The sequence below is a fragment of the Aedes albopictus genome, chromosome 1 (genome assembly GCF_035046485.1).
Source record: "Aedes albopictus strain Foshan chromosome 1, AalbF5, whole genome shotgun sequence".
Classification (NCBI taxonomy): Eukaryota; Metazoa; Arthropoda; class Insecta; order Diptera; family Culicidae; genus Aedes; species Aedes albopictus.
The window spans coordinates 109,841,003-110,090,636 of record NC_085136.1 but is presented as its reverse complement, the minus strand read 5'-3'; the positions used below and the strand labels follow the sequence as shown (position 1 = coordinate 110,090,636).

General features: G+C 40.4%; 4 protein-coding genes, 2 long non-coding RNA genes and 1 pseudogene across 12 annotated transcripts; 3 read left to right on the top strand and 4 right to left on the bottom strand.

The window, feature by feature from the left end:
- Positions 1 to 34,796: 34,796 nt before the first annotated feature.
- On the bottom strand, positions 34,797 to 176,392 carry LOC109433005 (MAL-like protein). 6 transcript variants are annotated; one of them, XR_009996155.1, is made up of 6 exons: positions 176,203 to 176,392; positions 153,087 to 153,261; positions 128,692 to 128,859; positions 125,027 to 125,140; positions 110,681 to 111,455; positions 109,429 to 110,534 (listed from the first exon to the last, which is right to left on the bottom strand). XR_009996155.1 is itself a non-coding variant. In XM_029858468.2 (5 exons), exons 2-5 carry the CDS (start codon positions 153,204 to 153,206, stop codon positions 111,375 to 111,377), a joined length of 483 nt encoding a protein of 160 aa, XP_029714328.1. In that variant the 5' UTR covers positions 153,207 to 153,261; positions 176,203 to 176,392; the 3' UTR covers positions 109,429 to 111,374. The 6 variants fall into 6 exon arrangements, 5 of the variants coding, with proteins under 5 accessions (XP_062701171.1, XP_062701170.1, XP_029714328.1 ...); XM_029858468.2 differs by having other exon boundaries at positions 109,429 to 111,455; XM_062845188.1 differs by lacking the exons at positions 109,429 to 110,534; positions 110,681 to 111,455 and adding an exon at positions 111,462 to 116,292.
- Positions 79,486 to 80,816, bottom strand: LOC134285119 (uncharacterized). Its single transcript, XR_009996156.1, has 3 exons — positions 80,249 to 80,816; positions 80,097 to 80,173; positions 79,486 to 80,028 (listed from the first exon to the last, which is right to left on the bottom strand). It is a non-coding gene; the product is annotated as an uncharacterized LOC134285119 (long non-coding RNA).
- On the top strand, positions 133,837 to 134,754 carry LOC115259716 (uncharacterized; annotated as a pseudogene).
- A 28,127-nt stretch (positions 176,393 to 204,519) lies between the features above and the next one.
- Positions 204,520 to 206,063, top strand: LOC109432950 (uncharacterized). The gene is made up of 2 exons (XM_019709304.3): positions 204,520 to 204,984; positions 205,062 to 206,063. The coding sequence occupies exons 1-2, from the start codon at positions 204,823 to 204,825 to the stop codon at positions 205,485 to 205,487; spliced, it is 588 nt and encodes a 195-aa protein (XP_019564849.2). The 5' UTR covers positions 204,520 to 204,822; the 3' UTR covers positions 205,488 to 206,063.
- Positions 206,064 to 210,833: 4,770 nt separating this feature from the next.
- On the bottom strand, positions 210,834 to 212,487 carry LOC134285501 (uncharacterized). Its single transcript, XR_009996426.1, has 2 exons — positions 212,169 to 212,487; positions 210,834 to 212,104 (listed from the first exon to the last, which is right to left on the bottom strand). It is a non-coding gene; the product is annotated as an uncharacterized LOC134285501 (long non-coding RNA).
- Positions 212,488 to 240,003: 27,516 nt separating this feature from the next.
- On the bottom strand, positions 240,004 to 241,146 carry LOC115258378 (uncharacterized). Its single transcript, XM_029858466.2, has 2 exons — positions 240,652 to 241,146; positions 240,004 to 240,584 (listed from the first exon to the last, which is right to left on the bottom strand). The coding sequence occupies exons 1-2, from the start codon at positions 240,838 to 240,840 to the stop codon at positions 240,147 to 240,149; spliced, it is 627 nt and encodes a 208-aa protein (XP_029714326.1). The 5' UTR covers positions 240,841 to 241,146; the 3' UTR covers positions 240,004 to 240,146.
- A 4,587-nt stretch (positions 241,147 to 245,733) lies between these two features.
- Positions 245,734 to 249,539, top strand: LOC134285115 (uncharacterized). 2 transcript variants are annotated; one of them, XM_062845176.1, is made up of 2 exons: positions 245,734 to 248,679; positions 248,758 to 249,539. In XM_062845176.1, the coding sequence occupies exon 1, from the start codon at positions 247,529 to 247,531 to the stop codon at positions 248,471 to 248,473; it is 945 nt and encodes a 314-aa protein (XP_062701160.1). In that variant the 5' UTR covers positions 245,734 to 247,528; the 3' UTR covers positions 248,474 to 248,679; positions 248,758 to 249,539. The 2 variants fall into 2 exon arrangements, with proteins under 2 accessions (XP_062701160.1, XP_062701159.1); XM_062845175.1 differs by having other exon boundaries at positions 248,746 to 249,539.
- Positions 249,540 to 249,634: the final 95 nt, after the last annotated feature.

Here is a 249,634-nt window from a genome sequence, read left to right as displayed (position 1 = left end):
TAAATTGCCTATGAGTAATAATTACTTGTAATTATTCTTGCTAATATCAGGCCACCATTAACATAAAGTCTGGAAATTCAATGTTTTAATGCTTATTCGCTAGAATATGATATGATTAAACCCACTTCGGTTGGGCTTAATTGATGGACCTTTTACTTGTTAAAAGGCTGGCGCAATCACGCAATACTACGAATATTTATACAATGGAACCTTTTGTTTATGCACATCTGGGACTGCATAAATTTAAAATGCACATAAATTAAAAAAGGCATAAAAAGAGGGAAATTTATGCATAAATTAAGTTTGGGCTTTAATTAGAGAATCTAGTTCGCGAGAACAGGTCTTGCTCCTGTGGAATTGAGGTGGGGCTAAGGGGGTTTCCAGAAAGTTCTCAGAGAGCCCAAAAAGGGGATTCCAAGGGCCTTCAAGGGCGTTTTAAGGGGTTGTTTCGAGGGATTTGAGGAGCCTTTGAAGGGTGTTCCGACAAGTTTTTTGGTGTTTTCATGGGATTTCGGGGAATTTGTGGGGCATTTCAATAGTATAAAGTGGGATTCAGGGGCAATTCAAGGGATCTCAGGAGCCTTTAAAAGGTGTTGCAAGAGGTTTAAGGGACGTTTTAAGGTATTTCAGAGTCTGCTCTGAAACTTCCTGAAATGCCTCAAAAATCCCCCTAAAATCCCCCGGGGACCCCATGTAACGCATCTAAGAGACTTCGAAACTACTGAGAACTCCTACGTAACGCTTCCGTAACGCCTCTGCCCGAAAATGCTCTGGAACGTCTGGAAATGCCTCCAAAATCCCCCTTAAACGCCCTCGAACCCCATGTAACGCACCTGAGAGGCTCCAAACCCCCCGAAAACTCCTCCGTAACGCTTTTGTAACGCCTTTTAGTTCCGCAGAAAATGCTCTGAAACGTCCTGAAATGCCTTCAAAATTCCCCTTAAAAGACACGGACACGTTCAATGCTTCCAGTGAGCTTTTCGCTCTTTAAAGGAAGCACGACACTGGACAACGGATTAGCATGCAACGCCCAGTGGCACAGCCGAAAATTTTTCCTGACAGCTATGGCTGGAATCGAACCCGCGCTCCTCAGCACGATGCGACTTAGAGCTTGGTGACCCTAGCCACACGACCACGGAGCCCCCTCGGAAACCATGTAACGCACCTGAGGAGCTCCGAACCCCACGAAAGCTCCTCGTAACGCTTAAGCAACGCCTCTGTATCCCGCCGGAAAACCTCTGAAACGTCTTGAAATGCCTCCAATATTCCCCTTATACCCCCTCGGACCCCGTGTAACGCACCTGAGAAGCTCCGAACACCCTGAAAACTCCTCCGTAACGCTTCCGTAACGCCTCAGAATCACGCCGAAAATGGTCTGAAAGGTCCTGAAATGCCTTCAAAATCCCCCTTAAACCCCCTTCATTTTCTCATTAAAGTCATCAAAAAACCAATTTTAGAGCTTTCAAAAACGCACATTTTCGTGCGCGGGGAATATTGCTACGTCATTCCGTTAAAAAAATATTGATGATCTTCTAAAAAAAAAAAAACAGATTAATCTACCTAGTGGTGATAGTGCCTTTCTCGTCGAACATGTACTCATGATCTTTCCTTGGTTGGGATACGATTGGGATGATTTTGCTTCAGAATGTTAGCTTCAGCCTTTTGGGGGGAATCAGAAACACTAGCTTATGATTTTTTCCGACGTTTCGGTCTGTATGGGGCCTTTTCAAGGGTTCAATCGGTCAAGGTTTCCTAGTCAAGATGGCCTTGCTTAACTTAAAAATGTCATACGGAAGTTTTGGTATTTATTGAGTGCGGTCGGTTTGAAACCGTCGTGATGCGGACAATCTCCTACCTATCGGGCGGTCTAGAATTCGGTCCCTGTTTTTGGAATCTTCGACTATTGCTTTGTTTAGCTAGTTTCTGTGCATGGGTCATTATTCCGAAGCATGATATTTCCGTCGACGTAATACGAACTGTTCCTGAATCCTGAGAATACCTTATTTAGAAAAGCAATAAACTTATTAATTGAACATATTCCGACGTTACGTTAAACGTATAGACAGAGCTGAAAAATATCAGAGTTTTCAGTAGACTGCTTGAGCGCCCTCACTATCACTGAAGACCGATCAACATCAAGACGATAATTACAAGCTAGGATATAACGTCTTTCACAATAACAGATGACTTTACGGTCTTCGACATTGTTTTTTCTTCACACTTTAGGCTATATTTTATAATCATAGGTTTCAAAACTCATGTAAAATTTGACAAAAAATGCAAGCAAGTGAAATTGCCCATTAAAATCCCATAAAAAAATCCCAGTAGTTTTAGACGCAAAAGAGGATTGAAAAAACTTTGTCCGGGGTTGATGCGATAATTTTCATTTTCTCATATAACGTTGACCTATCCTACACCTCAGTGATTTGATGAGATTGCTTTAGTACAGACAAACAGGCATATCATTTGTAACATATTGCTATTATATTCATCGTTACGAAAAAATAATCTCCAAATGCTAATCAGGTTGCGTTTCACAAGCCGCTGCTGGCTTGATGTTGGTAGTGAGTAGACGTCAAACGAGCAAAAACGATTAATATTTGATTCAACCGTTGAAAACAAGGACGATGGAGAGTGAGTAGAGTAAGACGTCTGTATGTATGTGGCCTTAGTTAGGTCAAGATTTTGTTCTCTTACACATATTAATCGCTTGCATTGACTTTGTTCATTTTTGTAGTTCCTGCGAAGCACCCTAGGAAGCACCCAATGCTGGTTTTGCATCACTATCGGTAGCCTCTAATGTGGTCTGAGCCTATTTTCTTGCTAATCGTTCCTCATGGTTTAAAAAAGACCGCAGTTTGATGTGTCGCATGTTTGGGTTTGGTTCTTTTTGGCATTTGGCCACTTCCGGCTGGACACCCTAGATTAGTCCCGGAACACTATCGGTAGCCTTTATAAAGATCTTCGTTGTGGTCTGAGCCTGTTTTCTGGCTAATCGTTCATCACGTAATTTAAAAAGCCGCTGCTTAATGTGCTGCACGCATGGGTTTTGATCTCTACTATATTTGACCACTTCCAGCGGGACACCCGGAACCTGTTCCGGAACTCTATCGGTTGTTCCAAGTATGATCTGAAACTATTTTCTTTTATTAACCGTTTATCAGGTTACCTGAAGAGCTTGAGATTTGATGCGTCGCATGTAAGGTTTTGGTTAACTTTTGTACTTGGCTACTTCCGGCGGGTCACCCGGAACCGGTCCCGGAACACTACCGGTTCAGATATGGTCCGAGACTATTTTCCTGTTTACCGTTCATCATGTTTTCGAAAGTGCCGCGGTTTGATGTGTCGCATGAATGGGTTTGTAGCGTTTTCATATCTGGCCCCTTCCTGGGGTACCGATCCGGAACACCTAAATGGCCATAACTCCGGAACGGCTGGACCGATTCGAACCATTTTCAATAGGAAACAATGGGACCAGATTCCGCGTCGAATGAACCGTTGGTCATTAAAATCGGTTGAGGTTTACTGCCAAAAAGTGATGTGAGTTTTTTTGTACACACACATACTCACACACACACATACACACACACACAGACATCACCTCAATTCGTCGAGCTGAGTTGATTGGTATATGTGACTCGACCTTCCGGGCCTTCTATCAAAAAGTCATTTTTGGAGTGAACATATAGCCTTTCCAGTACACTTAGTGTACGAGAAAGGCAAAAATAGGCACTTTTCTACTATTTTTTTCTTGAGTTACAAAAATACTTACTTGATACTTGATGGGCTACAACTCGTAGCGGTGAGTCTACGCCGAATGAAGTATCCGCCTCCACTGGCCTTTGTCCAGGGCCAATCACTTCCAGTCACCCTGAACGTTTAGAGTCCTTAGGTTCTCCTCAACTGCAAAAAGCCAACGTGTGCGCGGCCTTCCACGAAGCCGACGACCCCTTCCTGGTTCTCTGCTGAATATAATTTTAGCTTGTCGTTCCTCCGGCATACGAGCTACGTGTCCAGCCCACCGCAGCCTGCCGTGTTGTATTCGCTTCACTATATGCATCTCTTTATATACCTGGTACAATTCGTAGTTCATGCGACGCCGCCAGATGCCGTCCTCCAGTTAACCGCCGAGTATTGTTCGTAGCACTTAACGTTCGAAGACTGCAAAGGCTCTCCGATCAACTTCTTTCAACGTTCACGTTTCATGACCGTATAAAGCGACCGGGAGAATCAGAGACTTGTACAACGCGAGTTTTGTCTTCGTTTGCAGCCTGCGGGACCTCAGCTGGTTTCGAAGTTGAATACAAGCAATCATGTACTTAGTCTTTGTGGTGTTAATCGTAAGTCCAATCCTCGCAGTCTCCCTCTTAAAAGGTACGAACGCCTCTTCCACGGCCCGACGGTCGATTCCGATGATGTCGATATCGTCCGCGAAGCCCAGGAGCATATGCGACTTCGTGACAATGCACAGTGTACAAATTCGAGCGAAAAAACGGACGCAATTCAGTTCCGGCCGCTAAGCAAACGACAAGTACCCATTCTCAAGTAAAAAACTCCGAGGAATCGAATGGTGGCAACCCTTTTCCTGAAAAACATCGGCAAGTGTCTCATTTTGGCCATTTTCCCCTAAATATGTCAAAAATACTTAAACATATCAACCAAAATCCTAAAAAAGTAAGGGGAAACCCTGAAAATTTAAAAAAGTTCATGTAACAATGTCAGACAACTTAGTTTGGTAAATGTTTTCCACTTTTGATCACAATAAGTGTCTCATTTTGTCCAAAATCCCCTATAAAATGAGAATTTTTGAGAATTTCGGATGAATTTGAACAAAAAACTTTGCACAGTCGTTCAAAAGTCGTGCTACTGGATGGAGAAACCTCAAATTGATCATTTCTTGTCCAACACATTCAGAAATGATGTCTCATTTTGTCCAATATCCCCTATAAATTAAGAATATTTGAGAATCTCAGATGTTTTTCAACAAAAAACCATGCAAAGCCGTTCAAAAGTCGTGATACTGAATGGAGAAACCCCAAAAAGATCATCTCTCGTCCAACACATTCAGAGATGATGTCTCATTTTGTCCAACATCCCCTATAAATGAAAATATCTGAGAATTTCAGACGTATTTCAACAAAAACCCAGATTAATCCACCTAGTGGTGATAGCGCCTTTCTCGTCGAATATGTACTCTAAGATATTTCCGTCGCCATAAGACGAAGTGTTCCTGAATCCTGAAAATACTCTAGAACGGAACAAATATCATTTTCTTCTTTTGTCACAGTGCTCGTTCGTCAATGAGGGGGTGGAGTTGATAAATAATAAATGTACTTGATGAAAAAAATACTCAAACAATTAAGCAAAACCGATTAACTCATCGGGTTTGGTAAGAAATTTTCTGGAGGACTCTTCACCTTAAAATTTAAAAATTTATTGGTTTCTTCATTTGTGCCCTTCCTCAAAATGTTGAATTCCGATCCAAAATTTCGAAGGGGGACCCCTCTTGACTTAAGAGAAAATCGAAATTTGTGTCAGCCTTGTTCAGAAAAGCAAGAACCTTATTAAAGCCATAATCGAATTTGGAAACTTATTGATGGCTCATATTCCTATGTTATGTATTATGTTAAACGTATAAGCAGAGCTGAAATAGTAGTTTACGCAACAAGGTGCAGAATGAGGATTTTTACAGCACGAGTCGTACATTTATCCAACGAGGCTTGCCGAGTTGGATAATTACGATGAGTGCTGTAAAAATCGAGTTCTGCACCGAGTTTCGTACAACGTTATTTGCAATTTCATAAATTACCACATAAGTGACCCGATTTTGTCAGTCTCTTTTCGGAACACATTTTTTACTCTCTTTAAAGACTTAAACAGTTTTTCATACTTTTATCCCTCTATGTTCTGCATCTCAGCAGTAGTTTGATGATAAAAATAAATAAATTGCATAAAATGTGACCGTATGGTAAAGGGAGCAAAAAGTTGTTTGCAAAATGGGGCTGACAAAATCAGGTCCTTACTGTACTTGAGGCAAGATTTGAGGATAATTTTAAACAAAACTTTTTCATCAAACTCCACACTGATGTTCATAGCCATGTTTAAGAAAGTGTGATCATAGCAGGTTATGATGTGTAGTTGTCAGAAATGTTTAAACCTGTGTCCAGAAGCATCAAGAAGTTGATCAAAACTGAAAACAGTTCTGTAATGGTTTATTACGCAACGCAAATCAGTGCTGTAATGAACCATTACCGCACTGCTAATTTGGTGTGGGAAAGTAAGCCTTTTCCTGTCAGATTTGCGTGAGGGAAAACAGCCTATTACGATGAGAAACTGCAAAATAGTAGTTTACGCAACAAGGTGCAGAATGAAGATTTTTACAGCACGAGTCGTACACTTATCCAACGAGGCTTGCCGAATTGGATAATTACGACGAGTGCTGTATAAATCGAGTTCTGCACCGAGTTGCGTACATCGTTTTTTGCAATTTCATAAATTTCCACTTGAGCAGTTTTCAACAAAACTTTTTCATCAAACTGCACACTGATGTTCATAACCATGTTTAAGAAAGTCTAATCATAGCAGGTTATATTGTGCAGTTCTCACAATTTTTCAAACCTGCGTCCAGAAAGCATCATGAAATTGATCAAAACTGAAAACAGTGCTGTAATGGTTCATTACGCAACGCAAATCAGTGCTGTAATGAACCATTACAGCACTGTTAATTTGGTGTGGGAACGTAGGCCTTTTCCTGTCAGATTTGCGTGAGGTAAAACAGCCTATTACGATGAGAAATTGCAAAAAATATTAAACCTCTCAGTTGACTGCTTGACCAACTTCACTAGCACTGGATGCCGAACATTATCAAGACATTTCAGCAATTTTTTTTCTGCACAGTTTAGCCTTCACTTTATTATCATTGGTTATACCGTTATACTGCCGTTCTACGCATGATTATCCCATGTTATATGGGATTCCCATATAACATGGGACATTTGGGCGTGGAACTGCAGTATAAGATTCATGTAAAATTTGACAAAAAAGTGCAAGCAAGTAAAATTTCCCATAATAAAACCCATTCAAATTTTAACCGTGTTACAGAGCGCGATTGCTCAACCAGTTGCATCAAAATTGTGCGCAGTAATTTAAGTGCTATAAAATTAAAATTTTCCCATACAACGTTGATTCATCCTACTGTATAATTACGCCTCAGGAAAATGGTGTGATTTGCAAGATCGCTTGAATTTTTATCAAAATTTTGGTCTTTTGCGCATATGTATCGCTTGCATCGATTTTGTTTTGTTGTAATTTCAGCGATGCATCTAATCCTGATTCTGAAACACTGCCGGTAATCTTAGGTGTGGTCAGAGCTTGATCAAAGACTATTTTCCTGCTGCCCGTTTATCTGGTTATCGAACATTTTTGATGATTTGATATTTCGCATGCATAGGTTTGGTTCACTTTTTAAACTGGCCACTTCCGGCTAGACATCTGGAAACGGTTCCGGAACACAACCGGTTTAGATATGTTATTTAGAGGATTGATTGGTGATTATCGGTGATATACAGCTTGTTTAGCGTTAAGCGTTTCGACCTACTATTCTTCGGTCATCATCAGAAGCATTCAGCAGGATTCACCCCTTCAACTTCGTCAGTTTACTATATTAGCGATTCAGATATGGTCTGAAACTATTTTCCTGCTTACCGTTAATCTGATTATCGATAAAGCCGGTATTTGGTGTGTCGCATGTCAGGGTTCGGTTCACTTTTTTAATTGGCCACTTCCAGCGGGACACCTGGAACCGGTTCCGGAACACAACCGGTTCAGATATAGTCTTGCGTACCGTTCATCTGGTTATCAAAAAAGTCGCTCTTTGATGCGTCGAATGCATGGGTTTGGTACACTTTTATAGTTGGCCACTTCCAGCGGGACACTTGGAACCAGTTCCGGAACACAACCGGTTCAGATATGGACTGAAACTATCTTACTGCTTACCGTTCATCTGGTTATCGAAAAAGCAGCTCTTTGATGTGTCGCATGCCTGGGTTTGGTTCACTTTCTTAATTGGCCACTTCCAGCGGGAAACCTGGAACCGGTTCTGGAACACAACCGGTTCAGATATGGGCTGGAACTATTTTACTGCTTACCGTTCATTTGGTTATCGAAAAAGCCGCTCTTAGATGTGTCGCATGCATGGGTTTGGTTCACTTTCTTAATTGGCCACTTCCAGCGGGACACCTGGAACCGATTCCGGAACACAACCGGTTCAGATATGGTCTGAAACTATTCTCCTGTTTACCGTTCATCAGGTTATCGAAAAAGCCGCTGTTTGATGTGTCGCATGCATGGGTTTGGTTCACTTTTATATTTGGCCACTTCCGGCGGGACACCCGGAACCGGTTCCGAAACACTACCGGTTCAGATATAGTCTGAGACCATTTTCCTACTTCCCATTCATCAGATAATCGAAAATGCAGTGGTTTGATGGGTCGCATGCATGGGTTTGTTGCATTTTCATATCTGGGCCCTTCCTGGGGTACCGGTCCGGAACACCTAAATGGCCATAACTCCGGAACGGCTGGACCGATCTGAACCATTTTCAATAGGAAACAATGGGGCAATATACCGCGTCGAATGAACCATCGGTCGTTGAAATCGGTTCATATTTACTATCTAAAAATGAGGTGACCTTTTTGTACACATACACACACACACATACATACACACACACACACACACACATACATACACACAGACATCATCTCAACTCGTCGAGCTGAGTCGATTGGTATATAACACTTGACCCCTCCGAGGGCTCTATCAAATTTTCGTTTTTGGAGTGAACATATAGCCTTTCGGTACACCTTGGTGTACGAGAAAGGCAAAAACATGCAAAGCCGTTCAAAACTTGTGCTACTACACGGAGAAACTCCAAACGGATCGTGTCTTGTCCATCACATTCATAGATGATGTCTTATTTTGTCCAATATCCCCTATGAATTAAGAATTGAGAATTTTGGATGAATTTCAACAAAAGACCATGCAAAGACGTTCAAAAGTCGTGCTATCTTATGGTAAAACCCCAAACGGACCATCTCTTGTTTATCATATTTCGATATCATGTCTCATTTTGCCCAATGTTCTCTATGAATTGAGAATATTTGAGAATTTCGGATGAAATTGAACAAAAAACTATGCGAAATGTGGAGCGGACCTGGTCAGATGGTCAAAGCACGTGACTATCACGCCGAGAACCTGGGATCGAATCCCACTCCCGACCATCTCGCAAAATGTGATTTCTTCCTTCGGAAGGGAAGTAAAGCGCGGGTCCCGAGATGAACTAGCCCAAGGCTAAAAATCTCGTTAATACAGATAAAAAAAAAGTATGCGAAGTTGTTCAAAAGTCATGCTATCTAATGGAGAAACCCCAAACGGATCATTAATTGTTTATTTTATTTAGTGATGATGTCTCATTTTGTCATTTCCCCTAGGAAATAAAAATATATAAAAATATTTATTAACAAATATTATCTGTTGGAAAATTGTTCAAATGTATCGTAATTTTATGTAGGGATGTTGGAATGATCTCATGGTGCCATTCCCTGTTAGTTCCAATTTTATTGAATTATATAGTGTCTCATTTAAGTCATTGTCCCCAATGCAATACATCAATAGTAAATTTACATAATAACTTTTTTCCTAGATTTTTTAGCTAAGCTCGGCAAAAAGTAGTTGAAAGCTAATAGAAAATAGGTTAAATTACCGCTCTCATCTTTAAATTCGACCCAATTTCCAGCGACACTGCCGTTAGTTTAAGTTTATTTTTTAGAACATTTGCCAACTTTGGGTTAAATTTACATATAAATATTTTTGAAAAGTTTCACCTAAACCATGTTTAAAGTATCTTTGACTTATAATCATTTGAATGAAAATTAGGTTCTTGAAATCGGACGTAAATTGGCGGAAATATGGGTCTAAAAATGACACGGTTTTGATGGGGTGACTCCAATTTTTTGATCGGGAGTGTATTTATATAAAAACAAGCATTTGTAATGTATAGGGAGCAATGGATAAAATTAGACACTCAATATCTCAATAAAATTGGAACTTATAGGGAATGGCACCAAGAGATTATTGCGATATCCCAACATAAAATTACGGTACATACATTTGAACAGTTTTCCAACTGATATTTTTTGTTTTGAATATTTTCATGTATTTTTAATTTCTAGGGGACATTGGACAAAATAAGACATCATCTCTGAATATGTTGAAGAAGTGATGATCCGCTTAGGGTTTTGCCATTATACAGCAGGACTTTTGGACGACTTTGCATGTTTTTTGTTCAAATTCATTCGAAATTCTCAGATGTTCTCATTTTATAGGGGATGTTGGACAAAATGAGACATCATATTTGAATGTGATTTGCGAAAGATCATCTGTTTGGGGTTTCTCCATTCAGTATCACGAATTTTGAACGACTTGTGCACGGTTTCTTGTTGACATACATTCGAAATTTTCGAATATTCTTAATTTATAGGGGATATTGGACAAAATGAGACATCATATCTGAATGTGATAGGCAACACATGATCCGTTTGGGGTTTCTCCATGCAGTAGCACGACTTTTTAACGACTGTGCATGGTTTTTTGTTCAAATTCATCCGAAATTCTCAAATATTCTCATTTTATAGGGGATTTTGGACAAAATGAGACACTTGTTGTGATCGAAAGTGAAAAACATTTACTAAACTGAGTTGTCTGACATTGCTACATGAACTTTTTTAAATTTTCAGGGTTTCCCCTTACCATTTTTAAATTTTGGTTTGATATGTTTAAGTATTTTTGACATATTTAAGGGAAAATGGCAAAAATGAGGCACTTGCCGATGTTTTTCAGCAAAGGGGTTGGCACCATTCGATTCCTCGGAGTTTTTTGCTTAAGAATGGGTACTTGTCGTTTGCTTAGCGGCCGGAACTGAATTGCGTCCGTTTTTTCGCTCGAATTTGTACACTGTGAATGGTTCCGCTCCTGTGCACACCAGCTCTACTTATAGCTCCTTTCAGTGCTATGTTAAACAGTAAGTTCGAAAGAGCATCGCCCTGATTCAGTCCGTCAAAGGTTACAAACGATGACGAAATTTCATCCGCAGCCCGTACACTTGATTTCGATCCGTCAAGCGTCGCACGAATCAGTCTAATCAGCTTCGCCGCAAATCCATGTTCGATCATAATCTGTCATAACTCGTTTCTCTTCACTGAATCGTACGCCGCCTTGAAATCAATAAACAAATGATGGGTCTGCAAGTTGTACTCCCGAAATTTATCGAGAATCTGCCGCAGGGTGAACATCTGGTCCGTCGTTGATCGGCCCTCACGAAATCCTGCCTGTTATTCGCTAACGAAGGACTCCTCAATCGGCCTCAGCCTGTGGAACAAAACTCCGGACAAAATTTTGAACGCTGAATTGAGGAGTGTTATTCCTCTGTAATTCGCGCACTCCAGTAGATGCCCTTTCTTGAAAAAAAGGCAAATGAGACCATCTTACCAACTACAAAAATAACACCTCTCTATTTTTTTTGATATGTTTTATAACAATGCTTCTTCTTTTGAATGCTGGAAAAAGATATTTTTAATATTTGCCCCAATCCGTAATATCACCTTTTGATTAAACTATGATTTTTGAAGAAAAACGCTCATAGCTTTTGAACCCAAAGAGATAACGATCGTCTTAGCACACGAAACAACGCGTTTTCAAATGCTCTACAAGTGTTTCTTGGGCGACTTTGATGAGAAATTGAAACTGAAAAAGTTAAAGCCAGAAAATCGGTTTTTTTTCGAATCACCCTAAGCTAATTCAGAAATATATCTCTAGACCGGTTAGTTTTAAAGCTACAAAAAAACTGTCTTCAGCAAACTTGCTCAAAATTGGTAGATCTACAACTTTTCGAAAGAATGTGTATAGCTATTCTTAGAAATAAAAAAGTTTGGTTTCTAATTTCTTTGAAAATATAGACCATCCTAATTTTTATGTACATTGAAAAGAGGACCTTATTTTTAGCAACATCTTTGTAGAAGTCCATATCTGTCTAAGAAATCAATTGAAGGCGCTACACGCATCTTTCCTCGTAAATCTGGTTCGTGGTCCATTGTGCACTGGAAGAATCCCTGGATGAAGTCCTGGAGGAATCTCTAGAACAATTATAGGACGGAACCCTGGAGAAACTTCTAAAGAAATTTCTTGAGGAATTCCAAGAGGTATTCCTGGACAAATTTCTGGAAGAATCCTTGGAGGAATTCCTGAAGGAATACCTGGAGGATTTCTTAGAGAAATCCCTGGAGGAATTTTAGGAGGAGTCCTTGAAGCAATTCCTGAAGGTATTCCTAGACAAACTTGTGAAGGAATACCTGGAGGAACTCTTGGAGAATTACTGGAGGAATCTCATGGGGGTATCCCGGAGAAAGGGCTGAAAGAACTTCTGGACATATTCCTGGCGGATACCCCGGACGGATCCCTGAAAAATTCATGGAGAAATCCCTAGAGCAATTCTTGAAGGAATCCCTGGAAGAATTTCTGAAGGAATCTCTATAGGAATTCTGAAAGGAATCTCTGGAAGAAATTCACAGTGCAATCACTAGTTGCCCGACTAGAAATTTATATCAAGTTTATATCATATTGTGTTATAACGTTATAATATTCAGAAAATTGCGTTAATTATGTTATTCATAAGTGGATAATCTAATTGCCACAAGTTTTTGAACTATCTTCAAATCCATTAGTCTGCACAGTGGGCCTGGCCGTTTTGATATTTGTATTATATCATCGCTGATATACTGCAAATATCAATATTGACAAGAAAATGTCAGAAGAAGTTCTGATGTTTCCAGGATGCTTTTCAATACTGGCTGTGCAAGCACTAGAATAGAATAGAATAGAATAGTGTGTTATAATGTTATAATATTTATATACCTAAAACTTATTATATTATAATCTAGATGCAGGATGATGATAAAATAACTAAAATTGAAACATAAAGTATATTGGCGTAATCAATATTATAATCATTTTTGTTGTAATCATATCAAAATTAGAATAAAATGTGATATCCATTTAGCTTAAGGATTACTAGTTTTTATCAAAATTAGAAACAATTTGTGACATTATTTTCCAAATGTCGAAACTTCAAAACTAAATTATAATACAATGAGATGTCAAACAACATTCATAACATAATGTGATAAAATTCAGTTATAGTATTTTGAATACACCAAGGATGTTGAGCATGATTATATCACAACGAGTTAGAAATATCATGGTTTGTTAGGATTATATTATATTTTTGTTACAATTTTCTAGTCAGGTGAATTCATGGACAAATATCTGGAGGAATTCTGGATCGATTCCGTGGAGGAATTCCTGCAAAAGGGACATGGCGAAACCCTGGAGGAATTCCAGGAGGAATTTTCAAAAGTTTTCCTGAAGAAATTCCTGGATGCAATCCTGGAAAAACCCCGGAAGGAAACCTGAAGGAATCCCTGGATGAACTCTGTGAGAAATTTCTAAAGAAGTTGCTAATGAGTTCCTGGAGGAATCCTTGAAAGAATTTCTGCAGCAATTATATGACAAATACCAGTAGGAATATCTGGAGAAATATTTGAACCAGTGTCAGGAATAATCCCAAGAAGAAAACCTGGAATAATGCCTGCAGGAACATCTGAAAAAAAATCCTGGCGGAATCCCTGGAGGTGACGTTTGGTCGAACGCCATTTGACGGAATACCATCTGACCGAAAGGGCTGATTATCCTAATGTCGTTTGGCTGAATTATGATTAAAAGAATTTAGAGGCGTGGACAAACTCTGGACAACTTTCTAGCTGCAAATATGAAAATCAGAAATGTCAGAGATTTTTCCTTCATTGAATCATAGGCTGTTTTTTAGTTATACTGATATTATAGTAAACAGTGGTTCATCATCCTTTTTTCGGTCAAATGGCCTGGAACCTATTATTGCTATTGTTGATGTGTCTCCTGTTATGTTTCCTCCTATGGCTTGAAGTCTTCTTGTTACCTACTTTGCATCATACTGGGACCAGTCATAGGTGAGTATTCCATTCAATTCTTATTTTGTGTTGCTGCTGCTGTTGATGTGGCTGCCCATGTAGGGCGAAATTCTGAATTTCGTGATCCAGATAACTCCTCATTTAATGTCGTCTCGTGAATGTGATTCAATTTCTTCCATTATGTCGCGGAAGTATGACTCAATGCTATGGTGAAAGAGGTTCCCCTGCTTGTATGAGTCCATAACGCTGTGTTACATATGTTGCAGCCTAATATTTTTTTTTTTGTGACATCCCAGAATTTACACTGATGTCATGCAATGATTGATAGAAGAATTTGTCGTACGCCTCACACTGGGGCAGAACGCTGTTATGGACAGACAAAACTTCTAGTGCTCTGGATATCCATCCTAGAGGTTTGGTGTCTTCATAGAAATGTCTTGTAAGAGTTTTTAACATATTTGCTTCATTACAATAATTCTCCAGGCATGCAGCATTAAAAAATCATCAGAAAATTGTTTTAAACTATGTTAGGTGTTCAAAAAATTGGCCACAATTACTAATTTTCATTCGTTTTCGTGATGATTTCATACTAGTGTATAACAAAAACCTCGAGTTACCCCACTTTTCTTTCCCTACTACATCGATGCTAGTGGTATCGACATGTTTTGGGCAAAAACTTAGTTACCTGCACCTGCTGCTTCATGAGTTATCAAATAAATTGTAGATCACCTCTTTTTTGCTATTTTAATAAGAAAAACCTTTGATTTCCGTGGTTATGTAAGTTTTTGTTATGTAATAATCTTTTTCTTATATATTTTTGCTAACCTAATGTTCGAAATTTTTTTTCTAATTTTTTTTTACTTTAAAATATTGATCAAAATCGATTTTTTCAACTTTTCTAGTAAAGTGACCCACTGTGCGTTTCGTGTGCATTATAGAGTATAGGTGTCTTCAGAAGAAATTCAGAACAAAAACAGCAGGATGAACAACTTTACAGAAGAAAGTTTTCTTCTAGGATGCTTCTATAAAAAGCTAAAACTGATCTAGATCAGTTGCAACTTGTCTAGATCAAATATTCAGTGACCAGATTTTAGTAAAAACTCTTACAAGACACTTCTCCGAAGACACCAAACCTCTAGGATGGATATCCAGAGCACTAGAGGTTTTGTCTGTCCATAACAGCGTTCTGCCCCAGTGTGCGCCTCTATGAGCTTTCTCTATAGGGGTAATTCTCACTGAAACTAGGCCGCTTCTTACATAAAACAAGGGAATTCAAATTTGTCTTGCTTATTCACCACAAAAAAGATGAAAACAACTTTGGTTGGGTTAAATTGGTGGACCTCTCGTTTGCCAAGGGGCGTACAAGGTGAAAAAATATTACGAATTTTCATCAAATTACACCTAATTTATCGCGTAATATTTCAAAAAATGTATGCTGAGTCTCCTTTCTTCCATGATGCGTCGATTAATTCAGAATTGGGGTTTTAAATTAAGAAAAATGTATCCATTTTTTAATTTTATACGAAAAAGCACCTGAGCCACTATGATTTTTTTCAGATTTTTAGAAATTTTTATTTTGATACCAAAAATCAATTTCAAAGAGATTTTTTGAAATCACCTTTTGACAGCTAGGTAACTGTTTGACAGCTCCACCCAGTACAAAATGCGACGAGGGGTGATTCGATAAATCGCTCCCATACAAATTTCAAATTGATTTTTAAATAGGTTCCCGGTCACCAAAATTCATGAAAATTTGGATTTCGGCTCAGTTTCGCATGCAGATTCAGAATATGGAATTATCTCAACACCGCTAAAGAAGCCAATTCCATTTTCCGAAATAAAAAGACATAACGAACTGTGAATTTCTTGAGCGCATCTTCCAGCTTTTATCTCCTGCTCACATCTAAAAATATCGGCGTCAAGTTAAGAACGCACCAAATCTAGCACAACCGGTGCTCGCTGTGCCTCGACTCTCGAGCCCATGTCTATCCATCCGATGGCAAGGAACTCTGAATCACATCGTACCAACGGATGCGGCAGCATTCCGTGTGAAGACAATGTCGAGGGACAGACGTGCAGTGCAGTGTGAAGAAGGTGCTAGATACTAGCAGGGGACACGTGACACGAACGAGGGAAGTCATAAAAATAAGATGCACGCGGTTCATCTTCCTTCCCTCACAAATGCACACAGTAAATCTCATCTATCGTTCTTGTTGGTAGATCGCATTCCATGATCGTGAAACGACGAACCGACTGTGGCGCTATTTAGTCTACGGGGTCAATGAGAGTCTAATGGAGGTGTGGAAGAGATACTTTGTGTGCGTGAGATCCGTGTTTGGTGCAAAACATGTCACTACTACAAGCAAAGCGAGCTCCCATAAGAACGCGTGTCAAATAGTGACGTCACTATTTGTGTTTACATTTTTCTTTGCTTACTAATACATAGCCAACTCTTCTTCTTCCCCACCTGTAATATACTCTCATTGCTACGGGGTGTCTACCATGTGTGTACAAATGCTGCCAGGCGTTTGCACGCAAAAACGGCTACGCTCAAAAATGTGTTCGGCCTGCACATTTTTAGTAAACATCCATGCCGCACATGACTGTGTTCGAAACACACATTTTTTTTTAAATTGCTCGTACGCTCATATGAGCTTGTATTTTGCAATAATTTCGACATGGCAACCTCACTGGGTTTATAAACCACCTTCAAATACCGAAAAATATTGATATTTTGCAAAAATGTGAGCGTGCGAGCAATTTAAAAAAATGTGTGTTTCCAACACAGTCCCTGTGCGGCATGGGCGCTACTCAAAAATGAGAGCTTTTATTTTAGAGAGTGTCGACGACGCACATGCTAGTTCTCTTGGAGGTCACGGATGCGTTTCTTCACGTGCGTTGTCTTGCTCGAGTTTTGTAAGTTTTGTTTTGGTTTAGACTTTCCCGATTTCCCCTTTCCCGGTGTGGTTTGTTTCCTATTCGTTTTCCTGAAGTGTTCAACAGAGTTATGCTGGTACGGAGGAGGGTAGATCGTGGTCGATCTGTTTACTTCCGATGCAAGCAATTGAAGGGACGTTAACTCTGTGAAAATGTGCTATATGGTAGATAACATTGTAGCACATTTTATGATTAAGTATTCGAAAGAAAGAAGCGTCAATTTATGTGAACCAGGAACGAATTGACTGTGCTCAGTTTGGTAAATCCTGTACATTGATAGGGTATGTGTACCATTCCTTGGCCTAATATGCCAGCCGCCTTGACAATTTTGACCATAACTCGTGAATTAGGGTAACGGTCGAATTTTGGACCCCTAGAGGACATTAGTTTGAATTTAAGTCAAAAGCATACATATTCAGAGGGTGTTACACATTATGATGATGCTCGTATGATCGTTAAAGCCTCCACTGTCCGTTAAAAATACCCACAAGGTCATTTCTGGCTGAAAATTTGACGAAAATTACTTATTTTTGAAGCACCAGTTTTCACTGTTTTGGACACCCCAATATATTTTGGACCCTCTTAAGTATGTATTTTGGACACCCGGTGTTTAAACCCGTTAGAAACTATTTTCTGCCAATCTGCCACTTCAATATGCTGGATCACATCCTAATTACTTGATTGACAAAGGCTGATTTGAAGAAACTTTGCGAATTAATTGCGCTAGAATGATAAACGTTTTTGTTTACATCTGCAAGTTTCCTCAGCACCGCAATCTCTTTTTGTAAACATGGTACGACACTGACACGGATGACGAGATTGACAAAAATGTATTTCAAGGCAAATAATGCTATTTACAGTGCGGAAATGATTGCTGACCGTGCAGAGGAATCTAATTTAGCGAATGATTCTTGAAATTTTCGCAATCTCTTCATTAAATCTGTGAAATTTGTGATAATACGACTCAGGGGGTCCAAAATATATGGGGGTCCCAATTATATTGGTTACCCTAATAGCACTAGAAATGATGTGTTGACCCTATCACGCCTTCTAGGCAGAGCATGTTTCCCCAATTGGAAGTAAACTAGCGTAAATATTCAAGAACTTACTTAATTACGTTGAAAAGATACGATGCGATGGTATGCAACGTTGGTCTACGGTACAAAAATTGGCCTATTGGTGGATACAACGTTGGCCTATTGCTTTCCAAGCGCTAAAACCACTTTTTCTCTCATTTTTTGATATTTCTACTGAAGTATTATCACTGTTTGTTCACCAATCTTTCATCCAAATTACATTTTCGGAGCCAAATTTTTACATAACTATAAATAAATCATTAAAAATAAAGTTCTTCCTTAATTTAGTAACGAAAACAACGCAAGGAGACCGGCCCACTATTTACACCTTGTCTTCAAAAATGTTTAAGGTGGCGATTTTCTGAAAGTCCTCGCTAAAAAAGTAAGGAAAATGCATTTGGTTACTCAAATTGATGGATCCCCCGTTAGTTAGAGCCACAACAATGGAAAGATAGAGCTACTATTTACAGTAATAAAAAGTTGGGTCGGCCATATTGATTTTGGCCGCCATCTTGGATTTTTATACCAAAACATTTTTTTCACCGTGATGACAACCAGAAATTTTCAAAATGTTTGCATCAATTGAAAGCTGAGACACTTATACATAACATATCAAAAAATTTGAGATGTCTTTTTCTTCTTTTAAAACTTATTTGCCGTTTTGTAAACCATGCCACTATTGCGCACTGGGCCCGGTGCCGGCCGTTTACATAAATGCAGCGTTATTTCGCAGTGTTTACGAACACGAATTTTAAATTTGAACCCACTAATGGAAAGCTGAAGGTTTAAGTTTTTCAAAACACTAAACAAGTTATAAAAGCAATGCCCGAATCCTTGAGAAACAGTCAAAAACGGAAACGAACCTCCGATTTGCCCAAATTTTGCGGCAGGTGCCTTTGTGTATACATGCAGGCGTAAACTCGGATGCTGTTGCATGTCGTTGCCGGTGCGCATGGAAATGTATGGAGAAAACGTGGCTTAATTTACAAAACTGCAGATAACTTTTGAAAGGAAAAAAAGACAACTATAATTTTTTGATATGTTTATACATAACATGTCGCAGCTTTCAAATGATGCAAAAATTTTGAAAATCAGTGGTTGCCATCATGATGAAAAAATTGTTTTGGTATAAAAATCCGAAATGGCGGCCAAAATCAATATGGCCGACCCAAGTTTTTATTATTGTAAATAGTACAGTAAAACCTCCATGAGTCGATATTGAAGGGACCATCGACTCAAAGAAATATCGAGTAGAGGAATAGAAATCCTTTTGGAGGCATTTTGAAGGGACCATCATAGTAACCAAGAAATATTTTTTCAGTATGGAACAATTTACCTCCATGAGTCGATATCGAGTCAAGGAACATCGACTCATGGAGGTACGACTGTAGTTCTTTTTTTTTCTCTTTTCAAAAACAATTTGTTTTGAAGTGGTTTTTGGAGAAACTTTCAAGTTATAACGGTTTAAATCAGCCATTATTTGACCAAAATCGAGGGGTCTGCAAAAACTGTTGTGGCTCTAACTAACGGGGGGTCCATCAATTTGAGTAACTAAATCCATTTCCCTTACTTTTTTGGCGAGAACTTTCAGAAAATTACCCCCCTAAGCATTTTTAAAGACAAGGTGTAAATAGTGGGCCGGTCTCAGCGAGAATAACTCATGCATCTTTGAAATTTCCTGGAAAACATCTGAAGAAATTCCCAGAAGATATTCTGGAGAAATAACAAAGAAGAACTCCTGCAGAAAGTTCTGATAAAATGCCAAAAGGATTTCCTCCATATTTAAAAAAAAAAACATAAATACATGTACAAACTTATGTAGCAATAATCCTTGGAAGAATTTCCTATAAATCCCTAAAGGAATTCCAGGAGGGAAAAAAACGTGTACCGTCTACCCCCGTTGGTTTGTACGACACCTCATGCAAACCAGCGGGGTTCATTTTTTAATTTGAACTTCTAGTAACCCTGTGGGCATCGAAAAACACACTGTTGGTTACCCTTTTTGCTGTTTTGTTTTGATTCTGCGTTCCGTTTCATCCCGTTCCATGCGCAGAATGACGTTTGAACAAGTTTTAGTTTGAACGATGTGCAGATTAGAGGGGGTCAAATTAAAAAGTGTTCAGATTAGATGCGGTCAAACCAACGAGGGTAGACGGTACTAGCTTAAACATAAACGTTTTGAGAAATGTCTTCAAGGACAAGGTATTTGGAGTAAATAGCTCAAAATTTCTAGAGCACCGTTTTTTAGAACCGTTGAACGGATTTGGATGAAAATGCATCACGTTAATTGTTCAGTGGTTGTCAACAGCGTGATGCATTTTAATCCAAACCCGTTCAACGGTTCTAAAAAACGGTGCTCTAGAAATTTTTGGCAATGTACTCCAAATACCTTGTCCTTAAACAACTCATGAAAAAGATCCTACGGAGATTCCTGGAAGAATTACTTAAAGAACTCTGGAGAAATCTCTGGAGAAATTTTCAAAGAAATACATGGACAGCAATGCATTCTAAAGAATAACTTTGAAGGAATCCTAGCTGAAATCATTCTAGAAATTCCTGCAAAAATCTCAAAAACTCCGGAAATTTTTTGAAAAAATAAACTGGAAGAATCTCCAAAGGAAGTATTGGCGGTGCCTACCTCCAGAGGCGTGGATAAAATTCCAAAGAAGTACATAGGAAAATCAGTCTCAAAGAATTCTCAGCGAAATGTTTAGAAAAACCCTTGGTGAACTCATAAAAGAAAGTCTTCAAAAATGCCCCCATCGCGTTAATTACAGAAAAAAATCGTCAAAAAAACAATTCTTTGAGGGGTTACCCCGGAATAATTCTTGGTTAAGCGCAATACACTCAATCTTGTTTTCACGCGACTTTTTTTCTCAATTTTTTTTTTCGTCATTTTTTCGAAGCTACGCGACTTGTTCTTCGTGATTTTGGTCATTTGCGGAGTTCAAATTGCGTAAAAAAATCCTTTAGATTGGACCCCTTTTCGCAGTTAGTATAAGTGCGGGATCGTGAATAAAACTGCGATTTTGCATCGAATCGTGCCGGTGTCTTCTGCGCACTTATGCACTACAAGGTGCAGAATAAGTGAGCATAAGACACCAAATCGATTCGATGCAATATCGCAGTTTTATTCACGATTCCACACACTAACTACGAAAGGGGTCCAGTGGGGTGGGAAATGCGTAATATGCTGCGGCCACCGTTGAAACGAACGAACTACAGCATGTTTGGGAGTGTAAATGGGTTACAGCGTAATTTTAATAGAGTTTGCTCATTGTTCGACTTTAAAGTTTCTCGTCAAATACTTCGCCGAAGATTTAGTTTATTTTTTTATACTTCAGATTTTATAAACATCATTGGGGTTTATATGCAGTTTGTTGATTAGACAAATAAAATAAATGATAAAATCCACATTTATTTTAGTTTTGGGCCAAACTGACTTGAATGATTTCTTCTGTCGTATTTTTTTCGCCAAATGCCGGAACAAATCTCCTTTTTTTCTTTTTTCACAGTGCTCCTTAGCTCGTCAAGAGGGGGGAGGGGAGGGGGGTTGAATATCTTATTTATGCCCCCCTCAAAATGTTGGATTGTGGGGCGGACCTGGTGTGATTGTTAGAACACTTGACTATCTCGCTGAGGAACTGGGTTCGAATCCAACTCCCGACAAACTCGCAAAATGTGAGTTCTTCCTTCGGAAGGGAAGTACAACGTGGGCCCCGAGATGAACTAGCCCAGGGCTAAAAATCTCGTTAATACATATAAAAAAAAGGTTGGAATCCAACCTAAATTTTAAATTTTCCGACGGGGGAAGAAAATCTAAATTTGTGTCAGCCTAACTTGACCAAAACAAATCAAAACATTGCACTTATTGTAGTCATCCTATAGAGAGAGCAATAGTGAGGGTGTCTGAGAGGATTTTTCATTAGTTTCCGGTTGATTTTCAGAGGGTTTTAATGTGTCTTAGGGATTCAGGGTCGTTTCAAGCAGGGTTCCTGAATTCCACTTTTCATCTTCTTCCACATTCGAATACAGTCAGCAGCGAACGGTTGTCACTTTAGTTTGTGTGTTTGCTTGTCAGCGACGACAGCAATTTCCGGCGAACGGTGGGAAGCCACACTTGGAATTTAAACATTCGTCCACATTCGCATCGCAAGCGATCGAGCGGTGATGCGATTCGTGAGTGATATTGCGCATTCGAATTTTTGAAGTTTCTAAAAGTGTTTATTATTTTCTTTGCTAATCTAGCATTTCAACAACAATACACTAGAAATGTATGCATTACATGCAGAAATTCTCTTCTAGTTATAATAATAGCCGCTGCGATCGCTCACCAGCATTCGCTACCATTCACCATTCATTCATTCGATTGCAATCCAAACTGCGACGATCGGCAACGAATATCCATGTCAAACAGCTTGCGCTTCACTTCTCACTGATGATGGGGTTGCGTGTTTGATCACGACAATCCGTTTGCTGCATCTTTTTCGATTCACTTCAGCAAAGAGGAGTGAATATGAATGGAGTGAGGCGAATATACCGATCCTTGGTTTCAAGGGTGTGAAGGAATTCCAGGGTGTTTTTTGGGATCTAAGAGGGGGTTTTAGGAAGGTTTCACGGACATTTCAAGGAATCTTACTGCCGTGAATCGCAAGTCAGTCCCATATGCAAAAAGTAGGCATTGAGAAAATGGACTCTGAAGTTTTCAAATTTGATTTCTATGTGGAACTTCAAAAAATCGCCATGAATTAAAAACTTCTGCGATCGTCATGGAACTTTCACACATTGCTTAAAACATGAAAACGTAACAGTGAAAAATATAAAACTGGATAAAACAGTGCTAGGTTTTGTACTGGAGGGTACACTAGATCGTAATGGGACTGACTTGCGATTACATTTCATTATGGGACAATCTGACTTGGTGTTGTTTTTCAATTTTACTGAACAAACTATATATTTTTATTCACGCAGTTGAAAGGTCATCCGATGAAAGACCGAAAACGGCTATTAACTCATTTTTGCCCAAAATGCAGATGGGACTGACTTGCGATTCACGGCAGCTTAGGGGATCCAAGGATCTTCCAGGGGGTATCAGGTATTCAGGAGCAGACCTGGTGTGATGGTTAAAGCGCGTGACATTCACGCCGAGGATCTGGGAGTGAACCCCACTCCCAACATACTCACAAAATGAGATCTTTCTTCGGAAGGGGAAACAATGCGTGGGTCCCGAGATGAACTATCCCCGGGTTATAAATCTCGTTAATAAATATAAAACAAATAAAGATCTCGGGTGACTTCAAAGGGTACCATAGGATTAGAGGAGGTTTAAGGGGCGTTACAGGAGGTATCAGTGGTTTTAGGGTACACCAGAGGGTCTAAGAGGCGTATCATGAGGGTGTTCCATAGGTCTCGGGGCATTCCTGAGGATCTCAGGGGATTTCATGGGGATTCTTCAGAGGATCTTTCAAGGTTCCAAGAGCATTCCAGTGGGTCTTAGGGACAGAGGGTACCAAGAAGTTTCGGAGGCGTTCGAAGCATTTCAGGAGCATTTCAGGGGATCTCACGGGATTTAAAGAATGTTCACGGGGGTTTCAGGGGTGTTATATAAGGCCTTTTAGGCGTTTTAGGATGTCTCAAGAGATTTCAAAGGTCTTCCAGGGAGTCTCGTGGACGTTTCAGAGGGATTTTAGAAGGATTCTTAAGGGGGTCTTTGGAGGTTCCAACGACTTTTCAGGAGATACCAGAGGGGTTCCAATGGCATTTCATGGAGTGTAGGCAGTGTTTGGAAACTGATTTGATAATTGAGCATAATACTGACTGAATAAAGACCGCTCAGTTCATAGCAGATCTATGCAGCGTTTCAGGGATTCATATCTAAGCAACCAAACGTTCGAGTTTCACTTGAAGAACGATCTTAGAAGTTCGAATTTGGTTCAATTTAGGTATCGTTGAACTTGATTCTCCAAAAAGTCACACACGCATTGATTATAAACTTAGCAATACTAGCTTTTGTCTTCACTTTTAATCACACTCATATTGAACTCTCACGTGTTTTTAAAGTGCAAATACACTACAGTTGAATACCTATAACACAACAACATGGAATTCTCTGGTCTGAACTAGTTTCGAACTTTTTACTCAAAGTTCGGACAAATATTAGCCGTATCAAAACCGTACTTCAGAGAAAGCGGAGCTCGTGGGAAGATCTCATTCAAAATAACCACTCGGAAATCGAGTTCAGCAGCGACAGCTTGCGTGAATTTCACAAGTACACTTTGATTCACTGTTTCAACATGAGCTTCAGGGGGATTCCAAAGTGTTTGTAGGGCGTACTAGGAGCAGGCCTAGGAGCAGGCTCGATATTCCTCCTCGAAATCAAAAGAGTTTTGCAATATGCTCTAGAGCGGTGTTTTGCTTCTGCCACGTCGCGTGGGAGCGAACGAACCCAAAACAGAGAGGTAATAATATGTGATAGGCCACATTTGACGTGAGCTTTGCTTTTTTCCTGCACTATTTATGTAGCGATTTTGAAGATGGTAATCTTCGCACTGAAGATGCTGAAAAACAATCAGCATATGCACTACAAGTGAGCATACACAATGATAGGATTTTGTAGCAAAATATAAAGAGCGATTCCAAGCAACAGCATCAAAATTAAGGAAATTTTTTAATTCATGATTTTCTATTGAACTGAAACTTTGCACAGTTTTTAAGTTCCATCTAAATCGTCATTTTCCGATATCAAATTTTTATTTTGAATCACGACTAACTTTTCAAAAGGGTGTATGTGAAAATGGTTCAAAAATATTCAAAAATCTGCACAGCCAAAATGGTTCGTTCGATTGCAATAAATTTTTCAGCAAAGTTAGATAACTAAATGGTGATTCCTAAGAAAATATACACTGTGAAAAAACATCTTTTTTAACATTAAAAAATATCATTTTTGTCACAAAAACTCAAATATCTCAAAACCCTATCTTTTTACCAACGTAATTTTTTTAGGGAAGACGGTCCATTGTATTAGCAATCTACCATAAAAATTTGGTGATGGTAAACTAATAAACAAAAAAGTTATAACATTTCAAACATTTCACAATTTTCACATTTGGTAAATAATTTTTTCTGTGTAAATTATTTCGATCAGAAATCGCAGTTAGATGCAGATTTTATTGTTCAGCAAAGTTAGATAACTAAATGGTGATTCCTAAGAAAATGTACACTGTGAAAAAAAAATCTTTTTTTAACATTAAAAAATATCATTTTTGTCACAAAAACTCAAATATCTCAAAACCCTATCTTTTTACCAATGTAATTTTTTAGGGAAAACGGTCCATTGTATTAGCAATCTACCATAAAAAATTGGTGATGATAAACTAATAAACAAAAAAGTTATGACAATTCAAACATTCCACAATTTTCACATTTAGTAATAATTTTTTTTAGTGTAAATTATTTCGGCCGGAAAGCGCAGTTTGATGCTGATTTTATTGTTAATGGCCTTGCGTAAGTAAAACAATCTGTTTTTATTATGTATTATGTATATTATATGTACAGTACTGTTCCGATTTTATCACGCCCTCCGCGCATTAGTCGTTTATTGATTAATTTGCTGTTACATTTGAGGACAAGTGTTTTCCCTCTTCTTCAAGATGAATGTTGAAAGCGTGTTTTGCAACGTTAAAAATATTGAAATGGGTATAAATGTTGAAGTATATTTCAAAGCATTTTTGAAAAGAGGCGTGATTAAATTGTTTAAACAGATGTCGCTGATGGTACGGTGGCATGACTCTCTGCACTTAGCACTTCTGGCAATTTCTCAGTTGTTGTCGTTTTCGAACTTCCTGCGCCCTGCTTTACCGATGATATACAGATGGCTCGTTTGTCAAAGTCTAGACGGCAGGACGTGCAAATGCGTAAATTTGTATTCAATTTGGGCATAACCAGTCTCTTTCAGTTTATCTATGAGATTTCGTAACTCTTTTGAACATTTTTTTTTTTCACAAGCGGTCTACAAGAGAGCGTTGAGTTGAAGACCTTTGAGAAAGCGACTGCTCATGTTGTTCGTTAGATTATAATAAACAAAATCACTTATTAGTTTTAACTGACTAGTTTGGTGTTGTTTGCTTGGACGAAGAAAAAATTTACTATAAAATTTTTAATATCCATAGCGGTAGTATTTTTTGCTTTTTCGTGAGCATTTTCATGGTATGTATACACTATACAGACAAACAAACGTAACACTGACGAAATTTTCATTGACCACGCCTTTAACGATCATTTTGAATCTTGGTTGTGGCTTTCATAACCAGAAGAGTGCCCATCGTTTTTCTTTGCGTTTGACGTTTCACACTAGCGCCTTCTGATGACGATATTGCACAACGCAGTGTTTCGTGAAACATTTCCACCAGGTGGTGGTAGTGTGAACTGGGCGATGGATTTTCACGAAAATTGTTCTTGGCGTTTTGTCTGTTTGTCTGTGGTATGTACCTCTCATGCATTTGTTGTTGTTGAAGTTACTCGCATTTTTCCGATCATAAAGTCTGTTCTCTAAGGGCCGATTTCTTCACCTCGGCTTAACCCGTAAGCCAGGCTTACCCATATAGTTAAACCAGGCTTAACGCCTAAGCCAGGGTGAAGAAATCGACCCTAAGAGGTATTTTTTTGCAGATCAACTAGACGTATACGCGTATATATAAAACTTTTATTATGCAGCTTTCGTCTTCAAAATAAGTTTAATTCCATTTTTCTTATGATCAACAGCTTTTCAACACTATCAAGGGATTTTTTCACCAGTCACGTACAATAAAAAGTATGACAATCTCAATATTTTTGATCACAACACTGGATCGCGTGTAAGGTTCAAATAGATACTATAGTAATTATAAATAATCAAACAAAAATATCATGAAAACAACTTGTTTAATTCATGCGGTAGCCTTTACAATAAAATCAGCATCAAAATATAGTTCTCGAGATAATTTACACAGAAAAAAATTTTTTTTTGTTACTAAATGTAAAAATTGTGAAATGTTTGAAATGTCATAACTTTTTTGTTTATCAGTTTACCATCACCAAAATTTTATGGTAGATAGCTGATATAATGGGCCATTTTCCCTAAAAAATTGACGTTGGTAAAAAGATAGGGTTCTGAGATATTTGAGTTTTTGTGACAAAGATCATATTTTTTTATAGTAAAAAAAGAAATTTTTTACAGTGTATATTTTCTAAGGAATCATCATTTAGTTATCTAACTTTGCTGAAAAATTCATAACAATCGAACAATCCGTTTTTGCTGTACAGCTTTTAGAATATTTTTGAACTATTTTCGCATACACCCTTTTGAAAAGTTAGTCGTGAGTGAATATGAAGGTTTGATATCGAAAAATGGCGATTTAGATGAAATTGAAAAACTGTGCAAAGTTTCAGATATTTTTGAAATGGTCGCTCAGGATCGACTGACATGACTCCGTGGAATTCCTCTAAAGCAGAATCTGAGATGACCATCTTAGTAGCATTAAAGCAATGGCGGATATTTCCTCAACCATCCCGTTCGCCCTTAAAGCATACATGCATTAATCTCTCGGCAGTACAGAGTAGCGCATCATAACGAGATGTGTGATGTGTGTTGAAATGTACGTTTCTTGCTTTCCTGCGTCCGTCATAGATCCGTGAGATATGGGGCGATGAATGATGAATGGATGAACTAATGAATATTTGTTTGTAGTGCACCCCCTGATAAAAATTCATAGTTTCGCCCATGATGACGGACGCAGGAAAGCAAGAAACGTACATTTCAACACACATCACACATCTCGTTATGATGCGCTACTCTGTACTGCCGAGAGATTGGATCTATGACATTTCGTCGAAAGACATTTGGTCGAATGACGTTTGGTCGAATGACATTTGGTCGAAAGTACATTTGGTCGAATGGACGTTTGGTCGAATGGACATTTGGTCGAAACCCATATTATGGAGGGATCTATGACATTTCGTCGAAAGACAATTGGTCGAATTGACATCTGATCGAAAGGCACTAACGGATGAAAATACACTAGGCCAGTCGATGACAAAAACCGCTAGATAAGAGTTATGTGCTTAGCAGGTAGTGCAGTCCGCGCACTGTTGTATTTCCAACTTCAGCTTGATACGTTCCGAATACATACTCAATAGGGAGGAGCGTACCCAAGATGGTAGCCCCTTGAGCGCCATGTAGGCAGAGCAGCCCCGGTAAGGAAGCCTGCTTTAAACCGTCACCTATCAGAAAAAGCAAAACTAGAGAAAACGGATTGATTTAACAGCAACAGACCAGGCAACGATTCAAGGATAACGATTGGAAAATCAAATCTTGGAACGTGAGAACTTTAATTCAACCCACACGTCTTGCGCACCCGGCTCGTGAACTGCAGAATACCGACGTTAATGAGGCTACGTAGACGTTCGCAAATCAGCGGAAAAAACTTTCGTTGAACCTGGCATTGGAAAACTTTCATTTCGTTGCCAATAATATTGCTCTGCGGCTTGTAGCATTCGCTGCTAGAGCAATGCAAATCAGCAGTACCTATTTACTTCGTAGATGAGAATGTCCGAAAACACACCTAGTGATTACCAGAGTGATGATACTTGCTTGCTGATTGATACTACAATAACAGGATAACATAAAAAAGTGACGCGTTCAAATTTAAACTCGGCACGCTGCGATCAGAAATATTTGAAAATTCTTCAGTTGGAAGTTGAAACGCGAGCGATACCCTGGTATTCTCAAAACTGAAATGGTTATATATCCGCCATTTTTTCAAAGATTTGAATAATCTTGGGATTCGAGTCAGAAACTTATCTTTTATTGGGAGCATATCCGAGTGAACCGGTTTGATTACCATGGTTTTCGGAAAATCCAGATTTTCAGGAACATATTCGGCATGTCAGCTACAATAGCCATCAAAGATCATAAACCAATAGTCTTGTCCAATCAGTCTTGTCATCAGTCCATTGGTGGGCTATTCCAGAAAAAAATCCCAAAAAGTCATGGCCATCAATCACACTTTCTTACACCTCAACCCTTCTCAACCCCACAATGTATATTTATAGTTACGGATTTTCTGAAACTCCGGGTGACCGGACCAGTTTATTCGCATAACATACCGATAGAGTAAGCACATATGAGTTCGGAGCTGAATCGGTATCTGAACGGACGTTCTTGAGCAGTAAGCTCTGACACGCAAGTTAAATTACTACTGCGTTTCAATCAAAACATTGAAAGCATTTATATTATTTTCGACTCCTGTTCAGTTCAAGTGCAACACTACATGAAAGAACAGCCTTAGTTTATAAGAAGGAAAAAATATCAGATGAAAAATCTTCAGCTGCAAAATATGAACATAGTAAAATCAGAAAACTTGAACAAAACCCCAGAAGGTAATACCACTGATGAAAAAAAATCAGCAGTTGGTACATGACGCAATGAAATTAGCTTGGAAATTAGTAAACTTGAAAGAGCAGCCTATGTTTAAAAGAAGGAAAAATATCTAAAAAAATGGCATCAGCTAATGAAGAACAGCTTGTGTTCAAAAGGAAAAATTTCTTCTGAAACATTCAGCAGTTGGTACAGCGTACAGGAAAACGTTGTTGGGGTAAATATTACCCAAACAGGCACGCTGAACGTGCATTACGCCATCGTGGGGCGAATAATCTAACATCCTAGGAGGGTTTATAAACGTATAAGAAAAGCCTATGATTTAAAGAAGGAAAAACACATGAGAAAAAGACAGCAGCTATAACATTCAAACATAGTAGAAATATGAAACTTGAAAGAATAGCCTATGTTCAAAAGAAGGAAAAATCATCGATAAAAAAAAATCACAACCATGACGTCCACTGTCAGCAAAAATAACAAACTTGAAAGAACAGTATATGTTGAAAAGAAGGAGAAACCTTTGATGGATAAGCCAGTATGTGCTACACAAAAAAGCAATGAAATGATTAAACTTGAAAGAAGAGCCAATATTAAAGATAAGGAGAAATCTTCGATGGAAAATCAACTACTTCACCAATGCCAAACTACATTGCAAAGCAAGTTACCATAATAATAAAAACCCTTGAATGAAATATTTGCTGTTTAATGTTTGATATTATCAACATGATTAAATTGCTATACGACTTTACGTCCATTCGACCAAACATACTTTCAACCAAATAAGTTCAGCAACAAATAAATTCAGATACCGAAATCTATAAAAAATCCAATTAAATCTCTTTTTATCGGTTAGTCGTTAGTGCCTTTCGACCAGATGTCCATTCGACGAATTGTCCATTCGACTAAATGTCATATGCTTCTTCTTCCAAAAAATGGGTTTCGACCAAATGTCCATTCGTCCAAATGTCCTTTCGACCAAACGTACTTTCGACCAAATGTCATTCGACCAAACGTCATTCGACCAAATGTCATTCGACCAAATGTCCTAAAGCCATATCTCACAGCAACGCATTCAAATTCTAGGGGTTGCCTGGCACCCCCGGCACCCCCAGTAGTTTCGCCTATGTCCGTCATGCGCTATGCGACAACGATGCCAAGTGCGTGGACTGGAACTATGCAGAAGATAATTCTTGACACGCACACTTACTTTTCCTGATGGCTGCGTCTAATGTGTTTTTTTTTTCTCTTCTCATTTTGTTTTCTGATGTGCATGCCATCTCTGGTTCCCATTAGGGCCCATATAGCCGAGGCGGTAAACGCTCGGGTATTCAGCATGGCCATGCTGAGGGTGACGGGTTCGATTCCCGGTCGGTCCAAGATCTTTTCGTAAAGGAAATTTCCTTGACTTCCTTGGGCATAGAGTATCTTCGTGCCTGCCACACGATATACACATGCAAAATGGTCATTGGCAGAGGAAGCTCTCAGTTAATAACTGTGGAAGTGCTCATAGAACACTAAGCTGAGAAGCAGGCTTTGTCCCAGGAGGACGTTACGCTAAGAAGAGAGAGAGAGAGATTTTTTTATCAGCAATCTCTGAACACGCTCTACCAATAAATTGTCTAAAATAAATTGTTTCGGACAAAAAGAATACCCTATTTGAAAGTTTCCAAACGTACTAGAAAAACTTGTAATTTGAAGGCACAGAATGTTGCTAATTGACAAATTGAGATATGAATATGTGAGAAAATCGCGTTCTGGTCGGATTCGAACCCACGACTCCGTACTCGCTAGACCTAAACCACAAAACAGGTAATGATTTTGCGGAATTGAAAGCCAAACTGACTCCGAAACTACACCGTGAACACTCCTTTTTTCACAAACTATCTCGTTTTGTAAATCATGCCACTTTTGCGCACTGCGCCAGGTGCCGGTCGTGTGTGTATACATGCAGGCGTAAACTCTAATGCTTTTGCATGTTGTTGCCGGTGAAAATTTCAGGGAATTTTAGGAGAAACTTTTGAGTTATAGCAGTTCAAATGAACCAACATCAGGGTCCATCAATTTGAGTACCAAATGCATTTTCCTTACTTTTTTGGCAATAACTTTCAGAAAATCGCCACCTTAAGCATTTTATTTATTTATTTATTGAAGAAAAAGAAAATAAATATAAATTTGTGAAGCGTTCGCTGCCGATTCATCGTTGGTTACCTTCGCCAGGTGTAACACAAGCAGATTATATACCGCTCAGTTAATTCGCGATAAATTCCACACACTGACGGGGAGATTTTTAAGGAGATGTCAGGGAGTCCAGGAGATCTAAGCAACGTTTCAGGAGAATGTCAGAGTGTTTAGGACATACTAGGGTTCTTCCAGGGGATTCCAGGAGGTCTTAGAATCGCTTCAGAGCATCCCAGGTGATCTCAATGGCGTTTCAGGAGCTTTCATTAGGTTCCAGCGAGTTCCAAGAGGTCTCAGGAGGTATCATTAGCGTCCCCGAGAGATTTTGTAGGTTCCAGGGGATCTAAGAGGTGTTTCAAAACGTTCTTAAGGGATTTCAGAGCGTACAATTGGATCAGAAGCTTTGCAGGGGCAGGGTGTTTGGGAATCTCAGGGATCTCCAGGTCTGACGGCCGTTTCAGGGTGTTTTAGGGGGCTTCAGGATGGTTCCAGGTGGTCTCAGAGGTGTTTCAAGATAGTTCATAGGTGTTTCAGGAGTGTTTTAGGGGTCTCATAGGCAATTCAGGAGGCCTCAGAAGGTTTCAGGGGGCATTCAGAGGCACCTCAGGGGCTTTTCAGATTTCCAATAAAATGTGAGCTGCTATGTTTTGCTACAAATGTGACCAGCCGCAAACACACACCACTCAGACATAAATATGCGTGAGAATAAAAGCATATAAAAGGCCACATCAGCTACGCGAATCGTCCTAGGTTGTGGCCTCTCGGCAGTACAAAGCATATTATGTTCTGTGCGCTGCGTGTTGAATAGAACTTTCCCTTGCTTTCTTGCGTTCGTCGTGCGAGATGCGACAACGATGTCGAGTGCTTGCAATTGATCTGGCTTTTCAGGGGGTTCCAGGAGGAGATACCAGGAGGACTCAGGTCCAAGCAGCACATATGTTACAAAAGAGTCACGCAGTGCAGTTTTTGGATACACACGAGTCAAAGTCTAAAGTCAAGTAATTTCAACATGGAGATAGGATAACATAACTATAGTATATAACTATAGTATATATTGCTATATATATAAGTTAAAGACCACTCCTCGAGGCCGGATGCATCATCAAGGGACTTGGCCCATCGCTTAAGCCAAGTACAACAACAACAACAACAAGTAGCAGTCACGTTGGATTCAATTAGTCGCCACCAGTCCAATCCATCTGCTTCCCTAGCATAATCCGACACCGCACAACACGTTGCACTTAGATACTGTCCCGCGCATGCAGCAACGACGATGATGACGACGACGACGACGACGATAGCACCCATGGCATGTTGGCAGAATTCCTGGTAAGGAGCTAGGTCAGCAGTTAGGGCTTTGATGATAGGTTTGGAGTAATTTTAAATTGAATAAACGCGCACTTCATTTTAAGGCGCAGTCGAGTTAACAAGTGTCTTGTTTTTTAAAAACTAACTACCGAACCTCCAGTTCATAAGGTTTATATTGCTCATTTGTAATTAAGAAACTGTGCTGCTTGACTCTTCTGTGACATGTTTGCTGGCGGTTTGGAGAGGAGTTTCAGGGGGTATCAGAAGATATCAGGGGTATTCCACGGGGCCTCAGAAGTTTCTCAGGGTTCTCAGGGGATCTTAGAGGGTAGTAGAGGCGATTGCGTTTCATGGATTCTTAAGGAGTTTTAGGGTGTACCAAAGGGGCATTTCATAGGGTCTTATTAGCCTCCAGGGAGGATTCAGGTTGTTTCGGGGGCGCTCAGGGGGTCCATGGGGATTTTATGGGCTCTATTGGTCTCACGGCCGTTTCAGGGAATCTCAAAGGCGTCTCAGGGTGTTCCAGAAGGTATCAAATGGTATGAGAGCTCTGAAGTTTCTCCAGCTTCTTTAAATCCCTTTATCTTTAGTGTTCCTCATCATACTATGAATGATGAAGCGTGGATTATCCTGGGTCTCACTACTGTCGAAAAGATTCAATGGATCATTGTTGTCATTGATCCCGGCTGCTTGTCAGAAGTTTTTTTTACTTATCCATAGAGCATTTGGTGGCCGCTTGCTCTACATGAATGTTATAGTTTAGTTTGCAGTCAAGATATACCCCAAGAAGAATACCTTTAACACTGACGCAGTTTTGCACCTAGCACCGTGACAGATGTATAAAATCTCCACATATTGTTCCGATTCATATAGAAGTGCAGAACAATCATACTCTTTTTAAGATTCTTTCTCTTGCGGCGTTGGATTTGTTCTACCTTGAGCCGAGAGCCAAGACCAATTATGCTTAACCCTCTAATACCCAAATTTTTGATTTTGATCTAAATATCATTTTTCGTCATCTAAAATCGATTTAAACATGTTTTGGAAGATGATTCTTTTTAATTCTCGATTTCGTGAATTTCAGTTTTTGATTTTTCTAATTTTTATTTTTGAACATCCCCACACTTTTATAATTTTCCTGGAAGCCTATTTGGGGTACAGATTTTTAGAGATGAAAACATTTTGAGATTTTATGATTATTGTTGAAATATTTTTATTTTTGTTTTTTTTCAAAGAAAATTTTATTTTCCGTGTAGTTTTAGGGAAAATAATTTTAGAGTGTATTCGATTCCCTTAAACTACTAAACTAGGGTAGAATGATTTGGGAAAAATTTAAAATATTATAATTGTAGCGATTCAATACAAAATAAACAATGACTTCTAAAAGGTGACTCAAACATCAATATTTCAATGATTTTTAAAAAATGTAAATACACTTTAATATACACCAAAAGTCATTTTGAGATATACAAAACAGTCCTAAATATCAGCCAAAAATATAAAAAAAAAGATTTTCCACGAAACAAAAATTACAAAAATACTCAAACTATACCCCGTCTAAAGGCGGGATTGGGTATTAGAGGGTTAATCGCTAGAAGTTTTAATCCTACAAGAAACAAGTGAGTATTGAAGGGTTTTTGAACATTTATTTCTCTCTTTATATAAATACAGTACGAAGTAATCTCCTCAAAGGCTTAATTTAACTGCCGTTCTACGCATAATTGTCTCACGCTGTAAGCCGATAACGAGAGAATTATGCATAAAACAGCAATGAATGTGTTGTCCATTTATTTGAGACATTCTGAGAATAAAACGAAACCCCTATTCAATGACAAAGATAGGTAACTGTCCTTGGCAGTACATGTATCCATTTATTAACATAAATCATAACTCGCGTAAAATTTATAGAAAAATCAAAAATTCTGTATAAAGAAAAACATCTCGTATAAAAAGCATGTAAAACTTCTAGGCACACGTTTTTGTTCGAAAAGTTTTGTTTTTTTTTTTCTTCGGTGGCATCTAAAGACACTTAAGCGATGTATGCAAATGCTTGTAAAATTTGCACGGTATTAGTTTTCTTACGGTTGTATACATTAATATAGTTTATGAGTTTCGCTGCCTTTGGAAGCAATAAATTAAGTTCACCCTGTAGTAGGGTGATGACTTTTTAAGCACTTAGATTCCTCGGTAAGATCTCTGGGCCAGAATGGTGCTGAAGAGGTAGAGCGCAGCGTTGATTATTCCCAGGATCTAAAAGTAGAAGAAAAATGTAACGTAAGAAAAAGTTGATTTTCATAGGTGAGGTAAGCAAAAAGCTACTCACGGAAGCAATCATGTAGGCATCCTTGAGCGACGAGTAGTATCGTCCACTGGTTACGTCGGACAGCAGAATGATGGACGAAGTGAGTATCAGGATGAAGGCAATCGCGTGGTAGACCAGTTCATAGATCGTTTTGGAAATGATTCCGCCGGTACTGAGCGATACCAGGCACGACACCAGCAGACAGAACGTGCCAATGAGGAAGGCCACCGCCATCAGCAGGAAGAACAGCTCCGGATTGCCGCTGGCATAGACGGAGTGGTTGCGGCGCATATACCAAGCGACTATTCCCACATTGACGGCACCGATGATCTGGAAAAGGATGCGTTGAAATAGTTTAAAAAGTACGTGAACGGTCCACTAATATTTAAGTTCAACCCAATGATTGTAGATTCCAACCACGCCGAATTGAACAAGCATATCAAATGAAGACAACTGCCAACAGCAGTCAAATTAAACCAAATATTTTGTTAGTATCTATTTCAACCTAAATTGAAGTTTAAATCAAACTAAATTTGGATTATTTCTATGACAAGTAATTTTTGTTTTTTTTTTTCGTAAAACGTAATAAAAGATCACCATTGTATACTCACCAGTTGCGCCAATTTCAACAGTCCGGCTGTCGTTTTCAGATAGCCTGTGTTGAGTACAAGATGCGAGGTACTAGTTGTGGTGGTTGTTGTCCGTGTAATGACGACCGCGTGCGACATCTTGGTGTTTCAACTAGGAACTACGGGCGCCGGTGTAGTAAATGTGGTGAATTTCCTGCAACGAAAGAAACGATGCCAAGTGGTAAGTATTGTTAAACTCTCTTCTCTCATTCTTTCTGTGATGGTGGTGAACTCCAAAACGCACGACAAAGACGGAGTTGGCGCGCTCCGCTGTTTGGCATCTGTAACAATCAGATCTGATGCGTGAAGCTGGTGTGACCTGCTGTGAGAAAAGTTCAACATAAATATAGAATGGATGTAATGCAATTTTGGGATTCTGCCACGCGACGGAGAGATGTTGAACGGACAAGTGCTTCTCCCGGAGCAGTCTTGCCCATCCGTCGATGTGTGCGTTTCACGGTGATGACATGAGGGGAAAGAATTTAGGTCAAATCGATGTGAATGGGTGTTCCGACCGTTCCGACTGATGGCAGCTGTTGTTGGAATGGGAAAATATTCTCCAAATCTTTCTGGCAATGCCGTGAACAATAAAAAAGTATATTTGGATCAGCAGAGAAATTGATATACATTAGGGTGCCAATGAAAATCGAATTTTCGAATTTCAAAAACGGGTAGTGCTCAAAAGTTTCGTCTCCTCAAAAAAAGTCTCCATGCAAAATTTCAGCTCAATCGGACTTCGCTAAGGGGTGGCCCAAAGCGGTCAAAGTTTGGCTGTTTTGAAACACGAAAAATATCCCAAGGTAGGGATACATGAAAATTACGAAATCGAAATTTTTTTTTTGATGCCAAATGCCTTAAAAGTGCATGAAACGTCGAGATCTGGTGTTATCTCAAAAAAATTTTTTTGGAAAAAAATTGACTTTTTGGACTTAGAAAATTTTTGAGTTGGGGGAGTGAAATTAATTTGAAATGGAGGAATTGAATTTAGTGGCTGAAATATTCATAGCAATAGTACTGGAACATGTCTTATATCATCGTTGGCAACTGCTAACATATTATATATCATATATCGTTAGGGTGGTTCACTTATTTTGCATTAGGGTGACCCTTTTTGTAGAAAAATTTAAAAAATAAGATAATAGTATTAAAAAATCTCTTAGAAAACTGAAAGTCATTTTCAATGTTGAATATATGTAATATTTCATTAGAGTGGCTCATTTATTTTTAATTAGGGTGGTTCTGTTGAGATGAAAATTAAGAACAAAAAAATATTTCCAGAAAATATACCACTCATATTTTTGTATAGTTTAAAATCATGATCCTTTATTGGCATGTAACACTTTGTTAAGATATTCCTAGACCAACATGTGAAAAGGGCGTAACTACCATTGCAAATTTCTGCTTCTCATGTCCCTGGATTCTTTTACCAGTAACAGATAGAGCTGACTCTCCTCTATATGTTAATGGGAAAAGTTTGCATAAAATATTGAGATACGCCCAGGATGGACGAGAAAAGTAAGCGTTTGCAATGGTTGTTCCGCAACACAAATGTTGGTCCAGATTGTTATTATGGTTTAAAATAAGGAATAATAAACTGATTTTAAACGTATCCAAATTATGACAGCTTGATAGGCGATGATGATGTGCAACAAAAGTTTCCTGTTTATCTTTTCTAAAAAGATTCTTGGTCTTGGGCAGCTTCATTTCCGAAAATACAGTTACGTTGCTGGAGAAAGAACAACAGTAGGTTGCTTTCTATCTATCTAAACAAAATATACCTTAGCTACAAGATTACCATATAGCATACCGAAGTGGTGAGTGAACCTAAACTCTAACGTGATACAAAAACATACAAAAACATTCGTTGGAATTAAACACACGATGACAAAAGAAAGGAAGATCACTGCTTTCCATAATACGAGATAGATGGGAAAAAATATTTATTCACTAAAAATGTTCCTTTACCGACACACTTTTGCGTTACCTGAGCCAGCTTAACAAAAGTTAGCACGATTTATCGTATTCATTGTAAAAATATATTGAAAAACTGGTTTCTGTCTTCGTGTGCTGCAATTTCTGTAAAAAATGACCTCAATTTGATAAAATCAACTCGAATGTTGATTTTTTTTATATATCTTTATTATCGAGATTTTCAGCCTATGGCCTGTTCATCTCCTCGAATTTTGATGTTTTTCGGATAACCAACCGAAATGGTATGTTCGACATACGTAATGTCTGAAGTTCATAGGCACAAACATGTTTGATAGGATCGCTCAAAATCTACAAGGCTGTTAACGAAGAAGTTGCCAAAGCAGTACATAAAAGGTTCTTGAAACATCTGCAGTTTTTGGATAGTAATCGCAACATCTTTTCAGCCATATTTTGATATCATATAATCAAAAAGTGTGTCTGGTAAATCCATAATCGAATCAAACGACATTTCTACACTTGAACTGCACTCATTTGTACAAGGCAGTCAGCACACAAAAGAATTATTGCACAGCGAAACATTTTTTTTTTTCTTAGAAGCGAACTTATTAAAAAAAAAATAAATTTTGGTCTGTCTCAAAAGCAAACTTATGTGTCTCTGACAGTTTTTGGGTCGCTGAATCCGAATCCGGGCTCAGATTTGCTCTGGCACGTCAGGATTTTGAGCTATACCTCAATTTATACGGCAAAATATGTGATTTTGGGCTTTTTTTACTGCAATCCATTAAGTATGAAAATTATGTTTTAAAGCAAGTGTAAATTCGTCGAATAACATCTAAACTAACGATTTATGCCATATATTTCGTTTAACCTAAGTTTGCGTTTGAGACAGACCAAAATTTAATTTTTGTTTCGCTGTGTTATGTGCTCTCTCTCTTCCGGAATGCTTGTTGGAAACTAATACTACGCAGAGGAATAGCAAAAAAGAAAATGGAAATAAAAGTTCAAAAAAATCAGATGTAATTTAAGAACATATATTCGATGTAATGTACCAAAAACCTATCAGCATGAATTTAGTAAATATTACAAAACCGTTCCCACTCGTTCGTAACGTCCCTTTTACTACGACCAGGCTTGTTCGCACTGAGCGTATGAAAATTATGCTCTATTGATTTGCACTACCGAAATCATCGTATTTATTAAATATTCCTATCTTAACTGATAGATGGATGTTGAAATAATTTAAATGTCTTTTCGAACTGTCAAAAAACCGCACCGCAGTACCACACTGAGCACACGGAGAGAATTTCACTCGGGTGAATTTTAACGCTCCTTGCGGAACTGCGAGCATAAATTTCATCCGCTCAGTACGAACATGCTTGGTCATGACCATTGCAAAAGTAAATTATATCTGCAAATACCGCATTAATGAAAAAACAAAAAACAGTTTACTTTTCAAACCAAACTCTTTTTCCTCATAGAAACAGCTGAATAAATGTTTAGTCGAATTTTTGAATTTAGTCTCACAAAACTTTTCAAAATCTTACAATGAGATGAACCTCTCTAGTAAATTAATCTCTTTAGTAGTCCGTACCACAATATTTAATTCTGTAGATAGAAATAGGTTTTAATCACTTTGTGATTAATGAAATAGAACGAGGGGAGAGATAATAATTAGAGAATATCTCATTATAGATAAGTCACCGAAAGATTTGTAGGAAATCATGGCTTGAAACTATACGAAAAATATTACCTGGTTGAATTTTCTGGAAGTATTTTTTGATCTTAATTTCCAAGAAAAATAAACAACCCTAACGGAAAATACAATTCAAATACAAATACTATTATCGTTTTTTTTTTTTATTTATTTTTCTACAAAAAGGAGCACCCTTATGCAAAATAAGTGAAGCACCAAAAAAATAAACAGATTCAAAATTTAAAAAAGAAAATAAAATATTTCATGAACAATTGGGGATACGCCCGGGAGGGACAGGAGAAGCAGAAATTTGCAATGGTTGTTGCGTCCTTTCAACATGTTGCTCTAGGAATATCTTAACAAAGTGTTACATGCCAATAAAGGATCATGATATTAAACTATACAAAAATATGAGTGGTAAATTTTCGGGAAATATTTTTTTGTTCTTAATTTCCATCTCAAAGAACCACCCTAATTAAAAATAAATGAGCCACCCTAATGAAATATTATATATATTCAACATTGAAAATGACTTACAGTTTTATAAGAGATTTTTTAATACTATTATCTTAATTTTTAAATTTTTCTACAAAAAGGGTCACCCTAATGCAAAATAAGTGAACCACCCTAACGATATATGATATATAATATGCTAGCAGTTGCCATCGATGATATAAGACATGTTCCAGTACTATTGCTATGAATATTTCAGCAACTAAATTCAATTCCTCCATTTCAAATTAATTTCACTCCCCCAACTCAAAAATTTTCTAAGTCCAAAAAGTCAATTTTTTTCCAAAAAAAAAATTTTTGAGATAACACCAGATCTCAACGTTTCATGCACTTTTAAGGCATTTGGCATCAAAAAAAAATTTTTCGATTTCGTAATTTTCATGTATCCCTAACTTGGGATATTTTTCGTGTTTCAAAACAGCCAAACTTTGACCGCTTTGGGCCACCCCTTAGCGAAGTCCGATTGAGCTGAAATTTTGCATAGGGACTTTTTTTGAGGAGACGAAACTTTTGAGCACTACCCGTTTTTGAAATTCGATGGTCAAATTTTTCCCATACGTTCCATTGGCACCCTAATATACATGCGTGAGATTTCCCACATGTTCGCAAGTGTGAGTGTCAGTTACATTTTGAACTATTTTGGATAATGCGTAGAAGCTCTCATGGAAAGCTTATTCCTGTTGAAAGAGGAAGAAAAAAAAATGAAATGGCCATGCTTGTGATTAATGTGAAGGAAACAGTCGAGCCAAAAACATAGAAATGCAACTGTCTAAGTGATATGTCTATTTATCTGTGCGGAAGGATTGATTTGTTCAAATTTCTGGCCAGAAATCATCTCAGGAGCATTGAAAGTAAAACTTCCTCCGATTAGAAGACCGAAACAGTAGCTGAGAATGACACGACCATATTAGCACAAATAAGCAGACGTAACACTTAAGTGCCCCACACAATGCATACGTTTGCGTGTGCGTGACAGTAGTTTGACACATTTCGCATGGGAAAACTGTCAGAAAAACGCAAACCTCGACGGACCGGACGCTATGTGTTCCAGGCTTTAGAACCAGTTTAATTCACTTTCACAATCATCGTCATGAAAACACTTTTCGCTAAACGTCCACTAGGTGGCGGTGATCAGCAAACGTCAAACAAGAGTAAAAACGATGTGGCCACCGTGTGCTAGAAATTTGTGAACTACAGAGGATTTGAGAAAACTAAAGACACTATATGCTAAAGACACGAAATGTTCCAATTGGAATTCCAAATTTACTGTCAATGTCATTCCAATCGAGCAGGAGACCTGTCAAACGCGCTTTAAAGGCGTTGCCCGGCAGCATCATCGTCATGATGCGGACATCATCATCAACAGCAACAATCATCAGATTTCGTGTCTTTAGCATATAGTGTCTTTAGAGAAAACCGTTAGAAGATGAATGATGAGAATTAAGTACATACTGAAATAAACTTTGTTGTGGAAACTACCGAATCCATAGTAAAATTACTAAGCGTACCTATGATTCTCAACCGACAGCTATTTCCTGTTAATTCCACTAAACACTGTCAATTTAACTAGCAGTGCTTACCATTACCAGAAATAATCTAAATTTAACAGCTGGGCATTGTATTTTTAACCATACTATGTTGTAAGATGCGTGTCCAGGAAAAATTGACAATGTTTTGTTGTTGAGGCAACTACGCTTTTAGTAAAATTTACTGCAATGCATTGTAACTTCAATCATATTTCACTGAACAGATTTTGTTGTCGGTTGAGAATCATAGGTACGGTTAGTAATTTCACTATATAATCTGTAGTTTCCACAACAAAATTTATTTCAGTGCAGAGATACGTTCGCTTGTCTGTGCTATTCGTTTCATGTTGAAAGTTTTCAACACTTTTGCAGCCTTTCCGAAACAGTATATTTTACCGGGAATCATGAAGAATATCTTCGCCTGTAACCTGGAGAATTTCCAAAACTCTAGAATGTCAATATCATAGAGAATCAATGTTTACACTTTATTTCGACTTTCTTCGCTCTGCTGGTATAAAAGTTTAATTTGCTTGTGTTTTCTTCTACAGTTTTTTTTTTCTCTGTTTTGTCCTCTTTGTGTTACCAAGCTGCTCCTGGCCATCCGGAAGACCAAGTCCCACAACAAGTTGGTACCAACACCACAAGGCACCGAATACGCTAGCAAGATGCGATTCACCCCCGGATGAGCAGCAGTGAAACCTTTGGCCCAATCCTTACCCTGTCCATCCCTCAAAATGTGACCTTCTAACCTCGAGCTGCCACGAGTACCCTGGCTTCCACCCATTACTAACAGATATCATTAAAATGTTATTACTCTGTATAATGAATACTATTAAGTACAAAGAAAGATCCTCGGCTCCGTAAAGCGTTATACGCGATTGAGCCCCAAATAAACGAACTAGATAAAAAAAATGTTTACACTTTTTTATAGCACTCATTGAATGAGTAACATTTACACAAATTTTGGGACTGCCCAAGAAACATTTTTTGTTTGAAGAAATGTTTCTTAAACCAACGTTATTAAGCTGCTAGTCGTATTATATTTGAATAATTTTGAAATAAAACTATTCTTCAACTCTTGTTCGCCCAAAAATGAGAAGCTATTCAACATTAACAGTTCTATAAGCACGATGAAATGAATGTTTAGTTAGTTTCTTCAATATCATTGTAACAATAAAATGGCAAAAATAATTTTACTTTCCATATTTCTGCATTTGTATTTAATCTAAAATATCTCTTTCTGATCTTATACCTACATCATCACCTTATTAATTTCATTTTTATAGAACAAATCACATCGGTGGAAAGACTTGAACTCGGGAGTTACATGAATCGGCAGATTCGAAGCAGTATATAACTATTCAGTTCCTGAGTCTAGTGCATTGCCGTACATATGTTGTTTAAACATTGCTTAAGTATTTTATTCAACAAATTGTCCTCATAAACATTGAAACTGATCAATGTTTGAATAATTGTAACCGCAACGTTTAATCATAAGGCCCGTATGCTGATATATTTGTCAGCCCGTCAGTCATTCACGGTGTTGTGTTGTAAGTTTGGTGACTCTTTGAACATTGTTTTTGTCTGTACGCCTAAACAAGTGAACTTAGTTTTATTTTTTCCGCTCCTGCTTTGTATCGGAAGGAAAACAACGTGTAGTGCAAAAGGTGAGTCAGAATGATTTTGAAAGTGTAATATTTTGATCTGCTGCTACATATTACCCGTTGCAAGAAAATAGAGAGCGAAAAAAGTGCAAAATCGCCAATAGACCTCCGCTGGTATGTTTAATCGTTATGGTGTCTTCTACAATAAGTGCGCGAATTGGCCAAGGAATACTGCGCCGAAAACACCGAAATGATTTTTCTTACAGGCGGACATGTATGGGCGCATGCGCGTACAAATTTTCGCGTAACGCATAATATTTGTTTGGTGTTGAAGCTGGTAGCCGCAGACGCTCTTATTAGATTGCTAATCAGCAATCGTGTTTACAAATGGGAGCATGGCGAACAACGATAATTAAGTAACACAGTTTCACTGCTAATCAACATTGATTGAATAAAAGCGTAACATATGTTCTAAAGAAATCTGATTACATCTTGTTGTTAAGCTATATTCACAGACAAACAGACGTAACACTTCGAACACTTTCCGATTAAAAAAATAGTCACGGTTAAATGTTCGCCCAATGCTAAAAAGACTGAGTTTGGCCAACCATGAACTAGGTGGCGGTAGTGCGCAAACGTCAAACTCGAACAAAACCAATGGAAGCGCCACGGGTGGCCCGTCGGCCAACTACCACATTTTAAAATTGGTCGTTTAATCGGTGTACGATGAGAATGATTAGAGTGTTACGTCTGTTTGTCTGTGCTATATTATTGTAGTTGAATAAAATGATCAAGCAAAAGTTGTTAAACTTTGAGTAAACTACTTGTTCCATTGTAGATCATATGTTGAATAACGGCATCTAATGCGTCGGAACCAGCTTGTTTTCTGTCATTATTAAAGCACTATTAGGCAGATGAAGTGAATACCTAAACAACTTTCTTTAAACTGTTAAACTGTTTGATTAATTATTATTCAATGTGCAGAAATATGGTTAACAAACGTGCAGTTTTCAGTGTGGAAACATTTATTCGCAACTTTGTTTGACATATACTCTTGCTCAACTATCGACGCATTTGTAGAACATTTGATCAACACGCATGCTTATTAATGCATGCTTTTGAATTGTTACTTGGGTGCTCGATTGCTAACGTTTTTGTAAAATATCAATATGATTTGGTATTTCAAGGCGTTTTGTAAACCAAACGAGGTTCGCATGCCGAAAATGTTTCAAAATATTCGTTTGTGTGATTGCACGAGCTGATTTCGATCTATGGAAGTCTTACTCGATGAGCGCCATGGGATTTTGTTTATTTTGTGTAACCTTTACACATTTTAGTGCTGAAAATGTTAAGCGTGTTTATTTCTGTTGAAAATTCTGCAAGAATATTCTTGTTTATTTCTGTTGGAAATTTTTGAACACATTTTACAAATGTTCAACAATATCAAAATCTAAGAATTTCTATCCAAATTTAGAATAATTCGTGGAATTCTTGGGATTGGCATGAGCATGAGCATAGATGACCGCACAATTCGTAGTTGCTACTCCGTGATTGACTAGAGCAATCGAAATTGCACAAGGAACCAATTAATAGAGCTTGGGGTGGCTTGGGACTAGCTTACTATTCTCAATGTTCACAGTTCGAGAACTCACAATTTTAATGTCAATAACGGCGCTGGCCACGTCCTTACGGTCAAGGATGGGAACACTCACGTGCAAAAAATTACACTCACTTGAAGTTTTCTCAGCTCAGAAGCGTGCAATCAAGAAATGATGTATGGACGACTTTTGCCTTGTGGTTTGGTCTAAAACTTTTCCGAATAGAGTAGGGGTTGCACACACAAACCAAAGTCGTGAAGGAGCTGCGAAGGCAACTCTCCACGAGGTGAATGTAAATTACACTCACCTCGTGTAGAGTCGCTTTCACAGTCCTGTCACGACTTTGAGATGCGCGTGCGATCCCTACTCTATTCGGCAAAGTTTTAGACCAAACCACAAGGCAAAAGTCGTTCATACATCATTTCTTGATTGCACGCTTCTGAGCTGAGAAAATAGCAAGTGAGTGTAACTCTTTGCAAGTTAGTGTTCTCATCCCTGCTTACGGTCATCGAGGAGGGAAGGGAATGTTAGTAAGACAACCGTTGTTATAGAGACCGGGAATCCCAGTGTCTATACGATGGTCTTGGAAAGGATTTTTTATTAGTAGGGTAGAGTACATTGTCATTCTAGTTTCTATACGAAACTATGTCTAATAAAAGAAATTTTGTCGCGGATCTCCACCCATTAGGGAGCAGAAGCTTTAAGCCCATTCCACACAGAAATGAACTGAACGCGACAAAGGACAAACCAATGATCCAAACCACATGCATTCACAACAATAAACAACACAATTCTAAACACCCGCGCATCTTTTGTTTTCGTTTCCGTGCGAGACAATGGCGAATGCGATCAATTATGCTGCAATATTTACTCACCCCATCAGGAGCGATGCATGCACAGCAGGGAACAACACAATACTCAATTCGTGGAATTCTTGGGATTGGTCTAAAAAACTCAAACTTTTTCAAAGACACAGTAGGGTATCGCGCCACTTGGGCGGTGGTTCTATATTCGTCTGTTTGCCACTATAACTCAGTCAATTTTGAACCAATTGACTTGAAATGTTGTACACGGGTAGATACTATACCTATCTCACCACATTCCAAAAGTTGTGCCAATCGGTTCAAATCTGACTGAGTTATAGTGGAAAACAGACGAATATAGAACCACCGCCCAAGTGGCGCGATTCCCTATGTGTTGAAATGGCAAATTGAGAGATAAATTTGTGAAAAAATACCACTTGTTTTGGTGGAATTTGAACCCACGACTCCATATCGCTAGTCCAGCGCTTTAACCAACTAAGCCATAGAAGAAGTTACGATTCTGTAAAATATAAAGTCAAACTGGATTCTTGGGATTGGTTTCACTTAGCATACTTCTGAGCTATTCAAATAGAATCCTAAAACTGTTGGAGCATTCCAAGACCAACAATTGAAAAGGCCTCATCAACATTGCGTAAACAAACACGTTTCTGTTGACTTAGGGCCCACGCCCTTATTGATCAATCCATGCATCTCACCACTAATAGAAAGCTTTATATTTCCGCTTTCTATTCGTTTTGGTGAGGTGCGTGGGTGAAGTTCTGAAGCCACTGCCTAAGACCAAGCCCACTCATGGGCTCAATCAAGCGTTTTAACGTTAAGTAGAGCCCCGAACAAAGAAGCGAACCGCACCGGTCGCTGCTAAGTAGGGCTCGAAAGCGAAAAGTTTACGTACGGTTCGTAGCAGGGCTTAGAATATAGAGACACGCAAAGTACGGTCTCTATCCGTAGGCTCGTGCGCTCTCTCGCGTTTAGCTCTCTGGGTAGCGTAAAGAGGAGACGAAAGAACATGAGTATGGATTTGTTGCCAGGTATATAGTTTCTAGAGAATGATATTCTTGTTTTGTATAGGTGGGAATTGTTTTTAGTTTGCATCAAATATTTAAAATTCTTATTTTTACTTGCTTTGAAATTTTCAACCAAATAATATCATAAATCTTTACACGAATAACACAACAAATTGTCTGACATACAATTGTGATAGAGTGACAATACAAACGCAGAAAAATAAAAGGTTCAAATTGGCAAGCTTTGCTCAAATATGTTATGAATAAAGTTTTTGCTTCTTCCCCAATTTTAGGATCATCCATAACGAAAATGTATTGATTTTCTCTTAAAAATAGTTACGATTGTTCATAATCGCACCTCTAGTTTTTGATTCGGCCGATCGTTTCGAAACTAATATTTGAAGAAATGTATAGTGATTCAGTGAGTTTTGCTATTTTAACACGTACATGTTTGAGCCGGGGTTGCTACGCAGCAAGTAAAGTTTGGTTTCGCACATTTAGAAAAATGTTCAAATAAATAACTCGCGAAGTTCGTTCCGACAAGTTCCAAAATTATCGTCATCCGTCGCAGATTCCGGTGAGAAGATGTGCGAATTTTCTAACTTGGAAAGATACCATTTGACGGTAATAAGTGACCACAAGGTTTTCTTTCTTCACTTTCCGGGCTGAGATCCCCCGCTTTGAAAGAGCTGTGCCTCGTCTTTCGTTTTGTCGTGAATATTTCGAAAAAGGCAAAGGAGTTTTGGTTTGATTGCTGTTTTTGAAAATGGTGGTCGTAAGTGTGTGGTTTATTAAATATAAAATTAAAAGTATAAATTAAATAAACGAGACATTAGGAAGAAAGTGTGCGAAATGGGTAACTTCACCCTTGTAGAAACAATAAGGCAAAGCAGAAAAAAATCTGCGAAGACCCCATGCGAATAACACCAATCATACAGAATAGGAGGTTCGACATTAGATCTACAAAAACAACCCAACAATTGGGGAAATCTTTCGAATATTACACATTTATTCACAGCTCTTTTATCCACATTTTCATATATTTAAAACATATTCATCAACATGTTATCTGGATCGTTTGGTGCAATATGTCCACGCATCCTTTCTCCCCTGCAAATTCGAGAAGTACCTTGCCGAAAGAAAATATTCTGTACTCCAAGTATTTCGAAGAATCATCTTAAATACAACGCAGTAGACCTGGCCGCTTTGATGCATGTGTCATATCTATGATATGCTGCAAGCATCAATATTGACAAGAAAAGTAACACGATTGCTTTCCAGGGTGATTCCGTACTGGCTGCATATGTATAAGATTAGATAAGAGTAGTTACGATTTTTCAAAAATGCTTTGACTGTACCTAACTCAATTCAGATATCATAGAAACACTTCAGTAATTTTTTTTTTGTAAAAACATACTTTAATCATACCGATAATAATCTAAAAAAAATGTAGTCGAGCTGCCAAGTTTCATCAATTAAAATAGGCGGTGTGCAGGACTGCCATATTGTAGGTTCCTCGTTATAGAAAAAGCAAGGTGTTGGATGTTAAAATACATCAATTGTTGTATGAAGTGTCAAAAAGGAGAGTGGGCTCATTATGTACTTTGACAAATACGCAGTCTACTTCAAGCGCGTATAATCTGCTTCCAACAAAATATTCATATACCAGCATCCAAAGGATCGCAATATATATTAAGATTTCCGATTGATGCTTTGTAACTAAAAGGTTGTGACTGAGAATAGAACAAGCTGAAGTTAAAATACACGTTAATGAAAAAAGGTTGCGCAAACTTATCGCAGACTGTTAGAAGACAGCTTCTACTATGACCAGGATTCAAAAATCTTGACCTACGCGAAGTTGTAAAGGAAACAACTACGTTATAAATGTGTTGGAAATGCAAGGGATGTAATTATTCAATAAACCTAATTATTAAAAAGATGCTCAAAATCTCAAATTCAGATAATTTTTTTGCGAGAAAGGCAACATGGATATCGAAGAGATGGATATTATTTTAAATAAAAATTCAACCTACAAGTCATACAGTAAGCAACAAACACATAATTTAAAAAAAGATTGCTTGAATTCCGAGATTAAATACAATCATACATTATTGAGAAAATAATATCTTTAAACGCACCAAAACTGGTACAAATCTCCAAGGGAATTATTTATTTGAGTTCAATTTTTACTAACTGTTTTCAGTCTTATCCAAAACCCCTTCTTTCAAAATATGAGCACAGATTATTATACTGAATAAGATTTGCAATAACACCATAGAAATACACAAAATATTGCGATGATTTACAGAAGTGCAAAAAACCGATGGTACGGATAGAATAGAGACCACCGGTGCGCAAAGGCGACCGATAATTATTTTACTCACATGGAAACGAACGACCGGTGCGAAAATGGGTGGATAACGAAATTAAAAATCGTTAACGACGTGCTGTTGCGTGTGTAGTATGAAGCCCACGAGTGGGCTTGGTCTAAGTCGACACAAATATGTTTGTTTACAAAATATCTTGATTTTTAGAAGAACTCTAACATAAGCTGATGGGGGAAGTTCGGAGTTCGAAAATAACCGGCAGAATATAAGGAGTTTTTTTTTCTCTAAAATAATGCAACATGGGTATATTTGGTATGTAGAAGATGTTTGGCCCGCAGTGTTTCGAAGGTGGTGGTCCAAATCCCAATATGGAGGCCCAACATTCAAGGTGGCGACTGTTTTAAATAGTATTTTGCTGGTTCGACTATATGGTTTCAACTATCAATTAAAATCGGCTACTCTGTCTTGAACTAACAAACGATGTTTATTACTTGCCCAACGTTTCAACACGAGGTTAGTGTCTTCTTAAGAGGGAAACTAATTTGGTCGTTTTCGGTCTTATATTTTGTCTAACTGTAACTGTCCTGTTTTTTGTTTGATGGTACAGGACTTACATAGTTGGCTTGTTATAACTTCCAATTAAACCATTGTCAATAGTCCGTTAGAAGTTATAACAAGCCGACTAAGTTATGTACCATTAAACAAAAAACAGGGCAGTTACAATTAGATGAAACATAAGACCAAAACGACCAAATTAGTTTCCCTCTAAAGAAGACACTAACCCCGTGTCGAAACGTTGGGTTTATTACTTGCATCGTTTGTTAGTTCAAAACTGAGAAGTCGGTTTAATTGATAGTTTTAAAGGCTCTACCCCATTTGGCATAACGCCATTTGGCATAATGCCGTTTGGCATAATGCCATTTGGCATAAAAGCTATTTGGCATAACGGCCATTTGGCATAATGGTCATTTTGCATAACAAATATTATGCACATCCTTATCAAGAAGGCTGTTCTTCGTGTTATGCCAAACGGCATTTTGCCAAATAGCCATTATGCCAAATGACCTTTATGCCAAATGGCATTATGCCAAACGGCGTTATGTCAAATGGCATTATGCCAAATGGGGTAGAGACGTTTTAAAGAGTTTTAGGCTCTTTGACCATGTAATATGGGTATAATTGGAATGAGGAAGGTGTCCGACGTCCAAAAATGGCGATCAGAATATTCAAGATGGCGAACCAAAATCCAAGATGGCGGTTGTTCCATGAAGACTCAGGCTTTGAAACCTTGCAATATGGATGTAATTACGATAGGAAAAATATCTGGAGTATATAATTATATCTCAGTATATCCAAGATAGCTGCCCAAAATTTATGATAGCGACCGTGTTAAGGAAGTTTAGGCTCAAAACCATGCAATATGCACACTCAATCCTGAAATGTCTGTTCGGTACTTTTTTGACGAAAATAGAACAGCAGAACTTTTTCGGTAGTTTCGGTTTTCAATTTTACCGAGGCTCAGTACATCAACTGTCAAAAACGTGAGCAAAAGATAAACAATATATTTTTGCTGTGTTCAGCAGTTCTATTTTTGTCAAAAAATTACCGTACTCGGTATTCTAAAATAAGTGTGTGGGTATATTTGGTATGACAAAGCTTCTCGGAATGTATTATGCCTCGCTCAACTTGTAAGACTTGTAACTTACAGTAGAGGAGCGATCGAAAATTATGTACTTGGGTACCAAGGATCGTTTACAATCTGCCGACTTGACCACCGACGAACCGCCGTGACAGCTAGAACAAACAAATTCAAATTTGTTGTCCGCGACGCCATGGTGAAAAATAGCCTAACACTACCGCCAGCTCTATAAAGGTTCGCGTTGGTTTGCTAGCTCGATCCCGAACCCCCCCCCCCCCCCCCCCCCCCCCAAGTAACCATGACGCTTTATATAGAGCATTAATTTCGCTTTATAGTGTATTATATAACATGCGATATAAAGTTGTTTTGTCATATAGGCACCATTAAAGTAGGTTTAAAGTCGAAAGTGGCGCTACTATTGTTGATTTTAAGCAAGCTTTACTGTGGTGATTGCTAAAGCGTATAAAATACTTGTACCTTATAGCTAATGCAATCAAATCGTATGGAATGCATACTTAATGCATCATGTCAAAAAAGAAAAAAGTATGTTTTTCATTTTTCTATCATTTTTTTTTTTTATCTTCCGATACTCTTACTTTGATGTTTTTTTTATTGTATTTCGGGGATTGAACCTAGACTGCTGAAACTGAATCACGATGAAACTCGGACGCGTTAACGCTGTGTGCTACGATTCCATGTATTTTGCACCTGGAAAAATGTGCAACATAAAGTAACGTATAGTTAGCTCATGCCTTATTGAGTTGTGTTTTCAGCAACTCTAAAAAATGTGCTGGAGACGGAATGCCGTCAGTTATGTTACTCTCGAATATAAATTCGTCTGTGTTGATTCTGTTTTTTTTGTTTTCATACGTGCTCACTTCTACCTAAAATACAATAAATAAGAAACAATACAAATAGCGCTTTAATTCTTCCTTTTATGAAATTGGGGCGTTATGTTAAATGAGGAAACCGATACCCCACATAATTTTGGTTCCCTCAGCATCTGATTGTTTTCATGTCCCAACCAGAAACCCAAAAAACCATACATAATATTAATTTTCAAACAGCAACATCTGCGCATGATAATCTAAGTGTTTCGTAGCAATCCATGAAAATTTTGGTTTGTTTTTCTTTTGTTTTGAATGGTTCTGTTTCTAAAAGTGTTTTACAGTTTTTTTTAACTGAGCGATATTTTTCTGTTTACAACGATGGAAGCTTTAGTAAAGGCATATATAAAGTAATAAATGCTTGCATTATTGATTGCTATAAAGCTTTTAACATGGTTATGCAATGAAGCATTTAACAACGGCTCTATAGAACTATACAGAACTGTCAAAATCTCGTAATGCTTCAATGCTTTCATAATGTAGAGTAAACGCTTCATTACTTGACAGATGTAAAATAAAAGTTATGTTGCATTAGCTAAACTATAATACGATTGAATTAATGTTATGATATAATGCTTGTGGTTACTTGGGCCGTGTGTTCACATAGGAAGAGGTTTGTGTCTACGTTGATTTGACAGAAGGGTTCGCTCGCTTTGCTGGTCAACCGTTAAATTGAGGAAGGACAGTTTTGAAACACCACTGTCACATCGGTTCGTCGGTGACGTGACTGCCGAAAAAATCGCAACAGCCAAATAAACTTAAGATTTTCATAAGGCATAAATTATGAAACGGCCTTGAAATAATTCATAATGATTTGGATGAATTTCATAAGGTAGCTTCAGAATCATTTCACAACTTGGCTTTTATATTTATATAGCAACACGGTATTTTCAACGCAAATGGACTTGGACTTTCGATCAGGAACCCGGAGGACAAGAGCTGGAATCTGGGTCAAGCAGCAAAAAAACAAATTCAGTGGAAGCAAAAAAAAGAGAAAAAAACAGAAGATAAACAAAATATTTTTTTTTTTCTATTTTCTTTGCCTCACTTTTGACAACTCTCGCTCCAGAGACTTGGTACGGAATTTTGAAGTTGGCCGTATATCAGCCGAATAATGCGCCAAAAGTGGCTTTTGAGCAGCTCTATTAGAGGATATAGAACCAATTAGCTCTGTTAGCCAGGTTATATATTCCACTATAGAACCGATTTAATACCATTTTTACGGCTTAATGGTTACTGGGGTACTCTGTGTAATTTGAAGTTTTTTTTTGATCTTTTCATAAGTCTATCTTATGAAATTAATTATAATAAGCACGATCAATTTTCATAAGGCATTCTTATGGCATCCATAATTCTTACCCAAGTAACCCTTAAGCTGTAAAAATGGTATTAAACCGGTTCTATAGTGGAATATATAACCTGGCTAACAGAGCTAATTGGTTCTATATCCTCTAATAGAGCTGCTCAAAAACTTTTGGCGCATTATTCGGCTGATATACGGCGAACTTCAAAATTCCGTACCAAGTCTCTGGAGCGAGAGTTGTGAAAAGTGAGGCAAAGAAAATAGAAAAAAAAAATATGTTGTTTATCTTCTCTTTTTTTCTCATTTCTTTTGCTTCCACTGAATTTGTTTTTTTGCTACTTGACCCAGATTCCAGCTCTTGTCCTCCGGGTTCCTGATCGAAAGTCCAAGTCCATTTGCATTTCCCATCTGCTTCACCAAAGCACCATGGAATGAGTGTGATCAAACGAGTATTTAAACCATGCAAAACATAATAGTTTGGGTATCTCGACGGTTCAAAATGATATGGGAGAGTGATGGAATTAGTGGTCAATTAGGTGGTGAAAAAACCTTGGAAGAGAAAAGATGCAGGATAAGCAAGCTTGCAGCTCCTCTTCCGCAACGTTTTCCGACCGGCGCTGGAGTTTATAGAACTAATAAACTAAATGAATCGTGTCTGGAATCACCACATTTGCTTGAAAGATTCCATTATCTTTTAGCATTCCGAGCAGCATTCGTCGAATGACAACAAAAATGATCCTGTTCCCCGGTTCCGATCCGTTATGTTAAAATGTATTAGCCATGACCGACTTGTGTTTGTTTTGGTCGAAGTCTGTTTTGACTGATATAAACGTCATGTACTCCAAGCCCTGTGACAGCACTGACAAACTTGTTTACAGCATGTAGGCTACATATAAGCTTACAGGGCTTACTTTAGTTCTTATTCTTTATAGTGCCTATAAGCATTAGGGATGCTTATATAGAGCTTTTTAGTGCTGAAAAGCTGCTCAATGATCATTATAATGCTTAGAACAGTGACTAGTGGTTACCTGGGTAGTTATAGCAAAAAATCATTTGGGTATTTTGATGATCTTCGATAGTTTTTTTCGTTGAGTGTATGACGCTGCTGGTTTTACTATATCAATCGTCGGACTTCAATAATTTATTTTGTAGAACAGAGGTTCCCAAACTTTTTGCTATCGCGGCGCCCTTTGAAATTTCCAAAAAAGTCGCGGCGCACCAATGGTTTTAAAAAGGTATATTTTTTTTATTATAAACAGCTTTCACTTTAAAATGTCAAACGCAAAATCGTGAAACATTTCTTATATAATGTTTTCTTAAAATTCAGAGAAAATTTGGAAAACAACTTTTTTTAAATAAATTTCTCAAAGATAATTTTAACCTTTTAGGCGCGCCATCAAGCAACCGAAACTGCACTGCGCTCACGCTGTATACGACGAGCGAGGTTTTTTGGTAGTGTTGTACTTTTTACAACAGCGCGCGTCCTGAAGGGTTAATATGTTTGTAAGATTTCAAAAATCATGTTGATTTCGTTATAAAAGAGCAAAAAAACTCAGATGTACAGGTAAAACAAACTGCTGCTTTTTAAAAATTCAGCCAAAAATTTTAAAGCGTTTGCATTAATAAAAGAATTCCAATTGAAATAAAATTACTTCACAGAACTTGACCAAAGTTTCATTTTTTTACGGAAATTGCAAAGCAACACTTTCAAACACTTTTACTTATTTTGGAAAATTTCTGCACATGAAGAGATTGTAAAGAACCTGTCAGGTGGGCTTTGATTGAACTTTTTATTTTAATAAATTTCGACTTAACCTTTTGAGGTTGGAGTGGCCATATATAACCCCAGTGATGAAACCGAGCATGGAAAACTTATTCAATGCTCAGTGAGGTTGCGGCAGTACTGATGAAAAGTCCGGTTCAAAAAGGTTAACTGCATGCCGTTAGCTGGACTATGGACAAGTTATAGTTAAATCAAAAGCTAAACTGAAGCTTATAAGAGCCAAAAACAATTTTAATAACTTAAAATTTCTAAAATTTGGTGTCAATTGATATGTTTAAAAAGGATACCAGAAATCCTATGGAACAATTGAAGACTCACGAAAAGTTTAAAAAAATAAAAAAAATATGAAGCGACGCTAGTTTTACTAAACAAAACAAAATTACAGGTGTTCCGCAATACAAATAAAGAGTTTATAATTGTTTGTTTCGTCACAACTCAAAATCCTGCGGCGCACCTAGGAAAGGTTCGCGGCGCACCAGGGCGCCGCGGCGCACAGTTTGGGAAGCACTGTTGTACAATATTCACTTAAAACTAGAAAAAAAAACATCCACCCCAGCCAACACACCAGGGGGTTTAAGGGACGTAGCCGGAGTGCACCAGTGCTTTCAGGGCTAATTTCAAGGGATTCTAGGATTATTCTGAGGGTTTCAAGGATATTCGTAAGTAAGCATTTCAGGGGCGTTACAGAGCGTTTCATGGATGTTCCTAGGGTTTTCAAGGAGTTTCAATTGTGTTCCATGGGATTTCAGGCACTTTACAAGGTTTTTAAGAGACTTCGAGCCATTTCATGGTACTTTAGTGACGTTACAGGGCCTTCAATGGTGCTCAGGGTTTCAGGGGCGCTCAAGTGGATTTCTACAGACTTCAGATATATTCCAGAGCGTTTAAGGAGGGCAAAAGGTTATTGCAACCATAACAAATTGCAAATGCTCCATAGAAAATTAAAAAGCGCTCCATAAAGAATGAACATATGTTCCATGAAAATGTGCAATGTTACCCATAAATAATTGAAAACATTCCATACTTTATAAAAAATGTACCGGTAAAACATAAAATTTTCTCATTAAAAGTGAAATTTTACACCAATAAACAATACTGAAATGCTCCATAATAAAAAACAAATGCTCCATAGAAAAATGCAAATGCTCCATAAAAAATTAAAATTGTACCCATAGAAAATTTAATATTGCTACATAGAAAAATTAAATTGCACCATAAAAATTGAAATTGCACCATAGAAAATAGACAAATGCTCCATAAGTAATATCAAACTGCACCATATGAAATACAATTTGCTCCATAAAAAATTGAAAATTCTCCATAATTTTAAACATGTGCACCACTAAAGCAGTGCGATGTAAAGCAAATCAGCCCTGCCGAATGAAATTATGAGAATATGCTATCTATGGAGGGTTTTCAATTTTTCATGGAGCAATTCATATTTTCTATAGTGCACTTTAATAATACTTATGGAGCATTTGTCTATTTTCTATGGTGCAATTTCAATTTTTTATGGTGCAATTTAATTTTTTTATGGAGCAATATTAAATTTTCTGGGTACAATTTAATTTTTTTATGGAGCATTTGTAGTTTACTATGGAGCATTTGTATTTTGTTATGGAGCATTTCAGTATTATTTATTGGTGCAAAATTTCACTTTTAATGAGAAAATTTTATGTTTTACCGGTACACTTTTTATAAAGTATGGAACGTTTTCAATTATTTATGGGTAACATGTCACATTTTCATGGAACATATGTTTACTCTTTATGGAGCGCTTTTTGGTTTTCTATGGAGCGTTTCTATTTGTTTATGGGTGCAATAAATAGGCTGCCGTTTAGGAGCGTTATAGAGGGTTTGCGAGGCGTTCAAGGGGTTTAAAGATTAATGGTTTCAGATTCGTTCCAAAGAATTTCAACGTCATTTCAATGGTTTCAGAGGCGTGCAAGGGAATTTTAAGGTGTTTCAGGGGCGCTCCATGTGACTCCAGAAACGTCCCATGGCTACCATGGGTACGGCATTCGAGGGGTTTCAGGGCAATGAGAGTATATTACAGGTAAGGATGAATAAGAAATGGCTATGTATTAGTAAGGAAAGAAAAATGTTAACACAAATAGCGACGTCACTATTTGACATACGTTTTTATGGGAGCTTGCTTTGCTTGTATTAGTGACATGTTTGGCACCAGACACGGATCTCACGCACACGAAGTATCTTCTTCCCCACCTCTATTAGACTCTCATTGGTTTCAGGGGTGTTTTCGGGGATTTCAGGGACATTTCAAAAGTGTTTCGAGGGTGTCTCGGGGCTTTTCAAAGGGTTTCAGAGCGTTTCAGGAGTGTTACAGGTGGTTTCATGGGCGTACCATGGGTTTTCAAGGAGTACAGGGTGCGGCAGGAAAAAATGCGAAAAGTTCAAGGCACTATTACACGCTAAATATTGGATATATATGACTATTTTTTCATGACAGTGTATCAGTCAATGTCTATATTCTAGCACTGAAAAATAAAAATGAACACATTTGATGTTTAACATGTGATAATGTAGGCCTTATTAGCGGATATCAATAAACCGCGCGCCCAATGGTCATTAAACAAAATGACTATAACAGTAACAAAATTAGCTCAAATTCGATGAACAACCAGACCACACTGATCCAGAGCCATGTAGTTTCACATAGCAGTTGAAATAAGTACATATATTTGATGATATTGTAGAGAAAATCAAAAATTTTGTTTTATCAGATGCGAAATTTAGCGACCTGTGCGATTTTCTGCGGTTTGAAAATTCTGGTTGTCTTCATCTTCAGGCGCCGCCCTGTAAAGGTTAGTGACCAAAATGGGAAATTTTTTAATTAACTTTTCAGAAAACTAGCCTATTATAGATCATGGAACGTTGAAACATAGATTGGTTAATGTCAAATAGACGAAAATAAGGTATGAAGTTGAAAAACACTTTCGCATTTTTTCCTGCCGCATACTGTATCAGGACGTATTATTTCAGCGAATATTTCAGCGGCGTTGCAAGGGGTTCAGGCGGATCAAGGAGATTTCAAGGAGTTTCAGGACTTGCTTGGGAATTCATGGAAAATCCTGGTGCTTTTGGAGCGTTCCAGGAGTTTCAGGAGTGTTCGAAGGGGTTTGAACCCAAGCAACATTTTTTGTCAAATAGACTAGAAGAGGTTCTAAGGATCAGGAGAGCTTCAGGGGTGGTCCAGATGCTTAAAGGGCAAGGGAAGTTCCACGTGATTTTAGTAGCGGTCCAGAGTTCCAGGGCATTAAGAGGTATTACAGAGAGTTTCGGGGGCGTTCTAGGGTGTTTCAAGAAAGTTTCAAGAACGTTCCAGGAGATTTAAGTGGTTTTCAAGCGGTTTGTAGGAGTATTCAAGGGGGTTTCTGAGCGTTCCATGGCTGTCCCAGAGGTTTCAGATGCGTTCAAGGGGATTTCAAGGAGTTTCAGAGCGCTTCAGAGGCGTTATAGGGGATTTCAGGGAATTTCAATGAGTTTCAGGGATTTATCAGGATATTTAAGGTGTTTTCATAGGTTGTGGAAGTGTTTCAGAGAGGCTCCCAGTGTTCCATGGCTGTTCATGGTATCAAGTTGTTACAAGAGTATTTCAGGGGATCTCTTGGAGTTTCGAAACGGTCAAGGGTGTTTCAAAATGGTTCAATCGTTTTCAGTACAGTTACAGGGCCTGTTCAGGGAGGTTTCCGGTATCTCCTCAACTCAACCAAAATCCTTTCGGAACCCTCCTGAAATTTCCTGAAAAGCCGTAATACACGCCATTGAAACATACCTGAAACCCCCTGGGAAGCTCCCTGGAACTGATAATTGCTACGTACCTACAACCAATCTGAGTGCAAATCTGAAGCGGCAAAATATAAGGAACCAAGTATGGAACTAATTGATTTGGCTGCTTCTTAACAGAAGCTGCACAGAATACCAGTTAGTCTTTCTTTGCTAAACATATTTATAGTAGTGTAGATTTGAGAGGATAAGAAATAATCGAGTGTGAGACATCTCTAACTTTTTGATATGTTATGTATAAATGTCTCAGCTTTCAATTGATGCAAAAATTTTGAAAATCGGTGGTTGCCATCATGGTGACAAAAATTTTTAGTATAAAAATCCAATAAGGCCGACCCAACTTTTTATTATTGTAAATAGTAGGGTAATTGTTCCCATCGTTGTGGTACTACCTAATGTTGCGGTAATGGCGATTGAGCACTTTTTCGACTGAAATGTTACCAAAAAGTATTTTTAATAGATGTATGGTGCTTAAATAATGAGATTGCACCATTTGTTTGCTTAAGATTTGCCCAAAAAACTATTTTAAAAAATATTTTCCCTTATGTGTTTGCTGCTGTGTTCCTATTGTTGCGGTATCCCATATGATTTCAATGGGATACCGCAACAATAGGAACAAATACCGCAACATTAGGAACACAATGTTCTTTCAGATAAAAACGAATAAAATGCTCATAACAACATCAATGTGGCAATATTTCGTTATTTTCCCGTAGATTAAGGATGGATTTTATTATTTTCAATTCAATCCATGTAAAAAGTTTGCATGGGGCGATACAATTGTGGTTTAAGCATGAACTCAGTGCTTAACTCTTCCATGATCGGATCAAAAAACCTAGCTCTATCTTTCCTCGTTTTAACAATAATTCGTTTAAAGGTGGTTTTCGGAGAAACTTTCGAGTTATAACGGTTTAAATTAATGAGCCACCATTTCACCAAAATCGAGGGGTCTGCAAAAATTGTTGTGGCTTTAACTAACGGGGGGTCCATCAATTTGAGTAACCTTTTTAGCGAGGACTTTCAGAAAATCGGCACCTTAAACGTTTTTGAAGACAAGGTGTAAATAGTGGGCCGTTCTAAGCGAGAATTACCCACTAACAAACGTTATGTTTTACCGATGTTCAGTATAGATATTTGCTTAGCCATGGCGGTGCCGGCGTTTTCCGAGCTCATCTTAATGTGTAGACCATGGCACAAATTTCCCGAATGGAGGAGAACGTGCCTCTAGAGCCGACCTACTGATACCTGATAGTGTGTAGACTTTGCCCCCTCCCCTTTTTCCTCTAAGCTTCCCCACTTCATGCAACAAAATTGAATTTGTATGGAGGGGTCGAAGACTAGAGCAGTGGCGAAGTCTAGTGCTTTTACCCTATAAATGACATCATACAGTTCCTATCCTCACGTGTTTACACAGTCAGTGAGCACTACCTTCACGGTGTGCTAAAAACCGTTATTAACAAATAAAATGTCCACCCAAATGGCACCCGGCATTCGAAAGATATACTGTTCTAGTATTTCCTCTGAAAATTTGAAAATGTTTCATCGGGGGAAACTAAAGTTTTTGTTATTTGAAGTTTTTGAGCCATTTCTATTGGATTTTCTTATATGAGTAAATATGAACGCACGGTGTGCCTAATACCGCTATTAACAAATAAAAATGTACTCCAAACTAACACCCGACATTCGAAAGATATGCTCTTTTAGTATCTCCTCCAAAAATTTGAAAATGTTTTATCGAAGGATGTCAAAGTTTTTACTGTTTGAAGGTTTTCCTCTATTTTCATTGAATTAGCTCATATATCATATGGGAATATTATTATACGATGCTCTTCATATCATAAACAAATAATAACACTGCTAAACAAAATTTTAAAAAAGCTCGTATTATGAGATGAGAAAAAAAATAACAGGATTTTGAACTCTAGAAGTGTCAAAGTGAAAGAATTTTCGAAAAATATTGGAACGGGACATCGCAGTTCAAGACCGAAGTTTGAACTGAGAACTTGGCTAGGAACTTGGGGTGTCCATTTGATATGCGCATAAGGGTTTCTAGGGCCCCAAACTCCTATTATTTTTTTCTCATCCCATAATGCGAACTAGTGTTGAACGGTGTATTGAGTTTCACAAATTCCAAAAGTACAATATTGAAGCAACTTCTCTGAAAATTTGACAACATTTCATTGAGAGGAATGAAAATCCAATTAATATTCCATAGTTCTACCTGCTTATCGAATACAAATAATAATGTGGCACGTGAGCGTTGATTACATAAACTTTGGAAGAGTTTGGCACCCGTTTTTTGTACGTTTTTAAGCACGTTATATGTTGGAATCTTGTCGGTGAATTTGTAAACGTTTCATGGTAAAACGAGAGTTATAGGGTTATAGTGAATTAACAGCCCAAGGTTTTGATATTCCTAGGAAGCTTTGTAAATCGTTGGTATAATTAAAAGACACGACACCGTCTTCAGCCAGAGGCTGCACATACTGAACATTACATACACGAGATAATGGACAACACACATAACACCCAGTGACCCAGTGGAGAATTTTCCGTTTCACCAACAGGTTTCCCCGACTGGAGCGGGAATCGAACTCGCATTCCGAGGTTTAAATTAGTTATTAAAATATATTCATTGCGAGGAATGATTAACATGAAAATAATATTGTATGAAATTACTTCATTTTCAATATACTTTATCATATCTTATATTTTCAAACCACTGTAATTTGCAATCGTTTCAATGAAATGTTGTCAAATTTTCAGAGAACTTGTTTGAATGTTGTATCTTTGAAATGGTGTTTGTGAAAATTATTAATATTTGTTTTTGATTTGAAGGGCCAATGAAACATCCTATGACAATATTGCCATATATGAGCTAAAACTATGAAAATAGAGGAAAATCTTCAAACAGTAAAAACTTTCGTTTCCCTCGATGGAACATTCTAAAATTTTCTGATGTGATGCTAAAATAGTATATCTTCCGAATGCCGAATGGCAATATGGTTTATGTTTTTATTTGTTAATGGTGGTTCCAAGCACACCGTGCGCGCATATTTACTCATATAAGAAAATTCTATAGAAATGGCTCAAAATCTTCAAATCACAAAAACTTCAATTTCCCTCGATGAAACATTTTCAAATTTTCAGAGGAGATACTAGAATAGTATATCTTTCGAATGCCGGGTGCCATTTGAGTGGACATTTTTATTTGTTAATAACGGTTTTTGGCACACCGTGCCTTGTAAATATGTGCATTGCTCATCCTTTTACTGATATCATCTTTTATTCGGATTTCTAGCGTGAATAAAAATGCAAATATGTATTCTATACCTACTTGATAAATCCCTGTAACTCCGGAAGAAGGTTGTAGCAAGACACAGTGCCAACAGTCTTCAGGAAGGTCACCAACCAGCACTGGCTGTCCTTTAAGGACAGACTTGTTAGAATCCCAAAATGGCCGCCACAATGGCCGACTTTGGTACCTACTCACGATTTTGAGGGCACAAATCTCTTCGTAAACAAAACTAACGCGCCTGATCTTCTTATTTTAAGCTTATTACGAGTGAGCAAGAACAGAATAATTAAATGCACTGCTGTGTGAAGCTTGCTTCTTGAGATTTGTGCGTTTGAAGTTCTGATGCAGTGTTGAAGCGGGATTTCAAGACGTTTGTCCTTAACGAATTCCGTATCTGTCGTAACCAGTTCTTCCGGTTGGGTAGTAGATGAGCTCATATTCAGAGAAACAAATTCATCGTCTAACAATGCCTAAGTGCCAAGCGAGTGCAAAATACCCAATCTTCACTTGACCGACGATCCGTAACGGAGGGACAACATGTCACACCTCAATGAAGCAGCCGACGCTTCTGCAAAACTTACTGTTGTTGATACAATATTGGATCCGACTGCCTTCAGCCTGACTGAACGCACGTTAAATCAACCTTCCTTCGCTATAACAACAGTGAAGAGTTTAATACAACCAGCGAAAAAAAAAACAAAACAAATACCGGCGATCTGCTAGCCCACTACTCTCAAACCCGCTGCAGCATGCTGTATGGGGAACACGTTTAAATCCAGCAACGAGCGAACGTGCGTATATGCACTCCTTATACGGACATGCATGTCAAGGTGTTTTGCCTTCGATCGTGTATCTTTTGCGCGGTCTCAGACGCGGCTTCAGCAGACGAATTTGCAAGTCTATCTATAGGTTAGGTATCAAACATGTGTGAAATGTTAATCATTTGAACAATGTAATCAACCAGACAGTACATACGCAGCAGAAATATGATAAAACCGGGTGGTCGGCGTGTCGACAAGGGGGTGATAATGGAAACATTAATTTACTGATTTAGCATATGGGCATAGAACGATATTTTGCCAATTTTAGAAGGGGGTTACGTGATATTCGATGAAGAACCATATACATGTAAAATTATTAAAGGTACCAACCAGGTCAAGATGTCTAAAATGAAAACCGTGTTTTTATCAGTATTACATACGGGATAATTATGTAAGCATTATGCTCATTTTTTGAATTGTGCAGCTAGCTGTGATATTTTTATATTTACAGCTGAAGAATGATTCAGGTACCATCAAATGCGGTGATGCCATCTGAAGCAAAACCAGTTTCAGTGTCAACCTATTAATCATAAACTGAACAAGGCAAAACTATTATGAGTAAAATGTATACAACTCTCCATTAGCTTTTCGTCACCATGACAGATCTGGGTCACTTTCTTTGTATTGCTCAGCCCTGATCTGAAACATAATATTAATTATCACCTTCACTTTCAGACATGGACCGGACACCCCTCGGCAATGTCGACTACTTAAAGGCGGGCGGCGGCGGCAGCGCTGACCCCTGGTCCATCTTTACCACACCTTTCCCGTCGTTGTCCATCAACCCTTTCCTATATTGTTTTAACGTTTTCTCAAAATTAATATGCACACAAAGAACCAGAAACTCGAATTCAAGCAGCGCCCATTTCTCGACAGGTGTTTCAAATGGACGTCAATTGCGCATTGTTCTAAATGCTAGATTTTTTTTTTTTTTGAAAAAAAAAATCCTTCACTGTGTTCTACATTCCGAAATATGATGTGTTGTATCTGATTTAAAGTAAAAACTTGTAAAACATTTTCCTAAACTTCAATTTTACATGAAAAAAAAAATCAAGTTTTCAGACATGCAAGCATGTTTTCGATCACCTGACAATCATTTGGCTCATTTGTCTATAACTCAGTTCAGAAGCATTATATTAAAGTGTGGTGTTCGATAAACTTGTATAAAAGTGTTTTTCCTACAATTATCACCAAGGACGCCAAATCCTAACTCTCATATATACGGCGTGAGAGCGCTAGTACCACCTACTCATACTAAACCATCGAAAAATCCGATCGTTCGGTATGAGTAGGTGGTACTAACACTTTTACGCTGTAAATATACGAGTTTGAATATAGCGTCCTTGGTGATAATTGTAGAAAAAACATTAAACCACAAGTTTGTCGAACATCACATTTTAATATTAGGCTTCTGAACTGAGTTATAGACAAATGAGTCAAATGATTGCCAGGTGATCGAAAACATCCTTAAAGACATGTTTTAACAGTTTTTGGTGAAAAGTATCATAAAATGAATACTTTGACGAATAGTATGTTCAGGACAAAGATAGGCAACACAAATGTCTACAAAAGCACGCTAAAAGATTTGAAATTGGTCAAGCGATTGAAACATTATCGGGCATTAAATTTGTGTAAAATTCATAAAAAAAACATAAAAATCGGTTGAAAATAGAAAAAGTTATGGTACTTCAAGTGAAAACTCCTTTTTATTACTCAAAAATTCAACTTTAAGGTGATTGCGCCACCTCTAAATCTCAATATTTTTGGTTCAAACTTGGAGGTTTCTCTTTTATGTCATTTGCATCCAGAAGAGCTTACGAATTCCAGGTTTCAACAACTTTTCAAAAATAAGCCGCAGGTTAGACGGCTTGTTTACAAATTTTAAAGCACGGGTTCCCAACCGGTGGTCTGCGGCCCCCTGGGGGGACGCGAAGCTAGTCCAGGGGGGCCGCGATGTTACCAAAAAAAATTGTTCAATTTTTATTGAATTTTGTGCAAATTATACTAATTTTTAATTTTGTATACCGCCACCCCCAAAAGCCACAATTTGAGGAACAATTCTTCAGTATAAAACGCCTTCAGAGACAAAAAATTTTCGGCTGCGCCGCTATTTTTCAGCTACGACTCAAATTGAATGTAGGGTCTTGTACCATTTGGGCAGGTGTACCTATTTTGGGCACTTGCCGCTATAACCCAATCAATTTCAAACCGATTGATTTGAGTTTTTGTATAGAGTTAGATACTGTACGTGCCTAAGGTAGTAAGCTGGGCGCGCGGATGGACGTGTTTTCGATAAGCTGTCACGCTTTTGCTCATCTCCGCTGAAAACTCAATTCGGCCGGTGAAAAGATTCCGCGTGTGATACCATAGAAGATTGGTGAGGAACTCGTTCCCTGTGACAGTGATTATGTGCGGCAAATTGATAGTGTCGGTTTATGAAGACACTTAATTGTATATTTTTTTGATAAACATGGCTGTTTTTACATGAAATCTGAAAAGTTAAAAGCGCGGTTTACCCTGTCGCGTTTTTTCTCGTTCCGTGCACCTTTCGATGCAACCGGCAAAGTAGTGGAAGGGCTGAGTGCAAGTTATGTTTTACACAATCTACTTTTTTTTTGAAGGAATGCATTATTTCCGTGTCAAAGTTTCATAATTGATCGTGCATTTCACGTTTAGCTGATGCTGCACGTACGGATCGTGGATTTCAGTAGTGATAAAAGTGGCTGAAGAAAATGTTTGTTCTCTTTGCGGTGGTGCGAATAAATTAGTCTTCCCTTTGACGTTCACAAATTATGCCACGACACATGGTGCTCAAAATGCAATCCGGATGAAAATCTCACGTGTTTTTGGAATAAGGCTCAAGCGTCTATCATCAAGTTATCCTTGAAAGAGACAGTTTGATCTATCCACTGGACGTCACTGAAGCAGAGAAAATCACCACTCAAGCGAATCTAACAAAGCGATGGACCATATGGATTTGGTGAGAAGTTTTCATGCTATTTATTTATGTTCATTTTATATACATCTAAATATTTTACTAAATGTATCTCGGAGCGTTTGGTACGGTATGTCCACGCATCCTCCCTCCCCTGTAGATTCAAGAAGTGATTCGATCTTGAAATAGTTCGAAACATTTCAATGAATCACCTTTGCGGTGAACGCTGCGCAGTAGGCCTGGCCGCTTTGACGCTTGTATCATATCTTCGATATGCTGCAAGCATCAATATTGACAAGAAAAATAATCGGCGTAATCTAATCCGATTGTTTTCCAGGATGCTTTCTTGTACTGGCTGCGTATGTGTTAGATTAGATTAGATTAGATTAGAGTTAGATACTGTACGTGCCTAACTCAGTACAAAAATTCGAATCAATCCGTTTGAAATTGACTTAGTTATAGCGGCAAGTGCCTAAAATAGGTGCACCTGCCTAAATGGTACAAGACCCTACATGACTTCATTGTTTGCGAAATGTGAGTATCGAATAAAAAAGAAGAGGTTTTTCTGGCTATGTCACTGTACCCTAAAACTCGGTTTAGATAATCTAATTCATATTTTTTCTAAACATTTTCAGTGAGCCCCCGATGTTTTGACAACATTCAAAGGGGGTCGCCATCTCAAAAAGGTTGGGAACCCCTGTTTTAAAGCATATGTTCGTTTGAAATTTACATGCATCTGCTATAAATCATACTATTTTAGTTGGCTATAATTGATACAAATTTGGGCTTGATTGGATAACTCTACGTGAAGTTGAAATGTTTCTAGTAAAATTCTTCTAATTTCACTGCAGTCCAATAAACTTCTATATCTTAGGGTTAAGTTAACCAAATTTAATGAAATTTTGAAAACGTATGACTAATAGATTGGTCTTTGTTTACCATTTGACCTGACTCAAACTTGTCTGAAGAGAAAAAAGTTATAGCTCGTTGAATACATTTTTAGAAATTCTAATCATTTGCAACCTATTTGTAACCTATTTGTAACTAAATTTGTAACTAGCACCGCCTATAGATGAAATTTTGCATCATCAAACTGTAAGCTCTTAACTTACCAAACAGTTTTGCCGTGGAAATCGTCTTTCTAAGTAATCAGCGTCCTGAGATTAAAAAAATATATAGGCTCTTTAGCGCCACCTCTTAGTGAAATTTCGAATAAAATGGCCTATCAACTGTTAGTCCTCGACCAGCTTAATAGTATTGCCGAGTACACCAACACTCGACTCCAAGTAATTGAAACCCTGAGATATATGGGTGGGAAATTGTGTTATTGTTGTGTCCGTTTGTCTCTGATATCACAAGATGTGATGTCTCTTTGCTTTTTTTTGGGATCCACTGGTATGTGTTTGGTTTATCAAAATATTTGAACAGCCCCCTGTGAACACTCTGCGTGTGCACTGAGTGGTGTTTCTTTTTCTGAGTGCGCGCAGAAACTGTACACTGGGATTATGACTTGCAGGCTCTTATTGTGCTATATAAGATACATATACAAATTGCATGCCCACTGACGCCACCTATGAGCAAAATTCAGAGTCAAACGACTCATCATTTATAAGTTCTTGCAACTTATTTGCAGAATCTTCAATTTTACTAAATAATCTGAATCCTGACATAAAAATGATTTAAAATATGTATGCTTACTAGCGTCATCTAGTGACAGAGGTTCGAGGTTATCTGTAAAATCTTGACATACCAAACATCTTTGCTGACGATAGTAGAGGCGGTAAGAGAGTTTTTAGGACCCTGGAATATTTGAAGTATTAAATTAGCATACTCAGTGGCGTAACCTATGTGTGGATTTCCGAATCAAATTTTGAATCATTTGTAAGTTCCTGACCTATGAAACAACTTTGCCAAACACATCATCTTTCTATGTGATCAGGATCTTGAGATATATTAGATGTAAAATTTGCATGGTCACTAGCGCCACCTATGTGTGAAGTTTTAAATCAAACGGCCCATCATCTGGAAGTAATTGACAGACACGACAACTTTCTCGAAGGCGTCATCTTTCTAAGTGATAAGGATCCAGTGATATATGAGATACAAAATTTACATGCTCACTAGCACCACCTAGTGGTGGAATTTCGAATCAGTCGGTCCATTATCTGTAAGCGCTCGACTTACTGAGCAACTTTCCCGAAGACGTGACACTTCTACAAGCTCTAGATCCACGGTTCCCAACCTTGGCTCTCGCGACCCCCCAGGCTGTCGTCACTGCGCTTTTCGTAAAACAATCGAAGCGTGCCTGCAAGCGGTTGGGGGGTCGCGAAACGAAGGTTGGGAAGCTATGCTCTAGATCTTCCGATAATTTCGTTTCAAGACAATATATTACTAAATTGTTTATGCCATATAGCGCCATCTAGTAAGAAAATTTCGAATTAATCAATTCTCCGCCAGATGGTGCATGACTTGCCGAACAAACTTGCCGAATATTCTAAAACATTAGAATCAAAGGATATAGAGAATTCAATTTAGGGTCCAAATGGACCCCAGGTATACAAAATCACCCGGTTCAACTTTGACATGGAATAAAAATCAAAGTATTCTATGAAATCAACTTTATTTTTGCTTAAATAATAAAACTAGGTCTAGTTTGAAGGTATTGAAAAAATAAAGTCAATATGTTGAATCTATGACAAAAGGTCGAAACACATAAGGTCGAAGGACAAAAGGTCGAATGGACAAAAGGTCGAATTGACAAAAGGTCGAATAGATAAAAGGTCGAATGGACAAAAGGTCGAATGGACAAAAGGTTGAAAAGAGCAAAAAGGTTAAATAAATTAAATGATTTTTTAAATTTTGGGGTGTTTTAGAAAATTTTGGAAAATCGTGAATCTTCATCTAGCGTTTTCCGGGAAAATAGTCCACTATAATTTTGTTGAATTCCAAATATGTTTATATATCCACGACCTCTAGCTCTGGGAAATTTTCATTGAAATCGGAGACCCTTCGGCCCAAACTGTTCGGTAATAAAAAAAATCCTCTTTAGCCTCGGTCAGTCGGAGCTGTTGAATTGGCTCTGTTTGTATGCTTGTTGTGCTGCCAATCCGAAGGTTTTTGGTTCGATTCTGAAAGAAGGCATGTTTAATTTTAGCATTTTTTTCTGATCAGCTATTACAATGAGTCTGATTATTCGTTCGTCCGCCCTGTCCGGTGCAAGCAACTCAACGAAAATGACAATAAAAAGAAACAGCAAAACTTTTTCGTCGCGGCCAGCAAACTGGCCGTTACCCGTAGTCGTTGGTGATTCTGCTTCAGCTCCGATGACTATTATCAACCCTGCCTACACAAGTTCGTTGTGGAATTCATCCTCGTTCCTTAAATAGTTTCTTCTGGGAATTCCCCAGTTTTTTTGTTATGCTCCTGAAATTCTCCCAGTAGTTCCTTCAGGAGCTCCTCAAGTCGTTACTTTAGGGTGTAACCCGACAGCCTTACGAGTTTCCCGGATGATAGTTAAATGGCTTAAGCGCCACTCCTTACGGAGACCATTTACCGTTTTTAAGGTTGCCCGACCTGGTGAGACCCTTTTAGGGGAGGGTAAAAGTTTTCCCAAAATGATTGGGCGGGAAACGAGTTGGCTGATCAAGGGAACAGGGTGCTTTACGACTGGGAAGTCGTGGAAAAACTAGAAATTAATGTGCGGCAAGGTGATTTCCGCCGAGGACAAAAATGGGTTTCGCGATGGTTATCATCACTGGAAGACTTTACTTCAAATATTCAATTCGGCCACAAAAGAAAGGAGAATATCCTTGGTTGGTTAACAGGGCCAACCTCCCCAGAAAAATTACTTAAAAAGAACCAAAAACGACCGAAAATGCGAAAATGCCTCTAAATCTACCGCTTCAGACTTCTCCCATTAGTGTTCAAATACATTGGTGTTGCAGTGTAACTAAAACCCATTTATTGGAACCAATTCAGCATCTTATCTATATTTACACTCCTGCTTTATCGACATCGAATTCACGTGTACTTATTCTAGGCCTATTCTACTTCATTCCCCTCTCACTCACTAGCTCAAGTTCATTTGTGCGGTACTCAAAAAATGTGCGGTGCGGTGTTCATTTGCCAAGGGCAAGTCAAATTTTATGCTGCAGTGCAGCCTACTGCCGGGCGCTTACGCGTATGGCTAACGGTAGAGGCTAATTTGCAGCGGCCACGCTAGCTAGATTGGCTAAGGCTAGGGCAAGATCTCACCATGCGCATGGGAAAAGAAAAGCATGCATGCTACTTACAGTTTGTACGCTGTACTTCGTGGGGGCATTTGCGGCTACGGTGCAATTCTGCGCGCGTGCAACACGCGCTCTCCCGTTGACTCCTGGTGGGAATCTCCTACTCGACTATGCTGCTGTGGCCGTTCTCAAACGGCGCCTCCCACGGGGATCTGTGGTCTTCTCGACGGGGTACGGCCGTCGCACCGACGATCGTCACCGCCGGTGGTGTAGTGGACTCGGTCGTGCTTGCCACGCTGGTCGTCGCCGGATCGAATCCGATCGCAAAAACTTTTTGGACGTAGGTTTCCACTCGGGACACTCTCGTTGATGGAAATGGCCGGCTCAAAGCCAGACCCGTTGCTACTGCCCTGCCTAGGGCGCGGGAATAACGTGCGCTGCCCTCTCCGGCCACGTGTACCGCCGGGTACACGTCTTCGTAGCAGGAAGGCGGGACGAAAACGGTCGTTCTTAAAACGTGGGGGTGGTGGTGTGCCGGGCTTCCGCAACTTGCCACAAATCTAACAAAAAGACACCAATGCCGGGTATTGAACACCGCACGTGATACTACTATGCACATATGCCTTACCGCTTTATCCGCAAGTCTACGCTCGCACCAGAAAACCGCCAAAATCGCACTATGCACTATCTGCCTAGCTAAACTAACTGTGTAGAGGGAAATTAAATGGGATAATCTAAATTAGCAAATCTTGAAGCACTTTCACACTTTACTAAGTTCACCTTCTTGAACACACCACGGCGCGAATTACTGCTCGGACCGTTCTCGACTCTTCCGCGGACCTGAACGAAGTGATCGAGTAAAGTCTCAAGGTCCTCAGATAAAGCGCGAGTTCTAAAAATATTCGTCCCCGGATATTACGTGAAATTAACGAAGTTAATTTCGCGAAGAACTAAAATTCGCCTTCACGCACACCAAAATCCTGAATTGTCGGGAGAAAGCATCCCCTTTCCCCAAAGTTGATCCGAGCTTCCAATTCATTGCCCACCCGAAGATATTCAAAGGCAGGTCGGGTCAACGATACTTGAAAAGAACTTGGACAGGTCGATGCCCGTAGATCATCACATGGTCGCTTGGCTAAAGGTTTCTAATTTGGCGCCAGAGATCTCTCAGGAACTCATTTAGTTTGTGGTCTGCGGTGTGTGGCAAGGGAGCTCAGTGAGTTCTACGCTACTCAGTTACTCAAATTCAAATCTCGATTCAAATACTGATTTCAAGGGGTAATTCAATAGCAATTTATTTATCTCTGGTGGTCTGTACAACTTTTATTTCAATTAATTCATGGTACTGTTACATCATTCCTTACTAAATTTTCGAAAATTTGATTGATAACGAAAATGGATTTTCGATACTCAATCAAATTTTCGAAGGTCATTTGTTTGATTTTATAATCTCTTAACTTCTGGGGTCATATGGTTTCATCGTCTCGAAAGACTCTTCCTCAATTTTCAGAGCACAATCCGTTGACTGCGTCTGCTACTGACCATCAGCGTTTTTCAACTCCGGTCTCCAGCAGAAATTCAAGAGAAAATAAAATACAATTACTAAAAAAAACTTTACAAACTATTTACAGGAAAAACTATATACAAAAAAAAGTACTGGTTTGGAAATATTGGTCTTGATCAAGCAAATAAACAAACGGAAATTATCGGTCAGATCGTTGGCAGCACATTCTTACTCAAAAAAATCAAGAAAACAAAATCATCAAAATATAGCGAAAAATTTAAAAAAAAATCATGACAAACAGACATAAACTTAAAAAGAAATCTTCACCAACCTCGGTATATCAACCAAGCAACGAGTGAGAATTCTCGGTAACTATCACCGTAGTGAAAAATAAACTGGCAAAGAATATCTGCATCCAACCTCAGGCTTTCCCCAAGAATTGCGGATACAATAGACTTTACCTTGAAAGTGGGGTCTGTTTCAATTTACGGACAATTACCCAGAAATCTATCCGAAAACTATCATCCATATCATTGAAACTCAAAAACGTAAACGCTAGAACATTTCTGACCATCAGTGTTTAACACCGATAACGAAATTATTCTTTAAACATGAAACACAAAAATTTTCCATTCAAGCACCCCTCGTATACGCGAAACATTCATCCATGCATTCATTTCATTCATACCTAGTCACTCACTCATGCCAACGTCGTGCACCCTTCGCGAGAACCAAAACAAAGTTTGACAGTTCGTCGCGGAACAAAATCGTCGCGGTACGGAAAAATATCGGAAAATGTAGTGAAATTCGGTTGAAAACGGTCGAAAAAGTGATGAAAAACGGGTGAAACTGTGTTTTAGTGCTGTGCCAATATCGGAGGGAAGAGAAAATTTATCGTTCTTTGGTGGGTGTTGAGTTAAATGCGTATTTTCGTGTTTTTCTATTTCGTTCGCAGCTGCCGCTCGCGGGGGCGGTGCAGCCACCAACTTGAACTGTTGTGGACGGAAAGAACCTGGCTGGGGATAATTGGACTGGAAGTTATTGCGGAAGAAGCACGCTCCAATACGGTTCCGGAAAGCGGACGCCACGGATCGCACGGGAGGAAAAACTACGAACAAATGATGATTGGATGAATGGATGGAGAAAAAAAACGACCAAAACAAACGATGTTCGGAAGCCGGTAAAGCAGAACTACTATGGAAGAAGGATTGGAACTGAAAACAAACTGACGATAATGCAGAAAATTAAATAAAATCAACGAAAAATGCATCGAGTTCAACTGGGAGAGGAGATTCGACTAATGAAAAAGGTAAATTATTGTTCTAATTATCAAAACTCACTTTTAAAAGAAAATTACTAATGCCACCATTCGACTTTTAGGTACAAAAAAAACCCACAATCGAAGGATGAGATGCCATAATGACGGAACTGATGAATTTCTTCGAAAAAAATGGACTAAAACTAAGGAAATCCAAGGAAAATCGTGAGTGAATTCATTCATATTAACTAACCTAATCTAAGTACTAATCTAGCTATAATTCAGGGCGAAGCGTAGGACTTATACTAACTAACTAATCTAACTATTTACAAAGGGATATTTACAAGGGAATATTTACAGTGAAACGCTTCGTTTCATGTCCGATTTGGACGAAAATTGTGTCTACCCGTAGTTGGTCTTTTTAGGGGACTTGTCCTCATTGTCACTCGATTGAGATTGTACATAGCTTGTTAAATTTTGAAAACTTTTGTCGATTTCGGAGTTTCCTCTCAAGTACTCTTGGTCAGGTTGTTGTTCATCACTTGCTCATCCCTTTTAGACCTCCACTACTAAAATTAAAGAAATCATCACCGGTGCTCGCTTTATGCCGTCGTGGTGATCCACTACTTAGGACAGGTCATCGCCCCGGCTCTTTCTTGCCTTCATGGAGTATACTGTTGTTGACGGGTGTCATCACAAGCTGATGAACAATGCCAACAACTTTACCCTACCATTTTCCTTGATCGGTTTCGACTCCTTTTCGAAGAAAATTTGCCCCGTAGGTGTTTTGTTTGGATTTCGTACTCATCGTAATCATTGTTGCTCTTGAAGAGGCACATAGCTTAAGGTAAATATTTTTAGTTTGGATGAGACGATACATTCAGCTTTTTAAGCTGGTCGGCATAAAATACCCCAATCCGTTTTCCTGCATTATCTTCAAGCTCATACGTGTGGGTGCCCAGGACTTTCCGTATCACACAGGGTTCAAATTTAGGGGCGAGTTTCTTACAGAAACCTTTCCCCTTATCTGACAAATCAAATGTTTTCTTGAGAACCCTCTCTCCAGCAACGTAACGTGGGCAACTAGCATTTGAACGCAGATTGTAGCTTCTTTCATGCCTTCGATAGGCTGCCGCAAGGTTCGCTTTAACTTCCTCAAACAGTTTTTTCCTTGACGCAGCTATCTCTGTCTCATCCTTTTGGTCAGCTTTGGTGAAGTCCCGCATTTGGGCGTATTCCCTTCCATCCGAAACTTGATTTCGACCAAATACGACAAAATAGGGACTATATTTTGTAGAGTCGTGGACCGCTGTGCGGATTGCATTCGCAATCGCCTGGATGTCATCAGCCCAATGTTTATGCTCCTTCTTCAGGGTCGCTCTAATAGCTGTGGTGATGACCCTATTCACCCGCTCTGTGTTGTTTACCTGCGGGTGATAGGCAGGAGTCAACCAGTGGTTTACGTTGTATTCCTGCAGTAGGGCTTTGAACGCTTTCGATACAAATTGTGTACCGTTGTCTGTGAGTATGATCTCAGGGACTCCAAATAACCTGAAGATCATATTCTCAACGAATTCGATAAGTGGTTCCGCTTTCGCTTCCCGAAATGGCTGGACAAGCACAAACTTACTAAAAACGTCCGTCGCTACCAATAAGCAAGTGCTTCGCTTCTTTCCCGATACCGGTAGTGGCCCTATAAAGTCCAGTGTGACAAATTGCCAGGGATATTCCACTGGTTTTTGGGAACCCATTGGAGGGGTCACATTTTTGTTCCCTGACTTGCTCGTTTGGCAAGTTAAACATTCTCTGCAAATTTTCCTAATTTGTTGATTCATCCTTGGCCAAAAGAATCGCTCTTTGACCGCCGCAACTGTTTTCTCGAACCCAAAGTGGGCTTTTTCATGTTCCTGTCGAACGATAGGGACCCTTTCCGCATCTGTCGGTAGACGCTTCCATAAGAATCGTGGATCCTTCTGACGACTGGAGTTCTTAACGTATTTAAAAATCTGTCCATCTATCACCCGATACTCGCCGTGACGTACGGGATCGGCCTGGATGTTTGCCGCAAGTTCTTCGTAATTTGGGTCCGGTTGAACAACCATTAACGACTCGATCGATCTTGACAGGCAGTCTGCCGTTATATTATTTTTGCCTTTACGATATTCTAGCTCGATGTCGTATGATTGAATACGGAGGGCCCAGCGCAACAGCTTCGAGTTTCCCGATTCTGCTCCTATCTTAAATAGCCACAGTAAGCTTCTTGCGTCCGTGACTACCTTAAATCTCGTCCCTTCCACGTAATGACGGAAATTATCGATCGCTAACAGAACGCCTAAGCATTCTTTCTCCACTGCGGAGTACTTTCTCTGAGTAGAGCTAAGCTTTTTGCTAAAATATCCGACTACCCTAGTTTCGCCTTCTTGGTTCTGAACTAAGGCAGCTCCCACTGCGTTTTCTGAAGCATCGGATTCAATGACGAAAGGTTTGGTGAAGTCGGGGTTCGCCAAAATTGGCGCTGAGGTTAGCACTGACTTGAGTTCCGTAAAAGCGACCTCTGCCTCCTCGGTCCACGTAAACTTCTTCTTCTCCTTTTTCAACAAGTCCGTTATCGGCGCTGTGATTCTGCTGTATTCTTGAATGAATCTCTGGTAGAAACCAGCTAGACCCATTAGTCTTCTAATGTCCTTAACAGATTTTGGCCGGGCGTAATCCAGAATGGGCTGGATTCTCGAACGGTCAATGGAAACTCCCCTTTCCGTCAAAAGATAACCTAGGTACATAACTTTTTTCCTGCAAAAACGTGATTTTTCTAAGGAAATTGTAAGCTGAGCTTTCCTGAGACGTTCTGCGACGATGCCAAGTAACCGGAGGTGTTCGTCTAGACTTTCAGTGGCGATAACGATGTCATCGAGATAAACAAATACAAAAGGCTGCAGATCGAATCCAATGACTTTGTTCATCAAACGGCACATCGTAAATGGCGCGTTTGTGAGCCCGAACGGGCATACCTTAAATCGAAACAGGCCTTTTGATGTGCGGAATGCGGTGTAGTTTCTGCATTCCTCTTTTAATGGTATTTGAAAATACGCATCTTTTAAGTCGATGATTGAATAGTATTTTGCATGGCCTAGCCTGTGAAAAATATCTTGCATATTTTGCATGGGGTATGCATCTTTTACTGTCATGGCATTGATGCGCCGCGAGTCTAGACAGACTCTAATCTTACCGTTGGACTTTCGCACCGGTACAAGAGGGTTGGTCCATTCACTAAAACATTCTTCAATCGCATCCAGTTGTTTAAAACGCTCAATCTCATCGTCGATTTCTTTCTGAATGAAAGGTGAGCATTTGTACACCGGTTGGTTTCTAGGCTTAGCGTCCTCTTTGAGAATGATCTCATGTTGAATGAGGTCTGTTCGTCCTAGTTTTCCAGGTGCTGTGAATTCAAATAGTTTGATCGTTTCGATCAGTTTTTGTCTGTCGCTTTCTAATAGTTCATGTTCTGTTTCTATATTATCTGGAACTGGTTCTGGAGGTACGTCGAAAGCCGGTATATCCAGGGTTTCGTCCGGTTCCTTTTCGTCCACTTTCGGTAATTCAGTCGTCGGTTCGATGTTGAAGACAATATGCGCTCGGTCAGATGCATCTAGGGTCTCAATCTTCTCGGGACCGTTGCCGACATCGATCATGGGCTTAATGCCGAACGATTCCCAAAAATCTGCCCCTAGAATGAGTGATCTCGATATTTGAGGAACGATAATAGTGGGTACCACCTTAGTTATACCCTTATACGAGAAAGGAATATTCAAGTAACCTAAGCACTTGTATTCCGTTCCATCTGCTGTGCTCACTCGCACCGAAGCTGGAAGAATTCTCAACCCATACAATTCCGCTAACTCTGGTGAATTAATTACGCTTACCCCGGCTCCAGAGTCCAATAGCGCTTCCATTTCCGTCTCGAATACTCTAACCCGGATATGTGGACATTTTGTTATGCTGACTCGTATATGGTGTATTCTGCTTAGAGGATCAAAATCAGTTAATGTTGTCTTTGATTTGGGAACCTGTGTCGCTTCAGGGGTGGTGCGATTCCCACTACCAACTCCCTTGTTTAGTTTCCCTGATCGGTAGAAAATCGATTTGTTGCTGAGCATCGCTCACAGCAACGAATTGTGCGTCCTAAATTCCCGCAGCCATAACAGAAGATTACCTTCGGTTTCCTGCATTCTCTCCAGCTGTGACCTGGTTGCTGGCAGTTCCAACAATTTCGCTGGGCTGTCGAATCCATGTTATCCGCTGTTGGTTGACTGGTTCCTCGCGATTGTTGGAATTGATGTTGTGGTGTCGAAGGTTTGTTCGGTTTTGTCTGACGTGGTCGCATACTGTTGATCGTAGCCGATTCATCGCTATCATGGTCGGATTCCTCCGCCTCCACCGCATTTACCGACCGTCTCGGTTCACCCATCTGATGGAGATTCGGATCCGCTGCGTCGATTCTGTGGTTGAGTTTAACCAGTTGCTGTAGATCTTGAACGTCAACAATAGAGATTTTGGATCGATAGTGTTGGCGCATATTATCCCAGATGACTTCGAACTTCCTTATGTTAGACAACGGTTTTGATAGCATCCGATTTAGTTTTTCAATTTCGGTTACAAACGCGATGAAAGATTCGCCACGTAACTGCTTCCGATCGTGTATCTTCTGCCTGATGCCCTGGTCCTGGTTCGGGTTCCCGAAGCGATACTTAATTAGCCTCTCAAAAGTTTCCCAATCATTCAGTTCGTCCACGAAGGTAAAAAACCAATCGGACGCCGGACCTTCCAGGAGAAGATGGATATCCCTCAACAGTTGTTGATCTGAAACACCCTCTCGTTCCGCAATTTTCTTCAGCTTGTATAAAAAATTTTCGACTGTGACTGACCTTGAGTCACCTGAAAATCTCAACTTCCATTTCTCAACGCGATTAATGTGATCCCTGATCCCATCTTCCCGTCTACGTTCCACCCGATTTATCCGCCTTCCTACACTTCTCCTACTTCCTTCACTCACCCGCGATTCCCGTCCGTCCTCTGACTCGTAATGGTCCTGGAATCGTCCCGAGTTCCTTGTTCCTTGTTGTTGATCGCGAGCTACGGCGTAATGTCTGTTGCTCTTCAGATGTCTAAGGTTATCTTCCTCGTCGCTAGAGCCTGAATTGGGTCGTGTGAACAACCCAGAGTTGTGCAATTTCCCTACCGAACGTTCATTTTTCTGGTTCCTTTCCTGATGGACTTCATGTGACTCCCGCTCTAACAACAGCTTAGTTACGCTTTCAAGCATACGCTCTAAGTGGTCTATTTTCTGCTGCATTACCTTTCGATCCTCATCCTCATTTCCAACCTCTGCTGATTTGCTAAGAGCAGCATTCCCAAATTCTCCACCTTGAATCTTTGGTGTTGTTCCTGTATACTTGGGCGTACCCTCAGGCGTACTTGTAGTTTGTTTCTTTTCTGCTACTCGACCAAAAGGAGATTTAACTGTCTCAGTTGGAAGCGCTTGTGCTAAGTCAACCCTATCCGCTTCGTTCAACATGCTATTTATTTGTTGCACAGTTGGAGATGCTGGTGGTCCTACCTTATACTCTTTCATACACTCCCCTATACGACGAATCAAATCCCTTTTTAATTTATTCTCTTCCGGATTTTCTGAAAGGCATCTTTTAGCACGATAGTAATAATGTAGCAAACGTGAAACATATCGCTGCTCAAACCCTCGTTTAAGAGCTTTCACTAGATCCGTTAATCTACCGTCTATGTAATCATATTCTTCCATAATATTATACGACGACGGATAATTTTTCATGTTTTTTGAATCGGACTTGAACAAGGTCCTCAAATGCCTTTGCTTACTTGCAAGATCAACTTCACCAATTTCTTCTCCTAATTCACCTCGAATGTTCGTAATCGACCTCCTCTTGGTTTAAATGTTCAGCATAGGGTAATTTATCCATTTTAATTATTTATTCAACTAATTTTTATACCAAAATCTACCTTTATCCAGTAAGGATTGATGTACCGTATGTTCAAAGCAAATTTAAACAAATTCAACAATTCGAAAAAACAAAATAATATGAAAAAATATACTAAGCAATGAGAATAAAAAAAAAGAAAAAAATGAAAATGAGGGAAAAAACAAAATTATACTAAATTATTATGAAACTAAAAAAATTCTTCACTTCAACAATTCAAATCAATTTGCTCACCAGAAAAATAACAAGTTTTTATATATTTATATACAGTATGACCACAAAAGAGTATCAGTTTTTGCCAATTCTGTTGGGCGCCAAATGTAAACCGACAGCCTTACGAGTTTCCCGGATGATAGTTAAATGGCTTAAGCGCCACTCCTTACGGAGACCATTTACCGTTTTTAAGGTTGCCCGACCTGGTGAGACCCTTTTAGGGGAGGGTAAAAGTTTTCCCAAAATGATTGGGCGGGAAACGAGTTGGCTGATCAAGGGAACAGGGTGCTTTACGACTGGGAAGTCGTGGAAAAACTAGAAATTAATGTGCGGCAAGGTGATTTCCGCCGAGGACAAAAATGGGTTTCGCGATGGTTATCATCACTGGAAGACTTTACTTCAAATATTCAATTCGGCCACAAAAGAAAGGAGAATATCCTTGGTTGGTTAACAGGGCCAACCTCCCCAGAAAAATTACTTAAAAAGAACCAAAAACGACCGAAAATGCGAAAATGCCTCTAAATCTACCGCTTCAGACTTCTCCCATTAGTGTTCAAATACATTGGTGTTGCAGTGTAACTAAAACCCATTTATTGGAACCAATTCAGCATCTTATCTATATTTACACTCCTGCTTTATCGACATCGAATTCACGTGTACTTATTCTAGGCCTATTCTACTTCATTCCCCTCTCACTCACTAGCTCAAGTTCATTTGTGCGGTACTCAAAAAATGTGCGGTGCGGTGTTCATTTGCCAAGGGCAAGTCAAATTTTATGCTGCAGTGCAGCCTACTGCCGGGCGCTTACGCGTATGGCTAACGGTAGAGGCTAATTTGCAGCGGCCACGCTAGCTAGATTGGCTAAGGCTAGGGCAAGATCTCACCATGCGCATGGGAAAAGAAAAGCATGCATGCTACTTACAGTTTGTACGCTGTACTTCGTGGGGGCATTTGCGGCTACGGTGCAATTCTGCGCGCGTGCAACACGCGCTCTCCCGTTGACTCCTGGTGGGAATCTCCTACTCGACTATGCTGCTGTGGCCGTTCTCAAACGGCGCCTCCCACGGGGATCTGTGGTCTTCTCGACGGGGTACGGCCGTCGCACCGACGATCGTCACCGCCGGTGGTGTAGTGGACTCGGTCGTGCTTGCCACGCTGGTCGTCGCCGGATCGAATCCGATCGCAAAAACTTTTTGGACGTAGGTTTCCACTCGGGACACTCTCGTTGATGGAAATGGCCGGCTCAAAGCCAGACCCGTTGCTACTGCCCTGCCTAGGGCGCGGGAATAACGTGCGCTGCCCTCTCCGGCCACGTGTACCGCCGGGTACACGTCTTCGTAGCAGGAAGGCGGGACGAAAACGGTCGTTCTTAAAACGTGGGGGTGGTGGTGTGCCGGGCTTCCGCAACTTGCCACAAATCTAACAAAAAGACACCAATGCCGGGTATTGAACACCGCACGTGATACTACTATGCACATATGCCTTACCGCTTTATCCGCAAGTCTACGCTCGCACCAGAAAACCGCCAAAATCGCACTATGCACTATCTGCCTAGCTAAACTAACTGTGTAGAGGGAAATTAAATGGGATAATCTAAATTAGCAAATCTTGAAGCACTTTCACACTTTACTAAGTTCACCTTCTTGAACACACCACGGCGCGAATTACTGCTCGGACCGTTCTCGACTCTTCCGCGGACCTGAACGAAGTGATCGAGTAAAGTCTCAAGGTCCTCAGATAAAGCGCGAGTTCTAAAAATATTCGTCCCCGGATATTACGTGAAATTAACGAAGTTAATTTCGCGAAGAACTAAAATTCGCCTTCACGCACACCAAAATCCTGAATTGTCGGGAGAAAGCATCCCCTTTCCCCAAAGTTGATCCGAGCTTCCAATTCATTGCCCACCCGAAGATATTCAAAGGCAGGTCGGGTCAACGATACTTGAAAAGAACTTGGACAGGTCGATGCCCGTAGATCATCACATGGTCGCTTGGCTAAAGGTTTCTAATTTGGCGCCAGAGATCTCTCAGGAACTCATTTAGTTTGTGGTCTGCGGTGTGTGGCAAGGGAGCTCAGTGAGTTCTACGCTACTCAGTTACTCAAATTCAAATCTCGATTCAAATACTGATTTCAAGGGGTAATTCAATAGCAATTTATTTATCTCTGGTGGTCTGTACAACTTTTATTTCAATTAATTCATGGTACTGTTACAAGGGATTTCTACAACAGTTTTTTTTTTTTAATTCTTCCAGAAGCACTCTCTGGGTTTCCTCCTAGAGTTCGCCCAGAATTTCTTCTGTGATCCTATTAAGAATTGATTCTAAAATCAATTTCTGAGAATTTCTTAAGAATCTAAACAGAGCTTCTTCCAGAAGTACCCCGGGAAGTCTTTCAGGAGTTCCCCGAGAATTCTTCTAGGAGTACCCGGGTACACCTTCATGACTTCCACAAGAATACTTTCAATAATTAAACGGGATATTAGAAATATTTCTAGAAATTCTCCAAGATCTCCTTCATAATTTTAAAGGAAATTCCTCTACGACAACTCCTTCATAAATGATACCTAAATTCTCACTAGAATTTCGACGAAATTAGTTTTAAGAGTTTAAGATTTCCCCACAAAGTCCTCTAGTAATAATGTCCGGAAACTCATCCAACATTTCTCTAAAAATATTTGCACAAGTTTCTCACAAAAAACCACCCAGAGTTCTCCGGGTTTCCAGTTAGCCTAGTGGTTAAGGCTATGGATCGCCCATCCGGAGACGGCGGGCTCGATTCCCGTTCCGGTCGGGAAAATTTTCTCGACTCCCTGGGCATAGTGCATCATTGTCCTTGCCTCACAATATACAAATTCATGCAATGGCAGGCAAAGAATGCCCTTCAATTAATAACTGTGGAAGTGCTCAAAGAACACTAAGTTGAAGTGAGGCAGGCCAAGTCCCAGTGGGGACGTAGAGCCATAAAGAAGAAGAAGAAGAATAAGAAGTTCCCCGAGTTTCCCTCCAGGAGTGTCCCGAGAATTCCTTCAGGAGTTTCTCGGCGATTTCTCCAGGAGCTGCACGCTAATTCCTCCAAGAATACTCCGGGAATTCCTCCTCCGAAAAAGTTTCCCGGAATTTCCTCCTGAAATTCCAAAGGAATTCTTCCAGGGGTTGCCCAGGAATCCCACAAAAAGTTGCCCGGGTATTCCTATAGCAGTTCCTCGGAAATTCTTTCATTAATACCTCCAGGAGTTCCCCGGCAATTCCTCCAGGAGTTTCCAGGGAATTCCCCCAAATGTTCTCCGAGAATTTCTCTAGGAAGCCACCAGGAATTCCTCCTGGAGTTCATCGAGAATTTTTCCAGAAGTTCCTTGGGAATTCCTTGTGGTTTCGTCCAAAAGTTCGTTGAGAATTCTTCGGAGATTTCGCAGGAATTTCTCCCAGAGTTTTTCGTAGATTCCTTACAAATTCTTCCAAGAGTTCTCCTGGAGGATTTTTTAGGAACTCCGGGAGATATTCCCGAGGAGCTTCTGAATGAATTCTTGTAGAACTTCTACAGGATTTCCCAAGTAACTCGTGAAAAGCTTCCCAAGCATTTTCTAGAAGAAATCCAGGGGAACTCCTGTAGGAACGCCCGAGGAACTTCTGAAGGTATTCGAGGAGCTCCTTGAGAAATTTCCAAAAAACTTTCTAGGGAAATCTTGAAGAGTAATTTCTGAGGAAATTATAAAACAATTTCCTAGAAATTTCTGGAAAAGTTGCCATGGTTCTTCTGGAAACATTGCCGAGGAACTCCTGGAGAGATTCTCGAGGGAGTCCTGGAGAACTTTCCGAGGAATTTCAGAAGAAATCCTAAAGGTATTCCCGTGAAACTCCTGGAGGAATTTCCCAGCAGCTCTTGAGGAAATTTCCGAGGAATTCCTGAAGGAAATCTCGTGGAACTTCTTGAGGTATTCCCGAAAAACTCCTGGAGAAATTTATGAGGAACACCTTTAAGAATGCACATGGAACTTTTGAGAAACTCCTTGATAAATTCCCAAGGCACTTCTGCAGGAATTCCCGGGCAATTCCTGGAAGCATTTCCTGGAAACTTTTGAATGGTTTTCCAGGGAATTCCTGGAATAAATGCCGTGGATCTCCTGAAGAAATTACCGAGGTACTTCTGGAGAAAATCCTGGGGAACTCCTGTATCAGTTCCCGTGGACCTTCTGAAAGTACTCCCATGAAACTCTTGTAGAAATTTACGAGAAGCTCCTTGAGGAATTCCCGTGAAACTCTTTGAGGAATTTTAGGTATTCCTGCAAGAAATCTCGATCAACTCCCACGAAAAAATTTCCAAGAAAATCATGCACCATTTTCCAAGGAGCTCCTGTAGGAATTTCCAAGGAACTGCTGAAGGAATTCCCGAGGCACTCCTGGAGAAATTCCCAAGGAGAAGTTTGTGAGAAACTCCTTGAGGATTTCCCTAGGAGCTTCTACAGAAATACCCAATGAAGTTCTGGAGGAATTTCCGAGGAACTCCTGAACATCTTCTCGAGGAAAGTATGGATGAATTCCTTAGTAAGTCCTGGTGGAATTTTCCTAGAGCTCCTGAAGCATAAAAAAACTTTTGAAGTAGCATTTGAAAGATTCTACCAATGAAACGTTTCCTACACATTCTTAAAACCCTGAAGGAATCTTTACCCGTCATCTCACGAATACAGTAGTTCATGGTTTCCCAAACTGTGGGTCGCGACCCCCCAGGGGGGTCGCCGGCCTTCATCCAGGGTGTAGCGAGGGACAGTAAAATATTTTACTGTAACAGACAACATATGAGGGAATTTCTATGGGGGGTCGTAAAAACTACGTCTGCTGGCAAAAGGGGGTCGCGCGACCTGAAAGTTTGGGAACCTATTCTTTAGTTCATTCTTGAAATTTTCTGACTGTTACTTACCACATTCGTTCCCGATAAATAACCCCACATCGTCCCAAAATCACCAATGAAATCCCAGCCTTACGGAAACCTTAGATTTCTTCAGATTAACCTGATCTATATTTCCAAACATTTGGTCAAGTTCCAGCTTCTCCCAGCGTTCTTATCCGGAGTAATTCGCGAATAGGGCGTAACTGACAAAGCAATAATATTGCGAAAACAACAACCGAATTTTGCTGATACAATTTCAATTCCTATTTAGGAGTAATTCAGAGTAATTTAACATGAACAACCTTAAATGACACAATTCTGACACATTTTCTTGATTTTCTAATAAAACAGTACAAATTTGTTAATTTTTGCACAAAAAATTGCATTTATTTTATTACGCCCGAATTGATGCCCGATAATGCTAAATACGCCCAATACTGTGCGCCTTGAATCGATATCAATTTCAGAATCGCCTTTTAATATTCGCCTCGTTTTTGATTTTGACAGGATTTCGCCGTTTGCTTTCGCCGTGTTTATGTTTTGATTTCAGTTTCGCCTTTCACTATCGCCGTGTTTACGTTGTGATTTCAGTTTCGCCTTTTACTTTCGTAAACAAAAACACCAGGAGTGGAAGGCGTAATTCTTGTTTTGTTTCGTGCGACACAGAATGGGATTACGCCTTCCTCTCAATCCGTGATTTTCAATAGTTAGAAAAGTGATATCAAAGAAATTTTGTGAGTATTTAGTAGAAAAAAATATGACATCTTTTCACTCTTATAATCAATTAAATTGTGCACATTTTGTCAGTTACGACCTTTTCGCGAATTTCTCCGGTTATATTTTTCTGCCACCAAAAAAGATGACGGTTAGAGCAGCGATGTACCGAGTTTGACAGCTGTGTCGCCTCACTGCATAGAGTAGTGCCCCGCAAACTCATCTGTATGGGAGCCCCGCCCATTCCAAAGCGGGAGGGGTCTCAGACCATGCTAAGAACCTTCCCCGTTCCAAAAAAAAACTCCTGCATGCAAATTTTTACGCCAATCGGTCCAGTTGTTTCCAACTCCATAAGAGTTTTGCATTTATTAAAGAACACAAGCATAGGCGGAAACTCGGGAGGTAACTGGATTTTGTGAACAAGTCAGCAGAAGATGAAGAAACCGGTGCCAATGCCCTATCACAACACTAACTTACACACCAAATTTTTCCCGCTGAAAACCAGCAAAGTTTTGCTGAATTTTGCCGAGCTGTAATTTCAGCAATCAATTCAGTAAAAAAAACTGCTGAAATTTTCAGCAATTTCAACTGTCATCGTGATTGTCACGGGTTTACTGAATGATCAGCAAATTGTGCTGAAACTTCAGTGATCTCGGTCGACGTGGGATTCACCACCACTTTGCCGAAGAGTTTCAGCAAATCAGAACAAAACATAGGGTTTTCTTCTTTTAGCTTCAATGAACAAAATTGTTGTTGATTCATTAATTTTTATTAATCATCTTAAATGAGATGGTCGGATCACACAAATCAGGCTGAAATCCTCACTGAAATCATGTTATTGGTCGCACTGCCGGGTCGTGTGTGGATCGTTCATCCAGGCATCTTGGATATCGCCTTTTTAGTCCTGGGGTTTTATCTATCATGCAAAGAAAACATTGCTTTATCCTATAAATTCGTATGGAATTTAAATACTTACCAAATCCTTATACGCAAGAGAAATGCGCTGTAAAATTTGGCACGGTTACACGCTTCAAATCGTCGAAAAACTTATTAAATAGTCATACGATTCCGGGCAGCGCGCACCACACAACTTTTTTATTTTTCTTTTTATTTTGACAAGAGGTAGCCGACGATGCTGACGGCGGAAAAAATTGCTGAAAATTCAGAAAACCGGAAAAGTTAACTGGTTTTCAGCAAATAAATCCAAGCTACTGATTTATTAGTAAAACGTGAGTTTGCTGATTGTGGTTCAGCAAACCAGTTTGCTGAAATCGCAAAATGATTTTTGGTGTGTACTATCTAACAAAAGTAATTGCATAGCAGCTTATGGATCAAACGCACTAGTAAAGAGCTTTTTAGACTCTTATACAGCAAAAATGTTAGTTGACAGTATTATCCCACAATGATGCGCTATGCCCAGGGTCCCTAGATTTTTTTTTTTTTTTCGACCGTTATGGGAATCGAACCTGCCGACTCCGGATGGGCGATCCATAGTCTCAACCGCTAGGCGCAACTGGAGACCTCACTTTTGTTAAATAGTCCACTGAACTACTACTTCCAGACCTGCGTAGAGGGCACTAAAGTCCACTTGTAAAAGTATTCAAGAAACAGCACAGAAACTTCCACTTCTTTCTGCGTGTTTTCAATAATATTGTTGCTGATGTTGTTGAATGAATCGTATTCACGGTGGGCGGGTGGCACCAAGTTAAAAATAGCGATTCCGTCGACCACGTCCTCTGACATCACACACTTGGATTGGAATATACTGCTCACAACTTGCGGCTTGTGGTGTTGTTTGTTACACAGTCTTCTTGCGCGCGCTGTGGCGTGGCGGGCAGATAGCTCGATATTTGGGTCAAGCAAATTCAGAATATCGCTGGATTCCATCTTGCATGGGGGAAAATTCAGCGAAGGGGTTTTCTTTTTTCAAACCATCAACTGAATTTCATACACAAATGCAAGGATAAAACCAAAACGTGCAAAAGCTTACAAGTATGAACATTATAAGATTTTGAAGGGAAACTAAAAGAAATATTCAAATTTACTTTACACCGATCATAAAAATCTTACATTTTTGGATGCACCACGATACCATAGTTACTTTGAATCGAATTGTTGACTATGGTTACAACGATAAACTATTTTACTTGTAAATTTAACCGCGAAAACCTTAATAGAACCACAATTCAACCGTTATAAAACAAAACAATTTTAAAAATAATAACTACAAGACAGATTAGAATTTGTACTCATGCATGATCGTATTCCCCTTTGGCAGTTGCTTGAGTGTACGTTTGCAAATTCTGCGATATCTCCAACCGCGAAGATTCCGGCTAATTGAAGCGTTATGTTCCAAGCCCGATGCACTGTAGCTGATAAGCGATGTGTCATTCCTGAAGCAGAAGCCACCAACTGATAAAACGAAGTATTCCCTCACATTCCATTGCACATCACATTACAAACAATTCCACAGAATAGATAGAAACCGTCATTCCCCCACTGCTTATTCAGACCCACTTCAGGGGGTACACACACCTTTGTTGGAAGCAAAAGTAGCCTTAACTTGGATTGGACGGAAGGCGAGCGGGTTGGCGGGAAGTCAAGCGACCGGAACGAATTGAAACGGGAAAACTCGCGCGCGCGGAAGAACACACCCGAACCGATGCACTGGTCAACTGAGACTGGCTGGCTGACTCAATCCGGTAGGTGACTGAAATATGTGGGTACTGAAACTTCTGCGAGCTGCGAAGCAAGTAAGCTCGAGCAGACGAATTGATTTGCGTTGGTGAGTTCATCGCCGACGATCACAGCGAGCGGGATGTTTGCACAGAATATAAAAAGATCGATTAATTCGGAGAACCTAACTTTACTACTTAAACCTATTACCTTTTGAGAGGTACGATGCTTCTTACGATAGCTTTTGTAACTTTACAAACTGAGACCGCTTCAGGAGATCTTCAATGGCCGGACTGTTGTAAAGTTCGTTCAACATTAGATCATATGGTAACCTTTCGATTGAACTAATATCGATTTCGAGAATACATACAACTTGATACGCCATTTATTCATTGAATTTGAAGCAGCGTACGAAATAAATGAGCTTCAGTGGTTGATCATGGTTTTTTGGCGAAACTTAAAAGGCGTTTGACTTACCTTAAAATTGAGTACAGAGAAAAAAAACCCGATTTAATCCACCTATGGTGAACAGAACCCTTATTACACTTATTAAAATTATTGTTGTATTATTTGTATTTAACATATTTGTTTTGTGGAATTGACCAAAAGTTCTAGAAAATATTGTGGATTTGGCATCTAGTGGATTGGTTTCCAAAATAGCACCATGGACCATGGACTAAACTACCAGAAATGCCTAGAGTCTTGTATGGAATGTTTAAAAAATAGCTTACATATTCTGGAATTTTGTATCTTTTATTAACTGCTAAAAGATCTTGAATCGATTAACAAATGGGTAAGAAAATCAGCGAGATACACTTTGTCTAAATCAGTCAATTAAATTAGCTCCGAAGTACTTGGTATTCATGGTTATGGTGTAAAAACGACAAAAATGATATATCTACTAAGTTAATCAGTTTTGGCATTAGCTAGTTATTTTGGCTGTCTGGTTCTTCAAAGCTTTCATTTAACATATTCTTAGTTTCCATAAAATTCCTGTGTATTTGTTATTTATAATTTTGTTGAAAACAATAACCTGCTAGTATACACTTTGTATGAGGTCAGCATCATTTATTGAAAAATAATTTCCCATAGACTGGTCAAAAACAAATGCAAGATAACAAGTGAATATAATAAAAAAAAAATTATTGAAATACTCTTCGTAAGATATCTCAGTAATCAAATGTCGAATCGAAATAAAATTTCAGGGCCTTATACAAGCATATTGTAGCTTTCATTTGGTGCTTAGAGAACCAAAATCGGTTGACAGATGGCTGAGATATTTATTATGGTACCCTTGGTCAAAAATCTCTCAAAAAGTTAACCTGTATTACTCCCAAGTACTCTTTGAAAGATATCTCGGTAACCAAATGTCCAATCCTAATGAAATTGTATAGGGTTATACTAGAATGTTGTAGCTTTTATTTGGTGCCAGGATAACCGAAATCGGCTGACAGACGGCTAAGATATTTATTATGATACTCTTGGTCAACATTCTCAAAAGGTTTAGTTGTATAAATCCTAAGTACTCTTCGAAAGATATCTCTGTAACCAAATGTCCAATCGAAATAAAATTTCTGGGCGATCTACTAGGATGCTGTAGCTTTCATTTGGTGCCAAGAGAACCCAAATCGATTTACAAACGGTCGAAATATTTATTATGATACACTTGGTCAAAAATCTTAAAAAGTTTAGAAGTATGACTCATAAGTACTCTTCGAGAGATATCTCGGTAACCAAACGTCCAATCGAAAAAAAATTCAATAGCGTTCTACTAGGATGTAGTAGCTTTCATTTGCTTCCAAGAGAACTCAAATCGGTTGAGAGACGGCTGAGAAACGTGCGTGACTTTTTTTTGTAACGCACATACACACACACACACATACACACATACACACATACACACACACACACATACAGACATTTGCTCAGTTCGTCGAGCTGAGTTCATTGGTATATGAGACTCGGCCCTCCGGGCCTCGGATCGAAAGTCGGTTTTTCGAGCGATATTTATACCCTTCTTATGGGTGTAAGAAGGGTAAAAAGTTACTAAATAAGCAAAAAAAATACCAACCGTCCCACCGACACTATTCATCCGGCGTTTGAAGCTCCCCTTTTTAACTTCTAGACGCGACTACTCACTCAATAAATATCTATATCTATAGTAAATATACTCCACAGAAAGCGAAATTACTCATCGATGCAACATGTGCGATGTAGCGCTTCCCATCTTAGTGGTTGCTCGCACTTCTTCGTTACAATCAAGACGACGGCGACGGCGGCACGGCATATTGCTATATTTATATTTTGATAGAGCTACTCTGCTACTACTTGCTGATGGCAGCCAGGAGGGAGTCACCCGGTGCTCCACCAGCGCAGCGGAGCGGACCTCCTCAAGTGATGTGGGGCTTTGTTTTTTGTTTTATTTTGTTCATTCACTATGATGACGGGTGCGACGTTCAGCACCGACTAGACGACGCCCCTATTCAGTCGTAATACTGCTTCTTACGGGTAGTTTGCAACGAAAAGCGATGTATTCTTCAAAAATATTGATGACATGCCATCCTCATTATTTCGATGTGTAGGCTTCGGTCAGACAACGCCCTAAACAACGTCGTTTATGGAAGGCCCTATAGGGGAGTTCCAACGACATAATCCATATTTTTTTTTGTTTTAGTAGTTTTTTTCACGTAGACTTGTAACAATTAAACATATGAATTGGCACGGGGTGTATTGATAGATCAGAACATCTCCGCTTGCCTAGAATTACCGTCACAAATAACCATTAACGGTACCATGACATGTAATCTTCATTTCACTCATGCAAATTTCGAACAACGTAAACCAGAGCGTTCATGATTAACGAAAAATTTAATCATGATTAATCATTGATGATTAAAGTTTCAATTTCTGTGATTAATGATTAAGATTAATGATTAATTTGATTTTTAGGATGATTAATGATTATGATTAATGATTAAATTATCTTCTATCTGTGATTAGTGATTATGATTAATGATTAAAAATGGCTAAGTGATTAAAAATCATGATTAGTCATGATTAATCAATCACAAAAAACTGCAAATGATTATGGAAAATCAAATCTGGGTTATTAAAAAAAATAAAATATTTTAAATTTCAAATAGGGTAATTGATCCGATCATGGAGGAGTTAAGCACTGAGTTTATGGTTAAACCACAATTGTATCGCCCCAAACAAACTTTTCACATGAATTAAATTGAAAATAATGAAATCTATCCTTGATCTACGGAAAAATAACGAAATATTGCCACTTTGAGGTTGTTATGAACATTTTATTCGTTTTTTATCTGAAAGAACATTGTGTTCCTAATGTTGCGGTATTTGTTCCTATTGTTGCGGTATCCCATTGAAATCATATGGGATACCGCAACAATAGGAATACAGCAGCAAGCATATTGAGGAAAATATTTTTTCTTAAAATAGGTTTTTGGGCAAATCTCAAGCAAACATTTGGTGCAATCTCATAATTTAAGCACAATACATCTATTAAAAATACCTTTTGGTAACATTTCAGTCGAAAAAGTACTCAATTGCCATTACCGCAACATTAGGTGCTACCACAACGAAGAGAACAATTACCCTATATAGTTTCCTGTTCCCAAGTAGAACGCTCAAGAAGAATTCCTCATTTTTCCGCAAGTATTTTGACAACTGAAGCATTACTTTTCCTTACGGAATAATAGACAGAATAATGGACTATTTTCCGCAAAGAAAAGTGACAGCTTCATTTGAACTGCATGGGAGATATTACCGATGTTACACTTTGCTTGTCGCCTGCGAACTGCTCAAGTAATTTTGTAGTGGAATCATTACAGAGTTGACTATTACTTGTTCTATCTTTTTGTTCAGTACGTACAAAGTGAAAACTAGCCTTAAGAATTTTGCTCTGTATTGTCTGGGGCCTTGGGGAAAGGATCATTATACTTTTTTTTCTCGTTTCAGAGAGCGAGTAATGGCGCTTAAGCCTAGGCTTTGAAGCCAGGACACATGGAGAAATGCCTGTGCCCCATCCCAGGAGAAGCGACGCCAACTAAAATGGAGTGTGCATTAACCTTCTTAGCAGCACCACTCCCAACGATTTTATGTTCAAACACCATTCCCCTAAAACGAAACGGTTGGTACGGTTGTCCCCGTTTCTTCCTCAATTTAATTCAAAAAGGTTCGTCAAATATGTTATTCATAAGTGGATAACCTAATTGCCTTATATTTTTGAATTATCCTTCAACCCATTAGTCTGCACAGTGGGCCTGGCCATTTTAATATTTGTGTCACGTCTCTGACATGCTGCAAATATTAATGCTGACAAGAAAATATCAAAAGAAGTTTTGATATTTCCAGGATGCTTTTCAATACTGGCTGTGCAAGCACTAGAATAGAATAGAATAGTATTGTCTGGGGCCTTGGCTGGGGCTGCATAAATTAAAACGGTCATAAAAAAGAGGTTATTTGTGCATAACTTAAGTCAGGATTTAATGAGCGAATGTAGTTCGCCAGAACAGATCTTGCTTCTGAAATATGAGATGGGGCCAAGGGGATTTCCAGGAAGTTCTAAGGGTCTTCAGGGGTGTTTCATTGGGTTGTTTTAGGCGATTTCAGGAGCATTTTAAGGGCGTTTATGGGCATTTCAATAGTATAAAAAGCATTTCGAAGAGTTTCAGAGGCTTTCAAAGGGGTTTAAGTGTGTATTCATATTGATCAAGATGATTTCAAGGGCGTTTCAATGGGATTACGGAGGTTTTAAGGGCGTTTCGAAGCATTTCAGATAGGGTCGTATCTGGGACATTCCTGAATTGCCCCCGAAATCCCCTGAAAAACCCAGTCAGCCTCATGTAGCGCACCTGAGACACTCCGAAACCCCCGATAGTGCCTGCGTAATGGCTTTGAAACCCACCGCAAAACCTCTGAAACATCCTAAAATGCCTCCGAAATCCCCTTGAAACCACCTCTGAACCCCACCGAAAATCCTTTGATGTTTCATGAAATGACCCCGGAAATGTCCCTAAGACCTGCACTATATATCAATAACCCCAGCGTGATCTCCAGGTACTCCCCTGAAACTCCTTTGGATCTCCTGAAACGCCTCTAAGACCTCCTAAAACGCCCCTGAGACCCCCTGAAAGCCTCTAGAACCCCTTGCCGCCGTTGCCATAGTTACCGTGATTATTACATTTTTTATATGTACACAATATGGCAGAGTATAAAAAGGATATATAAATTGAAATTGCATTGAAATAACCTGCAAGAGGATATATAAATTGAAATTGCATTGAAATAACCTACAAGAGGTTGCAGGCCCATATAGCCGAGGCGGTAAACGCACGGGTATTCAGCATGACCATGCTGAGGGTGACGGGTCCGATTCCCGGTCGGTCCAGGATCTTTTCGTAAAAGGAAATTTCCTTGACTTCCTTGGGCATAGAGTATCTTCGTGCCTGCCACACGATATACGCATGCAAAATGGCCATTGGCAGAGGAAGGTCTCAGTTAATAACTGTGGAAGTGCTCATAGAACACTAAGCTGAGAAGCAGGCTTTGTCCCAACGTTACGCCAAGAAGAGAGAGAGAGGTTGCAGTATTTAGAACAGCATTTAAACCAATTCAAATTGGATCATATATATTATATGATGAATTATTTTTTATGATGAATGATTAATGATTGATTAAAAAAAAATCTTATGATTATGATTACTGATTAATGATTAAATTGCGAAAGCAACGTGATTAAGATTAATGATTAATGATTAAACGATAATTTTTTGTGATTATGATTGATGATTTTTGATTAATCTTAATCATTAATCATTATTCATGATTAAATTTATGATTAATCATTAACGCTCTGACGTAAACTTACATTATGATAAGTGTGTTTTATGTGCCGTAGTTTTACATTCATTATGCCATACATATATATTATATTACATATAATGAAAATTTATATAAGATTCATCAAGCAGATTTCTGTGCAATTATTCGCCCTATTTATGTTTTACATGTCACAAAAATGTACATATTTCGTTCGAACTGCTTTGTTAGAAAACATCTAAAAACGACAAATTTATATAAAATACTACCGAAGACTTGCACTGCTAGATGAACTTGCCAAAGTTTGCATGAGTAGATTCTCAGGTGTTCTCAGGCGAGAGTAGTAGCTCAACGCATATAGAATAATCCTGCGTATGTTATGTAGGGGGTTGTGGGGCAAGATGGCCACCATGTGTTTTAAGCATTAATTCACAACACAAAAATATTTTCTGCATGGGTTGTGATTATCAACAGTGCTTCATGTTTATAATGTGCGAAAAAGTTACCTACTATTAGTTTGAAAAATCTGCTATAAAATAGTGTTTGAAGTTTGAGTGTTCAAAAACATTGTTTTCATATAGTATCAGGTCATCTGATTTTAAGGATTAGTAATGAAATAACATCGTTTTAAAAATTATTTATTTTTAATGGTGTCTATATGTGACTGTTGTTGAATCTCGACAATAAAATTTCCATGTTTTAAATTGATTATGCCATAGAAAAATAATAAACGTATCGTAATCATTCGGAGCAAGATGGCCACCTGTGATAGAGCCTATGTCGCCATTCAAAAACCAATCTAAAGCAGCCTCACAACTGTTATTGATGTTTAGAGATACTGCAAAACTACAGAAAATTGCTTTTTCATATTAGTTGGAGCAGTTGAAATAAACTGCGTTGGAGAAGATACCACAGAACAATTTAGAAGTTATTTGCTGTTGAACGGTGATTGGTTTCATTGAATATTTTGGCGAAGGGATGGAAAATCATAGCTTAAACCGCCATAAGAGGGTTTTTTACAAGACGTTGAATTACAGTATAATGCGTGAAAAGAGTAGTAATGTATCTGCAGATAAATCGTTTCGAGAGAAACAAGTTTGCTGAAAAAATAGACCAAATCATAGAACATTTCCAAAGAAATTTCTATCAATTTTATTTCAAACATTATCATAAAGAAAATGTTGGCTAATACCACACCATCTGTAGGCAAAGCATTGCGTATGATTCGACCTTGGTTTATTGAAGGTTGCTTAGGGATTAAAGCACACTAATTGTGAAAATTTAGCTCTGTAGCCGTCTTGCCCCGATGGGGTGGCCATCTTGCCCCATATGGCAAAAATTCTTTGTCGAAAGTAACATTTTTCAATTGAATTTATTTTTCATTCGTAGTGCAAAAAATTTTTTGTTAATAAAATAGAAAAGACATGAAACAAATGGGTTGAATGTTAAATAGCCATATTCTAATGAAAGTAAATTCTCTCAAGGCGCCTAAGCTTAGGGTGGCCATCTTGCCCCTGAACCCCCTAGACGTACATAGTAATGTCGGAATTGTTCATTACATGCTTGCGGTCGCTCCATTTATGTGCATCCTTAAGTTTATATGATTTTTTTTCTTAAAGTGTCTGTAGATTCTTACGGAGGTCGACCCATATTTTTCGAAATAGTGACCTCATAAATAGTTTTGTTTGAAGAGGTTTTGAATATTGTGCGGTAAGCACAACAATAAACAAGGTTACACAAAAAGGTGTTCAATTATTGTAAACGTGCGAATATTTAGTAACACCCTTCAATCATAGCTCCAGTTGGTCCGTGTCATTTTAATGCAATGATCTTCAATATGGAATCCTCAGTTTTTTAGACGGCAGTGTATTTACTGGAACATCTTTTTATGCCATGGGTGGGTGGGGAGATGAGGGGAGTTGCATAAATGGATCACTAAAATGACAAAAACGACCGCTTTGGAATGAACAAAGAGAAATTTTAAAATTTTTGTATGGACAAAAGTCTACGAGGGGGAGGGGAGGTCTGAGATGGCCAAATTTTGGTCTACGTGGTTTATGAACAGTCCCGAAAATGTTTTGTTCCTACACACTTACAAAAATCATCGACTTCGGGAATTGTTTACCGAAATATCAATCGTTAGGTTTTTTTACCGGAAAAAATCAGTAGAGTTAGTGAATTTTACCGAACTTCGTCAGAGATTGACAGATAAACGATAACATTTTTCCGTAATTTAGTAATTTGTTTCAGAATTTCGGTAAAAATCCATTACCGAACGAGATTAGTTGTGTAGGGGTTTGAGATGAGGCCAAGAGAAACATAACAGGAGCAGACTCCAGGGGGTTCCAGGGATGTTTTGGGAGGCTCCAGGAGGATTTAAGAGAGATTAGGGTGGTTCAAAGGAGTTTTAGGTGCGCTTTAGAGGCGTTCCAGGGGATTTCAGAGGATTTGAGAGGTTTGAGTTTTTTAGACACTAAAGCCCTTTCAGAGGCGTTCCAAGAGGTTTTAAAAGACAATTACACCGTCTTCGGCCAGAGGCCGCACATACTGAACATTACTAACATTAGACAACGGACAGCACATATAACACCCAGTCGCCCAGTGGAGAATTTTTCGTTTGACAAAAAGTTTTTTTCCGACTGTTGCTGGAATTGAACCCACACTCCAAGGCTTACGAGACACTTAAACGACTGAGGCGTTTTGGAGGGAATCTGAGACCTCCAGGGCCGTACCTAAAATCACCTGAAATACCCCTAAAAAAACGTGATAAGCACTTGGTACCCCCAGAAACCTCATTGGGTTCCCTGTAACGCCCGTGAGATATTATGAAACGTCCCTGAGATCTCCCGGTATCCCCTGACATCCCTAAACCCCTCTGAAACCTCGTGAAATCGCCCTCAAACGCCCCTGAGATCCTCAAAAACACCCATTGGACCCCCTGAAACCCATGAGACCACCTGAAATTTCCAATCTCCTTAAACGCCTCTGGAACCACTGGAACACTTCTGAGACCCCCTCGAAATTTTCTGAAACTCCCTGCAACCGCACTGAAACGCTCCTGAGACCTCCTATAATGGCCATGTGACTCCCTGCATCCTAATAAGAACCCTTGAAACCGCACATGAGGTCTCCTGAAACGCCTTGAGACCCCCTTTAAACAACCTGAGCACTTGGTACCCCCAGAAACCCCATTGGGTTCCCTGTAATGCCCCTGAGATATTATGAAACGTCCCTGAGATCTCCTGGTATCCCCTGACATCTCTGAAACCCTCTGAAACCTCGTGAAATCACTCTGAAATGCTCCTGAGACCCTTAAAAACGACCCCTGAAACCTATGAGACCACCTGAAACTTCCAACCCCTTTAAACGTCTCTGGAACCACTGAAACACTTCTGAGACCCCTTCGAAATTTTCTGAAACTCCCTGAAACGGCACTGAAACGCCCCTGAGACCTCCGATAACGGCCTTGTGACTCCCTGCATCCTAATAAGAACCCTTGAACCCTCTTAAACCTCTTGAAACGCCCTGAGACCCCCTTTAAACCCCCTGAGACACCCTGAAACCCTCTAAAACCTCCTGAAACGCACCTGAGACCTTCTGGTACCCCACTCCCCTGCAACATTTTTCGCTCTTCCCAATAGCGTCATCATTAGATTTTATTATGCACAATATTGGTTCTGAATACCTCTCCTTCTTTCTATGCAAGGCATAGAAAAGGTGCATAAAATAAAGATATGCATAAAAATAATGTGCAAAAAATAGTTTTAGTGTAGCTGATACTAGATCTAAAAAAAATACTGTTCTCGAACTTTTTATTGTAACGAGAATTTAAATATCGAATGGTTCATCGTTAAGCTTTGAGAATAGTTCAATCATAATTGAAGGGCCCAGATGCAAAGAAGTGTAAGTGAACATTTGGTCGGTTTGGAGATGAGCATACCAAACAATTCTTCCGATTTCATGCTTTCAAGGATGAAAATAAAGAACACATTCACATGACGGTAAAACACATGGACAGTAAAAGACAGAGGGGCGCCCTCTAGGGTATATGTACCATACCTTGGCCTAACATGCAAGCCGCATTGATCATTTTGACCACAACTCGTGAATTAATACCACTAAAGGGTGATACGGTCAAAATTTGGTCACACAATTTGTTAACTTGAGACTGCGTACACCAAAACAGCTGGTTTTTGGACCAGAAATGGTACATTATATGTAGCTTATACCATAAAATTTTCATCAAAATCGGTTTAGTATTTGCGGAGATATTGTGAATCCAGAAAACTGCAATTTTAAAATTTTGTACAAAAAGGATTAAAAATAAGAACACATTTTTACTCTTTTATTTATAGAGCCAGAAATACGGAACCAATTTCAGTGAAAATTTTTCTGTATGTAAAGTATACATATCAAAATGTTGTGTAAAAATTTCATTCAATTTGATCCAGCCGTTACAAAGTTATATTTGTTTAGGTGGTCAAATTTTGTCAAATTTTGTCAAATCAAGTCAAATTTTGGTCACACAATTTTTTTCATAACTTTAGACTGCGTACACCAAAACAGCTGACTTTTGGATCAGTAATGGTACATTATATGTAGCTTTTCATTAAAATCGGTCTAGTATTTGCGGAGGTATTGCTGAACTCTGAGATCTGCAATTTTGTGCAAAGAGGATTCACAAATAAGCACAAATTTTTACTGTTTTATTTATAGAGCCAGAGATACTTAACCGATTTCAATGAAAATTTTTCTGTATGTGAAGTATGCATATCAAAATGTTTTGTAAAAATTTCATTCAATTGTATCCAGCCGTTACAAAGTTATATTTGCTTAAGTGGCACCCGATCAGTTTTTTTCATATTCAAACTGCTACAACTTTGAAAGTATTCATACAAAATGGCTCAAAATTTTACTAAGAACATATTTTCATTATAGTATTATACTGTAAAATTTTGATAAAAATCGGAGCAGTATTGGTAGTTCTATATTCAAAATTGTGCTTTACTGACCTTAAATTTCCGAAAATTTACTATGGAGCGCCTTTGTACAACATTTTAAAAAGGTAGGTCGATGGTTTTATCTATATATCAACCAATACCTAATCGATTTTGATGAAAATTGTATGGTATAAGCTACATATAATGTAGAATTACTGGTCCAAAAATCAGCTGTTTTGGTGTACGCAGTCTAAACACAGAGAACAGACATCCAGGCTAGAACAAATTTCATTCGGAAAGTTGTGTAAGGATTTGAATCTTCACTTGAGTAAGGTTGCAAACCAACATACGATGACAACACTAACGCCACCAAACACCATATTGCCACAGTCAGTGGTGAATTGAAACATTTCAAGTGGTGAATTAATTTAGTATGGAAATTAACCGATTGCAGCGCCACGCTATTGCCGATTTCAAAAGGCCGTTAAATTCCTTACACAGTTTCGGAACTGGACTTGGATGTCTGTTCTCTGTGGTCTAAAGTTATGAGAAAAAATGTGTGACCAAATTTTGACCGTATCACCCTTTATAAATGATGTATTGACCCTATCACGCACTCTAGGCAATGCACGTTTACCAATTGGAAGGAAACTAACTTAAATATTCAAGAACATAATTAATTACGTTGAAAAGATTCGATATGATGGTATGCAACGTTGGTCTTTTTTTATATATAGAAAGAGGAAATCTGCTTCTACAGATACCCGAGAGGTGGGTCCTCAGGTTATATGGGGTCGACACTAAAACCTCTTTCTCTCTCTTCCTTACCTTCGCGGTACGCCCGTTAGGGATGACTTCGAGAAGGGGGATGATTTCGTACAATGAGTACACTCTAATGGTAAGCGTTCCACCTGCTACCGCCTTAAATTGTTCGCTCTTCCCCGGAGGCTCGGGCTCAAGCTCCTGGATGGGGAGGGGGAGCCAACTCAACTAGCTGTTGTTCGGCTCGCCATTTTCTCTGTAGTTCAAGGACGATTCGAGATACCGTGGAAGAAACGGCATCCCACTTGTCCTCCCCCGTACACATCCTTTCAACAATGTAGTCGGGAGTGATACATATCTCTACCGCATACCTCCTGCATACTCGACCTTTGCTCCACGAAGCGTGGGCATTCAAAGAGCACATGCTCCGCGGTCTCGTCGCAGTCTGAACACTCCGCACATGTAGAAGAACCTGTATGTCCGAATCTGTGCAGTGCATTTAAAGCACCAATGGCCTGACAGAAATTGTGTCAAGTGAAAATTCACCTCGCCATGGGGCCTGCTCGTCCACTTGGACACGCTCGGTATGAGCCTGTGTGTCCATCTGCCCTTGCTGGAGGATGACCAATCCCTCTGCCATTTCAACATCGACGATGTTCTGGCAATCCGTCTCGCGCCTCTTGTGCCGCGTCTCGCGAAGCACTCCTCGTCCTCTGACACCACAAGTGCTATGAGCATCATACCCGCCAGCACGCATACCGCGTCCTTTGACACCGTACGGTATGCGCTGGTGACCCTAAGGCCCATCAACCGGTGTGTACTTTCGAGCCGCTCTACGTTTCGCTTGACCTCTAGCGCGCTCGACCATGCAGTGGCACCATACCGTAGTATGGAGACCGCTACTGTCGCGAGAAGTCTACGCTTACTCGAGACAACTGCCGAGCTATTTGACATTATCTTCGATAGTGCCATAATCGCCATGCTTGCCCTCTTGCAAGCATATTCCACGTGGCTGCTAAAGTTCAGCTTATCATCGATCATGACTCCGAGTTGCTTCTCGCATCCGCCTGTGGTAACCACCGCATGTTGTTCAGACTTGCGATTGTGGTGTGCGAGTGCCAGCTGACGAGCCCTCATCCAGTCTTCGATTATGCCAATTGCATGCGCCGCTGTCAGTTCCACTTCCTCTATCGACTAGCCGTACACAGAAAAAAAAATGTAATTAAAAATCAGCGAGAAATCATGCACATAAAAGGAATGCTAGACTTAGTGCACCTTTACATGAGATATAATGTAAAACTACATTAACATCGTGTAAATTTACGCCAAACTTCGCGTAAACCATCATGGACACCAACCGGTTACGCAACTATTAGTGGAAATTTACACGAACGTATCGTAATTTTACATGATAACTCATGTAAATATGCACTAACTATAGCATTCCCTTTATGTGAATGATTTTTAGCTGAATTTTACATGAATATTTTTTTCTGTGTATACCGTGAGGGTAATGTCAGCAGCAAAGCCGACCAGCTTTACGCCTGGTTGAAGTGTGAGCCTCAAGACGTCATCCGTACGCCGCGTTCCATATTCCGGGCCCAGGATTGACCCTTTTGGTACTTCCGCGGTGGTGCTGGTGCTGTACCTCTTTTCGCCCTCATCCGTGTCATAGAGTAGCACCCTATCCTGGAAATAGCTCTCCAGTATCCGACGTAAACTATCCGGGGCTCTTGGATGGCGCGTTCAATGGCTGCCCAACTGACGCTATTGAACGCATTCTTCACATCCAACGTGACTACCGCGCAGTAACGAATTCCTCTACGCTTATGCTGGAGCGCTATCTCGGCCGTTTCCGTTACGGCCTTAATAGCGTCCACCGTCGATCGAAACGTAGCGTTCTTGGGCGACGTAGTTGAACGGGATGTAACGGAATGCTACTGTTACCGCTGGCGTCAGCGGTCTGAAGCGCGTCCTGACTTCTAATAGTAACGTTCTAATACGAATGGCCCCCAGAAGGGTTGGTGGGCGGTCGACAATGGTGGAAAATGCTAAAAATCGCCCCGTGAGTGGTATATTGGTCCATCCAATCGGAATCCCTAAGAATTTGGCACCACGCGGTCAAAACTGGCGATCGGTTCACTCCACTTAAACACCCACGTTGAACAGTGAGTTTTCTGTACAACGTAGTGCAAATTGTGCTAATTTGCGATCAGAACCCGTAATTTCAAATATTCACCGCTTACCTATTCCTATTTAGTGTGGAAAAATCACTTTTTCTCCTAAAGCCTAATTTAAAGAATTGGAAATTAGTGCCTTTAATTCTCCAGAAAGAGTCAAGTTAAACAAACTCACTAGCAAACACTATTCACTAAGCACATGTGAACTAGCTAAACTGAGGCTTAATATGCAGAACACTGCCTCCACTTTTTTTGGACTAATCGAGTCAAAGGTTCCACTAGAAATGATTTGCTCTTACGATTTCCATCTACTCGACCGTACAAAACCCGCTTTACAAAGACTTCATCCACATCCACTAGCCCAAAAAGCGACACGAGCGTCCAACGGCCGAAAACGGCGAGCACTGGAAACAAATATGACAACACAAAACTGTAAGTGATGGGACGCTAGCGCCGCACAACGGGAACAGAGCCACATACTCTGATATGACCGTTACAAAGTTTTACACAAGGCAGAAAGCGAAGATAGACGTCTGTTCTCTGTGGTGGTAACTCGTTGTGTAGCTTGAATTTCAAAAAGCTCAACAGTCTCTACACCCACCGATAGGTAGCGCGTCGGCTACATAAATGGACTTAATTATAAAGCATTCGTCGCATGTCAATATAAATACAAATATAAATTTACATGACATTTCATGTGAATCATCAAGACTGACAATTTACATGACAATTAATACGCATTATTTCTATATGTTTAAACTTATATGTCATGTAATTCAGCATATATATTTGAAATATAATACAAATTTACATGATGTTTCATATAATCCATCATAGCATTATGTTTACATGACTAAAATGATGTTTATATGACGTGTAAACCTCAATATTTTTTTTATATGTAGTCTTAATTTTACTCATGTAAATTTCAAACCAAATGTAAATTTATTTGGTTCATGAGTTTCTATAAAGTATGTGCCATAGTTTTATGTTTATTATGTCATACACAGCAAAACAAATCTGAAAATTACACCCGGCATAGACATAAACAGCATATAAATTTATGTTTCATGTCACTGAATTTTACATAAAATAATTTATTTCAGAAAGTGTTGAATGCAAGCTTCATACTGAGAGCATACTGTAAATCAAAAATCTGATGGAAAAATGTGTGCGATACGATATGGTCTTTTTGTTATATGATGTATCATTTTTTAACTGTGTACATATAAAGGAACTTACCAGAATGTTGTTAAGAAAAAACACCCAAAAAGTGTTTTTTTTTCTGATATGTGTCTGCTGACTTGCACCTCATTGCTTGTAACCCCCTCATATATTTCATCCTGCGTAGTATTGTCGGAATTGTTTGTTCATTGCATAATTACACTACCGGTTTTGCTAAATAGTAAAGCCGATGCAAGTATTACACCAAATCTCTTTTTATGCACACAGAAAAAAAACAAACCATATAAAAGTCAGCGAGAAATCATACACATAAAGGGAATGCTAGATTCAGTGATGGGTTTGCACGATTTTTCACGATTATTATGTAATTTTGCATGATACCTCATGTAAATGTGCACTAGTTCTAGCATTCCCTTTTATATGCACACTGAGAAAAGCAGGACACACCAATGCAGACGCAGCGATTATTAGTATTAAGCTAAGTTTCCTGTTGCCAAGTAGAGCGCTCAAGTAAAATTTCACCTTTTTCCGTAAGTAATTTTGACATTTGTTTAACTGACAGCATTTTAACGAAACGATGCTGTAGGAAGGATGTGAAGAAAAGGGCAGCAGGTTGTTTACGATTTGGACTTCGAGAAATTTCGTTCGTTTGCTCAGGAAATGTTATTGAAATTTAATGTACTTTTTCGCGCGCGTGTAGGGAAAATGATTCAATTCAAAACTTTTGGGTGGGCTTCTGGGGAAAATCCAGATAGTGAGATTCCAACGGAGTTGTGAAGCTTTGCAAGGAAAATACTGATTAGAGACATTGCGCTGGAATTCTGGGGGAACTTTTAATGGTATTACAGAGAGAACTAAGGTTAGATACTAATTAAAAATTCTACAATTTAGGCGTTCGGACTACGATGGAAGGAATTCTGCTGGGACTCTGGCGGTTACTTCATGGAGTTGTTAATGAAATACTGGGACAAAGCTTCACGGGAAATTTTATGAAGATTCACGAAGGATTCTTTGTGATGAATCTTCTGGCATTCCGTACGAAGGTTTTTCTCTGGGATTTCGCAGAGAAAATCCTTTTTCCAGCAACTTCTTCTGGGAGAACCTCCTTCTACATCTCCTCTAGGAGTAAATTTTTGGGTTCCTCCTATAGTTTCTTCTGGTATTACTCCAGGATTTTCTTTTAAGATTACACCAGGAGTGGCATCAGTGAGATTTCTCCAATAATTTCTCCAAAGATTCCTCCAGAAATTCCTCCGAAGATTCCTCCAGGTATCCATTCAGGGATTCCTCCCGAGATTCCTCCAGAAATTGCTCCAAAAATTCCTCCGGAAATTCTTCCGGAATTCCTCCGAGAATTCTTCCAGGAATTCCTCCGAAGATTCCTCCAGGAATTCCTCCGAGGATTCCTCGGAAGAATCTCTGGGAGGATTCCTGAAGGAATCTACGAGGAAATTCCTGGAGGAATCTCCAAAGAAATTACTGCAGGAATTGGGGGAATTCCGGGAGGAATCTCCGGAGGAATTCCTGAAGGAATCTCCGAAGTAATTCGTGGAGGAACCTCCGGAGAAATTTCTGGAGGAATCTCCGGAGAAATTCTAGGAAAAATCCCCGGAGGTATTCCTTGATGAGGAATTCCTGGAAGAATCTCTGAAGGCGTTCCTGGAGCAATCTCCGGAGGAATTTCTGGAGGAATTTCCGGAGGAATATCCGGAAGAATTCCCGAAGGAATCTCCAGAGGAATTGCCGGAGAAATCTCTGGAGGAATTCTCGGAGAAATGTCTGGAAGAATTCCCGGAGGAATCTCCGAAAAAATTCCCGAAGGAATCTCCGGAGGACTTTTTGGAGGAATCTCCGGAGGAATTATTGGAGAAATCTCAGAAGGAATTTCTGGAGATTTGCTTCAGAAGATGCTCTGGTGATTGCTCCATAAATTCCTTCGGGGATTCCTCCGGGAAATTCCTGCAGGAATTCTGGAAGAATTGCACGGGAATTTCAGAGGAACTCCCGGAAAATTCCCGGTGGAATTATTGGTGAACTTCTGGTGGAATTCCCGAGGTAATTTTAGATGAGTTCGTGGGAAACTCCTGGAGGAATTTCTTGGAAACTTATTGGGGAATTCCAAGGGAATTTCTGCAGGATATCCCGGGGAACTCCTACAAGAATTCACGGGGAACTCCTGGATATATTCCCGGCAAACACTTGAAAGAATTAACGGGGAACTTCTGGAGGCATTCCCGGGGAACTCCCGGAAGTTTTATTGTGGGTTTCCTGGAAGAAGAACCTGATAACTTCTGGATGATTTCCCGGGGGAATCCCTGGAGGAATTTCCGGAACACTACTTGAGGCATGCCCGGGGAACTCCCACGGGAATATCCGGGAAAATCCGGAAGAATTCCTGATAATCTCCTGGAGGAAGAACTGGAAGAGAACTTTTGGATGAATTTCCGTGAACTCCTGGGGGACATTCTAGAGGAAATATTGGGAAACTCCTGAGAACTCTTTTAGGAATTTTCGAGAACTAGAAAACCTCAGATTTCTTTTGATAGAGCAAAACAGAGCAACAACTTGTGACGTAGTTGGGGGGCAAGGCCTTTCAAAACCAATCGAATGCGGAAAATATCAATGCAATTCATCTTATTCAGGCATATCCACGTGAAAACTGGATTGGACTGAAAAAAGTTGAATTTTGTCCAATTTTGGAGAGCTTCGCCCCCCCCCCCCCCCTAACTACGTCACAAGTTGACGCCTATGCCGCAGCGACATACTTGCGGATTTTTTTAGTACGTACCGCAGTGCTTCCGCATTCCGTAACCGAACCCATTGCGTTTTCCGCTTCAAACTGATGTTATTTCTTGAGTTCTTTCCTTGTCATTTTTTTATTTATTTGACGTCGATCAAATAAAAATAAATCAAATATTTGACGCTGTGTACTACATGCCTAAGGCCCCTGTGTACTAACAGCTTAATGCACCCTGATGTCCTTGGTGCGAAAGAAGAAACAAAAACGTAAGAGAAATGCCACTTTAACTCACGGAATAATACATCGACATATTATTCCGTACGGAATATTAACAACATGACTGACAGCATCGCAAGACAGTGCCATCTGTTGGCAAATCTTTCTGGCTGCAAATTACTTATCAACTGTGAACGCTTAAGTAATTTTGATTGCAAAAGTTTTACGTAACCATTACTTGTCCTATCTTTTTACACAGTACTTACCAGGTGGAAACTAGCCATTAGAGAAAAGACAGCGCTAGTAGACCACGCAGCAGAAAATGACCATATTTCCAGACTTGACGATGTGAAGATATTAGATAGGACACAAAAACCATCAAATCTTCCCATCTTGGAAAGCTGTCACATATACAACACGCCACACACGGTAAACAAACGTACTGACACAGACAATCTGAACGTAGTCTACGCTGGTCTACTCCACTCTATCATGAACCTAAAAAGAACAAAATCAAACAACCAAAACAGACCGAATGTAAACATGACACAAACTGACGACACTGACACGACTGAAATCGAACACACAACGCACGAATAGAACAAACTAAGACTGTCATTTTGAAAATTGTACGCAAAAGTAGTGGATAGCGGTCCGGTTTCCGACTAACGAAAATATCTTTTTGAATTTGAAGGTTTTTCGGAACAGAAAAAACGGACAAATTGTAAGTAGACAGTTACATTAAGGTATTCCTTAATTGACAATAACCTTTTATAGCAAAAAACAACAAATGACGGTTAAAAGTTTAAAAAAACTACCACTGGACGAAAAAGCACCAATTTTATTCGGTATGTGTTAAGTGTAGTCCAATGTGTTAAAACCAATGAAAATGACTAAAATAAATTACAGATTCCCTGAGGAAGATCCAATAAGGATCGAAACGTTGGAAGAAGAAAACATTTAGTTGTTTTTGACCCCGAAAAGACTGAAACGCCAAAACTATTCGAAAGTCTTCAAAACAGTCGCCGTCAATATAGTGTATATGCACACTGTTCAAATTTGTTACATCGAGCTCGCAGTAACAAAATGACCTGCATCGCTTTCAACACAATTCATCATCGGATTGTAAACTTACAGGTGGTCTGCAGTATGGAGCTTGCTTACAATTGAGCGTACAAGAAATTATTTTATGTAAAATCAAATGAAACTAAATTGAAATGTAAAAGTTCTAGTTTTAACGTCACAATTTCTTTCTGTGCATGATTTCTCGCTGAATTTTACATGAATGTTACTTTCTGTGTAGGTTATTTTTAGGCATCTTTTTTATTCCTATCTGAGATATCTGGATATCTGAGACGTTTGAAGGAAGTCTCAGGTAGTTTCAAGGGGATCTCCAGGGATCTTCCGGGGCGATTCAGGGGTCTCAGGAGGGTTCCTGGAGGCGCCTCAAGGGGTTTCAGGGTTTTCAGGGCAGTTCCAGAGGGTCTTAGGTGCGTTTCTGGAGGTCTTTCGTTTTAGGGGGTTTTAAGTGTTTCAGGAGATCTAGGAGAGTTCCAGCGGATACCTGGGATTTTCAGGGGGTACCAAGAGGTCTCAAGGGTGTTTATGGGAGCGTATTAAGGGGCCTCAGCGAGCTCCAGGGAGTTTCAGGAGTGCTTCAGGGAGTCTTAGAGGCACGGTGTGTCTAAAACCGTTATTAACAAAATAAAATACCCATCTAAGCAGTACCCACCATTCGAAAGATATAGTATCCCGGTATCATCTCTGAAATTTTGGAAATGTTTCACCGAGGGAATTGATAGTTTGAGCGATTTTAAATTTAAGGGTGATTTTCAATGAAATTCTCTTTGAATTATTAATATTCAATTTTGGTTGTATCACCATCGTGGCCATCGACCTGTGTGTCCCTCATAAATTTGGAATTCAGCATTCGAAACGTATGCTAATCGAATATTCTTACTGAAAATTTGAGAACAGTTTATCTACGAAATCAAAAGTTATCGTGAATTGAGTTTATAATTCATATCCATAGGTTTTTACGGTATTTATGGCTAACTACAAATAACCAATATCAGTTCAAATGCCCGCTGTTGTAGTCAATCACAGCATTCATTAGTTGGATGAAATAGGATTTTGATGTCTTGGACATACAATATCTCCCCCATGTTTCGGCAAAATCGCTGGGAACCCTCTCAGTAGCTTGCTCTCTAAACACACCAAGAGATTTCTCAGTGTATTCTCAGAACTGCTTAACGTGGAACCGTTAAATGTGAAACTTAATAGGAAATTGATAAAGCTAAATAGGAAATTGATACGAACTTTGAAATCAACGTGGTATATGAATACTCAATAGACGTCTAGCGGATCAGTAACAATGCTTACCAGAAATTGAGAAGGGAAAGCAGTGTTTTTTGTAATGTGTAGAAGCGAGTCAGCAATTAAAGCAAATTTTTGGGCGATTTTTATTGAGCTCACGTCATGGTGAAGTAGCTTTATCATCATTCTTGCACGCGAAAACATCTAAGTTTGTAAGCAAAACTCCATGTTTGTTGTGTAAATAAGCCCCTAGTTAACGGTATAAATCAGGAGTTGATATTGACTGTCACGCCGCAACCTCTTAACACATAAATCTTAGAACGCATTGTACAAAGCCGCCAAAAAAGCAAGTCCTGAAAAGATACAGTCGTGGTCCATGATGGCTGTTGAGACATCAGCAACGAACGTATGGCTTCACAGGAAAAGCATGTTGTAACTTAAAGGACGCTTTGATTGTTCATGAAGGAATTAACTATGATGGTTTAATAATATTTATATTTCAGGCATTACAAAGACAACTACAGAGCGTGATTCATAGATAAATTGGATCCAGACTATACCACGTTGAAGGCTAGGTTTGGAACGAAATGGGAGACCCTTTATTTGCCGAATTTCTCAAAGTTTTATATTTTGCAGTTCCAGTTGCTGGTGTGAGATGATACATACTGGAAAATCTCTTGGTGTGTTCGGAGAGCAGGCTACTGAGGGTGATTCCAGCAATTTTTCAGAAACATGTAAGATATATCATACGCTCCAGACATCTAAATCCTATTTCAACCAGTTGTTGAATGCTGTGATTGACTACAGCAGCGGGCATTTGAATTTATTTTGGTTATTAGTAGTAAATAGTAACTGTTTAATTGCTATAAATACCGTAAAAATCCACAGATTTGGATTATAAATTCAATTCACGGATAACTTTTGATTTCGTAGATAAACTGTTTTCAAATTTTCAGTTTCGAATGTTGAATCCCAAATTTATGAGGGACAAAACGATGGCCACTAGAGTGGGTCATCGTTTATATGGAAAGATGAAAAATTCAATGGTATCCCTTCAGATCAAAGTTTTTTTGATCTCATTTCAGGACCCAAATAAGTGGGCAAAATTTGGGCAGGATCGGTTATGCCTACGTTTTGCGCATCGCGTTTGAAGTTTGTATGGAGTTTTACATGGGAAAACACACTTTTTTTGCATTTCTCTCATAACAAGCTCGAATTTTTCTAAAACCATGTAACCGATAAAGTGAAACATAGCCTAAGGTGTCCTGAAAAACTTTGTCGAAGCCCGCGAAGTGATCTGATGCTTATAAAAAAAGTTATAGCGTTGGCATTGCTTGGTGAAACAGTATGATTTTGTTGCTATTGTTATTCCTTTACATGTTAAAACATAAACACATGCATGCGGTTTGATAATTATAACTATTTTCACAAGCATCGGATCGTTTTGCGGTCTTCCACAAAGTTTTTCAAAACATCCTAGGCTATCATTTTACTGTATCGGTTAAAAAGTTTCAGACAAACTTTTTCAACTAATGACAAAAATGCAAAAAAGTAGGCTTTCTCATACAAAATCCCATACAAATTTCAATTGCAATGCGCAAAGTGTAGACGCAGCCCATCGTACTCACATTTTGCACAGATACTCAGGACCCGAAACGGAACCAAAAAGGCTATGATCTGAGAAAACGGTTCCGATGACCCACGCTAATGGCCACGATCGTGATACAATCACGATTGAATATTAATAGTCAAAAAAGAATTTCGTTGAAAATCACCATAAAATTTCAAATCGCTCAAACTAACAATTCCCTCGATGAAACATTTCCAAAATTTCAGAGATGATACCTGGATACTATGTCTTTCGAATGGTGGGTACCGCTTAGATGGGTACTTTATTTTGTTAATAACGGTTTTAGACACACCGTGAGGCGTATTCTGTAAGTCTGGCGATAATTCCTCGATTTTAACAAAAACTGTAACAGTCATCAAAATAGATGCCAATTAAGCGGAGACATTTGATTATTTGCAAGAAATGTTAATTTATGCTACTAAGTCTTCCATGATTTAGCAGTATTCATGGCTTAACATAAAGATAATTGCCTTGTCCAAATTATATATACATGAGGGTGTCCAAAACATACATTCGGTGTCCATAATGCAATTATAACAGGCGATTAGAAATTGTGATTTTCTCAACTTAAAATGCTTTCGTTAAGGTTTTTGTCACAAGGAACCCAAAGTACAATCAATACTTGGATCGGGAAACTCAAGCAGCTGATAAGAAACAGAAAATGTCATTGATAAGGCAAGTTTGTTTGTGGACTTTCGGCGAATATCCAAGCAAGTTGGCGCACAGCCATCGTTCTTAACATGAATAGTCATTTATTCATCGAAATAATAAAATATTTGACTCGTAATCAATAGTTAATGTTTGATTTTTTTCTCCAGTTGTTGAAATACTGTTACCGTTAAGAAACGCTAACTTTGTTTATTAGTTCCTAAAAGTAAATGTGTTAGTATTTGTTAATATAATTAGAGTAAATTGTTAATTAATGGATATTCTGTTATTTGTATTTTGTTAGTAAATTATATTGTAAGTAAGTAAATGTTATAAAAAGATAATTAATAAAATCAGAACAAAATTTGTTAACACACATTCACTCTATACTGAACAGACCTAACACAACACTTACACAAAATGAGCCAAAAAGGGGAAGAGCTGCCATAACACAATCCACGTCAAAAAGAGAAATTCAAAGGGGAATAGGGAAAAGGCAAGAGGGACAGGCTACTGGGTCGAACCAGGCGAAGAGCAAAGTCTTTCCGTTCTGACGACCTTTCGAGGCAAGTAGTAGGCAAGTGTAAGCGCCAAAAGCCAGAAAGTTAAATTGACCGTTGGAAGTATCCAAGATTGTGAGTTCGGAAAATTCAACTTTGATTTATTGCTAGTGATTATTGAATCAGGTATGAACCAACCAAAAATTATTAGGCGCTGCCGTTACCGAAATGCCCAGTAACTCTGTTAAAACCCGTGCCTGTGTATAACCCCATTTTCCATAGGACCCATTATCATAGGCCTATTCAGCCTGGTAGTGGCCACCCATGGCCCGTGAACACCTGCAGGGCATCCCGTCCGCCGCCTATGAGGCTCGAACAACACCTTTCGTTCGGTTAGTGCCCGGACAGCCAGAAGTCCCGCCTGACGTTGAGGACCCTCCGACGCCCAGAACGTGTCGTGAACACCCGCAGACCTCGGCATCCCCCGTTCAGACTCCTGGACATGACCTACCACGCCACCCCGGTGGTAATTTCAAGCGCGAAGGTTGTGCCGCGCACCCCGTCATCCCGTCCAAGTCCCGGTGGTCCACCGAACGCCCAGGAAACCCGTAGGAAATCCCCCCAAGTGCTCCACTTCCGGCCGGCCGCAACGTTCCACACTACACACCGACACTTCACACCCACAGTAAGCTGAAAATAAAAAGAAAAAAGCTAAAAGTGTGTTTTACTTGGTTCTTGACTAGCGAAACGTGCCGACCCTAAGAGTCTCGCTCGCTAGGCGTGGTCCTTCCGACCCGCCAAGTAACAATACGTTCATTTGTTTAAGGTTAACTTACATTATACTTCAATTGATCCCTTTCACTGTTATACGGTAGTTATTACGTTTCTTTTTCACGATTAAATAATGTTCCTTAGCTTTTTGCACACTTTTTCCCTTAACGATTATTCGACGAAAAAAAAAAGTTTTTGATTTTCAACTAACTTTCTTTAACAATTTTCAATGCTTCACTAATTGGTGAATGGCTTTGCGAACGCTTTCTGAAGGCTGTTTACGTCATTTTTGGTTTTGAACTGTTCGATTGCTGCAATGAGTGCTGGAGCGATAACAAAAAAGACTGTTACAAAACAAAAGTTTTAACAAAAAAAAAACAAGTACAGTACAAAGCCTACGAAATAAAATGCACTCATTTGTTTGTTGTGTTACTCCGTATTTTGTGTTTGAGTTTTGTGGGTGTGTTTGTGTGTTTACGTTAAAATGACTTTGTTTGATGCATTTTCAGTTAATTTAAACCACCAGCCATGAAGCCGTTAGTACTAGCAGCAGTGCACTGGTAGCTCGAGTTGCGATCTAAACGCGACCCACGCCGTCTTGTTGCCATCTAAATGCTAAGTATAGATGTTTGTTAGCACAATGTCCATCCACTGGATCACGATGGCGTTGTGTGGTTTTGTTGTTGCTGTTTTCGGTGTGGCTCTTCTTCTTAGTCACGTCTTTGCGGGATAAGTGGCGTTGTTGTCACGGTTGGCTTGTTACTCTTCGCTGGATCTGAGTTCTACGAAGAGGAAGTACGTTCCCGCCGTGTACGCCAGGAAGTTGAACAGACCGAACACCTGGAATGGGAATAGTTGACACGGTGCTCCCCAGACCGTTATTATAAAATAAAAATCTCCATCCAATCAGTGCCTACCATTCGTTTTCTATGACTATCTTGCATGTCTAGGCTAAATTTGAAAGAAAAATCGTAGGGCCCATTTTTAGTTAGGCCCTTTTGAAGGGCGTAAAGCCATATATTCAAAGAAAATATCAAAATATTTATGTACTCAGCCCTTTTTTAAACGATTTTGATGAAATATTTTCAAGAAGAATTGTATTGCATTGAGAATTAGATACACAGATCGAAAAGATAGTGTGAATTTCTGTGACATATAATGCACATAATTGGAGCGTGAGATTTCACAGAAGTTTACATGACATATCATGTAAATCTCAAGAAAAACCATGTAAACTTCCATTATATGTCATGTAATTCAGCATGACTCAGAGTTTTTACATGATATATAACACAAATTTACATGATATGTCATGTAAACCATCGTACTTGGAAGTTTACATGACTAAAATGAAGTTTACATGACGTGTAATTATCATTATTTTTATCTGTGTATAATTAGCATAGTTTTGTCGAACTTTTTGAAGAAAATATGAACATTTTATAAACAAATGTGAATTTATATAAAAATATTTCAATAATGTGTGTATCTTCACAGCAAAAAATAAATGCAACCCGTCCAATGTAATTCATTCCGATGTACTAAATAATCAATGTAATCACGATTCCTATGTACGATTACATCGTTTTGATATAAACTCTTTTGTTCTTATGTGTACATCGTCCAATGTAATATTCATGCAACCAACGTATTGATCGGGTTGCAGCAGTTCAGATGTAATATTACACAACAGTGTTTTCTGTGTTCTCAAGCTCAAATACGTTAAGAAAATCGTGAATGTAAATAAACAAAAAAGTAAATGAAGGGAAAGCACATTATGTGCGTAAGAATAAAAGAAGGAAGAATTTTTTTTTATCTAGTTCATTGATTTGGGGCCCAATCACGTATAACGCTTTACGGAGCCGAAGATCTTTTTTGAAGTTATACACTATACTGAAAAATGGGCCCTACGATGTTTTTCAAATTTTGCCCAGACGATCAGTTAGACTACACCAAGAAATAATTCTAAAACTGTACGCTTTTCCCGGAATAATCCGAAGAGAAATCGATCATTGTAGATACGCCCGTATGACAAGGGTGTTTTCGATCACCTAGCAATCGTTTCACTAATTTGTCTATGTGAATATTGCGTAACTCACCGGAACAATCCGTTTCCTGCCATCTTTGCAAACTTCAATAGAATCACTTGGCATTATACGGGACTAACGATTAAGGCGATTTTCTCCGCCAAAGCTTCACCACAGAGAACAGACATCCAAGTTCAATCTGAATTTTGTGTAAGGAATATTTCATCGGAAACGCAAGTGGCAACACCGTGGCGCTGCAATCGGTTAATTTCCCATGCTAATTCAATTCACTACTCGAAATGTTTCAATTCACCACTGACTGTGGCAATATAGTGTTTGGCGGCGTTAGTGTTTTCATCGTGTATTTCTTTGCAACCTTACTCAAGTGAAGATTCAAATCTTTACACAACTTTCTGAATGAAATTTGATCTAGCCTGGATGTCTGTTCTCTGTGGTAAAGACATTGTGATGATCTTATCTCATCCAAACTCGTTTCTTTCTGTTCACATGCTTCCCATCTCTTATCTCCTCCTCACTGCTGACGCAACTTCGTTCACGGTACCGAAGTTGCGAATATACCCGAGTCTTGCTGCATGCCTTCCAACACAATTATCGGCGTTTGCGGTTCTCACCACGACGATGCCATGAACTGGAACGATACGTACACCTTCGTAACGTCGACGTTTCGTGGTCGTATCTGCGGAAGAATGACGACCCTACCATCTCCGTGAGCACTAATTGATAAGTTGGAATCGATGGTAATTGTGGTTCTGTCTCAATCCCATGTCGATGACCGTTCAAAGAGGAGTTAGCCTGTGGAGCTCTCAATATACATCCATCCTCATCGTTTGAGCTCAAATCCGTTGGAGCCTCGAGCAGTCCATTCATTCTCTGACCAGTATCTGGATCCATCAGAACGTCGATCAATGTTATACAGTCTTCTGCCGCACGGTACTTGTTTCGCTCTCTCTCTGCTACCTGGGTATCGACCACTGATCGACATTCGGTTTTTCTTAACTTCTTATTGCCCATGGTGTTTCTCTCATTTACGAAGTTGAGCTGCATCTTTCGTCGGGATGCGATGGTCGGTAGTCCCTGATCGGTGGAACCATACAGATAAGACGAGCTATTCGTCTGTATATGGTACAACTCAGTATTCTCATCCCGTAGTTCTCGAAACGTTGCGCTACTCTCGCCAGCATGGCAAGGCAAGAGTACAAATTTCTCTCCTTCCGTCTTCTCATTGCATTCCATGATCTCACTCTGCTCTTTCAGAATAGCCACGGGAAACGCGCCGATGTTCTGCTGCTGAATCCCAGTGGGCAATTGCGATCGATCATACATACATGCATACATGCATACATACATACATACAAACATACATTTATTTGTTCTTTATCATTAAGACAAGACATAATCAACAATAGTACGCCACAATACTCGGTTTGTTGCTGCCGCTCTCCATCCTCGGTCGCGCCCAACGTGCTCTCTGCGTTCCACGCCTTCTTGTACCAACCACATCAGTTGCAAACACCAGCTTTGCAGGGTTGTTGTCCGATATTCTTGCCACATGCCCTGCCCACCGTATCCTTCCGGCTTTGGTCACTTTCTAGATGCTAGGTTCGCCGTAAAGTGCAGCGAGCTCGTGGATCATCCTTCTCCGCCACACACCGTTCTCCTGCACACCGCCGAAGATCGTCCTTAGCACGCCGGTTCGGTTTCGCCTACCAGCATGTACTTTGTTTTTGAGGCACCAGTCCGACCTTTGCTGCATCGCGTTTCAGGCGGGTGTACAGCTCTGCTTTCCAAATGTATGTTCTTGCAATAATGTCCATGTCGTCCGCAAAGCACACAAATTGTCCGGATTTTGTTATAATCGTTCCCCGGCTGTTGAACCCGGCTCGTCGCATCACACCTTCCCGAGCGATGTTGAAGAGTAGACATGAGAGTCCATAACCTTGTCGCAGTCCCCGGCGAAATTCGAGTGAACTGGATAGTTCACCCAAAATCCTTACGCAGTTTTGCATACCGTCCATCGTTGCTTTAATCAGTCTAGTCAGCTTCCCAGGAAAACCGTTTTCGTCCACACCATTGTAACGGAAAATTTGCGATCGAGCATCTAATTCGGTAAACAACGGTCATATCGGTTGGTTCGATTGCTTCTCCGATTGTATTGCCGATATCGTTATTTCCTTCGGTAGATCGGCTGCTCGTCCAGGAGCATGATGCGTATTACCATCGGTTGATGGTTTGTTGTCGTTTGTACCGACTTTATTACGACGAACAGCTTTGATCGAAGCCTGTTTCTGTAGCAGCATATACTTCGCGTGTAGGGCCTCACGGTCTAAAGCCAATGCTTGTCTCTCCAATTCAATCTTGCGAAACTCGAATGCGCGCTCTTCTCCCAGATGCTGCAATCACAGAGCAATTTGAGCAGTTCTACTGCTGGGTGTTGATAGCACTTCCATTCCAAAGCAGCTTTGGCTGGTCAACTGCAGGAAACGATCTGATTCGGGGCGCGAATAGACTACGCTGTCGCCCGATCGCGCTTTCTCCGGCGGTGGCTGTGGAGTGTGCAACGGTTGTGATGATATTTTTAAAGTTTGTTACGTCGACAAGCAAATTGGGGGTTCGGACACTGGGTTTTTAGCAGATGTGTTGAAGTGCGACTTCGGTCCTGGTGGAACGTAAACCTGCCCTGAGTTGGCATTCTCATCCGGGTAAAACTGAGCAGAGCTAACGATCCTTCTTTAGAGGAGGTGGTGCTTAAGTCGCTAGCGTTCGGAACAGGACGGAACGTTACACGTTGATAGAGCAGGATCTCGTGGATGAACTTGAAACCAGCAGCACATCTTGGAAGATGTGCGAACAGTGGAGAAACTCGATCTATTTCCGCAGTCGTTGCGACACCTAGAGCTAGCGGATTAGTACGAGTATCTGCGGGGTCTTCCGGTGGCAAGCTATGATAGCATGGTGCCGCGTATTCTTATTGGCCAATTAGCTGGTAATGCTCAAGCGAAGGGAAGAAGTTCGAGCCAGCTTCCACCAAAACTAGGATAGACGATCTACGGGAATGTGGAAGGATTTGGCGAGACACCCCCGGCTTCTACACATTTGCGCCCAATCAGCTGACGAAGATCTACACGAAACGGTCGAGGAGTTTTTCGATCGAAAGTGTTCGAAGAAGTACAATTTTACTTTCGCTGAGATTTTTCGGAGCGACATCCAATCGTTGATCAGTGGCACGAGGGACTTGTCGTAGTGCTCGTGATCAACGGAAAGTGCTTAGTGCAATACGTTTGGTGGACCACCGATAGTTTTAGTTCAGCATCGATAGTTTTAAAAGTCTACAGCTTCATGTGTGCCATGCCAGCGAAACAGCCTACTCTTGTGTCGTTAACTTCCGGATTGAACATCAGGAAAGGGGATTCCGAAGCCGTTGCCAATACCACGTTTGGAGCTCCAGGCGGCGATCATCGGTACACTACTGATGACGTCCATCCAGCAGTGCCGGATTACGGGTTATTTGGAGCGAGTCAAGTACCGTTCTGTCATGGATTCAATCAAATCAACGAAATTACACGCAGTTTGTTGTGTTTCAGATAAGCGAGATCTTGGACGAGACCAAACTGGAAGAATGGAGATGGATTCTGTAGTGGATAGAATAAGTATTAAGTTAAAATAAGATTATAAAAGTGATTGTAATTGATAAGCATATAATATCGCATATGATTCAAAAAGAGCAAAAAAAGGGATCATGAAAAAAAAATATAAAAATTAAAACTATTTAAAAAAGACACTACACCGTCTTCAACCAGAGGTTGCACAGACTGAACAATCACTAACATTAGGTAACGGACAACGCGGAACACCCAGTGGACCAATGAAGGATTTCTCGTTTGACGAAAAGTTTCCTCCGACTGGAGCGGGAATCGAACCCTCACTCCGTGACACTCACAATACGCCTTAACGACTGACGCCGCTAACCGCACGGCCACGAAGCCCACATATTCGCATTTAAACCCACTGTGTCACGATGAGAATAAAGACGCCGCCGAAGAAAACCGAACGGCATCATGTTATCATGTTATCCATCACAAACGAAACACGTCTGTGTCGGGCATAAGTATGCTTAATCGGACTGCATTTCATCAGTTTATTGACAGATGAGTTGAGATGAGATGCAAACAGTGTTGCCACAGGTACAGATTATTCTGTAAAAGTACAGATTTTTTTCAACTTTTTGGTACAGATTCTGTACGGTACAGATTACAGATTTTCAGCAAAAGGTACAGAATGGTACAGATTTTTTGAAATTGAGAAAAAATCATTGAAATTCAAATTTAAAACATTTTTAATACTGATATTTTTGTTTTTAAAGTTCAGAAATTGGTAACAGTATACTCAAATCAAGTGTTTTTCATAGTTTAGCCTGAATGTAATGCTCTTTTTGTGTATTTTAAGCCTTTTTAAATCAAATGTGGTGCAAATTTGGTACAGATTTTGGGTACAGATTTTTCGAATGTCTGGTACAGATAAAAAAGATTTTTGAGTCTCCGGTACAGATAAAAATGTGGCAACACTGGATGCAAATCATCTGTAGCTCCGTTCCGGCAGCGAGTAAGCGGGTGGCACCACCCAACGTTTAATTAGAACTGTTGCATATGTGCGTCGTTTGATTGCTGTTGCTAGATGAAGATTCGTTGCAGAAGTTCCTGCGTCTGCGTTACTGTCCAGCCAAGAAGTTCAGGAAGCGGAGTTTACGGTATGGCGTTGGGTTCAAGCGGAAGTATACTCTGACAAAGTAAGTGGCCAACTGAATGACGGAAGGTTAAAGGCTATTTTTTATATTGCTTTATGAATTTCTTCGGGGTTTTCTGCAAAAAAAAATCCCGGTTTTCCATCAATGAACGAAAGATTTTTTCAAGAGTTATATCGATTTTTTACAACTTAGGACGGAGCAAATCTTATTTTCTCCTTTTAACACAATGCTCGTTGAGTCAAAACAGGCTTTCGGTTTTATCATTTAATTCCACCGAAGTATCATCCATATCGCTACTATTACTAAAATATACTGATCGAATTTTATATCGTCGAAAGCACATACGACCTATTCAAATCGAGCTCCAGAAATAATAAAGTATTTGATGAAAAAATACCCAAACAATAAGGCAAAATCGTTAAACTCGTCGGATGTGTTAAGAATTTTTCTGGGCGACGCTAATTTCACCATACAATTTCAAAATTTCTTGAATAATTTATTTGTGTCCCCTTCAAAATGTTGAATTCCGACCAAAGTTTTCTGAGGGGAGGGGCGGGGGGTAGGTGACATAAAAGAAAATCCAAATTTGTGTCAGCCTTATTAAGGAATTGCCCCAAACAATTCTATAGGAATTCCTTCAAAGATTGTTTTATCGTTTTCTTTAAAAAAAATATTACTTGAAGAATAATGTGTCTTTAACATAGGCGCCAACTTAGGGGTAGGCAAGCATGGTTTCAAAGACACCAACCCCCAATTTATTTTGGCATGTCCTCATCACTTATATTGGCGTTATTTTGTAGATTTCCTTAGATTTTTTCTAAGGGTTCCTTCAGAAATTCCTCCAAGTAGTTTTTAAGGAATCGACAGCAACGTTTTTTTTTTCATTAGATAATAATAAAAAAAAAATTAATTTCTCAGAGGAACTTCTGTAGGAGTAGGAGTTCTGTAGAGATTGCTTCGAAAAATGCGTCTGGAATTCCTCCAACGAATTCTATAATATCCGTCAACTCTAGGATTTTTTTTTTCCAAAGAATCCTTCAGAAATTTTTGCTAGCATTCCTCTGGGAACTCTTCTAAAAATTTCTATTGCAATTTTTGATAAGACTTTTTCAAAATTCTTTCAAGAAACCTTTTAAAAAGTCATTCTAAGTTTCCATCAAGCATCACAGTCAAAAATTTTACGAGGATTTATTAATGATTCCTCTAGGAATTCCTCCAAAATATCGTTCCAGAAAAATCTCTGAGATTCCTGGTAGGGTCAACAACATGCCCTAAGTAATCTTACAATCCCAAATTCATATTGTTCGATTACGGAACCAATTGATTACGTAATTTTTATTATAATTCGTGCTTACTACCAATAAAAATAAGAATCAAAACAAAAAGCGCTTCATTCTTTTGTTTTTTATAGGATGAAAGTTGGAGCGTTATGCCTAAACAGTAAAAGGTCTCATCAAATCAAGCAATTTCTTCAGAAGTTTCTCCAAGGATTCATCCTAAGACTGTTATGCCACTTTCTTCAGGAGGAATCTAGAGAAACATCCTTTAAGTGATTGATGCAAGGCTAAGATTTCATAGAGGATATCCCTCGAAAATTCTTCAGGAATCGCTTCAAGAACTCTGACGGTATTTTTCCCAAAAATTTCTTGAATATTTTTCAAAAAAAAAATATCAAAAGATTCTATCAGAATTTCTTTAAGGATCTTTTTAGAACTCCAGCAAAGATTTCATCAATCGGATAAAGCTTTCCTTATTTTATTTAATTATAAATTTCTACGAACTCTACCGAGGATTACCTTTGGGATTTTTCCAGTGAAAGCTCTTTCAAGCTTTTATTCAAAATTCAAAAGGAATTCCTTCAAAGAGACCTTTAGAAGTTCCTCCCAAACTTTCTTCGGGATGTTTTCCGAAAAAAATATCTAGTAGTTTACCCATTAAATTCCCTTGCGATTTCTCCAAAGATTCGTTCGGAATTTATTCAAGTATTCTTCAAAAAATTTCCTAAATTGATTTAATTCATTCAATCTTAAACTGATTTTCCCAGGTATTTTACAAATAAGTTTGTACCAGAGATCTTTCGGGAATTTTTAAATGCAAAGATTTCCTCATGTATTTATATAATTACTCCTGCAAGATTTTTTCGAAGATTCTTACACAAACTCCTTCAAGTATTTGTATAGGAATTTCTCCAGAGGATGCTTTGAAAGTTTTTGCTAGGAATTCTTAAGAAATTCCTTCAATAAGCCATACAAGGATTCAGGAGCTCATCCTTTAGAAATTCAAATAAAAAAATATAAGAATTCTTTCAAGCATTGTCACACAACATTTTCCAAGAAATTTATTGAAATTTCGTAAATCATTTTTGGGAATTGCCTCGTGATTTTTTTAGGAAATTGTTTGTGAGCTGCTTTGGTAATCACCTTTTTTTTTTGAAATTCCTTAGGTAAATCATTTGAGATTTTCTTCGGCCATTCCGTTATAAATTCTTGGATTTTTTTTTGGTACACAAGAGTGTATCTAATAGAACTTCAAAAGTTATGATAGACGGAATTCCGTAGGGAATAATCAAAAGAAATTTCCAGAGGGATTATCAAAGGATTTTTTTGAGGAATTTCACGGAGTAGTTTTCAAAAAATTTCCACGTATATTAACAACCGAATTGACCAAGGTATTTTTAAAGTACCTGTCCTATGAATTCGTAAAGAAACTATTGGAAGAATTACAAAAGTAGTTGTCAGGTATATTAGCAAAAAGCTGCCGGTGGAACTTTCAATGAAATTGCTGAAATCCCATCGGTGTTGCCTGATAGATTTCCAAAGTAATTGACCAAAGAATTTCCAAAAGTAATGCTGTAGATTTTTTCAAAAATAATAATCTAAACCAATTTCGAATATTTTTGCCAAGAAATTTCCAAAAGAGTTACCGACTCAAATTCCGAAGGAATTGCCGAAATAGATTCCAAAAAATTTGCCCATGAAAACCCCAAAAATAATCTTATAGGAATTTTCGGATCAAATCCAATAAAAATTGCTAAAAGGATTTCCAAAGAAATTGCCGAAAAAACTCCGCAAAAGGTAATTCGAAAGATTTTGTCAGGCCGAATGGATATTCAAAGCAAATGCCAAATGAGTTAATCAATCAATTCCCGTATGAATTGGCAAAGAAGTTTCCAGAAGAGTGTTGAAGTTATTCCCAAAGTTATTACCAGAGGATTGTTCAAACTAATTGTCAAGAAATAGAAAACTAGCAAAAAGTTGCAAACAATTATTTTTAAAGAAATTTCCGTAAAAATAAAAATCTGAAGAAGTTTGTAAAGCTTTTGCTGAAGAATTGTCAAAAACTTATTTCTTAAGTTTCCAAAAGAATTGCCAAAGAAATTTTCAAAAAATAATGCAGAATGAATTCAGAAAAAAATGCTTAAGAAATTCCCAAAGGAAATTTCGAAGGAAACTTTCACAGTAATTGCTGAAGGGTTTTTCTGACATTTTTTAAGATATATCACAATATTTTTTAGCGAGTTTCTGCATGAAAAAATATAAAAATTCCTTGAAGGATTCTCACGGAAATTTCTCCAATAAATTCTACTGGAATTCTTTTGATGAATCCTTCTGGTATTCTTCCAAGATTTCTATCAGGAATTTTTCTATTGATACCTTTAAATATTTCTTTAGTGATAACATCCCCCAACTAACATTTATTGTGAATGTAAACGTCAACAAAGCGTCCTCAATACGGCTTGATGCTGAGTTACTGTGTTGTATATATGGTCGGAAGCTTCTATGCAAGCCCTATACCAATGAATCTGGCGAACTTAATCCACTTGTACATGCTGTGCGAGCAGCTTCTATGCCACCAAGTCATAGCTCTTTTCTCGACTTCTATGGAACCACTAACTAAATAACATCTTGAGAAGGCGCTTTTTCAGTCTTTTCACAGTTGTTAAATAATAGTTATACGGCATCCCCAAATTAATCGATTAAATATAATTAGGTTATGGTTACCGTGACGCAATACATGTGGAACTGGAATCCTCGCTTTTAAAATTGAATAATTAAAGTACTTGCCGCTACTTGGAATCGAACTCCCGATCTCCGTATCCACTGGTCCCGATGATGTCCTCGCTGCCACACTGCTATATATAAATAGCACAGAAAATAGCCCGTTTTGTTTTACTCCAGACAAGGCTTCATAATTGTGCTACAAGAAACCTTACCCAACTTCATCTTGCTGCAAAAGCTTGTGAAACGTCAAACGCAATCATGTTTACATTGAACAAGCTGTGTGGTTGCGCCACCAGGTTCTTCGTCACAGCTTCTAGCTGAAAGAGTGTTCTTTAAACACCTACAAAGCGTTGCTGTTGTGTGTATTTGGCACCATTACAAAACGTACTGTATAAAAGCAGCTGTTGTATTGGCTGGGACTCTTACTCGATTTGCACATCTTCCGACAAATCTTCCGGCATTGAATTAAAGTGCAATAAAAGCAACCCAAATAATTTCACAGCCTAGAGATGGATAGCTGTAAAGAATTTGAGTAGTAGCTATATATCCCGCTTAAAGTTTGTTTTGACAATAATGTTTACATTTGACAAGCCGTGTTGGTATGCCAACAGTTTCTTTATTACAGCTTCTAGCTGTAATGAAATCGCATAACGGCCTTCCAAGCGCTGCTGGTTTTGGGATTTGTCAGTATAATGAATTGACTGTATAGTAGCAGCTGTTTTGTTAGTAGGGACTCCTATTCGATTTGCTCAAGTTTTCACATCTTCCGGGAAATCTCCCGGAGTTGGAATAGAGTGGAGTAAAGGCAACCCCAGTGACAAGCGATGGATTTCTGAAAACCGAGTTTGGTAGCTGTATGGTGCTTGTTTTGCAGTCGTGTATTAGCTTACGATTTATATTTGACTAGCTTCCTTTTTATTCAGCGCTGACTGCTTTTATTCGATGGTTATACAACAGAAAGCAAATGGCTGAAGCTTATACCGCTGAAAATGTTAGTTGGGTATTGGAGAAATAACGAGAGAAGCTCTGAATAAAAAAATTGGAGAAAAATAAGTCCAGTATTCTGGAAACATTTGAGAGATAATGTTAGTTGGGCCGTTTCGTCCAGATTTCTTTCACGAAAATTCTTACGATCGCATCAAGCATTTGTTCCAAGTGAGGAACTCCATGAATTCTTTCTTGGATATCTTTTACGACTCGTTCAAGATTTATTTCGAAACTTGCTATAGAGATTGCTCCGGGAACTCCTCCAATCGTTTCTGCAGGAATTTCTTAAGTAACATGTACTCCCAAAAATTCAATATGAAGTTTCTTAAATATTTCCACAAACAATTCCTTCGGGGCTACCCCACATAATCACTTTAGTATATTTCCAGAGAAATCATTTAGGAATTCCTTCAAGATTTTTTTTCATAAATTTCCTCAAGAATTCCTTTTGCAATGCCTCAAACGCTTCACCTTGAAGTCCTTTCAAAGATTTCTTATGAATTTGTTCAAGCATTTCTTTAGTTATATCTGCAGGGATTTCTTCAGAAATTCATCCATCAATTGCTATAGGAAATCGTCCAAAGATTCCTAAATAAGGCGATTTTTTCACAATTTGTTCAAGAAAGATTTAATGTTTTTCAACAAGTGTTTTTTTCAAGCTACGTTGCAATGATTCGTTGGAATTCATCTAGACGATTCTTCAAAGATTCCACTAGAAATTCCTGCAAAAATTCTCGCAAGCATTGCTACAAGGATTCTTTCGGGAATTTCTCCAAAATTCCTTTAGAAAATCCCCCAAGGATCCATTCAGGTATGGCTTCAAGCATGATCTCAGAAATTCATGAAAGATATACCGCATTTAGTTCACTACTGGACTGCGAACTGCGACATTATAAGTGCGAAAACATAAATAAAAGTGCGCGATTGCATCAAATCAGGTTGATGTCTTCGGCGCACTATTTCTTCAATCTATGAAGAACAAGTGCTCTGAAGACACCGAGTTGATTTGATGCAATCGCGCACTTTTATTAGCGTTTTCGCACTCGTGAAAACTAGTGCGATAGTCCAGTGGTGAACTAAATGCGCTATATTTCCATGAGGAATGACGGAAGCAGGGTTGACAATCGTCCTTCTCGTCACCACTGCGTGAAGATAACAATAAAACAATCTTCGTCCGAAAGAACAACGGTGACGATTGGCCTTTTCGTCGCCGACTGCGGGCTTCACGACGAAGCTCAATCATAAATAGTCACCCACAAACTTTTTCGTCGTCCTCTTTGTTCCCTGGAAAAAAGCGACGACGGGCCAAGCGAACGCCAACTGGGAATAGCTTTTATTGGCGTTTCGGCACTTACGGTGGTGTGAAACCTCACTAGCTCAGTTGGTAAGAGTGCTGGATTGGCAATCTAGAGGTCGGTTGTTTGAATCCAGGTGCAAATATTTTTTTTATTAAAATCTTTTTTTTTTTGTGTGTTGCTGGTGGCAACATTGACTCCGTCGGTTAGACGCACTTGGACGAAGAGCGAGACAAAACGAATGAAGATTTTGTTTTCGTCACGACGCAAGCCCTTCACGACGATTCGTTGGCTTGAATGAGTCATCCGATGTGGAACGAGCAACGATGACGATCTAGTTTTCGTTCTCGTCGTCGACTATTTTGGTCGTACGGCGACGATTTTCAGCCCTGGACGGAAGTTTCCTTCTTGAAGAAATCTCAAAAGGAATTCTTGGAGAAATTCCGTAAGGTTCAGCTGAAGGATTCCTTGAAGGGCTTCATGAGAAATCCGAAGAGGTATTTCTGAACGAATGCTTGAAGAAATTGATAAAAAAAATCCTTGAAAGAATTCCTGAAGGAGGTCTTGAAAAGTTCCTGAAGAAATTCTTGGAGGAATTTCTGAAGAGAACATTGTATTCCTAAATCAATGCTTAGAAGAATTTCTGAAGCAATCTCTGAAAAAAGTTCAGAATTCCTCTTAATCTTAGAGGGATTTTTGTAGATGTTTTTGAATTAACTGCTAGAGAAATCGTAAAAGATATCCTTGAAGGCAAATTAAGTACTTACCCCAACATGGGTAACATATGCCTCTTGGAGAACAGACGCTCAGGCTTCTGTAAAAAAGAGACACTACACCGTCTTTAACCAGAGGTTGCACAGACTGAACAATCACAAACATGAGACAATGGACAACACACGAAACACCCAGTGAGTGAAGAAATTTCCGTTTGACGAAAAGCTTTCACCGACTGGAGCGTGAATCGAACTCACACTCAGAGAGAACTGTGCCACACTCCTAGGCTTACGAAACGGCCAGACGACTGACACCTCTAACCGCACGGCCACCAAGCCCACTGTTTGTATAAGCCTAAAAAAAACAGGCATGTTGAGACCGAGTTGTGAGTATTTATAAACGCTTGTGGATAATCGCTTAGAGTGCAATTCAAGCGTTTGACGAAGTGCTACTTCCAGCTTTCAATCATGTAGCCATGTCAATCACTCCCAGCTAAACGTATAGGTTTTGAATATAACAAACTATATTTACAAATTTTAAAGCAAAAACTGCAGCCTGGTATCAGCGAGAGTTACTCATGCAAAATATAAAAAATCCATAAACATTAAAATTTTCATTTACTCACCCCCGCCACGATGTTCGCGACCCTAAAGTATTCGTATAGATTGGACCACGTCGCCAGCTGCACAATGAATGCAATGAGGTACAGCAACGTTGCAAAGCCCGTAGTTATTAACTCCTAAAATGAAAGACAGGGAAATTAATCCTAAAATTGGGGTTGTCGTCATCAAATCGATCCCACCGCACAATGGGGACAAACCGACCCAAAAAGGCACCTAATTATTGCGGCTGATTGCGATCTTTAAAGTCCATCTTTTCCGAATGGAAAAATGTCAATGAATCGATTGGTGCTAGTTTCATCCACCGGAATTGAGTGTAAGTGTCCGTTTTGCCCCATTTTCCCCTAAAAACACTGTTTTTCTGAATTAAATAAAGGTTTCAACTGATTGCGGCTAACCAAACAATTTTTTATTCACGAAAATTTGACAGGTGCATTCTATGGGGCATACCTCGTTCTGTGTCTTTGACTGGAAGTGCTTATTTTGCCCCATTTTCCCCTAAAATACTGTTTTTCTGGACTAAAAAATAGTTTTTCTTGATGTAGAATTGGCAGGTGCATTCTATGGGGCATACCTTGATTTGTGTCATTGACTGAAAGTGCCCATTTTGCCTCATTTTCCCCTAAAATACTGTTTTTCTGAATTAAAAAATAGTTTCAACTGTGTGGAGCGGACCTGGTGTGGTGGTTAGAACCCTTGACTATCACGCCGAGGACCTGGGATCGAATCCCACTCCCGACATACTCACAAAAAAAATGTGAGTTCTTCCTTCGGAAGGGAAGTAAAGCGTGGTTCCCGAGATGAACTAGCCTAGGGCTAAAAATCTCGTTAATACAGATAGAAAACAAAAAATAGTTTCAACTGATTGCGGCCACCCAACCAATGTTTACCTGATGTAGAATTAACCGGCTCATTCTTTGGGGTGCGCCTCGATCTATGTCATTGACTGGAAGTGCCCATTTTGCCTCATTTGCCCCTAAAATACTGTTTTTCTGAATTAAAAATAAGGCTTACCTACCACATTTTTTCTTGATGTAGAATTGACAGGTACATTTCATGAGGCACACCTTGACTCGTGTCATTGACTGGAAGTGCTCATTTTGCCCCATTTTCCCCTAAAAACACTATTTTTCTGAATTAAAGAAATGTTTCAACTGATTTCGGCTAACCAATCAATCTTTACTTGATGTAGAATTAACCGGCGCATATTTTGGGGCAAACCTCGTTCTGTGTCTTTGGATGGTGGTGCCTGTTTTGCTCCATTTTCCCATAAACTACGGATTTTCTGGATTTAAAAATAGTTTCAATTGATTGCAACTAACCAACGTTTTTTCCTGATGTAGAATCGACCTATGCATACTATGGGATACACCTCGCGCTATGCGTTAGTGTGAAATTGCCCGTTCCGCCCCATTTTCTCCTATAATACTGTTTACTAGATTAAAATGTTTGTTCCATCTAACTAAAACAGTGTTTTAGGGGAAAATAGGACAAAATGACCACTTCCAGTCAATGACACAAAGTTTGTCTCACAATATGCACCTATCAATTCTACATGAGGAATATCTTGTTTTGTTAGCTTAAATTAGTTGAAATTGTTTCTCAAACGAGAAAACCAGTGTTAGGGGGAAAATGGGCACTTTATGACTCAGAACAAGTTGTGTATCATATAATGCATCGATTAACTACACATTAGGAAATTACTTGGTTAACCGCAATTAGTTGGAACCAATTAGGGGAAAATGTGGCAAAACGAGCAATTTCATACTAACGCATAGCACGAGGTGTATCCCATAGTATGCATAGGTCGATTCTACATAAGGAAAAATTTATTGGTTAGCTGCAATCAATTGAAACTATTTTTAAATCCAGAAAATCCATAGTTTAGGGGAAAATGGAGCAAAATGGGCACTTTCAGTCAATGACACAAATCAAAGTATGCCCCATAGAATGCACCTGTCAATTCTACATCAAGAAAAAAATGGTTGGTTAGCCGCAATCAGTTGAAACTATTTTTTAGTCCAGAAAAACAGTATTTTAGGGGAAAATGGGGCAAAATGGGCACTTCCAGTCGAAGACACAGATCGAGGTATGCCCTATAGAATGCACCTGTCAATTCTGCATCAATAAAAAATTGTTTGGTTAGCCGCAATCAGTTGAAACCATTATTTAATTCAGAAAAACTGTGTTTTTTAGGGGAAAATGAGACAAAATGGACACTTACACTCAATTCCGGTGAATGAAACTATCACCAATCGATTCCCTTGACATTTTTCCATTCGGAAAGGATGGACTTCAAAGATCGCAATCAGCCGCAATAATTAGGTGCCTTTTTGGGTCGGTTCTTCCCCACTGTGACCGCCTCCGAACATCGAACCAGGCAAACAAAAATCGGCCATCGCAGTTCAACTCACACAAAGGGGCTTCACGCTCCATTGAATAACTGGAGCCGACCGATCAACGACGACGAGACGCAACAGCTCCGTCCGGAGCCAAATCCGACCAGGACTACACATTCTGTAGCTGTTTGCTACCTACAGCTGTGTTCATAAAAATAGCAGTGAAAGTCGTTTTCCATACAAAACTTTTCCAACTTTGACATGCTGTAACTTTGTTCTCCTATGAGCGATTGAGCTGAAAATTTGACAGCGAACTACAAATATGATGAATATTGTAATAGCAATAGCTGTGAATTTTCAAAGCACGTGGAAAAAAGTTAAACACTATGTGAAATCGTTCAAAATATAGCAGTGTAAATAAATTGAAATGTAGCTTTACCTTGAAGAAGCAAGTAATATTTTTGTATGCTATTCAAACAATTTTCGCCTGGGTTACAAGATAATGTTTAAATTTTAAAATTTTAAAAATGTTTGCTGGGTAAAAAATATCAAAACATACACTGCTATTATTTTGGTCAGTTTCACATAGTGTTTAAGTTTTTTCAACGTGAAAATTCTTAGATTTTGCTATTACAATATTCACCATATTTGAAGTTCGCTGTCAAATTTTCAGCTCAATCGCTCATAGGAAAACAAAGTTACAACATGCCAAAGTTGGTCGTCTTGTATGGAAAATGGCTTTCACTGCTATTTTTATGAACACAGCTGTACGTGCATACGGCGCGTCAGTTTCGAGGGATCTTGTCGATCGGGTATCGGATTCTTTATTTTCGTGGGTGGGATCGATTTCCATTTATGATTACACTGAAGTTTTATTTACGCGGTTTTTTTACGCGGGACTGCGTAAAAAAACCGCGTTATTTCAGAAAATGTCGTAAGAAAATGCGTTATTTCAAAACCCGTCTTAAAAAAAATCGCGCAAAATAGTCACGATCACATCTAACGTGACTTGACTTTTTTAACGACGTTTTTTGAAATAACGCGGTTTTTTACGACGGTTTTTGAAATAACGCGTTTTTTTTACGCGGGACCATTACCGTCGTAAAAAAAACTTCAGTGTATTGTCAAAAGCTGAACACAGAGAACGGACGTTCAAGTTGTAGTATTGCAGAGTTTGATGAACGAGAGTAGGCTGTGAGCTTGACAGGAATAAAGGATAATAAATCATTGTTGTTTAATAAATACTCTGAAAACTAAAGTATATTTTATGACTTGCTACACAAGTTGCAGTCATGAAAGTCCGTTCTCTGTGACCTGAACAAGCTACTTACTATCGGAATCCAGTTGATGGGCAGATTCAGTACCTCCCGGATACCGAACAGGTACACAAAGCTCCACAGTAGAGTGACAATAAATGATGTGACCACGACAAACAGGAACCAATGGGTACCTCCGACCAGGGCAGGTGACGCACAGGCCATGCAAATGATACCGAATACCTGCAAGAAGAGAGAACGGAAGGAAAATGTTTATTCAAATTAGATTCATCATTAGTGAAACGCCAGTAAACAGATATGTCCAAGACAAATACAGGTCGGACTCGATTATCCGCAGTCGGGTTCTGGCGTTTCCCAAAACAATATCTCGCAAACGGAATGCTGTAAGAAGCTGAAAATTTGGCTGACCAATAATCAACGTGGGGTTGATAAAATGTCAAAATTTCACCTTTATAGATCATTCCGTTCTCCAGATATACGTTTGAGAAGCATCCGAACCCGACTCCGGATAATCGAATCCGACCTGTACTGCAAACAAGCATGACAACTATTCGGTTCAATACTTCCGCGGTATCGAGCTTTAACCGTCAACGAATTGGATAAGCACTGTTGTGAGCACTGTTTAACGAACCAATACCAATTGTGATAATGACCAGATCCAACATAGGTTGAGAATGAAATTGGTTTTAGTAAACCCTGCTACGACTTTCTAAAATAATCATTTTAAATTTCTCTACCATTTGTATTTGTATCAATTTACCTATTTTTTGTGCTTATTATATGGGCTTAGTTTTCTGTACTCGGGGAAGGGATCATTATACTTTTTTCTCGTTTCAGAGAGCGAGTAATGGCGCTTAAGCCTAGGCTTTGAAGCCAGGACACACGGAGAAATGCCTGTGCCCCATCCCAGGAGAAGCGACGCCAACTTTAACGGAGTGTGCATTAACCTTCTTAGCAGCACCACTCCCAACGATTTTATGTTCAAACACCATTCCCCTAAAACGAAACGGCTGATACGGTTGTCCCCGTTTCTTCCTTCATTCAATTCAAAAGGTATGTCAATCATGTTATTCATAAGTGGATAACCTGATTGCCTTAAATTTTTGAATTATCTCTCAATCAATTAGTCTGCACAGTGGGCCTGGCCATTTTAATATTTGTGTCACGTCTCTGACATGCTGCAAATATTAATGCTGACAAGAAAATATCAAAAGAAATTTTGATATTTCCAGGATGCTTTTCAATACTGGCTGTGCAAGCACTAGAATAGAATAGAATAGAAATAGATTCTATGATTTGTTTTTCTGCAATTCTGCTATTATCAACGCATCCCCTGGCTTTCGCCCATCTGCGTTGTCTTTTCACTAGGCAATACGTCTACCAATTGATGTTTATGGGCTTGCCGGACCAAGTCATGTAGCTAAGCCAAACACCCCACCTACAACTGTTGGGTAGGCACCATTGTCCCGCCCACTGGTCTTTTACAGCTAGTTGTAGGTGCATGTGTGCGTGTAAGTATTGGTGTATGTGTGTTAGTGTTGGTGTATTGTAGGCGCCAACTCGTTCTAATCCACTCTGATTGCTAACACCCTATTGAACCATTACCCTTAAATCTGGCAATCTATGAAATAGAATGAGTTAAGCGCCTGTACATAATAGTCAGTTAATCAAACAAGGAATATTAGTATTAAAGCGAAGATACAATGAAGCAACGCCCCGAACCTCGAGAGTACAAACCCCAAGAACCAAATGACAGGCTGCGCGAACAGTCGATCGACTGGCCACCACCAGTGAATAACCAATCGAGCAAACCCTCCAGCACAAACCGCCACCAGCTCTCCCGACCTGCGCCCAACAAATCCAAGGCACAGCCCAGCCATAGCTTCACCTTAAAACCAAAATCTAGATTGCAGAGCACAATACTTCCCAAGTAACCACGCAGCTCGGGCCGCAAATCACGCACAACACGTCACAAATAAGACAAACACCACATACAAACACTACCCCGCCCGTACAACCGACACCGATCTAGGGTAGAGAAGGGTCTCTTTCCACTCCAATCCGGACTCAACTGCACCCACAGGGTAGCGCACCCCACACACACTGCACTCATGCATCCATCACGACCCGAGCCGCACGGTCACCTGGGTTGCTTCTATCTGCATGACCTCACCCAACCCGTAACGTAGAGTTAAAATCCCTCTCTTGCATTACAAAGCAGTCCCTCTTCCCAAAGTTTGTGCGTGGTATAAATGAGATTATAAAGCTGAAGAAATCGTCACCAACACAACCGCCAACAATGAGCACTCAATGGTGTCGGCAGAATCAATGACGACCCCCTCAGTCCCAAACCCAATTATCCTACACTACCCAAGTAACCACAATGCTGAAGCCGTACGCACTGCACGTACGAAGTACATACAGACCTACCCGCACCGCCTAAACAAACCACCTAGGCCGAACACAAGCGAAAAGCGGCGCCACCACTGTTGAACCACGACTATACCAGTAGGTATAATCGTAATTAAGCAATCGTAGATCCATTCCCCGCTCCTACTCAGCCCTAACGATCCATAGCAATGCTTGTCAATATATGCACCCCACACACGCAACTCCCACAACTCAACAGTATGGTCACTTGAGTATCCCTGGGATTTTGATTACATGATGGTCAGGGATCACAGCCATCAAAACGTTCCACACTTTACCAGGGCTTGCGACCTGTATCCATGATGATTTCCGCTATGGGAAACCATGATGGCTAGCGGTGTTAAATAGATTCTATGATTTGTTTTTGAACACAAATCTTACAGATATTGTGGTGGTACGAATTGATAGCTTGTTCATTTTACGATTGTTGGCTTCCGAGGTTCACTGCGGTTGATCACTAAACGGATCAGGTGTCGGAAAGCACCAAATTTGAACTTTCTGAAGTAGCAGCTGTACGAGGAGCCGCTGCGGGTGTGAGTAAAGGCTCCCCCAAATCAAGGCGACTTTTCCGGCGACACGATTTTTTATCGCCGCGATTTTTCTCAACGACTACAGCGATAAATGCGTCGCATCAACCATCTACACCAACGCGAAAACTAGTCACAAACAAAACTTAGTCGCTCCGCGACAGCGACGAAAACAGTGCATGCAGCGACCAGCGCCGCGACACACCGGCGACAAGTACAAAAATCGCTGCACTGTCGCTTGTCGCCTGCGACGACGTCGTCGCAGTGTGGAAGGTCCCCTTCAAATCAGTGCGCAGCGATTTCGCGACAAAAACATAGCGACAAAAAGTCGTGTCGTTGGAAAAGAGTCGCGTCGGTTTGGGGGAGCCTTAAGGACAAGGTATTTGGAGTACATAGCTCAAATTTTCCAGAGCACCGTTTTTTAGAACCGTTGAATGGATCTGGATCAAAATGCATCACGCTGATGACAGCCACTGAACAATCAGCGTGATGCATTTACAGCCATATCCGTTCACCGGTTCTAAAAATCGGTGCTCTAGAAAGTTTGAGCTATGTACCCCAAATACCTTGTCCTTAACACCACAATATCGGATCATACGTATTTGTGAGATATAAGATGTACTGCATAAAACTGTGGAAAGGAGATTGATCACAGCAGGCGATATAGCGCATTTGAATGTGATGCGAACTGTCAAGCAGACAATGTTAGCATCCCTGCTTGCGTAGCAACAACTCCAGGCGTCACCCAACCGCGTTCACTCTTGCCACTTGCGAACCGACGTCAGCCTGGGTAAGTTGTGTGTGCTGCACGTGAGGAGTGATTCCATCCCAGTGAAATACCAAACTCCACATTGGCGAATTCCTGCCAGTTTTTTCGTTTAATTGAGGAAATGGAACCTATATTTTTGCTGGGAGGAATCACCCTTCAATGTGCATGCATTAGTGAACATTAGTGAACATGCATTAGTGAACAAGACACTTAGTGAGGGAAACACAAAACCCATATGTGAAAAGTGGAAGTTCGGTGTGATATTTTTCAGGACGCAGCTCCCGCTGGAGCATGCCTGCGGAAAACTGTTTATGCATGGGCAATTATTGACGGGAAAGAGTGTGAAAGTGCAACAAAAGAACAAATTCCAGCAGCGCTAGAGTTATCGAATTGTTTTATTTTGTGCTTACAGCGTGTTGTTTGTCGTGGAGGAAGACTCCCGGCAATGTCCGCTTACGAAACGCTAGGTTAGAAAGATCCCGTTGTTTTGCTTTGCGCAAATGTCGGATCGGAAGCTTACAGCGTGTTGTTTGTCATGGAGGAAGACTCCCGGCAATGTCCGCTTACGAAAAGCTAGGTTAGAAAGATCCCGTTGTTTTGCTTTGCGCAAATGTCGGATCGGAAGCTTACAGCGTGTTTTTTGTCGTGGAGGAAGACTTCCGGCAATGTCCGCTTACGAAAAGTTTCGTTAGAAAGATTCCGTTGTTTTGCTTTGCGCAAATGTCGGATCGGAAGCTTACAGCGTGTTGTTTGTCGTGGAGGAAGACTCCCGGCAATGTCCGCTTACGAAACGCTAGGTTAGAAAGATCCCGTTGTTTTGCTTCGCGCAAATGTCGGATCGGAAGCTTACAGCGTGTTGTTTGTCGTTAAGAGAGAGTCCAGTTTAGTTCAAAGTGTGATTGCGGCGCAGGACCACGTCGGATCGAGTTGGGGTCTTCGGTGCACTTATTCGTCGTAAATGAAGGAATAAGTGCACCGAGGACGTCGTGATGATCCGAGGTAAATGTGCACTTTTAGCACACTTTTTAAGCGTCCCTATAAAAGTGTGATAGTCCAATTTGGGGTGAAATCTGCAATAACATAATACTGCCCAGTGCCGAATATATCGACGAAAAATCAAACCGTCAAGCTTCGATCATTTTGACATTTGCCTTTGCGGCGTGTGAGAGAAGGAGACCGAATGTTGAAGTTCATCTCACCTCTCACTTACTCCAAATTCGAATACATTCGAACAAAAGCAAGGAATTGGCATCCCTATCCCACCAATGCAATGTTTTCGTAGCCAGCATAACAGCGGCTCAAGCGTAGGGCTCAAGCTGACAACCTATCTTTAAACACAGCAGCATAATTTTAATGCGGGGTAAGAAAACAAGAAGACCATAACAGTCCCCTGAACAAAAGGCAACAAAATGTCAAAATGCCCTGAATCTCTCTCTGCTGCAGTCCCGCCGGTGCAATGAAAAAACAATAAACATGGACGGACTTCGCTGGTCCCGGGTGAGTTTAGGTGTTAATTTGGTTAATTTGCCTTGTTTAAGTGTTCTTATAATTATTATGTATTGGTTTTTCTCTCTTGGCAGATGAAGGATTCCCACCTAATACCAGGAGAGCAGGAATTCCGCCAACAGTTTCGCTTCTGTGTGCAGCAGACGTATCCCATCCAGACAACTTTCTCAAGGTGCACTTCCCGTACAACGAGCTGTATCTGACCGAGACGGGCCACATCCTCAGATCACTTCTCTTGCTGTTGCTATTCTCTCGATGCGTCTGGTTTCCGGAGCAGTTCTTCCAGCAGATCTGCGACGGATTCTACAAACGGCAGCAGATTGCTGTCAGATATTTTCTCAAATCGATGCTGGAGAGCGCCCACCTCCGGAAAGAAATCGACCGGATGATGATCCGGCGGGCCATTCAGGATACTATGTTGCAGACCATTCTGTCTCCGCTACCCTTCCAGCAGCCCTCGGTGTAAGGCGAGGAAGTATCCTCGCGGTTCGTATGATCGATCAGCGCTGGACACAGGGGCATGGTGGATGGAAGTCCCATTCGGTTGGGCCAACATCGTCGAAAATTTCCCCTCCCACACCGAAAACGATCAATCGAAACGATGAAGGAGCTCAAGGCGCAGCTGGAAGCCGAATACTACGAGGAGGGTTACCGGAGGGGCAACTCTAACAGCTACAGAATAAGAACGAGAAGTTCTGTAAGTGTCCTTTAAATTTAATTTGTATAAAAGAAATCTTAAATTACTTATCTCTCCTTGTAGGTCTTCCACTCCAAATGGAAGTACGTGAAGGAAAATTGCAAGCTGCGGAAGGAACTGCAGGCGTATATTATAGGGAACGGATCACCGAAAAAACTATGTGGTTGCTGGCCGAGCACCAGATCTGAATTTTCTAAAATTCTCTGACTTTTTTGACGTAGGGCTGTTGATAGGATATTCTGTCGGGAACATAATCCCTGGATTCTTTCTAAATTTCGCCTTGAAAATTCTCCGAGGATCCCCTTTTGAAAATTCTCCAGCAGAGGGCAGAGGGCGCCCACCTCCGGAAGGGAATTGACCGGATGAGGAACCGGCGAGCCACTTAGGGCGCTGCGCCGCAGACCGTGCTGCCTCCGGACTCGCCACCGTCCCAGCAGCCCTCGGTGCAACGGGAATCCTCCCACCAGAGTTTACCCTCGCGTCTATATCCTCAACGGTGGGATATAGTGGATAGGAGTCCGCTCCGGTTTTACCGAAAACCGCCGAAAATTTCGTCTTCCACATATCAAACGACGAGTGAACCAAGTAGCTGAAGCTGCTCAAGGTGCAGCTGAAAACTGAGCGCAGAACAAGAACGAGATGTTCGGTAAGTGTACCTTGAATTCAGTTTGGAAGGAAATGTAATATCTGTATTCCTCCTAAATTACATCTTGAAAAAAATCGAGGAGATGTTTCTGAAAATCCTTCAATGATGGAATCATGAATTCATCCTAGAATTCAATCTGACTATTCCTCTAGTAATTCTATCTTACAGAAACTCTTAATGGGGAATGCTCAATGAATTCCATCTGGCGATTACTCCAGGAATTACATTTAGGAATTCATCCAGATATTCGATCTGGACATTCTACCAGAAATTCTATCTGGCGGCTCCTACAGAAATTGCATCTGGGGATTGCACCAACAATTCGATATGAAGAGTCCGTCTAGTGGTTTCCCAAGGATTTTTTTCTATCCAGGATTCCTCAAGAAATATGAAATAATTCTCCTAAATCTCCTTGTATAATTTCGAAAGAATATAATTCTGAAAGCTGGGATTTTCCGAGAACCTTTATTGATTTTCAGAAATCATTTATATATTTTTCGTGTAGCTACTTAATTCTGAAAATGACAGAGAATATTTTTATAGTTTTTGAAATACATCCCAGATATGACTGGGAATTTCTGAGAATCCTTGGAGATTTTCAGGAATTATTTAAATATTTTTCGAGATGCTACTGACTTCTATAAACGATTAAAAATATTTTCTAAAATTCGTAGAATACATCCAGACGACTGGGAATTTCTGAGAATCCTTAGGGATTTTCAGGAATTATTCAAATATTTTTCGAGATGCTACCGACTTCTATAAATGGTTGAAAATATTTTCTAAAATTCGTAGAATACATCCCAGACGACTGGGAATTTCTGAGAATCCTTAGGGATTTTCAGGAATTATTCAAATATATTTCGAGATGCTATCGACTTCTATAAAAGGTTGAAAATATTTTCTAAAATTCCTAGAATACATCCCAGATGACTGGGAATTTCTGAGAATCCTTGGAGATTTTCAGGAATTATTCAAATATTTCCGGGAAGCTACTGACTTCCATAAATGATTGTGAATATTTTCTAAAATTCGTAGAATACATCCCAGATGACTGGGAATTTCTGAGAATCCTTGGATATTTTCAGGAATTGTTCAAATATTTTCCGAGATGCTGCTGACTTCTATAAATGGTTGAAAATATTTTATAAAATTCGTAGAATACATCCCAGATGGATGGGAATTTCTGAGAATCCTTGAAGATTTTCAGGAATTATTAAAATATTTTCCGGGATGCTTTTGACTCACACAAATGATTGAGAATATTTTCTTAAATTCGTAACATTTATCCCAGATGACTGGGAATTTCTGAGAGTCCTTAGGGATTATCAGGTATTATTTAAATATTTTCCGGGACGCTTTTGACTCACACAAATGATTGAGAATATTTTCTGAAATTTGTAGAATACATCCCAGATGACTGGGAATTTCTGAGAATCCTTGGAGATTTTCAGGAATTATTAAAATATTTTCCGGGATGCTTTTGACTCACACAAATGATTGAGAATATTTTCTTAAATTCGTAAGACACACCCCAGATGACTGGGAATTTCTGAGAGTCCTCAGGGATTATCAGGAATTATTTAAATATTTTCCGGGACGCTTTTGACTCACACAAATGATTGAGAATATTTTCTTAAATTCGTAGGATACATCTCAGATGACTGGGAATTTCTGAGAATCCTTGAAGATTTTCAGATATTAAAATATTTTCCGGGACGCTTTTGACTCACACAAATGATTGAGAATACACTTATAACACGCGACGCGAGACAGACACAACACTTATTATTCTTACAAACGCGTTTTGTAAGAATAATAAGTGTTGTGTCTGTATCGCGTCGCGTGTTATAAGTGTTGTCGAGGTTCTTACGTTAGCGCAAACCCAAGAAGTGAAGTGATTTAGAATATTTTCTTAAATTCGTAGGATACATCTCAGATGACTGGGAATTTCTGAGAATCCTTGAAGATTTTCAGATATTAAAATATTTTCCGGGACGCTTTTGACTCACACAAATGATTGAGAATATTTTCTGAAATTTGTAGAATACATCCCAGGTGACTGGGAATTTCTGAGAATCCTTGGAGATTTTCAGGAATTATTTAAATATTTTCTGGGACGCTATTGACTCACACAAATGATTGAGAATATTTTCTGAAATTCGTAACATTCATCCTAGATGACTGGGAATTTCTGAGAATCCTTGGAGATTTTCAGGAATTATTAAAATATTTTCCGGGACGCTTTTGACTCACACAAATGATTGAGAATACACTAATAACACGCGACGCGAGACAGACACAACACTTATTATTCTTACAAACGCGTTTTGTAAGAATAATAAGTGTTGTGTCTGTCTCGCGTCGCGTGTTATAAGTGTTGTCGAGGTTCTTACGTTAGCGCAAACCCAAGAAGTGAAGTGATTGAGAATATTTTCTTAAATTCGTAGGATACATCTCAGATGACTGGGAATTTCTGAGAATCCTTGAAGATTTTCAGATATTAAAATATTTTCCGGGACGCTTTTGACTCACACAAATGATTGAGAATATTTTCTGAAATTCGTAACATTCATCCTAGATGACTGGGAATTTCTGAGAATCCTTGGAGATTTTCAGGAATTATTAAAATATTTTCCGGGATGCTTTTGACTCACACAAATGATTGAGAATATTTTCTTAAATTCGTAAGATACACCCCAGATGACTGGAAATTTCTGAGAGTCCTTCGGGATTATTAGGTATTATTTAAATATTTTACGGGACGCTTTTGACTCACACAAAGTGTTCGCAATAGCGAAGGTTCGTAGCGGATCACCCGTATCGCCACCGCATAACCGAGTCGCATGTTTTCAACGTGCACGCCAAACACGTCCGATCCCGTCCATCACGAGCTTTGCCAGCCAGCAGAGAAAAACGAAGCCAACCGCCGCCTTGCCTCACCGCATCACCGCGTGGATCGAACGACCAATCAGGAGCAAGCTTGCAGCGGAGGGGAAATTCGAAAATATTAGCCGCTATATAAGGGATACCAACCCACGCAGTGGGATTCAGTTTTGTAACGTAAGTGAAAGAATAAACATCTAGTTTAAGTAAAGTGAAGTGTTTTCGTAACCAAAGTGACAAACCCAGCCCAGCTAGGAAAGCAGATTCCGGAGTGCAACCGAACCCGTGTCCAGCCAGTTCAGCTTGGTGCCAGCGTGTCGTTCCACTTGAGTCGTGGCTTTCTTCCACCCAGTGCTAGCTCGCTACTTTCCCAGCTCTTTTCAGAGCTACCACTTGAGAGTTATTCAAGTAGTCGATGCTCCCCGCAAGGTGAAATGAAAGCCACATTTTCCTGGTCGGCACCAAGCGTAGTTTCGTCGGAGGATTGTGCTCGTCCACCATTCGGCGTCGGTCACGGGCCTGCGGCCTAGCCTTTCGTGTGTATGCGTGTGGTAGTAGTGGATTACCACAGCGCCAAGCACAACTGTCGACCATCCAGCGTCGGTAGTTCTCAGCTTCAGCAGTGTGCCGAAAGCGTCATCGTGTGTGCACGCGCTGGCAGTGTGCCATCGCGTCGTCGTCATCGTCGGCAGTGAGCCGACTACAGTGAAGTGTGTGTGAGTGGCTAGCAGAGGTCGGCACAGGGCCGATTCTGCCGGCACGAAATCATCGTCATCGCCGTCGGCAATGAGCCAAGCGGCATCGCATCCTCGTCGTCGTCATCGTTGTCGGCAGTGAGCCGACTGTGGTGAAGTGTGTGCAGCTAGCAGATGTTGGCACAGGGCTGACTCTGCTGGCTCGAATCCTTCGTGTTATGCATGTTGGCAATGAGCCAACATATTGTGGTCCATCGGAGCCGGATCAGTGAAGTGAAAATACAGTCCATTGAAGAACAAAAGTGATTGAACTGAACGTTGAAGACACAAAAGTGAACTGTAAGTGAAGAACTAAAACGAAACCGAACTGTGAAAGTAAAAAGTGAGTGATCGCTCTATCCGTAGCGAAAAGTTCTGATGTCTCTACAACATTCACCAGTGAAAAGCAACCAGCAGTCAACCATGGAGGAAGCGAAGGCCTACGTTCATCAGCGCGGACAAGTAAAGGGTAAGGTCACCGCAATCTTCAATAGTCTGGAGAGAGCGGAGGACGACCCCTCTCAGGTGAGTGTCCCTTTGTTAAAAGTTTATTCCAAAAAGTTGGAAACACATTATGCGGAATACTCCGCTTTGCACAAGGAAGTGTTGAGGCTCGTTCCTCCAAGTAAATTCGACGAACAAGACGAGAAGTTGAACGAGTTTGATCGACTTCATACAGAAACGCTTGTTCGTCTGGAAGGCTTAATGGAAGCTTTCCAAAAGAAACCTTGTGATTCGACCACTGCTTTGCAGACTGATTCTTCCAGAATCATTGTTCAGCAGGCACCTCTTAGGGCTCCCATCCCAACATTTGATGGGAAATATGAAAATTGGCCTCGTTTTAAAGCGATGTTTGAGGACATCGTCGGCAAAGGTGCAGATTCTGATTCCATTAAACTGCACCACTTGGAAAAGTCCTTGATTGGTGCCGCTTCCGGAATCATTGATTCCAAAACTTTGGCAGATAATAACTACAAACACGCGTGGGAAATTCTTATCGAACGGTACGAAAATCCTCGCGTTATCATTGACACTCATATTTCGGAACTCTTGAGTATGAAGAAAATGAACAGGGAATCTCATAAGGAGTTGAGGGAGTTAGTGGATACTTGTACCCGGAACATTGAGGGTCTCAAGTTCATGAAACAGCCAGTGGACGCAACTGCTGGATTGATCGTTAACAAAATTTTGGTGTCTTGCCTTGACCCTGCAACACGAAAGCAGTGGGAACGTACTCTGAATCATGGTGATTTGCCCGATTTGGACGATACTTTGTTGTTTTTGAAGGATCAGTGTCGCGTTTTGGAGCGGTGTGAGGTGGATAATCCCTCATCCGCTAAATCTCTACCGGGAAGGTCAGCTCAGTCTAATGCTAAACCTGCTAGCGTCAAGGTTCACTCGGCAACGCCGGACGCTAGTAACGAGTCGTGCAGTTTTTGTGGAATGTCGCACTTCAGCTATCAATGTCCTGAGTTTCGAAAGCTACCCGTCTTGGAACGCGTTAGTAAGGTTAAGGAATCTCGCTCGTGTTTCAACTGTCTTCGTCGTGGGCATAATTCTGTCAATTGTTCGTCCAAAAATCGTTGTTCCAAATGTGGTAAGCGGCATCACTCACTGCTGCACGATGATGGAAAGAAGCCTGATCAAGGTGTAAGTCCGCCCGCCGCTTCTCCGAAGCCAGCTGATGCCGTTCAGAAGCCAGTTCCTGTGTCACCTCAGGCCTCGAATACCGATTCAGTCCAGTCGGCTACCGTGTCTTCGTCGTGTTCGCAGAGCGTTGCACTCCCAAATGTTTTGTTGTTGACGGCTATGGTGCATCTGCTCGACAAATCTGGTCATCCTGTGCCTTGCCGAGCCTTTCTAGATTGTGGGGCTCAAACGAACTTGCTTTCTACCGCTATGTTCGTAAAGTTAGGGTTTGATGGTCTTCCTGTGAATGTCGATATCGTCGGCGTCAGCTCCACCCGCAGTAAGTCTAACTGTCTGGTCGATGTGAGTCTACGTTCGCAGTACAGCGACTATCAAACAATCCTTCAGTGCTTGGTCACCGCGAAAATCACTAATCCGTTGCCGTCCCAGTCAATCGACATTTCTGAGTGGAATATTCCCTCCAATATCAAGCTGGCCGATCCTAATTTCCATGTTCCTGCCACGGTAGACTTACTGATCGGGATGGGTCATTTCTTTGAGCTCTTAAAGATAGGCCATATCGTTCTTGCTGAGGGTCTTCCCGAGTTGCGTGAAACTGAACTAGGATGGGTGATCGCTGGTGAAATCCGTGATGAAGAACCGGCTTTGGTTAACGTCACACAGGTGAATTGCGTTGCTATCGAGTCGCTCAACGAGACAGTCAAGCGTTTTTGGGAGATCGAGGAGGTTGAAGTTTGCTCTGCTCCCACAGGAGAAGAAGAAGAGTGTGAGGAATTGTTTCGTAACTCGTATCGACGTGAAGTCAACGGTAGATATATAGTGAAGCTACCGATCCGTGAAAATGTACACGAACTTTCTGATAATCGTACATTGGCCCTTCGTCGTTTTTTCTTTCTCGAAAGACGGTTGCTGAAGGATCCCGAGCTTCGTGTGCAGTACTCTAACTTCATTGAAGAGTACAAATCTCTCGGTCACTGCAAAGAAGTTGTTGAGGCGCACGATGTCCCAGGACAATTGAAGTATTACATGCCGCATCACGCAGTTTACAGGCCGTCGAGCACAAGCACAAAGTTAAGGGTTGTGTTTGATGCGTCGGCGAAGCCCGTGTCAGGAGTATCTCTCAACGATGTGTTGAAGATAGGTCCCGTCGTTCAGAATGACTTGATGTCAATTCTGTTGAGATTTCGTGAACATCCTTTCGTCTTTACCGCTGATATTCAAAAAATGTATCGGCAGATTTTGATTGATCCTGAACAAACCTCGTTGCAGAGAATTTTCTGGCGGTCCAACCCAACCGACCCCATCAAGGTTCTCGAATTAGTGACTGTTACGTACGGCACTTCTGCTGCTCCTTTCTTGGCTACCAGGTCCCTAGTTCAACTGAGTGTCGATGAAGGAGCCGATTTTCCTCTTGCAGCTCGAGTGATACAAGAGGACTGCTATGTTGATGATGTGTTGTCGGGAGCGAAAACCATTCAAGAAGCCATTGAATGTCGTCAACAGCTCCAAACGTTACTAGCCAGGGGTGGTTTTCCGGTGCATAAGTGGTGCGCCAACGATGAAGCGATTCTTCAGGATGTTCCTGAGGCTGAGCGTGAAAAACTAGTTCTTCTTGATGATCTGTCGGCAAATGAAGTGATGAAGACTCTCGGATTAACGTGGAATCCGAGGAGCGATGAGTTTCTATTTTGTCAATCCCCTTCGTCCGACGAGTTAACTGTGACAAAGCGTCAGCTGTTCTCCGAAATTGCGAAAATGTTTGACCCGTTGGGCTTACTTGCTCCAATTACCGTTCTGGCTAAGCGTTTGATGCAGCAAACCTGGGCTGCAAAAATAGGTTGGGATGAGTCTCTCTCTGATGACATCCTAAGAGACTGGTTGCAGCTTCGCAATTCTCTCGCATCCGTTCGTGACATCGAAATTCCCAGACCAGTAACCGGTCCCGCGTATGAGTCTCTTGAGCTACACGGGTTCGCAGACGCTTCAGGAATAGCGTACGGTGCCTGCCTGTATGTTCGCAGTATTCTCCCAAATGATTGTTGTGTCGTCAGGTTGTTGTGTAGCAAGTCTAAGATTGCCCCTCTGCAAGAGTTGACAATCCCTCGAAAGGAACTGTGCGCAGCCGTGCTGCTGTCCAGGTTGGTGAAAAAGGTTCAATCGACGTTGCAGGTTCAGTTCTCTTCCGTTTGCCTTTGGTCGGACAGTCAGATTGTCCTCTCGTGGCTGCAGAAGGCGCCAGCGAAACTGCAGCCATTCGTTCAAAATCGTGTGGTGGAGATATCAAGGGAATGTGGTCTCTACAAATGGTGTTACGTCCGGTCCAAAGACAACCCAGCCGATGTGATCTCTCGCGGCCAGCTCCCACGTAGTTTGAAGGAAAACTCGCTATGGTGGGAAGGGCCTCCTTTTCTCCAATCGAAGATATACGAATCACCAGTTCTTGATCAACTGCCTGATGGCTTGATGCCTGAAATGAAACCAGTTTCGGTCGTGGCAATGCCCGTAGTGAATTGTGACGATCTGCCACTCTTTAAGAAATTCGGATCTCTACGTAAACTGCAGCGTGTTCTTGCCTACGTTCAGCGATTTTTGAAGAATTGCCGTACCAAGAATCCGGAGGATCGTGTCAAGTGTAAATATCTTTCCGTCCCCGAGCTCCGATCTGCTCTCCATACTATCGTTCTGGTTATTCAACGCGAATCTTTGTCCGATGAAATCGAAAAGGTGGAGAGTGGTGAACCGTCTAAACGGTTGAAGACTCTCGGCCCGTTTTTGCATAACGGAGCCTTGCGAGTGGGTGGCCGTATTCAGAAGTCACGAATGTCGTTTGATGCAAAGCATCAATATATCCTGCCAAAACATCCACTCACTGATTTGATTATTCGCCAATATCATTTGGAACATTTACACATTGGTCCTTCTGGTCTGTTGTCAGCTCTTCGTCAACGCTTCTGGTTGTTGGGTTCGCGTTCCGCCGTGAGGAAGATTACCAGGACATGTGTAGAGTGTTTCCGGGTGAAGCCACGAGGTGTTTCACAGTATATGGGAAACCTGCCACAAATTCGCGTAACCCCTTCCGCACCATTCGAAGTCACTGGGGTGGATTATGCGGGACCTTTCCTGATTAAACAATCCGGTCGGAAGTCTGTTGCAGTTAAAGCATATTTGTGTGTGTTCGTTTGCTTGGTGACGAAATCCATCCACTTGGAGCTCGTCTCGGATATGTCAACTGCTGCTTTCATTGCTGCGATGCAGCGTTTCATTAGTCGCAGAGGAATTGTTCGTGAGTTTCACTCTGACAATGGCAGCAACTTCCGTGGAGCTAAAGCTGAGCTCCACGAGTTGTATTCGATGTTTCGTGATAATGTCATTGTCCACCAAATCGAGTCATTTTGCCAGAACAAGGAGATTGCCTGGCACTTTATTCCGCCTGACGCCCCTGAATTTGGTGGAATGTGGGAAGCTTCAGTGAAAAGCGCGAAGTATCACTTGAAGCGTATCCTCAAAGGAACTCCGTTAACCTTTGAGGAGATGTATACTCTGTTAACGCAAATCGAGGCGGTCTTGAACTCGCGACCGCTTTTTTCGCACTCAGACGATCCCGCTGAGGGTGAAGTCATCACCCCAGCTCATTTCCTCATAGGCCGCCCTCTGACGGCCGTACCGGAGCCTTCCTACGAAGGTCTCAATACAAATCGTTTGTCAAAATGGCAGCACCTGCAACAAATGCGGGAACATTTTTGGAGGTCGTGGGTGCACGATTACCTCGTTAGTCTCCAACCAAGAGGGAAGAACTTCGCTCGCTTTCCAAACGTTTGTCCTGGAACTGTCGTTCTGTTGGAAGACAAGACACTTCCGCCACTGCAGTGGAAGTTGGGAAAAATCGTCCAGGTTTATCCCGGGGAAGATAATCTGGTCAGGGTAGTTGATGTCAAAGTGGGAAACGCTGTGTACAGACGGCCGATTACTAAAATTTCTATTCTTCCAATAGAGGACAATAATGCAAAGGGGGGGTCCCAGGATTGAGCGACAACCGCCCGGGGGATGATGTTCGCAATAGCGAAGGTTCGTAGCGGATCACCCGTATCGCCACCGCATAACCGAGTCGCATGTTTTCAACGTGCACGCCAAACACGTCCGATCCCGTCCATCACGAGCTTTGCCAGCCAGCAGAGAAAAACGAAGCCAACCGCCGCCTTGCCTCACCGCATCACCGCGTGGATCGAACGACCAATCAGGAGCAAGCTTGCAGCGGAGGGGAAATTCGAAAATATTAGCCGCTATATAAGGGATACCAACCCACGCAGTGGGATTCAGTTTTGTAACGTAAGTGAAAGAATAAACATCTAGTTTAAGTAAAGTGAAGTGTTTTCGTAACCAAAGTGACAAACCCAGCCCAGCTAGGAAAGCAGATTCCGGAGTGCAACCGAACCCGTGTCCAGCCAGTTCAGCTTGGTGCCAGCGTGTCGTTCCACTTGAGTCGTGGCTTTCTTCCACCCAGTGCTAGCTCGCTACTTTCCCAGCTCTTTTCAGAGCTACCACTTGAGAGTTATTCAAGTAGTCGATGCTCCCCGCAAGGTGAAATGAAAGCCACATTTTCCTGGTCGGCACCAAGCGTAGTTTCGTCGGAGGATTGTGCTCGTCCACCATTCGGCGTCGGTCACGGGCCTGCGGCCTAGCCTTTCGTGTGTATGCGTGTGGTAGTAGTGGATTACCACAGCGCCAAGCACAACTGTCGACCATCCAGCGTCGGTAGTTCTCAGCTTCAGCAGTGTGCCGAAAGCGTCATCGTGTGTGCACGCGCTGGCAGTGTGCCATCGCGTCGTCGTCATCGTCGGCAGTGAGCCGACTACAGTGAAGTGTGTGTGAGTGGCTAGCAGAGGTCGGCACAGGGCCGATTCTGCCGGCACGAAATCATCGTCATCGCCGTCGGCAATGAGCCAAGCGGCATCGCATCCTCGTCGTCGTCATCGTTGTCGGCAGTGAGCCGACTGTGGTGAAGTGTGTGCAGCTAGCAGATGTTGGCACAGGGCTGACTCTGCTGGCTCGAATCCTTCGTGTTATGCATGTTGGCAATGAGCCAACACAAAGGATTGAGAATATTTTCTGAAATTTGTAGAATACATCCCAGGTGACTGGGAATTTCTGAGAATCCTTGGAGATTTTCAGGAATTATTTAAATATTTTCCGGGACGCTTTTGACTCTCACAAATGATTGAAAATATTTTCTGAAATTTGTAGAATACATCCCAGATGACTGGGAATATCTGAGAATCTTTGGAGATTTTCAGTAATTATTTAAATATTTTCCGGGGCGCTTTTGACTCACACAAATGATTGAGAATATTTTCTTAAAATCATAAGATTCATCCAAGATGATTAGGAATTTCTGAGAGTCCTAAGGGATTTTCGGGAATTATTAAAATATTTTCCGGGATGCTTTTGACTCACACAAATGATTGAGAATATTTTCTGAAATTCGTAGAATACATCCCAGATGGCTGGGAATTTCTGAGAGTCCTCTGGGATTATCAGGAATTATTTAAATATTTTCCGGGACGCTTTTGACTCACACAAATGATTGAGAATATTTTCTGAAATTCGTAGAATACATCCCAGATGGCTGGGAATTTCTGAGAATCCCTAGAGATTTTCGGGAATTATTTTAATATTTTCCGGGATGCTTTTGACTCACACAAATAATTGAAAATATTTTCTTAAATTCGTAAGATACATCCCAGATGACTGGGAATTTCTGAGAGTCCTCTGGGATTATCAGGAATTATTTAAATATTTTCCGGGACGCTTTTGACTCACACAAATGATTGAGAATATTTTCTGAAATTTGTAAGATACATCCCAGATGACTAGGAATTTCTGAGAATCCCTAGGGATTTTCGGGAATTATTTAAATATTTTCCGGGATGTTTTTGACTCACAGAAATGATTGAGAATATTTTCTGAAATTTGTAGAATACATCCCAGATGACTGGGAATTTCTGAGAATCCTTGGAGATTTTCAAGAATTTTTTAAATATTTTCCGAGACGCTTTTGACTCACAGAAATGGTTGGGAATATTTTCTTAAATTCGTAGGATACATCCCAGATGGCTAGGAATTTCCGAGAATCCTTATTGATTTTCAAGAATTTCCCGAAGAATTCTCGAGGAGCTTTTGGAAGAATTCCCCGAGAACTCCTGGAAGAATTCCCCAGGAAATTCTGGAAGAATACCCGAAGAATTCCAGAATTCCCGACGAACTTCTGGAAGAATTCCAGAGGAAATTCTGGTTAGATTCCTGAGGAATATCTGGAAGAATTCCCGAGGAACTTCTGGAAGAATTCCCGAGGAAATTCTGGAAAAATTTCTGAGGAACTTATGGAAGAATTCCCGAGGAACTTCTGGAAGAATTCCCGAGAAACATCTGGAAGAGTTCCTGTGGAGCTTTTGAAATAATTCCCGAGAAAATTCTGGAAGAATTCCGGAGGAATTCCCGAGGGACTTCTGGAAGAATTACCGAGAAACTTCTGGATGAATTCCGGAGGAACTTCTGGAAGAATTCCCGAGGAACTTCTGGAAGAATTCCCAAGGAACTTCTGGAAGTATTCCCGAGGAAATTCTGGAAAGATTCCTAAAGGAACTTCTGGAAGAATTTCCGAGGAACTTTTGGAAGAATTCCCGAGGAACTTTTAGAAGAATTTCTGAGGAACTTCTAGAAGAATTCCCTAGGAACTTTTGAAAGTATTCCCGAGAAACTTCTGGAAGAATTCTCGAGGAACTTCTGGAAGAATTCCCGAGGAACTTCTGGAAGAATTTCCGAGGTACTTCTGGAAGAATTCCCGAGGAACTTCTAGAAGAATTCATGAGGAACTTCTGCAAGAACTTCCGAGGAACTTCTGGAAGGATTCCGTTGGAATATGAGAAAGAATTCCTGAGGAACTTCTGAAAGAATTCTCGATGAACTTCTGAAAGAGTTTCCGAGGTACTTCTGGAAGAATTCTCGAGGAACTTCTGGGAGGATTCCGTTGGAATTTGAGGAAGAATTCCCGAGGAACTTCTGGAAGAATTCCCGAGGAACTTCTGGAAGAATTCCCGAGGAACTTCTGGAAGAATTCCCGAGGAACTTTTGAAAGAATGCCCGAGGAACTTCTGGAAGAATGCCCGAGGAACTTCTGGAAGAATTCCCAAGGTACTTCTGGAATAATTCCCGAGGAACTTCTGGAAGAATTCCCGAGGAACTTCTGGAAGAATTCCCGAGGAACTTCTGGAAAAATTCCGGAGGAATATGAGGAAGAATTCACAAGGAACTTCTGGAAGAATGCCCGATATACTTCTGGAAGAATTCCGGAGGAACTTCTGAAAGATTTCCCGAGGAACATCTGGAAGAATTCCGGAGCAATATATGGAAGAATTTCCGAGGAACTTCTGGAAGAATGTCCGATGAACTTCTGGAAGAATTCCCGAGGTACTTCTGGAAGAATTCTCGAGGAACGTCTGGGAGGATTCCGTTGGAATATGAGGAAGAATTCCCGAGGAACTTCTGGAAGAATTCCCGAGGAACTTCTGGAAGAATTTACGAGGAACTTCTGAAAGAATTCCCGAGGAACTTCTGCAAGAATTCTTGAGGAACTCGTGGAAGAATTTCCGAGGTACTTCTGGAAGAATTCCCGAGGAACTTCTGGAAGAATTCCCGAGGAACTTCTGGAAAAATTCCCGAAATACTTTTGAAAGAATTCCCGGCCGGAAACAAACGTCTTTTGCTTTTCCTAAGAATGGCAAGCTTATTTTTTTTCTGGAATCCTAAGAATCATTTTGGTATACCCAAGAATCATATTCTCTCGAAATGCTCAGATATAAAACGATTATTTTTAATAATGCCAGATCTCCAGTTTATTCGTGGAATCTTTATGTACATTTCCCCCTGTATCTCAAAGAATTACCAACTCTTCTCTCGGGACCCTCACGGTATATCTATAATTGTTAAGTTACTTTTAAGATACTCTTAATTTACCCAATTATTAATATATTATTTTAAACGAATAAATAAACAAATAAATAAATAAAATAAAGTTTCTTGCAGGTTTCTTGCTTTTTAAATCATTGAGCACCAACATTTCAAAAGTTCGTAACCGTTTTTGTAAACAAGAGCAATCGCGCTCTTGCTTACAAAAACAGTTACGTGCTTTTGAATTGTTGGTGCTGAAATCACAAAATCAATACAAAAAAGAAGAAGAAATCCCGTAAAAACGAGCTTGACAAGGGTTCGACGTTCTAGCTTGACATCAGGCTTACGTCAGTCTGATTCGTCGAACTCCAGCTCGGATGTTCGAAGCCCGACAGCTTGACGCAAACGCTGCAGAATCGTTTGACATCAGACTGACCGTCAGTCTTACATCAGTCTGATGTCAAGCTCTGTAAGACTGACCGTAAGACTGATGTCAGACTTACGTCAAGCTTACGAAATGCACTGGGTGTTGATGGAGCATCGAATAACTTATGAAAATAGTGCATTTTTTTTTTTGAGAGACTCATGAAGTTAAATTCCGAATATCTCGGAAACGGTTATTTTCAAAAAGGTAGTTACAGTAGACGTTCGGTCAGTGCAAGCGGTTTAACTGAATTACTTTTAACTGCAAGTCCGGTAAGTGCAACAAATTTGCAGTTATCGCACCGCCTAATGTCAAAATGGTGCGCCATGTTAGCCCAAATGAACAGACGAATGAAGTTCACGTTCATTTAACGTCAGTTGATGGTTTGTTGATACTGTCAGGCGTTCCAGTTATCGGATTTTTGTTCGCTAAGCGAAACGTAAACACGTTGCAGTTATCGAACGTCTACTGTATCTTTGACATCCTACCAAAATTTTAAAACGGTCTGATAAAAAGTTCCAAACTTTTTTTCACGTTGTTTACCCGACTATCTATCGCGTAACAATTCAAAACTAAAGTTAACAGAGAAGAAAGAAAAGCTAATGATCTGATGTCAATGTTTACTTGCTGGTGTGTAACAAACCAGACAAGACATTACAATTGTGCCATAAAACTAACCCAACATCATCTAAACAATACTGTGCTGTTGCGTTAACAGGTTATTCGCCACAGCTTCCAGCAGAAAGAATGTTCTTTAAAACGCTACAAAGCGCTGCAACAGTACCAAAACCGTACTCTTTGAAAGCAGCTATTTTGTTGGTGAGGATTCTTATTCGATTGGCACATCATCCGGAAACTATTCCGGTTTTAGATTAGAGTGCAATAGAAGAACCCAAAAAAAAATAGAAAAAAGATAGCTGTGAAGTATTAGATTTCCAGCTGTATTCCAGCTTACAGTTTGTATTGAAAATAATGTTTACATTCGACAAGCCATGGTGATATCCCAACAGTTTTTTTTCTATTACACCTTCCAGCTGTAATGATATCGCATAACGATAGTAGCTTCAAAGCACTGCTGGTTTGGGAGGAATTTGGCAGATTATAACTACAGTCATAGCACAATCATGAGTTACCCACAATTATAGGTCAATTCCATTTGAATTGCATGGTGAACTGTCTGAATAATAATTGTGACAGAGTGACCCATAATTGTGCAATGACTGTAATTGATACATAACAAGTTGTTCTGTTGCATTTTCGCTCAAGGGAGAGCGGAAAGTACAACCGATCGTTACGGTTCATACAAAAATTTTAGGACTTTCATACAAAAAAGCGTAATGGAAGAGGAGGGGGGGGGGTGGTTTAACATGACGATTTTAGCGTTGCGTTCTAAATGAATGCTATAAGTTTTGTTATATGGCTTTTGGCTCGAGTGGTCAATATTACAAACATGGTCAAACTATTTCGCGTCAATACAAAAAACCCAACAAATTTTGAAATTATTTTGTTACAAAAAAATGTAGCAAATACTACAATAAATGTGTTACGAAATTTTGTTATGAGAAATTTTCTTCAATATGCATAATGTAACAAATGCTGTTATATATCTGATTGAATAAATAATACCAGTTTTGTTAGAGTTTTGTTTTTAAAATTATAACAAATTTTGTTACAATTCTGTTATGGTTATTCACATATACGAATCCTTACAACAAAATTATTTCAAATTGTGTTATTTCTAACAACAGTTCTAATAATTTTGTTATAATCTTGTTAGGAGCTTCTGGTCGGGAAGCCAACATGTGGCGTGAGAACACAAATGCGAACGAACTGCAATGTAACAGTCAGCATTATGCATTCTATTTTACTTTACCCATCTGGTTGCTATGGCTATGGTTGCCTGGCACAGCGCAAATCTATCTTTCTCCCTCTAGATGCTTAGAATGTGTAAGTGCGGATCGATACATATCTGATCGATTCAAAATTCGATGTAACTTAGCAAGTAAGATTTGTTGCAATAAACATTCATTCTAAACCGAACCATCGAAGTATTCACATGTAATACCGTTACTACAACTGTTTACCATTATTATATTTTCGAGTTAGTTAACTATTCTTACATTGTTGCAGTTCGAAAAATACTATTGGGATCAGAATAGTATGCTTTTTCGTGATATACAACAAAATCTGGAAATATTTTTCTTTTTAGGAGTCTATTTGTTATGTGTAGATCGGAAAAGGATTGCTCTAACTACATTCTGACGCAAAAAGTAAATCAAAATTAATATATATAAGCACGTTATAATCGAAAGAGAGCAGACTTAAGCTGCTAGTACACAGGGTCAAATATTTGTCTAAAAAGAAACCAATGCTCAAACATCTTGTTTGACTCGATCGAATTTTCATTAGTGTCAAACTGATGTTGTTTCTTGAGTTCTTTCCTTGTCAAATATTTGACCCTGTGTACTACTGGCCTTAAAGAGAGCCTCTCTTTTGCATATTGGACCTTTAGACATGTTTGGCCAGATATGGTAATCATAGGTAATTGTAGTGTAAGATACCGGTGCGCTGAATGAATATAGGTAGGGAATCGCGCCACTTGGGCGGTGGCTTCTATAGTCGTCTGTTTTCCACTATAACTCAGTCAAATTTGAACCAATTGAGACAACCTTTGGAATGTGGTGAGATAGGTATAGTATCTACCCGTGTACAACATTTCAAGTCAATTGGTTCAAAATTGACTGAGTTATAGTGGAAAACAGACGAATATAGAAGCCACCGCCCAAGTGGCGCGATACCCTATAAACATAAACATAAAATTTGTGTTTGAAAACAAAATCCGATGCGAAAATTAGGAGTCAAAAATGTTCCCCGTTGAAAATGAAAAGGTGGAGCCTCTTTCTCTTAATTCTTCTTCTTTGTTGTTGTTTTTCGTCGTTACACTCTGTTCGGTGATTCCCCATTACTGTTTCCCCTCCGTCGATTCTGATTGGTCGCCTCGCTTCTAAATCTTGCCTGCTTCATCTTTATAAAGTGATGCAATCACTCGGATGAGTCATTCTACGATCGAGCGCTGAAGACAGCACACCTTTACTCCCGAAGAAACAACCCTCCGAAGACAGCAGTACAACAGCAGTTGTTTGGCAGAGAGCAGCAGCAGATCGCTGAACGTCCGTTGAGAAGCTGTAGCGTCTGCCCGGCCAAACGACAGCAGTGAGAATGCTGGGCACTGGTGGTAGTCCCGGCGTGACGTCCGGCTACGACAGTAATCACACAGAGAACAGACATCCAAGTCCAGTTCCGCAACTGTGTAAGGAATTTAACGGCCTTTTGAAATCGGCAACACAAGTGGCAATAGCGTGGCGCTGCAATCGGTTAATTTCCCATACTAAATTAATTCACCACTTGAAATGTTTCAATTCACCACTGACTGTGGCAATATGGTGTTTGGTGGCGTTAGTGTTGTCATCGTATGTTGGTTTGCAACCTTACTCAAGTGAAGATTCAAATCCTTACACAACTTTCCGAATGAAATTTGTTCTAGCCTGGATGTCTGTTCTCTGTGGTAATCAGGAGTTATTAATTGTAATCATGGGGTGATCACGGTAATCATGAGTAATCAACAGTAATCTTGATAATCAAAAAAATAATCATAGTAATCATGGTATTTAATGAGTAATCAGAGTAATTTTGTCGCTGATGACAAGTAATCAATTTTATTGGAAACCTCTTGGTCAAAAGTATTGGCAGTTTTTGTCCGTCGTTCAGTTCGTGTGTGGGTTAAAATGGTTTAAAAGTACTATTCAAGTTCAACTCAATGTTTGTAGATTCTAACAACGCTTAAACGAACAAGAATATCAGTTGAAGACAACTGCCGACAGAAGTCAAATCAAACCAGTATTTTGTTGGTGTCCATTTTAACATGAAAAGCAGTTTAAATCAGACTAAATTTTGATTAGGGAAGTGGAACCATCTCGGCAGGGGTCCTATTTTGGGGCGCTTTTCTGTTATAACTCAGCCAATTCTGAACCAATTGACACAATTTTTGGAACGCGATGAGATACGTATAGTATCTAGTCATGTACAACATTTCAAGTCAATTAGTTTGGAATTGACTGCGTTATAGCGAAGAGTGCCCAAAATACCGGCCGCTGCCCAAGTGGTTCGTTACCCTACCTATTTCTAGTTTTTGCTTTCTCCGTGAAGAATAATAAAAGATCACCTTTGCATACTCACCAGTTGCGCCAATTTCAACAGTCCGGCTGTCGTTTTCAGACAGCCTGGGTTAAGTACAAGATGCGAGTTACTAGATGTGCTGGATGAGGTGGATGTTGTCCGTGTAACCCACCACGACATCTTGGTGTTTCAACTAGGAATTACGGGCGCCGGTGTAGTGAATGTGGTGAATTTGCTGCAACGAAAGAAACGATGCCAAGTGGTTAGTATGGTTGAACTTTCTTCTCTCCTACTGTCTTCTGTGGTGGTGAACTCCAAAACGTACAACGACGGAGTTGGCGCGCTACCGCTGTTCGGCATCTGTAACAATCAGATCTGATGCGTGAAGCTGATGTGACCTGGCTGTGAGAAAAGTTCAAAACGAAATTTGTATAGAATGGATACAGAGAACAGACATCCAGGCTAGAACAAATTTCATTCGGAAATTTGTGTAAGGATTTGAATCTTTACTTGAGTAAGGTTGCAAACCAATACATGATGACAACACTAACGCCACCAAACACCATATTGCCACAGTCAGTGGTGAATTGAAACATTTCAGGTGGTGAATTCAATTAGTATGGGAAATTAACCGATTGCAGCGCCACGCTATTGCTATTGCAGAGAGGCTACACTGATAAAGCACAGAGAACAGACATCCAAGTCCAGTTCCGCAACTGTGTAAGGAATTTAACGGCCTTTTGAAATCGGCAACACAAGTGGCAATAGCGTGGCGCTGCAATCGGTTAATTTCCCATACTAAATTAATTCACCACTTGAAATGTTTCAATTCACCACTGACTGTGGCAATATGGTGTTTGGTGGCGTTAGTGTTGTCATCGTATGTTGGTTTGCAACCTTACTCAAGTGAAGATTCAAATCCTTACACAACTTTCCGAATGAAATTTGTTCTAGCCTGGATGTCTGTTCTCTGTGGATAAAGTAAAGAGATTCAAGAGTAAAGCTTGTGGATCTTGAAGGTCTGAATCCCAGAATAGTTTGGATAACTTAGATCACCAAGTGGATGTTGCTCAGCTATCAGAATTGCTCTCTGAGGCTCTAAGAGTAGCGTAGATTATATTCCGCGAGCATTTGCTACAATAAAATATCCTTAGATTTACATCATATTCTGATTTATCGACCATATTCTATTAATAACTTGATGACTTTGTGGCTATATCGGTCTCTTTCCACTCATAGTATGGTCCACTGCACGAATTCATGCTGGCCTGCTTACTCTCACAGGAAATTTGACGTTTGAGCGGTGCTGACACCTCTCAAACGTCAAATTTCGTGTGAGAGTAAGCAGGCCAGAATAAATTCGTGCAGTGGACCATAAGGGAGTAGGGACAAAAATGGTTAAAACACGAAAACACCTTGAACACGCCTAACAATCTAAAAGCACGGAGGGTTCGAAAAAGAGGGGATAAGAGAGTTGTCAGATGAATGCCACGTCAAAAAGAGAATAAATGATGATGAGGGAAAAGAAAGGAAAAGGGGGAGCAGGCTACTGGGTCGAATAGCGCTAGAGCTAAGGTCTATTCTGATCTAGAGCTCACAGTAGACAGACACGGAAAATTACCGAATACGAAGTTTAAGTTGACCGTTAGTGGTACGTTTTTTGAGTACTAAGATTTTTTAGTTAACAGTGCGCGATTACCGAAGTTGGAATCAGGTATGGTAACCGGAAGAGACCCATTTTACGGGGTTCTAACAACACCCAGTAGCCACAGAGAACAGACATCCAGGCTAGAACAAATTTCATTCGGAAGGTTGTGTAAGGATTTGAATCTTTACTTGAGTAAGGTTGCAAACCAATACACGATGACAACACTAACGCCACCAAACACCATATTGCCACAGTCAGTGGTGAATTGAAACATTTCAAGTGGTGAATTAAATTAGTATGGGAAATTAACCGATTGCAGCGCCACGCTATTGCCACTTGTGTTGCCGATTTCAAATGGCCGTTAAATTCCTTACACAGTTTCTAAACTGGACTTGGATGTCTGTTCTCTGTGCAGTAGCCACTCGAACGTAAAACGATTTCCTAACCGCATTACTAGGACCCATTACCGTTGGCCTGCTAAAGGTCTACCACGAGCCGCCAAAATCTGTGGGGAACACCTGGAAGCAGCCTAGAAGGTCCGCTTTAGGACCTCCGTCTAAAAAGTGCCCAGTACGACGACCCGTTTGAGAGTCCATAGCGTCCTCTGACCCCTTGGTGCAACCCTGGAAGACCCCAGTACTCCGAAGCATCGGCCTCGCCGGTCAAGCCACGCCGTTTTGTGTACTCCGAAGACAGCCCGAATCGTCAAGAACCCCTCCACGTGCTGCACTTCCGCCGGCCGGCCTCATCGAGACGAGTTACACGCCACACCTCCCACACTCACACACCTCGTAAGTCTAATAAAACTAATTAAAGAAAGAAGAGTGCCTTTCCTTGAACCCATGACGATCTCACGCCGACCCTAAGAGTCTCTCGTGCTAGGGCAGGTCCATCCGACCAGCCGGGTAATACATACTTCAAAATACATTGGGTCTATTTTAATGCCAGTGGACACCCAAAAGGCAACACATAGAGATACTCGTAATATTATGAGGTGCAATAGATACAATCGTGAAAGAATTATGCCGATAGTGAACAGAAACAAGAGTAGAGCCTGTAGACCTTGATGGTCCTAATTCCTACCAAACTACGAAGATCGCTGTAAGCTGCTTGGGTTGGAGCTCCTTCATGTTCGTCGTGATGTTTCAAAAGCACTATTCATTTCTGATCTCTTGCAGTCAAAAATTGATTGCTCTGCCTTGCTTTCGCAATTAAATTTGTACTTCAGAACTAGTCCCTTTCTTTTTCTTCGAGGCGCTCGTACAAATTATGGACACAATGAACCGTTCATGAGCATGTGCCGTACCTTTAATCGTTGTTCGCCTGAGTTCGACTTCCATGTCTCTCGTGTTACTCTCCGTAAGAAATATTACCAAATCCTCGCCTCTTCTTCATCTTAAAAATTTGTTAATAATAGTAGGTTAGTGTATTTAAATTTAAGTATTGTGTATTGTTATGTTTAAGCAATAATTGTATCGTTGGGAAACTATGTATTCTGTTGATACGAAAAGACGAGGAGGTTTTGCGCCCTTTTGAGGATGAGCTATATGTATGTTGTTCTACTCAAGGGGGCTTTTCCCTGATCCAAATAAAGATAAAGATGAGCATGAGCATAGAGCATGAGCATAGATGACCGTACAATTCGTAGTTGCTACTCCGTGATTGACCAGAACAATCGAAATTGCACAAGGAACCAACAAACGGAGCTTGGGAGTAGCTACCGCTCTCAATGTGCACAGTTCGAGAATTCCAGACTTTATTAGTCAATAACGGCGCCGGCCACGTCCTTACGGTCATCGAGGAAGGAAAGGAATGTTAGTGTGACGTACGTTGCTACTAGAGACCGAGATCACCTCATCTTCTCCACGACTGTCACGGGAAGCAGTTTTTGTTAGTGGGGAGGGGAGAGTCACATGATTTGGATTCACTTTGGTAAGTGATTTGATTCATGCAACCTTTACTTGAGTCAAAACATTTATTCATAGTTTGTAAAGCCTGGAATATCCCATGCATGTACCAAAAGCATTATAGTTGTGCAATGAGGCTCCATCAGCAGTATAGAGGTATAGATTACATTCCACGAATATTTTTTTACAATTTAAGCATAATACATAATGTAGATATCGTAACCCAAACTTCAAAGTGTTTTGGAGGCCATTTGTATTTCACGGAATGTCCAACTACCACAATATTGAATTGCTCGTAACATTGCGAGGTCTGATGGACATCAACGTGGCTAAATTACTCAAACAGAGTGAACACAAATGATGGTATATGTTGTAGATCTTAAGAAAATGAATTCCAGAGTAATTTGGATGACCTAGATCACCCAATTCATGTACCATAATTTTTCTAGGAGTGCTTTGAGGCTTTCTGAGTAGCGTAGACTATGTGCTGTGATGATTCATCGTGTATCAAATTTGGTTTAGAATGTTGGATTTGTGACGCAAACTCCGGAGTACTTTGGAGGCCTTAGAATAGCTTTGGGATCAAAACTTCAACAGACTATGGTAGTAATACATTGCATGTCAAGGATCAGTAAAACCATTGATGATTAGCAAAACGATGAAATTTGAGCAAAAACTTGTAGAATTCATAAAAAAGCCATGTTTTCGGCTACCAGCAAAAGGGGGAGGCACCATACATTTCTTAGTACAACTATTCCCCTTGACTATAAAAAAATTCGGGGTAAAATGTATCAAAACAAAGAAGATATTGCATCTCTACCAAAAGTAGACCGTCCTGGGTGTTTACGGGTTAATGGAGAACAACATCGTTCCGCATGAATGGAGACAGGTCAAAGTAAGAGCTATTCAAAAGCCTGGTAAACCAGCGTCTGATCATAATTCATACCGCCCAATTGCTATGTTATCATGTTTAAGGAAATTGATCCTATCGCGACTCGACCATTGGGTTGAATCGGATAACTTGCTTTCCAATACACAGTTCGGGTTTCGTAAGGGCAAAGGAACAAACGGTTAGCGTTGCTTTCAATAGATATTCAACTGGCCTTTGCGGAAAAGGAGCAACTGGCATCAGTTTTCTTGGATATTAAGGGCGCCTTTGATTCAGTTTCCATAAGCAAACTGACAGAAAAACTGCACAATAGTGAACTTCCAGGAATTTTAAATAATTTGCGCCTTTGATTCAGTTTCCATAAGCAAACTGGCAGAAAAACTGCACAATAGTGGACTTCCAGGAATTTTAAATAATTTCTTGTATAATTTGATGTCCGAAAAACATATGAGCTTCAATCTTGGACAACTGACAACTTTCAGAATTAGCTACATGGGCCTACCCCAAGGCTCATGTTTAAGTCGCTTGCTTTATAATTTCTATGTGAAAGACATTGACAGTTGTTTGGATGGCCAATGCAAGCTGAGACAACTTGCAGATGATGCTGTGGTTTCTTTAAAAGTCCCACATGCAGAAATGTTGCAAAGACCATTGCAAAATTCCCTAAATTATCTGTCCGGTTGGGCAAGAGGTTTAGGGATAGAGTTCGCTCCGCTAAAAACTCAATTGGTTGTTTTTTCTAGAAAGCGGAATCCATCCTAACTGAAACTTAAGCTTTTGGGAACAGAAATCGACCAGTCTTCAACTTCGAAATACCTTGGGGTCTGGTTTGATTCAAAAGGCACTTGGGGTACCCAAGTATTTGGTATTTGGTGCAAAAATATCAACAAAGGATCAATTTTCAACGCACAATTACCGGAACATGGTGGGGTGCTCACCCGGAAGACCTCATAAAACTGTACAAAACGACTATTCTCTCTGTTCTCGAGTATGGTTTTTTCTGTTTCCTCTCAGCAGCAAACTGCCACCTAATAAAGTTGAAAAAAAAATCAATACCGTTGTTTGCGTATTGCCCTCGGCTGTATGCACTCAACGCATAATGCGAACCTAGAGGTCCTGACAGGGGTGAAACCTCTCCAGAACCACTTCTGGGAGCTCTCGCTAAGGTTACTTTTTTTTTCCTTCTAAACCATAGGGGGATAAATATGCTCATCAGACACCCTAACAGGAAGGTTAGGATAGTGTGGGGTTAAGGCCGTCTTCTACAACACTAGTAGAAGCCAGGACTACTCTCTCCTTGACCCACTAAGACACATTCCTATGGTCGCCAAACCCTACGTCCCTCCGGAACCACCAAGAAGGTATTGCTTCAGAGAGGGGCTAGTGCATATCGCACCCTCAAGGTTAGCTGCCGTAGCCTAGCAGCAACGATCATCGATGACTCGCTCTGGAGAGTCCATCACGGTAGCATGCTGGCGCTTAGCCAGTTTCCCGAGTGGTCCTCGCCACTCCCTTTGTCCTCGGAAGGCGGACAGGGTCAACCCCGCCCGCGCCCTACTGCTGAGCGGACATCAAGAACTGATGCCCACATGCAACCCGATCTGACCTGCCCGCAAAGGAAGGGTATCACTACCCTTCAGGCCCTACCAGATGCATCCGTAGGTTGCAGACAGCAGGGTCTCACCTACCCCGACCCTTGCCGGGAACCCCTTTCCAACCGCGGGCTCAGATCCAACCCAGTAGACTGACGCCACGACAGCACCGCTACCGGGACTTCCTCTCCGCGGCCACTTAATCGCTGTAAGGGTCGATCTCGACCGCAGGGCACCGGTATGACCTACGAAGCCGACTCCGAACCCCTGGACCATCTCTTGTACTGCATCTGGACTAGCCATTCTCCGAGTCCACGCGCCACCTCCTCTGTAGCTCCCAGACGATATGGGTGATAGCCGTTGAAACGGCATTCCAGCTAACCTCATCCCTACACATCCTCTGGACCAAGTTGTCCGGAGTTGTGTCCTCCCCGCATGTGGCAAGCATGCGGTCACGCATTGTGCGAAAACGCGGGCACACGAACAAAACGTGTTCCGCCGTTTCCTCTAAACCATTGCACACTGGGCATTCGGGAGAATCCGCATGCCCGAAACGGTGTAGATACTGTCGGAAGCAACCATGACCTGTAAGGACCTGTGTCAGGTGGAATGTAACTTCCCCATGGCGCCTATTAATCCAACTATCTACCCTCGGTATCAACCTATGGGTCCACCTTCCTTTGGTGGAACTGTCCCACGCGCGCTGCCATTTGACCATAGAGGCCATCCTGACAGTCCTGCGTTTGCGTGAACTGCTCGATCGGCCACCGCGGAGGCGCATAACAGCTACAGAAGAAGACCCCGTTTACTTTGGCGACCACGAAGCCCTCATAGGTAGTAGTGTGGAGTGTGGAGTGTGGAGTGAGCAACACACTTGTTATTGAAAACTTCGAAGAAATGCTCAGTCTGAACACACTCAGTCAAAATTCATGAGAATCTATCTGTTCTACATGTCGTCTGACATAAGCCTACCAAGTAATAACCCTCCTGTCGTAATAACCCGTATCTGTCGAAGGATAAGCAACATAGGGCGGTATTAAAAGGTACGAAACTGATTACACTCATTCGAAGAGGGTATTCTGCTTAGAGGGTTCGAAAAGTCGGTACTAGAACATTTCATAATTTTCATAATCAAATAAAGTTTTATTACTTTAACTGGCTTTCTCAGTCTGGAGAAATTCAAAACGACTGGTTTTGTATTGCCCGTCGTTTCGGCCTTGTGTATTTGGCCATTTTCAATGATAAAACTGTCAGTCGTTCTTCGTTACATTGATATATGTCGCAATTTTCATGTTGGGCTTCTTGTATTCGAAATAACTATTTGACCTCAACCCACTACTTACGGATCTTATTACAGGGCTTATGAGAGGCATAGCAGGAGTATTCCAAGAGATTTCAGGGGCGTTTCAGGGATTTTACATGAATTTCAGGGCATTTAAGTTGAAAAGGGACGCCGTGTTAATTTTCCTACAATCCCTATCTTGCTAACAATTTGCCTCGCGATTTTGAAGATGGTAATCTCGATTTCCATCGCACAGAAGAGTCTGCAAAACAATCAGCATATTAACTGCAAGTGAGCATACACAATGATCAGTTTTTGTTCCATTATATGAAGTAGAATCTGAGATTACCATCTTAGTAGGCAACAGAGCAATGGCGGATATTTCTTCGACCGTCCCGTTCGCCCTTAAGGGCGTTACAGGGGTCTTCAAAGTGTTTTGGTGTTAGTCCATGTGGTTTCAGGGCTATTCCCGGGAATTTCGGGAGCATTTCAGGGGCATCAGAGGGCCGGCTCCAGAGGCACGTTATCCCCCATTTGTGACATTCATGCCACAAATGTCCAGGGACATTCTGCGAGAGTCAACGATATGTTATCGCATTTCAGGGGCGTTACAGAGCGTTTCATGGATGTTCCAAGGGTTTTCACGGAGTTTCAGTTGTGTAGAGGTTTCAGGGACGTTTCAAGGTGTTCTAGAGCCATCTCAGAGGAACTTAGTGGCGTTACACGGCCTTCAATGGCGTTCATAGAGGTTTCCGAAGACTTCAGTTGTGTTCCAGAGCGTATTGGGAGCGTTACAGGGGGTTTGCAAGATGCTCAAGTGTTTGAAGGGGTTTAACATCCGTTTCAAAGGATTTCAGTGGCATTCCAAGGGCTTCAGAGGCATTGTAGGGGGTTCCACAAACGTCGCTACGGAACGTTGAAGGTGTTCCAGGACACTAGGTGACTCCAGGAACGTTCTAGGGCTTTCCTTGGGTTTCAGGGCGTTTCAGGAGTGTTATAGGTGGTTTCAAGGGCATACCATGATTTTTCAAAGAGTATCAGGGACGTTCCAAAATGTTTCAGCAGCGTTGCAGGGGCTCCAGGAGGGTTCTGAAGTGTTTTAGGGGCGTTTGAGGGATTTTCAAGAAGTTTCAGGTGTTGCATGGCGTTTCAGAGGCTTTCTAGGGGATGTCCGATCACGGATACTAGATGATGAGGGCAATCTTCTCGGTTGGAGGATCCCTGCTGGGGCGGCGAATTCTTGCTCGGAATGCCGGGGGTGTCGATGCTCAGGCTGCGGAAAATCGGTTCCAATAACTCTGTCCTGAAAAGGACTAGTGGTTCGGCTGCTTGAAGAAAGAAAACTGCTTTCTGCTTTCGAAACGATTTATTACGCGTGTGCCATACAACGGCTAAAAACTGAATGACAAAATTTCTGAATGGGTCTCGTATTTATAATGAATGGCTTCTTTGTATTCTTATCAACTCGGTGGCTATTGGCAGTAGTTTGAAAAAGGCGCCAACCAATCAGCGCGAGGTAGTTGGCGTGTCGGTCGGCTGGCATGTTGGTGGAGAGCTAAAGCTGGAGTTTCAGGGGCGGTCCAGAAACATACAAAGGATTCCAGGGAAGTTCCAGGGAATTTTAGTAGCGTTCCAGGGTTTTCATCGGTGCTCCAGGGGTTTCTAGAGTGTTACAGAGAGTTTCAGGGGCATTCCAGGGGATTTCAAGAAGTTTCATGGACGTTCCAGAAAATTTAAGGGGCTTTCAAGGGGTGGTAGGTGTGTTCCAGGGGGTTTCGGAGCGTTCCATGGCTGTTGCTAAGGTTTCCGGGGCGTTTCAGGAGTGTTTCAGGGGTGTTCAAGGGGATTTGATGAAAATTCAGGGCGTTACAGATGCGTTACAGGGGATTTCAGGGGCACTCAAGGGGATTTCTAGCAGTATTGCAGAGGAAGTTCTAGGAAGTTTTAAGGGTGTTGCAAATTGGTTCAATCATTTTTAGTAGAGTTAGAGGGACATTTCATGGTGTTCAGGGCGGTTTGAGGGGCATTCCAAGGATTTTCTAGGAGTTTCAGGGGATTTCAGAGACATCTGATCAACTCAACGAAAAGCCTGAATCCCCATTGAAAGTTCCCTAGAACCCATTAAACCCCTTCTGAAACTAAGAGCTAAGAAAGTGGACATACTGTTTATCTATTTCATACATATGATACTTGGAGCTGTGACGCCAGTAACGGTAAAGCACGCTTATGTTAGTTCCAGGAAATTACTTGATAAAACGGACGATCAAATCCAAGAACAGAAATCCTGAAAAATACCCTGGACGATCTGTATCTCAGAAGAAATCCGTACGGAAATCCGCGGAAGAAAGACCGCATCATTTGTGGAAGGAATGTCCAAAGGAATTCCAGGAGGAATATGTGAATTAGTTGCTGGAAATTTTACTGACGGAATATTGTACGTGGATTTGCTAACTGAACACGACGAATCAGAACCGTCGTTTTTGGAATCGCCGTTCGAATCGCCGTTGGAATCGTCGTTCGAATGTAGAGCGAGATAGCAACCAAACTGACACATCGCTTTGACATATTTAACGTAGGAGCAACACGTGCGTGAGGTTCTCTCTCTCGGTTGGTGTGGTTTGTTTTGATTTAATCTGACATTTCTTTTTTGCTGCTCATGCTGACGATGCTGCCAGCTGATGATGGTAAGGATGGAGGAGCATAGTCGGAGGGGTGCTCCAATGTGTTTTCAGAAGAATTCGTCGAGATAAAAAGTTTTCGTTATAAAAAATATGGAAAATTCTAGTTCAAAAGTTCAGCATTAAACTTTTGAATGCGTGTTACGTATATTATTTTACAGAGAATCAGTCTAGAGGTCGTTTAACGTGATAAGAGCATTAACATAAAAGTCTATAGTTTTACAAGAACGCATTGAAACGCCCCTTGAAATTTAACGGCGATTCCCAACTAGCTCAAGCAAATTCCCTTGGAATTCATCTTCGAAGTAAAATCACAATATTTGGAGGAAAAGCAGGAACTTGTTTTGATATAAAAAAATACATAGAAAACTTACCGAATCGACTGATATAACGGTGAATATGGACAGTAGAGAAACGAGAAAAATGCAACATGGGCGAGAATATTGCAACAGCGTACGAGGGCACGAATGAGGCACGTTACTGACAGGCGCGAAATAGGCAGTACCAAGGGCAGTGCTCTTCCGGAGGAAAAAGCATCAGCAAGAAGAACGAGATCGCGATGCGATGGAATAGCTGTACCGCGCTAAGGACGCATGGAAGTTCTATGTGAAGCTGAACCGCACGCGCAGAGGCTTTGTGCCACAAGCCGGCATTTTCCGAGACAACCACGGGACTCTTCCCACGAACAAGCGTGAGGTGGTCGAGAGGTGGCGGCAGGATTACAATGAGCACCTCAATGGCGACGTTACAAGCACAGAAGATAGAGTTGTAACAGATCTAGAAGAACGTGCACAGGACGAAAGACTTCTTATTGAACCGTACCTTCGCTCTTAAGGACAAAGCTCGCTGTAGAATCCCAAGTGGACCGGTACAATGGCTAAGTTTTACAGCTACTCTCGATTTTATGGGAACAAATTTCATTGAAGCCGGCACCAACGCACCGGATCTTCTTATTTTAAGCTTATGGAGAGTGAGCAATAGCAAAATAATAAACATATTGTATGTTGCTTTCATAACAAAACGCGCTGCCAACTTCCAGTCGGCATTTCTGAATCATCGCAACGAATCAAGCACCACCTCTGCTGCTGTTTGTGTTAGTGAGATCGAAGAAACGTCAGACTCCCGCCTGATGATTGGCTGCGACGACTCTGGCGACGGTTTCATCCGCGACGGATTCAAATCGTCGCGTTCGATAAGGGGGGAACCAGTGTTTGGACGAAAAAGTGATCAGTGAACCACTCGGCAGTTTTTCTTCCCTTCTGTTGGTTCTGTTTCAAATACCAAGCGTTCTCTCGTCGAGTCGCATGGTTCACGAAGGAACACACAGAAGATACTCCGATATAGACAAGCTGCGGCGATGAGCGGGCATCGCTAAGTGTAACACTTACCGATGATCTCTCATCGTTGGCTTGGGGCAACTGTGAATAATCGTTATTTTTATCAGTATTTAATGCGTTTTCGCATTAAAAACGTGAACTACTATTTAATTTAACTCTATTCATGATGTTGCAGGTTGTGTAGTCACAATAAAAAAAAGAATTATGACAATACAATATTCTTACCGAATGCATCGTTTTCATTAGCGTCATCGAGTATCTTCTCTCTTGATTGCGCTCTCGTATCGAACCGGACAAGAGAATGAACAGCATTTCGAGAAGCGTTCCCGAGCATGTTGGCTCACGAAATGTTACATTCGCGAATGTATCACTTGCTGAGCATGGACCATTCAGTAATTCGCGATAAAAATCCACACACTGGGGGAAACCGTCAAAACTCACATTGGAAGTTTACATCTTGAGATTTACACATTTGAAGTTCTGGTGCAATGTTTAACTGGGATTCCAAGATGTCTATTGTCTATGCTTAATATGTGCTACAGTCGGGACCCGCTGGTTGGGGGTTTAATAGTTGGGTGACTTTTTAGTTGAGCCTCCGTTGGTTGAGCTGTCAGCCAACTAAAAAGCACCTGGATGCCATAATTCAATGTCAAACTGAAAATGACAACCAATGTGTAATTCCAAGGGGCGAGGAAATGAGTTTTTGGTTTCTTAAACTTTACTGGTAATCGAGAAGAATTTATATTTCATTTTTCTTAAAAAAAAAAAACAATTCGAAACAAATGCAAAACATCGGCAATCTTTATTTTGTCCACAGAGAACAGACATCCAAGTCCAGTTCCGAAACTGTGTAAGGAATTTAACGGCCATTTGAAATCGGCAACACATGTGGCAATAGCGTGGCGCTGCAATCGGTTAATTTCCTACACGCTCAAATCGGTCAGCTCAAAAATGTGTAAGGATCACTCATTTGTGCATATTTTCCAGACCACACTAAATTTGTGCAAAGTGACCTTACACATTTTTGTGTTGATGCCTGAGAATCAAAACAGTCTGTGTAACTGTCACTCATCGAAGCGTTTGCAGACTGATTTAAAGAATGTGTGAAGGTTACACATTCTGAAAACGTTTCCCTTGCTTTAAAAATATATGAAAGCAATATTAAAATTGATTTTAGAGCTCACTGTGGAGCTCGAGAATGCCGTAAATTATCGCTTCCTTGCGGCATTCCTGCCTAGTATACCAAACCGGATGAGGACCGAACGCCAAAGTTTGAAAGTTCGCTCCTGATCCTGTGTATACTAGGCAGGAGACCCGGTATCCAAGACTAGAAGGAAGTGATAAACCAGCAGCACATATTACAACGACATACTTTTGGACTTATTTATTGGTAATCTATCTACCAATAATGATGTACACGATTTAGCACAAAATAATTGTGCTTTTACTGCTGAGCGGCCAAGAAAACAGCTCACCAGCGCTCGTCAACAGTATAGTCACAATGGCAGCTAACTCAGCTTTGTAAACAAAAATCCCTTCTTCAAGCGTTTGTCAACCGCAGACGGCTTGCACAAAAATGAGTAAGGTCCCTTCAACTCATAGCATGAGCTGGCCTTACACATTTTTTTCGCGCATTCTGCCGGCTTTGCAAGCGATGAGGGAAAGTGTGTGAGGTTTACACATCCAGTGAGCAGAATTATTTAAGCGTGTATACTAATTTTATTCACCACTTGAAATGTTTCAATTCACCACTGACTGTGGCAATATGGTGTTTGGTGGCGTTACCCGGGTAGAGCTTAATGGCAAAAGAATGACAAATTTTACCATTAAAACAGAATGTTTGAATGGCAAAATGTGTTATTTCAGGCCAAACATGTCTAAAGGTCCTATCTGCAGAAGAGAGGCTCTCTTTGGTTTCGCTCTCTTTCGTTAATATCTCAGCAGTTTATTTGTATTATGATTGTCTCCTTGCATTGAATGAAGGTCAAAACAATCGTCTTTTGATTTGTACTTCAAAAATAGTTGAAAAGTGTACCATTACATTGCAATAATTGAAAGAGAAAGTAAACAAAGAGAGCCTCTCAAATGCAGATAGGACCTATTGAAATGTTTGGCCTGATTTGTTTGTTTGAAATAAGAGTTAAAATAACAAAAATAATAACAAAATTTTGGTAGCAGAAAAACTTAAAAATAACTTATTTTGCCATTGTAATAACAAAGTAATGGTAAAGCATGCGGATTGAATTGAAGAACAACATAAGTTATTATTGAGATATTGACAACAAAATAAGACCCAAATTAACTGTTATCGGTGAATAACAAAATATGACATTCTTGAATTATTGATAACAGAATAAGAACAAATTTAGCTGTTGATGTGGCGATCAAAATAACGGTAGGTTTAGTTGTTCAAATTCAATTTCAAAATAATGGTAGATTCAGTTATTATTTCAAAGTAGCAGAAGAAAGGTAAAATGAGCTATTTCATTTTTTTTTCTTCAATAAAATTTAAGTTCATCAATCAATGAAAAAACAGTTTTATTTTGTGTATACTCTTTAATTGTTTGAGTTCTAAATTAACATAAATTGATGTGCATCAAATAGAGTCCATTGCGAATTAAACACACAGCTGAGAATCCGGATTTGTTTACTTTTGCGAGATACGTCGAATTGAAAAGTTATGCTTTAAATATACAATATGGTACATTAAGAGTAAAATATGTACATTATGGTACATATGGTACATTAAGAGTAAAATATGTTATGGTGCCTAATGTTTATAAATAATTTCTCACAATATCAAAATAATGGCAAATTTAGCTAGGAATGTAAATTATGTTATTGTTTTGATATTTTATACAATTCATTAAAAAAGTGCTAAATTGCAAGTTTTACCATGATAGTAATTTTTGTTATTGATGTGTTATTTAGTATTATTCATGAATAACATATCAATGACAAGATTTGCTATGATTGTGTATTTTGCTATTGATTTGCCATTTTAAGTTTTTCATAATAACAGAAGAATGTCAAAACGAGATATGATGGCAAAACCAGTTATTATTTTGTCCTTTGTTTGCCATTAGCCTCTACCCGGGTAGTGTTGTCATTGTGTATTGGTTTGCAACCTTACTCGAGTAAAGATTCAAATCCTTACACAACTTTCCGAATAAAATTTGTTCTAGCCTGAATCACTTTTGTCTGTCAATGAAAGCGTTTTGTGCTTGCACTTTGGTCCGGGTGGTTTCATAATCATCTGTGTTTTCACTTCACCGACTAAAAATGGATGAAGATAATTAATTCTCATATATGTAACTTGCATAACGTATCGGTTTTGCAATAAATGTGAAACAAATTGAACAATTCACAAAATTTTACTTTTTACTTCCAACCTAAACATGATTAAAAAAAACAAAAATGCAAATATGTTTTCCATACCTAGGGGAAAAGCGGGTAACACCGTCAGGGTGGGTAAGCCCGTCACCCCAATGATTCTACCAGAAAATAGTTATTTAGAAGCTTTTTGGCTACACACCTTATTTGTTTTTACCATTTTTACTTTTCTATCTCAAAACATGATACCAACATTGACCTGTCAAACGCGAAGAAAATAAACAAAACAAACGCACACGTTGTTGCACCAACGGTGGAAGTAATTTTTCGTCGGTGGAATTTAGCCTCTGAATTACAAAACAAGTATAGAAATTTATTTTAATCAATCATGTATTCTCATCTGTACTATTCTTTAGTGCCAAGATTCATTGAAAGGTCAGTTTCAAAAACTGTTCAGAAATTACGGTGCAATTTAAGAAAAGTTGGCTTTTTGGGTAAGCCCGTCACTCATCGGCGAGGATTCTTTCAGGAACTCTTTTTGGGATTTCTTCGGGTATTCCTCCAAAGATTCTTCAAGGATTCACCTGAGGGCTGGCAAAATAGAATTAATATTATTTTTATCTAACTCAGTTAATCGAGGCGCAATCACGTTTAACGCTTTACGGAGCCGAATGTTATATCAAGCTAAAAGTTACGATATAACGAGGTATGACCGTGTGTGTGATGGGTTCGATTTCCAGTCTGTTCAGGATCTTTACATAAAGGGAATTTTCTTGACTCTCTTGGGCATATACTAGAGAATATCTTCGTGCCTGCCACACGATATACACAGGCAAAATGGTCAATGGCAGAAGCAGCTCTCAGTTATAACTGTGGAAGTGCTCATGGAACAAGCCTAACAACAGGCTTTTTCGAGTTGGAACGTAATGCCAAGAAGAAAAAGAAGAAGAGTACGATCGAGGCTTTTGGTAGTATGTACTTTTTACAACGGTGCGAAAGGTTAAATCATAGGCTGTTCTTTCTAGTTATACTGATGTACATGGAGAACAACGGCATGATCGCTTAAGTAGATTTTTCCTTATTTTGCAGCATGTCGCATATACTTTAAAATTAACGATCATATAAAAAACTACAGTCAGGTTTTTTTACGCGGGGGATACGTACCGCGTAAAAATAAAACTCAGTTCAAATTTCGAGAAACCGCGTAAAAAAAGTTTCACCATTTCTGGACGAATCATGCAAAAATAAGACGATGAAATTTTTTTTGTATCGAGTTTTCATTTACGCGGCCGCGTAAATTAAAACCGCGTAAAAAAAGACCTGACTGTACTGATTAGAATAATTGGTAAACCATCACAACTCATCAAAAATATGTTGGAAACATTTTCAAATTAAAATCTTCAATAAATCTTGAAAAAAAGGTATGACGGAAATACCCCATAGGGGTGACGGTCTTACCCGCACTGCATTAACAACATCAATATTTAATATGTTTGTGTTATGTACATTATTCGGGGGAATAAACATATTTTGAAAATTTTAATGCACAAATCTAATAAAATACTCATGAATCAAACATTCTGCGTAGTTAAAATATCAAATTAACTCTTACATTAATTATGAATAATCACAATGCTTAAGGACAAACGTTTTGAAATCCCGCCTCAACAGTGCATTAGAACTTCAGACGCACAAATCTCAAGAAACAAGCTTCATGCAACAGTGCATTTTATTATTCTGTTCTTGCTCACTTGTAATAAGCCCAAAATAAGAAGATCAGGTGCGCTGGTTTTGTTTACGAAGCGATTTGTGCGCTCGAAGTCGTGAGTAGGTGCCAAAGTCGGCCATTGTGGCGACCATTTTGGGCTTCTAACAAGTCTGTCCTTAAGGTGACAGGGTTACCCCTTCCTCCCCTACATGATAAATCCCTGACTCCGGAAGAAGGTTATGCCCATACTCAAGTCTGCAGCGATATGTATACAGTACTGGCTGTAGCATCCCAGTAGAACGAACAGATTTAGATTCAGATAGCCTTGAATAACTGTAGCTATTGATGACAGCTAATAAATATTCATTATCATTCAAACCACCAAACGATCAAGTCTAGTTTCTACATTTGGAGACGACGGAAAACTGATAAATTGAAATCAATTGCTTGGGCAGCAGTAGGAATACCGATGTAACGGACCAGAAGGCTGTCCCCGAGGGGGAAAGAAACCTGGTAGGGTATTGGTTCCCTTATTAAGCATGTGGCTCCCATTTTCATCCTACGAAAAGCAATGGAACAAAGCGCTGTTTGTTTTGTTTCTTATTTTTGTATTTTTTGTTAGAAGTGAGCACCCATGAAAACAAAAAGAACGGAATCAATCGGTGTCGTAATCGTTTGTTTTCGAATAGGATGAACATGGGAGCATGAGATTATTGATGGCACACATACCCTATAAGCTATTTTACGAGACGTTCTACCGGTGGGCCGCTCATTGTTATTGTTTACATTTGATGTTTTCGGGAAAAGTAACATAACATGTGGTGAGCGCCAATCAGATTTTTGCTGGCAGAGATGTTTCGGTTTCTTATGTGGCATGTATCAATCCCCCGAGCTGCATGATGTCACTAGCAGATGAAAAAATACCCCCACGGTCTACGAATATTAATTATAGTGGGCGGATTGACGCATTTTGCAGATAAAAAAAACGTTTATTGGATGGGCCTGTATCACATGTCATGAATATGTAAATAAATGGGCCCGCTGGTTGGACTTCTGGTAAACTGGTAAACATTCAAAAAACAGCTGATTTGAAACGTCTCATAAAATGCCTTATTCTCAGGGACGGTATGCATTTATTGCCGGAACCCGGAGTAAATAGTCAATTCTATATCCATGCCAAGAGGTAGTCACTCTACACAGTGTGCCTTGGGCACACCGGGCTCATCAGTGGCACCGGGTGGCAGCCAGCTTTCCACGCTCGCCATAATGACGTCTGCTATAAAATAGTTTGACAGTACTTCCGCACTGAACTGAAATTCGAAGAAAATATTCTCAGCACACCTTGACGACCAAAATAAACTGTTTATCTGTCATCCAAGAAAAATGAAGATCTGCATAAATTTTCATTAATGATCCATTATAAATTCTAATTATCTTATTAACATATTTGATTTTACATTTTAGGTTTGGTCTTCAGATGAGGCGTGCTGAAAGGGATCCAGTCTATTTTTCACTCAAATAAAAATGATTTTGCCTAGTGCCACAGTGTCACGACCATATTCAACAACGAGGGTGGAACCAATTCAAGAAATGTTTAGCACTCCAATAATCTTTAAGGAAACTTCTGATGGTCTTTGATACTTTGCGAAATGTGAATTTCACACGAAGTCAGGGAAGAAGTCCCTAGCGCAATTCTACACGTATTACCTAATGAGATCCATGAAACCACTTCAGATACTTCTACTTAAATAATTTCTTATGAAAGTCCTGAAAAAAATCACGATCTTCTTTGAAAAAACTGTCTTGAATAAATTACTTTCGGAATAGCAGGAGAAACTTATACAAATGACTGCAAAATCATTGTTTGATTGCGAAATCTTCATGAGACAACTTTTAAGAAATCCTTGGAGAAGTTTCTATGGAATTTCCAAAATACTTGAATTACTGCTGCTCAAAAATGTCCCCATATTTAGAATCCCAAAAAAAGACTTCTGACATAAACCCTTGTCCATTTTTTGTGAAGGAATTCCGTGTTTATTGTCGAAGTTATCCTTATCCATTCGTCAGAATCAAATGGGTAAAACATACTGGGTAGCGAAACATATATACTTCATTAATGAAAATTTATGCAGATCTTCATTTTTCTTGGATGGCAGATAAGGGGCTGTCCATTAATTACGTAAGGGTTTTTGGGGGGAGGGGGGGTTTGAAAAATCTTACGAGCCATACAAAAATATTCGGGCTGTCATACAAAAAATCTTACAAGGGGGGGGGTGGGGGTGTCGAAAAATCGCAAAAAATCTCTTACGTAATAAATGGACAGCCCCTAAACAGTTTGTTTTGGTCGTCAAGGTGTGCTGAGGGAATATTTATAGTTTCGTGAAACCATTTTCTTTAGGTATTGAGTCCCAACATGGTCCAAATACTTCCTGACCATCAGGAAGCAGCAGTATCCAGCTTCATAATTGGTCAAGTAGAATCTCTGACACTACATAACTCTAAATCGTGCTCAGATAGATTTCGACAGATTGAGATAGATTCAGATAATCGCCCGAAAATCCCCACACAATAACAACGATCCTGTGAGACAAAGGCTTAATAAAGCAATGCAGGAGTCGGATGCAGGATTCAAAATTGCTGTTTTGCAATTTCTCATCGTAATAGGTTGTTCACCTCACGCAAATCTGCCAGGAAAAGGCCTACTTTCACACACCAAATTAGCAGTGCTGTAATGGTTCATTATAACACTGATTTGCAATGCGTAATGAACCATTACAGCATTGTTTTTATTTATGAACATCTTGATGCTTTCTGGACGCAGGTTTGAAAAATTTTGACAACTGCACAGTATAACTTTCTATGATTAGACTTTCTTAAATACGGCTCATACGGCTATCAACATCAGTGTGCAGTTTAATGTAAAATTTTTTGTTAAAACCTGTCCTTAAGTGGTAATTTATGAAATGGCAAAAAACGTTGTACGCAACTCGGTGCAGAACTCGATTGTTACAGCACTCGTCGTAATTATCCAACTTGGCAAGCCTTGTTGGATAATTGAACAACTCGTGCTGTAAAAATCACTATTAAAATGTCGTCATCCATCAGAAGCTTAAAACGTCTCCATTCTGGTAACTGTGGAGTTGGGAGTTTTGAATCGGGCCTCACAAAGTTGAATGGCCACGCCGGAATCTATCATTCGCCCAAGACCAGCAGCTTGGGGTTTTCCTTCTGTTCCCATCTGAGATTGCACTTTGTGATTTCAGGGTTCAAAAAGATCTGGTGTCGACACCGCTCTAACGTCAAATTTCGTGTCAGAGTAAGCAGGCCAGAATGAATTTGTGCAGTAATCCATTCTTCATTACACCAACGAACCTAACCTCAAAATGACTGACAATTCTCACGTCATTTTGACAGATGTAACATGAGCATGACAAGGACGACAAGAAGATCGATAAAGTAGAAAATATGATCCGTCTTTTTCGTGCATGTGTGTAGTCTGTCAAAATGACCTGAGAATTGTCAAACATTTTCATGACTTGCTTTGTTGGTGTAATGAAGAATTATTGTGGTCGTATTTTTTTATCACTTGACAGCTGGTGTTTTTTTTTTCTTGCCTTCAAACATTGCTGAGATTTTGTTTCATAATTTCAGTTCCATCTGGGGCACAGGTATTGTCATTTTTTATAGCAGCCGCCATTATGGTTAGCGTGCGAATCTGTGCCTGCCGGTGCCACTCTTGGTGCCACTGGTGTTCCCGATGTGCCCAACGCACTTTGAAGAGTGACTACCACCAGGGTGCGATGACGTCACGTTTTCGATTTCCGCATCTTGTACTAATGTTTAGGGAACTCAAATGCATTGTCAATGGGGAAACCCAATTGATGTTGGCTGCAAACAATCCTATTAGGTGGGAATAGGGATGTCATATACGTGGTGACTACCCCTTAAACAGATTTATATTAAGGACAAGGTATTTGGGGTACATAGCTCAAAATTTGTAGAGCACCGTTTTTTAGAACCGTTGAACGGATTTGGATGAAAATGCATCACGCTAATGGTTCAGTGGTTGTCAATAGCGTGATGCATTTTAATCCAAATCCGTTCAACGATTCTAAAAAACGGTGCTCTAGAAATTTTGAGCAATGTACTCCAAATACCTTGTCCTTAATGAAAAAAGGGAGAGAATGTAGCATCCCAGTAGAACGAACAGATTTAGATCTATCTAGCTTTGAATAACTGTAGTTATAGATGGCAGCTAATAAATATTCATTACCATTCAAACCACCAAACGATCAAGTCTAGTTTCTACACCGGCTGTCTTCAGGAAGGTCGTCAACCAGCACTGGTTGTCCTTTAACAAATTCCATATCTATCGTTGTAACCAACTCTTCCGGCAATGCTAGGTAGTAGATGAGCTCATATTCAGAGAAACAGATTCAACTGGTCCAACTGGATTGCTCTGGATCATCATCTCCATGCGAAGAAGGCAGGCTGTAAAAACAAACGCCGCCGTGTGCGATCCAGGATGAATTGTTCGATTCGAATAAGGAAGTATTTCCGAGATTTTCATCATATCACCGATATGATAAAGGGAAACAAACTGCAACGTTTATGTTTTCTATTTTTATTTTATTAAAGACACTTTACCAGATATGTTGGCAGTCGTGTCTAAAATTATTGTTTATCAACACTACGTTCTGCAAGAGTTTTGGATCTTTAAAAGAACACAAGTATGAACGGAAACTCGGAAGTAAACTGCATTCTGTGAATAAGTCAGCAGAAGATGGAGAAAGCGGGGTCAATTTCCTATTATACAGCACTAACTTACTAATCAACAAAAGTAACTCCATAACAGCTTATGGAGCAACAAAAGAGCTTAAAAAACCTCTTTACTAGTGTGTTTGTTCTATAAGTTGTTAGGCAGTTACTTTTGTTTGTTACACAATCTTCTTGCCTTGGCGCGCACCGTGACGGGTAGATTGCTCGATATTTGGGTCAAGCAAATTCAGAATATCGCTGGATTTCATCTCGCATGGGGGAAAATTCAGCGAAGGGGGTTTCTTTTTTCAGACCGTCTACTAAATTTCATACATAAATGCAAGGATAAAACCTAAACGTGCAAAAGTTTACAAGTATGAACATTATAATATTCTAAAGGGAAACTAAAAGAAATATTCAAATTTACTCTACACTGATCATGAAAATCTTACTCTTCTAGATGCACTACGATACCATAGTTGCTTTGTATCGAAATGTTAACTATGGCTACAACGATAAACTATTTGAACCGCGATAACCTTAATAAAACCGAAATTTAACCATTATAAAACCCCAGGGGAATGACATATCCATTTCTAACCGGAATATCCGCATTTATCCGTTTCTAACCGTCACTAACCGTTGCTAAGCGAGCTGCTAAGTGAGCAGCAGTTAGACGCGGTTAACGACGGTTAGAAACGGATATATGCGGATATTACGGTTAGAAAAGGATATGTCATTCCCCTTGATAAAACCCATCAATTTAAAAAAAGGCAACTGCGAAACAAAATGGAATTTGTACTCATGCAGGATCGTATTCCATTTTGGCAGTTGCTCGAGCAAACGTACAAATTCTACGATATCTCCAACCGAAGATTTCGGATACACTCATTGCACAATTATGGGTCACACACAATTATTAGTCACTTGCCACTTTAATAGATAATTACTAATTAATTGCAAGCTTTTGTTAGCCATTATCATTTTTCGTTGATGAGTTGATTTGTTTTGTGTCACTATACGTATCGCACACGAGCTTATACGTCAAAACATACATAATTTCAATAATTTTTTGTTCGGCGTAAAACCATCTGTCAAAGTAACGCTTCGATTGTGAGCATCAGAAAGTGCGTGCGCTGCTTTCGTAAGCTCTGTAAAGGCGTGCTGTAGTGATTTTCAAGTGCGAAATGGTATCGTCACCAGAACAAAGGTATAATTTACGTTCTAAATGTAGAAATTCATGTGACTGCAGCTAATTAAAGCTTATTTGAGGCAAAATTTAAATGACTCATTATTGTGACAAGGAACACCGAAAATCACACAATTATGGGTCACTTTTTGTGCCGCATAATATTGACAGTTCTGCGTACATGGGCATTGCATACTTTTAGGCGTTTATCAGTGGTTGTGTTGGAGATTTTGTTCCAATTTTGAAAAATTGATTCCAAATCGTGAAAACATGCTTCATTAAGAGGTTTGAGACCAGTTTTAGATTCTATTATAGTTGATCTATCTAGAATAAGTGATCAATCAGTGAAAAAATAGATAAAACATTATTGTTGAGCCGATTCCTCTTGAGTGACCCATAATAGGCAACAAATTGACCCTTAATTGTTACACAGCCAATTTTGACCCATAATTGTGGTTTTCATTATTCACCAACATTCCAGTAATTTTCACCGCCTAAAGTGAATTTTACAAGCAGATTTTTATATAAAACAATAAAAAGGAGTTTCATTGAAGAGAATATAAAATAAAAATAATGAAAGTGTTATTTTTGTATGAAAAACGATTCATATTATGAAATGATTGTACCTTGAGTGACCCATAATTGTGCAATGAGTGTAATTGAAGCGTTCCAAGTCCGATGCACTCTGTGTAGCTGACAAGCGATGTGTCACTTCTGAAGCAGCAACCACCAACTGATAAAACGAAGTATTCCCTCGCATTCCATTGCCCATCACATTACAAACAATTCCACAGAATAGGTAGAAACCGTCATTCCCCTTGCTTATTCAGACCCCACTCCAGGGGGTACACACACCTTTTTTGGAAGCAAAAGCAGCCTTGACTTGGATTGGACGGAAGTCAAGCGACCGGAACGAAATGAAACGGGAAAACTTGCGCGCGCGGAAGAAGACACCCAAACCGATGCTCTGGTCAACTGAGACTGGCTGGTTGACTCAATCCGGTAGGTGACTGAAATATGTGGGTATTGAATAAAACTTCTGTGAGATGCGGAGCTAAGCTCGAGCCGATAAATTGATTGGTGAGTTCATCACCGACGATCGAAGCGCGCGGGATGTTTGCACATAATTTAAAAATGACGATTAATTTAGAGAACCTAACTTTACTACTTGAACCTATCACCTATTGAGAGGTAACAACGGTTTTTGTAACTTTACAGACTGAGACCGCTTCAGGAGTTCTTTAATAGTCAGACTGATTTCAGTAAAGTTCGTTCAACATTAGATCATATGTTAACCCTTTAAATGAACTAAAATAAATTTCGAGAATAGAGCTTGCAGATATCGGCACCAACATTTCAAAAGGGCGTAACTGCATTTGGAAGTAATACCTTCTTTCAAAGCTGTAGGTCGTACTGCCTCCCTTACACTCAAACCACCGTGGTTGTCGGAAAGAGGAGAGTTTTTCCCATCTGGTACTTGTTGTGAAAAACATGGAAATCATAACACATGATCCACAGCTTTAAAAGAAGGTGATGATTCCAAAAGCAGTTACGCCCTTTTGAAATGTTGGTGTCGAATATGCTATCGTACGAAAGAAATCAGCTTCAGTGGTTGATCATGGTTTTCCGGCAAAATTTAAAAGGCGTTCAACTAACCTTAAAATTGTCCAAAGAAAAAAAAACTTCTCAATATTCAAAACAACTTCCAACTGTCCCGCCGACACTATTCATCCGGCGTTAGAAGCTCCCCTTTTCAACTTCTACACGCGACTCATCACTCAATAAACATCTATACATAGGTAGTAAATCTACTCCACAGAAAGCGAAATCACTCATCGATGCAACATGTGCGATGTAGCGCTTCCCATCTTAGTGGTTCGTCGCACCTCTTCGTTACAATCAAGACGACGAAGACGGCCGGCGGCACGGCATATTTCTATTTTGATAGTGTTACTCTGCTACTTGCTACTACAAGCTGATGGCAGCCGGGAGGGAGACGCCCGGTGCTCCACCAGCGGAGCGGACCACTTCAAGTGGTGTGGGGCTTTGTTTATGTTTTATTTTGTTCATTCATGATGGGTGCGACGTTCAGCTCCGACTAGACGACGACGCCCCATTCAGTGGTAATACTGCTTCTTACGAATAGTTTGTAACGAAGGGCCATGCATTCTTTTAAGAACACTCTTAAAAATTAGGAATTTACACGTGACGTCAACCATCAGCGTACGTAAACATTTCATGACTGAATGGCAAATTTGACTCAATTTTACATTCATCATGCAATTTTGAGTTGGTTGCACAAGATGTCAACAAACGTATCTGACCAGATAGGTAGAAACAGTTTTACATTTATCGTTTGTCTCATAGCTTGGTGATACAGCCGAGTGGTACACTCAGCGAAGTAAACTATCGAAATTCATCAAAATACCTTATGAATTTTAGCCATAACTGTAAAGTATGGATGCCATACGAATACCTTATGAGAATTGAACATGCTTATTAGGGGCTGTCCATAAACCACGTGGTCATGAGGGGGGGGGGGGTGGGGGGGTTCGGCCTATGAGCATTTTGTATGGACGAATAAAAAATTTTGTATGGACAAATGACCACGCGGGGGGGGGGGGGGGGGGGTTGAGAAGTCCCAAAACAATGACCACGTGGTTTATGGACAGCCCCTTATGATCTAATTACATAAGATAAACTTATGAAAAGAGCAGAAAAATCGTAAAATGATGCAGACTGGAATCGATCCATGAACGACGAGATCACTGAGCTCGTGCCCAACCCATGCGGCTATCAACGCTTGAGAATATCGTGGTGCTGAATGTGTATAAAAGCCAAACTGTGAGTCGATTCTGCATCATAAACCGACCTTATGAAATTCATTCTAGCTGTTATGAATTGTTTAAAAGCCATTTCATAAGTTAGACCTTATGATAAACATAGGTTTATTTGCCTGAGTGTAGAGTACGTGTCTCTCAATCAGCGGACCAGAGTTCAAATCCAGTTCATTATTTTACTTACATAGGGTAAATGATGATGGTTGGACCAATTTGGGGCCTTTTTCATGTAGACAGAATTCAAGTCGAGTTTTATATATGCTAGTAAGATTTTTACATTCAAAACTTGGGAATGGTGGAAAGCTCTACTCTTCTAGTTTATGAAAAGCCCGACAAAACATTGATTTACTCAAATATTTTTTATACAAACAGTTTTAATAAGCAGGGTAATCTGATCTTGGTTGAACCAACACTGATTATGGTTGGACCAATGATATGATATGGTTGGACCAACTGACAAAAAAGGCTTTCACAATCAATATGGAGCTTAAAATCTATTATTCCAATAATTTAAAATGTAATTTTACTTCAAACAACCAAAAATAATAGAAATGCCGCAAACTTGTAAGATTTCAGGAGAAGATTTAAGCTTTTTTCTATAGTTCTTGGTCAGATATGGTGCGAATGAGAGCAAGAGGACATTATCTACTTATTCGCGAGCGGTAATGGCGATGGTGGGTATAACTGAGCGATTGGGAATTTAACGTTTCTTCGTCAATCGTTTGATAACGCCAACCGATTGCGTCTCTCAAGAAACATCAAAGTCATAGCCGCTCAGTTCCCACGGCGGTGGCCATGACCGCTCGCGGGTAAGTTTTTTTTTATTCTTAATCACTTAACCTAATTTACAGCTCTATTGTCCACTGGGGCACTACGTGAGCAATTTCAATTGACAGCTGCACTTACATTTTTTGTACAGCGCCTAGATTCTATTCTACTTTATCGAACTGGTTGCCTTTCTGCTGCTTTCACTTTTTTCTACTTTATACCTAGTAGAATGATGAGCACAAGGATGATGATGGATGGCCGTTGTTCCTTTCCAGTCCGATTGGAGGTCCATTATGAGTAGCAGTTCACCGATGTCCAGGTATCCGGGTCCGTTTGAGCCATGGGGCTCAGAAGAGGGTCAATGTCAGTTGCTCTCGGGGGAAAAGCAACTGACGAAAAATTGCAAGTGCCGGGGCTGGGAATCAAACCCATGACCATCCGCATATGAAGCGAACGTGTGACCAACTACGCCACGGGTCCCGGCTAATCGCGGGTAAGTTGATGCAATCACATGAAATAAAATAAGATGGTTTCGTAATTTAATACATTTATTTTGGCAATAGTTTATAAGCTTTGGTTGGTAATATATGAGTTGTTGCTCAAACAAATCTTCTAATCTAATCTAATCTAATCTAACACTTGCGCAGCCAGTACAAGAAAGCATCCTGGAAAATAATCAGGTTAGATTACGCCTGATTATTTTTCTTGTCAATATTGATGATTGCAGCATATCAAAGATATGACACAAGCATCAAAGCGGCCAGGCCTACTGCGCAGCGTTTACCGCAAAGATGATTCTTTGAAATGATTCGATTTCAAAAAAAAAACATTTGTTTAAATCGGATCACTTCTCGAATCTACAGGGGAGGAAGGATGCGTGGACATACCGTACCAAACGCTCCGAGATTGATGAAATTAGGTATGTTGTTGTATAAATAGATAAAGATAAAAGAAGCATGAAACGTTCTCACCGAATTTTGTTAACTCATCCGTGGATCCGCTTGAGGAATAAAACTTGCGACGTCCCGTTGCCCAATGTAGATAACCGGATTATCTGGTCAATAATGTAGTGTTGCACATAGTCACGTCACAATGAAAAAACGATCCGATTCGGCCAAACCTAAACTCGCGCACAGCATCTTCGCAGTAACTCAGTACATCTCTAAAAGCCCCACTCTCCCTTTCACAATTGACCCAACACAACTTCTAAAATCTGCGGGCCACTTCATATCACAAAACCCGCGATATCCTTCATCAGAAGTCACTGTCTGGGTGGCACAGCTCCGAACGATTAACCAGCAGCGAGCGATGAAGCACTTCGATTTCTCTTTCGGATCTGAGTTGTTGCTCAAACAAATCTTCACATATAAAATTAACCTGCATATTCTTCCAAACCCGCTGGATATCCTCTAGGCGCCTGCTCCTCCTCGGTCTTCTTCACTGCCGCAGATAAATAAAATCCTGTCACTCGAACGCATGCCGCGCATGGATTACGGTAGCATTTTTTTTTTTCTCACGGAAACGACCGACCGCAGGAGTAGCGGAGATGTAGTGAGCAAATGTCGTCACGAACTCGCGTGGCACGCGATATTCTCGGTTTATTGATATACCCCCGCAAAATCTCGCTTAGAATAGCAGATTTTAGGTTTAAGCACTTTGAAATCCGTTTGAAACTAAGAAACTTTCAGCTGTCAGAGCGCGGAAGAAAAACTAAATAAGCTAAACCGGTCATAGCAACCAACATGGGACGGGCTTGGTGGTCTAGTGGCTACCGCTTCTGATTCGTATGCAGAAGGTCATGGGTTCAATCCCTGGCCCGTCCTTTTCATCCTACTTTGTATCTTTCTATCCACTTTCTCTCGCTCTCTCTTCTCTACATATACAAATCATGTATATTCATATGTTCATAGCCATCGCTAGAACCAGAAACGAATTGAAAAAAGTCGTTTCCCTCCCTTCCAACTTCCACTCACAGCACAATGTATATATAACGCCTATAAGTTATGCAACCAAAGCGTGCTGTGCCGCTTGACCTTATTCACCTTATTCACCACACAATCTATCACGAACACTATAAATAACCCCTATCCATGGATCGCATCACCGACCCAACGGTGACTCCCAGATCTCCCATCCTTTCCGTCTAACAAATACCCCAGTCCGTGCGGGTTGTGGGGACGCAGAGTGCTCTCGGTCTCTAGTAGCAACAACCAGTACACTCTAACATTCCTTTCCCTTCCCAGCTGACTATAAGGACTTGGCCGGCGCCGTTATTGATCAAATATGCATGAGCTGCTAAAATTGCACTTTGAGAATAAGTGGAATGTCCCAGCACCTTATTCAGTTGGATCTCAGTGCAACTGGTACCAGTTCAGATCAATCACGGAGGAGCAACCATTGACATGTATAGTCAGAATTGATCGTTGATCGTGATCGTAAACCGGTCATAGCAACCAACATGGTAACGGTTAGATTCAACCAGGACCAACCAAAATCACACGAAGGACCAACCATCATCCTAATTATATTGGTCAATTTCGTTAATTCATGGGATTTTTAATACAAAATGATATATTTGTGAAGCGCCAACGTGAAGTTTGCAAGGTTTCGCAATAGTAAAGCAAAAAAAGTTTAGACATTTGGAGGAGAAATACATATTCTATGCGTGTTATAAATAGAGCTATTTTGAAGCCACAATTGTGCCAAGAATGAGTCTTTTCAAATCGTCAATTCTATAGCAGATTTGGAAACAAATTGAGGTAATTCAGTACAATGTCAACGCAGAAAGAGTTATTCTTTGACTGTACCACGGTATCAGTTAGTTTTGTTTCTGAAAATGAGAGTAAAGTCGACTTTTTTCAAAATGGTCCAATGATGATCAGTTTTTTGGTTGGTCCAACCATCATCATTTACCCTATGTTTTTTCTCTCGCTTCGGCTCTAGCGATTGCTAGCTCGACTTTATTTGTGATAGAAGACGTAAATTTGTGTCAAACGCTAAGAGTGAAGCACGCATACCAGGAACCTACATATTATCGAACTTGCATGAACCTAAAATCTTTTTCCATAGGGTTTCAGCTTCTGGTCTTACCTTTCAGAAAAGCCTTTGTTCAAAATATTCTATCGGTAAAAATTGAAATAAATCAAGTTTGAAGATTTTCTATCAAATGAGGTATATTCAGACAGAGCATAATTTTGTTGATCATTCCGAACTGCAAACAACAAGGCATCGTGCGTGACCTGTCACATACCCGATGGTCTCTTCTTAGTTTTATAAACATTATATTCACTTGTCATTTCTCCGGCATCTTTGTTATATGATCAGCCCACGGGGGTCTGCCGTGGTTAATTAGCTCATTTTTTATTTTGTGGGCTTCGTGGTCATGCGGTTAGTGGTGGTAAACGTTTAGGTGTATATGTAGTAAGTAATGGAGTAAGACTCTGCCCGAGCAGGGAATGAGAACAAACCTATAACAAATTGATAACTCATTTTGTTCTTGATAACAAAATGAAATCTTGCCACTGCCCGTTTAGGGTACTTTTCTTCTTTTGACTTCATCAAAAAGCTGAAAAAGAGATTTTAGGGTGGATTAGGGCTTACCCCATAATATAAACTGTGTAGTTCAGCTCATGTCAACCCATAATTTAAATATTTACTAAATCGACAGTTTTACAATAAGTTTGAGCTAAATTTCTTCACGCGGTCATATTTAGCCATTTTTGAGCTCCCAAATTGATGTTTAAGCTTTGTTTAGTACCAAAAAAATACCAGGCGTTGTTAGTAATCTCAATTTTGCGTAAACCAAAAGTTCGAAATAAATTGTTATAAAACAAAAAATAAATAAAAACAGTATGTGGCAATATAGTTGCCACTGCCTTATAAGGGGTAATAGGGGTATTATTATGATAATATCGTATCAAACAAAACAAGTTTTCAATCACGAGATTCTCCTGAATTTAAAATAAAATCTCATTTAATTTTTTACTTATTCATGTAAATTAATGCCTAATAAAATATCAAAATGAATACTAAATTTGTTATTAATTTTTAGTTATTACCCTATAGATTTGAAAATTCCCTGAGAACTACGTATGATATCAAGTCGCAAAATGTGGATAACAAAATGAGATATCAATTTGTTATCAATGAGAACTCATTCTGTTTTCAATTAGATATTCCAGTACATTATTTTGTTATCATTTTTGTTATGTTAACACTTAAGTCATACAAAATGAAAACTCACTTTGTTATCAAAATTCGTGATATCTAAATAACTCAATTTGTTTTCAATTAGTTCTCATTCCCTGCTCGGATGAAGAAACTTTTCGTGAAACGAAAAATTCCTAACTAACTTCTGTGTGTTGTCTGTTATATGGCGGTTATTCAGTCTATTCAGCATCTGGCAGAAGACGGTGTGAAATGCCAAAAAAGAGTTTAGGTTTATGCAAGTTTGATAATGCTTAGGTTCCTGGTATGCGTTTCTTAACGTTTCGGTCATGTTTCTTGTCATTTTCAAAGGAAAAATCTTTATTCGTTCTGTGTCTGTTGAACTAACCAAATGATTTGTTGAAAGAGTTTGTTGACTACTTACCCGAAAAATTCAACATTCAGTGCATACAATGAGTCGAACACTCAAACTTCCAGTTATACGATACGTTTATCAAAGCCTCCTCCAGAATCCCAATGTTTAGTACTTGGCGATTTACAATCTCGGATTTCGGCTTAGACAGTCTTTGGTTTTAGCGTTGATTGTTTCTTATCTTCGCCAATGTTTCGGTCCTCGGATCGGACCTTCTTTAGGGCTCGATAATAATCAACTGATCAATTTATAAAAGCTTTTTAATAAAAATGGCCACAGCATGTTGAAACCCCATATTAGGAATTCATATTGCGTGTGACACCTTGATTCTATTTCGCACCATGATCATATATTACACCATCATTCATCATTGTAGTGACCTAAAACCACCACCCCCCACACGATCCCTGCAAACGCTAGTGCAAGGACTTCCTCCGCCAAAAATGTGTAGATGAAGCACTTTCGTTCGGCGTTCCACTAGTACGAGTACGTCTGATGCAGCCCGCACCAGCTCTCAGATACATGAGCTTAGCATATCGCCTGCAAGATCTCCAAGTACTCAGTAGCAAAAAAAAACCGAGCCGAATTTTCCTCCCAAAATCCATCAAGTTCAATCTTTTGTAGCTTTGGCAATTATCAATATTTTTGACTGAAAATTGAACCACTTCATCATCAGTTTATATTGACAATCTATGGTCAAAATTTCAAATTAATAGAAATTTCATTCTTTGAAATGTGATAAGTTATGTGAACAAAAAATTACTATTGAAGAAATCCGTATTTTTGAGAAAAATGGACGTCATACAATATTGATTGTTTATTAAAAACTTAGAACTGAACATGGAATGGAACGAATTGACGTCGGCTTTTCTGCTGCACTGGTGCTTCATTATGGTCAATACGGAGTGAAAACTGTGGGCATCCATATAAGTACTTCAACTTTGATGATGACTGTGGCCCAAATCACTGGATTACAATTATTCAAATTTCGACCACATCATTTTCTATATTTTCTGACGTTGCAATGAAATTTTCATAAAGCAACTTCAATTTTTCACTAAAATACGGGTTTTTGAAAATAATATGTTCAAATATGACTTTTTGAACGATCGATTGCTCCTTATCAATTGCATCCAAGTAAAAGGATGATAAGAATGACGTCATAAGTTGACATCCAAAATTGAAGTTTTCATTGTTAAATAGCATGCATCGTCTTCTGGTATACTGTGTGCCTCACCAAACACACATTGCTGCCCTCATTAATGCTTCTTAGTTATTTTCCACCCAATTGTTAGCAGGACGATGGCATATCTTAAGCTAATCACATAAATAAAGTCTGATGGAAAAAGCTGTGATATTGCGGTAGGGATATAGAAGATGCCTGATGTAGAAATCGCACCGGCGAATGTTCATGTTACTTAAAACACTAAACAAATATGGCAATTCACACCGTCTTCAGCCAGACGCTGAACAGACTAAATATTTCTATCATCATATAATCGACAACACACAGAAGCTAGTTAGGAATTCTTCGTTTCACGAAAAGTTTCTTTCCGAGTCTTACTCCATTACTTACTACATATACACCTAAACGTTTACCACCACGAACCGCATGACCACGAAGCCCAAAAAATAGAAAAAAAATGAACTAATTAACCACGGCAGACCCCCTAGGGCTGATCATATAACACAGATGCCGGAGAAATGACAAGTGAATATAATGTTTATAAAACTAAGAAGAAACCATCGGGTATGTGACAGGTCACGCACGATGCCTTGTTGTTTGCAGTTCGGAATGATCAACAAAATTATGCTCTGTCTGAATATACCTCATTTGATAGAAAATCTTCAAACTTGATTTATTTCAATTTTTACCGATAGAATATTTTGAACAAAGGCTTTTCTGAAAGGTAAGACCATAAGCTGAAACCCTATGGAAAAAGATTTTAGGTTCATGCAAGTTCGATAATATGTAGGTTCCTGGTATGCGTGTGAAGTTCAACTCGAAGAATGCCAAAAATGTTACATCACATAACCTGTGACAAAAGGACCCCGTGTAAGCGATATCATTTTTCCATCAGTTTATAATTTTACAGCTTATTCTCAGAATGAAGCTTGCCATCAACATTCTATACAAAAAAACATTCATGTTAAATTCAGTGAAATAAAATAGAAAATTATATACCTATTTTATACGTTAGTGATGCTCCGAACTGTTTGCTGTGCAGTTAAGCGTGTCTCAGAATGATCTCATTACATGTAATGTAAATTTACACGGTAAAGGCTGGGTATGCTGCACAATACAGATCCCATTGTGATCCACAAGCCCTTAGGGAAGATCGGATAACCAACCCCGGTAGAAACTTTGGTCGTAAACTGACAGGGAAGGGGGGAGTTTGCTTCTGTAAACCTGAGCGTCTGTTCTCCAAGAGGAGCGGCTCACAACAGCGTCTGATCTCCATGTTAAGGGCCGCTGGTCAACGTCCGATTACCAGGGAAGCACTCTAAGCTCAACTGTGCACTATGGTCCTCCGGAAAGTAGGAGGTTGGTGTCGGGCCCTACGAGCCAGCCGTAAAATAGCATTGTAACGGAAAATCAGCAACAGAATAATACGAACCGAGGCCAACGGCAACGACCCCAGCGAACAAAAAGGACTTGCGATTGGAAACTCGGTACGTGGAACTGCCGATCTCTCAACTTCATTGGGAACACCCGCATACTTGCCGATCTACTGAAGGACCGCGGATTCGGCATCGTAGCGGTGCACTGCCGTTCTACGCATAGTTGCCCCATGTTATATGGGATTCCCATATAACATGGGACAATTAGGCGTAGAACGGCAGTGCAGGATGTGTGTTGGACAGGATCCATGGTGCAAACTTTTAGAGGTAATCATACCATCTACCAGAGCTGCGGCAACACACGCGAGCTGGGAACAGCTTTCATCGTGATGGGTGATATGCAGAGGCGCGTGATAGGTTGGTGGTCGATCGACGAAAGAATGTGCAGGTTGAGGATCAAGGGTCGATTCTTCAACTTCAGCATAATAAACGTGCACAGCCCTCACTCCGAAAGCACTGATGATGACAAGGACGCATTTTACGCACAGCTCGAACGCGAGTTCGATCGCTGCCCAAGCCACGACGTCAAGATCATCATAGGAGATCTAAACGCTCAGGTAGGCCAGGAGGAAGAATTCAGACCGACGATTGGAAAGTTCAGCGCCCACCAGCAGACGAACGAAAACGGTCTACGACTCCTTGATTTCACCGCCTGTGAAAACATGACCATACGTAGCACACGCTATGTCCAAAGGGAAGTATTATGAAAAGTGAATGTACCTCAAATTTTTCTCGCTAGAACCATATTTTTGGACCTCTAGATTCAGAATATGTGCGATTTAAAATCATCTATCTTGGGTTTTTTTTTCCATACATTTTTGTATGGGATGAATTTGACCTTAAAATGACTTTTTTCGACATTTGTATGGGAAAATAGGAAAAAAATCAAAAATATCAAAAAAACCCAAGATGAAATATTTTAACCCGCACAGATTCTGAAACTAGAGGTCCAAACCTATGATCCTAGGGAATAACATTTAAGGTACATTCATTTTTCATAATACTTCCTTTTGGACATAGCGTGTAGCACCTTTTTAACACAGCCTCCCTCATCGTTACAGTTGGAGATCACCACAGCAGACGGAATCTCAAATCGACCACGTTCTGATTGACGGACGGCACATCTCCGACATTATCGTCAGGACCTATCGTGGTGCCAACATCGACTCCGACCACTATCTGGTGATAGTCAAACTGCGCCCAAAACTTTCCGTCATTAACAATGTATGGTACCGGTGACCGCCACGGTACAACCTAGAGCGACTAAAACAACCGGATGTAGCATACGCGCAGATTTTCGAGGCCGCGGCGGCAGACGAGGACGAGCTCGATGAGGTCCCTCTAGAGGACTGCTGGAGCACATTGAAGGCAGTCATCTTCGACGCAGCCGAGAGCACCATCGAATACGTGAAACGGAATCACCGGAACGAATGGTTCGACGAAGAGTGCAGAAGGGTTTTGGAGGAGAAGTACGCAGCGCGAGCGGTGATGCTGCAGCAAGGGACCCGACAGAGCGTGGAACGTTACAGAGAGAAAAAAACGGGAGAAAAAAAAACGTCGCCTGGAAGAAGCGGAGTGCGAAGAAATAGAATTGCTGTGCCGTTCCCAAGAAACTTGAAAGTTCTACCAGAAGCTCAACGCATCCCACAACGGCTTCGTGCCGCGAGTCGAAATCTGCAGGGATAAGGACGGATGCCTCTTGACGGACGGTCGTGAGGTGGTCGAAAGGTGGCAGCAGCACTTCAATCAGCACCTGTATGGCGTGGAGAACGAAGACACGGTAGACCATGGGCAACGGAAGAAACCACGACACCAGTGCAGCGGAGGACGAAATTGAACCAACTCCCACGCTGAGGGAAGTTAAGGATGCCATTCATCAGCTCAAAACTAACAAAGCAGCTGGTAAGGATGGTATAGCAATTGATCTAATCAAGATGGGCCTATAAAAGTAGGTCAGCTCTCTCCACCGGCTGATCGTCAGAATATTTGGGAAACTGAACAGCAACCGGAAGAGTGGAAAAAAGGGGTAGGGTATCGCGCCACTTGGGCGGTGGCTTCTATATTCGTCTGTTTTCCACTATAACTCAGTCAATTTTGAACCAATTGACTTGAAATGTTGTACACGGGTAGATACTATACCTATCTCACCGCATTCCAAAAATTGTGTCAATTGGTTCAAATTTGATTGAGTTATAGCGGAGAACAAACGAAAATAGAAGCCACCGCCCAAGTGGCGGGATTCCCTAATCTGCGCCATTCACATGAAAGGCGATCCTTTGGAGTGTGGACTTCAGAGCGATCATCATTGTGAATTCTGCCTACAGAGTGTTATCTCAAATCATCTTCCGTCGTCTGCCACCTAGAACAAATGAGTTTGTGGGAAGGTATCAATCTGGCTTCATCGACGGCCGGTTGACAACGGACCAGATCTTCACCGTATGACAAATCTCCCAGAATACCGTGAATACCAGGCTCCAACGCATAACCTGTTCATCGACTTTAAAGTGGCATACGATAGTATCGACCGCACAGAGCTATGGAAAATCATAGACGAAAACGGCTTTGCTGGGAAGCTGACTTGACTGATTAAAGCAACGATGGACGGTGTGCAAAACTGCGTAAGGGTTTCGGGTGAACTATCCAGTTCATTCGAATTTCGCCGGGGACTGCAACAAGTTGATGGACTCTCATGCATACTCTTCAAAATCGCTCTGGAAGGTGTGATGCGACGAGCCGGGCTCAACAGCCGGGGTACGATTTTCACGAAATCCAGCCAATTTGTCTGTTCTGCGGATGATGTGGATATTATTGCTAGAACATTTGGAACGGTGGCAGACCTGTACACCCGCCTGAAACGTGAAGGAGCAAAGGTCGAACTGGTGGTGAATGCCTCAAAAACAAAGTACATGCTGGTAGGCGGAACCGAACACGACCGGATCCGTCTAGGTAGTAATGTTACGATAGACGGGGATACTTTCGAGGTGGTGGTAGAATTCGTCTACCTCGGATCTTTACTGACGGCTGACAACAGCGAGAGTCGAGAAATTCGGAGGTGCATCATCAGCTGAAGTCGGGCCTGCTACGAGCTCCAGAAGATACTGCGGTCGAAAAAGATTCACCCACGCACCAAATGTAGCATGTACAAGTCGCTAACATGGATCATGCTCGAGAAGGACCTGCAAGCACTGGGAGTTTTCGAGCGACGCGTGCTAAGGACGATCTTCGGCGGTGTACAGGAGAGCAGTGTGTGGCGGAGAAGGATGAACCACGAGCTCGGTGCACTTTACGGCGAACACAGCATCCAGAAGGTGGCCAAAGCCGGAAGGATACGGTGGGCAGGGCATGTTGCATTGCCTGAATGCCGGACAACAACCGAATATTGTGGCGTACTATTGTTCATTATGTCTTGTCCTAAATGTGATGTTGAACAAATAAATGTATGTACATATGTAATGTATGTTTATGTAAGTGATGGATCACATTTTCACCAAAGATTTTTCTATTTTGAGCATATGTTGTTCTTCCTTGCCTCATTACTAAGAAAGTTACTGCTAATGTGATTATAAGATTTGCATCCCTCTTTCAAACTTAGTTATTTCCAATTATTACTTTAAGGAATTTGTTGGCGTTGCAACTGTAATACTTTATCAGAGATTTTTCCTTATTTTAATCACAGGCTATTTTTTTCAAGTTTTACTAACAGTTCGATAGTTTTTTTTCATTTCTTCGGCTATTGGCTGTTCATACTATAGGTACTGTTTAAAAATTTTTACAAAGGGTTCCTGGAGCTGATATAGTTGAATAATCTCACAGTAAAAATATTGTGATTATTTTCCACTTAGTGTTTCGGTTCTACATAAGGCAGAATGAAAATATATCAACCAAGCTAGTTCATTCCTAGACGAAAGGCATGACTTTCCTTCTAGGGAAATAGAAAATTTATAATCTTGAAAATATGATCTGATTGCTTATCGACTGCAGGCTTGAACGGACATGGGGATTCTCTCGGTTTTCGCTGCTGTCACCGACGGCAAATGCCGAGAGAATCCCCATATCCCTTGAAAATATGTATTTGTTTTTTTTTTCTGGGTAAAGAAATTCGGGAAAATGTCATAGAGTCGTACCAGGGGGTCTCAGGTGTGTTTCTGAAGGTCTCGGAGACGTTTTAGGGCTTTTCAAGGGTACCAGGAGATCTCAGGGTGGTTCCAGCGGATCTCAGGGATTTTCGGGGGATACTCAAAGGTCTCAGGGGTGTTTAAAAGGGTTCCATGGGGTGTATCAAGGGGTCTCAGGGGGCTCTAGGGATTTCAGGAATGGTTCAGGGGATCTCAGAAGCGTTTCAGGTAAATCCAGGGGGGTTCTGGGGATCTCAGACAGATTTTACTATTTCTCATGTGTACATAAACGTGATAGTGAGTCTCCCAAAACAGTGTCTCTTAGTACTTTAAAATCTCAGTGGTTGCTGACGGAAATCCTGTGGGTGCGAGCTAGGCGCGTAGCTGACGGGGAGCTGTTTTCATGCGCTACGTGTGCTGATGGTTTTATAAGGCGAAAACCCACTTGTTGGAAACGAAGAACCTCAACTACTTTTTTTTGTACACAATTAAAGTGTCTGGTTGGTCTATACGACACAAATAGAAATTCTAAATACAAAGGATAAGGTTTGACAATATTGAGTGACATAATAAACAGTGCTCTTCTACACATCCACTCTAGTCTCAAGGGCGCTTTAAGGGGACTCAGATGCGATGAGGGGGGTCTCAAGCAGTTCCAGGGTGGCTCAGGGCACTTCATGAGTTCTCAGGGGATGCCAAGAGTGTTACAGACGGTCTCAGGGGCGTTTCAATGGGTCCCAGGAGGTCTCAAAAGCACTTCATGCAGTTTTAGGGGAGTTTACGAGAGTCTCAGGGGTATTTTAGGTGTTTCAGGGAGTTTCAGGGGCCTTTAAGGTGGGTCGTCCCACAGGGTTTAAGGAGGTCCATGGAGTGCGAGAAGGTCTGAGTGGGCGTTTAGGAGGTCTCAGGAAGTTCCAAATGGCATCAGGGTTTTTTTTATTCTTCAATCACTTAACCTAATTTACAGCTCTATTGTCCACTAGGGCACTACGTGAGCGATTCCAATTGGAAGCTGTACATACACTTTGTACAGCGCCTAAATGTATTCTATTCTATTTGTACTACATCGAACTGGTTGCCGTTGCGCTGCTTTCACTTTCTACCCTATCATGGTAGATTGATGAGCACGAGGATGTTGATGTGTGGCTGTTGGTTGTTCCTGTTTCTAGTCCGATTGGGGGTTCATTATGGGTTGCCGTTCGCCGATGTCCAAGTATCCGGATTAATTTGAGCCATGGGCTCAGAAGAGGGTCAGTGTCAGCTGCTCTCAGGGGGAAAGAGCAACTGACGAAAGTGCCGGGGCTGGGATCGAACCCATGACCATCTGCTTATGAAGCAAACGTGTAGCCACTACGCCACGGGCCCCGACAGCATCAGGGGTTGTTGGATCTCGCTCCTCTGCCTCGGCGTCATCGTAGGCTGCTTCATACGCACAAGCGCAGTGAGCAGAAGAACCCATTCAACAGTCGGCTCATTGTTAGCCTGATATTGCGTCGGGCTCCATGTAGGCAGCAGAGCAGCGCACAACTGCTTCCTATTCACTTTTATTTCTATTTCCCCCCAGTGAATCAAAAAGTACTTCATAAATAATGAGCATATGTTCCATGAAAATGTGCAATGTTACCCATAAATATTTGAAAACGTTCCATACCTTATAGAAAATTTACCAGTAAAACAAATTGTCTTATTTAAAGTGAAATTTTGTACCAATAAATATATAAGGGGGGGGCTGTAAACTATACTACTATTATTTATTACGACATGTGTCAATGATAGGAACCATGTACCAGTTATGCACATATTTTGTAATTTCGGTTCTACTTCACACTATTTGCATGCATTCCTTATGGGACAAATCATAACTGGTATACTATTTATTTCTATTATAATTTGAGCAGATTTTGAAGTTTTAATGATCGCAACCATCTTTTTAAACGTGATCTTTTGTTACGCAGACACAAAATGTGTCTTGTTCATTTACATCGTTAAATGTTGAAAATGAGATATGGCGAATTTACTACCTATACTACCTATAGCCCTACTACCTACTACCTATAGCCATAACTGGTACACTGAGCCTATGCATAAAAACAACGTGCAAAAGAAGGTGAGGTATCATATACACAGAAAGGTTTCAAAACAAAACACTACTCTCCAACTTTTGATAGTAACGGAAATTTAAATATCTCAGAATAATTGAATTATGACTCTCACTTACACGATATTCTTCTTCCTGGCGTAACGTTACCACTACGACAAAGCCTGCTTCTCAGAGTAGTGTTCTATGAGCACTTCCACTGTTTTCAATCGAGAGCACTGGCGTAGCGACGGGGGGGGGTTTAGGGTTAAACCCCCTCCCCCCCCCCCCCCCCCCCAGAGCCAAAATATGTGGAGCAAATTTTTTGTATAAAGCTCTTTGCAACGAAAAAATTTTTCGGCTGCGCCGCTATTTTAAAACGACCAATACAATTGCTCATTACTGTTTACAAAAAGTAAGTGTCAAATCAAAAAAGGTATCATTGATTGTTGAAAACCCCTCCCAGAGACAATTTCTGGCTACGCCACTGATTGAGAGCTACCTCTGCCAATTTTGCATGTACATATCGTGTGATAGGCAAGAAGAAACACTTTGCCGAAGGAAGTCAAGAAAATTTCCTTTTACGAAAGGTTCCTGGACCGACCGGGAATCGAATCCGTCACCCTTAGCATGCTTATGCTGCAAATCCAGGCCCTAGCCCAGGCCTTTATAGCTATATGAGCCCTACACGATTTTTACGATGGCTTTCCGTTGTTGATTCTCTTTTTGCTCGTAAGTCTTAGAATACGGATTCGATTCCCGTTCCAATCGGTGAATACTTTTCGTCAAACGGAAAATTCTCCACTGAAACAACAAAACTCCTGAGTGTTTTGCCTCATGTTTATGATCGGTCAATCTGTGGAATCTATTTAATTATGTTTTTAAAATATTCAAAAATGTTTTCTTCTGCTTGTTAACCCTTATGTGGCCGACAGGGTACCCGGAACACCAGCGCCCATTTAAAAAGCGCGGTGTAGAAAAAAAGCAAAAAGTTTGTCGGACACATAACGGTTAAGATAAAAGTCGACTGCCGTGAATCACATATCTGTTCCATTTGCATAGGAAATCCTGCAAAGATGAGACAGATATGCGATTCACGACAGTCGATGAAGCCGATGTCGATGAGACCGAAAGGGTAAGGTTTTTGGAAAATTGAAATCATATGACACCAGATGTCTGTTAGATACTAACATAAAACCGTTATGAATATTACTCTCGGTGTTTTTTTTTGTCTAAAAGTCCTTCAAATATCCTGAAGCATTCTCGAAGACATCATTTCAGCCCAACAAACAGTTTTGAAAAGACACTACACCGTTGTCAACCAGAGGTTACACAGACTGAACGATCACAAATACTACAACACACGAAAAAGTGAAAGATTATCCGTTTGCTTTGGTACTTTCAGCAGTTTTATTCTCTTCCCCATCAGGCGGTTTTGTCAACTAAATTACCTGACATTTGGCCGTATAATTTAGTTTGGCAGAAAAAGTTTTGAGGTTAATTCCGAGGCTCGGAATCCAAGCTGAACCTGCTTTAAAATACATCTCTTAAAAAAGAGAATAAAACTGCCGAAAAAAGCATACGATTCACTAGATTGAACATAGTTTTAAGCGTAACAAGCCACAATTTAAAAATAAAATATGATTAAGTTGACCAACTCTGGTATCATTATTCTAAAATCACTTATCCTTTTGTCTGTGATGCCGCCTGCGAAAGCTCACTCGCAATTTCCCTCCGACGCTTGTGCACATCTCTCCCCTTATTTCACTAAATTCACACAAACACACCAGAGAATCGCCTCTAATCTATCCCACCCATCGGAGAGCCCCGACGCGTCGTCGTCGTGCAACAACAACGGAGGGTGGTGATGATTGCGTGCAAATACCTATTCCGTCGTTGTCGGTTGATACCCCACATAGACGACGACGACGCTATTTAAGCCAAAATCCATGTTTGGCCTTTTGGGTGTGCGGTGCGGACGCCTGCTGCACCCTCCGGTTTGTGCACGGGACGGTCTTTGTTTACAGAGACTGGCGTACTAGCGCCCATCAACGCAACCCATCCCATGGACTCTGATCGGGAAGTGTTTCCCCCTCGTCAAAATAAGCAGAGCAGACTCGGATGGGAATGGATAGCAAATCGGGATCAAAATGGGAACATGTTTAGCACTCGTATTTTGATAAGGCATTCTGATGATCTTAATCAATAGCTGTTGTCGTATACGACACTACTAACTACAGTTCATATTGTAGCTAAAGTAAAATCGATGATCGTCTCCGCTACATTCCAACTAAAGGTACTTTTGATACCGACATTAGCCAGATCGACGTCTAGCATGGCCAGTGCCTCTAGCAGGATCTGACCCCGCTGGTTCGTGAAACGGCTTCCTCATTCCACTGCCCAAAGGCCCAGCTGGCATTGAAGTTACCCGCTATAACCACCGGCCTTCTCCCTGTCAGCGCGGTCGTGATACAGTCCACCGTACGACCACCGCGGAGGCACATTGCAGCTATAGAAGAAGACCCCATTTACTTTGGCGTCCACAAAGCCATCGCAAGTAGTGGACACCAACTCCTGGATAATTCGTCCACGGCGCTGTCATTTTTTCAGTTGACGTTGCCGGCGGGTACTCGGTTTGGGTTAGCTTGATGGCAATATCCGTCCTCCACTCAGCAACTGCCTAGTACAGCAGTTGCTGGGCTGCGTCACAGTGATTCAGGATCAGCTGCGTTACCAGCCTGTGATTTTTCAGCTGTGGCTCTTCTGAGACCGGGCACCCTGAACCGCCCGTTGGGTGCTTGCTGTTCACGCCTTTCCCGGAACAAACTAAACATTTGGGTGGATTCGTGCAGCCTTGTGCCTTGTGGCATTCACCATCGAATCGCCTACACAGCTTGCTCTTGTCAAGGCCTTTGCAGTCCCATGACTTGTGTCCTGGTTCCCGACATCTGAAGCAAGCGAGCCAACGGAAGCTCCTGCAAAGTCTGTTGGCATACTGACCAGATCACCTTGAGCTTCCCTCGTTTAAAGGACTTATTTGCGTCCGCCACAGGTAGCTGTACCAAGGTCACCTGTGTCCCTGCCGAAAGGCTGCGGTGGCTACCTGCACCTCCATTGTTGCCGCAGCGCCGTGACTAGCTTTTCCGCATCAGTGATCTCGTCAAGGTTGTTCACCTTCAGAGTCGCCTCCGCTGTAAGTACCCTCACCTCAACCCCTTCGCAAAGGACCTCTTCCGCCAGACTTTTGTAGGCGCCTTTACGCTCCTTGTTGCACTTAAGCACGAGGATCATTTCACCCGTACGAGTACGTCTAACTGCGCATGTCGGCTCCCAGATCCTCAAGCTTGGCGTCGCTTCACATCGCCTTCAAGGGGCTGTCCATAAACCACGTGGTCATGAGGGGGGGGGGGGGGGGGGGGGTTCGGCTAATGACCATTTTGTATGGACATATAAAAAAAATTGTAAGGAAAAATGACCACGCAGGGGGGGGGGGGGGGGTTGAAAAGTCCCAAAAAAATGACCACGTGGTTTATGGACAGCCCCCAAGACGTTCGAGTATCTAGACTGTTCGGTCTTGATGTCATGCACGTCGCCTTTTTCGTGCTTGGCACCTACCTTTCTACATCTCCTGGGTTTGGTTTATGGTGTCTCTACGCTCATGCCAATCTAGCGGTTTTTTCTACTTCCTTTTCCGCTCAACGTTTATCCTAAGGGGGTCCTCCCTACACACTTAATTCAGATTGCCGGGATATCAGCATTTTTCCATTCTTCTGCCGAGATTTGCACAGCCGAGCGATCAGCAAACAACAATTTTGCCGGGATCTCAGCAATTTTGACAGTTCATTGCTGAGATTCGGCAAACGTTTTACTGAGAGTCAGCTAACAAACGTCACTTTTTGCTGAGACATCAGCTAATAGCTTTGCTGAACACACGGCTGTGCGCGTTTTTGCCGAGCTCGCAAATCTGTTTTGAGTGTGTAGTGTGTGGTTGCTGAGGGTCTAAAACGGTCGAAACCCCCTGTTCCCTTCCATCAGAAACAGACCAGCCTTCTCAGGCCCAGAAATCCGGGACGCCTAGCCTTGCGGACACCGCCAGGCAGCTCCTCACTTGACGGCTGCCTCACCCGCATCTGCGAGTATCAGGTATCAGTAGGTCAGCTCCAGAGGCACGTTTTCCTCCATTTGGGAAATTTGTGCCATCGCCATGAACACGAGCCTACCCGGATAAAAACTAACCATAGGGTGTATGGTGAAAACCATTCCTGCACCATACAGTGTACCAGCTACAATAAAGTGTATTGTAATGAAATGGTTCGCTATACTATACATTTACATTGGATTTTTATGTAACAATATATTATACTGTTTTTCTTACGTTTGAACCATTCACTTTTCCGAAACATTATTTTTCCGTGAATTTTTAATTATTTCTGGTGTTCGATTTGAATAGATCGTATGTTTGCTGTGATTCCTATGCAGATTCGACCTATTCAAATCGAACACCAGATTTATTCAGTTTAAGATTTTTTCCGTGCTTTGTTTTGTTGATGTTTGTGACTTTTTTGATGCAAAGGAAAGGAAAGAGAAAAAAGTGAATAAGTTGAAACATCAATTTAATCTTTTGGAATCGATTTTTTTCGCCGCTGTCGACGCAACCTCGCTTGTGTCGAACACGTTTGTTATGCTCGGTCCTTGGGGCAGGACACTGTGCTGGAGAGTACATTTTCCGTCACAGAGTTGCTCAGAATTTCTCCGGATTGCTCCCGTTTGTACATGGGTGTTGCCTGATTTATCGTAAAATCAAAACAATATTGCCCGATATCTCGCTTCTCTTGCAGTTTTAGGGGTGTTTTTCAACAAATTTCGTCGATCATTGGTGAAAAGAGTTACTCAGAATTTCTCAGAGTTACTCTCGTCTTCACAGTGTCTTGCCCCTAGGCTCGGTCTCATCGCCGGGGTCATACCGTGAGGTCGCCATTCACCGCTCATGCCCCATTCACCGCTCATTTTGGGTCAATCATACAAAAATGGTCAAATATTAGTAAAGTATCGTAACAAAAATGAATGTAATATGCTGCCACATTTAAAAACTTTCATTTCACCATGATTTTATATGGATATACCTGAAATCACGTTCTCAAAAAATATTTCTCACACTGCGCTGCAGGACAACATGGGAACTGTGCAGGGCAAACAGCGGAAAAAATATCCAATTGGTAAAACCCGTTAAAGATTCCATTTTTACAAAACAGGATGAACTGAACGTCATGAATCATCAATACTTTGGTAAATAAAAGTTATTTTATTTTTATAAATGAATAGTTTCTGTGATTCCATGAAAAAATAATCCAGTGAGCGGTGAATGGATCCATTATGAGCGGTGAATGGATACATGAGCGGTAATAGGAGCCAAGAGATTACACATTTGAATTTTTATTTTTTCGGTTGTAAACATATTTTACAAACGTTTTCTATTTTTTCTATAATAACAACATAATTGTTGAGTTGTTAACGTAAACTAAAGTGCAATATTCGCAAACGTCGATTTTTAATGTCATATATTTTACAAAAATGTCGTTAAATGAGCGGTGAATGGCGACCTCACGGTATATGACCCCTCCGGCTCCAAAGGATTAATGCCAATAACATGTTTAAATCAGTGGTAAACCAGATGTCCTAAGAACTGCAGGTCCAAGAGATATGGCGGTCTCGAGGGCGGGCTAGGTGTGTAGAGTGCGATGAGAGAAATACGAATGCAATGTAGGCCAACCCGGAAAGATGCAGGTCAGATTACCGTAAATCAGTAGATGAGTTCAACACGTTCAACACTATTCTTTCTGTATTTGCATTTAGGGGAGTTTTCTCCTCTTCTCTCATGTGAACTTGCCTTCGACCACAATCGAATCAAATGCGGTTGACAAACTGTATCTTTGACGTAGAGCCATCTTTAACATATGGACTGGACTGAACACTGAAATGACTTTTAATATAAGTTCGTCTGCGGGTTCGCTTTTTAACCTAACTTATATTTGAATCGAACTTGACAGTTATCTCATGAGTTGTTATGTATTTCAAACTTTAGTCAAACTGGTGCCTCAATATTGCAATAACGGTTAAGCACGCTGTAATGATACTTATGTACCTCGTCACCCACTTCATGCAACTACATTAGTGGTCTAATAACACTTAGCGCGCTCGGCATAGTTCCATCATGCCGCTCAAAGTGTTGCCACAAATAATGCTAAGTTTGCAAAAACCGGTTATCTGGCTGGTGGGGCATGGGAGCCTAAGCTTCAACTGTTAATGCAATCAGCGACTACTCAGACTTAGACGTGGGCGATCCTATATATGAAGAGGGTTATCCAAAACGCTCTGGGAATTGCCAAAGCGCATTCTAATAAATCTAATAAGCCTAAGATGCCATTAACAGGAGGAAAATGGCAAGATAATATAACAATATATGCTTTATGTAATGTAAAACAATTCAACATAACAAAAGAGAACCATTCCAAAACCATTTGATTAAATGTATAACCAGTAGTAAAATTACAATTAAAAACAATTTATTTACGGTACATTTTATTGTTTGAAACCATTCATGTACTATACAATGTACGGTATATTTAAACCCACGTATCAGTATTTTGAACAATTCATTAACAATAAAATGTATGGTTTTGCAAAAAAATATATATGGAGAAAAATATTTTTTTATATTGTTACGATACTTAACAACCTGTATAATATATTGTAAAAATCTTATTTACAATTCACGGTATGGTGTCCTACATTACATCTTATAGTTTTTGTATTTTTATTTTTACAGTGGTGTCTATTGTAAAAATATGGTTCTAAATAGTACTGTTACAATATAACGTTCGGTTTTTCTACTGTATTTTTTATTCGGGTATTCATCATTTATCTGAGGGAGAAGTGAAGGAAAAAAGGATGGGATAGGAGAATGGACAGGTAAGGGGTCATACACGTATAAGCCTACCATAATGGATTCAAACAGTGCCCTGAAAAGAGCACTGTGATAACGCATAAAGCGCAAAGAGAGCCTATAGTTCTTTACCACAGCGGGTCAAGAACAACAGAACGTCCTGTAGATTCAGGTTTTTGAAGTCAGTTTCACTTAATATGTGTTTACCGAGTACAGGTCAGACTCGTTTATCCGGCGTCAGGATCTGTTGCTTCTCAAACATATATCTGTGGAACGGAATTCTCTATTAAGCTGAAATTTTGACATTTTGTCAAGCCAACTTTGATTTGTCATCAGCCAAAATTTCAGATTCCTACAGCATTTCGTTTGCGAGATATTGTTTTAAAAAGCGCCAGAACCCGACTCCGGATAATCGAGTCCGACCTGTACTCGGAAACGCAGTTGCGCAAAAACTGGACAGTTACATATCAAATGATACGAAGTTCCATAATGGGATTCACAGCTATCACATGCAAATGAATCAGCTGGCTGAATATTGACAGATTTGTTAGATACTTTGCCACCCCTAGAGATGGCTCAGTACAATACAATTTTGTTTGACGACATGACTCCAAACTATTCCAGTATTGTTTGTGCTGAGTGGCAGCCCAGGTGTCAATCTGAAGCTTTACCAAACACTTGGATACCGGAAAAGCTGGCTCAGGGCGAATGAAGTCATGTGATGCTCCAGTGCGAGCTAACTCATCAGCCAATTCATTTCCAGCAATGGAAGAATGGCCAGGTACCCATACAAGGTGGACAGCGTTTGCTGAATTCAGCTCCTCGATTGGAGTTCGACAAGCGATAACTATCTTCGACCTGGAGTTGGTCGAAGCAAGTGCTTTAATAGTAACCTGGCTATCTGAACAGAAGTATATTACTTTGTCCATTACGTGCTGCTGAAGTGCTGATTCCACTCCGCACATAAGAGCAAAGATTTTGGCCTGAAAACGGAGCAGTGTCTACCAAGTGAGTAAGACAGATACAGCCTTAGCTCACGAGAATAAACACCAGCACCTGCTCGACCTTCGAGAAGGGAGCCATCAGTGTAACATACGATGCCGTCTGAAATACGTCTCTCCAAGTATCCAGATGTCCACTCTTCCCGGGAAGCAATTGTAAGATCACTTAGAGCAAGGACAATTTTGTCCCAATTCATCAAAAGTGGAAACAACTAGGTGTGTGTTGAACTACAGTTCACAGGAGTTTCCTCTAGTAAACCGAGTACCCATAGGTGGTAAGTGCAAGAAAGTGCTTCCTGTTTGAGATGAATGTGTAGTGGGGCAATGTCAAATAGAACTTCGGGCGCTGCCGTGGGAGTTGAAGAGAACGCTCCTGTCATCGCCATTAAGCACATCCTTTGGAGATGGTCTAATTTTGATTGGATCGTTCTCACTTCGCCCTTCTGCCACCACACAAGACATTCATAGGTCAATATTGGACGAACAACAGATGTGTAAGTCCATTTGATATACTTGGGTTTTAGACTCCAAGTTGCACCAAAGATTCGCCGGCTTTTTTGATTCTGAACGCAACATGAGGAGTCCAGGAAAGTTTGGAATCAAGAATAACTCCAACGTACTTTACCTGTTCAGTCACAGTGATTTCAGAATCAAAGAGACGCAAAGGTCGAACACCATTACGGTTTCGTTTTTTCGTGAAAAGAACAATAGATGTTTTACTCGGATGTTTTACTCGGAAAGGCCATATTGGCGACACCAACGCTCAACTACCTGAAGAGCGTTTTGCATCAGGTCGAAAAGGGTGCTGATGCACGACTAACAATGTTAGGTAGTCGTCGGCAAAACCATAAGTAGGAAAACCGCTATTATTGAGTTGCCTCAATAGCGTATCTGCTACGAGATTCCACAAAAGCGATGACAAGACTCCCCCTTGGGGGCATCCACAAACACTCAATTTCCTTATCACCGCTTGACGCAATGTCGAGAAGAGATGTCGGTTTTTGAGCATTTGGTGAATCCAATTGGAAATCATTGGAGGTATACCATGACCCCGTGTGGCTTCCAATATGACATCGAAAGGCACGTTGTCAAAGGCACCCTCGATATCTAAGAAAACACCCCAGCAAGATTGCTTTTGAGCGAATGCCTTCCCGATATCGTAAACCTTGTGTAAAAGAGTCACAGTGGACTTTCCAGATTGGTAAGCATGTTGGTTCACATGAAGAGGCACATTAGCCAGATGAACATCACGGATGTGATGATCGACAATGCGTTCTAAGCATTTCAGAAGAAAAGAGGTCAAACTGATAGGTCTGAAGCTCTTTGCTTCTACATACGACGCACGACCCACTTTCGGAATAAACTTGACAGTAATATCCCGCCAGGATTTGGGAATATACCCTGTAGCAAAACTGAACCAAGTAGTATTTTCAAAACATGTTTGAAATAATCTAATCCCTTCTGTAGCAAAATAGGATAAATCCCATTTGCTCCAGGAGATTTGAAAGGAGCAAAGGGAATCATAACTACATGAAAAGACATCAGGTTCATCCGAAAATGTAATATCCACACATTCGTGGAAGTGTGTGCTGAATAAGCATTCCAGAACTTCCTCATCAGAGGAAGTCAGATAGCCATTTGGCAAACGAAGTTCGTTCACTTGAAAATTCTTAGACTTAGATTTCGCAAGGATTTTGTTTAACCGACTGACTTCACTCAAACTGGAAACATTTGTACAAAGGATTTTCCAGCCGGATCGTTCAGCAGACCGGAGAGCTTTCCTGTAGACCTTGCGAGCTGACCTGAAAGCCTCTGAACCGACCGAACGTCGTCTGTTCCAACTTTTTCTATATTGTTTCTTGAGTTTCGCCAGATCAGAGTTCCACCAAGGGGTTCCTCTTGTGATCTTCACAGACCGTATAGGGCATGCTTCTTCAAAAGCTTTCATGATGAAGGTCGTTGTAGTATCAACGGCATCATCTAAATCACTTGGAGTGTCAATCGATGGTGAGTATCCATGAAATTTGGCCGCAACCAAAGTAACATTTAAATGTTCAAAAAAAGTAACAAAGTAACATTTAAATGTTCAAAAAAGATGTAGCGATGGTCAGATAAAGATTCTTCATCCGACACATGCCAATTGGTCAGCTCGTGAATAATTCTACTAGAGCAAAGTGTTATATCCAACACTTCCTCTCTAGCGGATTCCATGAAGTTTGGGCGGTTTCCTATGTTAAGTAATGCAAGATCTGTACTACTTGAATATTCCATCAAACTGGAGCCTCTCAAATTGATGTCTGAGCTGCCCTTGAAGCTGCCCCAGATGATATGGTGAGCATCAGCATCACTGACAACAATTAGCGGAAGGCCTTTTGAAGTACAGTATGTGATTACTTGTTTGAAAGCATTCATAGGGGATGGTTCATCATGCGGTAAAATAACCGAACAATAGACGTATTCCCTGTCGAGGTTTCCAACAGATACTTCAATTGTGATTGTTGGATACTTAACTCAATGGAGGTAGGTTACTCACCTGGAATCACTGCACCACCGACTTACCCGGGCCACTCGACGCTGACAGCCGCGCTCGTCGCAGCCAACAGTCACCCGGTGCCGACGACCGTGCTAGTCACGGTCACCAGCCGACGTTGGAGGATGCCGACAGTTGCACACGTTGCAACCACCAGCCACACGTAACCGACGACCGTGCACACCACGGTTATCAGCCACCACAGGAACTACGCTTGACTCGCTTGTAACCGTGCCTCACAGCTACCAGCGAAGTATTCTCCACTCGAAGGACCACGGCCGGAATGCCGAAAACTCGCTTCTTTGCTCGCCGTTGCTTGATTGTGAACGGGTACGCCAGGAGTGACGCCGAACGCCAACAGAGGAAAATTAATGACGGAAAATTATTTCTGTAACTCTTATGGCATACACTCCTAGGCACCGCGACACAGCAAGCACAACTCCTCTTCGACACAAATTAGCTCCCTCGACGCAGCAGCACCGCACACTCAAAGCAACGCATCGAAATGCCGAGCGAGCGCAAGGAAGGGCAACGCCGAACGGGTCTCGACACGTTCACCGTTCCTCGGAGCAAGCCAACTCCTTCGCCGCCGCAGCACCGCTCACACACAGCAACGTCTCGAACAGTCGAGCAAGCGCAAAGAAGGGTAACGCCGAACGGGTCTCGACACGTCCACCGTTCGACCGCCAGCGCCGTCTCGAAGAAAGTCACACACTCGATGCCGACCGACACTCGGGTTGGACGAAGATACACGAAAACCAACCGATCGCCTCGCTGATCAGGTTGGAGAGCACAGTTCGGTTCACGTACAAGGAAACTACTTTTACGATCCGTTTTCGTTGAATGTATATTTAAGACTGACTGAAAAAATGACAATGGGTATTCTTATATTCATTTGACTTTGTCGATGAATGCCTGTCGTGTACGCTGTTGGCTCCGCCCACATGGAGCACAAACCGCTGGAAAGCATCTCGCTGTTGTTGTCGTCGCTGATATTTAAGCAGAAGGTGGAATGGAACTCGTATCAGTTTGGTCTGCACGCGCTCGGCGCGTACAGTGATAGCACATACATCTCTGGTGGTTGGTTCAGAGATGAGCGTACCAACTATTGCGTTGTTGATAAGCACACAGGCTCGAGGCATGACACACAAGTTTGCCATTTCACGTTTACTGAAAGTAGCAAACACCGGGTTTACAAGGTTTTCTAGATAGAAAGTAAGGTTCTTGTACCAAGACCGCTTGGGCTATGCTATACCATTTTTCATAAGTCTGCAAAGATTGATCGTTGCTGTTCTTTTATGCTATCCTAACCGTAGCCACTAACCAAACTAGGTAAGATTAAACTCTTCGCAATAACAGCACAACAAAGAACAATAGCAATAAAACCAGATCGGTATCGATTGGAAAACGCCAAAGGCGAGGATACACAGAATACAGTGAGTAAATCGCATAAGGCGAAACTATATAGGCGAAAATTTAAACTAATTAACAACATCAACTAAAGAAGAGCAGCTGATTGTCTCGGACCGGAAAACACGTATTTTGACCGTTTCGGCCGTATGCTCTAATTGTGTCCCAAACTTGGTACTGAAAAATACTCTTTTTTGTTCCGATATTCATTTATTATTCCCCTCCATCCGGGACGCATCTCACTCACACGCACAGGCACCGACCGAACCTGTGTGCAGAACCTGGAGAACCGCGCCTGCTAGCTCCGTGCTATGCTACTGCTTCTGCTGCTACTGCTGGATTGAGGAACATTTTCACGCTTCACAGCTACGGAGTGTGGAGGTATTCAAATCAATCCATTGCAAACCTTTGGCGAGGCACCTCATCACTTGTTGCGGTCGGTTATAATTCCGTTTACAGAGGGCTACTAAATTATTCCAGAACGAATAGCGCGCGCGATTTAGTGAGTTTTTTGCGTGTTAGAACCAAATTTGGGCGCAAGGCTTCCAGTAGTGCACAAGAACAGCAGCAAGGACGCGACCTTGATTGAAATGTCGGATAAACCCAGTGACCAAACGGATATGAAAAACTCGGTGGAGATTCCTCTGGCAGGACAAAGCACCGAAGGAGCAGCCAAAAAGCCACCGTGGCTGGTGCTGAAGAAGTACGTGAACGCGAAAAATGTTCGAAGATTGCTCAAAGTGGGACAAGTGGTGAGATTGGAGATTTTTCTTTGTTCGCTATGAAAGGGATAGGGCGTGAAAATTCAACCGCAAATCACATTTTCCAGCTCATTGGGTTGCTCATCCTGGCGTTGATCCGTCCGAAGAACCGCTGCGGGTTCCTTTACAACCATCAGGGTCTACCGGAGTACGTGCTGATCCTGCTCACCTACTTGGCCACTGTGGTGACCCTCGTCCTGCTGGTGGATTCCTTCGTGAAGGGCCAACCCATTCGCAGGGTGTTCACCTTAGAGCTCTGGTCCCGTTTGGAGCTTTGGTTCACCGGATTGGTGGCGTTGGTCCTCCACGTCGTGTCCTACTTCGTGCTGGCACTGAATCTCAACTGCACTTACCCTTCGTCGATGAACATCACCGGAATCAGCTTCGGGCTGATCGTTTCCGGTCTGTACCTGGCGGATTGGTGGCGCATCTTCAGCGACCGCAAACAACCAAAGAAGGACGAAAGCTTCGAGGAGATCAACATTACTAGTTAAGAAGTGACAGTCAAGAGAACAGATTTCTTCCTTCGGGAACATTTCAGCCAAGAAAGTTACCCGGGGCTCACATTAACAATGCATACCATTTAAAACTTCCTACTCTACACGTGACCAAAACCAAAGCATAACTCTCCAAAAAAAAAAAACAACAACAAAAGTAGCTAAATTAGTTAAGTCTAAATTGCACACGATCCCGTGTGCGCCATATTAATGTGTGATGATTGTATAGGAATTGTCGTGTTTCATCTTTTGGACGGACTGATTCCTCCTCCGTGTAATAAGTTTGCAGTTCACATTATCATACCCAAAGGGGCAACTATTTTAACCCCGGCCGAACAGAATACACGTTATTCATCACATCTCGTACGTACGGAACATTTGCAAAAAAAACACCGGAGACATTATAGTTAGAACAGTACAAGTCGTATTTATAACAACCATGTCTTCACATCTATAGATAGTTTGAATTATTTTTATTTAGGCTATAAGAACGGCTTTTGGAATGCAAATATTTTTATTTATCTATGCATGTGCCATATCAGATATCAATAAACTCGTGGATGAATGTACCAATGGAAAGGGTAGGCTATATTGATGATGACTTGACCGACTCAAAAGGCTTGGAAGACACAACAAAAAGGTTTCCAGTTAACGTTCATTGCAGGTGCAGGGTATATCAATTCAGCTCACAAAATTCTCAATCATTGAAAACTGGTAATATTTACATGCGATTGCATTTCTTTCTTTCGATAGCACTTTCCATGGATTATAGCCTAAATTCCTAAACAGGGTTTCGAAAATTGCATTCCTCTCAATAATATAAACTGTTTCAGAATTTATAAATACACTTTGATTATCAAATAAAATGAACTGTTCTGATCATTTCTACCAACTTTTTTCAGAATTCAGCATACTGCGCTCCACACTTTTACATTTCCCTTCAATTGTCATAATATTTTGAAGGACAGTTGAGTTCTTTAACAGTTAACTTCATTGCACAAAGGTGTTTTTATTAATGATTTCAACATTATTTATCACTAAATACCCAAAACTATCTAACTTTTTACCATATTTGCTTTCTCAACAAGTTGTCTAGAAATGTATTCATCAAACCAGGGAAAAGTCGATAATGGCATTTCCACAATTTTTTTTTATGTTTCTTATTTTTAAAGGTTTCTATGGAACATAAGAACTACCACACAGTTCCTTAGCTTTTCTGAACACATTTAATTTGAACTTATTTATTTTTTCAGTTCATTCGATCCTTCAGATGGCGAAGCTTGTGATACCATAACAACGAATTACTAAACGTTATTTGATTGTTATTTGTTAGAGCGTTCATGATAATCAAAAAAAAATCACGATTAATCATTGTTGATTAAAATTCCGATTTCTGTTATAAATGATTAGGATTAATGATTAATCTGATTTTTAGGATGATGAATGATTATGATTAATGAATAAATTTTGTTTCATCTGTGATTAGTGATTATGATTTATGATTGAAATTGACTCATTGATGAGTAACCATGATTAATCATGATTGATTAATCACAAAAACGGGAAATGATTAATGATAAACTAGATCTGAGTTATTGAAAATAAAGTATTTGAAATTACAAAAGTAAAGCTAAGTTTCCTGTTCCCCAGTAGAGCGCTCAAGTAGAATTCCTCCTTTTTCCGCAAGTACTTTTGATAATTACTCTAGTATATGAGAAGCGTTACTTTTACTTACGAAATAATAGAGTGGACTATTTTCAGCGAGGAAAAGTGACAGCTCCATTTGAATTGCGCGAAACGTAACTGGTGTTACATTTTTCCTGCATTCTGCGAATCACTCAAGTAATTTTAAAGCAGAATCATTACGCACTTGACCATTACTTCCCAAGTAACACACATGTCACAGAGAAGTCACGGCGGCGCAGCTTTTTGTTACGCAGAAGTCACTATGACTTGCTTCTAACAAATTAACACTTAATTGCTAGAAGTTAGTCACAGTTACTTCTGCGCAACAAAAAACTGCGCCACAGTGACTCTCCTGTGACAAGTGTGTAACTTGGGTTATCTTATCTTTTTTACAGTACGTACGAAGAGTAAACTAGCCTTGTAAAGGTTACTCTGTGTTAGTGATGTTTGGAAACGAATCATAATTTATATTATACTGGAACCTCTTTTTATAGAAAACTAGCTGTCCCGGCCAACTTTGTCTTGCCGTCGTGTGGTGGTTTGACAACTGTTGAGCTCAAAATAGCCCCGCACCCTAGATTGATTTAATTTCGGTCGTGTCGATTTCCTTCACAGCTCATGGAAATCAGTACTTTATCAGTTTTGTTACTTCTGTAGTTGATTTTCCTAACTTTTTTTACATATAAACACAGCCACCATGAAAACGAATCTAACCATGCAAGAATCATCCTGATCTGTTCACCCGTTCGTGATTTTTGTTGCCTCAAAGGGACGTCAAACTCATTTTTATATATAGAAAATAGATGTAAAAATAGGGAAATTTGTGCATAAATTAAGTTTAATTAGAAAATCTTATTCGCTTGAACTTGGCTTGCTTCTGGGCAATTAAAATGGAGCCAAAGGGATTTCCAGGAAATTCCCAGAAAACCCAACGAAAAGGGGGTTCCAAGGGTCTTAAAGGGCGTTTCGAGGGGTTGTTTATAAGGATTTCAGGAGCATATGAAGGGCGTTCCGTCAGGTTTCATTGGTGTTTGAATGGGATCACGAGGATTTTATGTGCGTTTCAATAGTATAAAGGGAATTTCAGAGGCATTTCAGAGAGTTTCAGGGCCGTTCATAGGGGTATAAGGTTTTTTTTTCATTTCGGGCATTTCGGGAAGGGTCATATTAGGAGGGTTTCAGAAACATCTTGGATTTCAGAGGCATATCAAATGGATTACGGGGATATTAAGGGCTTTTCAATAAGATTGTAGTGGTTTCGAGGGTGTTTCAAGGCATTTCTGGGGCGTATTAAGGGTTGTCGTGAAGAAGTCCTCTGAAATTTCCTGAAACGGCTTTGAAATCCCCCCCCCCCTAAAACAGCATGAACCCGGTGTAATTCTGAAAGGCATCGTACACAAATTACGTAACGCTATAGGGGGAGGGGGGGAGTCTAGCTTAGCGTTACGAGCCATACAAAATATTTTTGGTTTTCATACAAAAAGCGTTACAAGGGGGAGGGGGGAGTCTGAAATCGCTGATTTTAGCGTTACGTAATTTGTGCACCATGCCAAAGCACCGAAAACTCCTAAGTAACGCCTCTAAAACCCAAAAATCTTATGAAACTCCTTGGAATCCCCCTGAGACTCCCTGAAATGCCCCTGAGATCCCTGAAGTACTCCTAAGACCTCCTAGAATCCCTGAAGCGCCCTGAGAGGACCCAGAAACCTCCTTAAACGCCCTGAGATCTTTCGGTGCCTCACTGAAACCCCTTTCTGTCACCTTGCAACTTTAATTTGCTCGTCTCTATAAACGCCCCATGGCCGCCGTTGCCATAGTTACCTTCATCATTACATTTCCTAATTCCTTATTTCCACAAAATTGCATGCACGGCAAAAGGTGCATAGATTAAAAGTACCGTAATCCGGGGTCAAATTGATCACTTTAAAACAACTTTTGTGGATAACATCAGTGCTAATTCAAATATTGCCAACATAATTTATGTAAAACCAGTACCCTGTGGATCTCCATGGAACCATGTGACAGAATTTTGTTCAACAAATTTAAACTTTAAGTTAAATAACTCCAAATATCCAGCTTTCCACGCTCGCCATAATGGCGGATGCTATAAAGCATTTTGACAATATCTGTGCCCCAGTTAACGCAACGACTTATTTCACTCATAGCAACCATTGATAAACAAATTTTTCTCTTGTCAACGGATAACAAACCAGGCAAAAGTTGCGCTATCAGAGTCAAAGATGATTATTCAGTTTTAAATTGGTTTTTGAACATATTCTTTTCTTCTAGCCTGAAAACTGGATAAAGGAACATATTCAGCTTCTAAGCATTTCTGGTTCGGCTCTCTTATCTCGGAATCCAGAGGGGCACCGGTCAAACCCTCAGGCTGCTGTGGCATCCGGCGGACTGAGCTCGAAAGGTCTCTTTCATCCACGAGTCAGGGTTATTTAGAGACTTTGTGGGGAGGATTTCGGACGTTATTATTGACTGGTTTGGGTGTTATGATATAAGTTTATATTTAACCCTCGAACGATCGCGCTGTTGTATTTTGTACAACACGTTGAAAAAAATCTCGCTTTTTGTACTCAGCATTAGCGTGGTGCTGACGCAGGTAGTCAACCGCGCGAGTTACGGAAGGTTAATTACGAAATGCAAAATGACGTAGATACGGGAGCGTTGGGGGTGTGTTGGGCAAGCAGATCGAGGAGAGACGCGAGACTGGGCCTTAGCTGACGCCGATTGATTGTCTCCCAAGAGCAGTGGTGGAAAGCATCATGCGCTTGACGTGTTTTTTGATTCGCATCAAACACAATCGTTGCTCACGCGCTCGCGAACCCAAAAAGAGAGAACGGTTCACGATTTCCCGGATCGACGAACCAACACAAAACAAATGTCGAACGAGCAGAATCGCAGTTGGTTCGCCAGAAGGATCACAATGTAGAAGACTTGGTTTGTTGCCAGTTTTTGTACACTTAAAGGTAATTAGTTGGGTGTTTTTTGATTATACTGGCCAGGTACCATTCCAATAAATGATATCGACGAAAAATATTACCAAAATTTGATTTCATTACAGAAATATCGGCCGCGAACCTCTAAAATAAAAAAGCATCGCGCTTGCAAAAGATGCGATACACTCGCTGGCGTTCGTGTCGTACGATCTTGTGCCACAGACGTACGAACACCATCGCACAGCAAAGGTTTGCGATGCGATGGCATTTTTTTGTAGCGCGTAAGCACACGTTCGCGATCAATTTCCACCACTGCCCAAGAGCAGCGTGGTTTGGCGGGTCCAGAGATGTTGTAGGCTGTGAGTACTTGCCCTTCGCAGTAGTAGAGCGGTATCCCAGCAGCATTAGTGGGTTTTGTACGATGATGGTATGGTGCTACTAGCGGCCAGCAGTCGGTATGCAGTGGTGGTCGACAGCGGATGGGATCCAAATCGAAATTGCGAGCACTGCATCAACAACGGGATGCTGGCAGGCGGTCATCCAGGGCCTAATAATCGCACAAGTAGTCAACAGTGAACTCGATGAAAAGCACACGGCGCTAGCAACGTGTGTCCACGGGGAGGCCAAACGGTGACTCCCGGAGCTAGGGCAACTGTCTTCAGACAAGCTACGCGTGAAATATTGGGAAAAGTGTGTGTGTATGTGTGTGTGTATGTGTGTGTGTGTGTGTGTGTGTGTGTGTGTGTGTGTGTGTGTGTGTGTGTGTGTGTGTGTGTGTGTGTGTGTGTGTGTGTGTGTGTGTGTGTGTGTGTGTGTGTGTGTATGTGTGTGTGTGTGTGTGTGTGTGTGTGTGTGTGTGTGTGTGTGTGTGTGTGTGTGTGTGTGTGTGGTGTTTGCCAAGTACCGAGACGCAGTAAACGAATGCCCATAACGTGCAAGTGGAGTTCCCCATCTAACTAAATCTGCGACTTCGACTCACCAGAGGTTCCCGAAGAGCAACCCCGGTACTGGCGGACGGATAGTCTTCCGCCCATATCTCCACAGTTGTGCCGCCGCATGGCCACGGACGTTCTATGGCAACCTCTGTTTAATTGGCTTTTGTTGAGAACCACTGAACAATCTTGCGTCTTTCGTCACTCAGGTTGCTTACCGATAACATTTTAATATGCGATCGGTTGATGCACAAAGGCAGACATTAGATTTAAAAGTATTGTAGTCGTCATTCCGTATACGTGTCGCGTGCCATAGTCATGTAATTTTTTATGTTAATAAAGTTACTTTTCAATTCGTTTCGTTTACATTTGGAGTTATCATTACACTGCCATGTGTCTCGGCCACTTCGAACTCTAGGATGTAACAGGTTCCCATCATGGCCCTCCTTCAGCGGTTGCCCTCGTTGACCAGTTTTGGGTCTGGCGCCGTTCTTCTTGGCTGGTCACGAACAATGTGATATCACATTGGGCCACGAACAGTTGATCGGGATAGAACTCCTTGCCCTCCTGATCAAGTCTACGGCAACCGCTGTTATTGGCTTTTCACCGCCAGCCGCTCTAGCCGACCCCCTTCGGCAGCCGCCCTCACTGGCCTACGTTTTGGTCTCCAGCGGCGATCTCCTTGACTGGTTGCGATCTTCGTCGGCATCGCCAATCAACTTCGAGAACCATCATCGGTCTGTGCTTGCGATAGCCTTCACCGTCAGCATCTATTCCTAGTCCTTCTCGTTACTAACAACGCCCGCCCACCCTCAGGTCGGTATCCGTCGTCAGCCCAGTAAACAGCCCTCCTCGCCGAAGCAATACCAATGTTGTTGAAATCGCCACTCCGCACACACCTTTCACTCCGCCGGATGCCGTTTGTCAGACCAGCAGCATGGGGGTTTGACCGGTTGCTCCTCTGGGTTCCGGTGCCATCCTCGAGAGCCAAGAGAGCCGAACCAGAAATGGTTAGAAGCTGAATATGTTCATTGGTTCAGTTTTCAGGCTAAAAGAAAAATATATGTTTAAAAACCAATTAAAAACTGAATAATTTTGTTTGACTCTGATACCCAAACTTTTGCCTGATTCGTTTTCCGTTGACAAGAGAAAAATAATGTTTTTCAATGGTTGCCATGGATAAAATAAGTCGTTGCGTTAACTGGGGCACAGATATTGTCAAATTATTTTATAGCATCCGCCATTATGGCGAGCGTGGAAAGCTGGAATCCAAATTGAAATGCCACTTTGGGGCGAAATTGATCAGTATACAATTAAGCATCGGTTGGAAAGGAAAATTTCCTTCTCCGCTTAATTTTGCTCTTCTAAAACCGAATAACGCGTTTAAAATCTTACAACTAGTGAATTTAATACTTTAAATGCAAAATTAAATCTTGAATTAAACGCATAAAGGTAGGCAATTTCAATTGAAACAAGTGATTTCTATCACAATAAATGACTATTTCATCATAAAAAGATTTTTTTTATAACAATTTCATGTTCTGATTAGCTACATACCATCCCAACCAAGGCTTCACAAAAATGTTAAAACAGAGAGTTTACGGGAAGTCCTATTAGCAATGGATTGTTTAGTAGCAATAATTTCAGCCAAATGAGAAATACATTGCAAATTCCTAAAAAAAATAAGGCAAAACAAACTTTTTTTCTAAAAAAATAAAAGTCTACACTCATCTCTAGACATCTACGGACCAGATGACGATGTGCGCTGATTGACATGGAGTCTTTAGCCAACCGTCGAACATTGCTGCAAAGACTGTTTGTTTTCGACGTGGTCACCGGCAAAATCGATTGCAGCTGTCTTCTTAGCAACTTGCGCTTCCACGCTCCAGCCCGCCGGCTTCGTAATTCAAGATTGCTGTGGATTCCCATGCATCGTTCGGATTACGGATATCACAGCCCGTTTGATTCGTGTTGTAGGTTGTTTAATGATGTGTGTGACTCGTTTGATTTTAATATAAGTAAATTAGTGTTTAAAAATAGAATTAAGTCTAGCTGATCAGTCTGTGCGGCATGCAGCCGAAGATGTTGTCAAATAAAATAAATAAAATAAATAAAAATGACATAAAAAGTTTAAAATCATTCCGATGCTTAAGAGTTTCTATAATGGAATTACAATGTAGTACATATCTGAATATTCAATTTCACCCCGCTGATCAATTTGACTCCGGTTTACGGTACAGTAACCAGCATAAAAAGAAGTTTTAGTTAGTTAGAACAACATTTAACCCTGGTAGGATGTTGGGGCAAATATAGCCCAGACAGGCACGCTGAACTTGCACTACGCCATCGAGGTACGAAAATTTTCACTTCTTTGAAGGGTTAAACTAATTCAAATTGGATCATATATGTAATATGGTGAATCATTTTTCATGATGAATGATCAATGATTGATTAAAAAAAAGTCTTATGATTATGATTACTGATTAATCATTAAATTGCGAAAGCAATGTGATTAAGGTCAATGGTTATTGATTAAACGATATTTTTTGTGATTATGATTCATGATTTTAATCATTAATCATAATTCATTTATTTAGTTAACATCAAATTCATGATAATACTGAATCAACAATTTGCCGCCATAATACTCGATTTGCAGCTGCAGCTCTCCAACGTCGGTCACGCCCAACACTCGCCAGATCACGCTCCACCTGGTCCGCCCATCGTGCTCTCTGCGCTCCACGCCTTCTTGTACCAACCGGATGGTTAGCAAACACCAACTTTGCAGGGTTGTTGTCCGGCATTCTTGCAACATGCCCTGCCCATCGTATCCTTCCGGCTTTGGCCACTTTCTGGATGCTGGGTTCGCCGTAAAGTGCAGCGAGCTCGTGGTTCATCCTTCTCCGCCACACACCGTTCTCCTGTACGCCGCCGAAGATCGTCCTTAGCACCCGTCGCTCGAAAACTCCGAGTGCTTGCATGTCCTCCTCGAGCATCGTCCACGTCTCGTGCCCGTAGAGAACCACCGGTCTTATTAACGTCTTGTACATGGTACATTTGGTGCGGGGGTGAATCTTTTTTGACCGCAGTTTCTTCTGGAGCCCATAGTAGGCACGACTTCCACTGATGATGCGCCTTCGTATTTCACGGCTCACGTTATTGTCAGCCGTTAGCAAGGAACCGAGGTAGACGAATTCTTCTACCACCTCGAAAGTATCCCCGTCTATCGTAACATTGCTGCCAAGGCTTGTCCTGTCTCGCTCAGTCCCACCTACCAGCATGTACTTTGTCTTAGCCGCATTCACCACCAGTCCGACCTTTGCTGCTTCACGTTTCAGGCGGGTGTACTGTTCTGCCACCGTTCCAAATGTTCTAGCAATAATATCCATGTCATCCGCAAAACAGACAAATTGGCTGGATTTCGTGAAGATCGTACCCCGGCTGTTGAGCCCGGCTCGTCGCATAACACCTTCCAGGGCAATGTTGAATAGTAGGCAGGAAAGTCCATCACCTTGTCGTAGTCCCCGTCGAGATTCAAATGAACTGGATAGTTCACCCGAAATCCTTACGCTGTTCTGCACACCGTCCATCGTTGCTCTTATCAGTCTAGTCAGCTTCCCGGGAAAGCTGTTCTCGTCCATAATTTTCCATAGCTCTGTGCGGTCGATACTGTCGTATGCCGCTTTGAAGTCGATGAACAGGTGATGCGTTGGGACCTGGTATTCACGGCATTTCTGGAGGATTTGCCGTACGGTGAAGATCTGGTCCGTTGTCGACCGGCCGTCGATGAAACCGGCTTGGTAACTTCCCACGAACTCATTTACTTTAGGTGAAAGACGACGGAAGATGATCTGGGATAGCACTTTATAGGCGGCATTCAAAATGGTGATCGCTCGAAAGTTCTCACACATTAACTTGTCGCCTTTCTTGTGGATGGGACAGATTATCCCTTCCTTCCACTCCTCCGGTAGCTGTTCGGTTTCCCAGATCTTGACTACTAACTGGTGCAGACAGGTGGCCAACTTTTCCGGGCCCATCTTGATGAGTTCTGCTGCGATACCGTCCTTACCAGCCGCTTTGTTGTTTTTGAGCTGGTGGATGGCATCCTTAACTTCCCTCAGCGTGGGAGTTGGTTCGTTCCCGTCCTCTGCTGCACCAACATAGTCATTTCCTCCGCTGCCTTGGTCCTCCGTGCCTACATTCTCTTCGCCATTCAGGTGCTCGTCGAAGTGCTGCTTCCACCTTTCGATCACCTCACGTTTGTCCGTCAGGAGGCTCCCATCCTTATCCCTGCAGATTTCGGCTTGCGGCACGTAACCTTTGCGGGATGCGTTGAGCTTCTGATAGAACTTCCGTGTTTCCTGTGAACGGCACAGCAGTTCCATTTCCTCGCACTCCGCTTCTTCCAGGCAGCGCTTTTTCTCCCGGAAGAGACGGGTCTGCTGCTTCCGCTTCTGTCTGTATCGCTCCACATTCTGTCGGGTTCCATGCTGCAGCATTACCGCCCGCGCTGCATCCTTCTCCTCCAGAACCGCTCTGCACTCCTCGTCGAACCAATCGTTTCGTCGACTCCGTTCTACATACCCGATAGTGCTCTCGGCTGCGTTGTTGATGGCTGCTTTGACTGTACTCCAGCAGTCCTCTAGAGGGGCCACATCGAGCACACCCTCGTCCGGCAACGCTGCCTCGAGATTCTGCGCGTATGCGGTGGCGACATCTGGTTGCTTCAGTCGCTCTAGATCGTACCGGGGCGGCCGCCGGTACTGTACATTGTTAATAACGGAGAGTTTTGGGCGCAGTTTAACCATCACCAGATAGTGATCAGAGTCGATATTAGCGCCACGATAGGTCCTGACGTCGATAATGTCGGAGAAGTGCCGTCCATCAATCAGAACGTGGTCGATTTGCGATTCCGTTTGTTGTGGTGATCTCCAGGTGTAACGATACGGGAGGCTGTGCTGGAAGAAGGTGCTACGAATGGCCATGTTCTTGGAGGCGGCGAAATCGATGAGGCGTAGGCCATTTTCGTTCGTCAGCTGGTGGGCGCTGAACTTTCCAATTGTCGGTCTGAATTCCTCCTCCTGGCCTACCTGAGCGTTTAGATCCCCTATGATGATCTTGACGTCGTGGTTTGGGCAGCTGTCGTACTCGCGTTCGAGCTGCGCGTAAAATGCGTCTTTGTCATCATCAGTGCTTCCGGAGTGAGGGCTGTGCACGTTTATTATGCTGATGTTGAAGAATCGGCCCTTGATCCTCAACCTGCACATTCTTTCGTCGATCGGCCACCAACCGATCACGCGCCTCTGCATGTCGCCCATCACTATAAAAGCTGTTCCCAGCTCACGTGTGTTGCCGCAACTCTGGTAGATGGTATGATTACCTCTAAACGTTCGCACCATAGATCCTGTCCAACACACCTCCTGCAGCGCTACGATTCCGAACCCGCGGTCCTTCAGTATATCGGCGAGTATGCGGGTGCTCCCGATGAAGTTGAGAGATCTGCAGTTCCACGTACCGAGCTTCCAATCGCAAGTCCCTTTTCGTCGCTGTGGTCGTCGCCATTGGTATCGGTTCGCATTCTTCTCTTGTTGATTTTAGTCTTTTTTACGGCTGGCTCGCAGGGCCTGACACCAACCCACTAACCCAGGGAGCTGGGCTTACCTTCCCGGAAGCTACGGGTTCTGCATTGGCATTTCCTCCAACTACAGTGCTAAATAGCTAGGCTCGAGCGCCAGTCTTCGCCGGGGGTGGTGTTTTTAATGGGCGCCCAGGAGATAATATTTTACCTGAGCTTCCACCCCCAATCATTAATCATAAATCATGTTTGAATTTATGATTAACCATTAAGCCGCCCTTATTTTTGCAAAAGTTTGAAATGTTAAAAACCCATCATGCCAAAATTTGAAGTCCGCATCTCAAGGCTACACAGCTAGTCTCGATTACCGATTTCGGTAAAATTTTACTGGGTTTTTGAACTGCTTACTACCCAGTAATTTTTCCGTTACCAAAAAGTCAGTAAATTGAAAATTTTCATATCCGTCAAAAACTACTGAGTAAGTCAGTAGATTTTGATAGGGAAATTTTACTGGCTTTCACGTTTTTTTTGTTTTTATTATTTTACTGGGTTCCTCAGCTTTATTAATTTTGATTGGCTCATTTTCGTTTTCAGTCCAATGCCATTTATAACATCTTTCTTCTCCCACTTGGCAGAACAAAAAATCAGCGAATACACGGTTTGATAACGAATTTATTAGTATTACTCAATAATAATTTGCAAAATTCTACGAGTAAACATGAGGCTCATACCGTACCAACAAATTGTATGACGACAGAAGAGTTAGGCGGCTGCCCACGGTCTTCTCAATGTTGAGTGGTTGATCTCTCGACTTGGCACACGATTTTCGCTGAGTTTTTGTTACTTACCAGTAATAAAATCCTTCGGAAAGGTTCAAATTCCGTTCCTCACAGGAGGAAATTTGTTTGCAACAACGGGGAGTGAATCTGTTGCTGCAGAAACAAAGTCCGAAAACGCGAGTCTTTTGTTTTCGTTTGACAGCTGGTTGCGCGCCTAGTTGCATGGCGAAAATTCGGTAAAAGAATGTCAACTACTGGAAGTCGGTAGATAATGATACTGACTTTTAGCTGTTTTCGGTGAAGTATCCAAATTACCGAAAAATAAGTTTTTGGAACTACCGTACTCAGCAAAGAAACAAAATAATTTACTGAATTCCGGCACAACCCTGGAAAAAATACTGAGTTATCGTTATTTCCGTGATTTACAATACAAAACCAGTTAAAATTATTACCGAACATCTAAATCAAGAATAAGTGTGTAAGTGGTCCCCCACGGGACCTAAAGTTCTCAAAAATTGTATGGGGTCACAAAAATCATGAAATTTTTTCGATCAAAATACAATACCCTATTCAACTGAAATCGACTATTTTAGGACCCCTAGGGCCAAAAATGTGCTCAGAATTGCGACATCTCTATTTGTTTCTGAGCTAATGACGAAAAACTACCTAAAAATGAACATTTTGAAATGCCCGAGGAGACCTGCCATATTTTGTCCGATAACTCAAAAACTTAAAGAGATATCGCAATTCTGAGCACATCTCTAGTGGAATAGTGTATTTTTTTCGTCAAAAAAATTTCGTGATTTTTTTTACCCCATACAATTTTTTAAAACTTTAGGCTCCGTGGGGGATCACTTAGCCTTGAGATACGGACTTCAAATTTTGGCATGATGGTTATTTAGCTAAAACGATCGTTTTGCAATATTGAACTTTTGACATTTCCTTTCCAACTTTTGCAAAAATATGGACGGCCTATTAGTCATCAACGCTCTGCTACTCAAATTTTTGCAATTTCTTTACCCTCTCGCAAATCTGCCAGGAAAAGGCCTACTTTCCCTCACCAAATAAGCAGTGCTGTAATGGTTTATTACAGCACTGATTTGCGTTGCGTAATTAACCACTACAGCATTGTTTTCAGCTTCGATCAACTTTTTGATGCTTTCTGGACGCAGTTATGAAAAATTATGACAAATGCACAGAATAACCTGCTACGATCAGACTTTCTTAAACATGGCTAACATCAGTGTGCAGCTTGATGGAAAAGTTTTGTTCAAAAATCATCCTCAAGCGGTAATTTATGACATTGCAAAAAACGTTGTACGCAACTCGGTGCAGAGCTTGATTTTTACAGCACTCGTCATAATAGAATGATTGCTGTTCACATTTTTATTGATTGCTCTCAGTTGGCGCCAGCAGTGAAAATTGCATGCAAGAACTTTTATAGCATCTAGTTTCCAGCGCTGACAGTCCGGCGGCGACACCATCACTTGTAATCATCGTCTGTGCTACTCTCGGTTCTCAACTTTCTCAAATTCTCACCTCGAGCTCACGGAAGCATGGTAGTCAAGAACTGTCAAATCGTATGGAAAAATCGCAAAAAACGTTAATTGTTAGAAAACGGGATAGTTTTGCGAAAAGTTAGTGAATAGAAATCAAGAATGGTTTGAAAAGGCAACGTTTTGTGTTTACTTCATGTTCCCGAACAGTTGCTTCACCGAGAAAATGTAATTTTACTACCACACAAAAAAGATATTTTTAGCTTGGAATCACAGAGAACAGACGTTTAAGCTCGAACAAAAATACGTCGAAATCGTGTGTAAAGGATTTAAGTGTATTTCAACGCCACCAACGGAGACTGCCCCACATATAATGTCGATTTGACACAACGATGGAAGTGTTCATCGTTAAAATACACTAGCCCACAAAGCGACACGAGTGCCAAATGGCAAAAAACGGCGAGCACTGCAAACAAATTTGACAACACAACAGTGTAAGTGATGGGACGCTAGCGCCGCGCAACGGGAGCATAACCACATACTCTGATATGACCGTAACAAAGTTTTACACAAGACAGAAAGCGAAGATAGACGTCTGTTCTCTGTGTTGGAATGTCGATCTATTGTCAAAAATTTTCACTGCCCGTGTTTGGAATCTTCCAACTCATTCTGCTATTTTGGTTATTTTATAAACCTAAATTAATTGTGTTAAGGTCCCATTAGACATGATAAACATTTGGCCAAACAAGACCAAAAAATGACCAACACAACGTGAACCATATAATAATAGCATCCTTGGATTATTGTCGGTCTTCAATGACAAATATGTATTTGGCATAACGACAAACAGGAATTTGGAAACAAGTTTAGGATAGAGACGAACCAGCCAAGGGCTGAAAGTCTCTTTAATCACAGAGAACAGACGTTTAAGCTCGAACAAAAATACGTCGAAATAGTGTGTAAAGAATTTAAGTGTACCTCAACGCCACCAACGGAGACTGCCCCACATATAAAGTCGATTTGACCCCACGATGGCAGTGTTCATCGTTAAAATACACTAGCCCACAAAGCGACACGAGCGCCAAACGGCCGAAAACGGCCAGCACTGGAAACAAATATGACAACACAACACTGTAAGTGATGGCACGCTAGTGCCGCACAACGGGAACATAGCCACATATAGTCTATTTTACGAAACGACAACAGTGTTGATATTGATATTAACACTCACGGGCTTGGGCGCAACCTCCTGTCAAATTTTCATTCATGAAATGAGCGATCAGCTGATCCGAAACGTCTCGTAAAATGGCTCATTCTGATATGACCGTTACAAAGTTTTACACAAGGCAGATATCGAAGATAGACGTCTGTTCTCTGTGCTTTAATAAAGACAAATCAATCAATCAATTTGGAAACTGCAATAAATTCATCGATGACTTTCAGTGAAAAATATTGTATCCTAATTGGACCCACTGCATAAATATCACAACGCAGGCTAGTAACCTATGTAAACATCTATTTTGCATGTAAACATGGGACGTCGTTCTTATCGTCTTTCACGTATAGATCAAATTGCTATGGAGTACTAGATTGTCTATGAACGATTTGAATTACGTCATCAAAAAACTGTCAGATTTCGGGAATACCTAGGGTATGTGTTCCATCAGTAATCTCACGCTCCCTTTTTCATCCTATTCGAAAACAAGCGATTACGGCACCGATTGATTCCGTTCTTTTTGTTTTCATGGGTGCTCACTTCTAACAAAAAATACAAAAATAAGAAATAGAACAAACAGCACTTCAATCCTTTGTTTTTCGTAGGATGAAAATGGGAGCCACATGCTTAATAAGGGAACCAATACCCTATATCACCTTCTGTACACCGTTTATTGGACCGAACACAGAAGTATTATAAGTGTATCTTGGCACAATACTTTCTGGTTTGATTTTCAAATCGTTGGCGTCGGTGGTGTAGTGGTAAGCGTGGTTGCCTCTCACCCCAGTTGCTCGGGGTTCAATTCCCGTCGACGCCGATGGGATTTTGTGAGACATAAAGTCCGTGATCACGCCTTCCCTCGGATAAGAAGTAAAGCCGTAGGTCCCGGCCCATGTGTTGATGGGTTCGATATGTAGTGTCCTCAGGTGTGGTGGCTGTCTCTCTGGGGCGTCGGAATTTAAGGCTTAGCTTCTCCAGCCGACGTAAAACACAACTGGCGCCGAACGGTGCTAGTTGGTCAGAAAAAGAAGAAGAAGAAGAGAAGAAGGGGTCTCCAGTTAGCCTAGTGGTTAAGGTTGTGGATCGCCAATCCAGAGACGGCGGGTTCGATTCCCGTTCCGGTCGGCAAAATTTTCTCGACTCCCTGGGCATTGTGTACCATTGTACTTGCCTCACAATATACAAATTCATACAATGGCAGGCAAAGAAAGGCCACAGACAAACAGACGTAACACTTGCAAAATTTCCATCGACCACGCTTTTAATGATCATTTTAATTTTTCATAGTTGTGGCTTTCACAACCAGAGGCGCGCGCATAGTTTTTCTATGCGTTTGACATTTCACACTAGCGCCTTCTGTTGACGTTATTGCACAACACAGTGATTCGTGCAATTTTTCCACCAGGTGATGGTAGTGCGAACTGGGCGATGGATTTCCATGAAAATCGTTCAAAGTGTTACGTCTGTTTGTCTGTGGAAAGGCCTTCAATTAATAACTGTGGAAGTGCTCAAAGAACACTAAGTTGAAGAGAGGCAGGCCAAGTCCCAGTGGGGACGTCGAGCCATAAAAAGAAGAAGAAGAAGAAGATTTTCAAATCACAAAGATTGGAGATTGTCTTGAACATCGACTATTTAAGTTGTGTACTAAAATTTGGCGTAGTATAATTTGGCGAATTTAGTTGTGGGAGCTATTCTCAGTCCATAATTCTGACCGGGTTGTTTTTTATGTAAATAGTTTCAAGTGCGGCGTCGTGAAAATGATGCACGATTTCGTGTTAAAAATGAATTGAAACCTTGCACTTGGCCGGAATGTGCCTTATTCCTGGCTACATAGTACATAAATAATAATAACCCTTTCCATTATAGGTCACAGATTAAACACCGCCATTTTCAATTTTTTTTTTGTGTATTTAATACACAATCCCGTAACCGCTTCGTACCACAATCTTAAATCTGCAGTGACTGAGATGGAAGCCTCATAACGGACGGACGAACGGATTCAACTTCCACGCTAATGGCTAGTTTCCACCTGGTAAGTACTGTGTAAAAGGATAGGACAAGTAATGGTCAAGTAAAACTTTTGCAATCAAAATTACTTTAGCGTTCGCAGTTGATAAGTAATTCGCAGCCAAAAAGATTTGCCAATAGATGGCACTGTCATGCGATGCTGTCAGTCATGTTGTTAATTTTCCGTACGGAATAATATGTCGATGTATTATTCCGTGACTAAAAGTGACATTTCTCTTTCTTGTTGTTTCTTCTTTCGCACCAAAGGCATCAGTGTGCATTAAGAAGTTAGTACACAGGGGCCTTATGCCTATAGTACACAAGGTTGAAGATTTGGCAAGGGAAGAACTCAAGATAAAACATCGGTTTGAAGTGCAACGGAATGCGGAAGCACTGTGGTGTGTACTCAAAAAAAAATCCGCAACTCTGCCGCTGGGGCAAAACGCAATGAGCGTGGATTTCCTGCGGTTAATTTCAAAACAACTTCAGTTTGATGAATAAGTTTGTTTCCTGGAAGAAAGTAATTATGTGAGAATCTGCAGCATTGCTCTTGTTCTGTTTCGCTCTATCGGTGGTAATTGTGGGACGATAATGGGGTTATAGAGAGAAAATTAGTACAGTAAAAATCCAAAGATTTTAAGAACGAACTACCTGGTCAATCCATGAGATATAAAGAAGTTACTACGGAAGGAAATACCAAGAATTCCATTCTCATAAAAGAAAGTTATGATTTTATAGGAGTCCGGGTATTATCCGAGATTCTGCAGGAAGCGGGAAATACTATTAAAAAAAACTGATAATTCGGCGCAGCTCCTCAAGTTTTTCAAAGAAGCTGTCGGTCCAAGAGAAGCTAATGATTTCAAAAGGAAGTTCGGGACTCTGGGAGTTTTGGAAAGATGGTGTTTAGTTCTTAATTTTAGGAACAAGTTGGCTAGTTCTCGAAAATTCCTAAAAGAGTTCTATCAGGAGCTCCTCAATAATTCCTCCAGAATGTCCCCCAGGAGTTCACGGGAATTCATCAAGAAGTTTCTCCTCCAGTTCTTCCTCCAGAAGATTATCAGGAATTCCTCCGGAGTTTCCCGGAAATTCCCGTGGGAGTTCCTCCAGGAGCTCTCCGGAAATCCCTCCAAAGTTCCCCGGCCTTTCCTCCAGGGAGTTCCCCGAGAATTCCTCAAGGAGTGTTCCGAAAATTCCTCTAGGAAATCCCTGATAAAACTTCCGAGAGTTCCCGGATATGCCTCCAGAAGTTCCCCGTTAATTCCTTAAGGAGTATATCCAGGAGTTCCCCAGAAATTCTTCCAGGAGTTCTTCGGGAATTAATCAAGGGGATTTTCGAGAATTTCAGCAACAATTCCCGGTGAATTCTTGTAGGAGTTCCCCGGGAATTCTTGCAGAAAATCCCCTGGAATTCCCCAATGCGTGTCCAGGAAATCCCCCCAGGAGTTTCCCAGGAACTCATCTAAAATTACCTCGGTAAATCCACCAGAAGTTCACCAATAATTCCACCATGACTTCTACGGGAAATTTTCCAGGAGTTCCTCCGAAATTCTCGTGCAATTCTTCCAGAATTCCTGCAGGACTTCCCCGAGAATGCCCGGATGGGGTCCTGGAGAAATTTACCGGAGAAATCCCCGATGCAATTTCTTGAGCAATCACCAGAGGATCTTCTGGAGCAAATCACCAAGAAATCCTTCTAAGATTTTTCCAATAATTCCTCCGGAGATTCCTCCAGGAATTCCTCCGGGGATTCTTCCAGGAATTTCTCAGGAGAATCTTCCAGGAATTTCTCTGGAGATTCCTCCAGAAATTACTGCAGGAATCTTTCCTGCAATTACTGCAGGAATTTCCTGGGGATTTCCTGGAGGAATTCCTGGAGGAATCTCCGGTGGAATTCCTGGAGAAATCTTCGGAGGAATTCCGGGAGGAATTTCTGGAAGAATTCTGGGAGGAATTTCTTGAGGAATCTTTAGAGGAATTATTGGAGAAATTTCAAGGAGGTAATTCTGGAGGAGTACCTGGAGGAGTACCTGGAGGAAAGTTCGGAAGAGTTCCTGGAGAAATCAGCAAAGATAATCCGGAGGAATCCCCAAAGAAATTCCTGGAAAAATTGGCGGAGATAATCCGGGAAGAATTTTCGGACGAATTCCTGGAGGAATTTCTGGAGGAATCCTCGGAGGAATTCCTGATGGAATCCTCGGAGAAATTTCTGGAGGAATTCGTGGAGGAATCTCCGGAGGAATTCCGGGAGCAATTTCTGGAGGAATCTCCGAAGAAATCTCCGGAGGATTATTGGGAGGATCTTTTGGAGGAATCTCCGAAAGGTTTTCCCCGAGGAATTTCCAACAAAACCTTCGAAGGAGTTCCTGCAGGAATCTCCAGAGAAATTTCTGGAGGAATCTTTGGAGGAATTATAGGAGAAATCTTAGAATGCATTCCTGTAGAAGTCCTTGAAGGAACTCTTGGAATGATCCCGGAAGGAATTTTTGCGGGAATCTGAATAAATATATGAGTGAACCCCGGAAAAAAATACTACAGAAATCCCTCATGGAGGGATTTTTTGTAGAACTTCTAACGAAAATCTCAGAGACATTTTAAGACAATCCCCGGCGAACTCCTGGTGGATTTCCTGGTGGAGCACCTGGAAGAATTTCAAGAGAATTTTCTGCGAAATCTCAAAGAAAAATCTTCGTACGGAATGCCAGAAGATTCATCACAAAGAATCCTTCGTGGATCTTTATTAAATTTCCATTCAATTCCCTGTGAAGCTTTGTCCCAGTATTTCTTCAAGAACTCCATGAAGTAACCTTTAGACACGAATGCCACATAAGTGGTAAAGTGTCTTTAATAAATATTAATAATAATAATGAAGTAACCGTCAAAGACCCAGCGGAATTCCACCCACCGTAGTGCGAATCCGTAGTCTTGATTTTCCCCAGAAGCCCACCCTAAAGTTATAAATTAAATCATTTTCCCCACATTTCCTGAGGAAACGAACGAAATGTCTTTAAGGACAAACGTCTTGAGATCCCGCTTCAACAGTGCATCAAAACTTCAGACGCACAAATCTTAAAAAGCAAGCTTCAAACAACAATGCATTTTATTATTCTGTTCTTGCTCACTTGTAATAAGCTTAAAATGAGAAGCTCAGGTGCACTGGATTTGTTTACGAAGAGTTTTGTGCCCTCAAAATCGTGAGTAGGTGCCAAAGCCGGCCATTGTGGCGGCCATTTTGGGATTCTAACAAGTCTGTCCTTAAGTCCAAATCGTAAACAACCTGGTGCCCTTTCCTTTCACATCCTTCTCACAGCATCGTTTCGTTAAAATGCTGTTAGTTAAACAAATGTCAAAATTACTTACGGAAAAGGAGGAGTTTTACTTGAGCGCTCAACTTGGGATCAGGAAACTAAGCTTAAGGGTAATTGAGGAGGCCATTCACCAGCTCAAAACCAACAAAGCAGCTGATAGGATGATATCGCACCTGGACTCATCAAGATGGGATAAAAAAAAGTTAGCCACCGACGTGCATCGGTTGATAGTCAGCATCCTAGACACCGAGCAGATCCCGAAGCAGTGCACTGGCAGGAATAGGTTAATCTGCTCCATTCACAAGAAAATCGACTATTCGGAATGTGAGATCTTCAGAGCGACCACAGTTTTGAATGCAATCTACAAAGTGCTACCCCAGATCGTATAGCGCCAGTCACACGATGAATATATTGATCAATAGTTGGCCGTTTTATGGAAACATTGAAGGTATAATATTGTTCAAAAATAGATTGATATCAATCATTCAATTTTTCCCCTATCTTCCGTTTGATCAACCACGCAGCAATATTTCCCCTCCATTGCGCATTTTACTTCAATTTTCTCTACAATATTTCCCCACCTTCAAAACTGTTACATCAATCCTCTCGAAGATTGCTCAAACCGTTGGTCAAATTATTCCATGGATCAAATGATTGGTTCAATATTTCCCCTCCAGATCAACCTATCATCCTTTCAATGCAGCAGCGCGTGAACGAGAGCATCATTATTGCAGAAAATTCTGCCGTGTTGCCATATTTTTTTTGTTTAATTTAAAATAAACAGCTATTGAAATGTATTATACAAAAATAGATACAAAAAAGAAAACTGAATTCAGATGTAACAAATCATCGAAAAAAAAACATTTATGCAGATGTATATTTTTTCCCAAGTTTTTGTATTTAAATGTAATGAACCCAAAGATTACAATGCATTAGTTGTAATAAATAGTTCACAACATTTTTTGTGTTATTTTATAACTCGGTTGGTGTCCCACCGAATTTTGCTAGAAAAATTACTGGTGCACTGGCGGTCTCTAATACCAGTTAATTAATAATTTGCACATTATGGTGATAATATGCTTACCTGCGTTGCCTATACATTAGAAATACCCCCTTCTGACAAATAACACTCTTTAGTAGTAATTTTGTAATTTTTCCCATGGGCTGTCCAAAAACTTTTCGTAATAAAAAAGCATATGTAGATCAAAAGTTTGGGGTCACCCTCTCAAAAACATGTATTTTTTTAGACCCATATCTCCGCAAATTCGCGCCCGATTTCAAAACCATAGGTCTCATTCGAAAGATAATAAGTCAAAGTAACTTTGAACATGATTTAGGTGAAACTTTCACAAAAATGTTTGTATGTAAACTTAACCAAAAGTTGCCAAATTGTCTATAATAAATAAGCATGAACTTACGGCAGTGTCGCTGGTAAATGGGTCGACAAAATTTTATGATGAGAGCGGTACCTAATATAGCCTATTTTAAAAAATCTTGAAAAAAAGTTATTAAATAAATTACCTCTTATGATCCTAAAAAAAAATGGCATGTTTTTGAGAGAGTGACCCCAAGCTTTTGATTGGGAGTGTATGTTTGAATATGTAAAAATGGTCAAGCTTAGAAGTAGAATTAATGTGAATAGAAATTGGTATCGGTAGGACTGAAAATCAACCGCTCACCCACCGACGACGCATTGATTCAATAAAAGGCTTTGCTTTGCTAGCTGTGCACGTATGCTAAGCATGCACGGACACATTTTTTTTTCTCTTTAAGCCGATGCAAATATATAGTTTGCTTTATGTCACCCCCCCTTCAAAAATCCTATAATATTGATGGGCGAAAAAAAACATGGCGTCCGATGACTCCATTTTCAATAGAAATTTTTTTAACAAGCTACTATTTTTTTAAAGTTTAAAAATAATTTTTCAATAGTTGACATTTTTTTTCAATAGTTTTTTTTGTTTGTTCCTTATTAATTTTTGTCCCCCCCCCATCGTACCTGATGAGAGGTCTCGGACATAAAAGAAAAATAATATTTGCATCGGCCTTATGCATTAACTTCTCTCCCTTCTCTCATACTGCCGGGAGATTTTCTCTCTGCTCGAACCTCGGCTAGATTCATCTCTCTGGAAAGGGGTAATGTCGAAGATATAGGATTGATACTTGGCTTGATCCTCATGATTCCATCAATAATCCTTGAGGAAGAAATAATTGATGGAATGGTGGAATAAATGAAACAAGGAAGCGCTGCCAAATAAACATTTTCAAGCACAAATAAGTTGCGTATCGTAAATTTACATTAGATTATTTAGAAATAATGTTTAATATTTCACATTGGTTTATGATGTTTCATATCACATTTTTATTTCCACTAACGCATATGCAATTTTCTAGTGCCTTTAGTATAAAATGCTAGTACGATATAGGGAAACTCAGTATATTTTCGACAGCTTTGTTCTCTTCGTCATGGGTGTAGGATTCGGAACACGAAATCAATTTTAAACAACAAACAACAACTTTCTTCAAATTATTTCAATTTTATTCATACCCAAAAACAACGCGTCACATTTCACCATCTCTTCTTCTCAAAATCCGTTTCTTCACTGACTTACAACGCTACAGCGCTCATTCACCGAGCACATCGAGCTGCTGCCGTCTTTCTCTGTCGCTCTCTTTCCTCCCTTCACGATTCTCTCTCAAAGTTACCCCGTTCTGCCTCGCTATGAGTCGTGCGCCTGATGATGGCAGAATCCGTCATCCCTCATTCATGTTGGTACCAATCCGTACACTGAAGCAAATCTGCTGTTGGATGTTTTAATAAAACTTATTTATTTATACTTCTATATACTACATCTTCCTCTACTCCTACTCTCCAATAAAGGTCAAAATATTGTAAACAAATCTATTTGCATACTATTTGTCACATACTTAATTAATATGTCTATTGATTAATAGTTAAGATTTATTTTATAAGTCTGTGAATAGTTGAGTAAACTAAACTGAAATTTATTTTACAGTTAAAAACCAACATTTTTATTTTAATCTTATGCTGCTGCCTTGTCGAAAAAAACCTACATATATACTATATATTTAAAAATAAAAAAATAAACATGTACAGTGAGCCAGTAAATTTCAACTCTGATTGCTCCGATTGCTGAAACAGTAAAAACAGTTAGAATCTGTAACATAAAATTATAAAAAAGAACCTGCAAAGAAAAAAACATAATTAAGTATAGAGTAAGGACAACGCTATATACATACCAAGTAAAACCGGATCTACCATTATTTATCGAGACACTTTCAGAATTTATTTTTAATATAACAAAATAGAAATCTAAGACACACAGTAATTTGCATATCAAGCTGCAAATTTTTGAAATTAATCATTGCAAATTCATTTTTTTTAATCACACAGTTTTTTCAGTGTACTCAAATCGGTGTAACACGCTAAAAATAATTTACACAAATGACAAATTACGCTGAAACAATACACGGTAATGAGTATTGTTCCCTACCTGATTGAACACACACGCATATCTAGTGTCATCTTTCAGACACTTCTCATGTCATCTTTTAGACATACCCATTGACCAATCCAAATTCCTGTGTGGTAGTGGTTTGTGTTCAGATTTCCCGTGTTAATCTATCTGTAAGAACTTTGTAAACATCTTTTGTTCTCCCGTGTATGGATAGGCTTGCATTAGGTTTCGTGAGATAAAATTTGGAGAACTCAATTGTCATCTTTCATCTTTCATAGGCATATCTAGTGTCATCTTTTAGACACATCTTATGCCATCTTTCAGACAAATCTGGTGCCATCTTTCAGGCACATATAATGCCATATTTTAGGCATATCTAGTGTCATCTTTCAGGCACATTTTATGCCATCTTTCAGCAAAATCTGGTGCCATCTTTCAGGCACATTTTATGCCATATTTTGGGCACATCTTGTGTCATCTTTTAGACACATCTTATGCCATCTTTCAGGCATATCTAGTGTCATCTTTCAGACACATATCATTGCATCTTTCAGACATATCTAGTGTCATCTTTCAGACACATCTTATGTCATCTTTCAGACATATCTGGTGCCATCTTTCCGGCACATTTTATGCCATCTTTCAGGCATATCTAGTGTCATCTTTCAGACACATTTTATGCCATCTTTCAGACATATCTGGTGCCGTCTTTCAGGCACATTTTATGCCATCTTTCAGGTACATCTAGTGTCATCTTAAGACACATCTTATGCCATCTTTCAGGCATATCTAGTGTCATCTTTCAGACACATCTTATGTCATCTTTCAGACATATCTGGTGCCATCTTTCAGGTACATCTTATACCATCTTTCAGACATATCTGGTGCCATCTTTCAGACACATCTTATGCCATCTTTCAGGCATATCTAGTGTCATCTTCCAGACACATCTTATGCCATCTTTCAGGCATATCTAGTGTCATCTTTCAGACACATCTTATGCCATCTTTCAGGCATATCTAGTGTCATCTTTCAGACACATTTTATGCCATCTTTCAGACATATCTGGTGCCGTATTTCAGGCACATTTTATGCCATTTTTCCGGTATATCTAGTGTCATCTTAAGACACATCTTATGCCATCTTTCGGACATATCTAGTGTTATCTTTCAGACACATCTTATGCCATCTTTCAGGCATATCTAGTGTCATCTTTCAGACACATCTTATGCCATCTTTCAGACATATCTAGTGTCATCTTTCAGACACATCTTATACCATCTTTCAGGCATATCCAGTGTCATCTTTCAGACATATCTTATGCCATCTTTCAGACATATCTGGTGCCATCTTTCAGGCACATTTTATGCCATCTTTCAGGCATATCTAGTGTCATCTTTCAGACACATCTTATGCCATCTTTCAGGCATACCTAGTGTCATCTTTCAGACACATCTTATGCCATCTTTCAGACATATCTAGTGTCATCTTTCAGACACATCTTATGCCATCTTTCAGACATATCTGGTGCCATCTTTCAGGCACATCTTATGCCATCTTTTAGGCATATCTAGTGTCATCTTTCAGACACATCTTATGCCATCTTTCAGACATATCTGGTGCCATCTTTCAGGCACATTTTATGCCATCTTTCAGGCATATCTAGTGTCATCTTTCAGACACATCTTATATCATCTTTCAGACATATCTAGTGTCATCTTTCAGACACATCTTATGCCATCTTTCAGGCATATCTAGTGTCATCTTTCAGACACATTTTATGCCATCTTTCAGACATATCTAGTGTCATCTTTCAGACACATCTTATGCCATCTTTCAGACATATCTGGTGCCATCTTTCAGACACATTTTATGCCATCGTTCAGGCATATCTAGTGTCATCTTTCAGACCCATCTTATGCCATCTTTCAGACATATCTGGTGCCATGTTTCAGGCACATCTTATGCCATCTTTCAGACATATCTAGTGTCATCTTTCAGGCACATTTTATGCCATCTTTCAGGCATATCTAGTGTCATCTTTCAGACACATCTTATGCCATCTTTCAGACATATCTGGTGCCATCTTTCAAGCATATTTTATGCCATCTTTCAGGCATATCTAGTGTCATCTTTCAGACACATCTTATGCCATCTTTCAGACATATCTAGTGTCATCTTTCAGACACATCTTATACCATCTTTCAGGCATATCCAGTGTCATCTTTCAGACATATCTTATGTATGTAAAACTTTCTTGGATTGAGGTTTTCAAGCTAAATGTTTCCAATAAAGCATCAAAACCAGAAAATATTCCATTGTTTCATTCAGTATTCCTTGCCACAGACTTATTCATTTTCAATCTCCGATCTCAAAACTTTCTTGGATTGAGGTTTTCAAGCTCAATGTTTCCAATAAAGCATCAAAACCAGAAAATATTCCATTGTTTCATTCAATATTCCTCATTCATTCTCCATTTTCGATCTCAAAGCTTTCTTGGATTGAGGTTGTCAAGCTCAATGTTTCCAATAAACCATAAAATATTCCGTTGCTTCATTCAATGTTCCTCATACATTCTCCATCTTCGATCTCGAAGCTTTCTTGGATTGAGGTTTTCTAGCTCAATGTTTTCAATAAAGCATCAAAACCATAAAATATTCCATTGTTTCATTCAGTAAACCTTGCCACAGACCTATTCATTCTCAGTCCCCGATCTCAAAACTTTCTTGAATTGAGGTTTTCAAGCTCAACGGTTCCAATAAAGCATCAAAACCAGAAAATATTCCATTGTTTCATTCAATATTCCTCATTCATTTTCCATTTTCGATCTCAAAGCTTTCTTGGATTGAGGTTTTCAAGCTCAATGTTTCCAATAAAGCATCAAAACCAGAAAATATTCCATTGTTTCATTCAATATTCCTCATTCATTCTCCATTTTCGATCTCAAAGCTTTCTTGGATTGAGGGTTTCAAGCTCAATGTTTTCAATAAAGCATCAAAACCAGAAAATATTCCATTGATTCATTCAGTATTCCTTGCTACACACTTATTCATTCTCAGACTCCGATCTCAAAACTTTCTTGGATTGAGGTTTTCAAGCTCAATGTTTCCAATAAAGCATGAAAACCAGAAAATAATCCATTGTTTTATTCAGTATTCTTTGCAACAGACTTATTCATTCTCAATCTCCGATCTTAAAACTTTGTTGGATTGAGGTTTTCAAGCTCAACGGTTCCAATAAAGCATCAAAACCAGAAAATATTCCATTGTTTCATTCAGTATTCCTTGCCACAGACTTATTCATTCTCAATCTCCGATCTCAAAACTTTCTTGGATTGAGGTTTTCAAGCTCAATGTTTCCAATAAAGCATCAAAACCAGAAAATATTCATTGCTTCATTTAATATTCCTCATTCATTCTCCACCTCCGATGTCGAAGCTTTCTTGGATTGAGATTTTCAAGCTCAATTTTTCCAATAAAGCATCAAAACCTGAAAATATTCCATTGTTTCATTCAGTATTCCTGCCACAGACTTATTCATTCTCAACCACCGATCTCAAAACTTTCTTGGATTGAGGTTTTCAAGCTCAATGTTTCCAATAAAGCATCAAAACCAGAAAATATTCCATTGTTTCATTCAATATTCCTCATTCATTCTCCATTTTCGATCTCAAAGCTTTCTTGGATTGAGGTTTTCAAGCTCAATGTTTCCAATAAAGCATCAAAACCAGAAAATATTCCATTGTTTCATTCAATATTCCTCATTCATTCTCCATTTTCGATCTCAAAGCTTTCTTGGATTGAGGGTTTCAAGCTCAATGTTTCCAATAAAACATCAAAACCAGAAAATATTCCATTGATTCATTCAGTATTCTTTGCAACAGACTTATTCATTCTCAGACTCCGATCTCAAAACTTTCTTGGATTGAGGTTTTCAAGCTCAATGTTTCCAATAAAGCATGAAAACCAGAAAATAATCCATTGTTTTATTCAGTATTCTTTGCAACAGACTTATTCATTCTCAATCTCCGATCTTAAAACTTTGTTGGATTGAGGTTTTCAAGCTCAACGGTTCCAATAAAGCATCAAAACCAGAAAATATTCCATTGTTTCATTCAGTATTCCTTGCCACAGACTTATTCATTCTCAATCTCCGATCTCAAAACTTTCTTGGATTGAGGTTTTCAAGCTCAATGTTTCCAATAAAGCATCAAAACCAGAAAATATTCATTGCTTCATTTAATATTCCTCATTCATTCTCCACCTCCGATGTCGAAGCTTTCTTGGATTGAGATTTTCAAGCTCAATTTTTCCAATAAAGCATCAAAACCAGAAAATATTCCATTTTTTCATTCAGTATTCCTGCCACAGACTTATTCATTCTCAACCACCGATCTCAAAACTTTCTTGGATTGAGGTTTTCAAGCTCAATGTTTCCAATAAAGCATCAAAACCAGAAAATATTACATTGTTTTATTCAATATTCCTCATTCATTCTCTATCTCCGATCTCGAAAGCTTCGTTGGATTGAGATTTTCAAGCTCAATGTTTCCAATAAAGCATCAAAACCAGAAAATATTCAAGTGTTTCATCCAGTACTCCTTTCCACAGATTCATGCATTCTCCATCTCCGATCTCAAAACTTACTTGGATTGAGGTTTTCAAGCTCAATGTTTCCAATAAAGCATCAAAACCAGAAAATAATCCATTGTTTCATTCAGTATTCTTTGCAACAGGCTTATTCATTCTCAATCTCCGATCTTAAAACTTTGTTGGATTGAGGTTTTCAAGCTCAACGGTTCCAATAAAGCATCAAAACCAGAAAATATTCCATTGTTTCATTCAGTATTCCTGCCACAGACTTATTCATTCTCAACCACCGATCTCAAAACTTTCTTGGATTGAGGTTTTCAAGCTCAATGTTTCCAATAAAGCATCAAAACCAGAAAATATTCCATTGTTTCATTCAATATTCCTCATTCATTCTCCATTTTCGATCTCAAAGCTTTCTTGGATTGAGGTTTTCAAGCTCAATGTTTCCAATAAAGCATCAAAACCAAAAAATATTACATTGTTTTATTCAATATTCCTCATTCATTCTCTATCTCCGATCTCGAAAGCTTCGTTGGATTGAGATTTTCAAGCTCAATGTTTCCAATAAAGCATCAAAACCAGAAAATATTCAAGTGTTTCATCCAGTACTCCTTTCCACAGATTCATGCATTCTCCATCTCCGATCTCAAAACTTACTTGGATTGAGGTTTTCAAGCTCAATGTTTCCAATAAAGCATCAAAACCAGAAAATAATCCATTGTTTCATTCAGTATTCTTTGCAACAGGCTTATTCATTCTCAATCTCCGATCTTAAAACTTTGTTGGATTGAGGTTTTCAAGCTCAACGGTTCCAATAAAGCATCAAAACCAGAAAATATTCCATTGTTTCATTCAGTATTCCTTGCCACAGATTTATTCATTCTCAGTCTCAAAACCAGAAAATTTCCCATTATTTCATTCAATATTCCTCATTCATTCTCCATCTCCGATCTCCAAGCTTTCTTGGATTGAGGTTTTCAAGCTCAATGTTTCCAATAAAGCATCAAAACCAGAAAATATTTCATTGTTCCATTCAGTATTCCTTGCCACTGACTTATTCATTCTCAGTCTCAAAACCAGAAAATTTCCCATTATTTCATTCAATATTCCTCATTCATTCTCCATCTCCGATCTCCAAGCTTTCATGGATTGAGGTTTTCAAGCGCAATGTTTCCAATAAAGAATCAAACCAGAAAATATTCAAGTGTTTCATCCAGTATTCTTTGCCACAGACTTATTCATTCTCCATCTCCGATCTCAAAACTTTCTTGGATTGAGGTTTTCAAGCTCAATGTTTCCAATAAAGAATCAAATCCAAAAAATATGCCATTGCTTTATTCAGTATTCCTTATTCTTCCTCCATCTTCGATCTCAAAACTTTCTTGGATTGAGGTTTTCAAGCTCAATGTTTCCAATAAAGAATCAACACCAAAAAATATTCAAGTGTTTCATCTAGAATTCCTTGCCACAGACTTATTCATTCTCAGTCTCCGATCTCAAAGCTTTCTTGGATTGAGGTTTTCAAACTCAGTGTTTCCAATAAAGCATCAAAACCAGAAAATATTCCATTACATTATTGAGTTTTCCTTGTTCTTTCTCCATATCCGATCTCAAAACTTTCTTGGATTGAGGTTTTCAAGCTCAATGTTTCCAATAAAGCATCAAAACCAAAAAATATTACATTGTTTTATTCAATATTCCTCATTCATTCTCTATCTCCGATCTCGAAAGCTTCGTTGGATTGAGATTTTCAAGCTCAATGTTTCCAATAAAGCATCAAAACCAGAAAATATTCAAGTGTTTCATCCAGTACTCCTTTCCACAGATTCATGCATTCTCCATCTCCGATCTCAAAACTTACTTGGATTGAGGTTTTCAAGCTCAATGTTTCCAATAAAGCATCAAAACCAGAAAATAATCCATTGTTTCATTCAGTATTCTTTGCAACAGGCTTATTCATTCTCAATCTCCGATCTTAAAACTTTGTTGGATTGAGGTTTTCAAGCTCAACGGTTCCAATAAAGCATCAAAACCAGAAAATATTCCATTGTTTCATTCAGTATTCCTTGCCACAGATTTATTCATTCTCAGTCTCAAAACCAGAAAATTTCCCATTATTTCATTCAATATTCCTCATTCATTCTCCATCTCCGATCTCCAAGCTTTCTTGGATTGAGGTTTTCAAGCTCAATGTTTCCAATAAAGCATCAAAACCAGAAAATATTTCATTGTTCCATTCAGTATTCCTTGCCACTGACTTATTCATTCTCAGTCTCAAAACCAGAAAATTTCCCATTATTTCATTCAATATTCCTCATTCATTCTCCATCTCCGATCTCCAAGCTTTCATGGATTGAGGTTTTCAAGCGCAATGTTTCCAATAAAGAATCAAACCAGAAAATATTCAAGTGTTTCATCCAGTATTCTTTGCCACAGACTTATTCATTCTCCATCTCCGATCTCAAAACTTTCTTGGATTGAGGTTTTCAAGCTCAATGTTTCCAATAAAGAATCAAATCCAAAAAATATGCCATTGCTTTATTCAGTATTCCTTATTCTTCCTCCATCTTCGATCTCAAAACTTTCTTGGATTGAGGTTTTCAAGCTCAATGTTTCCAATAAAGAATCAACACCAAAAAATATTCAAGTGTTTCATCTAGAATTCCTTGCCACAGACTTATTCATTCTCAGTCTCCGATCTCAAAGCTTTCTTGGATTGAGGTTTTCAAACTCAGTGTTTCCAATAAAGCATCAAAACCAGAAAATATTCCATTACATTATTGAGTTTTCCTTGTTCTTTCTCCATATCCGATCTCAAAACTTTCTTGGATTGAGGATTTCATGCTCAATGTTTCCAATAAAGCATCAAAACCAGAAAATATTCCTTTGTTTCATTCAGTATTCCTTATTCATTCTCCATTTCCGATCTCAAAACTCTTTTGGATTGAGGATTTCATGCTCAATGTTTCCAACAAAGCATCAAAACCAGAAAATATTACATTGTTTTATTCAATATTCCTCATTCATTCTCCATCTCCGATCTCCAAGCTTTCTTGGATTGAGGTTTTCAAGCTCAATGTTTCCAAGAAAGAATCAAACCAGAAAATATTCAAGTGTTTCGTCCAGTATTCTTTGCCACAGACTTATTCATTCTCCATCTCCAGTCTTAAAACTTTGTTGGATTGAGGTTTTCAAGCTCAACGGATCCAATAAAGCATCAAAACCAGAAAATATTCCATTGTTTAATATTCCTCATTCATTCTCTATCTCCGATCTCGAAAGCTTCGTTGGATTGAGGTTTTCAAGCTCAATGTTTTCAACAAAGCATTAAAACCAGAAAATAATCCATTGCTTCATTCAGTATTCCTTATTCTTTCGGCATCTTCGATCTCAAAACTTACTTGGATTTAGGTTTTCAAGCTCAGAAAAAAATCCATTGCTTCATTCAATATTTCTTGTCACTGACTTATTCATTCTCCTTCTCCGATCTCAAACTTTCTTGGATTGAGGTTTTCAAAAAAAAAATATTTCCATTCATTGTGGCAGCTAAAATTATTGTCTATCCGGTTGGAATCAAGACAGCCATTCAATCCAAAATTCCCATTTTCTTGGTCCATAAGTGTCGCGTTTCGCATCTAGTGCGCTGTGTTGCTGACAACGGGAAGGATGCGCACTACTTTAGACATGATTCAAAAACGTCGCGAGTTGGGTCGCGCCGCGACTTGAATGTGCTACGTCCGGTTTGGTGACGGCCCAACAATATAAAACTTTCAGCGAATTCCACAACTGAATTCGCAAGCTTCAAACAAGATCTACAACCGTTGGGTTTCATTCAAAGTTTTTACAGATGACTCCTGCGACTAACGATCAGTTAATTGAATAAAAACGAACATTATGTCTCATCAAAATTAAACTTAAATCCAAATCGATTCGCGTTCACTGAGTTATGTTCTTGACAACCCTATTCTCATCAGTAGCAAACCCAACTTGATCTTTCTTATTCACAAAGCATTTCGGTTCCCCTTGGCCAGAAAAACACACACTGAAATTGGAAATGTGGCAGTGACGCATCCGGGACTCACTCAATCATCGTAGTTCATCTTTATGCGCCACAAGCGGATCGCAATATAAAAAAAACACGTTTGAACTCGAACCAACACCAGCACCCACACCACAATCTTTGATACAATTCCGTTCCAGGTACTGCCGCCAGTCGTCGTCTCATATACCGAACACAATTTCCAATTTCGTTCAACAAACGCGGCCAAAAAATCAAAACAATTGCTTAAAGAAATATTAACTCACTTACCGACATGCGCCATTGTAGGATTCGGAACACGAAATCAATTTTAAACAACAAACAACAACTTTCTTCAAATTATTTCAATTTTATTCATACCCAAAAACAACGCGTCACATTTCACCATCTCTTCTTCTCAAAATCCGTTTCTTCACTGACTTACAACGCTACAGCGCTCATTCACCGAGCACATCGAGCTGCTGCCGTCTTTCTCTGTCGCTCTCTTTCCTCCCTTCACGATTCTCTCTCAAAGTTACCCCGTTCTGCCTCGCTATGAGTCGTGCGCCTGATGATGGCAGAATCCGTCATCCCTCATTCATGTTGGTACCAATCCGTACACTGAAGCAAATCTGCTGTTGGATGTTTTAATAAAACTTATTTATTTATACTTCTATATACTACAATGGGGTGTTATCTAAAGTCTGGTAAACTTAAAGTTGGCGTCACATCTTTGCCAATCAAACTGTATACAAATAGACTTTGGACGACAGAAAACCCTTACGGCAAAAAAAGAAAAACGTCCAAAAATACCCAAAGTCACTCTCAAGACATTTAATTATCGTTTAGTAAGCAATCTAGCTATAGAGAAACCTGTTTCAATAATAACGGATAAAGCAAACATTTTCAATTATAGGCGAAACAAACAAATCAATATGGCAATAACGTTTTATCAGTCTTTTGTTTTCCAAACCTATACTGTTTTACATATTTACTATGACATTAGCAAAAATTAAAACTTGTTCGAACGTAATTGTTATACTTATTGTATAAGCTCCATTTTGTATGAAATATTTTGGTTCAACGGTAGAAGTTCATAACAAGTGTTAGAAATTAAGACATATAAACCTTCTCAAGACATTAGGAAAAATAGCATGATAGATTCACTATTTACCAATTCATCATACTTATCCGAAAGATTGAGTTCAATAAATAAGGGTTTATGAGTGCTTACAAAAAATCGAATATGGTGTGGTAAATGACCAAAAATTATCAAAACATTTTTTCATAATCATTAATGGAATTGAATAAGCAAGCGAAGCATCGAAATTTGCACTTTCCTAATGATCAAGTCTTCATAATATTTACAATGCAAAATCTTGACACTTTATTTCCAGAAATTTGCTTTCAAAGCATTCCATAAAATTCAATTGAACTGGCCACCATGAACGCCGTGAACCACGCGCTGAACGTTGGTGAATTGCTATCTCTTCCTCACTGATGGAATGGTCTTCGCTCAATCTGCTGACTCTTTTACCCTGCTGGTTTGATCGAATTAAACAACTTGAGGGGAAAGTTTGACGGACTTGGATGATCTTGATGGTTTGGTCAAACTGGATGATAGTGGTGGTTGGATCGGTTGGATCAATCTTTCGGAGGGGAAATATTGAGGATATGAACACCAACCTCAATCCTCGCTTTTGCAGGTTGGTCAGTATTTATATCAAGATTCATCATTATCATCCATCTTCTCAACAATAAAAATGCAAGCAATACATTTAGCAATATTTCCATCAAATTGTGTATCTTGATGAAGTTGAATGAAAGATTGAGCCTCTTGGTTGAATCAACTTATTGATAAGTGTAAATGGCACTTATTCTATCGTCTGCCACCTAAAGTGAATGAGTTGGCGGGAAGTTATCAAGTCGGCTTCATCCCAACACATCACCTGTCCATCGACTTCAGGTGGCATACGACAGTATCGACTGCACAGAGCTATGAAAAATCATGGACGAAAACGGCTCTTTTGGGAAGCTACCGAACAGACCAAAGCAACGATCCGTTGCATTCGAATCTCGCCGGGGACTGCGACAAGGTGATGGACTTTCCTGCCTACTCTTTAACCTCGCTCTGTAAGATGTAAAGCGACGAAACAGGGACAACAGCCGGGGTACGATTTTCGTGAAATCCAGACAGTTTGTGTGCTTTGCGAACGACATGGATATTATCGCCAGCATATTTGTAACCGTGGCAGAGCTATACACACCCGCCTAAAATATGAAGCTGCAAAAATCGGACTTGTCGTGAATGTGACAAAAACATGATAACATGCTGTAGGGTCTGAGAAAAGTAACCACCAAATTAGGCTAAAGTTGAACATCAAAATTATATTCTTCGTGCCTGTCAAGTTCTACCTTTAGGGGAAGATGGGGTAACAAGGCCTGCCGGGGTAAGACGGACCATTTGCGTCGAATTGAAATAAAGATGCAATTGGTATAATTTATTTGATACCTTTTGAGCTATTGAGAGCTGTTACAAAAATCAATTCAATTCGCTTTATTATAGAGACTTTCAGCCTTGTGTTACAAAAATCATCAGTAACGTTGCATCTTTACTCCTGGATCAATTTAACAAGTTCACCTGCTCTGTTTTACCCTCACTGCCATTGTTTGACTGCTCTGAAACCTCACGTCTTCTACAGAAGTTAATCCACCAATCAACAGCATACAGTACTGTGGCAACAAATCCAAACGCGGCTGCCACTATGTTGAAACTGCAACTACGGATGTCCCACAGCGCCAAGACCAATACGGAGAACGCCTGCGTGTAAAATCCTACCACCACAAGTCCGTTGTACCAAAGATTCACCCGGAACCATTCCAACGGCGAGAAAGCCCGACCATGGGGCTGGTTCGTGAAGATTGCATCAGCCAGTAGAATCACCGTGCCTATCAGTGCAGTGAACGCGAAGATGAAGTAGGAAAGATCCGGCCAGAAATAGCGATCATTATGGTACGATAGACGTGGGCGTATGAACAGCAGGGTTAGGAAAGCCGCTAGCTGGATTGGTGGAAAAGTAGAAATATTCAAAACATACTGATATAAATCATATACAACTGATACTCACGATTTGTCCCACTTTGAGTGACGATTGGAGACTCTTCAGAGCTCTCCAGTTGAATAGACGGGGTGAAACGCCCATGGGACTCTGTAGAATGATAACATCGTTGAACAGAGGAAACTGGATTGCGGTGAGTTTCTTCCGTTCTGACTTGTGAACAATGGGAAGTGAAGCTGTCATTGATACTTTGTTCATGATTTCTGCTCAAGAAAAGCTCACTCAACAAACAAACGAACGAACGCACAACTGGGTTAAAATGGCACGGATTCTAGTATCAACAGTGCTAATCTAAGCGATAAGAGTATTGATCCATCTATCTACAAAATGACAAACACAATATGCGCATTCTAAAACAAAAAATTTCAACAACGAACATACACAACTCAGATTTGTCACTTTGTATCATTGCCGTCTTTCTCAACAAAAAAAAGTATTTTCGTTGTTATATTTTTACAATTGAATGCTATTTCTTTTCGGTCCAGAAAAGTAAGGAAAACACTGGTTGATAGCAGGTATCTATCGCGAAAGTGTTGCAAACATATGATAAGAGCACTAGACAAAAGCACAACGCTTTATCAATATGAGTGCACATAACATTCAAACTTGTTGAACTGTTCTAATTTCATGTGCGTCCATGGTGGTGCAGAGGCAGATGTCAAAGATCCAAGAAAAGATCTATACATATTAAGATGGACAAACTTATATGAAATAGGCCAAGCTAGCGCCGATCTCTATGGAGTGTAATACTGCAGATGTTATGGTGTTCGGTAGACCAGTTCTCGTCTATGTTAGATTTGTTATCAAGCGCACTAGCGAGTTTGAGTCCCATGATCATCGGTGGAGACTTCAACGCCTTGGCGATTGAATGGGGTAGCCGCTCGACTAACGCGAGAGGCTGAGCTCTACTCGAAGTGAATGTCGCGAACGTTGGCGACAAAAAAAAACCCTACAGCAGGAATGGTGCGGAGTCTATCAATGTTGTGACTGGAGCCCGGGTCTAAACCCTAGCTCGGACTGGAGGGTCGACGATGGATACACGCAAAATGACCATCTGGTGATTCGATATCGGGTGGAACACGGAGGAAGACGGCCACAGCCGAAGGTCATCGGCTGTCAGCGGAGATGGCTGACCTGGTGCTGCGATAAGCCGGCATTTGTGGTACGATTGCTTGGAGGGTAACACCGAAGATCTATCCAGCGAAATCTAGTCGGAACCCTAAACAGTGCATGTGACGCCGCAATGCCAAGGCAATTACTACCCAGAAATGGAAGCAAACAGGTATACTGGTGATGTCCCGAAATCGGAGAACTCCACGAATCCTGCCTTAGAGCTAGGAGGAGGATGCAAAGAGCTCGCACCGATGAGGGTAGAATGGAGCGAAGTGAAGCCTACAGGGCGGCTGAACTGGCAATGAAACCGGCTTTTAATATCTCTGCCAGGCAGCCAACCCCTAGGGGTGATGCGTACAGAGTAGTCAAGGTCAAAACGAAGGGCGCATCAGTATCCCCAGAACGCTCCACGAAATGCTACAGAAGATCGTGGAAACGTTATTCCCCGCGACGCTATAAGACCATGAGCCCCGTCAACCATGGCCAAAGCAGCCAATGCCAGGTCGCCCCAGTGACGAACGAAGAGCTTATCGTAGTAGCGAAGTCGCTTAAGTTGAACAAGGCTCCGGGTCTGGACGGTATCCTGGCAGTAGCCATCAAGATGGCTATCAAGGCTAACCCTGACATGTTCAGAATGGCTTTGCAGATGTGCCAAGACAGAGGCGACTTTTCGGAGAGTTGGAAAAGCAAAGACTGGTTCTACTGCCCAAACACGGGAAGCCAACTGGCGAGCTGTCGACATACAGACTTATCTGTCTAATGGACACCACCGGAGAACTGTTGGAACGGATCATTCTGTAGAAGTTGATGGCCTATACCGCGAAACCTGATGACTCTGAGCTCTCGGATAACCAGCTCGGCTTCCGGAAGGATCGAACGACAGTGGACGCTGTTAGGCCTGTAACCAAAACGGTCGAGATAGCGCTCCAATGGCAGCGGACGGGAATCCACTATTGCGCGGTCGTCACGCTGAACATGAAGAATGCGTTTAACAGCGTAAGCTGGGTCCCCTATGAGTGCGCTATACACCTAGAAGTTCCGGTTAGCCTATGCCGGATACTGGAGAGAAACTTCCAGAATAGGGTGCTAATCTATGACACCGAGGAAAGCGAGAGGAGCTACAACATCACCACGGGGATACCTCAGGACCCCATCCTGGGCCTGGCAATATGGAACGCAACATATGATGGCGTATCGAGGCTCACACTTCAACCGGGCGTAAAGCTGGTCGGCTTTGCCGTTGACATTACCCTCGTGGTATACCTACGGCAAGTCGATAGAGGAAGTGGACCTGACAGAAGCTCACGCAATCGGCATAGCGAGGGACTGGATGAGGTCGAGACAGCAAGCTCTCGCAGCACCACCAAACGGAAGGTGGTGGTAATCAACCGCAAGTTTGAGCAGCAGGCAGTGCTACCCAAGTAACCACAGTGCTGAAGCCTTATTGCATGCAGATATACGGTGTATTTAGTGCAATCATTACTTTACATGCAAACTTAAGGTTGATTTAAAGTGGAAGTGGGCAATTATAGAATCAAATTAAGATTATACTGGTATAATCTTGAAGCAGTCGCATAATTGCCCATTTCCACTTTAAATCAACTTTAAGTTAGCATGTAAAGTAATGATTGCTTTAAGTACACCGTATATCTGCATGCAATAAGGCTTCAGCACCGTGGTTACTTGGGTAGTCATCACAGGCGGGTGACGAACAACTCTAAGCGCTCACAAAAAAGCCATTGGGGGTCATGATCGACGATAAGCTCAAATTCGGAAGCCACCAGGAATATGCATGTAAAAGGGCAAGCATGGCGATAATGGCATTGCACAATGGGTCCAGAGCTGTGTTTACGAAGACAAAAATGTTTGTGCCTAAACCATAAGTTTTAGATACATGGTGTCTTTGGGAAACTTTCTTCTTATTTTTCGACCTTTTTTCTCATTATTGTGAAATTAGGGTGGTCCCTCTAGTTTCGCGGATCCAAACATCTGCTTTTTAATAGTTTTATGTACGTTCACAAAATGTTCTACAAAGTTGTAAAAGAACTTATTTGAAGTAAGTTTGCCGAAGAAACTATTATTCTATCTCTTATGGTTCCTAACTTATAATTTTTTAAAAGATTCATGTTAGGGTGATCCATGAATTTCAGTTTTCCTGAAATAACTTTTAATTCGTTCGTTTCACGTAAATACTTTGTTCCGAGCGCTTTTAGAACTATCAACGACGCATATTTTTTCCAAAGAGCTCAATGTTCTAACTCTCATAGTTAAAAAGATATTGGCATTTTTCTTCGAAAAATCACTTTTCTTCAAAATGTCATATCTCAAAAAGGAGCAAATGGTTTTTCAATCTACCGGTTGCATTGGAAAGATCGTACTCTGTTCTATTCAAGGTGAAAAAACTGTAGGTACCTTTTTTGTTTAAAGCTTTTTATTGAATTTTGAAAATACGATTTTTTTCATGGAAAAGCAGTTGTAACTTTGAAAATCGATGAGATACAAAATTGGCGTCTTCGACAAAATTGTGAGTTTTTGGCTGCTATAAAAGTGCCCAGAACAAAGTATTGCAAAAAAATCAACACATAAAATTATATTGAGTAAAAACAGATTTTCATATGGAAACCGGAACAATTTCAGCAAACTCGACTAGTATTTGTTAGATAGATCGAAGTAACCATGTCGAAAATATTTAAATTTGCTTATAATCCATAATTCGTCAATGAACTCAACTTAAAATGTGATTTTGAGCTGATTTCCATCAATTTAAATTCAATTTCATCACTTCAATGTATGGATAGTGAAAATGTCAATCACTAGTATATGTATAGGTTAACGTAAAAGCCTATCAAAGTTACATGATTTACAATATCTTATCAACATTATGCCTAAATGGTGATGACAGTATAAACAAACATTGGTTCTACAATGAAATGGATGACCATTTACCAAGCTACTTTGATCTATCTAACAAAGACGAGTTGAATTTGCTTGAAATGTGTCATTTTTTCATATGAAAATCTGTTTTTACTCAATATAATTTTATGTGTTGATTTTTTCGCAATATTTTGTTCTGGGCACTTTTATAGCAGCCAAAAACTCACAATTTTGTCGAAGACGCCAAGTTTGTATCTCATCGATTTTCAAAGTTACAACTGCTTTTCCATGAAAAAAATCGTATTTTCAAAATTCAATAAAAAGCTTTAAACAAAAAAGGTACCTACAGTTTTTTCACCATAAATAGAACAGAGTACGATCCTTCCAATGCAACCGGGAGATTGAAAATCCATTTGCTCCTTTTTGAGATATGACATTTTGAAAAAAAAGTGATTTTTCGAAGAAAAATGCCAATATCTTCTTAACTATGAGAGTTAGAACTTTGAGCTCTTTGGAAAAAATATGCGTCGTTGATAGTTATAAAAGTGCTCGGAACAAAGTATTTACGAAAAACGAACGAATTAAAAGTTATTTCAGGAAAACTGAAATTCATGGATCACCCTAACTTGAATTTGTTAAAAAAATATAAGTTAGGAACCATAAGAGATAGAATAATGGTTTCTTCGGCAAACTTGCTCCAAATAAGTTCTTTTACAACTTTGTATAACATTTTGTGAACGTACATAAAACTATTAAAAAGCAGATGTTTGGATCCACGAAACTAGAGGGACCACCCTAATTTCACAATAATGAGAAAAAAGGTAAAAAAATAAGAAGAAAGTTTTCCAAAGACACCATGTATCTAAAACTTATGGTTTAGACACAAACATTTTTGTCTTCGTAAATACGGCTCTGGACCCATTGTGCATTGTCGAAGATAATGTCAAATAGCACGGCAATAGTCTCGAGTAAACGTAAGCTGCTCGCGACAGTAGCGGTCTCCGTACTACGGTATGGCGCCGCTGCATGGTCGAATGCGCTAGTGATCAATCGAAACATGAATCAACTTGAGGGTACCCACAGGCTGATATACCTTAACCCTTTGGATCCGGAGGGGACACCTATAAACCCGGCGTTGAAAGCGAGCATAACTAACGTGTTCGAGACCAGCTAGGTTACAGCCACAGGGGCGAAACAATCCGCACTGACTCAAAGGGCGCGGTGCATAGGTTAGCGGTCATGATGCCCATAGCACTAGTGGTGGCAGAGGACGAAGAGTGTTTCAAGAACATCTACAACATCGTCTATGTTGAAGTGGCAGAGAGAATGGGACTCCTTCAGCAAGGGTAGATGGACACAGGCTCATACCGTACTTACCTTACCGGTCAGACTAAGGCCTGAGTGGCCTCTGCTGTACATAGGGGCTGTCCATAAACCACGTGGTCATTTTTTGGGACTTTTCTGCACTCGATCTACGCACATCGCTCGATCCATTGTTCAATCGTATCAGTTTATCCGGGAATCCGTATTCGTGCATAATCTGCCATAGCTGTTCTCGATCGATTGTATCACACGCCGATTTGAAATCGATGAAGAAGTGATGTGTGGGCACGTTGTATTCGCGGCATTTCTGCAACACCGGCGGATGGCGAACATCTGGTCCGTTGTAGCGCGTTCACTCATGAATCCAGCCCGATATTGCCCCTTGAACTCTCTTGCAATCGGTGATAGACGGCGGCATAAAATTTGGTAGAGTATCTTGTAGGCAGCGCTCAGCAGTGTGATCGAGCGATAGTTCCCGCAATCCAACTTGTCGCCCTTTTTGTAGATGGGACACACGATACCTTCCATCCATTCCTCCGGTAATACTTCCTCCTCCCAAATCTTGGTAATGACCCAGTGTAGTGCTCTCACCAGTGCTTCTCCACCGTATTTTAGAAGCTCGCTTGGTAGTTGATCTGCTCCAGCGGCTTTGTTGTTTTTCAATCGGCCAACCTCTTCCTCAATCTCTTGAAGGTCAGGGGCCAGAAGTCTTTCGTCCTGTGCACATACTCCTAGATCTGTTACCACGCCACCTTCGGTACTTGCAACGTCGCCATTGAGGTGCTCATCGTAATGCTGCCGCCACCTCTCGACCACCTCACGCTCGCTCGTGAGAATATTCCCGTGATTATCTCGGCACATGTCGGCTTGTGGCACAAAGCCTTGTAACAAGTACGCTTTGTGATTTATAAATGTTCACTGTTAAATATATTGAATCTTTTTCAATTTAATTATGTTGCATGTTCATTCGTTTTTTCCATTTAAATTTAAAATTGATTCACCGCACAAAGATCTCTATCTTCAAAAGTTGCAATTGGCATACGCTTGCCCAAATGAGTTCCCTATATCCAGTAACACGCGCCCAAATGCAATGGACCCAAGCCAGCTAAATTGAATGCGCGCAATTTGTGATGCCATCGGCGGGCATCGACCTGTCCCAAAATCCTTTCAGGATCCATTGACCTTTCCCGTTCGGTTTTGCGCACTCCTACCGAACTTGGGGAGAGAATCTGACTGAAGGTTTTAAGGCGGCCGTTGGAAAGAGAGGTCACAATGCCTTTGAAGTTTCGGGTGCAAATTCTGAGAATGTTGCACTCGCGGAATTGGACTTCGTCCAAGTTCGCGACCTCGAAGCCGAAGGTCACAAATTAGCGGCCTATCTGAGGACTAATCCCAGACTTGATCGTCCACTTCGAATCGAATTGTGGAAGAGGCAAGAGTGGTTCGTTTTCTTGTCCCGCGTCGTGGTGTGATTTCATAGGTGAAGCTACATGAGAATTAGTTGACAGCCTTCGCTCATAGCCTTCGGTCGTGTTTGCAAATCGCTCCCGTACATCGCTTTTCTTCCATTGCTAAAATGAGCTGTATTCGAAAAAATACACTCGTGGTTGATTTTAGCGTTCTTCCTACGCGACCTGAATTAGGTAAAATCGAGTGTTTCCTAGAAAAGGAAATTAAACTAAATCTCGCGGACGCAAAGTGTATTCAACTACACAACACCCGCAACTGTGTATTTATTGAGATGATAGACAACGAGACGGCGCTGCGCTATGAAAAAGCGCACAATATCCAACGGTCTATTGTGTGCAATGGCAAGCCGTTCAAGATCCCCGTGTATGTGGATAGCGAGGCTGTTACAGTTCGTGTGTGTGACCTCCCTCCATCCATACCCCATGTAGCTGTCGCGGAGCAAATGAGAAGGTTCGGTGATGTGGTATCAATACAAGGTGAACGATGGAAGAACTATTTTCCCGGTGTCTTCAACGGTGTCCGAGTGCTTCAGATAAGACTCAAACAACCCATCCCGTCGTTCATTACTATCAGCAATGAAATTGCCACCGTATTCTATCCAAACCAGGTTAAGACATGTAGATGGTGCTGCAAACCTGTCCATCCGCAGCAGAAATGTTTGGAGGTAACTAACATACACCCCGCCGCCGCCGCCGCCGCGGTTACTCATCAATCACCATCCACCGAGCAGAAATTCGACGAGGCTGATTTCCCACCAATCAGTCCATCGGTCGAAGCAAGAGGCAAACGTGCGTTTGCTGAAAGCGAGCCTCAACCGAACAACGTAGCTACGAGCCTAGTACAGCAGCAGAGAACAAACACCGATGGTGACGACGACGACGACGTTGGGAACGATCACGACGATAGCTCATCTTCTCCGTACGAAAGCTGCGACGGTACAAACAAGCGGCGGCTGTCAACCAAGCGTGGAAAAGAGAAGAAGAAAGTGTGTGGTGCTATTCTGGGATCACAGAGCGACTGTGATTCCAATTCGTCTGTTATTTTATTGTAAAAACATAGTTTTTCGGTCCCGTTAAGCTCCCGGGCGCATGGACCTATTAAATAAATGAAATTGAAAAAAAAAAATACATGAGAATTCTTAGTAGGATTAACTAATTAACTTCCCTTTCCCTAATAGTGTTTCCCGCTAAGCTTGTTAGTTCCGTTAGGAAAGATTAGGAGCAAGTGTCAAGTGTGTGTAGAAACCTGAACCAAAGGGTAAGAGTTCGGATTATGATTTCGGTGTTCATGTGGCATAATTTGTGAATTGTGATTTGGGTACAGGATTCGTGGCAGCTAGGCCATTGCCGACACACCACCAGCCGTTAGAAACCGCTCTTGACCCCACCTTTCGAGTTTGAAGGATTCCCGGGGCACACGTGGCCGGAAGAGGGTTGCGTCACGCCAAGAAACGCGCCCTAGACAGGCAGGCCGCCATCATTTGCCGCGTCGGAGAACAACGCCAACTGCCAACAAGCCATTGTTCCGTAGGACGCTCGAACGCATGTGCCGCGTTCACGCGTAAGCCCACGTTTCCGTGGAGGTCGGATTAAGCGCGAACCGTCGGATCGCACGTTCAACCCGGGCCGGAGTAGGCCAGAAAACACTCCGTGTGCCCACCGACGTCGCGTGTCACCGCGCAATCCACCCACAATCCACCCAACCAGCTCGTAAATCCAAGCATGCATGCTATACGTTTGTGTCGTCCATGCGCATGAGACAATACGGCACAATCGACAGCCCGTACCGTCTCACATTGTGAATGAAACCCACCCCGTAACACACACCCTCGACCACCGTCGCACACACTGGTAGCCGTAGGAGATTATTTGATCGGCGCCGCTGGGCGTTGAAGTACGACAGCGAAGGAGGGGAATGAGAAAGAACGGAAACACACACTAGGGAATTGTAGAAGGGGAAAGGAAGGCCTAGGCAAACATGTAAAGAAAGATCGATCGAGGAATAAATATGTATAGGTACTCAAATCAGCTCGTTTGAATAAAGCTCTGCGGTAGGTGCTTTTATAGCATGTAAAACATTTGTAGTGTCGTTTAATAAATGCAACAGTAGTTCCCAAACGTTTTCCGTTAATGTGTAGAGTACCGAGAAATTAGTGTCTTGTGAAGAATTTTCATGTAGTGCGTGATCGTTTTCTTGTAGTTTGATTTTGTTG

Bases quoted from the DNA above. Each gene is read 5' to 3' on its own strand.
- LOC109433005 (XM_062845187.1), bottom strand. From the start codon at position 36,002: ATGTCGCACGCGGTCGTCATTACACGGACAACAACCACCACAACTAGT. The intron at 35,605-35,885 runs GTGAGTATACAA...ATCCTTTTCCAG, and splicing joins TGTTGAAATTGGCGCAACTG to ATCATCGGTGCCGTCAATGT. The intron at 35,223-35,295 runs GTGAGTAGCTTT...TTCTACTTTTAG, and splicing joins ATGCCTACATGATTGCTTCC to ATCCTGGGAATAATCAACGC.
- LOC115258378 (XM_029858466.2), bottom strand. From the start codon at position 240,840: ATGAACAAAGTATCAATGACAGCTTCACTTCCCATTGTTCACAAGTCA. The intron at 240,585-240,651 runs GTGAGTATCAGT...CCACCAATCCAG, and splicing joins CACTCAAAGTGGGACAAATC to CTAGCGGCTTTCCTAACCCT.
- LOC109432950 (XM_019709304.3), top strand. From the start codon at position 204,823: ATGTCGGATAAACCCAGTGACCAAACGGATATGAAAAACTCGGTGGAG. The intron at 204,985-205,061 runs GTGAGATTGGAG...CACATTTTCCAG, and splicing joins TGCTCAAAGTGGGACAAGTG to CTCATTGGGTTGCTCATCCT.
- LOC134285115 (XM_062845176.1), top strand. From the start codon at position 247,529: ATGAGCTGTATTCGAAAAAATACACTCGTGGTTGATTTTAGCGTTCTT.